The 224,085-nt window shown below is 29.7% G+C and overlaps 16 protein-coding genes, 3 long non-coding RNA genes and 1 other non-coding gene across 32 annotated transcripts; 11 read left to right on the top strand and 9 right to left on the bottom strand.

Moving 5' to 3' along the window:
- Positions 1–14,451: 14,451 nt before the first annotated feature.
- On the top strand, positions 14,452–24,213 carry l(3)72Ab (U5 small nuclear ribonucleoprotein l(3)72Ab). Of its 4 annotated transcripts, none has more exons than XM_015330522.2 (7): positions 14,452–14,549; positions 14,620–14,721; positions 15,142–15,305; positions 15,393–15,912; positions 16,182–16,428; positions 17,069–17,396; positions 17,536–24,213. In XM_015330522.2, exons 2-7 carry the CDS (start codon positions 14,677–14,679, stop codon positions 22,634–22,636), a joined length of 6,405 nt encoding a protein of 2,134 aa, XP_015186008.1. In that variant the 5' UTR covers positions 14,452–14,549; positions 14,620–14,676; the 3' UTR covers positions 22,637–24,213. The 4 variants fall into 4 exon arrangements, with proteins under 4 accessions (XP_015186008.1, XP_015186009.1, XP_015186007.1 ...); XM_015330523.2 differs by having other exon boundaries at positions 14,459–14,721; positions 17,536–22,684; positions 22,851–24,213; XM_015330521.2 differs by having other exon boundaries at positions 14,459–14,721.
- LOC107071491 (uncharacterized) lies at positions 22,825–35,629 on the bottom strand. Its single transcript, XM_015330525.2, has 4 exons — positions 35,125–35,629; positions 28,072–28,827; positions 27,502–27,975; positions 22,825–27,254 (listed from the first exon to the last, which is right to left on the bottom strand). Exons 2-4 carry the CDS (start codon positions 28,356–28,358, stop codon positions 26,954–26,956), a joined length of 1,062 nt encoding a protein of 353 aa, XP_015186011.1. The 5' UTR covers positions 28,359–28,827; positions 35,125–35,629; the 3' UTR covers positions 22,825–26,953.
- Positions 30,129–33,119, top strand: LOC149032890 (uncharacterized). Its single transcript, XR_016176234.1, has 2 exons — positions 30,129–30,601; positions 30,706–33,119. It is a non-coding gene; the product is annotated as an uncharacterized LOC149032890 (long non-coding RNA).
- Positions 35,630–40,525: 4,896 nt separating the features above from the next.
- On the top strand, positions 40,526–115,745 carry LOC107071490 (uncharacterized). Of its 3 annotated transcripts, none has more exons than XR_001476458.2 (14): positions 40,526–40,682; positions 43,891–44,179; positions 46,665–47,027; positions 48,486–48,813; positions 51,381–51,494; positions 59,798–59,908; positions 102,852–102,941; positions 105,639–105,761; positions 105,927–106,253; positions 106,372–106,599; positions 107,896–108,774; positions 109,156–109,416; positions 111,660–111,807; positions 113,562–115,745. XR_001476458.2 is itself a non-coding variant. In XM_015330524.2 (13 exons), the coding sequence occupies exons 1-13, from the start codon at positions 40,658–40,660 to the stop codon at positions 111,681–111,683; spliced, it is 3,162 nt and encodes a 1,053-aa protein (XP_015186010.2). In that variant the 5' UTR covers positions 40,526–40,657; the 3' UTR covers positions 111,684–111,808. The 3 variants fall into 3 exon arrangements, 1 of the variants encoding a protein (XP_015186010.2); XR_016176225.1 differs by lacking the exon at positions 40,526–40,682 and adding an exon at positions 42,673–42,820; XM_015330524.2 differs by lacking the exon at positions 113,562–115,745 and having other exon boundaries at positions 111,660–111,808.
- Positions 44,365–141,122, top strand: LOC107071515 (uncharacterized). 4 transcript variants are annotated; one of them, XM_089171516.1, is made up of 7 exons: positions 44,365–44,495; positions 137,932–138,115; positions 138,200–138,308; positions 138,980–139,093; positions 139,170–139,325; positions 139,405–139,458; positions 139,588–141,122. In XM_089171516.1, the coding sequence occupies exons 2-7, from the start codon at positions 137,954–137,956 to the stop codon at positions 140,082–140,084; spliced, it is 1,092 nt and encodes a 363-aa protein (XP_089027642.1). In that variant the 5' UTR covers positions 44,365–44,495; positions 137,932–137,953; the 3' UTR covers positions 140,085–141,122. The 4 variants fall into 4 exon arrangements, with proteins under 4 accessions (XP_089027642.1, XP_015186049.2, XP_015186048.2 ...); XM_015330563.2 differs by lacking the exon at positions 44,365–44,495 and adding an exon at positions 137,435–137,751; XM_015330562.2 differs by lacking the exon at positions 44,365–44,495 and adding an exon at positions 137,435–137,854.
- Positions 101,648–101,720, bottom strand: TRNAA-GGC (transfer RNA alanine (anticodon GGC)). The gene has a single exon. It is a non-coding gene; the product is annotated as a tRNA-Ala (tRNA).
- LOC107071484 (uncharacterized) lies at positions 119,139–125,748 on the top strand. The gene is made up of 12 exons (XM_089171458.1): positions 119,139–119,404; positions 119,650–119,883; positions 121,226–121,357; positions 121,686–121,907; positions 121,970–122,042; positions 122,110–122,381; positions 122,421–122,969; positions 123,970–124,127; positions 124,317–124,693; positions 124,816–125,024; positions 125,322–125,524; positions 125,592–125,748. Exons 1-12 carry the CDS (start codon positions 119,183–119,185, stop codon positions 125,746–125,748), a joined length of 2,808 nt encoding a protein of 935 aa, XP_089027584.1. The 5' UTR covers positions 119,139–119,182.
- LOC107071509 (uncharacterized) lies at positions 125,906–134,311 on the bottom strand. Of its 3 annotated transcripts, XM_089171515.1 has the most exons (3): positions 133,847–134,284; positions 130,710–132,831; positions 125,907–127,537 (listed from the first exon to the last, which is right to left on the bottom strand). In XM_089171515.1, the coding sequence occupies exons 2-3, from the start codon at positions 130,794–130,796 to the stop codon at positions 126,353–126,355; spliced, it is 1,272 nt and encodes a 423-aa protein (XP_089027641.1). In that variant the 5' UTR covers positions 130,797–132,831; positions 133,847–134,284; the 3' UTR covers positions 125,907–126,352. The 3 variants fall into 3 exon arrangements, with proteins under 3 accessions (XP_015186038.2, XP_089027641.1, XP_015186037.2); XM_015330552.2 differs by lacking the exon at positions 130,710–132,831 and having other exon boundaries at positions 125,906–127,537; positions 133,847–134,311; XM_015330551.2 differs by having other exon boundaries at positions 130,710–134,294.
- Positions 134,558–137,072, bottom strand: LOC107071483 (uncharacterized). Its single transcript, XM_089171518.1, has 7 exons — positions 136,896–137,072; positions 136,635–136,818; positions 136,488–136,550; positions 135,663–135,777; positions 135,431–135,586; positions 135,298–135,351; positions 134,558–135,168 (listed from the first exon to the last, which is right to left on the bottom strand). The coding sequence occupies exons 2-7, from the start codon at positions 136,794–136,796 to the stop codon at positions 134,672–134,674; spliced, it is 1,047 nt and encodes a 348-aa protein (XP_089027644.1). The 5' UTR covers positions 136,797–136,818; positions 136,896–137,072; the 3' UTR covers positions 134,558–134,671.
- LOC149032886 (uncharacterized) lies at positions 136,940–189,772 on the top strand. Its single transcript, XR_016176226.1, has 2 exons — positions 136,940–137,075; positions 188,777–189,772. It is a non-coding gene; the product is annotated as an uncharacterized LOC149032886 (long non-coding RNA).
- On the top strand, positions 140,983–143,119 carry LSm1 (U6 snRNA-associated Sm-like protein LSm1). The gene is made up of 3 exons (XM_015330565.2): positions 140,983–141,122; positions 141,629–141,813; positions 142,346–143,119. The coding sequence occupies exons 1-3, from the start codon at positions 141,077–141,079 to the stop codon at positions 142,517–142,519; spliced, it is 405 nt and encodes a 134-aa protein (XP_015186051.1). The 5' UTR covers positions 140,983–141,076; the 3' UTR covers positions 142,520–143,119.
- LOC107071512 (uncharacterized) lies at positions 143,845–150,484 on the bottom strand. Its single transcript, XM_015330559.2, has 7 exons — positions 150,016–150,484; positions 149,649–149,809; positions 149,328–149,537; positions 148,399–148,775; positions 147,392–147,751; positions 145,126–145,917; positions 143,845–145,044 (listed from the first exon to the last, which is right to left on the bottom strand). Exons 1-7 carry the CDS (start codon positions 150,138–150,140, stop codon positions 144,277–144,279), a joined length of 2,793 nt encoding a protein of 930 aa, XP_015186045.1. The 5' UTR covers positions 150,141–150,484; the 3' UTR covers positions 143,845–144,276.
- Positions 151,112–165,207, top strand: lqfR (clathrin interactor lqfR). The gene is made up of 8 exons (XM_089171511.1): positions 151,112–151,575; positions 156,931–157,010; positions 157,498–157,619; positions 158,808–159,190; positions 159,266–159,479; positions 159,552–160,068; positions 160,178–160,324; positions 161,205–165,207. Exons 1-8 carry the CDS (start codon positions 151,538–151,540, stop codon positions 164,060–164,062), a joined length of 4,359 nt encoding a protein of 1,452 aa, XP_089027637.1. The 5' UTR covers positions 151,112–151,537; the 3' UTR covers positions 164,063–165,207.
- LOC149032888 (nucleolar protein 56-like) lies at positions 170,464–172,460 on the bottom strand. The gene is made up of 3 exons (XM_089171514.1): positions 172,326–172,460; positions 171,541–172,112; positions 170,464–171,452 (listed from the first exon to the last, which is right to left on the bottom strand). The coding sequence occupies exons 1-3, from the start codon at positions 172,326–172,328 to the stop codon at positions 170,528–170,530; spliced, it is 1,500 nt and encodes a 499-aa protein (XP_089027640.1). The 5' UTR covers positions 172,329–172,460; the 3' UTR covers positions 170,464–170,527.
- LOC107071493 (uncharacterized) lies at positions 173,892–181,597 on the top strand. 2 transcript variants are annotated; one of them, XM_015330529.2, is made up of 2 exons: positions 173,892–179,798; positions 179,882–181,597. In XM_015330529.2, exon 1 carries the CDS (start codon positions 173,897–173,899, stop codon positions 178,991–178,993), a length of 5,097 nt encoding a protein of 1,698 aa, XP_015186015.2. In that variant the 5' UTR covers positions 173,892–173,896; the 3' UTR covers positions 178,994–179,798; positions 179,882–181,597. The 2 variants fall into 2 exon arrangements, with proteins under 2 accessions (XP_015186015.2, XP_015186017.2); XM_015330531.2 differs by lacking the exon at positions 179,882–181,597 and having other exon boundaries at positions 173,892–177,496; positions 177,588–177,814.
- On the bottom strand, positions 181,243–188,770 carry LOC149032887 (uncharacterized). Of its 2 annotated transcripts, XR_016176224.1 has the most exons (3): positions 188,150–188,770; positions 181,800–187,844; positions 181,243–181,755 (listed from the first exon to the last, which is right to left on the bottom strand). XR_016176224.1 is itself a non-coding variant. In XM_015330534.2 (2 exons), the coding sequence occupies exons 1-2, from the start codon at positions 188,387–188,389 to the stop codon at positions 183,267–183,269; spliced, it is 4,818 nt and encodes a 1,605-aa protein (XP_015186020.2). In that variant the 5' UTR covers positions 188,390–188,770; the 3' UTR covers positions 181,243–183,266. The 2 variants fall into 2 exon arrangements, 1 of the variants encoding a protein (XP_015186020.2); XM_015330534.2 differs by having other exon boundaries at positions 181,243–187,844.
- LOC107071494 (Nop56 ribonucleoprotein) lies at positions 189,300–191,843 on the bottom strand. Its single transcript, XM_015330532.2, has 3 exons — positions 191,720–191,843; positions 190,932–191,503; positions 189,300–190,843 (listed from the first exon to the last, which is right to left on the bottom strand). Exons 1-3 carry the CDS (start codon positions 191,720–191,722, stop codon positions 189,784–189,786), a joined length of 1,635 nt encoding a protein of 544 aa, XP_015186018.2. The 5' UTR covers positions 191,723–191,843; the 3' UTR covers positions 189,300–189,783.
- A 249-nt stretch (positions 191,844–192,092) lies between these two features.
- LOC107071496 (uncharacterized) lies at positions 192,093–194,131 on the top strand. The gene is made up of 5 exons (XM_015330536.2): positions 192,093–192,259; positions 192,367–192,438; positions 193,304–193,375; positions 193,489–193,737; positions 193,998–194,131. Exons 1-5 carry the CDS (start codon positions 192,093–192,095, stop codon positions 194,068–194,070), a joined length of 633 nt encoding a protein of 210 aa, XP_015186022.2. The 3' UTR covers positions 194,071–194,131.
- Positions 194,132–195,260: 1,129 nt separating this feature from the next.
- LOC107071492 (facilitated trehalose transporter Tret1) lies at positions 195,261–215,149 on the bottom strand. The gene is given in 6 exon segments (XM_089171513.1): positions 195,261–195,368; positions 195,371–195,608; positions 197,803–198,371; positions 198,461–198,874; positions 199,044–199,273; positions 214,083–215,149. Coding segments are annotated over 6 exon segments (1,578 nt in total). The 5' UTR covers positions 214,130–215,149; the 3' UTR covers positions 195,261–195,288.
- A 1,650-nt stretch (positions 215,150–216,799) lies between these two features.
- LOC149032885 (uncharacterized) lies at positions 216,800–221,498 on the top strand. The gene is made up of 2 exons (XR_016176198.1): positions 216,800–219,498; positions 219,644–221,498. It is a non-coding gene; the product is annotated as an uncharacterized LOC149032885 (long non-coding RNA).
- The last annotated feature ends 2,587 nt before the right edge of the window (positions 221,499–224,085 follow it).

The raw sequence follows: 224,085 nt of genomic DNA, 5'->3' as shown, positions 1-224,085 counted from the left end.
GCTAATGCAACATTGTGTTCAAATTTCGAAACAATCGATAAAGTATAAAGAAAATCTACATTTTTATATAAATAGATTGGTTTTAGAATAAATATTTCTTTTACAGTTTAAACAGGTATGTGAATTATGAAAATAATAACGTGGGTGGGGAGATAAATAGAGGTGGTTTGAACAAAAGCTCGCGCTTATGTTATACGAAACGGAAAACGAAACACCTGCAGCTTATTATCGAACAAACATCGATCGAGTATCGATTTAACATCAATTGATCTCTCTCTTTCTATCTTATTTTTTTCTTACAATTAGTTTTCCTTTTTTTTATGATTCTTTCGAATGTTGCACTCAAGAAATGCTCGATAAATTTTTGACCGTTGAAAAGGAACCCTGACGCAACCTGCACCTAGCATGAGGTGCACGACGTCTGCTGTCTTCCTTCCTTCCTTTCTTGTTTCCTGGACAACAAGTGCGTAGAAGGCACAAGTGATTCTTTCGATTTAATGACACCATTGCCTGTCTTCTTACACACACACACACACACACACACACACATTCAGACAGACACAAGAAGGCGGATACGCATTCGTGCATGGGGTATTTTTCCGTCGACAAATATCCAACAATTTTGATGTCTATCCATGGCTATCGCTTTCGACATTACTTTTTGATTGTAAGAATTTGGAAAGGGGTAGTTTTTGTTAACTACCCCTTACCCCAAAATCGTTGACCTTTGTTATGTATGGTTACAATATTATAATAAATAAAACCTACAATTATTTTACTTCTGATGCTCAGCATTCGTTTCATTTCTATTGGGTTGGCAACTAAATGATTGCAGATTTTAAATAAGAATTAAAATTCAAAATATGAGTTTATTCAATTAGGTACTGTCCATTTTTGCTAATGACCTCTTGTCATCGGTCAGACAGTGTCATCATGCAACGTTCATCAAATTTCTTATCTTTGCTATCAAAAAACTAAATTAGGTGTAATTTGACATCGTTAACGTTATTAAAAATTTGACCGTTTAAGGAGTGTTGCATGGAACGAAATAAATGGTAGTCTGAAGACACAAAGTCAGGGCTATATGATGGATATGACAACACATCCCAACCCATATCCAATAATTTTTGACGAATGACAAAAGATGTGTGGGGCTTTGCATTATCATGGTGGAAAACAACACCCTTACGATTTGCCAATTCTGGCCGCTTTGCTTGAATTGCATCGCTCATTTTGGCGAGTTGTTCAACGTACAGGCTCGAATTGATCGTCTGGTTTTTTGGTAAAAGTTCAGAGTACAGAATTCCTTTATAATCCCACCAGACTGACAGTATAATCTTTTTTTTGGTGAATCTCTGCTTTTGATGTCGTCTGGGCTGGTTCATCTTGCATCACCCACGATCTCATCCGATTAACCTTAACTATCCATTTTACTGAACAAAATTTATCAGTATTAAACAGTCTAACCCCACCAATTCTCTGGGGATCCCCAGAGATTCCCCACCATTTCCTCGGGGGATCCCTAGGGTTTCCCTATCAATTCCCCAGGACATTTCTTTTTGTTTTCTATATGTATATATGATTTTGGTTCGCATTTGCGAATATTTATGATCTACGAAAATTTCAATGCAATTGTTTTTGAGAATTAGCTTTGATCAAATGTGCCAGTAGTTAATCAAAATAAAAAGTAACACAAAATATGCGCTAACTTTTATTAATCATAACTGAATTGACTGAACTCAGGCGTATATGCACCTGTACGTCCCTTTCTCTTTACCGGCAGCACACACTCGCTCAACATTGCGGCAGCTGTAACGTATAGGGGATTAACGTATCCCATTCGAGTATTGGAGGTATCCTACAGATGGAAGGCATCATCATCTTTGCTATCTCTCATTTTCTTTCTATTTGTGTCTTTCGTTTCTCCAAGATTCAAATTATTATACATAATTTACAATATCAATTATAATTTTTTTTTATATTCATTTGTATTTCCTATGCATATGAAAAAAAAATAAATAAAATAAATATCCTTTAATCAGTTAACTGTGTTTGACGAATTTACTCGTCATGAAGATGAATTTCATCGTCAAGACTGATGTCTTGAAAAAAGTGATAGGATTTTGTAGCATGCGTATAAAATAGGGACCAGTTGATATTTCAATTGTAATTTTTGTGAAAAACGAAGCATATTTTTGAATTTCAAAATGTTTTTTTTTTTTTCAAATTTCAAGACGCACAGAGCGGTGCGCACTTTCAAAACGGAACGTTACAGTTAATTGTTTATAGTATAATATGTATAAATCACGAGTTAATAACTTTGTGAGAATAAATAATAGGATATTAAAATGAATGATACAAATGATACAAAAATACTTGAAAACAATTTGTATTATTAATTCTTTTTATAATTAATTATAATAATATTTTTATTATTAATTATTAATTTGTATTCGTATCATTAATTAATAATTTTTATTTTATCATTATCATAATTTAAAATTTGTATTTTGTATTTAGTTGTATACAACTTAATATCATTTGTATTATTTACTTGTATGTAATTTAATTTGTATTTATGTGTAAACATAATTTTATTTAGGTATTACAATTTGATTCTAATAAAATTATTTGTTATATTTATAAAAATATGGAATAAGAAAAATATATCGAATAAATATCGATTATATTCGACATATCTGTACTCAAGAAATTTATAAATCAATTCAAATTTCTTAGCATTACGTAATTTCAAGGAATTTAGATGATTAGACGACACGTTAGACGATCACGTCGAATAGACTAATATTTTTACTAATAATTATTAATTTTTATTTGTATCATTAATTAATAATTTTTATTGTATCATTATCATAATTTAATTTGTATTATGAATTTAGTTGTATACAACTTATTATCATTTGTATTAATTACTTGTATGTAATTTAATTTGTATTTATGTGTAAACATAATTTTATTTGTGTATTACAATTTGATTGTAATAAAATTATTTGTTATATTTATAAAAATATGGAATAAGAAAAATATATCGAATTAAATATCGATTATATTCGACATATCTGTACACAAGAAATTTATAAATCAATTCAAATTTCTTAACATTACGTAATTTCAAGGAATTTAGACGATTAGACGACACGTTAGACGATCACGTCGAATAGACTAATATTTTTACTAATTATTATTAATTTTTATTTGTATCATTAATTAATAATTTTTATTGTATCATTATCCTAATTTAATTTGTATTATGAATTTAGTTGTATACAACTTATTATCATTTGTATTAATTACTTGTATGCAATTTAATTTGAATTTATGTGTAAACATAATTTTATTTGTGTATTACAATTTGATTCTAATAACATTATTTGTTATATTTATAAAAATATGGAATAAGAAAAATATATCGAATTAAATATCGATTATATTCGACATATTTGTACACAAGAAATTTATAAATCAATTCAAATTTCTTAACATTACGTAATTTCAAGGAATTTAGACGATTAGACGACACGTTAGACGATCACGTCAAATAGACTAATATTTTTACTAATTATTATTAATTTTTATTTGTATCATTAATTAATAATTTTTATTATATCATTATCATAATTTAATTTGTATCATGAATTTAGTTGTATACAACTTAATATCATTTGTATTATTTACTTGTATGTAATTTAATTTGTATTTATGTGTAAACATAATTTTATTTGTGTATTACAATTTGATTGTAATAAAATTATTTGTTATATTTATAAAAATATGGAATAAGAAAAATATATCGAATTAAATATCGATTATATTCGACATATCTGTACTCAAGAAATTTATAAATCAATTCAAATTTCTTAGCATTACGTAATTTCAAGGAATTTAGATGATTAGACGACACGTTAGACGATCACGTCGAATAGACTAATATTTTTACTAATTATTATTAATTTTTATTTGTATCATTAATTAATAATTTTTATTATATCATTATCATAATTTAATTTGTATCATGAATTTAGTTGTATACAACTTAATATCATTTGTATTAATTACTTGTATGTAATTTAATTTGTATTTATGTGTAAACATAATTTTATTTGTGTATTACAATTTGATTCTAATAAAATTATTTGTTATATTTATAAAAATATGGAATAAGAAAAATATATCGAATAAATATCGATTATATTCGACATATCTGTACTCAAGAAATTTATAAATCAATTCAAATTTCTTAGCATTACGTAATTTCAAGGAATTTAGATGATTAGATGACACGTTAGACGATCACGTCAAATAGACTAATATTTTTACTAATTATTATTAATTTTTATTTGTATCATTAATTAATAATTTTTATTATATCATTATCATAATTTAATTTGTATTATGAATTTAGTTGTATACAACTTAATATCATTTGTATTATTTACTTGTATGTAATTTAATTTGTATTTATGTGTAAGCATAATTTTATTTGTGTATTACAATTTGATTCTAATAACATCATTTGTTATATTTATAAAAATATGGAATAAGAAAAATATATCGAATTAAATATCGATTATATTCGACATATCTGTACACAAGAAATTTATAAATCAATTCAAATTTCTTACCATTACGTAATTTCAAGGAATCTATTAAACACGTTAGACGATCACTTGGAAAGTACATTTTGCCATCTGCCTTTTCTATACTATATTGGGCATATGTCGTTGGATAATATCGAAAATGATCTGAACAGGTAGAAAAAAAAGAGAGGGAGAGAGAGAGAGAGAGAGAGAAAGATCAAAGTGGATTCTAAACTTGGAAGAGTTCGCTACCCGTCTGTCGGTGCTCACCTGTTGATTTCTTCCAAATCAAAATAATATCACGGTTTCCATATTTCCGCGTTGCATTATATTTAATTACTTCCTACATTAAAAAAAAAAAAAAAAACAAATCGACTGTAAAAAATGTAAAAAAGCTTAGTTTCTTATCATCATAATTCAATGAAAAATATATTAGTAATAAATAATTTATAAAATTAAAAGGGCTAGGTTAACAAACCAAACGGAAATAACTGTCTCTCTATCTTTCTCTTTGTAACCCTTCCGTTTCCGGCAGGATTCGATGAATCTCAGTGAATATGACGGACGATTAAGTTTGTCAGTGATGTAGACAAACCCCCCATGAACGATAATGGGCATGACGAGAAGGATTGTGATGACCAGAAAGAAAGGTAGGCGGCAGTGGGGAAGGGTTTAAGGGAAATGCGATCGTAGTCTGATTTATGAACGAAATCTCGAGTAAACGACCTGTTTCCGTGCTTCACGGTGCGTGAAATAACTTTGGGTGAGTTCAGTGTTTGCGGGGAGGAAGGTCTATCGAATACACGCATCATACGTTATGTGTTTATCTGGTTTATGCATATTCTTGTGTGTGTATGTGTATGTGTGTACGTCTAGACCACTATTCAATTCAGATATATAGTTGTATGTATTTGTACAACTTAAAGAAATAAGACGAACGAGTTGGACAACTTCCTACGAACATTTAACACTAGATTTACGGGCATTACCCTGTATACCTTTTTTTCTTACTGAAATTCCGTCTTTTTGACGGGTATGTTAAAATGCAATTTTTTTGTTTGTTTGAAATTATTTATTAAAAAGTTTTAGATTGATATGTCATTGACTGTTGTCTTCAATACATTTTTTTACATGTAAACTCAATCTTATAATCTTTCACTTTGATCTACTTGTTTTATAAAATAACTAGGGGTGCCCCGCCATGCGTTGCTGTAGCTCACAATCAGTCCGATATACACGTCTTTAAGTCAACGAATTACCTTATACCGCCATCTGTTTTAGGATCTTATCGAACTAACAGAGATAATCATGGCTCTTTGTTAATAAACAAATAATTCGCGATTAATAAAATAATATTGCGATTATAAATTGAGATATAAACTATCCTATCTTTCAAGTTGGATGATACTGCACACAGTGTGCAAAATTTTATTAAAATCGGTTCAGTAGTTTAGGAGTCCATTGCTGACAAACAACGTGACACGTAATTTATATATATTAAGATAAGAGATGCTTCATCTCCAAAAATAATTTCTTTTACCGGCAAAGCTCAGCAGTGAACTGTGAGTATTTGTGATATGAGAAGGTTTGATCGAACTGTAAACAACAAATTCAAACTTGTTTGCTCATGTATTTACTGTAAAATAGTCGTCATTTGTTTAGTGTTGTTTTTTCTTATTCATTGTTATTTCATTTTGATTATTTCCAGATGTTGTATATCTGTATAACTTAATCCATCAAATAGACGGATTTTTGTAAAAAGAGGTATACCACATCTGTAAATAATAAAATAAAGGTGTTCCAGAGAAAATGACTAGAAATATATATTCGTTGCATTATATAATTAAAAAGCAATATGTAATATTTAAAGAATAATGTTTACATGTTCAGAATTTTGAAGCATTAAATCGAAAATCCGTCATTTTGACAGGGCTCCGTAAATCTACTGTTAATGAAATATTGTTTATTTTATATGTTTTTTTCAACTTAGTGTATCAAATAATTTTTATTACTATTATTTTGTATTATTTATTGCTAATTTAAGAATTTATTATTTATAGGTTATCTAAGTCTTTAGGTACTGTAAGTGTTTAATAGGTGACGCTGTATTATAATTCAATTATTTCAATTTACATACGACATAACCGTACTTTTTATATTTTTTTGTGTGTATTATTATTTTATATATTTCATTCTAATTGTAATATATTATTTTGTGTGTTTTTATAATTTACTAAATAGTTAAGAATTCTATTATATATTAATATCTATATAATCTATAATTATATTAATTCAATTATATATTTTATTATTTTTTATTATTATATATATATATATATATATTTATTATTATTAATTATATATTCAATATAAATTATATTAAATCAATATTTTATAACAAAGTCACAGCAACGCATGACCGAAGCGTTTTTATAATTAAACGTTATTTTTATAATATAAAAACCAATATATAATATTTCAAGAATAATGTTTGCATGTTCAGAATTTTTAAACATTAAATCGAAAACCCGTCATTTTAACGGGTTCCATAAATCTAGTGTTAAATGTATGAACTATTGAAATATGTAAAAAAAAATTCGATTTTTTCCAAATTTTATCCTAGGATATATATTCAGAGACAGAAATCAGTACACATGAAAGTTTGATAATGAATATCTTTTAAACGCTTAATTTAATCGCCAAAACATAAGACACCATTTTTATAGAGCAGTTAATTTCCTACAAAAATTTGTATTGCGCATTTTGTAATAGTCATTTATTGTCGAGTTATAAAATTATTCATCAACAAAAATGAAATTTGTCTTATATTTGTCTTAAAATAATCAAACTTAAATCATCAATATCATTCAAATGATGAGGTTTACGGAAAAAATATAAGATACCTTTTTTGTAGAGCATTAAATTTCCTACAAAATTCATCTAGAACATTTTTCTCTACAATCAATTAATGATGAGATATGAATTTTATTCTATTGGACTGAAAAAAAAATAAAATAAAATAAAAAACTGCGATACGGAGGATCTTCCTATTAAAATGAAGAGCTCATATTTGGTGAGAATTGTTTTAATGTGTCTAGCAACCCATTTTTCCGTGGCACTTGTAAAAAAAAAAATAATTGATTTTTTTCACCTACCCTAATATATATATATATAGTTCCCCTTAAATATAGAACACTCTTATGAAGTATTATTATTAATCCGTCCATAGATTGAAACGACGCAGTCTCCTCGAGCGTATTTAATCGGTGATACAATAAATTATTTCTCGAGTAGAGGTTAAGAGTCACCATGTAAAATAATCTTTTATTAAAATCGAAAAGTTTGTCTCGCATCTTCCCCTTTCTCTTCCTTCCTTTCCAAAACAAGATTGACAATGGGAAGCAATACGAAGTTGAATCTTATAATTAAACTGATAAGAGAGAAAAAATGAAAATGAGAAAGAAAGAGAGAGAGAGAGAAAGAGAGAGAAAGGAGACAAAGATAATGGTTATCTGCTCACGTGATTTTCTTTAAGATAATCAACCTCATACTGTGATCTTTTATTTTCTTCTTTTTATGTTCTTACGATAATATTATAATTATATATTTTTTATCCTTAACATTAACATTTTTGTGCTAATTCATTTATAATTATATATTTATATTCTTCTTCTTCTTTTTCTTATTATTAGGACTTCATTCTGTTATCCCTAACTTCACAGATTAAAGAGACCGTGAAATTAGTTCTGGGAGCGATTATTTCTTTTTTTTTTTTACCGAGGGTAGGTTGCTAGCCTCACCCTCGAACCCTCCCTCTCCTTCTCCTTTATCTGGGCTTGGGACCATCTAGATATTATCTAGATATTTAGATACTAACTAAGCGGAGTTATATATGAGCCGTTCAGTGCACACATCGATTAGGGATCCTATAGGAGGGATGCGCCATGTACATTGCTGGGGAACCGGAACTCGATTTTGCGCGCGAATGATTCAAACATTGAAATAATTATGAAATAATGAATTGCATCAAATACAGAAAAAAAGTGAACTATATTTAATGATAATTAAACAATTTATATTAAAATAGAATAGGTCAGACGAAAAAATTATTATAAATTCAAGCGGTCCTCCAAAATTTTCAGCCAATGGCACATGAGCTGAATATGAATGGCGCATCCCTCCTACAGGATCCGTAACATCGATTAACTCTACTTTTTGAAAAATTTTAAATTTAAGTGTCAAAGCACTTAGTATAGTCATTACTTTTTATATTTATAATAACTTTCCTGAATAATAAAGAATATAACACCATTAAACGGCAACATTTTTTTGGCTATTAAATAATAAGTAATATACAATATATATTATTTCATCGCATTTCTCAATTTTTGGTTTTATGGAGTTAATCGATGTGTGCACTGAACGGCTCATATTTATATTGATAATATAATATTATTATTCGTATTATCAATTTCTCATAACATAAAAGAACTGGGTCTGCAAAAAGAAAACAAATATATAATTCAGAATGTGCATAATATTGGAACTTTGGTCTCTGAAATAAAATTTTTGAACGAGTCAGCGCCACGCGAATTCTTAGAGAAATTTCTGTCAGGCCACAAACGATACTTTATATTGAAATAATAGTTGAGTGTCAGTCACTTGTGACAGACGCGGCCTAAACGGAAAGTCCAGTGTCAGCCACCGATGACTGACGTGGCGCTCAACGTGTTAATGAACTAACGAAGAAGATTCTAACCTAATGCGAACAGGTTATGTTTCCATTTCTAATAAAACCGAGAAAGGATTACGTCTGCCGTTGTTTTTTCTTCTCACAGAAAATCAGAAGGGATTTAACACGTTAAATCTTATGTGTCGATACATTTCAGAATTCAGAATGTGTGTAACATTGGAACTTTGGTCATCCGGGATAAAATTTTTGAACAGGTCAACAACTTTAGGTATATATTTAGGGTCGATCATAAACCAGACAAACGAAATAAACGAAGAACTTAAAAAAACAATCAATTTAGGCAATGCCAATAAATTACTCAGCTCGTGGTTGCTGTCTAGGTGCTTCAAAATCAGGATATACAGGACAATCATCATACCGGTAATCCTTTATGGTAGCCAAACGTGGTGTCACTTACGTTACGGGCCCAAAATAAATTGAGACTTTTCGAAAATAAAGTTGTTTCGTAAAATGTTCGGTGCAAAATGCGATGAGGAAACGGACGAATGGGAAAACTCCATAAGTGTAGGTACACCGACTGTACAAAACCGGACATCATTAACGTCGTAAAATCACGCCGATTAAGATGGGCAGGTGTCACGTGGCGAGCATGGGGGTGGATCGAACGGGAAAAGACCACTTGGGTAGACCGAGACATAGATGGGAGGACAATATTATTTCGAGATCTTAAGGAAATGGGCTAAGAAGACCGCGAATGGGACGGGAACACTGGCTTTAATATTTGCGGCAATGAACTTTTGAGTTTCTAATGCTAATTAATAGAGCACAGCATGGCTCAGTCGGTAAAGCGCTCGACTCCCGCCCGGAATTCGCGGGTTCGAGTCCCCGCTCTCCGACATCGAACGAGGGAGGGGCGACATGCCCTGTGCCTCGTCGTCGTGGCTTTGGGCTCGCGGGCGTCAGAAATGATGCCATTGGGACCACCGCCAACATTCGATGTGCTGGGCTTTGGGTGGACGGACTGTGCTGCACTTCGCACGGAGGACGTGGCTGCCCACGGGACCACCACAATGATAGGTGCTCCCCGCAAGGGGCCCCGGGCACAATGGTTCAAGGACTGAGCGCCCGGGATAACAAACCACACGAAAAAAAAATGCTAATTAATAATAATAATTATTATTATTATCCATTTCTCATGTTACATTAATTATGTATGTACATAATTGATGATACTTATTATCGCACGTCTTTGACTTCGTCTTCGACTTCATATTGAACTATCTACACAATAAGCTTGTTATTTTCCTCATAACTTCCAGACAGTAATGATATTTTAAAAGCACTTATAAAATAAAATCCATTTCTCTGTTTCATTATCTCTCTTACTTTTTACCGAAAGATACGGCATAGTTTTGCACATGCCTCCAACTCATACGAGCCAACCAACGCGACGCCGATGATTATTCGTTCCTTTTGTTTTATTTTGAACAGATAAAGCAATGACTTTGTTACGTAAAGACAATTTTACTTTTCTGAGAATGTTAGTCACTGATTTGTGAAAGACTTTGTCGTATTCGATATCTTCGATCGTGAGAAACGTATTTGAAAAATGTCTATTTAATTTTCGATTTATAAGAAAATGATGTTAAAAAAAAACAAAATTGGAGTTTTTATAAATTAAACTTATAATAATGAAACGTGTAGAATAATATCAAAGAAAAAAAAAAGAAAAGAAAAGAAAAGAAAAATATATTCACCGAGACGATAAGATTATTCTCGTTTTAAAAGATAAAACACAAAAGACAAACTCTATACGTTTAATTTTACTGGCGTTCATAAGTGCAGTTGTGTGTAAATTTAATATATATATATATGTATATATGTATATAGAACATACATACGACGTCTTATTTATTCGTTTCAGATAATTACTGGAATCGAGTGAAACAAATTATTAAGAGAAAGTGATAAGACGAATAAAGAAATCGATTATACGATAGATTACTATAATAATGATTGAACGATAATAAACGTCAAATGACAAAATATCAAAAGAAAATTTCAAAATTACTTTCTAATTCAATTTTTATTAAGTAACAAAACTTGTCTTTTTTTAATTAATTGAAAAAAAAGATAAACGTTTTTTTTTTGTTTCTATACCGTATGCGAATAAAAGTGTTGTAATTAAATGATTCATAATTTTGCATTTAATCTAATTTAAACAAATTGATCAGGTGTTGATATCGTTGCTTATGAATACGTAATTGACGTCACGACTATCGGAATAACCGGAATGATCAGTAGGATTTATCGTAAGAAAAAAAAAACAAAACAAAAAAAAAAGACAAGGAGAAATAAGAAAAAAGAAAAATGAGAAAAAGGGAAGGAGAACTACTTTTCTAACAATAAGAGATATCAAGCAAAGTTCAAAGGTCATGTTGATTAGAACGTTCACTCGTTTTAATGATCATTTCTTCATTAATTATAGTCTCGAACAGTTTGTTCGTTTTGATCATTCGCACTTATTGCACTTATTATCTCTACTTCCTTCAGTATGAAACATGAAGAAGATTTTTATTGATCGGTGTTGATTATTCAAATTAATGAATGCTAATAAGTAAAAGACTTAATACTATTATTATACTTAAAGGGCACTATTGTATATTTCGATAGTCTCTACCAGTGGTTTCCAAACTGTTTTCTACTACTGTCCCATTTCCAGAAAAAATATTACTTAGCGCCATCTGGAAATATTTTTTTTAAATTTTAATAGTAAAATTAAGGAGTATGCGGAAACCGAGCCAATGTCCAGTACGTTGTTCAAAGAATAATTAAATGTTATGAGCGAAATACATACATAAATTAATTTGTCTAAATATTCTCTTCTTTCTTTGATTCAATCAGCACCCCCTTAAAGTTATTCATCCCCCTCTAAATGCACCTGCGGCAATCACCGCCCCAATGAATCGCTGCAGCACCCATCAGAGGTCGGTGGCCCCCACTTTGGGAATCACAGATCTATACCTTTAAAAATAACATACTCAAATTTCAAATGCATATTTCAAATAGTTTTTGAGTTACAGTCATCTAATATTTCTTCATTTATAACGATCAAATCAGCAATTTAAACTTTAAAACGTGTTTTTCTCGAAACTATTAGGTGGACCGGAAAGTAATGTCGCTTTTTAACCTCAAAATTCGAACGAATAAATTTGTCAAACAACTTTTTATTATTAATCAATAATTCAATTATTTATATTAAATTAATTAATCACGTTATCAACAATCTTTTTCTATCTGATATGCAAATTTTTAATATCGTAACGATAAAAATCATCAATCGGTTATTTGATTGAAATATTAATATGAAAATTTGACGTGCGTAGTAACGACATTACTTTTAGGTCCTTCTAATACATTTTCCAAATTTGCTGCAGTTAAAACTCGAAGACAAATCATCCGATCGATTTGATTCTTGTTGAAGCTTCTTTTATATATATTTCTGCATACCATGAAACCTCCAGTTTTCCGATCGAATAAAAAATGTAATTTTGGCAGGGCCCAAAAATCATCAAATTTTCGTGCGAAATTTGAAACGTTTTTTATAAAACTCCACCATTTTGTTAAATTTCAATTGTTCTTTAGGACCGAGGTTCATGGTGCGGAAAATTCCTTCTAGTTTAATAAACTTTGTGGTTTTTTGGATTTCATGAACTGTGAAGGTCGCCATAACTACAGCAATGGGGGGACTTGGAAGATTGCGAATAAGTCGCTTAATTTTCAATTTTGTAATCTAAAAATTTGTTCATATATTCATTAAATATTCATGAATATCTCCTCAAAAAATTAAAACATTTCATGCAGTAGTTCTTTTTGAAAAAAATTCTGAAAAATCACCTTTTTTTTAAAGCGGTAACAGTAACGGTGCCGCTTTATATTAGGAATTAACGTTTAGTGGAAGGTTTAAAATAATTAAAAAAAATATATATAATTTACAATAAAGAAACATGCAATTATTAATTAAACATATATAGTGTATTTTCTTTCGTTTGAATTTGCCGCGCTTTCCTAGGAAAATGCATAGAGAGTTCGATAGAAATCGATTAATCAATTGATCAATCAGTGATAGATAGCTAGAGAGATAGATAAATAAAGAGAAATAAATAAAATTATAATAAGAAAATTTAAATAATTAATTTGTAAGATTATTTGGATTAGTGTAAATAGAAAGAAACTGATAATAATCTTTAATTGTCATTTCTCTATTTACAGGTAAATTATATATAATAAAATTCACGGTTGTAAATGGCTAATAAAACCTAACCTCTATTTATAGGAAAACATATTTGATTATTATCATTCCATAAAATCCTTCATATAATTGTCTTATATATATATATATATATAATATTTATAATATAATATACATTTTATGTAATTTAGTATTATGTAATTTAGTAATTTATTATATTATTAAATTAAAAATGATTTAATTTTTTCAAGGTAAGTACAATAGAAATAATTATAGTAGAAATATTTATTTGTTGATAATTATTGAAGACATTTATGAAATGGTATTAAAACGGTATGATATTACCAATGTAAGGAAAGTACTCTTAGCTTACTTGAGTTTAGCGCGTAAATGGTGTCGGTAAGTCAGACTTCCTACTGTACCAACGACAATCGGATAAATTGACACAGCACGTGTCAATGATGATGTAAACCACAAAGTGCACACGTAAAATTAATTAGGAATCTAAGACTAGATTGTAAAAGTGATCAAGAAACAACAGTGTGAATAACAACATTGAATGTTATTTCTTAGTTAATTACAGGTAGGATTAATAATTAGGTTAAGTTATTATACTTTTGGTATAAAATAATAAAATCTTTGTTAATTACAGAGAAACAATTCGTGTGTTAGTCATACTAAAGAAAAACTCTATCCTTCTTAAAATCATCCTATATTAATATAAAATTAATTAACATTTCAAGATTTTCAAACTTTTTCAAATTAAAATGGATAATGCTACGATAAAAACGAACCAATCACTTTTCACGATAGGAAAACCAACATTAAGATCGATGGGTATCGATTAGTATCGATACGTAACGGTAAGCATCGATAGGTTGCGTCGAAGTATGCTCCATCTAGTGATAGAAATGAAAACTTTTCTTACAGAGTTCAAGCATCGTACTATAGTTCATGTGATATACAACAAACTTATAATATATAGAATTATACGAAAGAAAATATTGTGAGTGAGATAATAAATTATATTGTGTTAGAAAATAACCATTTGGTAATGCAGTTTATATTTTTGATAGATCAGTGAATTAATTTCTAAAGATTTCTCTATTGTGTAGAATTTATTATATTACAATATGGCGGACGCCGCCGCACGACAATTGCAATACGAATATAAAGCGGTGAGTCATTTAACCTTTTTTTCCTCAAATATAAAAACATTAAATATGAAATAAACTATTGCACAGTACACCCAATTCTATTTTTACACGAATGATTTTGATTTAACATAATTGATCCAAAATTTTAAGAAGAACATTTTTGGTTAACCTACAGTCACTTCACAATTTCAGATGTAATAAATTTGTATACACATATTCTTTAGAAACGTATCTGTCGTGTAAAACTGTATAGAATTTGGTGTATTATTTATTACGACTGTAGCTTTTCATGAGGTTTATTAATATATTCATTTTATAATAATTTTGTATATGCCATAGTTTGCATATAAGCATATATACAATGTTTTTATATTTGTTCAATTATGTGAATGATTATAAGAATTAATAATTTAATAAAAAAACTCTTATGTGTACTTTTAGAATTCCAATTTAGTTTTACAAGCTGACGTTCGGCTAATAGAAAGACGTAGCAGAGATGAAGCTACCGGTGAAGTTATGTCCCTTGTTGGGAAGCTGGATGGTACACGGATGGGTGACAGAGCACAACGAACAAGACCGGGAAAAGCTGAAGAAAGGAAAGCAAAGTATGAAAATATTTTATGTTTCATTTAAATTATTAATTATAGTTATATCCATATAATAATATATATATATAATTTGATATTTTGCAGACGTCAGAAGCGAGATGAAGCACAGTATGATTTTGCACGCATGAGAGGTGCCACTTTACTTTCAGAAGGAGTAGATGAAATGGTTGGTATCGTTTATCGACCTAAAACTCAAGAAACACGTCAAACTTATGAAGTATTGCTCAGTTTTATTCAAGAAGCTTTGGGCGATCAACCACGCGATATTTTATGTGGTGCTGCGGATGAGGTTTTGGCAGTATTGAAAAATGACAGATTGAAAGAAAGAGAAAAGAAGAAGGAAACAGAATTGTTACTTGGTTCATTGGCTGAAGAAAGATTTGCATTATTGGTTAATCTTGGTAAAAAGATAACAGATTTTGGTAATGATGAAAAAAGTACCACAAATGAAGAAAACATTGATGAAACATATGGGATTAATGTACAATTCGAAGAGAGCAGTGAAGAAGACGATGAAGATGTTTATGGAGAGGTTAGGGAGAATGATGATGAAGGTGATGAAGGAGAAGAAGCTAATGACGATAGAGCCATTCATGCTGAGAATGTAAGAAGAAAAATATTATTATTATTATTATTATTATTATTATTATTAAGAGCACGAGTATGACTCGTGATATTCATATCTAACCTAAAATCTTCATCACGAGTCGGATTTGTGAAAATAGTACAAAGGGTTAATTTACTTCCTCTTCATTTGATTATATCCACTAAATGATATTATAATTAAATATTTAAATATATATATATATATATATATATATATATATTATATTTAATTAGAAATTTCAATTAATATATATTTCTTTTTTTTAGTTAGGTGGAGCAGAAGAGATGAAAAAGGAAAAACCATTACATCCTCTTGATATAGATGCATATTGGTTACAAAGAAGATTAAGTAGAATATATGATGATGCTATGGTTTCTCAAGCAAGAGCAGCAGAAGTATTAACAGTTTTGAAGGATGCTAGCGACGATCGTGATTGTGAAAATCAACTAGTTTTACTTTTGGGTTATGACTGTTTTGACTTTATAAAACAGTTAAAGAAATATAGACACACAAGTATGCTAATATATATTCATCTATATAAGGTCGAGTCATAAATAACTTCTTTTATTTATGAGACAAAGAATGGCATTTTTGCCACTGATAAAAGCAGAACACTTTTCATGCAGTTTTTTTTTGCACTCTTTGCATCTGTTGGACGCATCTATTGAATTTTGCTCCAAAATTACCTTTAAAAGGTTCGTCAAAGTCAGAAAGACGACCTTGCACTCAGTTCGTCTTTTAAGCTCGTATCTTCACAACATAATTTTACAAACCAATTTCGGACTGCCATATCATTTATCAGTCCTGCACCGTATACGCTGCATATTTTTTCAGTTGCCACCTTAATGCCATTGCCATGTTTAAATTCCTAAAGCATTACATGTCCAATATGCACTTTTTACTATCCATTTAAGAGGTTAAGAAAAACGGTTAAATGTAACATTGATTACATCAAAAAGTTGACAGAAGATTAACTGAATCCTCATCTATATAGTGATATCGAAAATCCGTTTGTTTCGGTGACTTATAGTAGGTAAATACGAAAAATAGATTCTACATAGCCGCATAGGAAGTTATTTATGACTCGACATAATATATTTAATTTTGTTAATAAGACTTTTTTCTAATTGTTTTTGTTTTTTTTTCAATTTAGTTGCCTACTGCACGATGTTAGCAGCTTCACAATCTGAATCAGAAAGGCAAAAAATACGTAATAAGATGAATGACGAGCCAGTACTTGCAAAAATCTTAAAACAATTAGATACAGGAAAAGGTGATGACGATGCGGATGAAACAATGGAAGCCAGAGCACAGCGTAAAAGAAGAGAAGAAAATGAAGACACTGGAGGTCCTGGAGGTCAAGTTCAAGGAACCAGAAATTTAATAGACTTGGAAGATTTAATATTTGCACAAGGAAGTCATTTTATGGCAAACAAGCGTTGTCAACTGCCTGATGGAAGTTTTAGGAAACAAAGAAAAGGGTATGGCTAAAGTGATAGATAGATTATCAATCAATCAATTCCTATTTACATGAAATAATTAATAATTAATTAAAGTTCAATGACTCTCTCTTTCTCTTTATATATTATAATTTATATCTTTGTCTTTATATATTTTCAGATATGAAGAAGTTCATGTACCTGCTTTAAAACCCAAACCATTTGGCGATAATGAAAAACTTTTGCCGATCGAAGATTTACCAAAATACGTTCAACCTGCTTTTGAGGGTTTTAAGACATTGAACAGAATTCAAAGTCGTTTATATCAAAGTGCATTGGAAAGTGACGAAAATTTATTATTATGTGCACCTACTGGTGCTGGTAAGACAAACGTTGCTCTACTTTGTATGATGCGTGAAATTGGCAAACACATTAATGCAGACGGCACGATAAATGCGGACGAATTTAAAATAATTTATGTTGCACCAATGCGTTCTCTCGTACAAGAAATGGTTGGTAATTTTGGAAAAAGATTGTCAACTTACAATTTAACTGTTTCGGAATTGACCGGAGATCATCAACTGACTAGAGAACAAATAGCTGCGACCCAAGTAATTGTTTGTACACCAGAAAAGTGGGACATCATAACACGTAAAGGTGGTGAAAAGACATTCACTTCATTAGTAAGATTAATTATAATTGATGAAATTCATTTGTTGCACGACGAAAGAGGTCCAGTTTTAGAAGCCTTGGTTGCAAGAACGATCAGGAATATTGAAACCACTCAAGAAGATGTTAGACTTGTAGGTTTATCAGCTACATTACCCAACTATCAAGATGTTGCCACATTTTTACGTATTAAAATGGAAACTGGTCTTTTCTATTTTGACAACAGTTTTAGGCCTGTTGCACTAGAACAACAATATATTGGTGTGACAGAAAAAAAAGCATTGAAACGATTTCAAGTTATGAATGAAATAGTTTATGAAAAAACAATGGAACATGCTGGTAGGAATCAAGTATTAATTTTCGTGCATTCTCGTAAAGAGACTGGGAAAACTGCACGTGCAATCAGGGACATGTGTTTAGAAAAAGATACCCTAGGTCAATTTCTTCGAGAAGGTTCTGCATCTATGGAAGTATTGAGAAGTGAAGCGGAACAAGTAAAGAATCAAGAGCTTAAAGATTTATTACCTTATGGATTTGCTATCCATCATGCTGGTATGACAAGGGTAGATCGTACTTTAGTTGAAGATCTTTTTGCTGATAGGCACATACAAGTCCTTGTTTCGACTGCTACTTTAGCTTGGGGTGTTAACTTACCAGCTCATACAGTTATAATCAAAGGTACACAAGTATATAATCCAGAAAAAGGCAGGTGGGTTGAATTAGGTGCCTTAGATGTTTTGCAAATGTTAGGTCGAGCTGGTCGTCCACAATATGACACTAAAGGTGAAGGAATTTTAATTACTAACCATAGCGAACTTCAATATTATTTATCTCTTCTGAACCAGCAATTACCAATAGAGTCGCAATTGATTAGCAAGCTACCAGATATGTTAAATGCAGAAATAGTTTTAGGTACCATTCAAAACATTAGAGATGCCGTCACTTGGCTTGGTTATACATATTTATATGTCAGAATGCCACGTTGTCCTAATCTTTATGGAATAGGTCATGACAAATTAAGAGAAGATCCTTTGTTAGAATTACATAGAGCAGACTTGATTCATTCTGCTGCAGTTGCATTAGACAGAAGTGGTTTAATAAAGTACGATCGTAAATCTGGAAATTTCCAAGCAACCGAGTTAGGTAGAATAGCTTCACATTATTATTGCACTCATGAAACAATGTCGACGTACAATCAACTTCTCAAACGAACATTAAGTGAGATCGAATTGTTCCGAGTATTCTCCTTGTCCAGCGAATTCAAAAATATTAATGTCAGAGAGGAAGAGAAATTAGAATTACAAAAGTTGATGGAACGAGTACCTATACCAGTTAAAGAGAGTATAGAAGAACCTAGTGCTAAAGTGAATGTATTGTTACAAGCATACATCTCACAATTAAAATTGGAAGGATTTGCTCTGATGTCCGATATGATGTTAGTTACGCAATCGGCAACACGATTAATGAGAGCTATATTTGAAATTGTCTTGTTCCGCGGATGGGCTCAATTAGCAGATAAATGTTTATCCTTGTGTAAAATGATAGACCGTAGAATGTGGCAATCCATGTCGCTTTTAAGACAATTCCGAAAGATGCCGGAGGAAATAGTGAAAAAAATAGAGAAGAAAAACATGCCATGGGAAAGATTGTACGATCTTGGACCTAACGAAATCGGTGAAATGATACGATCACCTAAATTAGGAAAAACTATTTATAAATATGTCCATCAGTTTCCAAAATTGGAATTATCGACGCATATCCAACCGATCACGCGTTCCACGTTGCGTGTCGAATTAACAATTACGCCTGATTTTCAATGGGACGAGAAAGTGCACGGTGCTTCTGAAGCATTTTGGATTCTAGTGGAAGACGTAGATTCCGAGGTCATACTTCATCACGAGTATTTCCTTTTAAAAGCGAAATACGCGACAGACGAGCATTTGATCAAATTCTTTGTACCAGTTTTTGAACCATTACCACCGCAATATTTCTTACGTGTTGTATCGGACAGATGGATTGGAGTTGAGACTCAGTTACCCGTCAGTTTTAGACATCTTATATTACCAGAAAAGAATCTACCACCAACAGAATTATTAGATCTTCAACCTTTACCAATAACCGCTTTGAGGAACGCTAAATTTGAAAATTTATATGCTAATAAATTTCCTCAATTTAATCCAATCCAAACACAAGTATTCAACGCGGTATACAATTCTGATGATAACGTCTTTGTTGGGGCACCAACTGGATCTGGAAAGACTACTATTGCTGAGTTTGCAGTACTTCGTTTGTTGACGCAAAATCCAGAAGGTAGATGCGTCTACATGGTCAGCAAGGAAGCATTGGCTGAGCTAGTTTATGCCGATTGGCTGGTAAAGTTTGGTCAACAATTGGGTAGGAAAGTAGTTTTATTAACTGGAGAAACTGGAACAGATCTTAAATTACTTGCTAAAGGACAAATAGTCATAACGACTGCTGACAAATGGGATGTGCTATCTCGAAGATGGAAGCAACGTAAGAATGTACAGAATATCCAATTATTCATTGTGGATGAATTGCAATTAATTGGTGGTGAAGAAGGTCCCGTATTAGAAGTGGCTTGCTCCAGAGCGAGATATATTTCTTCTCAGTTGGATAAACCAACTAGGATAGTAGCTTTGTCAGCGTCATTGGCCGATGCTAAGGATGCAGCACAATGGTTGGGTGCACCAGCTGCTGCAACTTTTAACTTTCATCCTTCTGTTAGACCAGTACCATTGGAATTACACGTTCAAGGCATTAACATTACTCATAATGCATCCAGACTGGCTGCTATGGCTAAACCAGTGTATAATGCGATACTTAGGCATGCTTCTCACAAACCTGTTATTGTCTTTGTGCCGACTCGTCGACAAGCCAGATTAACAGCTATCGATTTATTAACATTTACAGCAGCAGAAGGTGCACCATCAAGATTTTTCCATGCTGAAGAAGCTGACATCAAACCTTTCTTAGATAGAATGACAGATAAAACATTGAAAGAGACTTTATCTCAAGGTATAGCTTATTTGCATGAAGGACTTTCTGCAGATGATCGGCGTTTAGTTGAACAATTGTTTGACAGTGATGCCATTCAAGTAGCAGTGGCAACCAGAGACTTGTGTTGGAGTTTATCCATCAGTTCACATCTGGTAGTAGTAATGGACACTCAATGTTACAATGGTAAAACTCATGCGTACGAGGATTACCCAATAACAGATGTTTTACAAATGGTAGCACGAGCTAATCGACCATTAGAAGACGACGATGCCAAGTGCGTACTTCTTTGTCAAAGTTCTAAAAAGGATTTCTTTAAAAAGTTCTTAAACGAGCCACTACCAGTAGAGAGTCATTTGGATCACAGATTACACGATCATTTTAACGCTGAAATTGTTACAAAAACGATAGAAAACAAGCAGGATGCAGTTGATTATCTTACATGGACATTCCTGTACAGAAGACTCACTCAAAATCCAAATTATTATGGATTGCAAGGAATCACGCATAGACACTTGTCAGATCATCTATCCGAATTGGTTGAAACAACATTGAATGATCTTGAACAAGCCAAATGTGTAGCAGTCGAGGATGAAATGGACACCTTACCATTGAATCTTGGAATGATCGCTGCTTATTATTACATCAATTATGCCACCATTGAATTGTTCAGTTTATCTTTGAACAACAAAACGAAGATTCGTGGTCTATTGGAGATTATATCGGCAGCTGCGGAATACGAAACTGTTCCAGTAAGACAACGTGAAGAGAATTTATTGAGAAGTTTAGCTGCACGACTTCCTCATGCGCCTCAAGCAACTAGAATGGCTGATCCTCATGTAAAAGCTCAATTACTTTTACAAGCTCATCTCTCTAGAATACAATTAGGGCCGGAATTACAAAAAGACACAGAATTAGTTTTAAGCAAAGCAGTCAGATTGATACAAGCCTGTGTCGATGTTCTTAGTTCTTCAGGTTGGTTGACACCTGCCGTTGCTGCTATGGAATTGGCACAGATGGTAACGCAAGCTATGTGGTCAAAAGATTCATATCTCAAACAATTGCCACACTTTACCTCAGAAACGATCAAACGATGCACAGAAAAGAAGGTTGAGACTGTCTTTGACGTTATAGAACTTGAATTTGATGATAGAAATAGACTTTTACAATTGACAGATGCGCAAATGGCGGACGTTGCTAAATTTTGTAATCGTTATCCCAACATTGAAATGTCTTACGAGGTTCAGGACAAAGATAAATTGCACAGTGGTGGTACTGTAAATGTTATTGTACAGCTTGAAAGAGAAGATGAAGTAACTGGTCCAGTAGTAGCACCATTCTTCCCACAAAAACGTGAAGAAGGTTGGTGGGTTGTTATTGGGGATCCTAAAACGAATTCTTTACTATCCATCAAGAGATTAACTTTACAACAAAAGGCTAAAGTAAGGTTAGATTTTGTTGCCCCGACACCAGGACAGCATTCATATACTTTATATTTTATGAGCGATGCTTATCTTGGGTGTGATCAAGAGTACAAATTTACAATTAACGTTGGTGAATACGAATCAGATGCAAGTTCTGGTTCTGAATCAGAATAAACAAATATTATTGCTGAATTTCTTCATCGATTGCTATTGGAAGTCAAGGTATCATCACATTTACGTGTCTTATTATAACTCTAATTATTTATGTTGAGACTAATCCAATTCAATCGATAGGGCCAATTATATCAGCACTTGATTATAATATCTTTCTAATATAGGTTAAATAACATTTTTTCTATATGTATAATAGATTCTGCGATTTTATTAGGATTCCATCATACCATCCGGACAAAGGATGTACTGCGAGACTCACAAATGTAACATTTGGAAGAAACGTTAAATATATATAAGAAGAAAAGCGTACGTTATTCAATCACACATCCATCATTATTAACAACCCCAGAAATGTATATAGATATACGCACATATACATATTATATATATATATATATCTCTTCTCATTAGTATGATGTGTGTATGTCTCTCTCTCTCTCTTTCTCTTTCTCTCTCTCTCCCTCACTCTGTGTATACGTGAATGTTTATTGTGTGTGTATGGCACATAATACTGATAATTATTTGCATATAAGCGAAGTCTATTAATCGGTCAGTTTTTAACGGTCAGAGAAATTTGTATAAAAGTAAATTTCAAAGATTACAGTTTTATTGGAGAATTTATTTTTGTCCTTTCTTTTTCTTTTTCTTTTTTTTTTTTTTCTATTTATGTTTGACGGTTGTGTTGTTAAGGCTTTGATAGGAACACGTATTATGAAACTAAAGGCAGATCTTATACAGAGCTTTTTGTGTTTTACTGTAAAAATGTGATGATTTTTTATATAACAAATAGAAAAATATTCATGCTGTAACAAACCAAATGATAACATTTTTTTCTCTCTCTCTGAAAATGTATAAAATTTGTAAATTGGTAAAATAAAAAAATTATTCTTGAATATATCCAATTAAATTAATGAAAAATAAAAAGCTCCTTGTGTGAGATCTTTCCTTTAGTTTTAACGTTACGATTTTGTTGTAACTTAATTAATACTTATCCTGAACACCTGGCGAGACGCGATTAATCGAAATCTACGCTTCTAAGAAAGAGAGAATTAATAAAAGCTTATTAATTACATATTTCAATTTACAATGTAACAATGGAAAACAATAACAAAAAAATGGTATGAGTTTGATTATACTCGACGACTACTTTATGCATATCCTTCGATGCAACGACAATAATCAATGTTGCAGTATGTTTTCTGTTCTTTTTTTAATTTTATCTTAAAACACTATCGGTGGGAACATCGTGAATTTGATTCACGCTTGTAGCGGACGAAAATGAGCGAAATATGAAAGCAGTGCACTTTTTAGAAAACATGTCATATCTTCACATTTAATAGTAGGATTTTAATGAAATTTGAAAAAAAAGGTATCAAATAGTATTTCAAAGATGTAGAAAACTTAAAATCAATGCTATCAAAATCAATCAACTGTATTTATGCTACTTTGTAAGCACGAAACTTGCAGTGTCAAAATAGCACATTTCATCAAATTATTAGTTTGTTTTTTTTTTAAATTAATAAATTTACTACTAAACATTGGTCAGGGTTTACAAAAAAAAAAAAAACAACCAAAAACATCATTCCTGCTGAAAAATTAGTGACAATGAAAAAAAAAGAAACAAGCATTAATAAGTGTTTTACTGAAACTCAGCTTACGTTCTGCATAAAACGTATTAATACGCGACCCGCCGACCAGCACCAGTCTGTGGAATGAGTAGAAATATCCGACCCGCCGATAGTGTGTTTTAACAACGATAAACAAAAAAATATTTAAAAAGAAATCGAATAAGAAATATGGTAAATACATACCACACGTATGTACACACATATATTCATATAAACTGTCGACGTTAAGTATCGTTGAAAAAGAAACAAAGAAAACAAAAACTATGATAAATCGTGATGTCGCATTTTAGTCTCATTAACACTAGATTTACGGGCATTACCTGTATATACCTTTTTTTTTTTTTTTTTTTTTTTTATTGAAATCCGTCTTTTTGACGGATATGTTAAAATGCAATTTTTTTGTTTGTTTGAAATTATTTATTAAAAAGCTTATAGATTTTCATTGACTGTTGTCTTCAATACATTTTTTTACATGTAAACTCAATCTTATAATCTTTCACTTTGATCTACTTGTTTTTATAAAATAATATAAGAGATGCTTCATCTTCAAAAATCATTTCTTTTACAGGCAAAGTACTCAGCAGTGAACTGTAAGTATTTGTGATATGAGAAGATTTGATCTAACTGTAAACAACAAGTTCAAACTTGTTTGCTCATGTATTTACTGTAAAATAGTCGTCATTTGTTTAGTGTTGTTTTTTCTTATTCATTGTTATTTCATTTTGATTATTTCCAGATGTTGTATATCTGTATAACTTAATCCATCAAATGGACAGATTTTTGTAAAAAGATGTATACCACATCTGTAAATAATAAAATAAAGGTGTTCCAGAGAAAATGACTAGAAATGTATATTCGTTGTATTATATAATTCAAAACAAATATGTAATATTTAAAGAATAATGTTTACACGTTCAGAATTTATAAACATTCAATCGAAAACCCGTCATTTTTACGGTTTCCGTAAATCTAGTGTTAATATAATTACTATGTGGTTCTAGGTGCGTGCACTTAGGTTAGTGAAATTAGCGAATCCGTTATTTTTCTACATCGTTCATCCGATCAAGCAAATTGTTGTTCGGATTAAATGCTTATTCAACATTTGTCCTCTTATTGTTAGCTTTATTTTATTTCAGTTGTTTTTTATCTATTTTATTATGCGATATATTTTTTTGGACGAGAGGGGACGGATGTCTCTCAACCTTGCGCGCCTATCTCTGTGAAATACAGATTGTTATTTATGTATGTTTATAATATACAGGATGATTCACCAGCTCTTACCACTTAAATAGCATCAAAAGTATGATAGTAGAATCCAGAAAAGTGGATAAAGAAAAAGTTGCATGAAAAATTCGGGACTACAATATGATCTTAGTATTTTTTTTGCTAGGTTAAGTCATTTTCGAGATTTATTGGTCAACATTGTTTATTTAAATATCATGTTATATTTTAATACTCATTTTCTGATAGTGGCTGTCAAGACAAATCCAATGATGTGCAACATTAATCTTTTTAAATCTGTCGGGCGCTGTATCAGCGCCTCTCGACTTGCCACTTAAATCTGCTTGGCGCTAATTCGGCACCGCTCGAGTGCAAAGGGTTAATACTTATTTTTGAATAGCAACTGGCAAGACGAATCAAATGATGTGTAACATTAAATACAACCTGACAATGACCAATAGAAACTATTCGGAAAATCTCTGTTCCTTCCATTGTCGGAAAAAAAGGCTGACGCAACCATGACGCGACCACGACGTGACTATGACGTAGAGAACTGTATTGTGGTCGGCCTGTTCGCCAGTTTTGACCATCGTTGACCTTTAAGTGGCAACTCGAGCGGTGCTAATACGGCGTCCGGCCGATTTAAGTGGCAACTCGAGCGGCGCTGATACGGCGCCCTGCTGATTTGAAGCCTTTTGTTTACTCTATCTGCTTATTACAATTTGTGATAAAATATTTCTTTTAAGATATACTTAAAGATAATACTTAAAGGGATTGTAAGGTTTGTTCTGATCATAATACATCTGGAGGTAGACCGGAAGTAACGTATTATTGTAATACGTGTCCTGATAAACCTAAGATGCATCTTGAATATTGTTTTACGAAATATCAAACAAAAACTAATTACAGAGTATAATATTTCTCAAATTTTCTTGTTGTTGATATAAAAATAAATAAATTGGTGAAATTTGATTATCTGTATATGTTTGTTTGTTTATAAATGATTTTAAAGTACATGTCAAATGTTTCCATAATTTGGCCAAAATCTTTGTCGAGTTGTTGGTCAGTGCAAGTGAAAAAAGCCTCGAGTGCAAAGGGTTAAAATATAACATTGTATTTAAAAAAACAAGGTTGACCTATAAATCTTGAAAATGACCTAACCTAGCAAAAAAATACTAATTTCATATTGTAGTCCTGAATTTTTCATGCAACTTCTATCCTTTATCTATTTTTACTACTATCACACTTTCAGAGCTATTTAGGTGGGTTAAGAACTAATGAATCACCCTGTATATCGTGTATTTTAAATTCAGATTAAGAAAAAAGATCAAAATACCCCAAAAAAAAAGAAAGAATTTGAAGAGAACAATAATACGAATAGAAATAATACGTCGATGCCGATTAGTCCGTGGTCGGTAAGCGCCATGGGTGCTTGATAAGCCGATTATCATCGATCGATCGATTAGGATTATTCGACACTATCGACAATAGCTGTATCATCGATGTTGTGAAGCCAATTGAAGATCATCATGTTCCTCTCGTATTTGGATAATTGATTACCACGTTCCCTTTCTACATCTCTGACAGTCAACGCATGATTCTGTTCCTTTCGACCGATTATTGATGTACCAGGTAGTGCTGAATTACTACCAGGTACGAGCAATGTCGTACCTGGTGTACTTTGTGCTGCACTTGCCGCTGCCTCCAATTGATCCAAGTTGAATTCACTTTGGGATAGTCGTTCGAGAGCTCGGTAGGTTGTCAACAATCTGTTGGGAACAGTAAACACAAGTACACACATTTATACAAATTACAAAAATAGTAAACTTTAACACGTTGAATGACATATCAATTTTACAAGGATTGTCCGTGTCACCATGATGTGGAATATATTTCTATTGATCTAGGATCAGCGGTCACCGGTGGCCCCCCATTGCTTCACTACCAAGTTGAGTGCCGGCCGGTGACCCCCGTGGCATTCAACGTGTTAATAAATTCATAAAAATATTCATTTACCTTCGGCGTATATAATTTTGTCGAACCTTCTTATTGACGGACCTTATAAGATCAGCACCTGTAAAAGGTATTGGTGGAGGTGGTGGAGCCGGTGGTGGTTGTGGTGCGGATGAATGAGAACTCGACGATTGTTGTGCTTGTTGTTCTTGTGCTGCAGTACCACCGTGAGGACTTGGAAGTTGAGATGTACTTGCGACAGGTTCACCAACAGCTACCCACGTACTGCATGATCTCGAAGCATGATCGAGCCTCGCGTGTTCCAAAAGTAAATTGTTTCTTTGAGTATCGAGTGCTAAAGCTGAGACTGCTGAACGTAGTCCAGCCGCTGGTACAAAAGCGTCTGGACTTGGTAATTGGGAGACGTCACTTGTACTGAAACTTTTACGAAGACCCAGTGCCGAGGAAAGAACACCGCAACTGCGTATCAGATCATTCTCTTCCTCGAACCAGAGGATTTCTGGAATATCCGCTGGTCTGGACAGGTTACATACAAACATATTATCAAAAACAAGCCCATTAGCCCATTGTTTTTATTTTGGGGCGTACTAGGGTCAATTGATGTTCACCCACCTGTTATCCTGAATCTGACGATCGGGTTTCGGCGAGGGTCCCCGTCCAGCTAACTGCACATCGCTGTACGATTTGAAGGTAACCAACCTGTTAGCACCTTTTAATTCGCTTGCTATCGAAGATACACTGAAAAGGGAGATATCTGTGGTAACACTTTCGTGGCTTGGCGAACGTAACATTCGCGATGTCACTTGAAGTGTAGGACAATGTACGGTGATCAGGCTGTTGCAACCTTGCGTGTAAATGTTTGGTACAGGTGATGCTGGTTTCGTCTCACTTTCCGACATTTTTCTGTTTTTTCTTTTTCTTTCTTTGCTTCCTTTTTTATTCCTTTTTCACTTTCTTGTTTATTTTTTTTTTCTTCTCCTTGAATGTTTTCTTTTTTAACCGTTTGAATTTCTTTCGTAAATTATGCAGGTTGTTGTCAAGTTGGACGCGTTTGCAACGATGATCATCGTTTCTGGACCAAGTCGAGCCGAATAAACTGTCCTTTCAAGATTCACTCGACTACGTCGTCTATTTTAATAACATGACACTCTCTGGTGTTCGTAATAAAGAAGAAGCTTACTAACGTCCATCAAAGAAGCGAAGAAAAAACGAGCTCTTTCCCACTCGAAGCAACAACACTTTACTAAACACCTCTCCCAACGTTTATCCGTGACCTTGGGCTTACTCACTACTCCTCCGCTCGAGTCTCGATCGTTCCACTTATCTTAGTCGTGTTAATTTATCGCTCGTGTGTATTCCTCGATGAATCTAATCGAATCCACAAAACGAAAATTTTCTATTTTAATCTTTTCTATTAAAAAAAATACGTTCGTTTATTCTGTTTTTTTTTTTTTAACAAATTACCCGACAATGGCCTTTTTTTAGGATGGATTTTCAAATTGTTTTTATTTTTTAATTACTGTAACTTTAAAATGAAATATATTTGTTAAAATTATGGGATTGTACCTTGTGTTTCATGAAAATATTAACAATTTTAATTATTTTACTTTAAATGAATAAAATAATTTTTATTTGAATCAATGATTATTTTATTTGAATATTTTAATTATTGTATTATTTTAATATTTTTTATTTAATTAATTTAATATTTAAAATATATTATTTTATTTAAAATCAATAATATATAAAATTTTAAATCAATGATATAAAATAATTTTTAAAATTTAAATTAAAAAAAAAAACAATGGTCGGAAAAATAAATTAATTTAATTTAAATATTAATTTAATAATTATTATAAATAAAAATTAATATTTAATATTTTATTATGTTTATTTAATATATTATTTTATTTAAAATCAATAATATAAATTTTAAATCAATGATATAAAATAATTTTTAAAATTTAAATTAAAAAAAAAACAATGGTCGGAAAAATAAATTAATTTAATTTAAATATTAATTTAATAATTATTAAAAAATAAAAATTAATATTTAATATTAAATATTAATATTAATTAATAATTAAATATTAAAATTAATATTTAATATTCTTAAAAAGAAACAATTGTTGCAAAAATAGTTCTATTGGCTATTGGTAATATCATTATACAGTTAATTTAATTTTTTTATTTGCATTTTCGTATTGTGGCGGGTAATGGGTTAACTTTTTTTTTTTTTAATGAAACTATTTAAGCGAGTAGAATTTAAATTAGGGAATACAGGAAAACACGATAGAGTTAATTCAAGAATGTATATATATATATATATATATATATATATATCATATAATTATTAATGTATTAAAATAAATAATACTTAATTAAATAATTTATTAAAATAAATAATATTTTAATATTTTTTCTTTAATTAATTTATTTTAATAAAAATACTAAAATAAAATAATCATTGATTTAATAAATAATTAATATAATAATAATAATAAATATAATTAAATAATATAATTTTAATATAATTAAATAATATAATTAAATTAATAATAAAATAAATAATATCATAAATAATAAATAATATTTAATAAATAATCATTGATTTTTATAATGTTTATACAAATATATATATATATATATATATATATGTGATTATGATATGTAAAATGAAATAAAGGAAGACTATAGTTATTTCTTCAGTTGGTAATCATGAAATAGGACAAAAAACAAAATATACTTTCTCTGTTATCAAAGACACTATTTGTCTTATCAAGGAATAAAAAAAACATTATCTAATCTCGTTGATTCCTTGATCTAATCATAACGATTGTTTGTTAAAAGAAAAACCAAATAAGGATTGCAAAGAAAAACCGATAGAAGAAGAATCATTATCGATCTGCAAACAGACTGAAGAGGTAGTATCGAAATCGTGAAAAGCGTGCAAAAGAAAATGTGTTATTTATTTGTGTAAAAAGAAAAAGACAAGAAAAAGAAGAAAGAAAATAAACGAATTGATTATTATCATTTGACAATTTCATAGATCTTGGCTAGCTAAAAGGATAATGAAGACAATGTTGGATAGAAAAATATTTCAATATCAAGGGCACCACTGGTGTGACCACTTGAAAAAAAGGTGATTTTTCAGAATTTTTTTCAAAGAAAACTACTGCATGAAATGTTTTAATTTTTTGAGGAGATATTCATGAATATTTAATGAATATATGACCAAATTTTTAGATTACAAAATTGAAAATTAAGCGACTTATTCGCAATCTTCCAAGTCCCCCCATTGCTGTAGTTATGGCGACCTTTACAGTTCATGAAATCCAAAAAACCACAAAGTTTATTAAACTAGAAGGAATTTTCCGCACCATGAACCTCGGTCCGAAAGAACAATTGAAATTTAACAAAATGGCGGAGTTTTATAAAAGAAGGTTTCAAATTTCGCGCGAAAATTTGATGACTTTTGGGCCCTGCCGAAATTACATTTTTTATTCGATCGAAAAACTGGAGGTTTCATGGTATGCAGAAATGTATATAAAAGAAACTGCAACAAGAATCAAATCGATCGAATGATTTGTCTTCGAGTTTTAACTGCAGCAAATTTGGAAAATGTATTAGGAGGACCGAAAAGTAATGTCGTAACTACGTACGTCAAATTTTGATATTAATATTTCAATCAAAAAACCGATTGATGATTTTTATCGTTACGATATTAAAAATTTGCATATCAGATAGAAAAAGGTTGTTGATAACGTGATTAATTAATTTAATATAAATAATTGAATTATTGATTAATAATAAAAAGTTGTTTGACAAATTTATTCGTTCGAATTTTGAGGTTAAAAAGTAACATTACTTTCTGGTCCACCTAATAGTTTCGAATAAAACGCGTTTAAAGTTTAAGTTGCTGATTTGATCGTTATAAATGAAAAAATATTAGATGACTGTAACTCAAAAACTATTTGAAATATGCACTTGAAATTTGAGTATGTTATTTTTAAAGGTATAAACCAGTGATTCCCAAAGTGGGGGTCACCGCCCCCTGGTGAGTGCTGCAAAAATATCATTACATATATATTTCCTATTAATTGCTATTAAAAATTAACTTCCAGGGAGCGCTAAGTAATAATTTTTTTTTGAAATGGGGCAGTAGGACAAGAAAGTTTTGGAATCACTGGTACAGAGTATCGAAATATGTGAAAAAAAATTCGATTTTTTTCAAAATTTCACACTAATGGTGTCCCTTAATCGTTGACCACCATGCTAGTTTTCAAGAAAATCTCGGTCAAACCCACACGAGCTGCTATACTGTGTCAGTAGTTACTTATTGTAGTAAGACATTACATTTAGAAAGAAATTCTTATCCCATAAAGAGGATAATCTTTTTTGGATGATTATTGAGACTGTATTTGTTTCTTATCTTCTTATAACAAAAGATAAATACGTTTAGAACGAAATGTTTGACTACATGCATTTAGTTGACAATCTTATTTCAAGAACGAAGTTATCTAAGAAAACGTGTGTGATTCGAAAATGAGAATATTTTTTCTTAATCAAATATTTTCCAGCTTCTTCTGGGCATTGCAGTTGTAAATGCTTTCAATCATTTACAAGATTGCAACAAAAGAAAAAAAACATAAATATCAGAAATTGTAGAGAAATATTAGCTCTGAAATGATTAGAACTCTGACAGATAATATAAATCAATTTTCAGATCATTGTAGTCATAATATTGGCATCTAAAAAAAAAAAAAATGCTTTTGGACAAAAAATTAGAAGAGCTTGCAAATGATGTTATTCGAATATAAGACTTCATAGGATCGATCAAAAGCACGAATAAATATAAAAATGACAACAACGTTTTGCTCGGATTGCTCAGAACAACCTCAACTTTGTTTAGACTGTTTCAAAGAATTTCATTGTAAATCATTTTTAATAACAATTCATATTTTTTTTTGTAGAAAACTTTTATAACAATTCAGTAGTCTCATATTTTGTGAAATATCATTCGAAATATTAACTAATATACCTTGTAAGAGCACTAAAAACAAGCGTCAGCCAAATACGTCCGATTGGGCCTGTTCAGAATATTTGCCGTCGGCCATGTATGGCTGACATGGCAGTCAACGTATTAAGGTTAAGTAATCTTCAGATAAAAGCAAAAAAAAAAAAAGATAGAATAGAAGGAAACAGAACTGAAAAGTGTATTTCGATGAAAATATGTTTCATATTTCTTTCATTACTGTAAAGGAAAAGATCTTGCTCAGGGGTTTTCTATTTTTAATAGAATCAATATATTCATTTCTAATCTTCTTTTCTTAGAGTCATTAAATTTTCACGCTACATTTCAAGGTTCACGAACTTTTCCTCAAATCGATACTATTCGATTTGGATCGATGAACCAAGAGTCTAGTTTTCATGGTCGTTGATGCATGAATGATTCAACCGATGATACGGAAGAATACATTTGTATATAAAGAATATAACGAATTAGGTATGGGACTTATTTTGTTCTACAAAAAATAAACGTCGTCATTAATCTATTACTTGTCGCAATACGAAAATGCATAAAAAAAAAAAATTTAATCAATTGTATAATTATATTCATTATTTGTACTAACCGAATAGAATTATTCTTGCAACCATAATTTTGTCTTTTTTTTTTTTATTTAAATATAAACATTATTTTATATATTATCTATTTAAAATGAAATATTATATTAAATAAATATATTAAAATATTAAATTAATTTTTTATTTAATAATTATTATATTAATATTTAAATTTAATTAATTTATTTTTGCTACCATTGTTTTTCTTCTTCTTTTTATTTAAATCTAAAAAATTATTTTATGTCATTGATTTACAATTTATATTATTGATTTAACAAAAATAAAATAATATATTAAATAAATATAATAAAATATTAAATATTAATTTTTATTTATAATAATTATTAAATTAATATTTTAAATAAATTAATTTATTTTTGCAAGTATTGCTTTTTTTTAATTTAAATTTTAAAAATTATTTTATATCATTGATTTAAAAAATAAAATCATATATTAAATAAATATAATAAAATATTAAATATTAATTTTTATTTATAATAATTATTAAATTAATATTTTAATTAAATTAATTTATTTTTGCAAGTATTGTTTTTTTTTTATTTAAATTTTAAACATTATTTTATATCATTGATTTAAAATTTATATTATTGATTTAAAATAAAATAGTATATTAAATAAATATATTAAAATATTAAATTAATTAAATAAATACAAAATAATAAAATAATATAATAATAAAAATAAATAAAAATATTCAAATAATATAATCATTAATTTAAAATAAAAATTATATTATTAAATAATAAATATATTAAAGTATTAAATTAATTAAATAAAAACAAAATATTAAAATAATATAATAATAATAATAATATATTCAAACAATATAAGCATTAATTTAAAATAAAAATTATATTATTAAATAAATATATTAAAGTATTAAATTAATTAAATAAAAACAAAATATTAAAATAATATAATAATAATAATATATTCAAACAATATAAGCATTAATTTAAAATAAAAATTATATTATTCATTTAAAATAAAATATTAAGAATTAAAAATATTTTCATGAAGCATGAAGTACAATTTCACAATTTAAACAAATATATATTTCATTCTGAAGTTACACTTATTAAAAAAAAAAAAAAAAAAAACAATTTAAAAATGCGTCCCATAAAAAGGACCATTGGCGGTTAATGGGTTAAGTGGTTATTGTACTATTTTATCCTACATATGATTTGGCAACTTCTTATGCATCATGCAGTCAAATCTTGGAGATAATTCTCGTACAAGCAATAAACTGGAACGCGTCTCATAGTCGATATTCGAGTATATTTATTTCGATAGTTCTAGAAATATAAAAAAAAAAAATAATCCCTGCAAAAATTCCTGCATAAATATACTGCAGTATCATTTCAAGTGATTATTATTTCAAATATATTTGTTATCATCGTACTCGAGATAAGAATCGAATTCATATCATATCAAATTACAATTATTATTTTATTCAATTATTTTCTAAATTCAAGTACAACTTTTTTTTTACACAGAATATATATATATATATTTATCATAATAAATTGCAAATATTATAAAATAACATAATTTCTATTCAATTTAAAGTTGTCATGTTAATTAGTATTTTCCTTTTCCTTTGTTTCTTTTTCAAATTGATTTCATTTGCTATTTCCAACCGTGCCCTTTTTTATTGTTCTTCGATACTCTTAAAAAAAAAAAAAAAAAAAGAAAGAAAAAGAAAATGATTATGTAAATCTCACGAGGATAATACAGTTAATAGTTTCACGATACAGTCATTGATCGATAACAATTTACTCGTTAATAATTGAACGTAAACAATTATGAAAGCATGCAAAGTGTATTTTGATTGGTCTAACAATAAACTATCGATCCTACTTTCACGTTTCAAGTCTCTGAATATAAATATCCGAATCGAAAAAGGATCAAAATTGTCAAGCTTTCCTTTTTCTTTTCATTTTTTTTTATTTTGCAAGCACTTCTAACAATAATCACACATACAATAATATCACCTATATACACACATTATATACAAACCTATAAACGAAGAAAGAGTATATGACACGATATATATATATCCACCATTCGTAATACAACACACTGTAAATAGACACTAACTCACGGATATTCACCTGACATATACATATACATATATATTTCACTGTATAACATACTTTGAAACGTTCAGAAAATTCGATTGAAGTTTTATTTGTTCAATTAAACAATTCATAATAATATTTAGATAAATTACTAAAAAAACCTAAATATATATATATATACAAATGATTGTTGCTAACTCGAATTATAATATTAGTTGTGTTGAACCTTAGCAGGACGCGCGAACCGGAGGAGATTGTCTCCCTGGGCTTTACACGGTCGACGCTCGGCTTCGAACCTTTCGAGGTGGGGGTTGGGGGTGGGGGGTTGTTGCTTAGTGCACAGGCGTCGATCGATATGAACGCGAACGGAAAAACCACCCTCTCACGATTCGCGCGACTCTCCTTCACCGGCTACTCGTGCCCTAGGTTACTCGACTCACACAACCCCTAGGCACTCCCGAGATACTATGTTGTAGTAGTACCTCTCTTATTTTCTTCCTTTACCATTTTTCCCCACCCCTCATGTCACCCCTCACTCTCTCTCTCTTTCTCTCTCTCTCTCTCTCTCTCTGTCTCTCTGTCTCTGTCCTTCTCTTCAAGCTAGACGAAGAGGGCTAGTTTGTGATACTATTGTTAGAAAATTATTTCAACTCTTTCTCTTCCACTTTTCATATTTTTTTCTTCTAATTTACGCGTAACTAATTTGAAAATACTTCTTTTGTTTTTTTATTTTTTTTTTATTTTTTATTTTTTATTCGATTTGTCACACAAGATAATTTTGCTATTCCTTATTCATATTAATTCTCATCGATATTTTTATTACATTCGATTATTTTCTTCGGTAATATGAGCCGTTTATCTTGAAAGTGGGCTAACTCTATTTATGTTCGAATTGAGATATTAAAGGGTTTGTTTGCGTTTCAATGCAATTAAAAATATACGTACAGGATACTAACGAGTTATACTGTTAAGGATGTTAAATTTACAGTTTCTATTAAAATAGTGCTAATTATTAAATGAACAGTATGCGTTTTCTTAACAAAAATGCAGTCAGACTACCACTTTCAAAATTAACAACCAGATTCATTAGAAAATTTGAAGGAGCTCAAGTCTATTCAACATAATTTAAGATGCTTCAAATTGAAAACAAAAATAATACTCAATTTATTTGACATATCTTTAAAACACTTCAGAAACATAATTTATGCGAATGAAAACATTTTTTAACTTACATCAATTACAAAACAATTTACTTCTCATTTACATTTTGCGTGAGTGAAAGGGATTTGAAGAAACCATGATATTCCAGTGGTATATGTCGTAGTAGGTTCATTATGTCCTTGAATTTTGCTGTTGTAATTTGTCTGATATTTTCATACAGTGGCGTCAATATAATATTGTCGAACTTTTTCGGTTCTACCCAGACGTGCTAATAAATTCAGGATTTTCAAATTTTCATTCTCATTCATCGATGTTTTATAAAAAATTTGATACGGTTTCATTTCTGACAAAACTAATTCAAATATATTTTTAATCAGTTTATCGATTCTCCGTTAGAATTGTGTACTATTTTTAAAAATTGCCTTTTTAAATAATTTTGTTCATACAAAAATCTTCTTGTTTCATTTGATTTACAATAAAGTTATTATCTTTCCGGCACTTTCTGATAATATTATAAAAATCTTTGGAGAACAAACGGTAAAGTTTGTAAAGAGAGTTTGTTTAATCGTTATATTTATAATAATTAATACTGACATGTAATGGTTGATTTTGTTAAAGCAAAATTAAATGACTTGAATGACAAGTCAGGCAAAAATGGACTTGCCACGAAACTTGTTAATAATACTATGAAAAATAAAGTTAGGTTATGTCGTATGTTAATTGAAATAATTGAATTGCAATACACCGCCATCTATTAAAAATTTACAGTACTTAGAGACCTAGATCTTCGTAAGTTATATGAATTGACGTTAAAACCGATGAGACTGTTGAATCATACAAACATTATTTTGTATACAGTGAGTGTAGAAAGTATTCGTACACCGATCACTTTAAAATACAACCTTGTGAAACTGTAGTTTATTAATTAATTTTTTATGAATAATGTATGTATACATATTCCTGAAAGTTTCTACAATAGATGTAATGAAACCAAAAAAAAATTATTTTTCAAAATAAATTATAAAATGTACTCCCCACTGGTGCTGCCCCTCCTAGCGGATCTTTTTTTAATCTTCCCAGGAAAAAGACTCATATAATATTGTCGAACTTTTTTAATCTACCCCGACGTGCTAATAAATTCAGGATTTTTAAATTTTCATTCTCATTCATCGATGTCTTATAGAAAATTAGCTACGGTTCATTTCTTCATCTTCTTCTTCTTGATAGAACTGTGTTCTGTTTGATATAATTAAGCCTTCTTTCCTCAGGGTGTTTGTTGTTCTTGTGATGTCGACATCAAGCTTTCATGACACCATTTTGGTGGTCTTCCCATTGGTCTCGTTATTCCGAATTTTTCATGATTTCGCCACTTTCAGGAATCTTCTGTCGTCTATTCTGTCTATATGGTCACGCCATGCTCTTCTTCTCTCTCTAATCCACTTTACAACATCTTGGGTCTTATATTCCTCTTTTATTTCTTTGTTTCTCTTTCTGTCTCTCAGTGAGTTCTCTGTTATAGCTCGTAGCGTTTTCATTTCCGTAGTTCTCAAGGTACACTTTGTTATCGTGGACTCTGCCCTTGTTTCTGCCGTTTAGGTTATTCGCATTGGTCTGACGCAAGTTTTGTATAACCGTATATTGCTTTTGATGCTCATATATTTGTTTCTCCATACGATATCTCTAAAGTATCTAGAAATTATAGAGGCTTCTGTTGTTTGGTCTCTTGCCTCCACTTCCTGGTTTCTATCACTTGTGATAGTCATTCATAGATATTCAAAATACATCACTTGGTTGATTATTATTATTATTATTATTAACTGGCATTAGGAACTCGAAAGCTCATTGCCGCAAATACCAAATCCCGCCATTGTTCCCGTCCCTGAGCCGCGACTCCTCCATTCGCGGTTTTTGTAGCCCATTTCCTTAAGATCCCGAAACAATATTGTCCTCCCATCTACGTCTCGGTCTACCTAGTGGTCTTTTCCCGTTTGGTATACCGACCAATATTTTGTGCGCCGTTCGATCCTCTCCCATGTGCGCCACGTGACCAGCCCATCTTAATCGGATCACTTGGTTGATACTTTTGTTGCATATTTGCTAACTTGCATCATCTGGGGCTCTTTGGAGATGATGAGTGATTCAGTTTTCTGTACCAAAATGATCATATTAACACTTAACCGACCGCTCGGGTAAATCTACCCTTTTCCAAACTAGTCGGTTGCCCTCTAGAGGTAGATCTACCCTTTTCATCTGAGGAACGCTTCTTTCTCTATAGAGCTTATTTATATAGGGTACAACATATAATAAAATGCATCAATTTTTGAAATCTTTTATTGCTCATTATTACGGCTCTTTATTTTCGGGATTTCTGAAGGAGTCTTTGCCAGCCATAAAATTATTTTCTAAAACACTACTTCAGAAAAATGCGCGGTGGAGAGCGCAGTTTGGCTTTCTCGAGCGAGGTGGAAACTGTAGAGGTCTCTGTGAGGCGTTCGGTCGGCTAAGTGTTAAGCTTTTCTGCCATCTTTTCGAATTTATATGGTATTCTTTGCAGATCATCATCATCTTCTGATGAAGACATAACAGATTAGGAGTACAAATGAGTTTCCGCTGAATTTATTTTGACAGAACGGTACATTACATTTATTCGAAGTATTATCCATCACAAGCGATTACTTTTTCCTATCTCTCAGGCAACATTCTGAAGAACACTTTCATCTTTTGAGGTTATCCACGAATCAACACAATTTATAGAATCTTCATACGATATAAAGCTCTGCTCAGACAGACCATGTACCATCGATCACAATAAATGATAGTCGGACAGCGTAATGTCTGATGAATACAGCAGGTAGGGTAACACATCCCAATCAGGTGTTTTTAAATAGTTTTTGACCGGTACCACAGCATGGGGACGAGCATTATCATGGAGGAGAATAATTTTGTCGTGTCTGGAGTAGTAATTAGTGCGTTTTTCCTTCAGAGCTCGGCTCAATCTCATTAATTGTGTTCGGTAGAGGACTCCAGTAATGGTTTCGCTCGGATTGGGCAACTCGTAATACACAACACCCCTGTTTTCGTACGTTTTCGGTCCTTCCACTGCGATCTTTGTCTTTTACGCCAAAGTCACTTGTTTAAACATGTTTAAACTTTTGAAACCTCTCACTTAAAGCAGTCTTATCATATGCTTCTACAAGCAATCAATGCACCTCAGCTTCAGATTTTTTTTCAATTGAAGAAGTAAATTAAAAGTTGCGGCAAATGATGCTTATTTGGAATAAATTTAGACATGTTTGGAGAAACAAAATGATATGATGCTGATACGAAGTCAATAATACTTCAAACTAATGTTTTTACTATACTTTAGGTTATCTTTCATTTATCATTCTAACCTAACCCTTGAGTAGCAGCACCATCTTTTTTAAAATGGCAGATAATTATTTGTACACCTAATATAGGTGAAATACGGACAGTAATTTCGTTTTTTCCTGGCACAATAAAGGCATTAGTTGATGCAAACCGGCAAACAACATTTGTGAGATCAGTGAGAGGTTAAATTTATCAAATTCAACTATTTATACCCACTGGAAAGGCGTAGGTTTAACCTCGAAGCGAAAATTGTATTCATTTTCACAAAAGAAAAACGAAACCGAACTTACTTTATGCCGTCAATTTGAACCTTTCATTTGTCAATTGTAACCTAAACCTTGAGTAGAGCATTATATTTTTTTAAACGGTGGACACTTATTTGTACACCTAATATTATTTTTATGGTCTTTCTTTCCTAACCTAACTCCCTCTTCAGTTTTTCACCTCCCTAAATATTTCGTTCATGATCAGATTGAAAAGGATCAGACTGAGACTGTCTCCCTGTTTGATTTCTCTCGTTATTGGGATGTTTTTCTTCGTCATATTGCCTGATCTTGCTTCTGTATAAGTATATTAAACGTTTTTACGTATAAAAACGTTGAATATATGTATACTCGCTTATGTATGCATGCGTGAGTGTTTGAAAATAACGTGGGTGTCGAGGTTTTGCTAACAACAAGAGAGAGGTAGATAGAAAATGATCGCTGTAGATCCGTGGTTGGAAAAGAAGATGAGATGAAGCTAAATAGAGACGAGAACGAACGGTCGTCGTCGTTCTCGGTTACATATAACTCTCTCTCTCTCTCTCTCTCTTTTACTGTGCTTACTTGCCAGTGTAGTTTAAGCTTTTAGTTAGTGACGGTGTCTCTCACGCGGAGGACCCTATTACATCCAGGAAAATCAACACTTTTTTCAACGTAACATCTTTAAACTTGCCGATCATGCAAAATCGTCCATACGAAATTGGTGAATATTTTTTTAAATAAAAATTAACACTTTTTTTAATACATAACAATAATTATTATTTTACTATTTAAATTAGACGAATTAATAGTTCAATTGTTAGAAGTAGAATCTAGTTTTACAGTTGATGACGCAACGAGTTAATCCAGTCTCTACCTTATTTACGATTCATGCATGCATCTATGAATAACTAAATATTTATAATAATAATAAATGAATAATTTTTTCATTGAACAAAAATTCAACCTTTTTTTTCAATTTGTTATAACATCTATGATTTTGTAACATGTCTCATGTCATCTTCGTAGTATTTATTGATATCATTGTTCAATAACACACAAGTCACTTTCTCTGTGAGCTAAAACGAGTTTAAAACCGCGCCTATGAGAACTCTATCGAAAGTGTAGGTATTTATATATATATATATATATATATATATATATATATACATATGTATATGAGAAACAATACATTGTAACCCTACCCTCCACTGTCTTTTCTTTCTATTTTGGAGTTTCTGTCTCCTTGTGCAAAAGCTTTTTAGCTTCAAATAAAATACAAGTATAACAATTTTTCCTTGAATAGAAAAAAAAAAGAAAAAAAAATATGGAGACTCGGAACGGAAGGGGCACGACCAATGCGGGCCAAAGCACTGTGCTATTCATAGCACCACAGCTACATAATCTCTCTCTCTCTTTCTCTCATACATATATACGTAGAGTTCAGTATCAGTTTGAAACCACGATGAACGGAACGTGCAATAAAGAGCCTAGGTTGTTGGTTGGTATGTTTCACGCACCGGCACAGGCACCGGCACCAGTACCGGCACCGGGAATCGATGTTCTCGCTGGATCGATGATGCTACACGATAACAAAGTGCTATTATTTCAAAAGTTTGCTGTATAGTAGTTTGTGTTAGAAAAAGACGGAAGTTTCAATTATTTACCAATACTACGTTGATTTATTTTCAACGATTACTATTGTTTCAAAATTAATAACGTTTTGTGTGTTATTTCATTTACTTTCTTTAATCTGTTAACCGGATAATTGTCTTTTTAATTATGCAGTTTTCTTTATTATTTATTATTTTTTATGTTTAAAATAAATAATAGGACTATGAAATAAATATATATTTATTTAGTTTATTTATATATAATATACAAAAGTTTCTACCTTTAGTGATAACATTTGATTTACCGCCATTTTTAGTGTACGTATTTTTACCACGCTAGTCAAAATAACTGGTGTATACAAAAAACATGCTTATTGAAGCTTCCAGTCTTTATTTACTCTTAAAAAATAACAAAAATAAGTTTGACAATATTAATATTAATAGATAAATGGATTTATAGACATTTTCAAATAACAAAACGCTTAAATTTTGTACGTTTGACGTATTTATACGTCCCGCTAGGTTAACAGGTTAAAAGACATCACTAGTTTTTCTTTCTTTTTTGCCATACTTCCACAATATATATCAGTGGAACTCAGATTTTTTTGTGCTAACGCCACCTTTCTAGGAAAAATATTGGTACTTACGAATTAATAAAACCGCAGCTAAATTCCGATAATACGATAATCTAAACCTTAAATTGTTGCGACAAATCATAAAATAAAAAACTTTATTTAAAATCAAAACAGTCTTAGAATTCAAAAAATTTTATTTGTAAGAAGTAGTCAATCAGATTTCAGTGGAATGTAAGCCGCAATAGAATTTAACATAGATTTAATACAGTCTCTTTTTACTTTCACCTAATGCTGTCGCCATAACCCTGACGCAACCCTGACGCAACCCTGACGATGCCTGATACAACCTTGACGATCCCTGACGAAACACTGACGAAACCCTGACGAAACCCTGACGAAACCCTGACGCAACCCTGACGAAACCCTGACGCAACCCTGACGATTCCTGACGATCCCTGACGATCAGTGACGCAACCCTGACGCAACTCTAACGATCCCTGACGATCACTGACGCAACCCTGACGAAACCCTGACGCAACCCTGACGATCCCTGACGCAACCCTGACGAAATTCTGACGAAATCCTGACGCAACCCTGACGGTTGCTGTGTGCAAACAACAAGATTGCTCTTTATTGGCGCATTAGCGGAATTTTTGCTGCGATGGCGTTAATACGCAAGTACCAAAATATTACTTAGCGCCCCCTGGAAATTATTTTTTCTGGGGCCTTGAGAGATTGCAAATGACTCGCTTAATTTTCAATATTTTCATCCAAAAATTTGGTCATATATTCATTACATATCCACGAATATCTTCTTAAAAAATGGAAACATTCCATGCATTAGTTTTCTTTAAAAAAATTTCCGAAAAATCATCTTCTTTTCAAGAGGTCACTAGTGGTGTTCCTTAACTGTTTCAAAGAAAACGAGAAAAGAAGTTTTCACCTGCATTCTTATATACCAGTTCACAGAATATGTAATTCAGTAGCAGTGCGAACATGTTTAAACGATATTCCATAAAACTACATTCGATATTGGCTAACTCGAATTACTAAGTGTCATCGATGAAATGATTGTTCGCGAGATGAAACTTAACCTATATAATATAATATAACACGCATGATATGCTAATGCGCAAATTGGCTCGTAAAACGTGAATTTTCTACCAGAGTAAAATTGAAACGTTAACCCATTACGCAGCTACTTGTTTCAACCTTTACAATTTTGTATCATTAAAATGTAACTTTTGTTTGTATCGTATATTTGACTACAGTACGCATAATCGTGATGTTCCTGTATTCCTATGTGAACGATGTTGAATAACTTCCACTTCCTTATACTTTTCTTTTCTACGATATTTCTAACAAATGTTATTAGAAAATAATATACTACGTGTAAGCACATATATTTATTAGATGGATCAAAAAGTAATTTCGTTTTCTAACCTCAAATTTAAACGAATAAATTTCTAACAAGTTCTTATTTTTAATCAATAAAGTAATCAATTTTTGTTATCAATAACTTATTTTTATCTACTATACAAATTGTTAATATGGGATCAATAAAAATCAATCTGTTTTGATTAAAATTTAAAAATTGATATGCTTAGAAACGACATTACTTTCCAGTTACCCTAATATATATATATTGGGTGACCCAGCATATATTTTTCATTGCGAAAAATCACCTTTTTTCCAAACGGTTACACTAGTGTTTACTTTTTAAAGTAAAAACTTAATTTTTCAGAGACGATGACGAGCCTATCTGCGAGAGACACCGTCAAATCGATCAATTCGACTAACTCAACGACGAACGGGGAATTTTCCGCGATGATAATTCCCAACGATCCACGTCTTCAGTGTAATAGAAAACGAAGACGATTGGATATTTCGGCAACTGCCACGGTAATTCCCCAAAAGACGCTACGACGCAACGAACAGGATGATGACAATGGCTACGATAATACTAACAATATTCTTCCCGTCAATTATTATGAAAATTTACGAACGGTTAAGCGTGAGAACAAGAAGTTTAGGTAAGTATTACGTCTCTTGTGACATTTATTATATTTTTTCTAATCAAAGAAAAGGTATATGACAATTATTTATGATAACATATTGTATTAACCCATTACCAATGGATTGATAACGGGTAGGGACCCTATAGGAGGGACACGCCATGTACATTGCTATGCTGAAAATGTGAGGGGACAGCTTCCGTTGCATCGCGCAGCCATGTTTATCTTTAGTATGTATTAACGGCTGTGGTTAGTTTAAGTTTGGAATACTTATAGTTTTTATTGTGTTATTTATATTTAATTGGTTTTTTTTTTTTAGTAGTTTTCTATAAGTGTAAGTTTAATTTACTCATTTAATAATTACAAGTATAAATGTAATAACCTAACCTATAACTTATCGTTTGAATCATTCGCGCTTAATCACATGACTACACGAGTTCCTGTCCCCCAGCAATGTACATGGCGCGTCCCTCCTATAGGATCCCTAATAACGGGTTAATGCCATATTGGTAACGCATATCGTATTAATGTCAATGATCCTTTTTTGAAATATTATAATAATTCAAATTAATATTAAATATAGTTAATTAAGTATAAAAATTACGTACTACTTTGAAATAAACCATAATGGACTAGTTAAATCTCGTCTTACAAGGAGACCTTACACTGGAGCACCAATTTTAATGAGATTCGGTATATTAGCAGTATACCTTTAAGGAATTATCGTGGTCAAATATTTTTAAAGTGAAAACTTCTTCAGAATGGGACTGATCTGAAAAGTAAAGAAACGGAGCTATGTAACGAAGCTATGAAACGGCTGCTATACTAAATAATGAGAGAAAAAGAGACAAACATATAGGATTTAGCCTGCGAGAGAATGAGACGGAATATAGCTATACAGTTTTTCCTATTCTCGGTCTCCTCTTTATGCTATGCTTCGTAGTTATCGCTCCTGGTTGTATATGTGTGTGTTTGTGTGCGACTGCATACTACAAAGCGTGGACACGTATTCTTTCGATACTCGAAATGTTTGTAGGTAGGAGCGATAGAAAGGTAGAAGAATAAACAGAGATAAGCACGTAGGTATGCAACAAATACAAAATATTCTAGAGTATTTTTCTCATAAATATCCAAAGACATGTTCTTTAATTATAATATTTAGGCATTTAGGGAATTTATATAAATTTTTCAATAAAATAGAAAAAATTTTAAATAGAAGAAACTCGTTTACGAGGCTTGTTTACGAGACACTCTACGAGGCCTAATTAAAAATACCCTACGGACTTATCGGAAATACCCTACGGATTTATCGGAAATACCCTACGAACTTAACGGAAATACCCTACGGACTTATCAACGAACAAAAAGTTAGAAATATAATTCTTTTCAGTTACATTTTATTGAAATAAAAATTAAATGAGGAACTAAATGAACAGTAACTTATTTAATTTCGCTAAAAGAAACAATTAATACAAATCCCTATAAAAGAAGATAAGTTCAGTCTTTAGACTAGAATTTTCTATAAGCATATAAGCTAAACAATGACTATATATTTGAGTTGCTCCCAAAAAAAAGTACAATAAAAAAGGAAGCACGCATAACCTATTTAAGACTTTAAAACTAAACTTAATATAATACATAGGGAAAAATAAGGGAATAAGTAGAAGAAGGATAGGAGTAATATGGAGAATCGGAAGGACTATTTACAGGAAAAGAAAAGAAAAGTAGATTGCCAAATTACAATAAATTAAAGAATGAAAGTGTATCCTATACAAAACAAACTAAAGTGTTAATTCACAATTGATAAGCATTCTTTTGTAATGTTTGTTTATTCACCCTAACGCGTCAATAGATAAATGTCTACATTTAAAAAAAATATAACACGGATATAAAAAAAGGCAAACTTCAAAAGCTTTTTTCTCAAAATTGGTCAGGCCAATGGACAAAAATATTTGACCACGATATACTACTGATATACAAAACTTCAATAAAATCCGTTGGTGTTCCATTGTAAAGTCTCCTTGTTAAGTTTTAATGAGGTTTTAGAAAGTCATGTTGTACATCTCTGCCTAAACAAATGCATGACGTACTAATACGTCAAATGACGGAGATAGAAACACAGGAGAACGAACGCATTGTTGAAAAGTGTCACCAAAATATAGAACCAATAACGTTTTATTCCAGGTTGCGCTGTAGTTGCTAAGATTACATGTATGTATTGTTTTGTTTTACAATTACGCAATCACGGAGGCAATGCTCTACGGTTTTCAGTGACGTCACTAGAATCACACTGATCACCACACCGCCCTAGTGGCAGAAATAAGTATTGGTATTGTGTAACATTTTTAGGGGACACAATTTATGACAAATTGCCTATAGCGTTCGTTCTCCTGTGTTTCTACCTTCGTCTGTCAAATGTAGCCGTAGGGTTAATAAACAAACAAATCAAACTGAATATTTAATAGATAAAATAAAACACATAATTTTGTTCGTATTATTACAGTAAAAGATTGCCAGACAAGGTAGACGAAAGAGAATGCCAAGAAAAAAGACAGATTGAAAACGATACTACTTGTGTTAATGTTAACATAAAGAGAAAGAAACAGGAACAGGATACATCAATAAGAAGACTCGTCAATTCGAATAATAACGTTAAAGACGAGTATTCTAGATTGAGAAAAACTATCCAATGGCTCGAAGAAGGTGCTCGTAGATTACGAGAGGATCTTGCTAATGCAAGAACCGAATTGCACGAGGAAAGAAGGGCAGCAAAGTTAGTCAAAAGAGAAATCGAAACGGCCATTAGGGAAGCAAAGGCCACAGAAGCTACCAAGTATCAACTTATCATCTCGGAATTAAAGACCAGGTAAGTTTTATAAGAGTTGAACTTGATCGATCTATTCAAATGTCATCGTGGTATTTATCGTGGTTTCTTATGGTAATAAGGTTAATACTTCGTCGCTTTTAATGTCACTTTTACAACAGTTTATATAATCTATTATTGGATTTAATTAAACACGCGTTAATTATCAAAGTTTATATCAGTTTTTTTTTTATAATAAATATAAAAGATATTATAAATCGATAAAATTAATGAATAAATTCTAACTATGACACATATATATATATAAATATGTGGGACGAGCGTTTCTATGCTAAACTTATTAGACATTCCTTAAAAGAATTGTTCGGTTAATCCTGGATAGCTCAATTGGTTAAAAAAGCAGTTACATAATAGAAAACGAAAGATCCGTGGTTCGAATCCTCCCGGTCCCAAGGAACGTTCGGTCAAGTTTTTTTCACGAATTCCACATAAATATATAAATATATTAACTTTTATATATTAATATTTAATTATAATATATTATTATATTATTTATTACATATAATATCATTTATAATTAATGAATTAACTATAATATATAATATTATATTAATATTAAGTTTTTAATTATGGACGTATAACATATATAATATTAAAATATAATATATAATATAATTAAAATATATTAATATATTAAAAAATATAATTATTATACAATATAATTATATATAAAAATTATAATAATATATATAAATTATTATTATATATATTTATATAATAATATAAATAAAAGTTAATCCTAATTATTATACAATCTTTGATAATAATCTCTTAGGATATTATAATATTATATACATAATTAATAATATATTAATATATTATTATTATAATATAATAATAATATTATAATATATAATATATATAACATATATAATATTAAAATATAATATATAATATAATTAAAATATATTAATATATTAAAAAATATAATTATTATACAATCTTTGATAATCTCTTAGGATATTATAATATTATATACATAATTAATAATATATTAATATATTATTATTATAATATAATAATAATATTTATAATATTATTGATGTTATAACTCCCAACCTACTAGAAATAAAAAAAATTAAAATTTATCTTAATAATATTGTTTAAAAAATACGAATGTGTGTGAGCTTACGGAATAGAAGAGACGTTAAAATTTACGAAGTAGCGCGGGAGAGATAAAAAAGAAGGATGACGATGTTAATGGTTTGGTGGTGGGGTGTGGAAAGCAGGAAAAGTATAATACAAAGAAAAAGAAAAAGAAACAAAAAAAAGAAAAAAGAAAAATCATGCGAGTGAGCGACGCGACACGAGCATCAAACTTCCATCCTTATTTCGGTTGTGTACTTTTTTTTCATTCCATGAGTTTCTCTCGCTCACAAACAAACACATACACATACACACATACTCATACATATACATTCTATCTCAATCTCTGTTCAGACTGTCTCGTGGCAGCTCGGCAGAATCGAATTGCACGTCGCCGTTGCCGTCGTCGTCGTCGTCGTTGCCGTCGTCGTCGTCGTCGTCGAAGGTGGACCTCGTAAAAGAAGATAATCGAAAACGTGAGATATCGGCAATGAAGAAGAGGCTCGTCGAATCTGAAAATACGATTAGAAAGCTCAAGTTGGATAGTTTGAATTTGCAACAGGGAAAAGTTGCTGCCCACCCCTGCAAACTCGATGGATCGACTTGTGCCGAGGTCCGACGCCTTCAAAATGAAATTCACGCGTTACGCGCGAATAACGATAAACTCGAGACGAAATTACGCGTAAGTCAATTTTTATTATTATTATTATTATTATGATAATTAATTATCATATTATCCTTTACAATAATATTTTTATTCATGAATTAATCGATTAACCCCTTAAGTTGCACACTCGAGATAATTCGAGCGGCATTGTATTTTATGCTGCTAGAAAAATTTTTATTAATTTTGTATTTTTTTATATTTTTTTGCTAAGACAATATTCTAAATTATGTTTTTTTTACATAAGAAACAATTCATTTTTTTTGCCTGTTTTTATAAAAAAAAAAACTGTGCGTTAAAAGGTTAAGGGGCACTTACAAGTGTGACCGCACTAAGAAATCATTTTGTTAGAATTGAAAGTAATAATCAATTGAATTTTGGAATTTAATTTACTGTTCTTGGTTCATTTTATAATAAAATTATTTAAATATTGATAAACAATATCGAAATATTGTTATATTTTTAATGACTAACTTAAATTACAATAAAGGGCACCACTAGTGTGACTGCTTGCAAAAAAAGGGTGGTTTTTCGGAATTTTTTTAAAATGAAACTACTGCATGGAATGTTTTAATTTTTTAAGGAAATATTCTTAGATATGTAATGAATATATGATAAAATTTTTGGATCAAAATATTGAAAATTAAGCGAGTTATTCGCAATCTTCCAAGGCCTCCCCAAAAAATAAGTTTTTACACTGTGATTTCAACATTTCACGGTGCTTTTTAAACAGATAGGAAATAATTTTGCATTGTTTAATAAAAAATATTTAAAAATGTTTCAAAAAGTTTTGTCGGGGCACTTTTAACCCTTAGAGTTCTATGGACGCTTATATGCGTTTGGTAAAAATTACTAATGACAAGAGTGATCTATCGTCGCATATACATGTTTGTTAATATTAATGTAAAATAGTATAATGTTTATATTAATTAATTAAATTATATTCAGATAAAGACTTTAATTATTAAAAATAATTTATTATTAGAATCTAGTTAATAATAAATTATTCCGTTCTTATAAAACATTTTAATGAAAAGTATTCACCACTCAAAGGGTTAAACATCGTTTACTAAAACTATATTTCATTTAAATCGAATATACAATAACATCGTTATTTATTGAAATAACTAAAATATAATATAATTTTTGAATATTGAATATTTTAAATATTTTAATATAATAATAAAAATATTTATTTAATTGTAATAATAATTCAATACTTTTTCTACAATGATAAATAAAATTTAAATAAATATTTTGATATAATTAAACGTTAACTGTACTTGTAATCACACTAGTGGTCTCGTTTAAACAGATAAGAAATAATTTTGCATCATTTAACAAAAAATGTTTAAAAATATTTAAAAATGTTGGTGGGAGACACCCTTAAACATCGTTTACTAAAACTATATTTCATTTAAATCGAAAATACAATAACATAAAATATTTATTTAAAAAACAATTCATTACTTTTTCTACAATGATAAACAAAATTCTAATAAATATTTCAATATAATACAAAATAAAATTAGAATAAATATTTTAATATAATAATACGTTGATTGTACTTGTAATCACACTAGTGGTGCCTTTTAAACAGATAAGAAACAATTTTGCATTATTTACCAAAAAATGTTTAAAAATATTTAACACTAGATTTACGAATTGAGCCAATTTGACTCATTGAACATTTGATTATTTTATATATTTATAAAATTTAAATACTATTTTTTGAAAACTTATTGGTTTTTAGTTACGTAATGAAATATACGTAAATATTAGTTCAATTCCTTTACTCAATCCTTTATTCAAACAATGTTATTACGTCATTAAAAAATAATGAACAAAACATCCGTAAATCTAGTGTTAAAAATCTCAGTGGGAGACACCTTTAAACATTGTTTACCAAAACCATATTTCATTTGAATCGAATATACAATAAGATAAAATATTTATTTTAAAAACAATTCATTATTTTTTCTATAATAATAAATAAAATTAGAGTTTAAACATTTTGATATAATACAAAATAAAATTAGAATAAATATTTGGATATAATAATACATTAATTGTATTAGTAATCACACTAGTAGTGCTTTTTAAACACATAGAAAATAATTTTGCAGTGTTTAACAAAAAATGTTTATAGGGTTACCTTTAAACATCATTTACTAAAACTATAATTCATTTAAATCGAAAATACAATAACACAAAATATTTATTTAAATAACAATTCATAAATTTTTCTACAATGATAAATAAAATTCTGCTAAATATTTCAATATAATACAAAATAAAATTGTAATAAATATTTTGATATAATAATACATTGACCGTAGTTGTAATTTACGTACCATGAGATGACCTCAAGTACGGTCAAGTTATTTCTGTAGTATTCAGACGTGTGTACGCACGCGTATTAACAGAACGAGTGTGACTCTGTCTGCCTAGTCACGGTTTTACACGAATTAACAACACACACACAAACACACACACACACAGGCGTTATATTTAAAAACATTTTCAAATTCTATTAACTTGTTTATCTTCTCGTAATTTTTGATGATTGAAACATTTTCATTTAGATCGCAACAGATGCTGAAAAAGCTCGAGCGGCCGAATTACGGATTCAACATGAGAATCATGAGGCCGAACTCGCTGCATTACGAAAATCTTTGAGAAGCGAAACGATTAAAATGGTGAGTTTACAAATAAATAAATTTTATTATATTTTAGAGAAATATAAAATCAATATTTTAATATTTAATTGTTATATTATATTAATTCAAAATTTTAAATATATAAATTAATAATATTTTTAATATAAAATATTAAATATATAAATAAACAATATTTTAAATATAAAATAATAAATATAAAATATTAAATATACAAATAAATAATATTTTAAATATAAAATATTAAATATAAAATATTAAATATATAAATTGATAAAAAAAATATTTTAAATATAAAATATTAAATATACAAATAAATTATATTATAAATATAAAATATTAAATATATAAATTAATAATATTTTAATTATAAAATATTAAATATATAAATAAATAATATTTTAAATATAAAATATTAAATATATAAATAAATAATATTTTAAATATAAAATATTAAATATATAAATAAATAATATTTTAAATATAAAATATTAAATATAAAATATTAAATATATAAATTAATAATATTTTAATTATAAAATATTAAATATATAAATTAATAATATTTTAATTATAAAATATTAAATAAAAAACATTAAATATATAAATAAATAATATTTTTTAAATATAAAATAATTAATATATAAATAAATAATATTTTTTAAATATAAAATATTAAATATATAAATTAATAAAAAAAATATTTTAAATATAAAATATTAAATATATAAATTAATTATATTTTAAATGTAAAATATTAAATATATAAATTAATAATATTTTAAATGTAAAATATTAAATATATAAATTAATAATATTTTAAATATAAAATAACAAATATATTATATTAATTAAAAAAATATTTAATATTTTAATATAATACAAATTTTCATTGTAAATTGTCTTTCATTCATAATGATAATCGAACTCTTTTGATTTGTCCTACTACGATTTTCGATACACACACAAAAAAAGGGAATGAAAGGGAAGAGAAGATGAAAAAAAAAAAAAAAGAAATAAATAAAAGATGAGCTTGAAAAGATAAAAATCTAATTCTCTCACGAGAATTAAGAAACAGAAATTGCAAGGAACGCAAAAATTCGTTCAATCGGAAGGTGCTTATTAAAAAATTGTGCCCTCCAGGTCTAGTTTGGGATCGATGGTAAAATTATTGACCATTCTTTCATCCTATAACCCACATTATCTTGATGGACAATATTTTGTTGTTAGTAGGACGAGCAATTTTGTTTTGTTGGGGTCTCTCTTTTGCCATTATACGAAATCTTCGAATATTTCCCACGCTATTTATAGTTAAGGGTATAGTATTATTTCTGTGAATGGCCACTACTCGTTGAGAGAGAGAGCCAACCCATCAAAGACGTTTTTCATAATTCTTCTCGTAATAAGAACGAGACCCTTGATGTACTACTGCATCGATGGTCTTTGGTCTTCGTGATCAATTTATTTTAACCAACGGTGCTTCTTTTTTTCTTCATTTTAATAACTCGTTCAAGAACAAAATTAGTATCTAACGTTAATTTATGTAGAATGATATTTTATGAGTAATTAATTGTACATATTATTTTATTTTATTTGTATATATTAGCTGTGCGTAACCATAAGTTGCTGTGACTTAGTTTGATTATTAAATTATTATTTAATCATAAGTTTTTATAATGTTACACATTCCTCCTATCAGAACTCGATTTCTGTCTTTTCGGTCCTTTGTGGGAACCTTAATCTTTTCTTAGACAAGAAAACGTAAAAACGGAATTTTTCTTGTAGCAGATAGCCTAACTTGCCGCCTCCCTCCTTTAGAAGACGATACAAAATAATTTCATTCAATTTTAACACAATGTAATACAAAATTAAATATTAAATGACGATACAAAATAATTTCATTCAATTTCAATACAATGTAATACAAGATTAAATATTAGAAGACGATACAAAATAATAAAATTCAATTTCAATACAATGTAATACAAAATTAAATATTAGATGACGATACAAAATAATAAAACTCAATTTCAATACAATGTAATACAAAATGAAATATTAGAAGACGATACAAAATAATTTCAATACAATGTAATACAAAATGAAATATTAGAAGACGATACAAAATAATTTCATTTAATTTCAATACAATGTAATATAAAATGAAATATTAAAATACGATACAAAATAATTTCATTCAATTTCAATACAATGTAATACAAAATGAAATATTACAATACGATACAAAATAATAAAAGTAAATTTCAACACAATGTAATACAAAATGAAATATTAAAATACGATACAAAATAGTTTCATTCAATTTCAACACACAATGTAATACAAAACTAAATATTAGAAGACGATACAAAATAATTTGTATTGAGCCTCTTTTACGAGGCTCGTTTGCGAGGCTCTTTTACGAGGCTCTTTTACAAGTTTTTATTATTAATCAATAATTAAATTAATTGACTAAATTAATTAATTACGTTATCAACAACCTTTTTCTATCTGCTAAGCAAATTTTTAATATCGTAACGATAAAAATCATCAATCGGTTTTTTGATTTAAAATATTAGAAATAATTTGACATGCGTAGTAACGACATTACTTTTCGGTCCTCCTAATAAATCATAATGTAAACACATCACGTGATTGCTTTCCAGTTATAATTGACTTCGTCAGTATGTTTGTGAGCGTAATCGGCATCAGTTAAGCTCAAAATTTTTTAAGATCGAAAATTATTGTTGGAAAATTGGACGAAAACGTGTGGAAACAACGATAGAAGAAAGAAAAATAATTATTAATTTACATAATCAATGTAAAAGTTTATTAGAAATATCGCGAATTCTAAACAGACCTCGATCTACTGTACAAAGTATCATTGATAGGTGTGGATTAAGAAAGAAACTGAAAAATAACTCAAAAAATGGACGTCCACGGAAAATGAATCAGTGCACTGGACGAATTATCACAAGAATGATAAAACAGAATCCAAAGATAAGTGCTATCAAAATAGTCGAACATCTTAAAAATAATTGAACTATTGATAAATCCGCTAGTACTGTAGGTAATTTTGTTGCGAAATGAAGGGTATCATGGTCGTGCCAAAACCAGCTGCACTCATACAGTCCCAAACAAGTACAGAACCTCCACAGTGTTTCACTGTGGGTCGCAAGTTTTCTTGTTTCGGCTGTTCATCTTTTTTCTTTCATACAGTGCAGTGTCTATCAGATCCAAAATTATGAAATTTACTTCCGTCTGTAAAACTAACTCGATTCCAGTACTCCATTGGTCTTTTAATGTTATTATTTGCGAATTGCAATCTTTTCATTTACGAAAATTGATCGGTGTATGAGTACTTTCTACACCCACTGTATATAGATATTCTCTCTCTCTCTATATATATATGGTGTGTAAAAATGTGTCGCACGTTACGAAATTACAAATGCATAAAACAAGACCCCCATTCATTCATTTTCCTTGATAAATTTCTATCTCGTTTAAAACGCAAAACTTTCTGAGTCTAAAGAGAAAACAATATATGGGAAAAATAAATTAACCGAGGGAAATGCAACGAGCTATGTTCTTTAATAAAATTATTCCCCATCTATATTACTTGCCTTTCTACATCGTCGAGCAACTTTAATCAGTTTACTATAACGTTTCAATGCTGTACTCCACCTTGATTCAATTTAATTTTCCGTTTTAATTCGATTGAAACTATACCTAACTAGAGATATATCTACTTTATTATCATTCAACAAACATATAAGATAATATTGTAATCTTAAGAATAATTTCAAGAATAACAAGTTTCTTTTTTCGAACTTTCAAATATTTGTTTTTTGAATAAAATCAAAGTAAAAATAGAAACTATAATAATAATAATAATATTATTATTATTATTATTATTATTATTATTATATTCTCATAAAATATAAAGAAAAGATAATTACATACAGTTAAAAATAATTTTACTTGTAAATTTAATATCGAAGAATCATCGAATTTATTTTAAAGATATTACGTAAGTGCAGTTTAATTTTACATACATAAATATTTGAACTCTTATGATCCCGTCGTAGTAAAACCTTTTGTTAATTTTTCTATTTCTATTTGTGACGTTTACAAATGAGTCTATGGTTCACGGAACGCATTGTACTTGTACAAATCGCATTGACATTCGTCGGAAGCGAATTATACCTACCGCATTGCTGACGTAAATACTCGATCTGGATCCGAATGCCGGGCATTCGGCCAAGTACCAAATGATAGAAGCGGAAGGGATTAGTACCAATTAAAGGGACACCAAAGAACAAAAAAAAAGGTCAAGAAAGTTATAATTATTCTTCTATGTAAATCAAAATTTTGTCCTTTTCAAATATATAAATATATTATATATATATATATATATATATATATATATATATATATATATATATAAATATAATATAAATAATATCTTAAAAATTAAATTAAATTAATAATATATAATAATAATAAAAATAATAATAATAATTTTAATATTTTATTATTTATAATAAATTTATAATATATTCATATTTAATATTATTATTTTATAAGAAAATTAAATTTAGCATTTATTTATTTACTTAATTTAAGCATATAATTTATGAGATCAATTGGCTAGAAAAACGTAATTCCGCAAAAAAAAAAAGAGTCTTCCACCACACCACTCGCTTTTATTTTCGGGCGAATGCTCTGTCCATCTGAGCTACCTAAGAACAACTTTTGGACCAAATTATTCAACTATTTTATCGCAGTCTGCATTGCTATATTGATACTGTTACTAACAAACTTCCTGGAAATATCTCTGAAATTCACACAACTTGCATTGATTCTTTTTTACAAGTGTGTCAGAATTTTTCAAAGATGATGGTTACAAAGAGGAAGTAGGAAGAACTTCTTATCAATAAAGCATAGGCAGACTGAAGATAAAACTATTGCATAATTCGGGCTTCGGTTGTCTAGACTGGGACTCGAACCCAGGACCTTCCGCTTGCCGAACGAGCGCTCTACCATCTGAGCTATGAAGACATATTTACATTTAACTCATAATATTGTATATAATACGTTGTATCCGATTATCCAATAAATTCGTACGGTTTGAACTGTATTTTCGTACTTTTAATTAGAAGAATAGAACATACTTATGAACCAATCTAATAGAATATGCATTACTTATTTTATTACGTATAATTAAATGGTAATCCATATTTTTTTTAAGTAACCTGCATCACCGATTAATATTGATATTAATGTGAATCTAATAGATAATTTGTTTCCTTAATTTTAATTGCCGTTTGAAGCGCTATTGTATAGTTAAATTATCTATCCATAAAAAGAATATTAAATTATTATATCGTATAAATCGTAGTAGGTCCAATGTGTTCTTCAATTTTGCTGTTGTAATTTGTCTAATATTTTTATATAGTGATTTTAATGCAATATTTTCGAACTTTCTTGGTCTACCACGATGTGGTAATAAATCCAGAATTTTCAAATTTTCATTCTCATTCATTGATGTCTTATAGAAAATTTGATACGGTTCATTCCTTACAAAACAAAATTTTTCAACAAAATTAACAAATATTCTATTGTTAGATTTTCTCCAATTTTTTGGTATTTCATTTTTCATTTAGTAGTGGAGAGAAAAATAATCTTTCACATTTCCTATTTAAATCATACAATAATTAGTAAACAGTATTAAAGTACGATGAGTATGACTAGAAATAAATAATTGTAATACAGTCTATTGAATAGAACTATTTAAAAAAAAGTCTTACAAATGTAATTGTGTTTGGGTTGCTTGTTGTCTTTCTGAAACTTCAAACTATTACAAATACTCATATTAACGATTCTTCCAATTCAATTTCTTTTAAATACGTTATAAAGATTTTTATTTACAGTGCTATTACTGAATATCAAATTTCCAATTCTATTTAATAAAACGCTACCAGAATTCGTTTTTGGTACTTTCAAATTTTGCAATACCTTATATTTATTTAACATAATTTTTTTTATTAGAGAAATTTAATAAATATGTAAAATAAATAATATATGTCTAAAAAGATTGATAAATGACTTATTGTTGAAAACAACATTTCAAGGGATTGCTTTATAAATAATCGAATTATGAAGAAATGTGGTTAGTTTGAATATTTTTCAGAGAGTCATTAGATATATTAAATATTTATTCTTTAAAATGCATGCTACATAAAATTCTTCTAACCAATTAGTATGCGTTGTTTTCATTGAAAACTGTGTACCCAAAATATTTTGTCGAATCAACACGATGATGTGTATAATCGTCAAACGAAAAATATTCATTTAACTGTAATAATATTGAATTAAGTTTTAATCGAATGACTATTTTATTTTTTCACAAAAATAATTCTTTTTATTTATTAGCATATATTTATTTATTTAATTCAAGCATACAATTTATGAAATCATTTGGTTAGAAAAACGTAATCTCGCCCAAAAAAAGAGTCTTCCAACACCACTCGCTTTATTTTCGGGCGAATGCTCTGTCCATCTGAGCTACCTAAGAACAACTTTTGGACCAAATTATTCAAATATTTTATCGAGGAATTGGCATTATTATATTGATATTGTTACTAACAAACTTCCTGGAAATCTCTGAAATACACACAACTCGCATTGGTCTTTTTTTGCAAGTGTATCTGAATTTTTTCAAAGATGATGGTATCGAAGAGGAAGAAGGAAAGAACTTCTTACCAATATAATAATAGATTCCTTGATAAAACTATTGCATAATTCGGGCTTTGGTTGTCTAGACTGGGACTCGAACCCAGGACCTTCCGCTTGCCGAACGAGCGCTCTACCATCTGAGCTATGAAGACATATTTACATTTAATTCATAATATTGTATATAATACGTTGTATCCGATTATCCAATAAATTCGTACGGTTTGAACTGTATTTTCGTACTTTTAATTAGAAAGAATAGAACATACTTATGAACCAATTTAATAGAATATGCATTACTTATTTTATTACGTATAATTAAATAGTAATTCATATTTTTTTTGGAAAGTAACCTGCTTCACCGATTGATATTGATATTAATATGAATGTAAATTTATAGATAATTTATTTCCTTCATTTTATTAATTATATATTATAATATATATATTGAATATTATTTTATTAATATTTAATTAAATATATATAATTTTATTAAATATATGATTTTATTAAAAATATATATTTTTTAAATATATTTATAAAAATATATATTAATATATATATATAAAATAAATAAATATAATTATATATGTAGATCTACTGGAAAATTCTGTCTATTTGAAAAATTAAATAAAATAATAAATTATTCATAATTTGAACAAATAATTAATTTAATTTCTTTTGAACTCTTCCCAACATGGTGGCAATTTTTTATATTCCATTTGAAGGAATGGGGCCTTACCCCTAATATGAAAAATTGAACTAATGTTTGTTTCAACGGACAGAATTTTCCGGTGGACCTAATATATATATATATATATATATATATATATATATATATATAATAAAATAAATTCAATGATTTCACAATTTATGATGAAAAAAAAACAAATTACAAGGATACATTGAAAAGAATGAATGGAATGAATAAAAATTCGTCGAATTTCCGATTGAATCGTAATCGTCATACAGGAGTTGGGTTGGAGGGTGGGGAGGGGGAACTCTCACCAAGTTTACTTTAGAGTATCTAAAGGATACTACTACTACTCTTTGCTACTTTGAGGGCACTTCACTTTAATGGAAGTCGTTTTACTCGTTATCGTAAGGAAGCCCATAAACGTGCAACGCACATCGGTTTTATTTCCTACCACATGAATGCATATTTCGGAGGAATAGGGCGTTCGATGATACAAGTTCGAAATTCGCGCGTTGCTAAGGTGAAGGTAAAAAGAAGGCCCCTCCAGAGGGACCAGAACTGTTCTCTTGGTGAGAGCTTCTCGAAAGCGGTACACGAAAGGGACCAATTCTCTCTCTCTCTCTCTCTCTCTCTTTCTCTCTCTCTTTCTCTCTCTTTGTGTGTTTTATTTTCTTATTTCTTACTTACAAGTGTGTAAGAGCAAACAGAAAGCAACAGAAGGAGATCGAATCGTGTTTCATTTTACTTTTTGCAACTTTCGCCATGCGAGGTGTATCGATCCTTTCTCGACCATACAAATACACGCACGCACGCACGCACTCACGCACTCACGCATTCACGCACTCAGATATTTTACTCTTATATTATCTTTTCTTTTTCTTTTTAATCGTAGATGGACGAAATGCGAGGAAAGAGTCGCGAGATCGAGAAGCTTTCGAAGTTACTTCAAACTGAGAACTCCCGGAAACAAAGAAAGATGCACCAAAAAGACGAATCATCATCGGTGAGTTGATTTATTATTTGTATTTTTATTTGTATTTGTATTTTATTGTGTTTCTATGTGATATTAGATAGTCCCAAAAGTTTTTCTTCTTTTTTTTGTTTTTTTTTATTAAATAATTATATTTAATTAATATAATTATATATAATACTAGGGGTGCCCCCTCCGGCCACGCGTTGCTGTGACTTTTTTGACGTGAAAACTTCTTTAGAATCAGATTGATACGTTCGTTTAATATAATTTTAAACTGTTCAATGAAGTCTAATTATTATTCACTTAAAATTATTTTAATAAAAGTTGAAAAAGTTAAAGCAAAAATTTAATTTATCGTAATGCCATTGGATGTACAATATTTTTGGTTGATCCTTCAGGAGTATACACAAACAAATTCGATGATTTTCCAACCCTGAAACACGCAATATATAAATTGGCCGTGAGAAAAGCACCGATTTTCTAAATCTTGACAACAGTGTCAATTGAGTAACTTCTTAAAACACTAATAAGATCATAATGTAATATTTCAATTAGCACACGATTTTTTGTAACACAATAATAACACGAAGAAAACGATAAGAGAAATATATCGAATATATCGAAAAGTATAATATCAACAAAAAATATCGACTAACTTCAACCTATAAACTTTTAAAATCGGTCCAGCCGTCTCTAGGAGGAGTTCATGACATATAAAGAATTGAATTTTTTACAAACGTGTAAATTTAATAAAAAATTATATAAAATATTCGCTTCAATTCCGCACTAAATTTGCAAAATGTATAATTTTTTATGCACACTTCAAAACTCTTCAAACATTAATTAGATCTTAATGTAATATTTTAATTAGCACACGATTTACAAACTGGAATCGAATAACTTCGATTATCGACTGGAATATTTTCTATAACTCGAATATCGACTAACTTTAACCTATAAACTTTTCGCATATAACAATTTATAAATATTAAAATTAATTAAATAAACAACTTAAATTGGACCGAATTGTAACGCAAAACCATTATCAAATCCACCTTAAGACACACACAAAATTTCATTAAAATCGGTCCAGTCGTTTAGGAGGAGATCAATTACATAAACGTGCACAGAAGAAATATATATATATATATATAGATATATATATATATATATAAAGATTAATATTATAATAATATATTTAATAAAATAATATTTAATATAGAAGAAGAAGAAGAAGAATATTTAATATACATATTATACATATATGAATTAATATTAATATAATTATAATTATTGTATATATAAATAAATTTATATATATATAATATATAATAATATAATAATATAATATAATATAATATAATATAATATAATATAATATAATATATAATATAATATATATATATTTTAGTAATTATATTTAAACACAATATTTTTTATGTTGAATAATATACAGTAAAGAAAAAGGTAATATAGAGTAGAAACAATATTATTTAATAAAATAACATGTAATACAAAATATTACACATACAATATTGTGCAACTTGTCATAAAAAAAAGGAAGAAATTTTCAGGACAACCTAAACAACCAACATAAGAAACCATATTCTAATTATTACAATTTGGAAAGTGCATTAATCCAATTCAAACCCTTCAATACCTGTCTCCGATTCAAAGATTAATAGAGTTGGGCCCTTTTTTAAAAATAAACGGTTCAAATTAATCGGAATGAGGAAAAAGTGATGAGAGTGCGCGCGTTTGTATGTATGTATGTATGCATGTGTATATGTGTGTATGTGTGTATGTTGGGTCACCGGCATTGTTACATCTCGACGTTTTTCTTAACGCTAGTAGTGCCTCAGGAAGTTGCTCGTTCTTAGAACGGAACCGTTAGACATTAGAGGTGTATACGCACGCGATAAAGAAGGAAACAGCTAAAGTTCCCCTCACACAGTTCCCCTGCACATCTTCCATCGAGAATTCATTCGCCGTGAGCTCGTCTCGACCCGACCCGACCCAACTTAAGGCCGCACATTTACCGTAAACAAAAGGAAACAACATTACCATACACATTTTGCGATTATTGTTTAACCAGTTAACTGAATTTCACGAACATACTCGTCATGAAAAGTAAGCAGGATTCTGGGTCATGACGAGTATATTCGTCAGGCGTATGAAGTAATTACCATTGGCTATTTAAATTGTAGTTTTTGAAGAAAATGAAGCATATTCTTAAATTTCACGATGTTTAGAATATTTTGATAAAATAAACAAATAAAAAATATGAAAAATTTTTAATAAATATTACAAAATAAAGGAAAAACGCAAAAATAATACAAATAAAGTAAAAAAATTTTAAATTTCTATTTTGGAATGGTGCTAGTTCGTGGCATTCGTATTAATACGGGTTATAATACTGTAAAATCAAAAATATAGGGTGTCATTTAAAAAAAGATAAAGGAAGCCTTAAAAAACATTAAACAAAAAATTATTATAAATTTATTTTTATTGCAATGTATAGTCAATCAAAAACAGATCAACTTTTGTTTGAAATATTGTTTTGTCAGATTATTGCAAATACGTGAAAACAGTTGTATGGGACACTTACTTATTCTGTGTTTAACGAATATGCTCGTGATTGGTCGATTTGTGCGACACACATCGGATTTCACTTTCACCAGTTAACTGGTGAATTAATCTACAAAAATGGTATTTACAACATTTTCAAAATAAAAACACATAATTTACTTTTATACAAATGTTTATATAATCAATTGTTCGTTGATAGATACATTTTCAAAATAATGTATTAGGACCTTGAATAAGATTTCGCTGTTTTTTTCAAACTTCAAAAATCAAAACTTTATTTAAAATATAAGGAATAAAAATGTTTTATTGAAAGTATTGCCAATCATTAGAGACCACTTTCTCCCATCTTTCTGACAGTATATGAATTCCGCGTTGGAAAAACGACATGTCTTTTGAGGTTATCCAAGAATCAACCCATTTTTTAGTTTCTTCGTAAGAATGAAAACGCTGGTCAGCTAAGCCATGTGCCATCGAACGGAATAGGTGAAAATCAGAAGAAGCTATGTCAGGTGAATACAGCGGGTGGGGTAGAACTTCCCATCGAAGCGTTTCCAGGTAGGTTTTCTCTGGTTTTGCAACATGAGGCCGGACGTTGTCATGTAACAAAATCACTTTGTCGTGTCTCTTCTCGTATAGCGGCCATTTTTCTTTTAGAGCTCGACTCAAACGCATCAATTGAAGTCGATAGCGATCCTCCATGATAGTCTCATTCGGTTTGAGCAGCTCATAATAAATTATACCCTGCTGATCCCACCCAATACAGAGAAGAAGCTTCGAACCATGGATATTTGGTTTTGCGGACGATGTTGATGCATGGCTAGGCTTACCCCATGATTTTCTACGCTTAGGATTATCATAGTGTATTCATTTTTCATCGTCAGTCATGATACGGTGCAAAAAACCTTTTCTTTTCTGCCATTGAAGCAGTAGTTCACACATAACAAAACGCCGTACGATGTCTCTTGGCTTCAATTCATATGGCACCCAATGTCCTTGCTTCTGGATCATTCGTACCATTTTTAAACGTTTTGAAACAGTTGACTCATCAACTTGTAATGTTTTCGGTAAGGAGATCGGTCTTCATCGAGTAATTCCTCCAATTCTCTGTCTTGACATTTTTTTGGTGCACCATAACGCTCTTTATCCTCAAGTTCAAAATCATTATTTTTGAAGCTTTGAAACCAGTCTCTGCATGTCGTACCCGACAAAGCATTGTCACCATAAGTCTCAACAAGAATTCTATGTGCTTCAGCTGCCGATTTCTTTTGAACGAAGTAGTACAATAAAATTCCCCGCAAATACACTTTAGTTGGCACAAAAGTAGACATTTTTAAAACTAATAAAAAATTACTTTGTTTACGTTAAAGTAAACTATCATACACTGAAATTTTAGGTTAGATACAGTATACTTCCTTGCAAGTACGTTACTATTAGAAATTTCAAGCACGGAGTACTGCTATTGCCATCTTTGATGAAACAGCGAGAACTTATTCAAGGTCCTAATAATATCACTCTTATCTCTGTATAACAGAAAAAAAGAAAACACAAAGATTAGATTATCTTTATAATATATAAAAAGAAATAATTGTTCTAGAACTTATTTCTTGCATTTGTATGTGTTATCCACGATAGAGTACATACTACTCTACAATCTTCTTATATTATATACATGTATATACGTATATATAAAACGTGGGTCGTACATAGTAGAATGTATATACTTTAGGGCATTAAATGCACGTATATTTGAATATAATAAAGCTTAAATGTCTGTTTGCAACGTGACTTTGCAACGTGTATAAAAAAAAAAAAGCCAACCAATGTATGCCTACGTTAGCCAATGTCCTTCTTCCTTTAAAGGTTGCAATAGTTGACACAGGAATATAATCTTTTTAAAAAAATGTACTTTATTTTTTGTTTTGTTTTCTATTGAAATTATTCTCTTTCGTGAAAATATTCTAAACACAATACAGATGCATTATGGGAAATACCCCATGTCTCCCATATACTTTATTATAGTTATTTCTCAGGGCCATCCGAGAATATGATATCTCAAAGTATAGAAATCGAGTGGGTGGTTTAACGAGTTATGTGGGTAGACGGACAGGAGATAGGTTTGTGAAGACTTTGTGGGTGTTTAGGTGAGTAGGCTATGACACAAAGGACAAACACAAATTATTATACAAGGTGTTCTCAAATAATATCATTCGATATTTATATGATATACATATAAGATACATTTATATATTAACATAAATAAAAATGCATACTAACCTTAACCTTAAAAATCTTATTAACTGAATTTTCGATATTTACAGAACATTTTCTACATATGTCAACAACCAATCACATTTTTACAGAAGCTTCGTATCTTTTTACAAACCTACGTTTACTAAAAGCTTAACAATATTGAATGGTATTTTTTTTGAACATCCTGTATAAGTATGCGTCTAGATATATATTTAGTAGTAAGTGTATGTGTATACATTATACATATAGTAGTAGATAAATTTTGTATGCAAACGTAACAAACGCGTACTCGGTACGTGCGAACATATTACATTCGAAATAGAAAGAACGGGCGGTGTTTCTCCACAGGTACGAAGAGAAAGAGAAAGAGAATGAGAAAAAGAGAGAGAGAGAGAGAAAAAGAGAAAGAGAGAGGTTCCAACGACTTGGACTTCGGTCTCCCCTTCAGTCTTGCCTGAACGTCAGGCGAGCGCGCATCTCGTCTTTTCAATTGTGATATTTCTTATTATTTTTTGTTGTATTTTTGTTTTTTGGTTTATTCAAAATCTACAATTAATAGACTTGGACAAATCTTTATTGTGCGTTAACGCACACTTATCAACACCACGATTTTTGTTCTTTCGTATTTTTCTATTATCGTCAAATTGTTTTCTTTTTATTCGGGGGGAAAAAAAAAGAAAGTTAAATAAAGTTAGTTTAAGAGAGATAGAAAGAAAGAAAGGATTTTGAAATTTGATGAAGAAAATTTAGTTGAAAGGGACTGTAAAAAAAAGTAAAAGAGAAAAGGAACAAGAAAAAAAAAACAAGATTGTAGGAGTAGGAGGACTCGGTCGGTGAAAAACGCCGATGTCAACCGGCACCCACCGTCAACGCGGTCCTTTTTCATCCTCGTTATATGTGTTCTCAAGGACAACGCGCGCCTCATGGGGTTCGCGTGGAACGAGGTAAGCTCGCTTGGATAATTCTGTTCATTTTTTCTTCTTTTTTTTTTTTTTTTTTTTTAATAATAAATTCAAATAAAAGATAATCAGTAATCAAGATAATGGGTGTGAGAGAGAGAGAGAGAGAGAGAAAGAGAGAGTATTAAAAAGAGAAAACGCGTCTCGGTCTCGTTTTTTATTTCGCGTGTCTTTCTTTTGACTTTGATACAACTGCAACTGCAATGGTGATTTGCCGAATTGCCGATTTTTCGATTTTGATACAACTGCAACTGCAAGTACAATTGCGATTTGCCAATCTTTCGACTTTGGTACAACTGCAACTGCTACTGCAACTGTAATTGCGACTAGCCGATCTTTTGACTTTGGTACAACTGCATTGCAACTGCAACTATAATTGCGATTTACCGATTTTTCAATTTTGGTACAACTGCATTGCAACTGCAACTGTAATTGCGATTTGCCGATTTTTCGAATTTTCGATTTTGGTACAACTGCAACTGCCATTACGATCTGCTGATTTGCCAATTTTTCGATTTTGATACAACTGTAACTGCAAGTACAATTGCGATTTACCAATCTTTCGACTTTGATACTACTGCAACTGCTACTGCAACTATAATTGCGACTTGCTGATATTTTGACTTTGGTACAATTGCAACTGCAACTGAAACTGCAACTGCAATTTTGAGTAGCAGATCTTTCGACTATGATATAACTGCAACTACAACAGCAGTTTGTGACTAGCCGATCTTTTGACTTTGGTACAACTGCATTGCAACTGCAACTGTAATTGCGATTTACCGATTTTTCAATTTTGGTACAACTGCATTGCAGCTGCAACTGTAATTGCGATTTGCCGATTTTTCGAATTTTCGATTTTGGTACAACTGCAACTGCAATTACGATTTGCTGATTTGCCAATTTTTCAATTTTGATACAACTGTAACTGTAAATACAATTGCGATTTGCCAATCTTTCGACTTTGATACAACTGCAACTGCTACTGCAACTGTAATTGCGACTTGCTGATATTTTGACTTTGGTACAATTGCAACTGCAACTGCAACTGCAATTTTGAGTAACAGATCTTTCGACTATGATATAACTGCAACTGCAACAGCAGTTTGCGACTAGCAAATCTTTTGACATTGATACAACTGCAGCTACAACTGAAACTGCAACTGCAATAGTAATCTGCGACTTGGACTTGTCGAGTTTTGTTGACCTAAAAAACTACAACGTCGTATGTAACGTCGGTATGTAACGAACAGCATTAGAATGGTGGGTGGGTGGGAGGGAGGGAGGCGTGTGCGGGTGGTGGCCGACTCGATTCTTGTTATCCTCGAGACACGCGTTACTTTTCTTCGATTCAAGTATGAGTAAATGCACATATATATGTTTATATATCTACTAAGTGCCTCCCCCACCTGGCCACACGTTGTTATGGCTTTCTTATACGTTGATTTTAACATAATACAATAATATAATAAATGTATATTAAAATAGGATACTCTGGCCATGTGTTGATGAGTCACATCAATAATAATTAAAATGTTAATTTAATGAGTTTCTAAACTATTTTGTAAATTATAAAAACACACAAAATATTCTCGTAATTAGAATGAATTATTGGATCTACCAGAAAGTTCTGTTCATTTTTAGAATAAAACAAAAGTAATAAATTTTCATACTTCTTTAACACGTTCCGTGCCAAACCCTTTTTACCTGAACAAAAGCAATCATTACATGTAATTATTAATTATTGTAAATATAACAATTAAACAAATTCTTATGTGCTTTATTTTATATTACGTTTATATTATTTTATTAGTAGAATTTTTTTATACAATTAAATTTGTTATAAACATGTATTTTGAGTACATCAAATAAATAAGTGTACCACCGGTGGTACACGTGGCACGGAACGTGTTAATTGATCATTATTTATCAATTATCATTATTTATAATTTCTTATCATAGTATGATGACAATTTGTATATTGCTTTTTTGAAAAATGTTTTATTCCTAAAGACTAAAAATTGAACCGGTGTTTATCAGAATGGACAGAACTTTCCGGTAGACCTACATAAAATAATAATACACGAAAAAATGATAAAAAGTAAGGTTAGTTATGCTCACATGTAATAATTCTGAATATAACGGAATAATTGAATTGTATACAGCACCATCTATATAATTCTAAACTATTCTAAACTATTCAATGCAGAATATTCAAATTAATATTCATTAATATATTTTTGGGAATTCAAATTAGGCATAAAAGGAAGATTAGTTATGTTCAAATGTAATTCTGAATATAACGGAATAATTGAATTGTAATACAGTGCCATCTATAATTCTAAATTAACTAATGAAGTCAAATTACTGTTTATTAATATATTTTTGGGAATTTAAATGAGACATAAAACAATAAAATTTTTAATATAAATAATATATAACTAACAATTCACTAAATGATACCACAATTAGAGTGGAATACATAAAATAATAATACAGGAAAAAAATATAAAAAGCAAGGTTATGTCATATGTAATTCTGAAAAAAAACGTCGTATGACGTTGATCAATCAAAATAATTGAATGTGTAATTATAATTCAACGCCATCTATTGAAAACTTGCAGAATCTAAAGACCTAGGTAACCTATAAATAATAAATCTTAAAATTAGTAATAAAAAATAAAAATAATCGCGATAAAAACTATCCTATGTGCTAAATTAAAAAAAAATAACACAAAATAAGACAAATTTCATAAAAATAGGTTGAATACTTTCGAAGTTTATCGCAGACAAACAATGTTAATTAAAAAAACATAATATAATGTAATAAAATTTATAATTATTGTTAATAAAATAAAATAATAATATACAATAATTTCTGGGAAATTTAAATTAGAAATAAATTAACGTAATATATTAAACTTTTTAAAAATTATTTTATATTAGAGTAACATAATTATCTAAATTCAATCCAAAAATGGATATTGTTTTGACCTTATAACCTATAAAATGATAGAGAAAAAAAAACTACTACTTTTGCGTACATAATTCTTTTTATAATTTTTTGATTAATTGTCAAAATGAAATAAGACTTACTTTTCAAAAATGAATCTCTAAAATTTGATTTGCTTTTAAGAAGACCATAACAAAAAGAAACTTGTATATGAAATAAATGAAAATTTATTAAATCGTTTAATAATACAGCACCATCTATTGAAAATTTACAGTACCTTAAGACTTAAATAACCTCTAAACAATAAAAAATTCTTAAATTAAAAACTGTCCTTTATATAAAATGTCAAATAAATAACACAAAATAAACGAAAATTCATTAAAATTGATTCAATATTTTCGAAATTCATTTGATACCAACAATCTAACACTGAATATTTATAAATAAAGATACAAATAATTTATTAAATGCAATTTCAAGGAAGTTCAATACAGTTTTATATAATATATCAAATACATACGATGGATATTAGTATATGAAACTATTAAATTTCATTGTCAGGAAAAAAAAAAAGAAAAGAAACTAACTTTACTCGACCATGAGTCAACGATCTCATTCCCAGAGAAATCGGCATAAGTGTCAGAGGGCTCTAGAGCATATATTCTTTGCGTTTTATGTCGCAGAGAATGAGACATAGATAAATAGATAGATAGATAGGTAGATAGATAGGTAGATATATAGTTGGATACCGTGGGAAAGATACACACAGACTCTCCTCGACTACGTTTGCTCGAGATTCGAGTTCAAAAAAAATCTGTGCGTGTGTACACGTTAAGAATGTAATAATAAATAGGCGTTGTCATTTCAAATTGACTTATTAAGTACTTCTCTTTGACAACAACCATAAAAACAACAACAACAACAGCAACAGCAATCAACAACTTAGCAACTAAAAAAAGTCATAAAAATAAGTTAGTTTTGTATTAAAAATATTTGGAGGTAAAATTATACAGTGATAATAGGATATGAAAGAAAATATAATGTAAGAAAATATTTCAAAGTCAGCACAGATCGAGTATTACTTATAATCATAAATGGGATGCTTGGTAGGTCCCATAAAACGCGCGTTCTCCTTCGTGTGGTCTTGCACACGTTCAAAGTAACACAAAAAGAGAGAGTCTAGGTGCGTTTCTATGTATTTTATACAGTAGACATATACAAATGAAACATGTACAAATGGACAGTATAAGTAGTGTGTGTTCGTAACACTACTATCTACTATATCCCCCCTGTAACTATCTTCATTGTCCTCCTTCGAGTTAAAACACACGACGAATACCAATGATTCCTGGCTTTGCGATGAAACAAGAAAATATTGGAATAGAAGAATAATCAAGAGAAAATCCAAACGATATAATTTATAATATAAAATATTAATTTTTCAAATCTTGTTATGTGAATGTATGTTGCCAAAACAAAAATATTGTTACTTCATTTTATAAAATATTCCTATCTATTTCTGTATTTAATTTTATGCACTCTAAGTCCTTATTTTTCATTTCATATAGTATCAAAAATTTAACGAAAAAATTTCAATAGAAAAATGATCATCACTTATGATTTTTATATATAAATAAATAGGGTCTTATAAATATATATATTATTATTATTAAATTATAAATAAATTAAAATAATAATAAATTAAATATATTATATAAATTAAAATAATAAAAAATTAAATATATTAAATTAAATATATTATATAAATGAAAATCACATAATAAATTAAATATATATTAAATTAAATATATATATTCTATATTATATAATACATATTATAAATTATATTTTAATATAATATATTAATTTTAATAAAATTTATAAATAAATAATTATTTAATATAATATTAGGTGGACCGGAAAGTAATGTCGCTTTCTAACCTTAAATTGAAACGAATAAATTTCTAACAAATTTATATTTTTAATCAATAACATAATCAACCTCGTTATTAACAACCTTTCTTCATCTGGTATGCAAATTTTTAATATCAAATGGATAAAAATCAATCGATTTTTGATAAAAATATACAAAATTTGACATTTGTAGAAACGACATTACTTTCCGGTCCACCTAATATATTAATATATTATATACTAATATATATTATAAATTAAATATATTATATATATATATATATATATATATATATATATATATATATATATATATGTATATATTAAATATAAATAAATAGGTTTAGTTAGGTTTAGAAACAATTTAAAGCTGTTGCAAATTCTTGTTGCGTTATTTGAGGATTTATAACCAAAAAAATCTGAAGTTCTTTCTAATCAAAATTAACTAAAAAAAAAAAAAAAAACGACACTACTTATTACTAGAAATAATTTATTTTAATTTTAGGATTTCTAAATATAAATATATTTATTATTAACATAAATTAAATTTGTTAATTGCAACATTGAATTATAACATTAAATATAACCATAAATATGTTAGTTACAATTTATTTATATTTTTTAGGATATTTATATATTTATAAATACAAATAAAGGACATACATGAATATTCAAAGAAAAATCCTAGTTTAATATATTATAAACTATATTAAATTTACATCATTTTATTTATTTATTTATTTATTTATTTATTTATTTATTTATTGTCTCCATAGTGGTGCCCTCTAGTGCAAAAGATTAAAGAAAAGATTCAATTGTTTATATCCTTGGTTATATTCTCTTTGATAATGCACCAAACGCGACAAAGGAAGAACAAAAATAGTAAGAGTAAGAAAGAGAGGTTAGGTTTTCTCAAGGGACATAAGAAGAATCAGCATCGCAGGAAGTTTTATCGCCGATATGGTAGAGGGGTAGGGGGTAGGGGAGGTGAGGAGGGGGGAGGGGGAGGGGAGTGGGAGGGGAGGGGGTTACACGGCGGTAGGTAGAAAGCACGTAGCCGGATAGCCTACCTATCGGATGATATCATACGTTTGTTCACGCATACCATTCCGTACACCTATTATTTCTCTTCACTCTTTGATTCTGATACCACCACTGATTATTATTATTATTATAGTTTTAATTTTTTTTTTTTTATAAAATACCAATGAAAAATTGTTTAACATAAATAAGAAAAAAAAGAAATAAATAAATATTGCGATCGATCCAATCGCGTGACAAATGAACGTGTTTTCTTATAGCTGTTTGTCAAGATTCCAATTGCGATAGGTTTAAAAACGAGAAATACGATGACGGACAATGGTATTGTGAAACTGGGACTAAAGATGAATGGGCAAAGCCTTGTTTCCTGTGAAATTTTTTTTTGTTTTTTTTCTTTAATCTTGAGTTTATACGATGATCGTGTGGTGGTACGCATGAGCACATTGCATTTGCATAGAAACGATTACTCTGTATTTTTTTGTTTGTTTTATTAGTTTACTATAATATTATGTGTATAGTAATGATAATAATAATGTTAGGAGGATCGAAATGTAATGTCGTTACTACGTATGTCAAATTTTGATATTAATACTTTAATGGCCGCACGTCTATGTAGTCAAACGTTGCCAGGGGTCGGTGATATTTTTGAAAAATTAATTTCAAAAGACTTTATTAGATTCATGAAAAAATTAACCTAAACAAAACAACAAGAAATTTAATTTTATATAATTTTAAATATATCAAAAGTTATAAATAAATAACCGTTGTTAGGACTATCACACACATGTTGTGTGAGCGGCCATTAAAGTATTAATATTTTAATCAAAATACCGATTGATGATTTTTATCGTTACGATATTTAAAAAAATTTGCGTACTAGATAGAAAAAAATTAATAATTAATTTAATTAAGTAATTTAATTATTGATTAATAATAAAAACTTGTTTGGAAAAATGTATTTGGTAATTTTTAGGTTAAAAAGCGACATTATTAGCAAATATAACATAATTAATAATTAAAACTTGTTTGGAAAAATGTATTCGGTAATTTTGAGGTTAAAAAGCGACATTATTAGCAAATATAACATAATTAATAATTAAAACTTGTTTGGAAAAATGTATTCGGTAATTTTGAGGTTAAATAGCGATATTATTTGCAAATATAACATAATTAATAAAAGAATTGTTTGAAAAATTGATTCGTTTAAAATGTGAGGTTAAAAAGCGACATTATTTGCAAATATAACATGATTAATAATTAAAACTTGTTTGGAAAAATGTATTCGGTAATTTTGAGGTTAAATAGCTATATTATTTGCAAATATAACATAATTAATAAAAGAATTGTTTGAAAAATTGATTCGTTTGAATTTTGAGGTTAAAAAGCGACATTATTTGAAAATATAACATAATTAATAAAGAATTGTTTGAAAAATTGATTCGTTTGAATTTTGAGGTTAAATAGCGACATTATTTGAAAATATAACATAATTAATAAAAGAATTGTTTGAAAAATTGATTCGTTTGAATTTTGAGGTTAAATAGCGACATTATTTGAAAATATAACCTAATTACCAATAAAAAGTTGTTTAAAAAATTTAATCGTTTAAAATGTGAGGTTAAAAAGCGACATTACTTTCCAATTCACCTAATATATATAAGAAAGTTTGAAAAAAAGAAACTATCCGAAAAAAAAAGATCATTATTTGAAAATATAACATAATTGTACAAACGATTATCTACACATTCATGTTTTAATAAAATGTGAGGTTATATTGGTACGTATTAACCGCATCTAATGATCATCAAATGTAATCTGTTCGTGTTGAAACCATAATTTGTACTTTTACTCATGATCTCGTTGTTACGATTGGATTTCTAAACAGAACAAAATATTCGAAATTTATAAATAATATGGTGTTTAAATACGTTTAAATACGATAGTTAGTTAAGATGATGAGAAACACGAACGTTTCGATAATCTATTTTCCCTTGTCTATGGAAACCGAATGATTTATGGTATATCTTCTATCATTCTCCCTCTCTTTCGGTGACCAAGTAACGGTCCAGTTATCGAAGTGAACCTACATACATTCGCGAGATCGAAAAGCTGAGAAAGGGGAACAACGTTCTCATGTTTTTCCACCATTACCAAGTCAGAAAATGAAGTTTCACTTTGTTTCTAAATTCCTCTTGTAAATTTTCATCGAAATTTGACTTGCCATGAATGTTTTCGAATTTTGATTCAGATCGATCTTCAATTTTTTTTTTGGTCAATTCGACAATCATTTTTTTTTTTTTTTTTTTTTTTTTTTTTTAACAATACGAAGAATAAATAGGTATCTTCAATCTCGAATTGAAACTCGAGAAAGGTCGTTGGTTATACATACTCTCGACAGACGGTTGCCACGTTGAGCTACTTTTCGAAAGAAAGTTTCCAATCCCTCAGGCCGTCAGATGTATGAAGGTACACACAACATATGAATGTACACGTATGTATTTATATATGTATGTATGTATGTATATATATTTACTATGCAATGTGATGATGATGATGATGATGATGATGCATAGGTTATGTTCCTTCTCGAGAAATTGTCTTCTTCATCGACCAACACAATTTCACTGAAGAATGAATAAGGAAAGAAAATATTAATTCACTAGTGTGAAATTTTCAAAATATCGAATGTTTTTGCATATTTCGATAGTCTATACCAGTGGTTCTCAAACTTGTTTGTCCTATCGTCTTGTTTCCAGAAAAAATATTATTTGGGAGATCGGAAAGTAATGTTGTATCTACAAATGTGCAATTTTTTACAGTTTTATTAAAAACTGATTAATTTTTATCAATTTAGTATTAAAAGTTTGGCATACTACATGGAAAAAGGTTGTTGATAATGAGAGTAAGTGATTACATTATTGATAAAAGATAAAAACTTGTTAAGACAAAATTTATACGTTTGAATTTAAGGTTAGAAAGCAAAATTACTTTCCAGTCCACCACATATTTAGCGCCAACTGTAAATTAATTTATTTTCAATTTTAATAGCAATTAATAAGAAATATACATGTATTAATGTTACTGTAGCACCCACTAGGGAGAGGCGGAACCCACTTTGAGAATCACTGGTCTAACCTTTAAAAATAACATACTCAAATTTCAAGTTCATATCTCAAACAGTTTCTAAATTACAGTCATCTAATATTTCTTCATGTACAACGATCAAATCACTAACTTAAACTTCAAACGCGTTTTTCTCGAAACTATTAGGTGGACCGGAAAGTAATGTCGCTTTCTAACCTCAAAATTCGAACGAATAAATTTTTCTAACAAGTTTTTATTATTAATCAATAATTCAATTATTTATATTAAATTAATTCATCACGTTATCAACAACCTTTTTCTATCTGATATGCAAATTTTTAATATCGTAACGATAAAAATCATCAATCGGTTTTTTGATTGAAATATTAATATGAAAATTTGACGTGCGTAGTAACGACATTACTTTTCGGTTCTCCTAATACATTTTCCAAATTTGCTGCAGTTAAAACTCGAAGACAAATCATCCGATCGATTTGATTCTTGTTGCAGTTTTTTATATATATATATTTCTGTATACCATGAAACCTTCAGTTTTTCGATCGAATAAAAAATGTAATTTTGGCAGGGCCCAAAAATCATCAAATTTTCGCCCGAAATTTGAAACGTTTTATTTAAAACTCCGTCATTTTGTTAAATTTCAATTGTTCGTTTCGACTGAGGTTCATGGTACGGGAAATTCCTTCTAGTTTAATAAACTTTGTGGTTTTTTGGATTTCATGAACTGTGAAGGTCGCCATAACTACAGCAATGGGGGGACTTGGAAGATTGCGAATAAGTCGCTTAATTTTCAATTTTTTGGTCTCAAAATTTGGTCATACATTTATTACATATTCACGAATATCTTCTTAAAAAATTAAAACATTCGATGAAATAATTTTCTTTAAAAAAAATTCTGAAAAATCACCTTTTTTTTTAAGCAGTTATACTGGTGTGGTGCCCCTTAAACACAATGATACAAAAATATTATTTTTAATTAGTCGATTAGGAATAAAAAGAAAGAAAGAGAGAGAAAAGGTAGATATTTGGAGATGGGTGCAATGAGTTTCACGAGAAAGACGTTAATTACGGATGGGAATGCACACTCGGGTCCAGTATTATTAATAACTCAACCACGAATACCGACTGGAATTACATACCACCAGAGGCGTGAGTCTGCGTAAGCATAGCCTCTCCCACGTTTGCCGAGTGTATCATCCCGTTCGAAGAGATGATGATGATGATGATGATGATGATGATGATGATGATGATGATGATGATTATGATCATAATAACAAAAAATAATAAACAAAAAGTGATGCAAAGAATTCAAGGTCTGCATCTTGTTCTTCCTATTTGTCTCTCTCACTTTCTCATTTCTCTATTTTTAAATTCAACCGCACTACCTTCATTTATTTATTTATTTATTTTATTGATGGAAGAAATTTATTGGTACATCAAAAGAAAAATGAAAGAATGTAAAGAAGTGGATACAGTAATATGACAAAAAAAGAAAATGTTAATAAATAATAATAAAATATAAATATAAGATATTTACAATGCATTTAACAAAGAATAAACAAAAGTATATAAAAATATAGATAATAAATAAAATATATATAAAATAAATATAAATATAAAATTAAATATAAAATAAATATAAATATAAATAAAATATAAAATAAATATAAAATAAATATAAAATAAATATAAATATAAATAAAATATAAAATAAATATAAAATAAATATAAAATAAATATAAAATTAAATATAAATAAAATATAAAATAAATATAAAATTAAATATAAATAAAATATAAAATAAATATAAAATTAAATATAAATAAAATATAAAATAAATATAAAATTAAATATAAAATAAATATAAAATAAATATAAAATTAAATATAAATAAAATATAAAATAAATATAAAATTAAATATAAATAAAATATAAAATAAATATAAAATTAAATATAAAATAAATATAAAATAAATATAAATAAAATATAAGATAAATATAAAATAAATATAAATAAAATATAAAATAAATATAAAATAAATATAAATAAAATATAAAATTAAATATACATATAAATAAAAATATTTACGATGCATTTACCAAAGAATAAACAAAATTATATAAAAATATAGGTAATAAATAAAATCTAAAATAAATATAAATAAAATATAAAATAAATATTAATAAAATGTAAAATTAAATATATATATATAAATAAAAATAATTACAATGCATTTAACAAAGTATTTCGAAAAAATATATAAAAAAAACACATTTTTACAAAAAACTAAAACAATGAATTAACGATAAATAAAATTCAGCAATAACTTACAATAAGTTAAACAATATTACACTTAGAATTTAGACATAATTTAATATAGGATATTGATCGATTGATAAGATCAATACGAAGATGAAAGTGATTATGCTACTCTAACAACTTTCTAAACAAATTTAAAAGATATTGACATTTATCGTTAATTTGTACTAGTCACATTTTATACATTGATCATTCTAGTTGCCTTTTTAAGTAACTAATTTAATTAGGTTAAATCAATTCAAAGTCTTAATGGGTTAAACGTAGCGCCGTGATTCTGCCAAGCGGAAACTACCATAACACGCGACTAACAAATACCAAAGAGACTTTTACAGCTGGTCTCGTAATGCTACAGCAAAAGTTCCTCTACTCATGAACGAGCACGTGCGCTGCTATAGCTCGTTTGTTCACGTTTTACGATCGATTCGCACATCCGTGACTTCAACGAGCACGTGCTTGTCTACTTTAGCATACCAATCACAGCAACAGATCCTGATCGATCGATTGATCGATCGATCGATCGCATTTTTTTTTTTTACCCAATTAGGTATTTAAATGAATGAATGACTTTATTTTGTTTTTAATTCGTTGAGTACGAAACAAAACATGAAAAGAATCTTAAAAAGCAAGGATGGTAGAAACAATCGATTAACGCATATATGCGCTCCCCCAACCCCCTTAGTTCACATGGATAGTTTAGTTTCAGTTTATCTTTTTTCTTTTTTGGACATTCGGGAATACATTTGAAACTTGACTGCATTGCGATTTTTCTTCCTACTCTTTCAATCTTCTTTCCTACAGCAATGTAAGGACGCAATTGAACCGTGAATGGCCAGAAACAAACTGGACAGGAAGTCGAGACCCCGATCACGTAGTAGTCCGTCGTTCCGTCGATCCTTAACAGGATCTTTGCCTTCGTACGACACGTCGAACGGCATACCGACGATAATTGGGCCCACGAGCACACGAGAACGAACTATGTAATATCCTTTTTTTTTATTAATTATTATGTTTTTTTTCTCTTTTTTATTTGTTCATATTATTATTGATTATATAAATGTTTGTATTAACGCTTATGACGTCCGATGGCTTCACATTGGTGCCATGCGAAAACTTTTGAGTAAGTGCTGGTGAGTTCACGTTGGTGCCATGCAAAAATTATCGGATAAGTGCCGGTGATTCCATGTTGGTGCCATTCGGAAATTAACGCGCAGGCGCAATATTATATATATATTTTATTATATAATATATATATTATATATTTTAAAATTAAAATAATAATAAATAAAATTTATTATTAATTATAATATTATTATTTTATTATATATTTATTATATTATTATATTACTATAATTTTATTATATTTTATAATTATTATATAAGAATTATATATATATATATATATATATATATATATATATATATATATATATATATATTATATTAATAATATTATTTTATTAATATATATTATTTTAAAATTAAAATAATAATAAATAAAATTTATTATTAATTATAATATTATTATTTTATTATATATTTATTATATTATTATATTACTATAATTTTATTATATTTTATAATTATTATATAAGAATTATATATATATATATAATATTAATAATATTATTTTATTAATATATATTATTTTAAAATTAAAATAATAATAAATAAAATTTATTATTAATTATAATATTATTATTTTATTATATATTTATTATATTATTATATTACTATAATTTTATTATATTTTATAATTATAATATTAGAATTATATATATATAATATTAATAATATTATAATATTATAATATACAATAATATTATTTTATTAATATATATTATTTTAAAATTAAAATAATAATAAATAAAATTTATTATTTATTATAATATTATTATAATATTATTATTTTATTTTATATATTTATTATATTATTATATTACTATTATTATATTTTATAGTTTTAATATATTATAATTATATAACTATATATATATATATATATATATATATATATATATATATATATATATATATTATATTTTAAATAATATAAATTAATATATAATAATAATAATAATAATAATAATAATAATAATAATAATAATAATAATAATAATATGATAATATAAATACTAGCACGACATGAAAAAATCTAAATTAGACGTGCGGACGGCATAGTTTTAACATAACTGTATATATATATGTATGTTAGATAAATTTTTGCGATTGGAGATTGAAAAAGTTAGGAACGCGGCTTGATTATTGTCGTCGAGATCAGGTGAAAGTGAATACGAGAGACGGGTGGTACGACGTGACAAGGTTTTGCCCCGCAGGGTCGCTTGCAAAGCATTGCACGTATCCTTTTAGGTCCGGTCTATGGTGTTTGCAGAGTAGTCGATGATATACACACCCATCGCACCTGCAACTTTCATTTGAATTACGATCACGCAAAATTTTAATACAACGCGTGCCATCAAAGATCTTCTTTTTTTTCCTCTCCCTCCTTTTCTCTGTCGTTTCTATTTTATTTTATTTTTTGTTTAGTTTTTTTTTCAAATGATTTGTCCTAGGGGCATATGGGAATATGGTTAGAAGAGAAATCATCAGATCTATTTGTATGATTTATCCAATCGATTAGAGATCGTTCAACTGTGTTAAACCGAGCATACAAATGAAATTTCGTATCGTAAAAAATCGTTGGACGTATTTTAGAAAATACGCCTCGAAGGCGTTGGACTGAGCGTCTATCAGCTACCTGTCAAGGTGTTTTGATTTGTAGGAGTGTAAACGTGAGTTCTTGGCTTCTCTCGAAGCAATTCCAACGAGTACACCTCTCTCAATGGCATATGTTAGTGCGTGCGTTAACGAGGCCAACGAGAACTCAGGCGACAAGCTAACTAAAGATCCAAAAGGAAAGAGAAAGACAGACAGAGAATGAAAGAGAGAGAGAGAGAGAGAGAGAGAGTGACTGAGACACAGAGAATTTGCGTTCCAACGATTCTCCTTTTATAGCTCATATCCATATCCATATCCATATCCATATAATACATGATTCGATAGCATGAAACATCCTGCACGATGAGCCTGTAATCGCATAATTGCTCCCTCAAGCTACAGACAAACAGAAAGAGTAAAAGAGAGAGGGACAAAGAAAGAAACTTGGGGGACAATGAACGAAGGAAGTATATACAGTAGGTGAAGAAAGTACAGGTAAACCTCCTATAACACGGTAGATAGGTTCCTAGAAAATGCCGTGTTTTGTGAGACCCAGAGCTATAAACCTAAAACTTTTGTTTTTAGGCCATGGAGATGAAAAGAAATACTTTCTGCAACACTGTATTTTTAACACGTTAAGCACCACGCGAATTCTTAGAGAAATTCCCGTCAGGTTACAGGTGTTACTTTGTATTGAAAAAATATTTGAAACTGTCAGTCATCTGTGATGGACGCGGCCTGAACGGAAAGTCTAGTGTCAGCCACCGATGGCTGACGTGGCACTTAACGTGTTAAGACGGCCAACCTCACTGCGGCTGTAAAAGTACAGTGTTTTACAAAGGTTTTTTTGAAAGGAAACCGTGTTATAAGATGTGTTGTAGAAGGGCTACCTGTATATACAGTAGGTGTAGAAAGTATTCATACACCGATCAATTTTCGTAAATGAAAAGATTGCAATTCGCAAAAGATAACATTAAAAGACCAATGGAGTACTGGAATCGAGTTAGTTTTACAGACGGAAGTAAATTTCATAATTTTGGATCTGATAGACACTGCACTGTATGAAAGAAAAAAGATGAACAGCCGAAACCAGAAAACTTGCAACCACAGTGAAACACGGTGGAGGTTCTGTACTTGTTTGGGACTGCATGAGTGCAGCTGGTTTTGGTATGACCATGATACCATTCATTTCGCAACAAAATTACCTACAGTACTAGCGGATTCATCAATAGTTCAATTATTTTTTAGATGTTCGACTATTTTGATAGCACTTATCTTTGGATTCTGTTTTATCATTCTTGTGATAATTCGTCCAGTGCACTGATTCATTTTCCGTGGACGTCCATTTTTTGAGTTATTTTTCAGTTTCTTTCTTAATCCACACCTATCAATGATACTTTGTACAGTAGATCGAGGTCTGTTTAGAATTCGCGATATTTCTAATAAACTTTTACATTGATTATGTAAATTAATAATCATTTTTCTTTCTTCTATCGTTGTTTCCACACGTTTTCGTCCAATTTTCCAACAATAATTTTCGATTTTAAAAAATTTTGAGCTCAACTGATGCCAATTACGTTCACAAACATACTGACGAAGTCAATTATAACTGGAAAGCAATCACGTGATGTGTTTACATTATGATTTATTAGGAGGACCGAAAAGTAATGTCGCTACTACGCATGTCAAATTATTTCTAATATTTTAAATCAAAAAACCGATTGATGATTTTTATCGTTACGATATTAACAATTTGCATATCAGATAGAAAAAGGTTGTTGATAATGTGATTAATTAATTTAATTAATTAATTGAATTATTGAATTATAATAAAAACTTGTTTGAAAAATTTATTTGTTTGAATTTTGAGGTTATAAAGCGACATTACTTTCCAATTCACCTAATATATACGAACTCTCTTATAAATATTTCGAAATAAGAACTGTACGAATACTTATTGCTCGAATGTTTCTGTCAATTTGTTCGTATTCCTTGTCAATTTTATAATTTATTCAAAAAAAAAAATTTTTTGTTTTATTAGATGTATTGTAGATACATTCAAGAATATGTATAAATACATTGTTTATAAAAAATTATTTAATAAATTACAATTTCACAGCATTTTGTTTCAAATTGATCGGTTTACGAATACTTTCTACACCCACTGTATACAAAATAATGTTTTTATGGTTCAACAGTCTCATCGGTTCTGACGTCAATTCATTTGACTTATGAAGATTAAACCTTTCGATGTCTTTTTCGGATCAGTCGTTTAATTGGAAAAGCATTATATTGATCGTTGGTGTCATAAAAGATAATATGTTTAGGTATTGTTCAATAGCATATAATATATTACATTAATCAGTTAACTGTAATGTTCTCGTTTTGAAAGTGAGCACCGTTGTGTGTCGTGAAAATCGACCGATTACAAGTCGACGGTTAAAATTTGCTCATTTTCAGGATAAAATGAAATAAAAATAAAAGAAACAAAAAGTAATAATTTACAAAAATAATAAAATATACAAATGTAAATAATAATTTACAAAAAAAAAATAAATTATACAAATGTAAATAATAATTTACAAAAATAATAATATACAGTTGTGAATAATAATTTGCAAAAATAATAATATACAGTTGTGAATAATAATTAACAAAAATAATGATATACAAATGTAAATAATAATTTACAAAAATAATAAAATATACAAATGTAAATAATAATTTACAAAAAAAAAATAAATTATACAAATGTAAATAATAATTTACAAAAATAATAATATACAGTTGATTAATAATTTACAAAAATAATAATATAAAATTGATTAATAATTTACAAAAATAATAATATACAGTTGTGAATAATAATTCACAAAAATAATAATATACAGTTGTGAATAATAATTTGCAAATATAATAATATACAGTTGTGAATAATAATTCGCAAAAATAATAATATACAAATGTAAATAATAATTTACAAAAATAATAATATACAGTTGTGAATAATAATTTACAAAAATAATAATATACAGTTGTGAATAATAATTTGCAAAAATAATAATATACAGTTGTGAATAATAATTCACAAAAATAATAATATACAAATGTAAATAATAATTTACAAAAATAGCAATATACAAATGTAAATAATTTACAAACTAATAATATATACAGTTGTGAATATTAATTCACAAAAATAATAATATAATACAGTTGCGAATAATAATTTACAAAAATAATAATATACAGGTTTGAATAATAATTTACAAAAATAATAATATACAGTTGTGAATAATAATTTACAAAAATAATAATATACAGTTGTGAATAATAATTTGCAAAAATAATAATATACAGTTGTGAATAATAATTTACAAAAATAATAATATACAGTTGATTAATAATTTACAAAAATAATAATATAAAATTGATTAATAATTTACAAAAATAATAATATACAGTTGTGAATAATAATTCACAAAAATAATAATATACAGTTGTGAATAATAATTTGCAAATATAATAATATACAGTTGTGAATAATAATTCGCAAAAATAATAATATACAAATGTAAATAATAATTTACAAAAATAATAATATACAAATGTAAATAATTTACAAAATAATAATATATACAGTTGTGAATAATAATTTGCAAAAATAATAATATACAGTTGTGAATAATAATTCACAAAAATAATAATATACAAATGTAAATAATAATTTACAAAAATAGCAATATACAAATGTAAATAATTTACAAACTAATAATATATACAGTTGTGAATATTAATTCACAAAAATAATAATATAATACAGTTGCGAATAATAATTTACAAAAATAATAATATACAGGTTTGAATAATAATTTACAAAAATAATAATATACAGTTGTGAATAATAATTTACAAAAATAATAATATACAGTTGTGAATAATAATTTGCAAAAATAATAATATACAGTTGTGAATAATAATTCACAAAAATAATAATATACAAATGTAAATAATAATTTACAAAAATAGCAATATACAAATGTAAATAATTTACAAACTAATAATATATACAGTTGTGAATATTAATTCACAAAAATAATAATATAATACAGTTGTGAATAATAATTTACAAAAATAATAATATACAGTTGTGAATAATAATTTACAAAAATAATAATATACAGTTGTGAATAATAATTTACAAAAATAATAATATACAGTTGATTAATAATTTACAAAAAAAAAAATAATATACAATTGTGAATAAATTACGATTTTAAATCACAAATAGTTGGTACTTTTTACGCATGACGTGTATACTCGTTGAACTCAGTTAACTGTATAAAAATATAATTATAATTTCAATAAATTCTATATCTATATATATATATTATTGTAATAATTGTTGTTAATAACGAGATGAGGACAGGTGGAGTTGGCGCAAAAAAAAAAGTGTCTATCTTGGTCCCAAAGAAGAAAAGGATTAAAGAAAGAGAAAGAGAAAGAGAGAAGCAGGAATAACGGTAAGACGATACGCACTCGTTTCACCTGTCCCAATATGCTTATACTCGATACAGTCAGTGGGCCGACTCCAAAGTGGCTCGCAGTTTACAAGAAAGTGGGGTGGGAAGGGTATAAGATAAACATAAAGATGAAAAGAGAAACGAAATTATCCTGGTTCTTCTTTTACCTTTCCCACTACGTTTCAATGTCTTAGTACACAACGACTTATGTAAAAATTGATACATCTTTTAATGCTTAGGTTAAAATCAATTTATCTACCTGTCTATCTTTCTCTATTTATCTATCTATCTATCTAACTATGTGTCTATGAAGTCTTCTAGTACCGTTCCCTGACACATGACAATAAAAAGCCTACAGCTATCTCGTACAGATGTTACTTTGTTGTATTTCAAATAAAAATAGAAAGAATGTTGACGCAGATTTTATATATCTGACGATTATATTCTAATTTTATATTAACATTTTTGTTATTTTTTATCATATATATTATATTTAGTGTATATCGTATAGTATGTAGTATTAGCATATTTTATTATATATATATATATATATATATATATATATATATATATATATATATATATATATATATATACTAATAAATAAATAGAATATACTAATATATTTATATAGTTTAGCAATAGTTAATAATTATTATTAATTATTATATCATTAATATAATTTAATATACTAATATACTTATACAGTTTAGTTCTTTTTTAGTTATATATATTTCTATTATAAATATAGTAATACTATATATATAATATATTATGTTATATAGTGTATAATGTAGTATATAGTAGTAGAATATTTTATTTATTTATTACTATATATATTTAATTATTAGGACGGGTTCATGGCTCGGTGCTAGAGTAACAGGCTCGTATATGTGCAGTATCGTGGGTTCGAATCCTCGCAGTCGCGAAAAAAAATAATATTTATATTTATTTATTATATTTATATTTATTGATTAGTATATATATATTACTATATATATATATACTATTACTATACTATTAAAAAAATTATAATAATATATACTAATATATTTATATAGTTTAGTTATAATTAATTAATATTATTAATTATTATATTACTATATTATTATAGTACGTAGTATAGTGTATAGTATAGTATAGTAATAGTATAATATATAGTATTAGCATATTTTATTTATTTATTACTATATATATACTAATAAATAAATAAAATATACTCATATATTTATATAGTTTAGTAATAATTAAGTAATATTATTAATTATTATAGTATATAGTATAGTGTATATATATAGTATAGTATAATATAGTAATAGTATAGTAATATTATAGTGTATAGTATAGTATAGTATAGTATATAGTGTATAGTATAGTGTAGTAATAGTATAGTATATAGTATTAGCATATTTTATTTATTTATTACTATATATATACTAATAAATAAATAAAGTATACTAATATATTTATATAGTTTAGTTTTAATTAATTAATATTATTAATTATTATATTATTATAGTATATAGTATAGTATAGTAATAGTATAGTAATAGTATAATCTATAGTATAGCATAATAGTATAGTAATAGTATAGTGTATAGTATAGTATATAGTATAGTATAGTATAATACAGTAATAGTATACTATATATATATACATTATACTACTTACTTAGTACTACTATTTAGGGTGGGTCAAAAAAATCAATTATTTTTTTTTTTACAAGTGCCACGAAAAAATGGGTTGCTAGAAACCTTAAATCAATTCTCACCAAATATGAGCTCTTAATTTTAATAGGAAGATCCTTCGCATCGCAGTTTTTTTATTTTTTTCTCATTCCAATAGAATAAAATTCATACCCCATTATTTATTGATTGTACAGAAAAATGTTCAAGACAAATTTTGTAGGAAATTTAATGCTCTACAAAAATGGTATCTTATATTTTTTCCGTAAACCTCACCATTTGGATGATATTGAAGATTTAAGTTTAATTATTTTAAGACAAATTTCATTTTTTGTTGATGAATTTTATAACTCGACAATAAATGACTTTTATAAAATGCGCAATATAAATTTTGGTAGGAAATTAACTGCTCTATAAAAATGGTGTCTTATGTTTTGGCGATTAAATTAAACGTTCAAAAGATATTCATCATGAAACTTTCATGTGTACTGATTTCTGTCTTTGAATATCTTATGCAATGATACTTTAGAAAGATAATAAAGAAAAAAAGAATTTTTTGTTGAAGATTCATACGAGTAACGCCCACGCGCACTTCGTATTACAAAATTATATTGTAATAATATAAATCGAAAGTGTGTTCACTATTCCTGAGGCATAGTTATATATTTACATATTTCTCATTCGTCATAAATCATCTGTGAATGAAATCATACCGATTGAAATAGCACATGGTACTCGGCTGATGAATGAAATTACTAGAAGCAATACGACGAAACGACATATGTTCAATTTTGCATATTTAGAATAAATAAATTATGATTTGGAATTTAAACCATTACCAGCCAGTGACCATTTTTTGGGGACGCATTTTTAAATTGTTTTTTTTTTTTTTTTTTTTTTTATTAATAACTGCAACTTTAGAATAAAATATATTTGTTAAAATTATGAGATGGTACCACGTGCTTTATGAAAATATTGAAAATTCTTACTAATTTATTTTAAATCAATGATTATTTTTTAAAAATATTTTTTATTCAATTAATTTAATACTTTAAATATATTTATTTAATATATTATTTTATTTGAATATTTTTATTACTATATTATAATATTATAATATTTTTTATTCATTTAATTTAATATTTTAAATATATTAAATATTATTCAATTAGTTTAATATTCTTTACATTTATTTATTTTAATGTATTTATTTAATATATTATTTTATTTTTAATCAATAAAATAAATTTTAAATTAATGATTATTTTATTTGAATATTATTATTATTATATTATTTTAATATTTTTTATTTAATTAATTTATTATTTTAAACATATTAAATATTATTTAATTAGTTTAATATTCTATTACATTTATTTATTTTAATGTATTTATTTAATGTATTAAGGTTTTTGAATATTTTTATTATTATATTATTTTTTTAAATATTTTTTATTGAATAAATTTAATATTATAAATATTTTAAATATTATTTACTCAATTTAATATATTTTAATATAAATATTTAATATATCATTAATTTATTTTAAATCAATAATATAAATTTTAAATGAATGATATAAAATAATTCTCACATTTAAATAAAAAAAAAACAATTAATGATAAAATAGTTTTATTTGGTTAGTATGAATATCATTATACAGTTAATGTAATTTTTTTTTTGCTTTTTCGTATTGTAGCAGGTAATGGGTTAACTTTGAAACAATATCCATAAAGATAAAAAATAATATAAAAAACTTTGTATCGTAAGGAAGTTGGACAGGTAAAAAGAATCAGAATATATTTTGTTTTGATCCTGTTGAACGTTTCGTCCTTTTATTAGGACTTCTTTAGCAACTATAAAATATAAAATTACATAACCTCAAAAATACATAGCAACTATCCACAGTAACTGTAAAATACAAAACTATATAACGTCAAAAATATATTGTAACTATTCTCAACAACTATAAAATACAAAATTACATAGCCTCAAAAATACATAGCCACTATTCTCAGAAACTGTAAAATACAAAACTATATAACCTCAAAAATACATAGCAACTATCCTCAGTAACTGTAAAATACAAAATTACATAACTTCAAAAATATATTGTAACTATTCTCAGCAACTGTAAAATACAAAATTACATAACTTCAAAAATATATTGTAACTATCTTCTGCAACTATAAAATACAAAATTACGTAACCCCCAAAATACATAGCCACTATTCTCAGAAACTGTAAAATACAAAACTATATAACCTCAAAAATACATAGCAACTATCTTCAGCAAATATAAAATACAAAATTACATAACTTCAAAAATATATTGTAACTATCTTCTGTAACTATAAAATACAAAATTACGTAACCCCCAAAATACATAGCCACTATTCTCAGAAACTGTAAAATACAAAACTATATAACCTCAAAAATACATAACAACTATCTTCAGCAACTATAAAATACAAAATTACGTAACCCACAAAATACATGGCAACTATCTTCAGCAAATATAAAATACAAAAATACATAATAACTATAAAATGTAAAATTACATAACCTCAAAGATACATAGCAACTATCTACAGTACCAATGAAATACAAAATTACGTAACCTCAAAAAAAAAAGAAACTAATCAGCAAATTATGTTAATAATATCATTAAACCATTGCTGAAACTCTTTCACAATTCAAAAGATGCGATTTTAGAAAAAAAAACATGGACGATAAGAAAAACGATAAACTCGAAAAAGAAAACAAAAAGTAGAAAGATCGCGTTCCGTGAAAGAAGCAACGGCGACAAACGAGAAACATGCTTCCGATCGTGAATAGAAGAAAGGATACGGGTGTCTTCTTTTCTAAAAAGAAGAAAAAAAGAGAGAGAGAGATTGATTTACCGTTTACTTATGCGCATAAACGTTGTTGAATAAGAAGAAGGTATCGTTTACGAAAAGATTTCGTAGAAACTCGTACGTCGAGAAGAGAAATCGTCGGAGTTTGTCGATCGATGTTCTTTCTTCATTGAAAGACCAACTTACGTCTCTCGGAACCATCTTGTTCTTTTATATTTAGTTAGAAGAAATGTCTGTGTATGTTTGTGTGTGTATATGGGCAAATATGTAAATATATATATATGGAAAAAAAAATAAATATCTCCTGTATACTTGTGTATATGTGTATATGTGTTTGCATTCGATATCCAACTTGTAAATGCTGAACACATCGTTGTATGTTACTCAACGACGAGATAAGAAGAAAGCACATTACAACTTCTGTTATCTTCTGCAAGTGTCTTTCGAATAGCAATATAATGTTACTTCGATGTAAGAAATCATCCATTAGTAACTTTTCAATTTCTTATTTAAACTTTCCACACACATTTACATTAGCAACGTTAGAAATATTATTTTCTTCTTTTTTGTTTGTTTGTTTGTTTGTTTGTTTGTTTGTTCGTTTGTTATTAATTTTATTCAATTATACAATACTTTCGTAGATATTAGTAACATAAGAATTTAATTTAATAATAAATCAAATATATAATATATAATATATTTTATATTATATATATATATATTTTAATAATAAATAAATAATATAAATTAATAAGTAAATTTAATTTAAATTTTCTGTTGTTTGTTATTAATTTTATTAAATTCTATTACATTTTCACAGATATTAATAATACAAGAATTTAATTTAATAATAATTAAATATTATATTTTATATTATATATTTTAATAATAAATAAATAATGTAATCTAATAAATAAATATAATATTCTTTTTATTTTGTTTGTTATTAATTTTATTAAATTATACTACATATTCACAGATATTAATAATATAAGAATTTAATTTAATAATAAATAAAATATATATATATATATATATATATATATATAATATTTTTTCTATTATATATTTTAATATATATATACAAATTATATATATATATATAATATTTTTTCTATTATATATTTTAATATATATATAAAAATTATATATATATATATATATATATATATATATATATATATAAATAAATAAATAATATAATTTAATATAATTTATATATTTTAATATATATATAAAAATTATATATATATATATAATAAATAAATAATATAATTTAATATAATTTATATATTTTAATATATAAATAAATAATAAATAAATTTTATTATTAACAATAGAATTTAATTTAATATAATTTTAATAGAAATATTATTTTCTTTTTTGTTGTTTATATTTGTTTTGTTATTAATTTTATTAAATTATACCATACTTTTATGGATTATTAATAATATAAGAATTTAATTTAATTTTTTTAAATTAATATTTATTTATTTATTTATTTATACCAAAAAAGAAAATTTACATAATAATAACAAATGTTACTACATAGTAAATCCTACAAGAGGTAAACATAGTTACCTGTACATAAGCTGGTACAAAACTTAAATTACTAATACTTAAGAACTAAGAAAATATAACAAAGATAGTAAGATAAGATAACAACTAGTATAACTAAGAAAATATAAATATATTGAAATAACATTAATAAACTTTAGAATAATTTTCAACAGTGATATAACGGTATATAGTTGAACAATATCACATATTACATTTTTTAATTTACGCTTGATAGTATAAGGATTATTCGACATTTCTTTGAGATCATTAAGTAACTTATTCAGTGGCGTTCAGGGCAACGAAAGGGCGCACGAGCTTGCCAGACTTGGAGCTTCACGGCACGATCTGGCAAGCCAATGCCACATCAGCGTGTCAGAGGGGCTCATGCGGTGGAGATCTAAGAAGTGGGCTACGGACCGCTTCAGGGATCTCTGGGTGCAAGGCCCTGGCATGAGGCACACGAAGGCTCTGTTTTCAGGGCCTTCGGAGGAGCTAGGTACCGAGCTGATCAACCTGGACCGAGCCCAATTGAGGCTGGTGGTAGGATTGGTCACCGGGCACTGGCACCTTAGAAAGCACCTTACGCGACTGGGCCTTGCACAAGACTCGGTCTGCGGCAGGTGTGGCGAAGGAGAGGATACCCCCCTTCATCTCATAACTCAATGCGTTGGGCTCGCGGACGTCAGAAATGATGTCCTTGGGACCAGCAACAACAACTTCGACCTAGTGGGCTCAGGGGCGGCCAGACTCCTGCGCTTTGCAAGGGAGTCGGGGCTGCCCGCGGGACCGCTATGGTCATAGGTTTTTCCCCGCAAGAGGCCCGGGCACAATGGTCCAGAGACTGAGCGCCCGAGTATACAAACCTCAAGATAAAAAAAAAAAAAAAGTAGCTTATTAAATGCTTTAATAGCAACAACGTGACTATTTTTACTACTCATTGTTTTTTTTTAACTTTGACACTTGGATATTTTTTTTGCCTTCTATTATGTATAACTTTAGAATAAGCGACTCTTAACTTATCATAGTGATATGCTAATGAAATCAAGGTGCAAAATGTGAGTTAAGTTTAAAGTAACTATACCTAAATAAAATGTATTTTTTGTAAATTATCTTTAACAGCCTTGTCTGCACTCGTTGAAGCAAATACAGTGGGTTTTTGTTAGCACCATCCCACCCAATTATACCATAATTAATTAAAGAATGAAAGAAAGCATAATAAATTGTCATTAGGTTTTTTGTTTCCGTAACTTGTTTAAGTTTAGCACAAATAAAAATTAGATATCTTGTTTTGTTAATTAGATACTCTATTTGTTTGTATCATCTCATATTAAAATCAAAATGTACTCCGAGGTATCTACAACTGTTAATTAGGTACTCTATTTGTTTGTATCATCTCATATTAAAATGAAAATGTACACTTCTAGGTATCTACAACTTTCGACTCTGTTTATCACTTGATTTTGAATTTTAATATCAATCGTCAGAGGTACGTTATCCATGATAACATCCAAATGTTATAAACAAAGTCTTTTGAATATTTAAAGACAATTTATTCAGAACTAGCCAAACATCTACTTTTTTTTTAATATTGTTATAATATTGTTTTAATAATTTTATTAAATTATACAATGCTTATTTCATAAATATTAATAATATCAGAATTTTGCACACACACACACACACAAATTATCATTAAATATCGCGTTACAATACCACGAATGATACGCTGTGAGCACGTTTTGAAACAGCTGGAAAAACGTTGTGTAGTGCAAGATGCACACCATAATAAAACAAGTTCGAATCGTGAGGGCACGTTCGTGTCGAAACCAAACATAACAAAGTTATGTATGTATGTGTGTGTGTGTGTGTGTGTGTGTGTGTGTGTGTGTGTGTGTGTGTGTGTGTGTGTGTGTGTGTGTGATGTATGATATGTAGTCCACAAATATGATACATCATTTCATATTTTTCTGTTAAATCTACATTTTAAATTGAAAAAAAAAGGAAAGAAAAAGTCACGTGATCAAAAAAAATGGTCAACCTATTAATACGTGATTTACATTAATAATTGTCTCTCAAATAGATTATATATAGCACATACATATGTATGTGTGTGTACAAAAAAAAAAGCAGGTAAACGGTGGCATTTAACGAGCGCAAAGAGAAACGAGTTTGGATTGTGTGGGCACGTGTGTATATGTTTGTATGTGTGTATGAGTGTCTCGAAACGAGACGGGCCAACAGCAGACATTTACATACCTGTGTATATAGCGCAAAGTGCATGATGCGCCAAGTGCATAGCAAGGTGTATTCGAACCCTCTCTCTTTCTCTCTTTGACAAAAGGGACAATCAAAAGTGGGAAGAAGACCCCTATCTTATATATATATATATATATATATATATATATATAATATTAGGTCATTAAATATGAGATGTCTGATTTCGAGATGAAAATAATCCGAGTAATCAGACATTTCATAGTTAATAACCTAATATAAGAATATATATATATATATATATATATATTACTACTTTATATATCTTAATATATATAAATTACGTGTCAGTTTGTTTGTTCGCAATGGACTCCTAAACTACTGAACCGATTTTAATCAAATTTTGCACACTGTGTGCAGTTTCATCCAACTTGAAAGATAAAATAGTTTATATTTCTTAGTTTATAACAGATGGCGGTATAAGGTAATTTGTTGACTTGAAGACGTGTGTATCGGACTGATTTGAGCTACACCAACGCGTGGCGGGGCACCCCTTAGTAATTATATATAAAAAAATTAGTTTTATATATAAAAATTTAACTTTATATATTATATATAACAATATGTATAATATATAAATATATAAAATATATAATAATATAAATAATAAAATATAATATATAGTAATATAAATAATATATAAAAAATAAAATAACTTCATATATAAATATTGTATAATTATAATTATTTTATTATATTAATTATATTTATTTTATTTATATTATATTAATTTTATATTATATAAAATACAATATATAATAATATAAATAATATAAAAAATAATATATAAAAAACAAAATAACTTCATATGTAAATATTATATAATTTAATTATAATTATGTAATTATATTTATTTTATTTAAATTATATAATATATTATAATAAATAAAATTATATAATTTTATATTATTTACATATAATATATATGTACATATATGTGCCATTTATTATGTATGTCGAAACTGTCATGTAAGAGGGAAACCCCCTCTTATAATTCAATTTCAAAGTATATAATTGTTAAATATTAGGATTGATAATTTTTCTTTCTAAATTGTTTTCCCTCTCTCTCTCTCTCTCTCTCTCTCTCTCTCTCTCTCTCTCTCTCTCTCTCTCTCTCTCCCATTCTCATTTCTTATCAATACGCAAAGAATATGCAGGTCGATAAGGATAACGAAGGCGAGAGGCGTTCGTTCATTCGGTCGAGTTGGCTGGCTGGCAGGCTGGCTAACTGGTTGGTTTGCTGGTTTGCTTGTTGGTTATGTTTGCTTCTCTCTCTTATTCTCTGTGTTAGGGGGCCAACCTAACGGTCCTACCAAGATGATACGATGCGGCACCTTATACGTTTGTGATACTTCTTTGCAGCATCTTCCTTGACACGTAAAGAAACTTTTACCTCGTTTTCAATACATATGAAGTATCTTTAATAATTGTTCATCTTCATTCTAATCAAATTTTCATATTATTCGTCTAATTATAATTCTAATCTTTTTAATTTATATACATGTGTGTAATTAATATTTTATGTATGTTTCATTTGCAATGTTATTAATGTTTTTTTCAATAATTGTTTCTTCTCGTGTTAAATAGAATATCTACAAATACTAGGTTGTTACAGTCATTGTTGTGGCTTTCTTATAAAAAATGTTGATTTAATATAATTATAAACTATTTAATAATCAATCAAATTAATATTCACTAATAATTTTAGGGATTTCAAATTAGGCATAAAACAACATAAAATTTGTAATATATATAATATATATATATATATATAATATATAAATAAGAACACACAAAATGATAGCACAATTAGAATGAAATAAATTTAAATAATAATCCACGAAAAATATATAAAAAGCAAGGTTATGTCATATTTAAATTTATTTGTATATCTCTTGAATGAACATACATATAACGATTTCAATATGATCTTGCTAGGTGTACGTTATGGAGGATAGAGGTAAGGAGAATCATCTGTGTATATGAAAAGTATCCGTCGAAATGCATTAAATTAGGGTGGCGCCACATTAGCATCAGGGTAAATGTTAAAGGAAACGCCAAATATTATTAGAGTAGGATTGAGAAATAAACAAGGAAAGAAAAACTTGTCACAACAACACAATTTTACCCATAACTGTTTTGTTATTCACATACTTTTTCATAAAATTCAATGATAAAAAATCAATAAACGTACTATTCACAGTTCACGAAATAAAATCACTCTAGCTACACGTTTTCTCATAATAATTCTTTAAGGTTATATTTACTACATTATTTTGTACTACGCAAGTAGTTGAAATTTTCAATAATTAACTACTTTAGTCGACAATAATATTACATTTTTTAACTCAGCATACTTCAATTCGTTTACAATTGCTACATTCATACCATACCCTTTGTCTACACCAGCGCCAATCTGGAAGGTTTTTGAACTGTTATTTATAGCATACAGCTGAACACATTTTCAAATTTTCTCCCATATGAGATGATTCTCCTTACATCTACCCTCCATACTACTTTAGTCGCCAATAATATTACATTTTTTAACTCGGCATACTTCAATTCGTTTACAATTGCTACATTCATACCATACCCTTTGTCTACACCAGCGCCATTCTGGAAGGTTTTTGAACTGTTATTTATAGCATACAGCTGAACACATTTTCAAATTTTCTCCCATATGAAATGATACTCCTTACCTCTACCCTCCATAGTGTACATAAGTACACTAGCATGGCCGCTATACACAAGTATGGCTGCCACTGTATAAAGATAGATTTTCCATAGATTTAACTGTACTCGATCATTTTGATATCTCTCATTTAATTTTCAATAACACTTTATCTCTCTAGATCTCTTTCTGTAATATAACAATCGCATGATTGAATAGTATTCATGTATACACATCATCTTTGTTAATGATTGACGAACAATAGAATTGATCATTAATTACTGTTAATTATCCATCTATCCAATTTATTTCTTATTCTTTGTAACATACGAGTAACAGTTAAATAATACTTATCTACATTTGATATATTATTATACTTATATATTACTAGGGGTGCCCCGTCACGCGTTACTGTGGCTCACAATCAGTCCAATACACACGTCTTTAAGTCAACGAATTATCTTATACCGCCATCTGTTAGAATCTTATCGAACTAACAGAGATAATCATGACTCTTTGTTAATAAGCAAATAATTCGCAATAAAATAATATTGCGATTATAAATTGAGATATAAACTATCCTATCTTTCAAATTGGATGAAACTGCACACAGTGAGTAAAATTTGATTAAAATCGGTTTAATAGTTTAGGAGTCCATTGCGGACAAACAACGTGACACGTAATTTATATATATATTAAGATTATACTTACTTAATTATCTACATTTGATATATATTCCTTTTTATATTATCACGTAAAGATTATTAGATATAAATAACGAAACGTCATATTATAAATATAAATTATCTTTATAGTAAGATTTATTATGTGGGTTATTGTCTAGGGTTCGTTTTATTATGGAGAAAGCAGTAAATAAAATAAAAAATAAAAAATGAAAGAAGAAAAAGAAACCTATTGATTACAAGGTCAAAGTTCAATACCTGAAAAGAATTCTTCTTTAAAATTGTACAATTATTATAATCGATGATACGTAAATTTCTCTTTTAAGCATCACGTAAACGGGTTTCATTCTTTTCAATAAATATAATCAAATATTTATCGTCATTTTTACATACACATATGTTTTTTATTAACCTAAGTTTACTTTTATTGTCACATAAAGATTAAAATTTCCGGTAAAAGTAAAAGCATTCGTTTCCTCTTTTATTTCTTTGCAAAACGATCACGGAAGAGTGTCACCGAAGATTTCTGCTTTTTCAATAATTTCTTCTTGACGAGTCGAAAGTTGATTTCCCAAGAGTTAACGCTAAATCATCGGAAAGATTGTTAAAAGAAGATTTTTTCTGTTTTTTTTTTTCTTTCTATATTTATTTATTTTAAAACTCGCATATAGTATCTATGATCGATCATCATCGAAGTTAGATATCCGACTAATGTAAACAAGTATTAGTAAAAGCAAGTACACATATACATACACCTACTTAAATGTAAAGGCAACATCTGGCAAGCGTACTCGATCACTTTCGCTAATCGAAACCGTGGAGAGGTGGGGAGGGGTCGGGAATCGATCGGTGCCGGTTTATCGATCGTTTATCTCTTATCCAATTTTTTATTAACATTTCAACTATTAGAAATTATTGTTTTTTTCAAAAATCTTTCTTTAAGAGGCATAACTAGTGTTACTGCTTAAAAAAAGGTTATTTTTCAGAATTTTTTTTTAGAAAAAATTCGTGCATTGAATGTTTTCATTTTTTAAGGAAATATTCGTCGATATGTTGTAAATATATGATCAAATTTTGGGACCAAAATATTAAAAATTAAGCGAGTTATTCGCAATCTTCTAAATCCCCCCACTGCTGCAGTTATAGCGGCAACTTCACAGTGCATAAAATCAAAAAAATCAAAAAGTTTATTAAACTAGAAGGAATTTCTCGTACCATGAACCTCGGTCGAAACGAAAAATTGAAATTTAACAAAATGGCGGAGTTTTAAAAGAAACGTTTCAAATTTCGCGCGAAAATTTGATGATTTTTGGGCCCTGCCAAAATTACATTTTTTATTCGATCGAAAAACTGAAGGTCAATTTCAGAATTTTTTCAAAATTTTACATTAGTGGTGCCCCCCTTAACCTGTTAACTGGGTAGGACGTATAAATACGTCAAACGTATTGTTTTAAAGCTAAAGGTACAACCTCTTTTGTACTTTAAATATAAATAAACAGAAAAGCATACATTTCATAGTCTTTTCATTTATTTCAAACATAAATAATAATACATAATAAATAATAAATAAATAATAAAAAGTGTTACGTAATTAAAAAGGGAACTCTCCGATTAACAGGTTAAGTTAAACTTCTTTTGGCGCGTTAAGGAAAAAAAATGGCGACACGAAAAAACGATTTAACAGGATGAAGTTGATCGATATTAATTCGATATATTCGATATATCATCTCTCCTATTCTAATAAATAAATAATAAAAAAAGCTGCATAACTAAAAAGGTAATTCCCTGGTTTACAGGTTAATATTAGGAGAACCGGAAAATAGTGTCGTTTCTACAAATATCCAATTTTTTATATTTTTATCAAAAATCAATTGATTTTTATCAATTTAGTATTCAAAATTTTGCATAATAAATAAAAAAAAGATTGTTGATAACGAGGAGTGATGATTATATTATTGATTAAAAGTAAAAACTTGTCAGAAAAAAAATTTGAGAATTTAAGGTTAGAAGAATTTAGGTTTTTTTTTCTAATAAAAGATTTTTTTTTTTTAAATTCTATAAATATTTTTCTAAACCAAATTAAGGTTAGGAAAAAAAAATAACCTAAATTCGTCTAACCATAAATTCTATAAATTTTTGTCTAAACAAAATTAAGGTTAGGAAAAAAAGACCTTAATTTTTCTAACCTTAAATACAACAATTTTCGTTCTGTCAAGTTTATAATAAATTTTGTTTAGAAAAAAATTTATAAAATTTAAGGTTAGAAAGCGGCATTACTTTCTGATCCAACTAATATATTAACATTATCTTTATTATCTTTTACGGATATAAATGTAAAACCTAATGAAAAATGGAATTATTATTATTATTATTGATTATTATATACATATATATTATATATATATATATATATATATATATATATATATATATATATGTTATGATGATTGATTGTGATTATATATATGACATGATTATGATTATATATATATATAATATTATTATTATTATTATTATTATTATTATTATTATTATTATTATTATTATTATTATTATTATTATTATTATTATTATTATTATTATTATATTATTATTATTATTATTACATTGAATTATTATTAATTAACATTATCTTTTACGGATATAAATGTAAAACCTAATGAAAAAATTGAATCAAAAAATAATGAAGATTCTTCGTTACGTGATTGTTTTTTTTTGTTTTTTTTTTTTGATCTCATCAAAAGATATAACAAGTTGAATCAAGATTGATAACCTGAGGGAAAGAAGTAATAATGAAAACGTAACGCAACTCGATGACCGGATCCGTTTTTCGTTTCGTAACTCTCTCATCCGCACTTTCCCCATACGGTCGAATGCGATCTATCGACTCTCCCCTTTCATCGTCATATTATTCTGACAATGACCGTGTGTGTTCTTATCTTTTTTCTCACTTTCTCTTTCTCACTGTGTTACTTCCTTCTTCTTCTTCTTCTTCTTCTTTTTTTTTATTCTTCTTTTATTTTTTTTTTTGTTTCTTCTTCTACAGAAATATCTTTCTTGTCAGGTTTCATGAGACATTTGGTTGTAGCACTTTGAAAACGACAACGAAAGGATGACGGAAATAATTCGTTGGCGAAAAAAAAAAAAAAGAAACATTTTCTTTCTCTTTTACAGTACACAGATTCTTTCTTTACTTTTTTTTTTCTTGTTTTTTTTTTTTTTGCTTGAAAGGCATGTTAAAACATGGCAATTGCTACTTACTAATACGCAAGCGAGAAAGTAGGAGACTGAAACACACTTTCTGTACATTTCTTCTCGAACGACAATCATTTACATAAATTACTTTTTTTTCTCTACCTACGTGTCTCGAAAAATAATATTAGGTCTACTGGAAAATATTTGTTAATTGTAATAATATTGAATTTAGTTTTAATCGAATTATTAGCATATTTTTATTTATTTAATTTAATCATACCATTTATGAGATCAATTGGTTGGAAAAAATGTAATCTCGAAAAAAAAATGAGTCTTCATCAAACCACTCGCTTTATTTTCGGGCGAATGCTCTGTCCATCTGAGCTACCCTAAGAACAACTTTTGGACCAAATTATTCAACTATTTTATCGCAGTCTGCATTGCTATATTGATACTGTTACTAACAAACTTCCTGGAAATATCTCTGAAATTCACACAACTTGCATTGATTGTTTTTTACAAGTGTGTCAAAATTTTTCAAAGATGATGGTTACAAAGAGGAAGTAGGAAGAACTTCTTATCAATAAAGCATAGGCAGACTGAAGATAAAACTATTGCATAATTCGGGCTTCGGTTGTCTAGACTGGGACTCGAACCCAGGACCTTCCGCTTGCCGAACGAGCGCTCTACCATCTGAGCTATGAAGACATATTTACATTTAATTCATAATATTGTATATAATACGTTGTATCCGATTATCCAATAAATTCGTACGGTTTGAACTGTATTTTCGTACTTTTAATTAGAAAGAATAGAACATACTTATGAACCAATCTAATAGAATATGCATTACTTATTTTATTACGTATAATTAAATGGTAATTCATATTTTTTTTTTAAGTAACCTGCATCACCGATTAATATTGATATTAATGTGAATCTAATAGATAATTTGTTTCCTTAATTTTAATTGCCGTTTGAAGCGCTATTTTATAGTTAAATTATCTATCCATAAAAAGAATATGAAATTATTATATCGTATAAATCGTAGTAGGTCCAATGTGTTCTTCAATTTTGCTGTTGTAATTTGTCTAATATTTTTATATAGTGATTTTAATGCAGTATTTTTGAACTTTCTTGGTCTACCACGATGTGGTAATAAATCCAGAATTTTCAAATTTTCATTCTCATTCATTGATGTCTTATAGAAAATTTGATACGGTTCATTCCTCACAAAACAAAATTTTTCAATAAAATTAACAAATATTCTATTGTTAGATTTTCTCCAATTTTTTGGTATTTCATTTTTCATTTAGTAGTGGAGAGAAAAATAATCTTTCACATTTCCTATTTAAATCATACAATAATTAGTAAACAGTATTAAAGTGCGATGAGTATGACTAGGAATAAATAATTGTAATACAGTCTATTGAATAGAACTATTTAAAAAAAAAGTCTTGCAAATGTAATTGTGTTTGGGTTGCTTGTTGTCTTTCTGAAACTTCAAACTATTACAAATACTCATATTAACGATTCTTCCAATTCAATTTCTTTTAAATACGTTATAAAGATTTTTATTTACAGTGCTATTACTGAATATCAAATTTCCAATTCTATTTAATAAAACGCTACCAGAATTCGTTTTTAGTACTTTCAAATTTTGCAATACCTTATATTTATTTAACATAATTTTTCTTATTAGAGAAATTTAATAAATATGTAAAATAAATAATATATGTCTAAAAAGATTGATAAATGACTTATTGTTAAAAACAACATTTCAAGGGATTGCTTTATAAATAATCGAATTATGAAGAAATGTGGTTAGTTTGAATATTTTTCAGAGTGTCATTAGATATATTAAATATTTATTCTTTAAAATGCATGCTACATAAAATTCTTCTAACCAATTAGTATGCGTTGTTTTCATTGAAAACTGTGTACCCAAAATATTTTGTCGAATCAACACGATGATGTGTATAATCGTCAAACGAAAAATATTCATTTAACTGTAATAATATTGAATTAAGTTTTAATCGAATGACTATTTAATTTTTTCACAAAAATTATTCTTTTTATTTATTAGCATATATTTATTTATTTAATTCAAGCATACAATTTATGAAATCATTCGGTTAGAAAAACGTAATCTCACAAAAAAAAAAGAGTCTTCCACACCACTCGCTTTATTTTCGGGCGAATGCTCTGTCCATCTTGAGCTACCTAAGAACAACTTTTGGACCAAATTATTCAACTATTTTATCAGAATGTAAAGTGGCATATCTATTAATAGTGTCACTAACAAACTTCCTGGAAATCTCTGAAATACGCACAACTCGCATTTAAGTTCTTTTGCAAGTGTGTCAGAATTTTTTCAAAGATGATGGTATATAGAAGAGGAAGTAGGAAGAACTTCTTATTAATACAGCATACCATGTACATTCGGATAAAACTATTGCATAATTCGGGCTTCGGTTGTCTAGACTGGGACTCGAACCCAGGACCTTCCGCTTGCCGAGCGAGTGCTCTACCATCTGAGCTATGAAGACATATTTACATTTAATTCATAATATTGTATATAATACGTTGTATCCGGTTATCCAATAAATTCGTACGGTTTGAACTGTATTTTCGTACTTTTAATTAGAAAAGAATGGAACATACTTATGAACCAATCTAATAGAATATGCATTACTTATATTATTACGTATAATTAAATGATAATCCATATTGTTTTTTGGAAAGTAACCTACTTCACCGATTGATATTGATATTAATGTGAATCTATACTTATAGATTATTTAATCTATTACTTATAGATTAGACTTATTTATTAGATTATATATTTTATTTTTTTATTATTATATATTTTTTAATATATATATATATAAATATTATATAATGAAATATAATTAAAAATATATATTATATATTATATATATTAAGATATATAATAAAATATATAAAATAAATAAATATGATTATAAATTAGATCTAACGAAAAATTCTGTCCATTTAAAAAATAAAATAAAATAATAAATTATTCCTAATTTGAACAATTAATTAATTTAATTACTTGTGAACTGTTACCAACATGAATGCAATTTGTATATTCCATTTTAAGAAATGGGGCCTTACCCCTAGTGACGAAACATTGAACTAATCCCTGAGGATTAATAAAAAAGATTCAATGTCTTTTTTAATATTAAAATACTTTTAATATTAAATACACATGTATTTAATATTTTGTACTACTAGGGATATTTGTTAGAACGGACAAAATTTGTCAGTAGACCAAATATTATAAAATAATATTAATACTCAAATTTATTAATTAGTTTAATAATGACTGAATTATAATAAAAACGATATAATTAAAGTGATTTATTATGAAAAATAAAAAACAATACTAAACCCTTATTTAATTTAAAACAACCAAATGTTAATAAATATATGAAAAATTTGTTTAGTTTTATCGTTAGTTTCTTTCCCATTGGTAGTATTATTAAATGAATTCAGTTTTTTATTCTCAACAACGACGTGCTCTAGTTATCGACTATCTTTTCTTATTTTGTTTTCCCATTAATTCGCTCTAGGAAGAGAGATTCGTTTATTTTGCTTCTACGTAAATACACGGTAGACAGAATTTAATAATAACTATTTTTCGGTTTTTATTGCAGATGCGGAAGTTACAGGACAGCGAGAAAAACGGACCGATTCGGTCGACATCTCGCGGAGAGAAGAAATTCCTTGTGGAGGATCATCATACCGTAAGTCGTGTGTTATTTGATTGCTCGATAATTACATTACACTACGACATAATCATAATTATAATTGCATGCTTTTATGTAACTAGACGATTTCTAACATTTATACGTGTTTCCTCTTTGATCTTTTTTTTTTCTTGTTCTTTTTCTTTATTTTTTTCTTTTTAACCAGTTGAATTGAGTTCGACAAGTATACTCGTCATGAAGAAATAAGCAAGATTTTGTCTCATGACGAGTAAATTCGACATACGTATAAAGTAATGACCATAAAGTAATGACCTATTTAAATATGAAAAACGAGAGGAATATTCTTACATTTCAAAATGTTTAGAATATTTTGAGATAAAATAAACAAATTAAAAATATGAAGAATTTGAATTGAACTCATACGTCATCGCATGTACTGACTGAAAAACAGTGTATTACTTCGCATAACGAATTTGTTTATATTTCTCAATCCAAGAATTTTGACGGTCACACTTTCAAAATAGATTTCAATAAACATTAGTGTTGGTATCGGATGGTGAAACCTTTTATAAGCCATTATATTTGAAAATTGATCAATTTATTAATTTAAGTTCGTCAAAACACATTAAAATATTACATCAAAAAGATAGGTTTATTTGATAAAATAGCCAATTTTTTATTATTAATATTTCTTTATTTATGTACAAAATATTAATTTTTAAAAATTCGATTTGCTTTTAAAAAGAATATAAGAAAAAGAAACTTGTAAGATTAACAAATTAAAATTTATAAAATTATAATGCAGCGTCATCTATCGTATATTTACATAACCAAAGGACTAAGATAAATAATAGAAATAATATATCCCTAAATTGACAATAAAAATATTATAAATCACTAAATAACCTGCTCTATCTTTTAAGTTAGAGAAAATCAAATAAAATAAATCAATTTTTATTTAGATCGGTTAAGTAGTTTCGATGTTTATCGCGGACAAACAATTATAACTAAAAAACATGATATAATGTAATATAGTTTATATCTTTTGTTAATAAAACAAAATAAAAATACACAAAAATTTTGGAGAATTTCAATTAGAAATAAATTAGTGTAATATTGCAAACTTTTTCTTTTATTATTTTACATTAGTGTAACATAATTAACTAGGTTGGTGCATATGAAATGTCGGATTTACACCTTGCCAATTTCAGAAAAATGTCGCAATATCGTTGTATGGTTAACTTCCATCCTAGTAGCAAGTTCCCTCGTGGATATAGTTGGATTCGCTTCCACCAATGCCTTCAGATTATCATTTTTCACGGTCGTTTTGGGTCTTCCTCGCGGTTCGTTTTGTAGGGAAAAATCACCAGACCGAAATTTTTCAAACCAACGCTGCACTTTTCGATCGTTATTAGTATTCTCTCACAACGCCTGGTTTATGTTGCGTGCAGTTTTTGCAGCATTATTACTAAGTTTATACTCATACAAGAAAATGACACGAATTTCGGTGGAATTCATATCGGTACAAAATTCAAAACAAATAACAAAAGGGATCACTTTTTAGAAAATCTCCTTTGTTAAAATGTGACTCTGGAGATGGACAGTACGACTATAAACGAGGTTATGCCAAAAACCAAAGCATAACGAAAACAGGAAGGGAAACGTTTGCACGTAAAAAGAATCCGACATTTCATATGCACCAACCTAATACATTCAATCCAAAAGTAGATATGTGCCCATAATTATGAAAATGGGTCTATAAGTCATGTATCTCTTGTTTCGAGATATTTAAAGATTTATATTTGAACACTATATGAATTCTATATAATATTGAAATAACAAACATTATCTGACGATTTATTTTTGACAATATTGTGAAAATTACATTGAATTTATTTAGTTTAAAATAATGTGGTACGTAATAATTGATAAACTCATTTTTTTTTTTTAATTTTTACTTAGACCACTTTCATAATTATGGCCACGTATTTCTTGATTTTATAACCTATTTTTATAATACATAATTTATATAGTTAATATAACAATTGTTAATAAAAACAAAATAATGATACACACTAATTTCTAAAAATTAAAAGTAATAAATAAATTAGCGTTGTATTTCAAACAATTTCTTTTATTATTTTACATATGTGTAACATAATTATTTGGGTTCTATTCAAAAATCGATATTTTTGATTTTATAACCTACAAAATGAGAAAAAACACTACTACTTCCGCACACATTACTTTTATTTGCAATTTTTACAATTTTTGACAACAAAAATAATAATGCATTTGTTTAACTAAAATTCGATCATTTTTAAAAGCAAATAAAAAAAGAAACATGTAACCTTAAAAAGTTAAGATTTATAAAATTATAATGCAGCGCCATCTACTGTATACTAAAAGAACCAAGAGACTAAGGTTATCGCAAATGCTTGAAAAATCGCGAAAAGATTTGTATGAGACACCCCAGTGAGACACTTATTCTATGTTTGACGAATATACTCGTGATTGATCGATTTCTGCGACACACAGTGGTGGGCACTTTGAAAACGGAGTACCACAGTAATCTAATTAATTTATAATAAATTTATTCATACGATTGTACATATCGGTGATAATTTGTAACATTTGCAACTAATGAATTATATTATAAATTGGAAAGAAATATTGGTCGTATGAATTTCTCATCTAACCAATTGTTAACGTTTTTGTATGAACAAATTACAGTTGGGTACGTACATTCGCGAAGTTGGTTGCGACAGAGCCATAGAAGAAATCGAGGTCGAGCGCCTCCGTGAGCTTGCACTCGAACAACAAGAAGTCATCGAGATACTTAGACAGACGGTCAAGGTAATGAAATTTCATAAATTTATGAATACTATCGTTAGTTAGCTAGCTCTCTCTTCCTCTCTCTCTCTCTCTCTCTCTCTCCCTCTCTCGTTTATATAATCATCATTGTGTGTCTATTCTCTTGTACGTAACAATAACGGTGTCTGTCCTTCGTGCATGGGAAAGGAAAAAGAACGAAAGCTCGAGCAGCTGTCGAACAAGAAAAGGAAAGAGGAATTCTATAGGCAATGGTTGGAGCTCGAGCCAGTGGCCGAGGTCGACGATGAAGAGGATCACGAGGAAGGTGACAGTGCCCTTTCTAGTGCACCATCATCCCTTTCTCCTCAGCCAGGTGGTTGTGGACAATGGCAGGGGTCAGGTGTCACCCGAGAAGCCTACGAAGCTGTTCTCATAGAAATCGAGGAACTCCAATCAAAATTATTAGATGAACGTCAAGAATTGTCTCGTGCTAAGACCGAAGTTCTCGATCTTGAAAAAGCTCTTTTGCAAGAGGTGAAGATTTTTTGTTTCTTTTTAATCAGTAAATTCCTTTTTTTATATATATATATATATCAATAAGAATGTTCGTTTGTTTTTTCTTTTTTTTTTTTTATTATTTTGTAATCAATAGACAAGATGTAGCAATCGTAATAAACAATTGGAAGAACTGAACGAGAAGTTGCGAGCAACAGAAGAACGTGAAGCTAATCTCCTTGTGGAATTGTCCGAGTTGAGAGAACAAAACGAACTTTTAGAATTCAGACTTCTCGAACTGGAAGAATCAACCACTCGTAAAGAGAATCCTGATCACGCGGCTGATAGCGGCATTGTCTCGCCGGAACTATTACATCCGAGCAAGGTAAAAATAAAACAGAAAGTCTCCCTTTTTGTTCCTGAGATAGAAACAAAAGAAAAATTTGTAAAGTTTTAGTAAAATTACAAAAAAAAAAAGAAAATTTAACTTCGTAGACATGCTGCTATTATAACCTTTTAAGCACTACGCGCCATTATAGTGGCTTTCGCGGATACCATCTTCCAATACGACGTGCAACTATAGTGGCTTTCGTGAATGCCATATTCCAATACAACGCGTAACTATAATGGCTTTCGTGAATGCCATATTCCAATACGACGCGTCACTATAATGGCTTTCACGAATGCCATATTCCTATACGACGCGTCACTATAATGGCTTTCACGGTTGCCATCTTTCTTCCAATATGACACGCAACTATAGTGGCTTTCGCGAATGCTATATTCCAGTACGACGCGTCACTATAGTGGCTTTCACGGATGCCATCTTTCTTCCAATATGACACGCAACTATAGTGGCTTTCGCGAATGCTATATTCCAGTACGACGCGTCACTATAGCGGCTTTCACGGATGCCATTTTACAGTACGACGCGTCACTATAGTGTCTTTCGCAGATGCCATTTTTTTTCAATACGACGAGCCACTATAGTGACTCTAGCGGATGCCATCTTCCAATACGATGTGCAACCATAGTGGCTTTCATGAATGCCATTTTACAGTACCACGCTCCGCTATAGTAACTTTCGCGAATATCATCTTTCTTCCAATACGATTTGCCACTATAGTGGCTTTCGCGAATGCCATTCCAATACGACGCGCCATTATAGTGACTTTCACGAATGCCATCTTTTTTCCCATATGATGCTCTTTTATAGTGACTCGCGAATATCATCTTTCTTCCAATACGACTTGCCACTATAATGGCTTTCGCAGATAACATCTTTTAACACGTTGAGCGCCGCGTCCGTCATAGGTGACTGACACGTTTAACTATTTTTCAAAACAAAATAACGCCCATGGCCTGACGGGAATTTCCCTAAGAATTCGCGTGGCTCTCAACGTGTTAAAATATATTATACCTAATTTTATTATTAATTAATAAAATAAATTGTCTAAGTTAAAGTATATGTGTATCATTTCTAAAAAATTATAATTAAATTATTAAATACTTGATTTCAATGTACTCGCGTACAGAACAGCCATTTTAACATTCAGCAGTGCCTAAGAGGTTAAAGTATTAATGTAACGATTAATATTTATAATCTTTTATAATATTTACACTTTGTACACGTACACACACATACACACACACAACACACAATATATACGATTGATTGCAGGATCAAGTAATAAGCAAGCAAAGAAATCGTGCAGTGGCTACAGTGATTCCATATACAAACAATAATAATTACACTACTACTACAACGACGACACGTACGATTTCTCCTGTACCACGAAAAGCACCATTGTCTCTTCAAGAAAGTGGTATATTCGAAGAGGAGGATGAAGAGGGCTTAGAAGTCGAACTAGCGAGTAAAGGAACCCAAACGGAGATACCTTCCGGTGAACTTCTTCAAGAGGTTCAACGTCTTCAAGAACTTCGTGCACGGATTCAAGAACGTGCAGCTAAAGTAACAAACACAGCTACGACGATATGTTCGATCGATACATCTAAAGCCTGTCCGGCACTTGACACGGACGTTGATTCGATCGTTCAATTGTCCTCCTATCAAGATCGTATAAGAGATTTGGAAGATAGATTAGAGGCTTACGAAGAGGCTGAAGAAAGGCAAACGGAGGAGAGACGAGTGACGAAGCAAAGGGAAGAAGAATTGCTTGATGAAAATTACAGGTTAACCGAGAGGGTTTATTGGCTTGAGAATAAATTACATAACGTTGAGGAACTCATTGAGAATAGAAGCAGAAGTAGAAGTAACGATAGAAGGATTATTCGTGATGACAATGAATACGACAAAATGGAAAATGATAAACAATGCGACTGTCAAGTTTTTCAAAATTACCAAGAAGTTCAACGAAAGACAAAAGGTGAAAACGTAACGTTCGAAATAATGGAGGACATATTGAATCGTTCGAAAGAAGTTCAAACGACTGTTATCGAATCAATTGAAGATTGTTGTTCATGTTGCCGAATGCGTGAGATTAACAAAAGAACGGAACAACCTCAGGAATGGATCGCACCGGAAACACGTCGTGTTATGGTATGACATAATAACTTTTCAGATCATTATACTTCCTTATAAAGTAAAAATGGGTCTGCAGTTGAACGGGACAATGCAACTGGTTGACATACGTGGACGATATTGCTATGTTAGGGGACAATAAAGTGTCATTAATTAATAACGCGAAAATATTAGGTGGACCGGAAAGTAATGTTGCTTTTCTAACCTTAAAATCAAAGGAATAAATTTTTAACAAATTTGTATTTTTAATCAATAACGTAATCAACAAAACCTTTCTCATTTAGTAATGCAAATCTTTAATACCAGATCAATAAAAATTGGTGGTACACGTGGCCATAATATACATTGTCGTATTTAATTGAAACTGTTTCATGCAAAACAATCCTTTCGAATTTTCAGGTGGAAGTTGTTCAAAATTGTACGGAGGAAATGGTCGAGGAAGTAGCGCGGGAGGCCAAAGAAGATGAAAATGACGTTGACGAGATTGACGAGGTTGATGCATCTGAGAAAAATGAGAACGATGAGCACGTAGAAAGAAGAAAAAGAAGAAGAAGAAGAAGAAGCATCACGGAAGTTGCCGCGGGGAATTTGGAGGAGAACAACGACGAGCCGATAAATTCGGTCGTTCATTTAAACGACGAATTGGAATCCAAAAAGAAGGTTAGAGAAAGGCAGAATAAAACTAAAAGGAGAGAGAGACAAGATGATTATTCGTCAACGAGAACGTCTAAGGGAAATGTTAGGTTAACCTCCGAGTGGGTTAAACGCCCTGACGAATATTACGAGCGAAGGCATCATCGATTGATTTTGTATCAGGAGATTTGTGTTTAGAAATAATCAAATTAGTTATTATAGTGTTGATTTTTCGATAATTAGCAACAAAATCGCGGAATAATACGCGAGTGGAAGGATTTTTTATTTTTCTTCTTCTTCTTATTCTTCTTCTTCTTCTTCTTCTTCTTTTCCTTACTCCTTTTTTGTTTCTTTATAAAAAATAATTAGAATGTAATCTCACCGAACTCTTCCTTTTCTCTGTGGTTTGATTGTTTTTCAAAGGAAAAAAAAAAAAAAACAGTCCACGCATAAACGGGACAAAAATATGTCATATATATTCACGATAGAACAAAATCGATCGATTTAAAGGGGGACAAAATATCTACCTTATGGTTATAAACGATAATGATCGACGATCGTCGAAAGAAGACAAAAAAATAAAAAATAAAAAAAAAAGAAGGGGAAAAAACCATGAGACAAAAGAGTCGAGGAAAAATGAATCTTCTGCCATAAAACGAAATTGTGTCGAGCTTCTAGACAAAAATGATATCCAGGATTTGAGGAATGATATTCGATATTCGACTCGAAGAGAAGCATGGGAAGACGAGAGACAAACACATACACACAGTTTAGAAGAGTTCTCCTTGAATCAAATTAAATGCAGCAACTGAGGACTCTCGAAACTGGCCAAAGGTCAGTTTTCGTCAATCCGTTTCTTTTCGTAATTTTTTCTTCTTCTTCGTAATTGTTGCGTTAGAGTACCGTAGTGTGCAAAATAACGCTGACATAAGAGACATTCCTTCTAGATTTTTCCTAGTTATTTATATATATATATATATATACACACTTATTATGCATACGCTATTACACTTTCTTCCACTTCGCTCGACTGGTTCTGTCGCTTCGTTTTACTTTCCCATCTCAATTTTAATCGTTGATTAATATAATAGGACGTATATTAAATATTATAAGCGCTCGTCGATTACTGGGGTATACATCTATAATATAGTCTAGCATATAACTGTCACTATTTATTTGTTTCTCAATACTTTTCTAATAGCAATAATAGCATATTGAACGACGATCTTCCTCGTAGGTCGTTCAGTGGTTTTATGGTGGTGGTAAAAAAATACGTCGCTTCTTTTCTCTTCTATCATCTTTCGTGTTATCTCTTTACAACAAGGCTAATCTCTCTAATTATGCTTCTTTTCTATTATTAGTATTATTATTATTATTACTATTATTACATTTCTTTTTACAGATCTTCGTGTTAATTGTATAATAAAACAAAACATTTAATTTGTAACAAAAGTCATATGATTTGTTGTAAACTTTGTTATTCGTATTCTATACGAAGAATTGTATTTGCATTCAAAGTATATCTAATAATTATACAGGATTATAATTTTGTTCCTTAGAGGGCACCACTAGTATGACCGTTTGAAAGAAGGTGATTTTCGGAATTTTTTTTTATAGAAAACTACTGCATGGAATGTTTGCATTTTTTAAGGAGATATTCGTGCATATTTAATGAACACATGACTAAATTTTTGGATCAAAATATTGAAAATTAAGCGAGTTATTCGCAATCTTCCAAGTCCCCTCACTGCTGCAGTTATGGCGACCTCCAAAGTGCATGAAATCAAAAAAACTTTTGCCTTTTAAACAGATAGGAATTAATTTTGCATTGTTTAACGAAAAAAAGCTCTTTGTCATAGATCAATTTGAGAGTTTGCAGGAATGCAACGATCCAAAAAGTACAAAAAATATTTTCTTTTTCTGCAAAAGGAACAAAGTTACAATCTAACCTAATTATTAGATAAATGCAATAAAAAGTAAAAAAATGTGATCCTATTAACTGTATACGTATTCTAGATTATAATAACTTTTGCTAAATATATATCTATATGTTATCGTGTAATAATATTCAACATGTTGCTCGTTTTATAATCAACTTTTGCAATCGATACGCGAGTCTCAACTTACACAAAGTTGAAAACATTCGTACGGCATATTTTCACTTGTCACGAAGAATATATTATCATCCAAAGTAAAAAAAAAAAAAAAAGTATTAAGGATAAGGTACTACTTACTACTACTACTACTTTACCATATATCTTTTGTGACAGGTGATCTACTTTCGCTGGAGGTGAAAATCCTTTCGTTTCTTGTCGGTGTAGAAGAGACTATTCGTATGCGCGTTTATACTCAACAGCATTACAAGTACCACGATATGATCGATAAACTTCACCGTTGATCTCTCAATGCATTAGCAAGGTAAACAATTTTTTTATTATACGATGTTAATAAAAAAAAAAAAAAAACAATTCGTTGAAATAGTAAATTCAATTATATAGGATGATTCACCAGTTCATGACTCACCTAAATAGCTTCGAAAGTATGATAGTAGCAGAAAAGTGATTCAGGAAATAGTTGCATGAAAAATTCAGAACTATTAGATCATTAAGTATGAAATGTCTGATTACCTAAAGCCTCAAGTTTGATACCAGATGTCTCCAATATTTTACTTCGATCGTCCTTTATTTTTTTTTGCATTAAGAAGGTACGCCATCTTGCTTACAAATGCACTCTTGCGAGTTATTTTCGAATATGAGTTTCGTCATGGAACTAATGCAGCGCAGGTAAGCCGAAATGTTAACGAAGTGTTTGGCAAAGATGTGGCTAACGAACGTACAGTATGTTGATGGTTCGAAAAATTCCGATCTGGAGATTTTGATCTTCAAAACGAACCACGCGGGTGGCCTAAGAGCAAGGTGGATGACAACCAACTGAAAGCTGTAGTGAAAGCATATCCATCTAAAACGACGCGTGGACTAGCAGCAAGGTTTGAAATTACCATCCCAACAATATTAAGTCATCTGAGAGCAATCGGAAAAGTAAAGAAGCTGGATAGGTGGGTTCCGCATGAGTTGAGCGAGCTTCAGCAACGGAACCGCTTCGAGGTTTGCTGTTCTTTGGTATCAACACTAAAAGGCGATCCATTTTTGCACCAGATAGTCACGTGCGATGAAAAGTGGATACTTTTTGATAATCGCAAGCGTCGGCACAATGGTTGGACAAAGATGAAGCGCCAAAACACACCCCAAAGCCGAGTATACACCAAAAAAAAACTAATGGTGTCTGTTTGGTGGTCCAGCGCAGGTGTTATACACTATAGTTTTATGAGACCTGGGCAATCTTAACGGCGGACCTCTACTGTGAACAGTTAGAAGAAATGATGAGGCAGCTGCAAATTAAGTAGCCGATATTGGTCAACAGGGACAGACCAATCCTCCTGCAGAACAACGCTCGACCACACGTTGCAAGATCGACGTTACTTAAACTACAGGAACTGGACCTGGAAACACTTTGTCACCCACCGTACTCACCAGATCTCACGCTAATCGATTACCATTTTTTCCGAGCTTTGGACAATATTTTGCAAGGAAAAATATTTCATTCCCAACATGCGGTTGAAAATGACTCTGCTGGTCTCCAGATTTTTTCGCTAGCGGTATTAATAAGCTATCGTTAAAATGGCAACGTTGTATTGATAGTTTAGGTGTATATTTTGATTAATTATATTATTTATTGCTCGAGATATAATAAACCGAACTTTCGGTCTCAAATCAGACATTTCATACTTAATGACCTAATACAATATGACATTAGTATTGTCCAGAAAGTTCGTACCGATTTTAATGAAAGATTAAAACGCAACTCATTTAAATTTTTCTTTTGGTATACATTTATTAAATTATATATAAGTGCCATTCTGTTCCGCAATCTTTCTCAAACCACCTATCCAAAATTCTCGTCCTTCAAGAACTTCTCAGATTTTTCAGTAAAAAAACGTTATGTCATCTACCGAAAATCGGCACGAACTTTCCGGACAACCAAGATTTGTTAGGTTAAGTCATTTTAGAGAATTATTGATCAACTTTGTTATTGTGGTAAGAACTGGTGAATCAGCCTGTACAATAAACGATCAATTGTAGAAAAATAATAATGAAAATGTTTTATTGTTGCAGGACAAAATAGCTGGCGTTGCTTGACACCGGCTAAGCATCGACCAGAATTTGTTTCTGAGGGAAAAGAACAATGGAGTCATCTCGTCATCTCGTTGTGTACCATCGAAAGTAAATAGAAAAAAAAAACAAAATATCATGCGCGCTTATATAAGTCTCTTTAACTAACAAAACCGACAAACAATCTACACATTGTTATAGTTAACCAACTACCAACAGGAAGAAAATCAAAGGACCCTTCTGTCAGTGCCAAAATGAATATAATCTGATTATTATAAACAAAATCAAATATTAGGTTGAATGAACTTTGATCTGCATTTGATCGAAAGATAAATATTTTTTGATATACAATAAGCAGAGGTCGCCAAAGTGATGGTCCACGGATCACTAGTGATTAAGTCATGTTATGTTTTAACACTAGATTTACAGGCATTGCCTGTATACCTTTTTTTTACTGAAATCCATCTTTTTGAAGGGTATGTTAACACTAATCTAAATTTGTTCGTATCGCGCCGGTGGAACTGACTTACATAATTTCGCTTATCGCCGGTGGTTTAATTTCATTTTAATTAATTAATTATTATTTAATTAATAAACGCCGAAGTGCGGCCATTAAAGTGTTAACTTTCGTTCTACAGTTTTGAATATCACAATAAAGCCATCGGCTCTTGCGCGATAATTTTTGCATGGCACCAACGTAGAGCTACCGACACTTACGCGATAATTTCCGCATGGCACCAACGTGGAGCCACCGACACTTACCCAATAGTTTTCGCATGGCACCAACGTGGAACCACCAGCACTTACGCGATAATTTCCGAATGGCAACAACGTGGAGCCACCGGCACACCCGATAATTTTTGCATGGCAACAACGTGGAGCCACCGACACTTACGCGATAGTTTTCGCATGACACCAAGGTGGAGCCACTGTTACTTACCCAATAGTTTTTCACATGGCACAAACGTGGAGCCATCGGACGTCATAGTGTTAATAGTTTCATTTTATTAACTAAATACGTTTTATGTGTTCTTAGATCACAATTTTGTTTATAAATATATTTAATTAACACTTAAAAAATCCTATTAGTGGTCAGCAAGATTTAAATGATGAATTTACTGGTCCGTGTGATCAAAAAGTTTGGCGACCACTGCAATAAATATCACTTAAAAAGAAAGAAAGAAGTAAAATCGATCCTTGCCATTCTTAATCCTCGCCTTTTAACATAAACAATTTCCGCGAATTATATTTACCGAAATAGTAATCCTCAATGTAAAACGATTTTATAAAATACGAATCGAAACGAATTTGAAAATCTTAACGATAATCTTCGTATACATTTACATAATATAAACCCCTAGTAACATAAAATAGTAAAAAAATATTGAATACATGTGTATTTAATATTTTGTGCTACTAGGGTCATTACAACATGCAATACGAAGAATAAAAATGTATATAAATATATATATATTAATTTTTGTATCCAATCGAATGCGACAAAAAATGGTACACGTAAAATAAGTATACGTAATAAATACGTACGTGTATTATTTAAACGAAGAAAAAGAAAGAAGGAGAGAAACCATTAATTTATGTTATTTTTTGTGTCTCTGTAAAAAACAAAGAAAACCAGAGAGAAACCAGAGAGAGAGAGAGAGAGAGAAAAACATAAATTAAAAAAAAAAAAAAAAAGAAAGTATGTGCGTGTATGCCAGCTTGAATTATAATATACGTATACGAATTATATATATATATATATATATATATATATATATATATATATACATTATACATATATATATATTATTTGAATACTTTGTAGAATTTACAAAACGTGTCTCTAGTCCACTTTTCATTCGAGCGTAGCGGCCACGTTCTTTTTAACATATCGTTAAACACAGTGGTTTTAGATTGTTCAGTTTTATCATATAGTTTTATAATTATTATGTATACCTCTCTATGCACATTACTATATTGCATTATTCACGTAACTTTATCACGAGTCTTCTATTTTGATTTTGATTTTCTTCTTCTTCTTCTTTATCTTTTATTCCCTTTTTTATTTTTATTTTATTTTTATTTTTGTTTAAGTGCTACGCGGTCGACATGGAACTGTTTGTTTCGTTTTAATCCTTTTTGATCATGTAACCGTATACGAAATAAAGTTGATATTGTTTGCGCGAATTTATCGTTATTTTTTACTTCTTTTTTTATTATTATTATTATTATAATTATTAATATTATTATTATAAGATAAGAGTGTATATTCTGTCGTTGACAGTATCGTTCAAGTTTCTAATTAATCGTTCACATTGAATATATGAGAATAATGCACAATTGTATAATAGTTTAGTGAAAACTTGTTCAAAAACTTCATTCATGTGGATATTTACCAACTCATTTTCTTTATTTCCTTTTGTATTTTTTTTTTTTAATAATAAGTTAAATATATTATAATTTATGCCATTTACGATTTACGAGATGATCTGTAATTAGAAAATATATCATATATCTTTGTATAAATGTTTTTAAATGATATACAGGTAACCTTCCTATAGGACACTACATGTATATGTAATATACATGTCAATGGATATATATCAAGGATATATGTACCCATAATTATGAAAGTGGTGTAACAATGAGACCTTACACTGGAGCATCAATGGATTTTCATGAGCTTTGGTAGATCAGTAGTATACCTTTAACCTTTTTGCATTGGTTGGGACATATGCTGTTCTAGTCAGGAAAATTTTTGATTTTACGGCTGAGACAATGTCCCAGTTACTGAAAAACATTGAGGACAGACAATAACGCCAAGTTTGGCTTCCAAACTGATTCTAAGACCGTCTCAATCGTTCCTGATCTAGTCAAGCAAGCGACATCTGTCAAGGTTGTTGCTCAGTTGATAATTCTCATTTCTTATGTCAAAAATAGTGTGCACTTCTTGCAACGTAGCACTCTGCAAGAATTGTTTCTAGCTCTATCACATTCTCAAGAAACCCAGACTTTAGATACTGTTGCTCCTGCACTACTTTCGATTTGTTTAATTTTTTACAGTTCTAATTACGACCAGGACATTGTCTTGGGGTTCAGATACTTTGGATTTACGGCGGGACATATGTTGTCCCATGAAGCTTGTAAAATGATTGTTATTAATGGTGCACTGTTATGGGGACGTTTATGCGTCTCCAAGACGCATTTTAGAATCAGAAAAATTATTTTATCTAAAAAATTGCTTGGAGGGGAAATAACTGATCCCTTGATCCCGGTAATGGGGTGCACTCGGACTGATTTTTCGTCGCATTGCAAGGGTTGAAGGTATATTACTGATATACGAAAGCTCATTAAAATCCCTTGATGCTTCTGTTTAAGTCAAAATATAAAAAAAAATGAAGGTGAAATAACTGATAACCTTATTTTAAGCTATTGGGTCTACAAGTAAGTTTCCAGCGTTTTTTAATAGATGGTGTCACGAGTAGATTCCAGGCAGAAATGTCACATCTCATGTGTCATTTTTGAAGCTTGTGTATCTGTTAACAACATTGCATCATCATATTTGTGCATTTCTATCGGCGTCGTATATTTTATGAAGCAAAAACATGACAAGTTATGTGCCAAATAAGCGTCATTTGTTTTCTATTTTTTAATATGAAGAATAGTGCAGCTGAGGCCTATCGTTTGCTTCTGGAAACTTACGGGACGGAATGTATTGGTGAATCGACATGTCGTGAATGGTTTAAACGGTTCAAAAATAGTAATTTTGACGTTGAAGACAAGGAGCACACGGGAAAGCCGAAAAATTTTGAAGACGAGGAATTGAAGGCTTTGCTGGATGAGGATCCGTGTCAAATTCAAGAAGAGCTTGCTGAATCATTGGGCGTCACACAACAAGCCATTTCCCTGCGCCTGAAAGCTTTGGGATTCATCTAAAAAGTTGGAAATTGGGTGCCGTACGAGTTGAAGTCGAGAGATGTCGAACGGCGATTTTGCATGTAAGAAATGTTGCTGCAGCGGTATAAAAAAAAGTCGTTTCTGCATCGTATTGTCACTGGTGACGAAAAGTGGATCTATTATGATAATCCTAAACGCAAAAAACCATATACAAACCTGGCGAGCCAGCCAAATCAAAATATTCACATGAATAAGGTCGTGCTCTGCATATGGTGGTATCAGAAGGGTGTCATATACTACGAACTGCTTCCGAGTGGTCAAACCATCAAAGGACCATTGTATCGAACCCAACTAATTCGTTTGAAGCGGGCATTGGCGAAAAAACGGCCAGAATATCAGACCAGGCACGAGTCCGTAATTTTTCACCACGACAACGCTCGGCCACATGTTGCTGCTTCGGTCAAAAACTATTTGGATAATAGTGGATGGGAAATTCTGTCTCACCCGCCTTATAGTCCAGATTTGACGCCATCCGACTACCACTTGTTTCGGTCGATGCAGAACGCTCTTACCGGAATGCGCTTCACTTCAGTAGAGGGAATCAAAAATTGGCTCAATACGTTCTTGAGCTCAAAAGACGAGAACTTTTTTTGATCCAGAATCCACGAATTGCCAGAAAGATGGGAAAAAATTGTATCTTCCGATGGACAATATTTCGAATGAAAAATATGTAACCATTTTTTCAGAATAAACCCTCAAATGTTATGAAAAAACGCTGGAAAAAGCTGAAAACTTACTTGTAGACCCAATAAATAAATTCAATGTAATTTTCACAATATTTTCAAAAAATGAATTGTTAGATAATGTTTGTTATTTCAAATGTAATTGTTTAAATATCTCAAAACAAGAGATATATGACTTAGACCACTTTCATAATTATAAATGCACAAATATGTACCTTCCAGAAGAAACTTTTGGAGATTGATCAGAGGATCTGTTATTACTGACAACAGCAGCACTCATCAATAACGACGGTAATGCACATTCCATAAAATGAACCCTCTCAACTAAAGCCGCATGACGTCTCTCCAAAGAGGCATTCCTCTTCTCATAACCTCTCATCATACGTCTCCAATAACTCACGTTGTTTGTTCTATTTTCATCTGATTTCGTTTCTGTTTCCAAAATTTTCACATCGTTCTCCATTTAAATAAAAAAAAAAAAAAAAAAAACACCGGACGTAAAATATAATTTAATTTAATAATTTTTTTTTTCTAATTGTAGTCAGGACCCCAACAAAAAAAAAACTTCATTGAATTCTTAAAACTTCATTATTATTATAATTTTTGTCTTTTTTATGTTTACAATTTTAGTAACGTTAATAGAAAATAAACTAACTTTGTCCAATTTAACTCATCAATAAAAAAAAGAGAGAGAGGGAGAAGAAAAAAAAAGAAACAACTTCATATCGTTCATAGTAAAATAAATTCATGGTAAATTAGACGGATAATTATGACAGGAAATTCCGAAAAATGGATTGACGTCTTTTGACGTCTTCATTGGTTAATAGTTATTAACAAAATTATAATTAACGTGAAAAAAAATCTTATTACATTCAAAAAAATTTGCCTTACCCCTTGCTAGTAATATCAATTTTACCGAACATAATATAAAACAAAAACAAAAAAAAGAAAAAGAAAAAGAAATAAATAAAGAAAAATTAAACGATGAATCAAGAAACTATTTTGAAGCTTTTGATTCCTCTCAACAACAAAAACGTTGACAAAGAATTCATCAAAAGGACTCTACTAGAATTAAATAATAATAATAATAATAATAATAACAAATACCATGATAATGATAATTATAATGATCGTTCTAAAAAACGTGAAGTTGAAATCAATCCTAAACATGGTATGAAAAATAAATTGTCTAACCAAGTTATTAATTGTTAACACGTTCCGTGCCAAGCCCCTTTTTACCAGACTTGTCATTCAGGCCATTTAATTTTGCTTTAACAAAATCAATCATTACATGTAATTATTAATTATTGCAAATAACTTATGTGCTTTGTACTATACTGCATTTAGTATAATGCATCAATATTTTAATAGAAATATTCTTTAAACAGAATTAAATTTGTTATAAACATATATTTTCAGCGTATTAAGTAAATATGTCTAATGGTAAGTGTACCACCGGTGGTACACGTGGCACGGAACGTGTTAAAAAATATTCAGCTTCGATCATCGAATCATTAGATCTTCTCTTTGTTTATCTCAATTTAATAGCCACTGATAACCATAAAACACCATATACTAATCCAACTCATCCACGTGTTTGTCCTGCATATTCTTTTTGCGTTGAACGTAACACTGTTGCTAAAATGGTAGCCACGGATCAAGATAATCCTATGTTAAGTAACGAAGTAAGTTTTATTAAATTTAAAATTGTAATTATTTATTTTATTAGGTCGTCCCGAAAGTTTCTTCTTTTTATTTTCTAGTAATTCTACGGGAACAATATTTTTTAGGTTAATTAATTAAAAGTATAGAAAAAGGTAAAATAGAGTTGAATCAATCAACTCTATTTAGTAAAATAACGTAAAATACAAAAAAAAGTATATTACACATACAATATTGTTTAACTTATCAAAAAAAAAAAGGAAGAAATTTTCGAGACAACCTAATACTTAAAATTTAATACAGGTACAGTGAGTGTAGAAAGTATTCGTACATTTATCAATTCGAAATAAAATGTAGTGAATTGTAGTTTATTAGTCAATTATTTAAAAACGATGAATTTATATATGAACCGTTTATTTTGAAAGTGACCCAACTCCATTTTCCAAAAATATCGAGTTAGTTACATTTTTACATGATCTTTTCATTCTGAAGCAATTTGTTACATGATGACGATAAAAAAGTTTACTTAGAAGGTGGTCTAACTCCAAGACCTGACTTGACTTACTTGATTGACTATACTTGACGGACTGACTTGACTGACTGACTTAGCTGACTTAACTTACTTGTTTTGACTGACTGACTTGACTGACTTGACTGACTGACTTAACTGATTTGACTTACTTGTCTTGACTGACTGACTTGACTGACTTGACTTACTTGTCTTGACTAACTTGACTGACTTTAGTGACTTGACTGGACTTACTTGTCTTGACTGACTTGACTGACTAACTTAACTGACTTGACTTGACTCACTGACTTGACTGACTTTAGTGACTTGACTTGACTTACTTGTCTTGACTGACTTGACTGACTTTAGTGACTTGACTTGACTTGACTCACTGACTTGACTGACTCGACTTACTTGTCTTGACTGACTGACTATACTTGATGGACTGACTTAACTGACTTGAATGACTTGACTGACTTTACTTGACTGACTTTACTTGACTGACTTTACCTGACTGACTGACTTGACTTGACTGACTGAGTTTAAGTCAATCAACTGACTCAGTTTAATAGGAACTATGAATTAAACATCCTTATATACACTTAAACAGTATGACTCGTTAGTATCATATACGTATATTTTTAATTACATTAAAACCCAAACTCTTCCATACCTCGATTCGAACATAATTGGAGTTAGGCCACTTTCAAAATAAACAGCTCATGTATAAATTCATCCTTTATAAAAAATGAATTAACAAACTACAATTTGATAACATTTCATTTTAAATTGATCAGTAGACGAATACTTTCTGCATTTACTGTAAATTATAAAAGAAGACAATTTTGTTATCATAGTTACCAACAACGTTACGTGACCTATTAAAACCGATTAAACAAACGGCCTTGAGAATGAAACAACTTAGCCAATTAAATAATGAGGTACCCCATAACGAAAACGTCTACTGTCAATTAACTCAAAATAACGATGTAAGAAATAGAAATTAATATTGTGGTATTAAAAAAAAGATCTTTAGATCCATGACATCCAGGCTTTCTAAGGTGCAAAAAAAAACGTTTTTGATTAAATCAAATTAAATTATCCAGATTAACAAATTCTAAGAATTTGATCGAAACCTTCAGCGCTCTTCCTCATTCCTAATTTTATTTGCAGAACGTTCATTGATCGACCTGGAAAGCCCGGACTTCATCGAGGTCTAGTTATTGTGAACTTTCAAAAAAAAAAAAAAAACATTTGGATATTCCAAAAGAAATTGAATCTGAGTAAGAGGATTTTAAAACGATACTTTTTTGGCAGTTTCATGAGCCTGAAAATGTACTACCAATTTGTCAATTGTGTGCTATGAAATTCAACGAATTACAGTTGAATTTGAATGACACTGTAATACCAAGAGAAGATAATGCGTTTGAGAAAGATAATAATGTAGATGGTCAAGTTTTTCTTCGAATATTATCAAAACCAAATACTGAAACTCAAGAAATTATTGTTGATCCTTTTCTGAGTGTTATTCAACAGATGGTAAGATCATATAATTTTAAAAATAAAATTCAAACTTCTATCCTATTCTTATAAATTTACAGATATCCAATATGTCAGAAGTTCCACAAGAAAAAATTCCACAAGAAGTACCATTATTCAAAAATACAAAACAAGGTTAAAGTTTGAATATAAGTGTTATTGTTTCTTACATAAAATCTTCTTTTATCTTCATACTTTGTTCTTTCCTATTTGAGTATAGTATGCCAGTTATGTTCTGGTTGTTTGAAGCGTAAACCAATAACAACCATCATTGATGAATCTAGTAAATTAAAAGAAGACAATGGCGTACAATTTAAAAAAAGTTTCAGACCAGAACCTGACTCCTCAATCTTTGACGATGATTCACTGAGCGTTCAATCTTACGAACTTGTTAAAACAATGGACGTTGCATGTGAATGTAAAGCAGAAACAATGAACGACGAATTATGTTTCTCTTCAATTAATAGTAATTTTCTTGAAACCATTGGTTAATTTCAAAAAGAATTTCTTTCCTTATTTATCATTATTTCATTTTATTTTTTTTTTTCATCAGATCGTCATGAAGAATCTAATTGCGATGATCATGATAAATCTCTAGATCCATTAGTATTAAATATTTTAAGAATGTTAACAAATGATCATACACCTAATCAATTAGAACATTTAGATCCAATTTATTTCAACAAACCTAAATCTCAAAAATTAAGGAACAATACGAGTGAAGTATCGTCAAATAGAGATAAATCCATTGATTGTACTCGCAAGTTGAATGATGATTCTAAACTCAAGTCTGCTAATAAAATTGAAGTAACAGACGAATTGTTAAACGTTGCAACGTCTACTTATTCGATTTCTATATTGGGACAAATTAATTCTGTGTTACAAACGAAATCAGTCAAAGGTCAGACAATATCTTCTTCAACTCAATACGATATCAGGCCTGAGTATATTCAGAAAATACCATCGAATACAATGGAAAGTCAAGTAAAGCCTATATTTGATTCACGAAAGGTACCGAAGATAGAAGAGGATCGTAATGATCACATGGAAATAATTGAAAAGGTTTTAAAATAATATATATATATATATAGGGTATTTCACATGAAATCGAATACTTTTGACCTTCGACCCCTTTTTCGATTGTGCTGCAACATTTTTTTTTTTCATTTTCAACTTCATTAAACAAATTTTTTAAGAATTTTTTTCAGATTTTTTTGGCCAACCCAAAGAAAGGAATGATTTTTTTTTCCAAAATGGAGATTTTTCGTTCCATTGTTTTGTCAAATAACCATAACTTTGTCAAAAATAGACTTACAGGGAAGTTTCTTTTTTTTTTTTTTAATTGTTTGTTTTTAAATGTAATTTTTGAAAAAAAAAAATATAAAAACAATATTTGAAGTTAAATTCTATACAAAATTTTGTTTCTTTTTTTGTTCAAATTTGTCAAATGTTAATATTTTTGTATTTGTTTTTTTTTTTATTTAAAAAATTTTTCCTTTTATTATTAAGGCATTTAATTTTGTCTTTATACTAAAATAAACCTAATTAAATAAATATAAATATTTTTAAATGTGTCTTAATGATCTTAGTTTAATTATATGCTAAGGAAAATTATAAATGCAAAAAGATTGCAGTGAATTACTGGTCAATTTTTCAAGTAAATATAATTAACAATTTATTCAGATTTTCATGGTAGCTTAAATAATTTACAAACAGTTAGAACAATGAAGTTTAAAAATAATACAAATGTTTCAACAAAATCGAAAAAGGGTCGAGGATCAAAAGTGGTCGATTTAACACTTTGAACACTTTAATGGCCGCACGTCAACGCAATCGAACGGCACTAGAGTTCAATAATCTTTCTGAAAAATTAATTGAAAAAAACAACAACAACAAATTTAATTTTATATAATTTTAAATATATACAAAGTTATAAATAAATAACGGTTGTTCCGGCTATCATCACACACATGTTGTGTGGGCGGCCATTAAAGTGCTAATATGTTGGTAAATAATGAGAATACTTTTTGATGCTTTAACATTAATTAAACACAATTCACAGCCTTGCCCGTGCAGATGTGGATATTTTTTAGAAGGTGATTCTAATTGTTCTTGCGGATGTGCAAAATATTCCAATTCGCCATGCATAGTTCCAAATAATTCAAATCAAATAAAATCTGTGACAGAGAGTACGAATAATTCTTCAAATAATTTCAAAACGTACGTTCTATGTAAATTAATTGTTCCGTATTTAAACCGTTCATTTTGAAAGTGTCCTAACTCATTTTATGTTCAAATCGAGATATTGAAGGGTTTGCGTTTGAAGTTAAATCATTTTTAAAATAAACAGCTCATTTTCTTCTTATCGTAATACAAATTTTTATCCATTTTTTTTTTTTTTTAACACAGATCAGATCAAAGGTCCATTAAATCAAAGAAAAGTACACGAGAAGAAATCAATAGTCAATTGTGTAATTGCAACGAACCCTCCACAAATATAGAAAGTATTCCGTTGGATCCAATAGTTAAACGAATGAACGACATTATTGAGATTCAAAATTCGATATTTAATTCAGAAGAAAAAAATCAAATAAACTTGAAACATTTAAACGATAACAAACAACTTGATTCGGAAGAAGAAGAAGCACGAAAATTGCAAGAAAAAATTGAACTTTATAGAATGGAGAATGAATATTTTCGAAAATTAATACAACAAGCTTGTAATGGTTGTCAAGAAAACGCAGAAATATTGTCCCGTTCTCCGCCAATCAGAGCAACGAATTCTGGTTAAAAATATGATGATTATTTTGGAAAATATTTCTCTAATGTTTCATTTTTCGTTTCAATTTGTAATCATTCTTTCTTTTTCTTTTTTTTTTTTTTTTATTGATTTATCGTATATTTTTAGGATTAGCAACTGCAATTGAAATCTTGCAAGCTAAATGTCGAAGTAAAGACAGTATAATAGCCATTTTAGCAGAAGGATTACGTGGGGTTATCAATTGTGCTCAAATAGCCAAAAATTTGGCTGCTCCGTGTCTCGAATATTCTTATTGGGATTTTGATCGGTCTGCACTTTATGCTTATTTACGTAATACCATGAGCAAACTTTCTTTGGTACATACATCATAATACAACACGTTTAATATAATAATTTTTTTTATTAATTTGTAAATTTAAATAACAATTTGAATATCATGAACAATGAACTTTGAAATATACAGAGTGATTCATCAGCTCTTGTCAACTAAATAACTCTGAAAGTATGACAGTAGCAAAAAAAGTGGGTTAAGAAAAAGTAGCATGAAAAATTCATGACGATTAATGTGAAATCAATGAAGAGATTGTGAATCACCCTGTATATTGAATTAAATGATTTCATGTTTATTACTAATGTTTAATTATTTCTTAAAGGAAGAAAATAAAAATTCGACCTTAGCATCAAATCTTAAAACAGAAGACAGTGATAAAACTCTTGTTGATTGGAATCACAACGATACTGTACCACCACCAATGGATTTCAAGATAGTACAAGAATTTAGCAGATGTCTTTTTCTTTCATGGAAGATACCCAATGATATTAGAAATGTCGATGGATATCGGATTTACGCTAATGGGTAATATTAATCTTTTCATTGTGACAAAAAGTGATCGAAACAATCGATACTTCTTCATTTTTCGCAGAAATCTAACGAATAACGTGAGATCTTCAAAAAGATCAAAAACCATTTTAGGACCTACGGACATGTCAAAAGCTATGGAACTAAAATTGCATAGTTTTAATAACAATGGTATATTATCCGATTCAGTAACTATAAATTATTCCCCAAAAGAACAATAATAACCATTGAAATAATCCCAAAATTTGACCTGAACATGTTTTTTACTAATAACTCATTTTTGTTTTTGTTAATAAATAAAACAAGGGATGAAAAATGATCGTTTTGATTTCTTTTCAACAATTTTATTTTTAAAATGTAAATTATATATTATAAATTAACACGTTAACTGTGTGTATGTGTGTGTGTGTCATGTGAACGACGGGAAATATTCTGAACTGGCCCAATCACTGGCCGTATTTAGCTGACGCTTGTTTTTAGTTCTCTTACAAGGTATATTAGTAAATATTTCGAATGATATTTCACAAAATATGAGACTACTGAATTGTTATTAAAAATGATTTACAATGAAATTCTTTGAAACAGTCTAAACAAAGTTGGAGTTGTTCAGTTTTGCATACGTTTTGCATAAAACGTATTAATACGTGACCCGCCGACCGGCGTCAGTCTATGGAAAAGGTATTAATAGATTAAATGCCACGTCAATTTTACTGGAATTGTCTGTGGCGCCACGATGTGGAATATATTTCTATTAATCTAGGCACGGCGATCACCGGTGGCCCTCATGGCATTCAACCTGTTAATACCCGACCCGCCGATAGTGTGTTAATTTCTGGTAAGACGAGGAATATAAAATAATTTTCGACGATCTACGAGATCCTCCAAGGTGTTAAGATCAGGTAAAACAGCTGGTATTTCAAAGTGGATATCCGACCAAGATGGTTGCGTCGTATACCGAAAAGATTCGGAACCCTTGTTGAGGTGGTCATCCGTGTAATAAGCTTCTGTAGACGTAGGAGTCTTTGGATAATAGGGATCGTATTCTAATTCACTGGGTACTAAAGGTTTCAAAGACATAGTAAGAGCATGAACTGGAATTTCTGTGGTGGTTATCGTCGTTCTCAATGTAGTCGTGGTAGTTGACTTAGCATTAGCCTGGATCGATCTAAGAGTCTCAAAATAAGGGTAATCCCTATTATTGTAAGTATTTGAGTTAGGTCTAGGATTATCATTTGTTGGAAGTTTCGTACTCGAAGTATAGACAGTAGTAGTTTGAAAAGAATTCTTTCTAGGTGGTTGAGTTTTCGTTGAAATCATTGGCACATTGACGAATGTTCGACCAAGTAAACCCTTCGTTTCTAAATCTGACCTCGTGAAACTCGAGAATCGATTAGAGAAAGAAGAGTCTTCTTTAGAATCACGTGAGAATGAACGAGGAGTCGAGGAAAATTGGAAGACATGGTTTTTCGAAGGTGAATCTGTCGTTTTGTGTTCTTCATTTCGATTACACCGAGATTTGTCTAAAATAGATCCAGTTTCTTGAGGATTCATTGATTTCCTATGAAGATCGTGATCTTGCCGATTTCTCAAGAAAACCCTGGCACTGAAAACAAATCCAGGTTGTGTCTTATCGGTCAACGATTGGTCAGGAGGTTGAATCACCTGGAAGGATCTAGAAAAGGAACGATGATCGTTGGAATTATCCAATGACGATGGTGGAACATTGAAACGTGAAGGTACGTTTAAGCCTAAGTTCTCTTTTTCACTTCTACTCCCACGAGGTGACTTTTTACCGTCATAGGAAGTAGCACAACAATCGACGAGTCTCGCGTGATCACAAATTAAGGCATCTTGTCGGAAGGCTGTTTCTTCCGGGCAACGATAGCTGAACTTGTTACCATGATCGTCACACGTATGATAAACTTTACAATCGGCTTCAATGTCTGCGTAGAATCCCATGACTCTACCGAAACAGGAAAAATTTGTTCTCAATGGTGGGGGTGTTGTATTCTGTAAAAAAAAAGCACATCATTATTTTTGTTGTTTGCATTCTAACTAAATATCACGGAACTTAGATAATTAGGAGAACGATCACAAGAAAAAAAAGAGAAACAGAGAGAGAGAGAGAGAGAGAGAGAAGTTACAAACGGTGTAGCATATTCATTAATACGTTGGGGATACACTAATTTTTAAACTAAACCCAGATAATAAATAACCAACGTCTTTTCTATTTCAAAAACCTTTAATTAATATTTTTGAATCATCCCTACACGCCTGTTATGGCGAGAATGATTTTAAAACGGAACTTAGATAATTAGGAGAACGATCACTGTCTATAAAAGTATCCCCAAAATATAAAACAAATAAAGTTTTATTCCAGAGTGCGCTGCAGTCGCTTAGATCAATTAGCGCTCAACAATATTAAATGAAATCATTTGTGCATACCTAAAATTATAAACAGATTTATGTAATTATTGTTTATTCAATTATTTATTTAAAATTTGACGAACAAGCAGACTAATGAAGGGAGAATAATTCTAAATAATGTTATATATTTTATATTGGTTATAAAACTGTTTGTCGTTGATTTAACTCCGATTTTAATTTTCTTTCAGCTGAATAGCCACTAAAACAATTTTTTATAGCAAACTTTTTCACCATTTTCAACAATACTATTTTTATTTCTTGAAAAACGTTAAAAATGTTGAACAAATTGAACATCAAAAATATTTATCCACGAGTATGTTAACAAATACGTAATGCTCAACAGTTTTCTGTGACGTCATTAGGATCTAAGTGATCATCATGCCGCCCTAGTGGCAGAAATGAGTATTAGTAATTTGTTACTTTTTTAGGGGACACAATTTATGACAAATTGTTGATAATAATCAAATAAATCATAAATATTTTTCTTTTGGATAAATGAAACTCGTACATGAGAATTCTGTGAATACATCTATGGTATTCTCTACGAATGACCTTGCCTTTCTACCACGATCCTATACTATCATCTTTTTGCTAGCATTTCAAATACCACAGTGGGTTCTCTGCTATACCATATTTATCGCGTAATCACGTTGAGATCAACGTAACTCATTGTAAGTGCAACGTCGATACCATTACTGCACGGTAGTATTACTGTCTAATTACACCATAACTGTTAAAATTACCTACTGTAATTTCCAAAGAAGGATCAACTTGATAAACTGAGATGATATTTAGTTACACTCGAGTATATTCTAGTTTGTATTTTTAAGAAATATTATTCCTTTTTTTGTTTTCTAAAAATTTCATTAAATATTATCTTAAATCTTACAGGAGTATTTTACATAAAATTGACCATTTTTGACCTTCAACCCTTTTTCGATTTTGTTGAAACCTTTTTTATCATTTTTATATTTGATTAAACAAACTTTTTGAGAATTTTTTTCAGATTTTTTTGGCCAATCCCAAAAAAAAGGGATGATTTTCTCAAAAATTCAAAATTTTCGTTCTATTGTTTTTTGAAATTGTTATAACTTTGTCAAAAATAGATTTATCGGGAGATTTTTTTTTAATTTTTTTGTTTTTAAATGTACTTTTTGCAAAAAAGTATACTAAAAATATTTAAAGTTGAATTCTATAAGAAATTTCGTTTTTTTTTTTTGGAAAATAACCTTAAATTTTTCAAATTTTGGTATTTTAAATTTATTTTTTGAACTTTCGTTCATTCCTAACCTAAATCATACTTTTCCCAGATGGGCTGAATTTTTTTTTCTATTTTTTGTTTAATTTTAAAATTTTTTGTTTTTAAATGTACTTTTTGTAAAAAAAATATAAAAAAATATTTGAAGTTGAATTCTATAAGAAATTTCGATTCGTTTTGGAAAATAACCTTAAATTTTTCAAATTTTAGTATTTTAAATTTATTTTTTGAACTTTCGTTCATTCCCAACCTCAATCATACCTTTCCCAGATGGGCCAAATTTTTTTTTTATATTTTTTGTTTAATTTTAAAATTTTTGGTTTTTAAATGTACTTTTTGTAAGAAAATATAAAAAAATATTTGTAGTTGAAATCTATATGAAATTTCGTTTTTTTTTTGGAAAATAACTTCAAATTTTTCAAAGTTTTGTATTTTTAATTTTTTCCCCTTTTTCTTTCCTTTTAAACTTTCATTTATTCCTAACCTAAATTAAACCTTCTCCAGATGTGCTGAATTTTTTTTTCTAATCCTCTTTATATAATAATTATTATTATATTATTTATATATATAAAATAATTATATAAAAAAAATTATATAAAAAATATATATATATATAATAATTAAAGATTATAATTTTCGAATTTAATTCCATAAATACTGTTTTAAATATGATTGCACATAAATTTTAAAAATTATCATAGCACAGTGTGTGCATTAATTTTTTAAATTATCATTCATTATTTTATTTATAACTGTTTTTTTTATTGTTATTTTGAAATGCAAAAAGGTTAATTCGAAATGAAAAATTGTTATTTTGACCTGAAAAACCTATATATGAATAAAAATCTTCAAATAATTCAGTACTCATGGGGTTAAATACATTGAAAAATATTTATATTTATTCAATTAGATTTATTTTAATATAAAAACAAAATTATAAATGCCAAAATAATAAAACGAAAAATTTTAAAATTAAAAAAGAAATAGAAAAATACCAAAATTTGGAAAATTTCAAAAAAGAAACGAAATTTCTTATAGAATCTAACTTCAAATATTGTTTTAATGTTTGTTTTTTTTTTAAGTACATTTAAAAACAAAAAATAGAAAGAAAAAAACGTTCTGATGTCTATTTTTGACAAAGTTATAGCTATTTGATCAAAAAATTGAACAAAAATTATGAATTTTTCAAAAATTCATAATTATATTTGAATTTGTCAAAAAAATCTGAATAAAATTCTCAAAAAATTCGTTTAATGAAGTTAAAAATGATAAAAAAAAGTTTCAACAAAATCCAAAAAAAAAGTCATGGGTCAAAAGTAGTTGATTTGACTTGAAATTCCCTAAATATATATGTATAATATATTACAATAATAATAATAAATTGACTCATGTTACAATCCCATATGATAATTCTCGATCAATTTAATAAAAACAATTAATTCTATTACAAACTTAATAATTTTCTAATTAAACCAACGGTAATCTTAAAATACTTACAAACACTTCTTCAGGACGTACAATGACGATGAATATGGTACTGTATAAAACAATTCCGAGAATCCACGATTCTATCCGACGTTCCATTCCGAAAAACACAATTGTGACAAGATTTTTGTCAAGTGTTATTTAATAATATGAATAAAATTGCCGGTTAAACGTATAGACTATCTACTATACGACAATACAACGAGTTCAAGTGAAAGTGACGAGGATGAACTTAGAATGTTCACTCAAATTTCTGTCGTTTACACCTACTATGTTATTCTATCTTTCTTTATTTCGTTTACGAGTTCACGTATAACATATAAGGTTGTTTTCCATTGTTCTCATTAAACCAGGAAGATCCTGATCCGTCTTCGAAGGAAGAGACAAGACTGGAACACGAGCGTTTTGCGTGAAAGGAACAACCGGTAAATGCCATTGCACATTACAGTCTCTCTCCTTCTACCTCTGTCTCTCTCTCTCTCTCTCTCTCTCTCTCTCTTTCTCACTCATTCTTTCTTTCTTTATTCATCTCGAAGAAGAACATTTCAGGTCGGTTCATTGTTTATTCAAGCAAGCGATAACTTCGCAAGTTGTTTGGCGAGAAAAGGTAGATATGATCAGGTAATTGAATCTGACTAGGTAATAAGATGAAATTTCTGTTTTACACAAGACAAAAATAATAGAGTCTCTTGTACTATTATTTATTATTACTTTTCAACCAGATCATGTATGAAATAATCAAAGAGGTGAAAACAACTGGAAAAGGAGGAGTAAAGTTAGGAAAGGAAAATATTAAAGTAATATGTTACGCCAATGATGCAGTCAACATATTGGAAGATGAAAATGATTGCAAAGGATGTTCTTTCTTTGTTCTCCACTTACCCATATGCACTTATAATAATCTTAGTTAGTACCCTGACCACCAGTGGGCAATAGTAGATACTTAACGAGATTATGGTACAATGCTATCAAAGAATACAGTATATGAAGTATATTTTGTTAATTTTAGGTAATTATATTAGGTTGGGGAAAAAGTTATCCATTATTTTTACGTTAACTTCAAGCCTTTATTTAACATATAAGTCTGTCTGATTTTGATCAAATATGCACCGTTTTGTTCGTTAATTTATTGCCGTTTTAAAGATAGCTTCACAATACCTGTCTCATAAAAGTCTTGGTTCCTATTTGCGATAAACTCTAGTGATCGATTTTTTACAATCTTCTTTTAATGTCAATTTCTTATCAATAAGAAAGTTTTACAGTGCAACAAAAAGATGGTAATCGCTTGGTGTAAGGTCTGGTCTATATGATGGATGCATCAAAACTTCCTAACCAACCTCCTGGAGCTTGTGGGGAGTCACTATAGACATGTGTGACCTGGCGTTGTTCTGATGGAACACAACACTTCTCCTGTTGGCCAATTCTGGCTGGTTCTGGTCAATCCCTAGCTTCAAACGGTCCAGTTGTTGACAGTAGAGATCCGAATTTAGTGTTTGGCCATATTTAAACAACTCATAATAAATGATTCCTTTTCAGTCCCACCAAATGCACAGTAGAACCTTCCTGGCCATTAGTCCTGGTTTGGACACCGTTTAAGTAGCTTCATCGCGCTTTGACCACGATCATTTTCGCACAATATTGTCGTATGTGACCCATTTCTCATCCCCAGTCACCATCCGTTTAAGAAATGGGTCGATTTCATTCCGTTTGGCCAAGGCTTCGCAGATGGAAATTCGATGCATCATGTTTTTTGATGTTAATTGGTGTGGCACCCAAACATCGAGCTTCTTTTTGAATCCAGTATTGCGCAAATGGTTGATCTTTAGCTCGAACATTTCATTAATAAACTCAGCCCGAATCATAAATGGCGGATATTTCACAAGTATCGTTTAACGTGATCCCAAGTCAAATTAATAGTGGAACCACTACTAGTTTTTTGGATCAGTATTGTGGGACGAGCGCCTCCATGCCAAACTTATCAGGCATTCGTGAGAAGGATTGGTCGGTGGGCCCTGGATAGCTCAATTGGTTAAAGAGCAGTCGCCCGGAAAGCGAAAGATCTGTGGTTCGAGTCCCCGGTCCAGTCAGTCTAGCGGTCCAATTTTTTTCACGAATCCCATAGTATTGCTTAGTTCTGTTTCCAATATTGAATTATTAACATGTTTTATTCTATCATCTTTGCTAAACCAACTAGACTTAGAGAATAGTCGAGTATAGCCGAATATAGTAGAGTATTGTCGAGTATAGTTGATTATAATAGAGTATAGTCGAGTATAATTGAGTATAGTCGAGTATAATAGAGTAAAGTCGATTATAATAGAGTATAGTCGAATATAGTCGAGTATAATAGAGTATAGTCGAGTATAATAGAGTATAATAGAGTATAATAGAGTATAGTCGATTATAATAGAGTATAGTCGAGTATAGCCAAATATAGTAGAGTATTGTCGAGTATAGCCGAGTATAATAGAGCATAGTCGAGTATAATTGAGTATAGTCGATTATAATAGAGTATAGTCGAGTATAGCCAAATATAGTAGAGTATTGTCGAGTATAGCCGAGTATAATAGAGCATAGTCGAGTATAATTGAGTATAGTCGAGTATAGCCGAATATAGTAGAGTATTGTCGAGTATAGTCGAGTATAATAGAGTAAAGTCGAGTATAATAGAGTATAGTCGAATATAGTCGCGTATAATAGAGTATAGTCGAGTATAATAGAGTATAGTCGAATATAGTCGAGTATAATAGAGTATAGTCGAGTATAATTGAATATAGTCGAGTATAGTCGAATATAATAGAGTATAGTCGAGTATAGACGAATATAGTCGAATATAATAGAGTATAGTCGAGTGTAATTGAATATAGTCGATTATAATAGAGTATAGTCGAGTATAGACGAGTATAATAGAGTATAGTCGAGTATAGACGTGTATAGACGAGAATAATAGAGTATATTTTTTTATTTCACATGTATCACCAGCCTTAACTCTGTATAAAAATCGTTGTTAGACGGGGTGGCAATTACATCCACCACAATTCTCATAGTCACAGTATTTAAATGTCGGACAACTGCTGCGCATTTTACGTCATCTGAGCATACAGTATAAACGGAAAATTCACGCTCTAGCATAATGAATCATAACTTACGCTCATCTCTCCAGAATTCGTTTGCCTGTATCTCGAATTATTTGTTCAAAGTATTACGATCTGCGTCATTCTTTGTTTTGACCATTTTTGTTCCTTGACTTTTCATTTTGTTGATTCCCGAGTTTTGGCATCAATTATTTATGTAGGGAACCAGGACGATGGAAAAAAGCTGTCTGAAGAATTTATATTCATTTTCGGATTTTACCAAGAAGAAAATATCAAATTTATAATAATTATCAGCAAGTACACTATTGAACATCTTTCGACCATTACATTATCTTTGAACTTAACTTGTGTGGTTCTCATATAGAAACAAAATGCGCTAGTGTATCACCTTGATACGCAGGCGCGTATTGCAAGAGTTAATAAGGGACCCTGTAGGAGGGACGCGCCAAAGAATTTTTGAGGGACAGGAACTTATGTAGTCACGTGATTGCACGCGAATGCATCAAACATTTTAAATAGTATAAAAGTTATATATAGTAATAGTGAATAGTGTAGGCAGTAGAGTGGTGAATTGGTTTGAAAAAATTATAAAATAATGAATTGCATCAAATACAGACAAAAAATGAACAATATCTAATGATAATTAAAAATTTATATTAAAATAGAATAGATTACACAGCAAAATTATTATACATTCAAAAAGAAAGATTTAATTAAGTTTGATTTGGTAAAAGGTATTAAAGTATTTTGAAATTTCAAAACAGCTTGTAGAAATTTATACAATTTTAATAAATACAATTATCTACTATATATATTATATTTACAATTATTTCAATCATTCGTACAATTTGTTTTTAATTTCCAGTATTAATAAATCAGCTAAGATTTAGGATTTTCGATACCTCTATTTAATGTTCTAGGAGATGGTAATGGATAGCCTTGTTTACGAAGCTCTTTGTAACCCGATAAACCACAAGCAAATTTTATTTTATATGATTGATCTAGCGTGGTATTTAGAAATTTTGGAGTTTTTTTACACAGACCGGTAATAAGTTTGACTTGATCTTCATTAAAAATAGAATAAATTCGATTTTGTAAGCTGTTACTCCTACATACTTTTTGTTGTAAATCTTTGATCTGCTTTTTAAATTGATTTCGGGATTTTTTATGTTGTGTTTTTATAATCTTAATTGTTCTCAGATTTCTACTTAACAAAGTTTTTAATTTTTTAATTGTATTAACGCAATCCTTGTGATCTCGACTTTCACTCGAATTAATTTCATCACAAATACTGTCAATTTCTTTAAACATGAGTCCATTACTTGTATCTTCAATACTTTCAGATGAAGCGTGTAACAATTCTTCATTAGTGTCACCTGCAAAATTAACGTAAAAAAATACCATATTAGACAATATTACACTTCTAAATACTAATTTATACTGTAATATTCACATATTACATTCCTAAAATAACTTTACTATTGTGGGTAAAATTAATGACTTACATGGTTGTGTTATTGTGGCATGCTCATCGAGTGTTACATTTGACAATGAGATATCTAAAAATATGAACGTTTATTTATACTTTTTCCTTTATTAAAAATTAAAAATGTTTTTAACTGCAATTTATTATCATACCTTTAACATCATTTGCTTGAGTTAATGGTGACGAATTGGATTCCACACAGCAAGCTGAATTCTTTTCAAGTACTGGTCTAGCAGTGGAAACATTTTCCGATATTTTTGTTGTTGATATGCTTTTTGCATCTTGTTTAGACATAATTTCTTGTTGAGCTACGTACAATTGAAATAATTTTTAAATAAATTGTTATTGTAATTGAAACGTATGAGAAATAAAACTACTATTTACCTGGAATACAAGTTGCAGTAGTAGAAGGAAGTACATTTGACAAATCAGATTTATTTTTTACGTTTCCCAGTACATTTCTTTTCAAAATACTTTTGATTAAAAGATAATGTAACACCTGAAACAATATACGTAGGATGGAACCTAAAAAGTAGCAACTATTTATTCACAACCGTTATGATAGAGTTACATGTTTGCACCTGTTACTGTCCTCCAAAGTAGTCGCCAACGTTGTATAGAACCCGTTGCCAGCGATTTGGAAGGCGTAGTATACCGTCAGCAAAGCCAGTTCTGTTGATGGTGCGAATCGAGCAGTCTACTACTGCCTGTCGAATCTCTGGAACAGTTCTGAAGCGAATGCTACGATGGGTCCCGCATGAATTGACGGAAATGCAGAAATGGATGCGTTACGTCGTTGCTCAGACGCACCTGGAGCGCTATGAGCGCGATGGAGAGGCTTCCTTACACCGTATCGTAACACTGGATGAGACATGGCAGTAGACCGCTCCATTTTCACCATCAACAGAACAGGCTCTGCTGACGGTATACTATGCCTTCCACATCGCTGGCAACGGGTTCTACACAACGCTGGTGACTACTTTTAAGGACAATAACAGGTGCAAACATCTAACTTTTTTGTATAGGTTGTGAATAAATAGTTGCCACTATTTAAGTTTCAACATACGTATAAAATGCTATTTATAAGAAGAAGTAAAATGTACAAAGTACAATATTATATATAGATATCAAAATAATATACAGAATAAAATTTAATATCTTACCTTTTTTATCTGTTAAAGTACTAGATTGGATAAAAATAGTAGGTACTGCAGTGTTTTTTAAACGTCTCTTTCCATTTACTATCTTCCAACAGTCTTCGGAAAAATGTTTCTACAAATGATTTATTTTTCATTTAATATTTATTAGTTTAGTATAATATCAATTAAAAATAAGTATAATCAGACAAAATCTTACATCACATAAAACTGAATATTTTTTCATATTTTCAGCTGCAACATTGCTATTTTGCAACCACAATTTTCGACGTTCTTCTTTTTTTGGAAAATGAAAAAATTGACGGTCTTGCATAGTTTTAGTTGAACTATTGCAGTAATTAAGAATACACTGTCGAACCATGATTATTTATTACAAACAATGTCTGTAAACAAACGATAAGTTATAGGTTAGGTTTGTACATTTATACTTGTAATCATTAAATGAGTAAATTAAACTTACACTTATAGAAAACTACTAAGTGTTTTCGATAATTTTACAATTTCTATTTTCATTTTGTTAGCAACAAAACAATTAAATATAAATATCACAATAAAAACTATAGGTATTCCAAACTTAAACTGATCACAGCCGTTATTTATACATAATGAAGAAAAACGTGGTTGCGCGCAGTGAAGCCCAGTGCTGTCAGATCGTGGGTAAATCTTACCCTCTCCCTGTGCCACTGGGATTGCACACAATGAAAGTTTTCCATGTCCGTGTGTTTGGGATGTCGAAAGAAGCCGAGTGTAACCGAAGTTGGCGGTTGGCCACGAAGTGGCACACTATGAAAGCGACTCGTGTCCATGTGTTCGGACGACACGAGTCGCTTTCATAGTGTGTCACTCCGGCGTGTCCGCCAACTTCGGTTACACTCGGCTTCTTTCGACATCCCAAACACACGGACATGGAAAACTTTCATTGTGTGCAATCCCAGTGGCACAGGGAGAGGGTAAGATTTACCCACGATCTGACAGCACTGCCTAGCACGCCTTACCCAACGAAATGTTACGTGTCGGTGTCTCGAGAAACCGAAAGAAGCCGAGGGAAGCCGAGGTTAGCTGCGTGACAGAAGAGAAATAATACCCCCGCCACGTGCCGCGGAGAAATACATGACATAATAACATTTGAATAATGTATAAAACAATACACATACATGACACGTAACATTTCGTTGTGTGCGAGCCGTGCTGGGCTCGAGAGAAGGGGTAGAAACGTTCTACTAGAGACCCTATAGGAGGGATGCGTCATGTAAATTGCAAGGCTGAAAATGTGGGGGGACAACTTCCGTTGCATCGCCTAGCCATGTTTATCTTTAGTATGTATTACCGACTGTGGTTAGTTTAGGCTTGGAATTCTTATAGTTTTTATTGTGATATTTATATTTAATTGTTTTATTTTTTTAGTAGTTTTCTATAAGTGTAAGTTTAATTTACTCATTTAATAATTACAAGTATAAATGTAATAACCTAACCTATAACTTATCGTTTGTTTACAGATATTGTTTATGATAAATAATCATGGTTCGACAGTGTATTCTTAATTACTGCAAAAGTTCAACAAGAACTACTCAAGATCGTAAATTTTGTCGTTTTCCAAAACAAGAAGAACGTCGAAAATTGTGGTTGCAAAATAGCAATGTTGCAGCTGAAAATGTGAAAAAATATTCAGTTTTATGTGATGTGAGATTTTGTCTGATAATACTAATTTTTAATTGATTTTAAGCTAAATTAATTAATACTAAATGAAAAATAAATCATTTGTAGAAACATTTTTCCGAAGACTGTTGGAAGATAGTAAATGGAAAGAGGTGTTTAAAAAATACTGCAGTACCTACAATTTTTATCCAATCTAGTACTTTAACAGATAAAAAAGGTAATATATTAAATTTTACTCTGAATATTATTTTGATATCTATATATAATATTGTACTTTGTACATTTTACTTCTTCTTATGAATATGTAGTAGCATCTTATACGTAGGTTGAAACTTTAATAGTAGCAACTATTTATTCACAACCGATACAAAAGAGTTACATGTTTGCACCCGTTATTGTCTTTCAAAATCGTCACCAGCGTTGTGTAGAACCCGTTGCCAGCGATGTGGAAGGCATAGTATACCGTCAGCAGAGCCTGTTCTGTTGATGGTGAAAATGGAGCGGTCTACTGCCATGTCTCATCCAGTGTAACGATACGACGTAAGAAAGCCTCTCCATCGTGCTCATAGCGCTCCAAGTGCATCTGAGCAACGACGTAACGCATCCATTTCTGCATTTCCGTCAATTCATGCGGAACCCATCGTAGCATTCGCTTCAGAACTGTTCCAGAGATTCGATAGGCAGTAGTAGACTGCTCGATTCGCACCATCAACAGAACTGGCTTTGCTGACGGTATACTACGCCTTCCAAATCGCTGGCAACGGGTTCTATACAACGCTGGTGACTACTTTGGAGGACAGTAACAGGCGCAAACATGTAACTCTTTTATAACGGTTGTGAATAAATAGTTGCCACTATTTAAGTTCCATCCTACGTATATTGTTTTAGGTGTTACATTATCTTTTAATCAAAGTATTTTGAAAAGAAATGTACTGGGAAACGTAAAGAATAATTCTGATTTGTCAAATGTACTTCCTTCTACTACTGCAACTAGTATTCCAGGTAAATAGTAGTCTTATTTCTAATACGTTTCAATTACAATAACAATTTATTTAAAAATTATTTCAATTGTTCGTAGCTCAACAAGAAATTATGTCTAAACAAGATGCAAAAAGCATATCAACGACAAAAATATCGGAAAATGTTTCCACTGCTTGTCCAGTAATTGAAAAGAATTCAGCTTGCTGTGAGGAATCCAATTCGTCACCATTAACTCCAGCAAATAATGTTAAAGGTATGGTAATAAATCGCAGTTAAAAACATTTCTAATTTTTAATAAAGGAAAAAATATAAATAAACGCTCATCTTTTTAGATATCTCATTGTCAAATGTAACACTCGATGAGCATGCCACAATAACACAACCATGTAAGTCATTAATTTTGCCCACAATAGTAAAGTTATTTTAGGAATGTAATATGTAAATATACCAGTATAAATTAGTATTTACAAGTGTAATATTGTCTAATATAGTATTTTTTTACGTTAATTTTGCAGGTGACACTAATGAAGAATTGTTACACGCTTCATCTGAAAGTATTGAAGATACAAGTAATGAACTCATGTTAAAAGGAATTGACAGTATTTGTGATGAAATTAATTCGAGTGAAAGCCGAGATCACAAGGATTGCGTTAATACAATTAAAAAATTAAAAACTTTGTTAAGTAGAAATCTGAAAACAATTAAGATTATAAAAACACAACATACAAAATCCCGAAATCAATATAAAAAGCAGATCAAAGATTTACAACAAAAAGTACGTAGGAGTAACAGTTTACAAAATCGAATTTATTCTATTTTTAATGAAGATCAAGTCAAACTTATGACCGGTATGCGTAAAAAAACTCCAAAATTTCTAAATACCACGCTAGATCAATCATATAAAATAAAATTTGCTTGTGGTTTATCGGGTTACAAAGAGCTTCGTAAACAAGGCTATCCATTACCATCTCCTAGAACATTAAATAGAGGTATCGAAAATCCTAAATCTTAGCTGATTTATTAATCTTGGTAATTAAAAACAAATTGTACGAATGATTAAAATAATTGTAAATATAATATATATAGTAGATAATTTTATTTATTAAAATTGTATAAATTCGTACAAGTTGTTTTGAAATTTCAAAATACTGTAATACTTTTTATCAAATCAAACTTAATTTAATCTTTTTTTTTGAATGTATAATAATTTTGTTGTGTAATCTATTCTATTTTAATATAAATTTTTAATTATCATTAAATATTGTTCATTTTTTGTCTGTATTTGATGCAATTCATTATTTCATAATTTTTTCAAACCAATTAACCTCTCTACCCCTACACTATTCACTATTACTATATACAACTTTTATACTATTTAAAATGTTTGACTTATTCGCGCGCAATCACGTGACTACATAAGTTCCTGTCCCTCAAAATTCTTTGGCGCGTCCCTCCTACAGGGTCCCTATAGTTAATTATCTACTATCGCCCACTGGTGGTCAGTGTACTAACTAAGATTATTATGATTTTACATCAAGTAGACTTTTAAGTTTTTATATAATTATTATCTTTTATTTTAATATAATATTAATATATATTTTTAAACAGATAGATTTGAAAAGTCGAATACTAAATTAAAGGAAGAATATAACTATTATCCTTTAATAAATTATTAAATTTTTTTAAAGGTAATATTTATTTTCGATTTAAATTCGATATGGCGTCGCGCGCATCGTACCGTACAGATTTTATGTATTAGACTACATATATTCGTTTGTTGATTAAAGAATATATAACATTATCAAACTCCTAAATGTGTTTTAAATGTGTTAAGTTATTTTTATCTGTTAAAAGAACCATGATTTTATCATAATTAAGTGTTTCTATATATTACATACATTTGTGGTCAGTTTACACTGTGTTAGGTTATATTTTAACTAAAATTTACATAGGATTATTTACTTTATTTTCATCAATCTAAAATTCTTAATCAACGGTTACAATATGAACGTTGTTCCTGGGACAGCTTCCTTATTAGGAGAACTTGACAGTATGTCTGATTTTTATTGTCACTATGATTGTTATACTGACATTTATTATTATTTTTTAAAATTGAATCAAATCTATTATTTACAAAGAAAATACATTCACATTGTGCTCGATTACTTGGTCGAGTTTTAATAATTAAATAATAATTGTTTATTGTGTATTTATTTTGTATTACCATATGACTTCTATGACATTTTAAATATTAAGTAGACCAGAAAGTAATGTAGCTTTCTAACCTTAAATTGAAACGAATTAATTTCTAACAAATTTATATTTTTAATCAATAACATAATTAACCTCGTTATCAACAACCTTTCTTTATCTAGTATGCAAATTTTTAATATCAATTTGATTAAAAATCAATCGATTTTTGATCAAAAATATACACAATGTGACATTTGTTGAAACGACATTACTTTCTGGTCCACCTAATATATAGATATATATATATATATATAGTTTATTTCTATTTTGTACTAATATACATATTGTTCTTTTTTGGTTTAGAAAAACTAATGGTTTTGCTGAGAGATGGTAGAACATTAATTGGATACCTAAGAAGTGTTGATCAATTTGCTAACATAGTACTTCATCAAACCATTGAAAGAATTCATGTTGGTAAAGAATATGGTGATATTCCAAGAGGCATATTTATTGTCAGAGGAGAGAACGTCGTACTATTAGGAGAAATAGTAAGTGTGATTATTAGGGTGGATCAAAAAAATCAATTCAAAGACAGAAATCAGTACACATGAAAGTTTGATGATGAATATCTTTTGAACGCTTAATTTAATCGCCAAAACATAAGACACCATTTTTATAGAGCAGTTAATTTCCTACCAAAAATTTGTATTGCGCATTTTATAATAGTCATTTATTGTCTAGTTATAAAATTCATCAACAAAAAATGAAATTTGTCTTAAAATAATCAAACTTAAATCTTCAATATCATTCAAATGGTGAGGTTTACGGAAAAAATATAAGAGACCTTTTTTGTAGAGCATTAAATTTCCTACAAAATTTGTCTAGAACATTTTTCTCTACAATCAATAAATAATGAGGTATGAATTTTATTCTATTTGACTGAGAAAAAAAGTAAAAAACTGCGATTTTTACTTGGATCAAATAATTGATTTTTTTGACTCAACCTAGTGATTATTTTATCAAAAAAAGAAGTACATATTTACAAGAGTAGATAAATGTTTTTTTTATATTTATTCACAGGATAGGGAAAAAGAAAGAAATTTACCATTGACAGAAGTAACGGTGGATGATATTCTAGATGCACAAAGAAGAGAACAAGAAATGAAACAAGATCAAAAACGTTTGATGAACAAGGCATTGAAGGAACGTGGTCTTTCATATATTCCAGATTTGGGTCATGATGATATGTTCTGACCCACGTCTACATCTCTGACAACTACTTTAGAATCATCTCCAACATCTTCACATAATTCTGACAACAACTATGATGTTTGTTGTACATCAGTGTCATTCTATTAACATTACCAAAAATATACATGTGACTTTGAATAACCAAAATTGATTCAAATAAGAATTTGGAAAAATAAGAAAAGAAAAGATTAACAGTATGATCTATTATATACAGGGTGTCCCATATAACTGTATACACGATTTTTCAACTATTTGCAATAATCTAACAAAAAAGTTTGATATGTTTTTGATTGAGTATACATTGCAATAATAATAAAAAAAAAAACGTTAAAAAAAATTCTTTTTGTTTTTTAAAGCTACCTTCGTTTTTTTTTTTAATGACACCCTATATTTTGGATTTTGCATTAATACGAATTCAATGAATTAGTACACCTAACGTACACCTTCTTTGTATTAACTTGAAATTCAGTTCTATAAGCATCAAATGAAAATATTTTGATGAAACGTACAAACTGTAAAAATGTTAATAGCAATAGTTAAAATAGTTTGTTGTAAATAGTCAATTACATTCGTAATTAAATTTTTAATAATATAACATTAGTCCTGAATTTCGAGTATTTTAAATAATAAACATAAGTTATTATCGTCCATTTGTATTCATGGTATTTTCAAGGTAACAAACAAAACATAATAAAAAAAAAGAAAACAAACAAACAAATTTACTTAAACTTTTGTTATTTTTATTGCAATTTATAATCAATCGAAAACAGATGAACTATTTTGTTGTCAGATTATCGCAAGTTACTTGAAAAAATTGTGAATACAGTTATATGGGACACCCTGTATATACATATATATTCATTAAATATCACACATTAATATCTTATAGAATAAATATAGTATTCTATGTCATTTTTAAGTATATAAGTGATTATATAATATTGTACTATTGTCATATTAACAGTATTTATATATTTTTGTTTTTTTTTGATAATAATTCTTTATAAAAATATTAACGAAATAGATGATAATATTGAAAATACTCTTGATATTAATAACGAATTAAAAATTGATATAAAAAAAAAAATAGATATACATATACATATATATATATATAAACTCTACTATAGTAGGTTCTTCAAAATGTTTTAGTAAAATGAAATTTAGAAAATGTTTGTTCATTGTGGTAAATACTTTTTACTTCTTAATTCTACAACAAATTTATATATTACATACCTTAGATATATTAGCATAATATAAAAAAAACAACCATATTATCAATCAATCAATTTTACCCTGATATCAAATTATTATTATATATATATATATTGTGTTTTGTGTGTGCCAAGAGAGCCTAGTATTTAAATATTTTTGAAAGAGACCAAAAAAAAAAAAAAACAATTAGAAGAAACATTTTGTGAAAATATCCATGCCATTATTACCAATTAACATTTAAAAAAAAATATTGATTATTATCATAGATTCGATGAAATGTCATGATTGAAATTAAATTCCAAGTAAGAAAATATTCCTGACAAATTTATACCAAGCTACTTATTATTTAAACAAAAAAAAAAAGAAAACCAAAAAAATATATATATATATAATATAGGATTGGCAGTAAAAACTTGACTAAAAATCACGTTTATATTTAATCAATGGTCATTACTGAAAATTCACATTAATCTGTACTTATATTTTTAAGTATACATCTTCTTCTTCTTCTTCTTCTTCTTCTTCTTCTTCTTTTAACAATTATTTTAAAACGATGTCTCCTGAAATGTATCTTTTACTTTAGTAGAATTTAATTTTGATTCGCTAATCTGTTTGTACTTAAAACTTTGACCACGTTCTGTCTTAGACATATTATCTTTATCCTTTGTAGATCTTTTCGAATCATTACGTTGTAAACTGGTACCACGTTTTCTTGGAGAAACAATATCTTCAATTTTCTCTGAAGAATCATTAGCGCTATTTGCACTACCAGAGGCTATACCAGACGTGTCAGATTCTGGATTATTTCCATCTAAACAACGAAGTAAACTACTAGATAGTCCGTCTTCATTTAAAATATTAATGTCAGATTCTGATTGTTCAAAATCATCGGTGCGTGATGTAAAACTAAGATCAACAGGACTAGCAGTTAATACGCTTCTTGATAATAAATATTCCCTAAATGTGCTTGTTATAGACATTGAACTTTGTCTTGTCATGGTACAACATTCGTCCACAATAGAATTATCCAAATTTTCCTTTTGACATATTTCCGTTGTTACATTTTCTTTATCATCCATGTCAACACCTTCCATGTAAATAATTTCACCATCTGCTGGACTATCTGGTTTACGTAATTTTTCTAAAATAGAAGAACAGTCCACATGAGCGAACAGATCAATGTTTGATCTATGCGAGTTGTTGTCACTGGAAACATTACGTTGTGAACTCTCATTTATACTGGCAAGATCACAAAGATTCGATCCTGATACCATCATAACGGGTTTACGAGAACGTGGAGTCATCATGGTTTCCTGTAATTTTAAATATCATATTTTTTATTATACAATCAGTATCATCATTACCTTGTATATACAAGTAAATAACATGCATACCTGCATAGCTTTGGTCATTTTAGTTGCACTTTGTGTTATTGGACTCATGCTTTTGTCATTATTAGTGATAGGTGTCAGTATGTAATCATTAGCAACTAAACTTTTTCGCAATAAATTTGATGGCGTCGAAGTATGAGCAGCATATACATTCCAAAATCTATTTTTAACCCTTGGAGATGGATGTGAACATGCATTTTCCATACATGAATCATATTTCAATGTCATTTCTAAAGATTTGGCATCAACATCTGCGATTTTATGTGTACAATCAATTTCTACATTTGTTCTTCTAGATATTGGAAATACTGGTTCAGAATTTTGTCTAATCAATTCAGCATTATCAACAGTATCTGATGTTACTTGAGAAGAATACATGTCTGGTGGTTCGCTAGATTGTTTAGACAATCTACTATTATCAGATAAATGAGTATTTTTGTCTGTATTATCTTCATCATTAGAAAATTCATCATTTATAAATGTACTTCCATCTGATGTTTTATTACTTTCCGAACTATTTACAAATGATTGTTCTAATTTTAATGGAGATGATTTGTCGTATGTTATTTCTTGATATTCTTCATTAGAACGTTTATTATCGTTAATATTTACAAAACCCATGAATTTTCTTTTACTTTTATATGTTTTTGAAGTAGGAGCGTTAATACTACCAGTACTGTTACTAATATGTTTAGTGCGTAGAAGATTATTAGTATCAGTACTTGAATTTTCAATATTTAATTCATCATCCGATGTAGTGTAACGAGTTTTTTGAAGAAACGGCTTTTCAAGACTCTGTGTAACACATGCAAAGCATATCAATTAATTCCTAATGTGCTTTCATCATAAATTATTGTAAAATATACAAATTAAAACAAAATTATATGAGACTTTTCACATCAAATCCGACGACCACTTTTGATGAACCCATCCCTGTTTCAATTCTTGCTGAAATTTTGTATTCTAAATGTTTTTGAAAAGAAATATTACAAAAAATTTTTTCATTTAAATTCTATAAGAAATTTCATTTAAATTTTGATATTAATATTTATATTTTTAATTTAATTTTATAATTAATATTATTTTAATTAATAAAATATAATAAAAAGTTGTTTTTTTTTTTTTTTCAAATTTTCCTATTTTTCCATTTCATTTTTAATTTAAAAAATTTTTCGTTTTATTATTTTGACATTTAATTTTGTTTTTATTTTAAAATTAACTTAAATAAATATAAATATTTTACAATGTATTTAACCCTTTGAGTACTGGATTATTTAAAAAATTTTATTCATATACAGGGTGAATTTTGTAACTGGAACGGGTAATAACTTTTTTTTGAGTAACAATAGAAAAAAATCATAGAGGAAAAAGTTAAATGGCACAACAAACGTCAACTTTCTATGACATTACTTTTTTTGAAAATGCATCGATGCACCTGCTAGATGCAGTTGCACTTTTTTTTCAAATGGAACTTTATATTTTTGTTTACACTGTTCGATTCCTTTTTTTATTCTGCGTTAAAAAGTATTAAGTGAAGGTCATCGAAATGTCAATAGTTTACGAGATATTTGATGTTTTATATCAGCAATGTACAGGGTGAATTTTGTAACTGGAACGGGTAATAACTTTTTTTTAAGTAACAATAGAAAAAAATCATAGAGGAAAAAGTTAAATGACACAACAAACGTCAACTTTCTATGACGTTACTTTTTTTGAAAATGCATCGGTGCACCTGCTAGATGCAGTTGCACTTTTTTTTCAAATGGAACTTTATATTTTTGTTTACACTGTTCGATTCCTTTTTTTATTCTGCGTTAAAAAGTATTAAGTGAAGATCATCGAAATGTCAATAGTTTACGAGATATTTAAAGTTTTATATCAGCAATGTACAGGGTGAATTTTGTAACTGGAACGGGTAATAACTTTTTTTTAAGTAACAATAGAAAAAAATCATAGAGGAAAAGTTAAATGGCACAACAAACGTCAACTTTCTATGACATTACTTTTTTTGAAAATGCATCGATGCACCTGCTAGATGCAGTTGCACTTTTTTTTCAAATGGAACTTTATATTTTTGTTTACACTGTTCGATTCCTTTTTTTATTCTGCATTAAAAAGTATTAAGTGAAGATCATCGAAATGTCAATAGTTTACGAGATATTTAATGTTGAAACATGGTCTAAGATCAAAAGTGGACGTAAAATGCGCTCCATATACAAATAAATAAATAATAATAAAAAAAAAGTATATAATAAACAATAAATTTTACCGTAGATAATATATTTTCCTCGCTACTAGATCTGGTGATGTTACATCCGATATTGATATCGATGAATTTTTTATTACCCAAAAGTTTCCTTTGAAAAATGTGCTTCTTTATTGAATCCCCAAGGCTCTTAGTACGAATATTTTTAACATGTCTAGGCGTACCTTGACCATTTTCCTTATTAAATTGCTTAACAAGTCTACGTTTTTTTGCAGACTCTGGCATTGCTTGTATATGAGCATAAAGCTGAGCAAGTGCTGCTTGAGTATCTTGAGTAGAATTAGCTTTTGCTGTTAATTTATGATCAACAAAACTAAATACAGTATGTGCCGTGCCTGTGGTGTCTGGTATAGACTCATCCCACTGTAATAAATAATACAAATGAAAATAATAATCAGTATTTTAATACGTGTAAAATTGTTTGTCTTACATGGTGCGTCTAAAAAGTTCGGTGGTGAATGGTCTCAGGAAATATAGGAAACAAGAGTTACAAAATAAAATACCTTTACTGGCCTTCAAAGTAATCGCCATTGGTTACAATACAATTCTGAATATCGGTTGTGTACAGCTGTTGGAAACTGTCAGCAAACGTTTCTTGTGGAATCGCTCAAAGCACTGAGGTCAAGCTCACGATCTCCAAAACCATTGTGAAGCGTAAGCCTTTTAGGGCTAATTTAAGGCGAGGAAACAGGAAGATATCTGCCAGCGCCAAATCTGGAGAATAAGGAAGGAGGGTGTGGTAGCACAGTGACCTTGCACCTAGCGAGAAAGTTGAGCATTTTGTTCCATTTTGCGCTCCATGTTGCAATGACACGAGTTCTCACACTGACCCTGTTAGCTGGGTTGCAACGTGTACCACCACTTCACTGCAGTGCTTTGCACGATAGGAAGCGTTTGTTGACATGTCCTTCAATGTGTACGTGCGGGCACCTCATTCTTGTTAGCGCAGTTTGTAAAATATGGGACTATTCACCGAACTTAATAGACGCATCATGTATAATAATACTTACATCTGATTTGTTAGGACTTAGTAATTTTCTTTCTTGTTCAATCCAATAAGCTCTAATATCGGTTGCTAATTTAGGAGGAATATCAAATAACTCCAGACTCTTTTTAATCATAAAAGCCACCAGACATGACAAATTTTGTGAATTTATATGTAAAGCTTCGGGTGATAATTTTCTTGGGCATAATAAATGAGGAGTAAAAAGAGTAGCTAGACTATCACAGTTCATTTTGTTATTATGTTCAAATGTTGCAGTCTTATTAAGAAGATTAAGGACACATTTTAATATGTGTCTATTTGGTGGTGGTAAAAGCAATAAAAGCAATTGCAAAGATCTCAGTAACCTGGATTCATTAGTTTTATCATTCAAATTGCACAATTCTGTAATTGAAATAAAGTATATTATACTTTAGTATGTTGGTAATATGTTTTTATCAAAAATTGTCATTAACCCTTTGGGTACACATTTATTTGAAAATTACTTTGAAGTATTATAATAATTTAAATTAATATTTTTAAATATAAATATATAAATTAATATTATATTATATAATTAATATAAATATTTATATTTAAATTATATCTATATTTATATTAATATAATATAATTATTATACATCAATATAATTATATTTAAATATAAATATTAATGTAAATTATTAATATAAATCTATTATATTATTAAATATTATAATAATTAATTAGTATAATATTAAAATTATTTATTACTTTGAGATAAACCAGAGAATGAACTAGTTAAATTTTGTTGTCAGTTTCAATGACGTATAAATGAACGTCATGTGCATTTTTGTCCAAACAAATGTATGACGTATTGATACGTCAAATAAGGTAGTCAAAGAGTTAATTTAAAATATACCATTGAAAACAATATCATCTAATATTATCTAATATACTTTGTATATTAAATTTTACCAGCAATTTGACAGTGAGCAGGAAAATGGAGATCTGTTAAAAGAGGTTCCGATAATTCTGCTAAAAATCCTTTTAAAACGGAAGCACAATCGTGTACACTAAATCGACCATCTTCAAGATTTAAAGGAACACCTTGATAAAGTGCATTTTTAAGATCTTGCTGTCTTGTCAATTTTCCGGTACGTCGAAATATTCCCTCTTGTATAATACCTTTAGTGTTATGTTAAAACAATTATAACACTTAGAGAAAAATATTTAAAAAAAAAAAAAAAATTGTTGTTTAATTGCAAAACCATTGTGTATTATCATTAAAATACTTACTTTGTTCTTTGGATAAATATTCTATTAATTGTTTCACTTGATTTATTCCATTCTCAGATAAACTAACACCTTCTAATTTTTGTAAATTAATAGTAGACTTTGGTTTTCTCGCAAATATACCCCACTTTTTTAATTTGGCCTTCTCAATATTACAGTCATTGCTAAAAAGATATTATTTTCATTAGAAAATAACACATTCACATTCATCTGAATATAATTTTAATTAGAAAAATAACACATTCATTCATCTTAATATAAAAATAATAATAATAATAATAATAATAATAATAACATATTTGAAAATAATATGTGAAAATGTGAAAAAATAATTTAGAAATTTTCTTTGATACAATTGTTCATAACTTACTCCTCGGTATTGAGATCTAATTCAAAAGATAAATGCATCTTGACGAGTGTATGAAATTGTTCAGGATTGACTTTTCGCATTCGAAAAGCCAATTTTCCATCAATACCTTCATTAAAGTCCGCCATTATTTAAAACTAATTAAACTTTAAAAACAATTTTAAAGAAATTCTGGCATGTTTGAATTTGTATGTGAAGTATGTACGTTCTCAGTTAAGGTTAATATTATTCAATCAAAACGGTTACATTCGTCTTTAAGCACAATACGTTTTATTTGATTGAATATCGACGTCATGTACGCGACCATGTTAAATGTGCAACGACAATGGAGGATAAACTTCGTACAATATTATTATTAAAGTGTAGTAAGCTAAATAACTTTCACGTGTATTTATTTTTCAGTTATTTGGAAAACCGCGTCGTTTTTCTAATATATAGTGAATTCATGGTAACCAACTTAGTCGTAACAAAAGATGAAATATTACCACGTTTTTTTAACGATTGCATAACCTCATTAATTTTGATTCGTGTACAACTTCATACTTATCACAGGTTCAAACGATGTGGCTGATGCACTTTACTATTTTATCTTAAAAGTGGACTTATACTTTCTACTATACTAAAGTTTGATAACAAAAAGGCATTATTCTTTAATACTAAATTAAGGTATAACTAGATTTATTACAAAACACTTTTTGGATTATCAGTGTCTCGCTGGGCAACGCGCGCTTTCCAACGTGTCTTTTCCTATTGGTGTAACGCCAACCAATGAGATGTTAATGATAAACTGTTGGTCGTTGCGCTATCTAACGTCACTTTTTGGAAGTCCTCTGTCGACTAGCATATGGTATAATTACCATCGCGTGATTAAAAAGATAACCTAGAAAAATATTTCATTTCAATAAGTCTCATTGAATCTTATCTTAGAATTTTAAATACCTTTTCTTTTAGGTTATAGTTAAGAAAAGTCAAAATATAATACTCATCGGACGATAATACAAAGTAAAAAATAAATCTACTTTAAGAAGATTAATTGTAAGATTATTAGAAAGTGTAAGAAATTGGTAAAAAATAATTTCGTAATTTGGCGCGAGTGCTATGAGCAGTGTGAAGGTAGCAGAAAAAAGATACAGACACGCGTTACACGCACCTGTATACGACGATTAAACATTTAACACGGTTTTGGATTATCTTAAAAAGACAAATTGTTTAATTCGATCTCGTAATATATTGAAGGTTTGAAGTTGATCGATTGTATCAAAGGAAAGACATTGCATGTCTGTCATCGTACGTTCGACAATTTTCAACGTCCACTATCGGTATAAAAAACATCTGTACACATCTACATCCCTGGAACGTGGAAGGGATAACATGGCCACCGCCTGGTGACGTTCCTTCATTTGCTGCGATATCAAATGCCCCGAAAAACATCTGGTGCACCTTATCGCTGCCATTAACAATTATTTCTTCTTCGAGACAATCTAACACGATATTCTTCTCTGTGAATAGTGCAACGAATGTGATAATGAACATGTGGAAAGTGAGGGAGTTTATGGATAAGGCGTAAGTTGTAACTAATTTTCTTTTGCACGCGATATAACCTTGCTTTTTGCTTCCATTTTTTTTTTCTTCTTAACCTTTTGCTTCATCTTCTTTTCATTTTTTGCACTTTTTTTTCTCACGATCTTCTTCAATAATGTATTTCAAGATATTTCTTCGATATTAATTCATTAATATTTATTATAATTATGCCATGATTGTCATTATTCTTGATCACGTGATCCCAAAGAAAATACCCGTCAAATATTTGGTAAATAATTGAAAAAAAAAAAAAAAGAAAAAAAGGATAATTAAAACGTTTAATATAAATTTCATTGAAAAAGTTTGAATTGATTTTAATTCAACCTTTCTTTTAATAAGATTATAAAACGACAGAAATATTATAATAATGATCGGTAGTTTAACTAACATATGTGTTTATCTTTGACAATGACAGATTGTATATATTGTTGATTTAAACACGAATAACAAAATGTAACCCTGAAATGAAAAAAAAAAAATTCAACATATCTTTCCATAATATATATATATATATATATATATATATATATATATATTTTTCTTGAATAATATTGATACAATGATTTATTATAATTGCGATATCTATCTGTCATACCTTAATGGCAAAGCTTTCTCTTATTTATCTTTAGTTCAAGGCCATATGTATAATTAATTTCCTCCATAAGTAGTCTTGGATTATTAGATTCAACATATAATAGATGATAACTTTTTGTACATAAAGCGTTTATTGTGTATATTAATTATTCTGTTTATTTTTTCTTATCATCTTTAACTGAGTCAAGTAGTAACTGATACGCGTTGAGTAAATAGTTATAAACGTATTAACAATTCCTGATAAAGATAACAGGTACATACTAACCATAAGTTTTTCAAAATACGACAAAAATATAGTAAAGTAAATGAAGATATTTTTTTTACAATTAATTTGAAGATTTACGATTAGTTATTTAACACTAAATATACAAGACCAGTCATTTTGACTGGTCGAGTCATTTTAATTCAAAATTTGTACTTCATGTAACATTTAAGCATTTTGTTATTTAAAAATGTCTATAAATTCATTTATCTATTCAAATTATTATTGTTAAATATTTTTTTGTTATTTTTTAAAAGTAAATATAAACTGGAAGCTTCAAGAAGCATTTTTTTGTATACACCAGTCATTTTGACTAGTGTGGTAGAAATAGGTATACTAAAAATGGTGGTATATCTAGTGTTAATAATTTAATGTTATAACTAACAAATTTAATTTATGTTAATAATTAACATAATTATATTTATAAATCTTAAAATATAAACAAATTATAACTAGCATATTTAATGTTATAATTTATTGTTATAATTAACACTAGATATACCAGACCAATCATTTTGACTAGTTGGGCCATTTTAATTCAAAATATTTACTTTATGTAACATTTGATTTTTGTAAATATTTAAACATTTTGTTATTTAAAAATGTCTATAAATTCATTTATCTATTCAAATTATTATTGTTAAATATTTTTTTGTTATTTTTTAAAAGTAAATAAAAACTGGAAGCTTCAAAAAGCATTTTTTGTATACACCAGTCATTTTGACTAGTGTGGTAGAAATAGGTATACTGAAAATGGTGGTATATCTAATGTTAAAAACAAAAAATAGAAAAAAAATTCGGCTCATCTGGAAAAGATATGATTTAGGTTAGGAATGAACGAAAGTTCAAAAAATAAATTTAAAATACCAAAATTTGAAAAATTGAAGGTTATTTAAAAAAAAAAAAAAAAAAATAAACAAAATTTCTTATAGAATTTAACTACAAATATTTTGTTTATATTTTTTTTTTTTTTTACAAAAAGTAGATTTAAAAATAAAAAACGTATATCTAGTGTTAAAGAGTTTCTCAATTATAAAATTACTGTATAATGCGTATATACGTAGAGATATATACAGGTAGTAGTAGTTGTTAAACCATAACATAAAATGCATATTTTCATTCATTCATTCATTCATAAGAATTTACACTCTTTCCGAATGACCGTCAAAATGTATCCCATAGAAACCTATATATATATATATACAGTACATGTATACATTAGGAAAGAGCTTAATAGTCGTCGCGACGTAATGGTATTCTCATAACATATCTTCTTTACGTAACTCTCGAATGTATATATATATATATATATATATATGTATAATATGTACACATATATATTTACTTGTCACAGCCTTTCTCAAATTGTATGCACGTGCTACTGTACACATACCAAATTAGGTAGTGGTTCTCAATGCTTTATTCTAGTATCTTAGATTTTGTCCATACGTTACCGTTGTTCTTACCCAATCGATGCTATCTGATTATTTTTTTTACGTAGGCAGACCAATCATCAATTGACGTGGGTATTACATATTCAATTTTATATTTTCTTTTTACGTGCTCATTGGTAGAAGAATCAATGTCTGTTAGATTCGATTATCCCACGGGTCATTTATTTTTTTAACTTGTTAGACAATTGACCTGCAAATTATTCAAAAGTTGTATGATTAATGTTACTTTGTTTTTTTTTTTTTTTAATCATCTTAACTGACAATGGAGTCAAGTAAGTGATACGTCATGTAATGCATAATTCGTGATAAAACGTTTCGTAAGGCTTCCTTCTGTCCATCGTGTTTAAGTTAATAATGTTTTCGTCATTTACTAAAGGAAATACTTTGGTATTTTTTATGATGGAGCACCACTAGTGACCATTTTGAAAAAAGGGGTCTTTTTGGAATTTTCTTTTTTTTTTTTTTTTAAAGAAAACTACTGCATGGAATGTTTCAATTTTTTAAGGAGATATTCGTGGATATGTAATGATTATATGACCAAATTTTGGAATCAAAAAATTTCAAATTAGCCGACTTATTCGCAATCTTCCAAATTCCCCCCATTGCTGCAGTTATGGCGACCTTCACAGTGCATGAAATCATAAAAACCAAAAAGTTTATTAAACTAGAAGGAATTTCCCGTACCATGAATCTTGGTTGAAACGAAAAATTGAAATTTAACAAAATGGCGGAGTTTTAAAGGAAACGTTTCAAATTTCGCGCGAAAATTTGATAATTTTTGGGCCCTACCAAAATTATATTTTTTATTCGATCGAAAAACTGGAGATTTCGTGGTATGCAGAAATGTATATAAAAGAAGCTGCAAACAAGAATCAAATCGATCGGACGATTTGTCTTCGAGTTCTACTGCAGCAAATTTAAAAAATGCATTAGGAGGACCGAAAATTAATGTCGTTACTACGCACGTCAAATTTTGATATTAATATTTTAATCAAAAAACCGATTGATGATTTTTATCATTACGATATTAAAAAATTTGCATACCAGATAGAAAAAGGTTGTTGATAACGTGATTAATTAATTTAATATAAATAATTGAATTATTGATTAATAATAAAAAATTTTGTTTGACAAATTTATTCGTTCGAATTTTGAGGTTAAAAAGCGACATTACTTTCCGGTCCAGCTAATAGTTTCGAGAAAAACGCGTTTAAAGTTTTAAGTTGCTGATTTGATCGTTATAAATCAAAAAATATAAGATGACTATGTAACTCAAAAACTATTTGAAATATGCACTTGAAATTTGAGTATGTTAATTTTAAAGGTAAAAATTATTGAAATATGTAAAAAAAAAATTCGATTTTTTCAAAATTTCACACTAATGGCGCCCCTTAAACAGATAGGAAACAATTGTACCTGTGATACACCTGTATGTGTAGCATATACAGGTAGTATTGCATTGTTTAACAAAAAAAAGCTCTTTGTCATCGATCAATTCGAGATTTTACAGTAATGCAACGATTCAAAAATTGCAAAAAATATTTTCTTTTTCTGCAAGAAGAACAAAGTTACAATCTAACCTAATTATTAGATAAATCCAATAAAAAGTACAAAATGTGATCCTGTTAACTGTATACATATTCTAGATTGTAATAATATTCGACATGTTGCTTGTTTTATACATCCCTTAAGGAGATGTATTACGAGTTTAAGGTAAATATTACAAAGAAGTATGAAATCGTTAACAACTTTTCTCTGTCTGTCTCTCTCTCTCTCTCTCTCTCTCTCTCTCTCCGTTCTCTCTCTTTCTCTTTTTCTTTCTATATATTGCTATAACTTAACTCATAGTAGCGTTCGTTCAACCGTATAATTTGTGTTAGACTTTCGTTTCGTAATTTACTTTAATAATTTTCCTTTCCCAAGCTATTTGATATTTATCAATAAATGTTTCACGGAAGGAGCTCGAAACAACTTTCGAGAAAGGAAACATACAAAGTGTATAAGAACAAACCGGTGTATGTTGTACGTGCACCATATCGTCATAAAGATTGCATGTAAAAAAAAAAAAAAAATATTTTCAATTGCAAAATAACTTTTAATGCAATAACGCAAATACGAAGAGATGACCACCGTGATCGTAAAAAGAAAGTAATTGCAAACGACCGGAACTCGTAACGATCATTTCAATCGGAAGTAAAATGCAATTATGCAATTATTCTTTTACATATATATATATATACATAATAAATGCATAGTGGTAATCATGTATAAATAAACATATTGTATTTATTTATATATTACAAAATACATGTAATATATATTATATATATATTCATATACATTTCGCGGGAAAAAATAGACTCATAGGTCAATATAAAAACTAAATTGTTCATATATATATATGTAATATATATTATATATATTTAGAATATATTTATATTACATTTAATATTAAATGTAATATAATTATTGCAATATTATTTAATTTGCAATATATAATTATTATATTATTATATATGTATTATTATATATATGCAATATTATTTAATTTGCAATATATATTATAAAATTACATTATTAAATAAATGCAATAAATATATTGCATATATTATATTACATATTATATATACGTAATTACATTTACATACATATATATATATATATATATGAGCAATTTAGTTGTTATATTGACCTATGAGTCCATTTATTCCCGCGAAAAGTTTTTAGCTAACTTTAGGTGATATATGTTACTACAGTTAACTTAATTTTAGTTAGTTCCATTAATTAGAAAATTCGTTTTGAGAATACGTAAATACTCGCATATTTATGTTGCACAATCAGGCAACAGGTGCTTATGTGACCTCGATCTTAACTCTTTTAAGTACCTGCAACTCTAGGTCTGTCATGCTGCTGTAAACAATACTGTTTACAATTAAACTTGTAAAACCTATTAATCTGTATCTCATAGGGGCCAGAAAAAAATTAAAATATAAATCAAATTTGTTTTTTCTTTTTTTTTTTTTTCAGGACTAATGTGGTAATGAATTATACTGAAACAGAAGCCAAAGTACGGGAAGCAACGAACGATGATGCGTGGGGACCTACTGGTATAGAATAATATTCATTATTATTATTATTATTAGATGGACCGGAAAGTAATGTCGCTTTTTAATCACAAAATTCAAACGAATGAATTTTTCGTAACGATAAAAATCATTAATCGGTATTTTGATTTAAAATATTAGAAATAATTTGACATGCGTAGTAACGATATTACTTTTCAGTCCCCCTAATATTATCAACATTTTGTGTACATATTTTTAATTTATTATATATACACAGTTATATTATGAATGATGAGATACTTTAGTATTTTTAAAATAAAGTAAAAAAGGTTATAAAGTTATATACATTTATTATTATTATTATTATTATTATTATTATTATTATTATTATTATTATATATTATATCTTGATAATTTATGAACGATAGTTCATAAAAATGTTCGAACAAGTAAGATATATTGCACTTGCTTCGAGTAGTACTCTTACTTTAAGGACACACTGAAAATTAAGTTCATCTTATTACTTCAGGTGCAATGATGCAAGAACTGGCTCAGGCAACATTCACATACGAACAATTCCCAGATGTAATGTCCATGTTGTGGAAAAGGATGTTGCAAGAAAATAAACGAAATTGGCGTCGTACATACAAGGTACATGCTTGCATATCTATACACGCGTGTGTGTGTATGCACACACATGCATGTTTATTTTTTTGTGTATTAATATTATTGGGTCTGCAAGTAAGTTTCCAGCGTTTTTTTCATAACATTTGAGGGTTTATTCTGAAAAAATGGTTACATATTTTTCATTCGAAATATTGTCCATCGGAAGATACCATTTTTTTCCCATCTTTCTGGCAATTTGTGAATTCCGGACTAAAAAAAAGTCTCGTCTTTTGAGCTCAAGAACGTATTGAGCCAATTTTTGATTCCCTCTACTGAAGTGAAGCGCATTCCGGTAAGAGCATTCTGCATCGACCGAAACAAGTGGTAGTCGCATGGCGCCAAATCTGGACTATAAGGCGGGTGAGACAGAATTTCTCATCCACTATTATCCAAATAGTTTTTGACCGAAGTAGCAACATGTGGCCGAGCGTTGTCGTGGTGAAAAATTACGGACTTGTGCCTGGTCTGATATTCTGGCCGTTTTTTCGCCAATGCCCGCTTCAAACGAATTAGTTGGGTTCGATAAAATGGTCCTTTGATGGTTTGACCACTCGGAAGCAGTTCGTAGTATATGACACCCTTCTGATACCACCATATGCAGAGCATGACCTTATTCATGTGAATATTTCGATTTGGCTGGCTCGCCAGGCTTTGCATATGGTTTTTTGCGTTTAGGATTTTAGGCGTTAATAATAGATCTACTTTTCGTCACCAGTGACAATACGATGCAGAAACGACTTTTTTTTTATACCGCTGCAGCAACATTTCTTACATGCAAAATCGCCGTTCGACATCTCTCGGCTTCAACTTGTACGGCACCCAATTTCCAACTTTTTAGATGAATCCCAAAGCTTTCAGGCGCAGGGAAATGGCTTGTTGTGTGACGCCCAATGATTCAGCAAGCTCTTCTTGAATTTTGACACGGATCCTCATCCAGCAAAGCCTCCAATTCCTCGTCTTCAAAATTTTTCGGCTTTCCCGAGTGCTCCTTGTCTTCAACGTCAAAATCAAGTTTCTAAAATGACACATGACATGTAACATTTCTGCCCGGAATCTACTCGTGACACCATCTATCAAAAACACTGGAAACTTACTTGTAGACCCAATAATATAATATTTGATGTAATTCAATCGGATTCCAGAATTAAGATTTATAATTTAATTCATTTTCAGTCCTTGCTTCTTTTAAATTACTTGGTACGTAATGGATCCGAACGAGTTGTAACATCCTCTAGAGAACATATTTACGATTTACGATCATTAGAAAACTACACTTGCATAGACGAGCTTGGAAAAGATCAAGGAGTAAACATCAGGCATAAAGTACGAGAACTAATCGATTTTATCCAAGATGATGACAAATTAAAGGAAGAACGTAAGAAGGCAAAGAAAAATAAAGATAAATATGTCGGATTGTCGAGTGAAGCAATGGGTATGAGATTTGGTGGTGGAGATAGGTGGACGGATAGTCCCAAATGGAACAAATCTAACACGGATACTTACAATGATTGGGATAGAGATAATCGTAGTAAAGGTTTTGAAGATGCAAACAATAGGTAATGTCTCAAGTTTACTAGTGTTTATGAAAATGATTTTCAATAAACTTTATATTTATGTATATAAATTAACAGTGACGATGGAGAAAGAGAAGACTCGGACAATGATACACATCCTAGTCCCAAAAGAGGTAACAGGGAATACAGGGATACCATGGACAGTATAGATCGAATTGGGAAAACCATTTCTGGATCTACATCCTCTGTGAATGCATCACCTGTACGAACAACACGCAATATTAAAAAAGTAGACTTAGGTGCAGCAGCAAATTATGGAAAAGATCAAACTGTTCGTATCTCTTGATATTTTATTTACAAATTATGATGATTAAATGAATTAATGAATATTATATTCTTTTAGAATACGTTTTCTTCTATGGGTAATCACCCGAAGAATAAAAATGATATTTTAAATGACATATTTGATTCTCAAAAGGATAATAATACCAAATCTACCATCGATGATGATGATTTCAATCCAAGAGGAAATAATCATTCGCAAACAGCTAATCTTGATTTTGGTGATTTTGCTAGTGCATTTGGTAGTCCTACTGTTAAAATGAAAGAAAATGATGAATTTGCTGATTTCACATCGGCTTTTAATTCTGGCGCTACTACCTCTCCTAATAATTCATCTATTCAATCTAATGTATCGCAAAATAATCAATTATCTTTTATGGGATCCACGATACCAAACGCAAGCAATACAATGACAAATAATTTAAATAACACTATGATTTCTAATGCTCAATCAACTGGTTTAAAAATTATAAATCCAAGTAATGTTCAAACGCAGAAGAATAATGTTGGTAATAATTTGTTTGATTCTTTGCAATCACCAACAACCAATAATGAAGCAATATTAAACAATAATACAGGTAGATCATAATATTATAACACAAACAATTGTTAATAATTAATAGTTAATAGTTAATTGTTCAAAGTTAAAATATAAATTGTTTCTCAAGACATTTGATCTTTTTTCAGTATGTTCAAATACTGATTTGTTATCGGATCTTGGGAACTTCAATTCTTTATCAATCGGATCAGGAGATAGAAGAGAAAATAATGCTAACAACTCTAACTTGTTTAATACCTCTACTACACCTGTTGTTTCGGGCGATTTTGGAACAGGTAAAAAGTTTGAAAATATCTTACAAATATTTTCTTATTCTTTATATAACAATAGTTATAATATATTAGATTAGTAATATATAAGAATAATAATCTGTATTATTCTTACAACAGAAAGCATGCATTTTCATTAAACAAATTCATCTTAACACAATTTTTAACCCTTCAGAACGTACGTCTCCAATACCACAGTCATTACTATCGTGATGAGAGAACATCTCACGCCTATTGCGCATGCGCGAAGAGCGAAATTTAAATCCTACAAAAATAATTTTTGGTTATATATCAAATATTATTTTTTTTTTTAAATAATATATATTAAATATTGATACTTATAACATAACAATAATTATTAATTAATTATTACATTTTTTATCATTTTAAAATACTGGTACAGAATCTCACTACAAAAATCTCACACCTATTGCGCATGCGCGAAGAGCGTAATTTAAATCTTACAAAAATAATTTTTGGTTATATATCACAAATATTATTTTTTTAAATATTTATTAAATATTGATACTTATAACATAACAATAATTATTAATTAATTACTACATTTTCTTATCATTTCAAAATACTGGTTCACTTGTAAACATAACTTTTAAAATACTAAGTATTCGTATATCTATATATATTCAAAATGGCGGCAAAAAACTACGGAGGTAGCCGAAATAGAACGAAACCATCCGAATAGTGGTTTTTCATGCCTGACTTTACTTACACGATGAGATAAACTCTCACAGTTGATAAATAATTTAAAAAAAGAAAAAGTTTGAAAAAAATTGTGAGAGAATCTCTCTAAACGATAGTTCTGAAGGGTTAATTAACTAAATTTTTGACAGTAATATAATGCTACCAAGAAAGACTTTCCTTACAGCATGCAGAAAAGAAGATAACATCGCATCAACAGAGAAGCAATCAGAAAATGCTGCTAATCGACTTTTGGAATTGCTATGTTCTATGGGCAAAATCAAATCCCAAAGTAGTCTGGAAAAATTAAAAATACACATTTCAAATTATAACATATTTTTACCTGGTCCACTAACATGTCAAAAATATATTGGTCTAGATATGGATCCATTTGTTGATTCTATGTTACATGGAAAAATTGTAGAAGAAATTATTGAAAAATTTGATCATAATTGGCCATTACAAGGAAATAATTTAGATCCATTAATTAAACAATTAATTATTATCGATGGTATATCATTAGAAATATTTTATGAAACACTCGTGGTATTAACACAAGCTTTAAAGGAATCTACTGACAATAGAAAAATATATATCATTTCTATTATTTTGGAAGAAGTGATCAAAAGTGATGCTTTATTTTCTGCGTTAGTAAATGCGTGTAAATATCAAGAAGAATCGGCAATAAAACAAGAAGAATTAGAACAGATATGGAAAAGTACAATACAGATATTAGTATCATTACCAAATCGTGTTGCTAATAAATTACAAAAGAAAACGTTGAATATTTTTCATCCAGTGATGTATACAAAAGTTATTTGTTTTCATATAACACGTGGATTTTCCTTCATTCGTGATTGCATGCAAAATTGCGATATTCAAACAAATTTAAATATGTTTTCAATGTTAATCAGTAAAATGGCAATTACAATAAACTCTGCAAACTTAAATTGCTTAATTGATATTTTATCAACGTGGTGTTATGAAAATGATAATAGTAGAAAGTTAATACAAAGTATTTTCAAAGAATTAGATAGAACAGCTATTGAACCATTAGCTGTATTATTTTTCAAATATTGTAATATTAAAAATGGTTTATATTTGGTTTTTGGAAATTTAATAGAAGTATCAAATTGGACGTATACATTAACAACCAAGATACCATTTATGTCTTATTATGAAGACGAGAGTGATAATTTTATTATTAATTATATAATGTATTTATCACAATGTTCAAAAGATAATCGTATTATGATAGACTTGTTAATGAAACTCTTAGATGTGTGGGGTGATAAAAGTGCATTAAATCATACATCTATAGAACAGCATAAATATATTACTAAATTAATTATTCTTGCCATAACAGTAATCAAAAATAATATGAAAACTGACGATAAAGAAACATGTCGTAAATTAATATTTTTTGGAATATCAACACATTTGGAAAATACACATATTATTCTGAAAGCAATAGGTATGCGTACTGGAGAAATTGTTGTGAATGCTTTGTCAGAAAAAGAATCAGCTGATAGTCCAAAATTAGACTTTAACTACGACAATATGAACGCAGATGTTCAAGAATTAATCAAATCATTTAATATGCTAATAGAAAAAATTGAAAAATTAGATTTCAAGCAACCATGTCAAAATGAAGACAATTTATATACTGATGATGATATCATTTTCAATTCATTGGGTGATCAAAAAGTTTTTCATTTGGGTGTAGAATGTAATATATTATCGTTGAACAAAATAGAACAACTTAAAGTACTTTCTGAAGAAACTGATGATAATAAAACTGAAGAAGAACAACAAATGTCATCAAATAATTTGAATAAAAATATCGAAGATAAATTGCTTATTAATGATGAGAATATTGAAGAACAATCAGAACTGGATAGTGATGATGATTTAACTCCATATGATATATCCAATGATACTAAATTATCTGAAAGATTGAGACCCGCATATTTGCGAGATTTACGTGACAATTTAATAGACGAACGTAAATCAACAAATGCAGAAATTTTTTCTGAAACAATGGAAGTATGCGAGGAATTAATTTTATCACAATTACCTAATGATGATGTATCATTTGGTATAGAATTATTAGAAATTCTTGTAACCCTTAATGATTCTTATTATGTAGAAGATTTTGAGATATTAATCTTTAAATCCTGTGTAGCCATTGTTACGGTATATCCCAAAGAATGCGCAGTATTTTTGTGTCAACAATTTTATACCGACACTAATAAATATTCAACAAGTCAACGTTTACTTTTCTTAGACATATTAGCAGAATCAGCTAAACGATTGTCTAAAATTGATATATCTGATGACAAATCGTCTAATAACAAAGAAGATATTACACAGAATAAACAAATAGTAACTAAAAGAGTATCATTATTTATTGATACTGATCAAAAATATGATATGTCATGTAATGATGATTTTGATGATTGGGATGATAATACGCATGAGAATACTATCAATTGGAGAAAGATAATTGACAAAAGAATTGAATCAAATACAAGAAGATTTGCTCATAATGCAAAACCTATGAAAATGTCAGCTAACAAGTTTGGAAATGTCGCATCATCTTTCTTTTTTCCTTTATTGTATGGCTATGGCAAACAAGGAAATTGTTTATATATTGGAGTAGAATCATCATACTCTGATCTAAGAAATTGTTTATTAATTAAATTTCTTAAAACAATATCTGTTATAATGGTAGCAGCACAAAATTGTTTAATTGCATCAAGAATGGGAAAGGAAATATTAGAATTAACATGGACATTAAGATATCACGAAGAAGCTAAAGTAAGACACGCTGTAATAGAGAATGTTGCAGCAGTTGTTGTTGCAGTACCAAAAGAAAGTATAATAAATGAGTTATTTGAACTTTTAACAGAAGTAAGACTTTGGCTTTTAAATGTAACACAAAATGTGATTAATGGAGAACATGATAATGATTGTAGGACATTGGGTAGAAATGTGTTATTATTGATTGATTCTATCATTGGCTCAACATTCACCAATAATTAAATCCTAATAATTATATTCTTAATATATATAAATTACGTGTCACGTTGTTTATTCGCAATGAACTCCTAAACTACTGAACCGATTTTAATAAAATGTTGCCCACTTTGTACAGTTTCATCCAACTTGAAAGATAGGATAGTTTATATTATATAAGCATTTAATGATTCATCTCATTCATTTGATATAGATCTGTATTCAAAAGAATATCCAAAAATATCAAACAAACATTGTATCAAAAGTTTCTAAATATATTTCTTCTATGACTTAATATCGTTATGATGATTTTGATGATAAGGATGATAATACGCATGAGAATACCATCAATTGGAGAAAGATAATTGACAAAAGAATTGAATCAAATACAAGAAGATTTGCTCATAATGCAAAACCTATGAAAATGTCAGCTAACAAGTTTGGAAATGTCGCATCATCTTTCTTTTTTCCTCTATTGTATGGCTATGGCAAACAAGGAAATTGTTTATATATTGGAGTAGAATCATCATACTCTGATCTAAGAAATTGTTTATTAATCAAATTTCTTAAAACAATATCTGTTATAATGGTAGCAGCACAAAATTGTTTAATTGCATCAAGAATGGGAAAGGAAATATTAGAATTAACATGGACATTAAGATATCACGAAGAAGCTAAAGTAAGACACGCTGTAATAGAGAATGTTGCAGCAGTTGTTGTTGCAGTACCAAAAGAAAGTATAATAAATGAGTTATTTGAACTTTTAACAGAAGTAAGACTTTGGCTTTTAAATGTAACACAAAATGTGATTAATGGAGAACATGATAATGATTGTAGGACATTGGGTAGAAATGTGTTATTATTGATTGATTCTATCATTGGCTCAACATTCACCAATAATTAAATCCTAATAATCATCTTCTTAATATATATAAATTAGGTGTCACGTTGTTTGTTCGCAATGAACTCCTAAACTACTGAACCGATTTTAATAAAATGTTGCCCACTTTGTACAGTTTCATCCAACTTGAAAGATAGGATAGTTTATATTATATAAGCATTTAATGATTCATCTCATTCATTTGATATAGATCTGTATTCAAAAGAATATCCAAAAATATCAAACAAACATTGTATCATAAGTTTCTAAATATATTTCTTCAATGACTTAATATTGTGTATACATTACATTTTCCACGTTTGAAAATTAATTTATAAATAATATATTGATATATGAAATATTCATTTATTGCACAAAAGGGAATTAACAACATGGTGTGTGTATTACATGTTGCATTTAGGAACAATTGGACTGTCATCTGTTGCAAATTTTCTCACTCCCTCATCTGTTAATGTCAAGAATACAGCAGCAAATAATATGTCTTCCTTGCAAATTGGCTCAACGTGGGCTGGCTCAGGTTTGAATATAGATCTTGATAACATAATGGGTAGTAAATCAAAACAATCTGGACCAGCACCAACTATGAATCAACTTGCTAGTACTAGCCCACAGCATCAAATTAAACCTTTAGGTTTGTATATAATATTAATAGTCTATTCTAATTTTTTTTCTTTTTTATTTCAATCATTTTATTTATGTAAACTTATTTTTTCAACAGCACCAACATTAGGATATACGTCACCTATAATTCAATCTTCAACGCAACAACAACAACAACAACAACAACAACAACAACAACAAGCAAATTCAGTATTCTTCTCTGCGTTTCAATGAGACGCATAAAAATAATTTTAATTAGACAACAATACAATTTTTTAAATATGCATATATACATAAAAATCTGTAAGTATAATACAGCCAGGACTTGAAAGAGACGATCTATTTATTTAATACAGTTGGGGAAAAAAAAACAACTTTCTTCTATTTTCTTGGCAAAATATACAGTCTTTGATATATGCAGAATTTACTTGAATTTCTTTTTCCATAATATTCAGATTATATTGTTGTCAAAATAAAAAAAAAAAATAAAAAAATGGTAAAATGGTGAATATATAATTGTGTATCGTGGAATCATGTGTTCATGAACAATCCAAATAAAAATGAACATCATAAATCATCTCTGTAAAGTTGAGTGCTAACTAAATACAAAACTCTATTTGTTTACTGAAAGATTTGTCAGTATGTAAAATAAGTATTGCAATAATAATATATGAATAACATTCTCGTTATATATAAGAAAAAAAAAAAAATTAAAAAAAAATACAAGGTACGATGATGATTTACAGCAGGATATAAGATTTTTTTAATTATAACAAAATTAAGAGTTGTGATTTTGTTTACGTATATATATATATACTTGAAGACAGCTTCATATATTATAATAAAATATATATATATATATATATTTAGCATAATGAAAAATGTTTACTCTCTCATTATAATGAGATAAAAATAACATGGATCGTCGTATGGGAGCAGCAAATCAGTAAAATGGGATTTGTGTTAAATTTTGATATGTAATATAAATCGGAATTTTGAAAAGAAAATTCAGCCTTATATATGTACAGTATAAAAAAAAAAAACGATTTATGGAAAGTGTAATATTTCTCTAAGAAGAAGAAGAAGAAGAACAATGTCATTATAGCAATCAAAAGAAAAGGTATGAATGGCTCTTCAAAAAAAAAAAAAAAAAAAGAAACAAAAAATGACATAATAGTAAAAATAGTAATTGCATTTACTATGGTTAAAGAACTGTATTAAAAAAAAAAAAAAAAACAAACAAAAAAACAAATTATTCGATTTTATAATTATTCTTTATGATTAACTAATATTTATGTAAACGAGAATTATAGACAACAAATTTCTGTAGTATGACGTATAGTACGTAAACAGTGCGTGCTTCCTTAATAATAACATTTTCAGTAATAAGGATATTATATAAATTATTCCTTCAATTTTATAATTTTTCAAATGCTAAACACACGTGTGCTTGTGAGAAAGAAAGAAAGAGAGAAAGAAAGAAAGAAAGAGAGAACGAGAGACAAGATTATAGAAAGTTAGATGACTTTATTTTACCAGTTACATTATTAACCAAAAAAAAAAAAAAACAAAAAGGCACAAAAGAAATACCTTCAATATTGTCATATTTTAGGTTTGTTCAATCATTCATTGCAGATATTAAAAAGAATATGCACACATAATTACAATTTATTGTGTATCAATATATATTTACTCAAATAATTGCGATCAGAGTTTTAAAAAATGTGTTTGTAAAATAATAATAATAATAATAATAATAATAATAATAATAATAATAATATAAATTTCTTTAAGTATTCATTACTGAAAATAATGCATATCTTTTAAAAATAATTCTGTATCATTTATATTTAATATATATACATATATATATATATATATATGATACATGTGCATACAATTTATGTATGAACTAGTTAAGCAATGAAGATAATTATTAGTAATTAAATTGTTAAGTTTATAAGTGAAAAGAAAAAATGTTTAATTATATTATATTTTAATTATAAATAATTCAACTTATTTTTGTTGCAAAATTTAAAGAATTTTTTTTTTTTTATATATAATTTGTTTGAAGAAAAAAAAATCTATGTTAATAATAATAATAATAATAATCATAATAATAAGAAGAAGAAGAAGAATAAAAATTTGTTAATGTAATATCGTATTTCTAACAACATTTCTATAAATTGCTTACTTTGATTTTGCATGTTTATACATGACTTGTATAAAAAAAAAAAAAAAACACATATTGAGTAAATATTAATATAATCAATGTTTTTTTTTTTTTATAGTATTTCGGTTCTCATAAATCTATGTATGAAATGGGACACAGCTGAACTTATCAGAGAATTATAAATTTTACAATATTTTCATTATTACATCCATGAACCATTTATACTCAATGAATTTAAATATTTGTTTTTTTATAAATACAGTATAGTAAGCATACTGATGACTGTTGAACACTATAATAATGTGAATGTATGTTTATTCAATTTATATATATATATATATATCTGGTTCTCTTGTTTGTTGAATTTTTTTAAATAAACAAATATAAATAATTTGAAATATTATATATACACATATATATTGTACTATATATATATATATATATATAAGTTTGTTTTATGAATTTTAATTCAAATTATTCAATGTGTAAAATAAATTGTTGAATTTAGTTCAATTATTATTCGATAATTGTGATGTATGAGGAGAACAAAAACAAAAAAAAAAAAAAAAACAAAAAAAGCAAAAATTATTGAAATATTCAAGTTGATTTAATTAATGTAATATTATAAATCTCTCTCGAAGAGATATTTTCAACAGATTTTTACACAATCCGAGACTGAATGCTGTAAAGGGAAATACATCGAAATGGACCTTTACATTTTTCCATTATCTGAGCATTTTATATAAAAGTATAAAATATGAATAATGTAAAGGGGGAATGAATATATTTTTAAAGAGCTTGCTTGTGATAGCAAGGTATTTATTGTACAAATATATTAAATGATGATTATAAATATTATAAATATGAAAAGAAAAAAAAAACTTCATGCAAATATTATAACAAGCATTAATTAAATGTATCGTAGAATTTCAGAGGCCTTTTTAGAGTCAAACTAGATTATAAAACATAAAACCAGATTATTAATAAATAATTATCATTTTTTGTTTGTTTTGTTTTGTTTGTTTTTATTTTAGAATGGTAATGTACAGCTGTCGTCTATTCCAAATAGATAACAAATCTAAAAATGTAAAACTCAATTTAAATGTTAACTTAGGTAGGATATTAAATGTCATAGTTTTTACTTTGTTCAAATATATATACCAAATCATTATGCTTTCATTTATAAGCGATAGCTTGTTAATATGCATTACAAATATGTACTTATTACAGATTAGTAATTCTATGCATTTATAATCTTACAGCAATGAAATTTATTATCTTTTCAATTTTTCTGTTCTTTTTCTTTTTTATGTACAAGTGAGTCACAGAAATATTCGTACCACTTCACTGTCAATTTAAAACAATATTTTTTTATTCATAATAATAATAATAATATTTCCAAATTCTTATACACAGACAAATATTTTACGATTATTGTACCTTTAAATTAATCAAAATTTTATCTTAAAAGAAATATTTTATTATAAGAAAAGTATATACAATGGTTTTTTAATTTTGAAGTTTTGTATTAGGAGAGCAAATATTAATTTAATTAAAATTTTTACATATAAAACGAGTACGAATATTACTCTTGTGACTCACTCTCTCTCTCTCTCTCTATATATATATACATATATTTATAAATTATATAGTGTGGATGTTATAATTTGAAAAATATAATTTTTAAATTTCATTTATATTCCATCATAATAAATATTTAGAAAATTATATTAGTACATATCAACATTCAAGTGAACATTTTGACAATTAACCATTAGGATAAATATATCTATAAATTGAAATTTAACAATATGGCATAATGATGTTATTTGTATCATTCCTTTTAATGTTAATTCAAAATAGCAATGTGCAGTTTGTAACATACAAATGTGTTTGATAACAAATTAATAATTTAGGCATTTTTGACTGAATTTTTATTTATATTAGTATAGATCCTATAATTGTAACTATTGATTCAGGTATTTATATATACATTACAATTTTATCGTTATTATTAAATACTCATTGGTGCTGGTGTTAATACAAAAATTGACGTTTTATTTTATGCCATAATACCACAATCAATCTTCCTTACATTTATGAAATACTACTTTAATAAGAATGACTGTAAAACTACTTCCTACGTTTTCTTGGAAATGGGTTGAGTAATGAAAAAAATAAACATTTATACCAGATAATTGGATTACAAAAATGTATATTTTACAATTTGTTGTCATAACTACATTTATGGAAAACCGTATTTTATAATGTTATATTATGTCATTAGTTATAAAAACTACTATGTAAAATCAGTTAAATCATGGCGAAAAAAATAATATATAATATTCATAGAGGTATTTACAATGCATATTGCTAAGGATAAGAAAAGATCGACTGGAATATATAGATAATAATAACTAATAGTATATCATTTTACAATGAAATAAAATAGGAAAAATGAAAGAAACTAAAGGAATCTAATAAGATAATTTATAAGTAGTTTCATACTAATTTAAAAGAGAATAATTGAATGAAATTTATTTCTAATTGTAAGGGAGAACTGTATAAAAAGCTATGTGGAAATTTTACAAAATTCTGTAAAATGAATATGCAACTTCTTTGAATGTGTATGTATAAGATAACAAGTATAGCAATAATATAAGTAAGAAAATTGAATATTATTTACGTCGCCGTTTCACCTATACTTTTGGATCTTTTATTTTTCTTCTTCTTCTTCTTTACAGGTTCTTCACCCTCTTCAACAAGTTCCTTTTTCTCTCCATTTTCATGAATAGTAGAATCATCATTAATAGTAGTATCACCATTTTCTAATTCCTTTACTTTTCTTTTTGGACTTTTTTGTCTTCTTCTTCTTTACAGGTTCTTCACCCTTTTCAACAAGTTCCTTTTTCTCTCCATTTTCATGAATAGTAGTATCACCATTTTCTAATTCTTCCACTTTTCCTTTTTGATTTTTTGATTTCTTCTTCTTTGATGATTTTATTTCTGTCTCAGTTACTACATGTTGAACTTCTTCTAATGCTTCCTGCATCACGTCTATATTCTTCTTAGGTATTTCACCTGTTTCATAGAATTTCAAGCGATCTTCTACTTGCTGACGTAATTTTTCACCAAAGATATTTGTTGGTGTTTCAGTAAAACAATCTATTCTTGATGCGATAGAGCATTTATTAGCCAAGTATCTCGAAATTCTACCTTTGTTTTTAGTGCCAGCACGACCAATAAATGTAGAATGGAACAATAATCCATATTTTGGTGTATTACCTCTTGTCTTTAATGCTCTAAATAATGCTTTTTCAGCACCTAATATCTGAACTGTAGATGCAGGATATTTGGCTAGATTGGTTAACGATCCAGCATGTGCTATTAACCTAGCTCCTACTTGATTTCCTATAAGAGTAGCCAGATTTGGTGCAATACCTTCCATTTTAGATTTTAAATATTCAGATAAATTCTTTCTATAATCCGCCAATCCTGTTACACGTTTAGCAAACATCTCAATATTAAGAAGGTCCACAGGATGGATATCCATACCCATACTAGACTTAGAAGCATCTATAATTGCTTGAGCCTTTGCCCTGTCCATAACAATTTGTTCCAATTCATCCAACCTCTCTTCAGTTAATTCACTTCTATTTTTAATTACTTGTGCTACTTTAGCAAACATATAATTTTCAGGAACAATTTTATCTAATTCCGGAAAATGATAACTGTACCACTCACTGAAACAGAGTAAACATATTATAACATAGATTTTTAAACAATATAAAATTTATCATATATTCTATCATACAAAGAATTTAATCTTACCGAATACGCATACTAAATGTATTAATGTCTTTGTCCAATTGATCCAATAAAGCTATACTTTGTATGATCATATTATCTACACGATTGACATTAAACTTTACTTTAGCTCTTGAATAACTATGACCAAGTCCGAGTTGAGCTACTGCAGAACTTTTGGAAGTAAAACCTTTAATTAGATTATGAAAATGGAATCGTATTCCTCGAATGATTTCAGGTATAGCACCTGTGTGATCACATTTTATGCCCAATGCTTCTGTTATACTGGCACCTAATTTTGGATCCGACACACCAAGAATAATTTTATTTTTCTTATCAGATTTGGGCACAATTGAATCTAAAAACAATTGTAAATCTTCGGGTACGATGCCTTCAGAGATACTGTTTACATTTTCTAGTGCTGCTAAAGCAGTTTTAAAAGGTAAAAATCCAACAAGTTTCACGACAGATCTAAATCGTGATACATCTGTTACTGATGCTTCAACTTGAGGTAATAACATTCCTACTTCTTCAAATTCTTTTATACTGAACACGGCATAACCTGCAGCATGCTCATATAAAACGTAAGTTTGTGCCTGAAAAAATACACATTTAAGTTAAAAATAATAAATAATGATTTAAATTTTCTTCTTATTATTATTATTATTATTTTATTAGTAATTAACAAAAGGATTGTTTATTTCCTTAAAATTGATTTTTAAAAAATAACCTATATATCACTTAATATATTATATTTTTATATGTAAATTTATATTATTATTATTAGTAAATAAGAATAATTAATTTACCATGTTTCAATTTTTTCAATATTTGATTCACTTTGCACAGAAATATGTAATTTATGATTAGGTAATTATTAATTCACTTGCTAAACACGTGCACAAGCGGCAAATTAACTCGTGGAAATGTTGCTAGCATAAAACATCTTGTAGATGGCAGGTCAATCGTCTGAAGGTTATCTATCGACGTTAATATCGAATTAATAACCTTATTGATTATACGATCAAGAGATCGATTTTAAATTTATTTTGATCTGATTTTAATGCGAACAAGGTGAAACGTCTAATCTTTTGTTTGACGTTGGAAAAATATATATTTTGTTTCTTGATTTTCTTTTAATTTTGAAAAATCTATATTTAACATTAAACAAGATTTCATAAAAAAGAGTGTACGGTCGGAAACGACCTGAGACTGTCAAGCGCTATTCGAAATACGCGCCGTGGTAGTATGACGTCACGCTACTTCCTGAAAGGAACGAACGAACGGGGGGTGGGGGACGCGCGCATTACCCCCACTAAAATCTTTGTTGCAAGCGTCTTGCTTGTAAGAATACCAGTAACAATCGGCTTATTCTTCCACTGGACGCATGCTAGTGTATACCTGAAGCGTAAGAACGAGAGGAATTTGAAAATACATTAATTTGGTGAGATCACCCTATCTAATACGAAGAATAATTCAACCACGTGCATCGCCATTGTTGATCAACACTATGATTAACCGATGATTGCTATCACAACTAGGGTTTATATGCCGTGAGGCTATTCCCTGACGAGCCAATAAAACAACACATTGTGTTTTGGCTCAACCACGTGTTTAATTTATTTTTATTATCATCCTTCTTATCCTTATTCCTAGCCGACTAATTACTCGTGGACTCCATGTTACAGAAATCTGTGTAATATTTTGGTGCCTCCTGTGAGGTGTGAATTCTCGATTCCTGGTTTATGAAGCTTCAAACAGATTATCTCCACGTCGTGCCAACGGATTAGAAAACAACAAAGTCGAGAATCACCATTTTACGAACATCTACACCGTCTAGTTTAGCCGTTATCACAAAGGATTTAAAACCGAGATAAGTATATTTAATTATCCGTGCGTGCGTTTGTGCGTACACACCTTTAATTATTAATACGTATCTCAAGCGAAATTGCGTCTTCGAACCCAGTAAAAGTTCGCAATTTCCAATATAATTATTCATTCATTCATCATTTTATAAAAGGTCGTCTCGTACCAAGTTTTGAACAGACATATATAACGTAATTATTAAAATCAACAGGAGTAACGTATATATTCGTAAATTAGTTGTTTTGTAACCTCTTTGAAATCGCTTTGTCCTCCGACAAAGAACTATCATATTTTCGGCGGTTCCGCCGCTTCCCCGCATTCCTTTGTATCCCCACCATTGGTCTGCAGCTAGTGAGAAGCGTACATCCCCTCCACAATCTATAGTTTCAGGGCTGTACCGCGTGATCGAGAACCCAACGCACGGCAATTAATTCATACACAAAAGGGATTTTTGCATTTGTTATAAATTAATTGAGTAGCTTTCGAAGAGTAGGATAGTTAATACCGGTCCAAAATGGCATCGCGAAAACAGCTCAGACAAGAACGGCAAGCTTTAGAATCGCGGTTATCTCACGTCGAAAATTTAATCAAAGCAGGAAATTTAAGTAAAAAGGAGTTAGGAAAGCGTTACGAAAGACTCACCAACTTAGTAGATAGCTACGAACAATTGTATCGAAAGTGTGTTGATGACGACATTAAAGAAGGAGGATTCGACGAATTAGAGCAGCTTGTAGAGAGATACCTCGCAATCGGAGACAAAATTGATTCGGATGATACGACCGCGGTTACGAGCGACTCTAACAGGAATAACGATACTATGAATACTTGCGATCAGCAGATTCAATTTCGCCGTATCGAGATCCCAAGATTCGACGGAGATATGGGAAAATGGCTCTCATTCAAGTCTAACTTCTTGACGCTCGTAGATGCGCGCCGTGACTTGTCGGACTTGGAAAAGCACGTATACCTCCGCGACGCCCTTAGCGGCCAGGCATTCCAAACGATCCAACATTATCAACTAACCGGGGAGTATTATAAGGCAGCGTGGGGAGCTTTACTGACAGCGTTCGACATACCACGTATTCTATTAGCCCGAGCATTCGACGCGTTGATCGATATACCTCGACCGAAAACCAGGTCGGCAAAAGACATAACAGCATTTTTGAATGAACTGCGTTCTCATATCTCCACTATTAATTCATTTAATAATCTAGATGCATTGCTAGTACGTCTCGCTGAACGCGCTTTACCCCTTGACATGCTACAAGAATGGGACAAACAGACCGGTTCTAACGAATATCCGACAATTGAACAGTTTTTTGATTTTTTAACCAGATCTACGCGTTCTAGTATTCCGTTGCAGACTCCGCCACCGTCCGCGACCCTCGAGTCCTGCGCAAAACGTAGATATCCCGAGACGACGACTACACAGCCGCAAAAACGACAGAATACACATTCAACGAGTACATCTTCTACCCGTAATTATTGTTGTTTTTGTAAACGAGATGACCATGCTTTATACCGCTGTCCCCAGTTCAATAACATGACGAAATTAGACAGACTGGAGGCGGTCAAACGTCACGGAGTATGTAAAAATTGCTTACGGAAGCACCGGGATCCATGCAAGAGCTCGTTTTGTCGAGTCTGTCACCACGCCCATCATACGTCACTGCACATAGACTATGACAAATATGAGATCATGAAACTGGAGAGTCAGTCCCCCGCGAAGAGCGGGATCGCGTCGACATCCCAAACCAAACCTATCTCCTTACGACTAACACCGATCTTTCATGTCAACTTGCGCTGTGAACCGAATGAACTCCTTATGAGTGCTATTTGCGGTGTTAAAAGGGGAGACAAGACCTTTAAAAACTGTCGGGCGTTATTAGATACGTGCGCCACAGCACACTTCATTACAGAGAACATCGCGAGAGATTTACTCTTACCGATTAAGCCATGTTCGATCCCCATTAATGCTATAAATGATACCAGAACTCTATCGGCAGGCATTATCGAAATAAGAATTCAATCGATACACTGTAAATTTTATAGACGGAATCTCTCGTTACTCGTCGTCTCTAAGATAGCCGATCAGGTACCTAGCGAAATTTTCCCGCGAAGAATCGCTCAAATTCCGAGCGATCGAAAACTGGCGGATCCCCAGTTCCATTTGCCACGACCGGTCGAAATCTTGATAGGTTCTGAAACAACGTTAGCCCTCATGTCGATAGGACCAGTTTTTTGGTCACAAGCACGCGGTGATTTTATGCTTCAGAAGACGGAATTAGGTTGGGTGATCGTCGGAATCAAATCGAAAGAACCTAATTTAAACAACACGTTCTTTGCGACGACCGAATTAAAGGAACAGTTAGAAAAGTTTTGGTCAATAGAAGACACGAATATAACACGATCAAAGTCAGTAAATGAAATAGAATGCGAAAATCATTATGTCCAAAATACGAAACGCGACGAATCGGGACGGTACATTGTGCGTCTACCTTTCCGCGAAGAGGGGCACGATTACAGCAATATGCGCGCTACAGCTTTACGCCGTTTACAAACTCATTGGAAGAGGTTAGAGGCGACTCCCGAAATCCGGAAGGAATACGAACGGATTATGCAGGAATATATCGATTTAGGACATATGTCGATGGTCGCAAACGATCTTCCGGGAGGTTGCTATATTCCCCATTTCTCGGTCTTTAAATCAACCAGCATGAAAACAGAGGTACGGATCGTATTCGCAGCTTCTACGAAAGATGAGAAGAAACTTTCTCTCAACAGTACCCTGTTAGTCGGACCTACAATTCAAGACACTCAAGTAGAACATTTGTTACGATTCCGTACGTATCGGTACGTCCTGACCGCGAATATTGAGAAAATGTATCGACAGATATGGATTCATCCGGACGATCGCAAATATCAACGGATATTTTGGTTCCATAACAAACAGATTTGCACGTTCGAACTTAACACGGTGACATTCGGATTAGTCTCAGCACCTTTTCTTGCTATGCGAACCATAAAACAACTCGCGAAAGATGAAGGCGCTAATTATCCGCTCGGAGCCGAAATACTAAACCGCGATCTATACGTCGATGATCTCATCACGGGGGCCGACAATGTCGAAACCCTCGGAAAAATACGCGATCAAATCATCGAAATATTGAAACGAGGCGGGTTTAATATGCGACAATGGTCGTCCAACTTTCGACCGGTGCTCAAAAACTTAGATACAAAGAACGTCGACGTTGACCTCTGCTCTGAGGATACTCCTATTTTAAAGACAATCGGTATTTCATGGAACGCCTATCATGATCGTCTAATCTATTCAGTCACGCCCATAGACATTAAGGAAAAAACTACTAAACGACGAATTATATCTGAAGTCGCAAAGATTTTCGATCCGCTCGGACATTTAAGCCCCGTTATTTTAACAGCCAAAATCTTAATACAAGATTGCTGGAAAACCCACATCGACTGGGACGAATTGGTACCTAGTGCATTACATTCCTCATGGGTAACGTTCGCGGAACAGTTGACACTAATCGATAATTTAACGATCGAGAGACGCATCACACTCGATAACCCTATCGAAGTACAAATACACGGTTTCTGCGGCGGAAGTCAATCTGGTTACGGTGGCTGCTTATACATCAGATCGCGAGATGAATCCGATGCCATAAGCGTACGGTTACTTTGCGCTAAAAACTGCGTGGCTCCTCTTAAAGACACCACCATACCACGTTTAGAACTATGCGGAGCATTAACACTTGCGCGATTGTACCGAGAAGTCCGAATAGCTACCGGATTGCGATCCGACAAAGTAACTTTCTGGTCCGATTCCATGATTGTACTGGGTTGGCTGAAAAGAGACCCTGGTACGTTGAAAATATACACGGCGAATCGCGTACGCGAAATACAAGAGATTTGTGAAGGAATCACATGGCGACACGTGCAATCCGGAAACAATCCAGCGGACGTATTATCTCGGGGACAACTTCCTCGAGATTTCGTGATGAACGATTCATGGTTCTATGGACCTTCTTGGCTCAAACAACCGGAGGCCAAGTGGCCCATTCCGACCGACAAAGAAATTCTCAAACTGCCGGACGTAAGAAAATTATCGGTATTAACGACACGAATTGAATCGGAAAACATATTTCAGCGATTCTCCAATTACACGCAATTATTAAAATTTGTAGCTCGATGCCGGAGATGGCTTAAGACCAACACGTATAAGGGAGAATTGTCGACCGCGGAAATGGCGGAAACTGAACGACGTGTCCTAAGAATCGTGCAAAGCGAACAATTTCACGCCGAAATGGACAGGTTAACAGACGCGGAGGGAGTCAAGAGCACAAAACTCGCCACATTAAATCCGATCTTCGACGAAAAAGACTTAATTCGAGTGGAAGGTCCACTTCGAAACTCGAATTTAAACTTCCAAGAGAAATACCCGATATTATTACCATCGTACCACCATGTGACCGACCTCCTTATTCAAAAATTCCACGAACAAAACTTTCACGCCGGCATACAGACTACCCTCTATGCTCTTCGGCAGCGATTCTGGCTCCTCGACGGTAAGAATCAGGTGCGAAAGATCGTACGTAATTGCGAACGTTGCATTCAATTCCGTGCATCCGGCATCCAAAATAAAATGGATGACCTACCGAGCTCGCAAGAGCAAGAAGTCACCGCATTCTCCCACGTCATAGTGGATTTCTTCGGTCCAATTTACGCGAAAGAAAAGAAGCACCGTAATAAAGGTTGCGTTAAAATATACGGGTGCATCTTTGTCTGCATGACCATAAAAGCCATACACATCGAATTGATCAGCGATCTGACTACGGACGCGTTCTTGGCCGCCTTTCAGCGGTTTGTGAGTCGAAGAGCAGTTCCGACCCACGTTTATTCCGATAACGGGATCAATTTCATCGGGGCCAATAACCAATTAAGGGAGTTATACGCCTTGATCGAGTCGGACGAATACAAGACAAAGGTCCACGATTTTGCGGTAGATCATAAAATCTCATGGCATTTTAATCCTCCCCTATCACTTCATTTCAGAGGTATGTGGGAGGCAGCTGTTAAATCTTTCAAACATCATTTTAGGCGAGTCGTGGGAAAACTTGTCTTCACGTACAAAGAGTTGACCAAATTCGTGATCGAAATCGAGGCTATTTTAAATTCGCGTCCGCTATTTCCTATCCCGTCAGACTCGAACGACGTAACAGCACTAAGTCCTGCACATTTTCTAGTTGACAAGCCAATTACGACACTGTCAGAGGAAAATTATACTAAGATTCCAGCAAATCAATTATCTTCATGGAAGCACATCATGAAAGTACGAAAACACTTCTGGCGACGATGGTACATCGAGTATCTACGAGAATTGCAAAAACGTCAAAAGTGGATACACTCCCAGAAAAAAATTAAAAAGGACACCGTCGTCATTCTCATTAACAAGAATCAACCTTGTATGAGGTGGCCGCTGGGACGGATCTTGAATCACCCAGGAGAAGATGATGTAATACGAGTAGTATCCGTGAAAACTACTTACGGAATTGTAAAGCGAAATGCGACCACTATTTGCCCGTTGTTATAGATACTCGTTAAATGTATTGTATTGTATCTTTTAGAATCGAACCATTGACATTTCTAAACTTTATTATCTTTTATTATTCATTATTTTATTGTCTAAACTTTATAATCACTTTTCTTTTACGTACAAGACGGATAGATCACCTGACCAGCGATGTATTGAATATGTTAAGGGGGGGTATTCTGGTCTAGAAATTGGAAAAAATCAATTTTCTTTTTTCATCTATTCTTGAAATATTAATAAATATCTTGTTGCATTATAGATAGTGAAAATATTATTCGTTTTTTTGTTATTGCACTTGAAAAAGTACCTAAAATTCATGCCTCTAGACCAGAATATCACCCCTTTAACCCTTTCGCTACGGCAGTCCCGTCCGCCGAGGTATCGACCCTGAACGGAGACTCGCCGAACGTTATGGCGTGGATGCCGTATATATGCGGCGCGAAAGGGTTAAGCGACCCGCGTTTCAAGCATTGTAAACTTTATTCTAACTAATCACGTCACACCGACACTGGTGGCTAAGGTAATTGATCGTTACACTCTCAACGGGGGGAGTATGAACGGTCGGAATCGACCTGAGACTGTCAAACGCTAGTCGAAATACGCGCCGTGGCAGTAAGACGTCACGCTACTTCCTGAAAGAAACGAACGAACGATGGGGCGGGGACGCCCCCCCACACTAAAATCTTTGTTACAAGCGTCCTGTTGGGAAGAATACCAAAAACAATTGGGATATTCTTCCGCTGGACGCCTGCGAGTGTACACCTGAAGCGAGAGAACAAGAGGAGTTTAAGAACACATCAATTTGGTGAGTATGTACATACTCATGTTGGTGAGACCGTATATAATCACCCCATTATACCTATCTAACACGAACAATAATTCAACCAGGTGCGTCGCCTGCACGGCCGACGAGATCATCGAGACCTTCCTGGACATCTGTTCTGTGTGGCGAGGTCGCTCTATCTCTCAGCCCGACGCTACCTCGCTCAGGCCTGAGCCTCAGCGGGACCACGTGGCTCGCGGCAATTCGCTCGACGCTCTCCCACCTCGTCGTTATCACGAAACCTCATCATGGCTCAGCTAGCTGGCCGCCAGCCTTGGTGGTCGATCGAGATCTCGACCACGTGCACGTAAACCTTCCATCGGCAGGGCCGCAGGGGGCGCCGCGCCAGCAGCACAGCGCTGGTGCCACTATCATCGGGTGTACCAGGAAAATTCCGTGCGCTGTTGTGCACTATGAGACTTCCTGGCCGATTGGGTCGTTAAACTAATAGCACCGCCGCACATTGTGGCGGTACACGGTGGTGGTGCCTCCACACTCTCATCGGACTTCTGCCTCTATGTCATCGAGAGCTCGCTCAAACACTGTGTTCCTGTCGCCAACCGCTCCTCTTCGCCTGGCCACCGACGTATCCAGTTCGGCATTTCCATCCAGTTTGCATTTCAATGCTATTCAAAATATACTAACGAATTATACTGTTTAAGTGTTTTTAAAGGTGTTCAATTTATTTTCTATTAAAAATAGTGGCAATAATTAAATGAAATAATATGCGTTTTCTAACAACAAATGGAGAAGAAAGGCCACTTTCAAAATAAACTTTTCATCATTTTGTTGATCAGCAAATTTTCTTCTTACAAAATCTTCATGATTTTAAATATTATTTGTAACAAATTGCTTCAGAATGAATAGATCATGTAAAAATGTAACTATTACGGTAGCTAACTCGATTTTTTGGGGGAAAATGGAGTTAGGTCACTTTCAAAAGTAACAGCCCATGTTCTTTTTGATATTTGAAATTTTTTATTTTTAAAAGACATTTTGCGAGTTGTATCGACTTCTCGTGTTGTCTGAAAAATTGTATCACATTCAGACAAAAACGAGATATATCAATGCCTAATTTGTAGACGAAAAACTTAGTATTTAGTTATTTTCTTTATATTTTATTTATTTTCTGGAAAGAAAAACACTATTGAGAGACTAAAAGAAAAGATTTAGGAGGGCCATAAACAAACCTAAGAATTACCGAGATATATTGGTGCGATGTAAACCTTTTGTGCAGTGTTGGGCCCTTTGAGAAGTTCTGGATTCCTATCTAAGCACGTACGATACCATAAAAAGAAGTGATATTCTGATATTCTAGACAAAGTTCCTTTATGCATAGTTTTCATTACCAAAAACCATAGGCTGTACCTATCGGTGGACTTTGGGGTGAATCCTTATGCTATTGGTCAATAAGATTCATAATCTCCTCTCTCTAAAGGAGTGTAGCTCATTTCTGATATAAATATGTGAAAAGGAGTAAGAAAGCCTATCCTTAGTTAGTCTATCAGTTTTTAGTCTGTCTGTCTGCATATCAGTCTGTCTGTATCAGTGCTTAGTCTTTCAGTCTTCAGTTTTTGGGTCAGTCTATCTGTATCCGTCTGTGAATTATCTGCATATTCAGTTATTCTGTAAATCAGTCAGTTTATCAATCAGTCAGTCGGTCGGTCTTATATTTGTAATTCTTTTTATATTCTGTATTTTTATAACCACGCCACTTTCTGTAAACTTTTGTAAATACTGCTCTCCAATTAATTAAATAAACTATTATCATTATATATATATATATATATATATATTTCATCATCATTATTATTTCTCTGTTCTTGAATCAATGTTCTGTGTTATAGTGTGCGTCCATTACTGATGTCGAAATACAACAAATTGTAACATTATTCTTGGCTACTGCACCTTCAAGGATGAAAGACAATTAACCCTTTCGCTACGGGCGGTGACTATAGTCACCAAACGCCTGACGTTCGCTACGTACGGGCGGTGACTATAGTCACTAAACGCCTGACGTTCGCTACGTACGGGCATGTGACTATAGTCACCCAACGTCTGATGCTCACTACATACAGGCGGTCAGTATAGTTACTCGTGCAAACGCACGAGTAATTCTTATATGTTATTTCCATGGTAACCCATCGTAATTGTTAAGCATTTGTTTTACACTCTGAGATTTTTAACTGGCAATATGAACATCAGTATAAAAGAATCGTTTCGGCAGGCGACTTCAGTTCTTCCGCAAGTGCACACTTGTGGCGCAGCGGCCCGTCCCGCGGGAGTGGCGCGCCGTAGAACTCGTCCGTAGCGAAAGGGTTAAAGATAGATACATTTTACTGCTTCCCCGAAGGGTTACACTCTTTTTACAATTATATCCTTAACCTATCTTAACACTACTCTCTCCCTCACTTCTCCCTTCCTCCTCCACTCGTCCCACACCCCCGCTTCTACCACCCTCACTCCCAACCTTGTCCCTCCTACCCCTCTCTTATGCTCTTAACCCTCTTCATCCATTCTTCTCCTATTCCACTCTCATCCAATATCTCTTTTATTTTCTCTTCTATTCCTCTCCCGTCCTCCTCCTCACCTATCGTTCTGATGCAACATTCCAACAAATGCTCCCACGTCTCTCTCTCTCATCCGCACACCCTGCATTGTCTCCTCTCCTCCTCCTCCCAGTATCTCCATTTACTCATCTCATTCCGTAATCTGAATCTCGCCACTCTTCTCTTCCTCTCTTCACTCCACTTACCTTCCAAATATTTTGGTAACCCTTCCGCTACCACTAGCTTGTACCATTTATTATATTTGGAGCTTTTTATTTTCTCCGACCTTTCATCTTTCGTGAAAAAGATATTAATCTAATATCTTTGTACTACTAGGGTATTTTATTCTGATGTTGCAGTTATTAAAACAAAAAATTTGAAATTGCATCCCAAAAAAGGCCATTGATAGGTAATGGGTTAAACGAAGCAAAAATAAATTATAATAAATAAATTTTAAGGTTTTTTTTATTAAACTAAGAAATTTTTTTCAAATACTGTAAAAATACAAACAATAATCTTTTACCAATATTTACAATTATAAAAATAAAATTATATACATACAACTATTTACAATGCACATTGGTAAGAATAATCAGGATATAGACTTGAATATATAGATAATACTAATAGTATATCATGTTAACTTGAAATAAAATAAACAATATTAACAAGAAATAAGATTTCTAAAAAGATAATTTATAAATCGTTTTATATTAATTCAAAATAGGATAACTAAATAAAGTATATTTCTAATTGTAAGGGAAAAATGTATAAAAAGTTATGTGGAAATTTTACGAAATTCTGTAAAATGAGTATGCAACTTTTTTGAATGGGTATGCACAAGATAACAAGTATTGCAATAAAATAAGTACGAAAATGTAATATTATTTACGTTGCCGTTTCACCTATACTTTTTGATCTTCTTCTTCTTCTGTACAGATTCTTCACTCTCTTCAACAAGTTCCTTTTTCTCTTCATTTTCATGAATAGTAGTATCATCATTTTCTAATTCCTCTACTTTTCTTTTTGGACTATTTGTCTTCTTCTTCTTTACAAGTTCCTCACTCCCTTCAACAAGTTCATTTTTCTCTTCATTTTCATGAATAGTAGTATCCACACTTTCTAATTCCGCTACTTGTCTCTTTGGACTATTTGTCTTCTTCTTCTTCTTCTTTACAGGTTCCTCACTCTCTTCAACAAGTTTCTTTTCCTCTCCATTTTCATGAATAGTATTATCATCATTAATAGTAGTATCACCATTTTCTAATTCCTCTACTTTTCTTTTTGGACTATTTGTCTTCTCCTTTACAGGTTTTTCACTCTCTTCAACAAGTTCCTTTTCCTCTTCATTTTCATGAATAGTAATATCACCATTTTCTAATTCCTCTACTTGTCTTTTTGGACTATTTGTCTTCTTGTCCTTTACAGGTTCTTCACTCTCTTCAACAAATTCCTTTGTCTCTCCATTTTCCTGAATAGTAGTATCGTCATTAATAGAAATATCACCATTTTCTAAGTCCTCTACTTTTCTTTTTAGACTATTTGTCTTCTTCTTCTTTACAAGTTCCTCACTCTCATCAACAATTTCCTTTGTCTTTCCATTTTCCTGAATAGTAGTATCATCATTAATAGTAGTATCACCATTTCCTAATTCCTCTACTTTTCTTTTTGGACTATTAATCTTCTTCTTCTTTACAAGTTCCTCAGTCCCTTCAACAAGTTCCTTTTTCTCTTCATTTTCATGAATAGTAGTATCCACACTTTCTAATTCCGCTACTTGTCTTTTTGGACTATTTGTCTTCTTGTCCTTTACAGGTTCTTCACTCTCTTCAACAAGTTCCTTTGTCTCTCCATTTTCCTGAATAGTAGTATCGTCATTAATAGAAATATCACCATTTTCTAAGTCCTCTACTTTTCTTTTTAGACTATTTGTCTTCTTGTCCTTTACAGGTTCTTCACTCTCTTCAACAAGTTCCTTTGTCTCTCCATTTTCCTGAATAGTAGTATCGTCATTAATAGAAATATCACCATTTTCTAAGTCCTCTACTTTTCTTTTTAGACTATTTGTCTTCTTCTTCTTTACAAGTTCCTCACTCTCTTCAACAATTTCCTTTGTCTTTCCATTTTCCTGAATAGTAGTATCGTCATTAATAGTAGTATCACCATTTCCTAATTCCTCTACTTTTCTTTTTGGACTATTTATCTTCTTCTTCTTTACAAGTTCCTCACTCCCTTCAAAAAGTTCCTTTTTCTCTTCACTTTCATGAATAGTAATATCCACACTTTCTAATTTCGCTACTTGTCTCTTTGGACTATTTGTCTTCTTCTTCTTCTTTACAGGTTCCTCACTCTCTTCAACAAGTTTCTTTTCCTCTCCATTTTCATGAATAGTATTATCATCATTAATAGTAGTATCACCATTTTCTAATTCCTCTACTTTTCTTTTTGGACTATTTGTCTTCTTCTCCTTTACAGGTTCTTCACTCTCTTCAACAAGTTCCTTTTCCTCTTCATTTTCATGAATAGTAGTATCCACACTTTCTAATTCCGCTACTTGTCTTTTTGGACTATTTGTCTTCTTCTTCTTCTTTACAGGTTCCTCACTCTCTTCAACAAGTTTCTTTTCCTCTCCATTTTCATGAATAGTATTATCATCATTAATAGTAATATCACCATTTTCTAATTCCTCTACTTTTCTTTTTGGACTATTTGTCTTCTTCTCCTTTACAGATTCTTCACTGTCTTCAACAAATTCCTTTTCCTCTTCATTTTCATGAATAGTAATATTACCATTTTCTAATTCCTCTACTTGTCTTTTTGGACTATTTGTCTTCTTGTCCTTTACAGGTTCTTCACTCTCTTCAACAAGTTCCTTTTTCTCTTCATTTTCCTGAATAGTAGTATTATCATTAATAGTAGTATCACCATTTTCTAAGTCCTCTACTTTTCTTTTTAGACTATTTGTCTTCTTGTCCTTTACAGGTTCTTCACTCTCTTCAACAAGTTCCTTTGTCTCTCCATTTTCCTGAATAGTAGTATCGTCATTAATAGAAATATCACCATTTTCTAATTCCTCTACTTTTTCTTTTGGACTATTTGTCTTCTTTTTCTTTACAGGTCCCTCACTCTCTGCAACAAGTTCCTTTGTCTCTCCATTTTCATTAATAGTAGTATCACCATTTCCTAATTCCTCTACTTTTCTTTTTGGACTTTTTGTCTTCTTCTTTACAGGTCCCTCACTTTCTTCAACAAGTTCTTTTTCCTGTCTATTTTCATGAATACCATTAGTAGTAGTATCACTATTTTTTAATTTCTTTACTTTTCTTTTTAGATTTTTTGTCTTCTTCTTTTTTACAGGTCCCTCACTCTCTTCAACAAGTTCTTTTTCCTCTCCATTTTTATGAATAGTAGTATCATCATTTTCTAATTCCTCTACATTTCTTTTTGGTTTTTTTGTCTTCTTCTTTACAGGTTCTTTATTCTCTTCAACAAGTTCCTTTGTCTCTCCATTTTCCTGAATAGTAGTATCGTCATTAATAGTAGTATAATCATTTTCTAATTCCTCTACTATTCTTTTTGGACTATTTATCTTCTTCTTCTTTACAAGTTCCTCACTCTCTTCAACAAGTTCCTTTTTCTCTTCACTTTCATGAATAGTAATATCCACACTTTCTAATTTCGCTACTTGTCTCTTTGGACTATTTGTCTTCTTCTTCTTCTTTACAGGTTCCTCACTCTCTTCAACAAGTTTCTTTTCCTCTCCATTTTCATGAATAGTATTATCATCATTAATAGTAGTATCACCATTTTCTAATTCCTCCACTTTTCTTTTTGGAATATTTGTCTCCTTCTCCTTTACAAGTTCTTCACTCTCTTCAACAAGTTCCTTTTCCTCTCCATTTTCATGAATAGTAGAATCATCATTAATAGTAGTATCACCATTTTCTAATTCCTTTACTTTTCTTTTTGAACTTTTTGTCTTCTTCTTCTTTACAGGTTCTTCACCCTCTTCAACAAGTTCTTTTTCCTCTCCATTTTTATGAATAGTAGTATCATCATTTTCTAATTCCTCTACATTTCTTTTTGGTTTTTTTGTCTTCTTCTTTACAGGTTCTTTATTCTCTTCAACAAGTTCCTTTGTCTCTCCATTTTCCTGAATAGTAATATCATCATTAATAGTAGTATCACCATTTCCTAATTCCTCTACTTTTCTTTTTGGACTTTTTGTCTTCTTCTTTACAGGTCCCTCACTCTCTTCAACAAGTTCCTTTTTCTCTCCATTCTCATGAATAGTAGTATCACCATTTTCTAATTCCTCTACTTTTCTTGTTGAACTTCTTGTCTTCTTCTTTACAGGTTCTTTACTCTCTTCAACAAGTTCCTTTGTCTCTTCATTTTCATGAATACCATTAATAGTATTATCACCATTTTCTAATTCTTCCACTTTTCTTTTTTGATTTTTTGATTTCTTCTTCTTTGATGATTTTACTTCATTCTCAGTTGCTACATGTTGAACTTCTTCTAATATGGGATGTTCTGACGATTTGACTTTACCTTTGGATATAATATAAATCAGGTATCTACACACAGTATTTATTTCCATTAAGTCGTCACCTAAATTTTGACGACGAGTATCTGGTCCTTGAACTAAGTAGCACACGAAATTAAAAAGTTGTTCTGGAATAGCACACTCTCCGAAAATGGCATCCTGTGGTGTTAGATAATCTGGCAACTTTGTACTTTCCAGAGATGTTATACAGTTTCGCAATTCGTAAGCAACATCTCTGCATCGATTCTTTTCAGTTGATTCTAACTTAGCTATTTCAGCAGCTAATCTTGAGGTGTCCATGTCATACTGATACACAATTTTCTTATTTGGTGTCCCCATAGATGACTCTACAGTTATTCGATCGCCAAAAGCTTTCATTATTTTATTTTCTAAATTTTCAGCACGATAGTCCTGTAAATGTTCAGCGCGTACTTCACCTTCAGCAAATTCCAAAAGCAATGATTTATACTGTGATAACAAATCAGTCAGGTACATAACGCGATTTTTCTCAATAATTTCCGTTTTTATCATTTCCGAAATAGAATCGAATGCTAACTGATGAAATTGTCGGTTTTTGTGCCAATATCTTGGCTCCTGAGGTTCCTTACATTGCCGTTTCAGTGAATTTCGATACAATGTCATACAAATTGAATGATAAGCAACAGATTGAGAATTCTCTAGTTTCGTTAGTAGTTTTGAGTGATTTAATTTTGTTGCCATTGATTTTATTGTTTCAACGGTTGCTTCCGATTGCGGGAATGATACATAAATTCGTCTCTTACCAACTTTTTTCTCAACATGGTCACAAAAAAGGCAGGCTGCCTTTTTGTTTTTAATTGTCGTTGATGAAATAGCTTCTTGCTGTGATGTTGTAGCAGCAGATGACAAACTTTGAAATGACTGAGAATCATTTGAAGGGAGTTTCGGAATCTGTAAATTATAAGAAATACGGTGTTACTGTTAAATATATCATTTTCATTCAACATCGCTGTTTGCATTGTATTTGATATAATTAAATGAAAATATACGTGATAAATTCTACCTGTCTGAGAAATGTAATATCTCTTAGGAGTAAGTAGTTACTTACCACGTTATTTCATAAAAATAAGAAAAATTTCAAAATATACACATAATTTTTAACAAACAAACAAAAAAACCTCAAAGTTAGCACTGTATTATTTATATCGTAACTATAACCTATATTATTCTTAAGTTCAATTAAAAATTTTACTTACGGTTTGTGTTTTGCAAAAATCTTCGAATTCTTCTTTATCTTTTTGCTTTAGAACTGTAATTTTTTGTAGACACACTCTATGATATCCAAAACTTTTGGTAGATTTAGTTGTTAACGAAATGTCGTGATATTTATATTTTTTCTTACGACGAAACAATAACATTAGCGAACACTTTTTAAATGATGCATTATTAAAGTCAAGTACATTGCACTTTTTGTCACACAGAAAACACGTCTTCATCTTTTACAAAATAACAACAATATATATATATATAACGTTGTGTATTACGAACTTCAAAACAACGTGGTTAGAATAATAATGTCGCAGCTGTTCAATTGAAAACATTAGCGTTCGACGCAAGCGCAGTGGCTTTAAAGTGTCGTACAGCTGACAATCGCTATCCTCGTCTGACAAGTGATGTTGCGCGATAACTTCCTCTCACTCTACCTTTAATATTTACCATCTTTAATAGCCAGCAACCCTTATTTACGGCCAGATTTAATTAAGCAACTGTACATCATAATAAACAAAAAAAAATTAGATTTTAATTTGATATCTAAATAATAAATGTACGTTATGAACGTATAAATATATCAACATCATATCTGTTTACACCAGTGAAGCCAGATCGTAGAACATTTCTACCCCTTCTCTCGAGCCCAGCACGCCTCGCACACAACGAAATGTTACGTTTCGGTGTGTTGAGAAACCGAAAGAAGCCGAGAAAAGCCGAGGTTAGCTGCCCCACATAGGAGAAATAATACCCCCACCACGCGCCGCGGAGAAAACATAGACACAATACACATTGTTTTACACATTGTTCGTACTTTGTACATACAAATGTGTTTGATAACAAATTAATAATTTAGGCATTTTTGACTGAATTTTTATTTATATTAGTATAGATCCTATAATTGTAACTATTAATTCAGGTATTTATATATACATTACAATTTTATCGTTATTATTAAATACTCATTGGTGCTGGTGTTAATACAAAAATGACGTTTTATTTTATGCCATAATACCACAATCAATCTTCCTTACATTTATGAAATACTACTTTAATAAGAATGACTGTAAAACTACTTCCTACGTTTTCTTGGAAATGGGTTGAGTAATGAAAAAAATAAACATTTATACCAGATAATTGGATTACAAAAATGTATATTTTACAATTTGTTGTCATAACTACATTTATGGAAAACCGTATTTTATAATGTTATATTATGACATTAGTAATAAAAACTACTATGTAAAATCAGTTAAATCATGGCGAAAAAAATAATATATAATATTCATAGAGGTATTTACAATGCATATTGCTAAGGATAAGAAAAGATCGACTGGAATATATAGATAATAATAACTAATAGTATATCATTTTACAATGAAATAAAATAGGAAAAATGAAAGAAACTAAAGGAATCTAATAAGATAATTTATAAGTAGTTTCATACTAATTTAAAAGAGAATAATTGAATGAAATTTATTTCTAATTGTAAGGGAGAACTGTATAAAAAGCTATGTGGAAATTTTACAAAATTCTGTAAAATGAATATGCAACTTCTTTGAATGTGTATGCATAAGATAACAAGTATAGCAATAATATAAGTAAGAAAATTGAATATTATTTACGTCGCCGTTTCACCTATACTTTTGGATCTTTTATTTTTCTTCTTCTTCTTCTTTACAGGTTCTTCACCCTCTTCAACAAGTTCCTTTTTCTCTCCATTTTCATGAATAGTAGAATCATCATTAATAGTAGTATCACCATTTTCTAATTCCTTTACTTTTCTTTTTGGACTTTTTGTCTTCTTCTTCTTTACAGGTTCTTCACCCTCTTCAACAAGTTCCTTTTTCTCTCCATTTTCATGAATAGTAGTATCACCATTTTCTAATTCTTCCACTTTTTCTTTTTGATTTTTTGATTTCTTCTTCTTTGATGATTTTATTTCTGTCTCAGTTACTACATGTTGAACTTCTTCTAATGCTTCCTGCATCACGTCTATATTTTTCTTAGGTATTTCACCTGTTTCATAGAATTTCAAGCGATCTTCTACTTGCTGACGTAATTTTTCACCAAAGATATTTGTTGGTGTTTCAGTAAAACAATCTATTCTTGATGCGATAGAGCATTTGTTAGCCAAGTATCTCGAAATTCTTCCTTTGTTTTTAGTGCCAGCACGACCAATAAATGTAGAATGGAACAATAATCCATATTTTGGTGTATTACCTCTTGTCTTTAATGCTCTAAATAATGCTTTTTCAGCACCTAATATCTGAACTGTAGATGCAGGATATTTGGCTAGATTGGTTAACGATCCAGCATGTGCTATTAACCTAGCTCCTACTTGATTTCCTATAAGAGTAGCCAGATTTGGTGCAATACCTTCCATTTTAGATTTTAAATATTCAGATAAATTCTTTCTATAATCCGCCAATCCTGTTACACGTTTAGCAAACATCTCAATATTAAGAAGGTCCACAGGATGGATATCCATACCCATACTAGACTTAGAAGCATCTATAATTGCTTGAGCCTTTGCCCTGTCCATAACAATTTGTTCCAATTCATCCAACCTCTCTTCAGTTAATTCACTTCTATTTTTAATTACTTGTGCTACTTTAGCAAACATATAATTTTCAGGAACAATTTTATCTAATTCCGGAAAATGATAACTGTACCATTCACTGAAACAGAGTAAACATATTATAACATAGATTTTTAAACAATATAAAATTTATCATATATTCTATCATACAAAGAATTTAATCTTACCGAATACGCATACTAAATGTATTAATGTCTTTGTCCAATTGATCCAATAAAGCTATACTTTGTATGATCATATTATCTACACGATTGACATTAAACTTTACTTTAGCTCTTGAATAACTATGACCAAGTCCGAGTTGAGCTACTGCAGAACTTTTGGAAGTAAAACCTTTAATTAGATTATGAAAATGGAATCGTATTCCTCGAATGATTTCAGGTATAGCACCTGTGTGATCACATTTTATGCCCAATGCTTCTGTTATACTGGCACCTAATTTTGGATCCGACACACCAAGAATAATTTTATTTTTCTTATCAGATTTGGGCACAATTGAATCTAAAAACAATTGTAAATCTTCGGGTACGATGCCTTCAGAGATACTGTTTACATTTTCTAGTGCTGCTAAAGCAGTTTTAAAAGGTAAAAATCCAACAAGTTTCACGACAGATCTAAATCGTGATACATCTGTTACTGATGCTTCAACTTGAGGTAATAACATTCCTACTTCTTCAAATTCTTTTATACTGAACACTGCATAACCTGCAGCATGCTCATATAAAACGTAAGTTTGTGCCTGAAAAAATACACATTTAAGTTAAAAATAATAAATAATGATTTAAATTTTCTTATTATTATTATTATTATTATTATTTTATTAGTAATTAACAAAAGGATTGTTTATTTCCTTAAAATTGATTTTTAAAAAATAACCTATATATCACTTAATATATTATATTTTTATATGTAAATTTATATTATTATTATTAGTAAATAAGAATAATTAATTTACCATGTTTCGATTTTTTTAATATTTCATTCACTTTACACAGAAATATTTAATTTACAATTAGCTATTCATTATTCTAATAACTAAACACGTGTACACGCGGCAAATTAACTCGTGGAAATGTTGCTAGCATAAAACATCTTGTAGATGGCAGGTCAATCGCCAGGAAGTTTTCTATCGACGTTAATATCGATTGATAATCCTATCGATTGTACGATCGAATGATCGATTTAAAATTTATTTTGATGTGATTTAAATGTTAACAAGGTGAAACGTTTAATCTTTTGTTTAATGTTTGATACACATATTTTCTGTTTTTGATTGTTTTTTAATTTTCGTGAAATCTATTTTTAATATAACACAGGATTTTTTTCATATGGGAACCCAATTAAACGAATCTTACATTATGACACGTAATAAATTTAAAATTCGTAAGATAATTACTGTCACGGAAAATTTATTTAACGAATCAAAAATAAATCCTGTCAAATCTGATCCGGATGCATCGTTGGATGTAGGAAAAAACGAGGAATCAAATCTCGGGTAAAGTTTTGTTTTAATATTAAGTTTAAAAAAATATGTTATTTCTTTGTAATTAATTTTCCTAATATGTCATATTAATGTTTTAAAAATATCTTTAATTTTTATAGTGTAAAAAAATATCATTCAACTGTTCTTCGTCGGCGCAGGAAGTTAAGAAAAATCAAGGAATCAAATCTAGGGTAAATTTTTGTTTTTGTTTTAACGTGATATTTACAAAGAATATTATTTTATTCCCTTATAATTAATTTCACATATGTGCCCCTTAATTATGAAAGTGGTTAAGTCAAAATTTAAAAATATATTAGTTTATCAGTTATTTCACATCACATTATTTTTAATTAAATAAATTCAATGTAATTTTGCCATAGAGATATTATAAAGTAGGAGAACCATAGGCTCCTATGTAAGTGGAAATGTCTTTGCATAAACTCATTGAAAGGTTAATGTTGTCTCTCTCTAACTCATGCGGTACCGGTGCATGCGCATTAGACTTGTCTGCCACCTCTACTAGCAGATTAATGCGCATGCGCCGCTCAGCGCAAGTTAGAGAGAGACAACATCAACCTCTCATGTTCTATCTCTTTTTTTTTTTCGCCGACAGATTTTATGCTGGCTCGCCTTCTCTATGTGTAGTATCTCTATGAATTTTGCACGATATTATCAAAAATGAATCGTTAGATAATATTTGTTATTTCAATATTATATATAATTCATATAGTGTACAAATATAATTCTTTAAATATCGAATGATTTGTCTTCGAATTATAATTGCAACAAATTCTGGAAAATGTAGTTTCGAGAAAAACGCGTTTAATGTTTTGGTTGCTGATTTGATTAGTTATAAATGAAGAAATATTAAATGGCGCTAATTCAAAAACTATTTGTGATATGCACTTGAAATTTGAGTATGTTATTTTTGAAAGTAAAGATTATCGAAATATGCAAAAAAAAACTTCGATTTTTTTTTTAATTTTACACTAGTGGTGCTCCTTAAAAATTAATATTTTAAAAATATCTTTTAAAGATTAATTTGAATTTTTCTAGTGTAAGAAAATGTCAATCCACTGTTGTTCGTCGGCGCAGAAGAGTGGGAAGAACAAAGGAATCAAATCTTTGGTAAATTTTGGATTTAATGTTAATTATACAAATAATATTATATTATTTATTATTAATTAATATCACACATATATATTAAGTTAATGTACTAAAAATATCTTTAATTTTTACAGTGTAAGAAAATGTCATTCTACTGTCGTTGTTCCTCGGCGTAAAACATTGAAAAAAAGTAACAACAATGAGGCATTAAAAATACCAAAAATACCTGCAAAAATTCTTCGAATAATAAATATTTTACGACACGAAGAATTTTTGGATATGGTTTCACGTTATCTTCAATCATCGATTGTAAAACAATTGAAAAAAATGAAATATTCGGAAACCATATCGCCAATAAATTCGACAATTTCTAAAGCGAATATGTAAGAAAATGTTTTACGAGAAGATAATACACACACACATATATATATATATTATAACATTTTATACATACATAATAAATACGTGTTAATTTATTCATCGTGTATATTGAAAAAAATATAAATCTGTATAACACGTTACTTATTTTCAAAATCTGTCATATCTATCAATAAGCGTAGGCGTAATATATTTTTCAATATATCGAATTAAAATTCTATATATTCGGATTGTTCGAAAAGTAATTTCGTTTTTTTCCCGACAGAGGATTTAATTGTATTTTTTCGAACGAAACTTCACACTTAAGCTGTATAATCATTATATGTTTTGAGAGCTGATATAACAAGGCTTGTGTGTGAAAAAGTTCAATTAATTCTACGCAGTAGTTTTTGATTGGTGCCCTTTTAAATATGGAGAGCAATAAGCAACATTTTCGTCATATTTGACTTTTTTTTACTATAGAAAAGGTAAAAATGCTGTTCAAGCTAGAAAGAAATTAACCGATGTGTGTTGACAGTACGCCAGTGCCAAAACTGGTTTTGCAAAATTTTGATCCGGCAATTTTGATGTTGAAGATGCACCATGTTCTGGAAGGCCGGTTGAAACTGATAAAGACACGATAAAGGCATTAGTTGATGCAAATTGGCGAATAACAACACGTGAGATCGGTGAGAGGTTAAATTTATCGAATTCAACTGTTTATGACCACTGGAAAGGCCTGGGTTTAACCTCGAAGCTCGATATATGGGTTCCCCATGTTCTCACAGAGAGAAATTTGTGTCGTCGCGTTGACGTCTGTGATTAGCTTCTCTAACGTCACGAAAATGATCCATTTTTGAAGCGGATCATTACTGGGGACGAAAAATGGGTTGTATATGACAATGTCAAACGCAAGAGATCATGGAGCAAAAAAGATGAACTGGCTCAAAACATTTCGAAAGCCAATATCCATCAAAAAAAGGTGATACTGTCTGTTTGGTGGGATTTTAAAGGAATCGTTTTTTTCGAGCTTTTATCAGGTAACACAATAATTAATTCGGAAGTCTACTGTCATCAGCTGGACAAACTAAATGATGTATGTACTTCAACAAAAAAGGCCAGAATTAATCAACAGAAAAGGTGTAGTGTTCCATCAAGATAATGCGAGACCTCATACAAGTTTGGTCATTCGCCAAAAGCTTTTACAGCTTGAATGGGATACACTGCCACAATCACCATATTCTCCAGATCTGGCACCTTCGAATTATTATTAGTTTCGGTCATTGCAAAATTTTTTGAACGGTAAAACCTTCACTTCAAATGAAGAGGTCAAAAATCACCTGGATCCGTTTTTTTGCCAGCATTCAGCCACCAAAAATTTTATGAGCGTGGAATCATGCTACTACCAGAAAGATGGCAAAAGGTGTTGGACCAGAATGGCCAATATATAATTGAATAAAATATTTATTCATTATACGAAAATTGTCTTTCATTTCCCCCTCCCCAAAAAAAAACGAAATTACTTTCCGAACAATCTAATATATATATAAATAAATTTTCATATTTTAAATGTTAATTTAAAGTTTACTTTCGTCGTCGTAAATGATAGTAGGATTTGTCGCTGCCCATTTTTCTTTGAACGGTAGTTCTTCTTTTTTGGTCGATCTTTTAAATTTTGAATTCCAGCGTAATGTTCTTCAATTTCTCTTAACGTTCTACCTTCAGTTTCTGGTAGTATATAATAGAGTATAATTCCACCAATACAATTTATCAAAGCATAAAACAATAACGTCCCCGATAAAGTCATACCAGACTTCATATACAGAAAAGTTTTGTTTGCGATTGACATAAAAATGTATCCCATTGATCCAACTGCACCAGTTGCGCTACTTCGTACCTGTAAAAATTAATGTTAATACAATTAAAGTATACACATTACAATATCTTAAAAATATAAATATTGTTAGATTCCATTATAAAAATTGTATGATTATCGTAAATTAATCTCAAATGTACAAATAATTTTCCTACTATATTATTTTTCTGACCAGGACAAAAATATATACAGTAAAACCTGTTTTTGTACGCCCCTTTTATATGCGATTCTATTTTTGTACGGATTTGTTATTATGCAGTATATGAATCTCAGCTACGTTGGAATCAGTTTAATGTTTCCTATCAGTGTTTATATACATGTGTGAACAAATCGTGACTACTTAAACTCCTTGACGATAATGGAGCCTTATACAACTACAAATATATTTTTGTCTCTTTAACACGTTGAGTGCCACGTGAATTTCAACAGAAATCTTCGTCAGGCCAAGCGTAGCAAAACGAAATGTTCATCGTCAGGCAACGGTGCTTGACATGGCCTAAATGTGAAGTTCAGTGTCAGCCATTGATGACTGACGTGACACTCAACCTGTTAAATCGTTGATACATTAATTCATGATAATAATAAACTTTAATAACAACGTTATCTAATGTGGTAAATCATGTTGACACATTGATAAAGTTTGACTTAATGATCATTGTACAAACTTAGACCAAGGTCTAACACATGGGCTGAAAAGTCCCGGGCTTAACAAAGAAAACACAGCTTTTTTTCGTTCAAAATTGGCTTCATTCATCAATATAATCTCCATCAAAAGCAACACAATCATTCCAACGCCACTCTAACATTTCAATATCACTTTTGTAGAATGATTTAACTTTTGGCTCAAAATAGGTCTCAGTTTCAGCGATAACCTCTTCATTTGAGCGAAATTTCTCACTAGCGGGTATTTTTTTGAGATCTACGAACAGCCAGTAGTCACTGGGAGCCAAATCTGGAGAAAACGGTGGATGCTGGAGCAATTCGCATTGTTTTGATTGACTTGTGACACGGTGCGTTGTCTTGATGAAACAAAATTTGTTTCTTTGCCATATGCGATCGTTTTTTTTGCAATTTCGGCCTTCAAACGCTCCAATAACGCTATATAATATTTACTATTAATGGTATTTCCCTTCTCAAGATAATAGATGAATAAAAATACCACGCACATCCCAAAATACCAAGACCATAACCTTTCCAGTTGATTATTGTGCTTTCGGGCACTTTGGACGAGGTTCACCAGTTGCTGTCTACTCAGATGACGATCGTTTTGATTCCAGAGTGAAATGGTGAATCCATGTTTCATCCATTGTCACATATCGACGCAAAAATTCCGGTTTATTACGTTTAAACATGGCCAAACATTGCTCAGAATCATCAACACGTTGTTGTTTTTGGTCAACAGTGAGCAAACGTGGCACCCACTTTGAACAGAGCTTTCTCATGGACAAATGCTCATGCAATATAAAGCCAACACGTTCTTTTGATATCTTTACGATGTCAACTAACTCACACCAACTTCATTTTCTGATCATTCAAAATGATTTTGTGGATTTTTTTGATGTTTTCTGGTGTTACTGCCTTTTTTGGACGTCCACTGCGTTTTGCATCATCGGTGTTTCTACGACCACGTTTGAAGTCAAAAAACCAACGTTTTATTGTTGTTTCTGATGGAACGGAGTCCCCATAACACTTGAACGGTATTTTTTCCCATCAAGAAGCAGTGTAAAATTAAAACACGAAATTATTTTTGATCCATTGTTTTGAAAATAACAAAAGTAGCATCACTCTAAGCACAATAACTCACAAACTAATGAATAGAATGTCATGAAATTTTAACAGCTGTCTTTTGAAGGTTAGTACTAACTGAAAATAAGGTGAATGTAATAAAACTAGCACCTACTATGTGTGAGGCCCGGGACTTTCCAGCCCATGTGTTATATGATTCCAGTTATTTCTATATCTTTCAAAATATTTGATATTATAACATGTTTATTTTTATAAATATCATAATATTTTATCTGTCCCAAGTTTCAGATAAAGGGACAGAACCCTCATTCGAGGGTGAGGCTAGCAACCTACCCTCAGTAAACAAAACATGCTTCCAAAACTAACAAAATAGTCTTTTTTAGGCTGTTTAGTTAGAGATAAAAGGACAAGAAGAGATAATATTTTATCCTATAAAAACAAAAGGATAAAAAGATTAAAATGTACCAACCTTAACAGGAAATACTTCACCAGCTAGAATCCAAGGTAATAACCTGATACCAGTATGTGAAAGAAATGCAGCACCTATTATCAAAGTCATTGGTATCCAAGAATAATGTTCAACAAAGATTATCTTATTATCATTTAGGTATCCATAGATAGCAGCAAGAAGCAAACATAATCCTATTCCAATTAATGAGAAGAAAGTTAAAAGACGTTTGCCAGTAAAATGAATCGTTGATACACAGATCACAGTGCCAATTAATTCAGCAATCCCAAGAAATACAGCAGCTGTATATTTGTCAATAGGTGCACTCATTTCTTCAAAAATGACAACGGCAAATGTCTGAAGAATCGAAGTACCACCAAATGCACCAATGAAAAAGGCTATTGTTACCAATATGAAAGGTACATAGCATGTTCTTTTTTTGTAATATTTCCAAAATTGTTCTTTTTCTTCTGAAGTTGCATCAACAGGTTTCCTGACAATGTCATTGAACTCTGTTTTCACGTGGATTGGATTGACCCATCCTCGGAGCCAGCACAACGCACTTTCAGCTTCTTCGGTACGACCCTTTGCTAAATTCATTCATTTGATTTACAAAATATTGAATTAATTTTGATCTTATCTTTTGTTTAGATTAAATAACAAGATTTATTATTGTTACCGGCTAGCCAATGAGGACTTTCAGGAACACAGAAAAGTGCGGTGAAACATATGAGTGGATAAGCCAAGTTGACCATTGCTACAGTTCTCCAATTGGCTAAACTACCACCAAGCATTTGTGAGAAAACTCCTAAAATGACTGACATGCTCGATGTAGCTGATAACATTCCTCGTAGACGTGGCTGAGTGACTTCAGCGACGTATGTCATTACTGGGGCTTCAATTAATCCACCAGTGAGTCCTGTCAATGCTAAAGCTATGAATAGCATTGTGGTATTGTAAGAATAATGAAAGATTAACCAGGCCATTATGAATGGAATATTTGCGAGCATCATCGTACGTTTTCTACCAAAATATTGGGATATTGGACCACTTACAAAACAACCCAATGGCACCAGAAATAAATTCAGACTACCTGTAATTAAAAGGACATTAGAAAAAATGGGGAAAATATTTTTATCAAAAATTGCAACAACCATAATTAAAATGCAAATTACGATGTTACTATTGCATTTCATCATGAATTTAATTAACATTAAAAATAACAAAATACAATAATAATGTTGTATGTAGAATAAACTTACTGATCCATGTAATTTCTTCAATGGTCGTTGGAATGTCCGAATTTTTGCTTTGTAATTCTGGTATCAAAATTGTAGAAAAACCCAATGTAGAACCAAACGTGATCAAAACCAAATTTTTGGCACCGACAGCACAACATTGCGGTAATGCCTCACGATATTTTGAAATTGCCGCTGTATTAGCTGTATTATCATGATTGTTTGATTCTATCTGCTTCATTTTTTCGCCATTGCTGTAAATTCGTTCAAAATGATATCACGTGAAATTGATGTAATTACAAGAAATACAATTATTACGTGAATAATTACGTACATTGTTTGATAAACTATGAAATATTAGAATGTTTGAAAGTAAGCAATTTTCTCTTTAACTGTATATATATATATGTATAATCGTTTACTGTTAAATAAATGACAGTTATCATCGGTCATCACACTTATAATACAACCAATTCAACTTACTTCTACTGATACTTATAAAAAGAACAACAGCAATGAAATAAATATCCTTTCGAAATCTTACTATTTTTTTTAATGATTATCTTTGCTATTGTTTGCATGTAAAAATAAAAAAAGAAACGAAAACAAACAAAAAAGTATCAAGGAAAGAAAATACACGTAGTAGTAGATCTAAATTGACGTTCTTGAAAATAAGAAAATCATGATCGGCACCTGTTTGAGTTAGCTTTGAAAGTATTACACCACACGTTTGATTGTGTAAAATGTTCAAACAGTATTAGTGTTCATTCGGATTATATAAACGTGACAGAGAGAGAGAAGATACACGTGTGTAAAACCTTTCACATTAAACTATGTCAATGACGAATTGAGACAGAAATGTATTTACATTTTATACTAAAGGAAAATAAAATAAAAATGTCACGAGTTAGGATAAACGAAACGATAGAAAAATTTCAATTCTTCTTTTTTGTTTGTTTGTTTATTTGTTTGTTAAATAAATTGTTTCGTTGGATACAATTGGTCCAGGTCATTAAACTTTTTCAATTGAATCCATTTCATCTAGTGGTCCACTCTTTAAACATGGGTGGAGTTCATTTACGTAATATGTCGTTTCCGTTATAAAAAAAACAAAAATAAAATAAAAATGTTTGATCACAGAAAATAGGAGATAATACAATTTAACAATGATATTTGATTGCAAAATATATTTTTTTTTGAAAATAAACATTGTTTTAATAACGAGAATTTTATGATCATTGCGCGGCAATTTTTGTTTTTGTTTTATCTGAGAAAGAAAAATGCGAATTTTGTATTTTTTTTATTTTTTTTTTTTTTATTTGAAAATAATTAAATTTTCTTTTTACATTAGTGCTTTTAAATACAGTGATAATAAATGACGATGTTGTTAAAAAAAAAAAAAAAGAACAAGCAACTCATCGATATTTGTTCTCACCAATTTTCTTTAATTATCGTATTGGTTAATATTATTATTCTTTCTTTCTTTTTTTTTTTTATTCTTGTGGGTAATCCCAGTAAGGAAAGAAAAAAGCAACATTGTAAATATAATAATCAATATTTAATTGAATAATTCGTATAAAAAATTGATCAATTGTATGATTGATTGGATTCATTCTCAATAAATCGATTAATCATTGGTAATAAATGAAAATTGATTAATTAATTAAATAAGGAAACAATCAAAAAGAAAAACAATTCATTCATTGAAATAATTGTTGTTATTTAAATTATTCATTTAAATTGATATTATTTCTCATATGTATGTATAATAAATATTTTTTTTTGCAAATAATATTTTTACGAAATCGTATTTATAATTTATTAACATGAAATTGAATAATAATAGACGATAACGGTTATAATTAAATTTCTAACCTGTTAACCGGGGAATTCCTTTTTTAATTACGCAACTTTTTTTTTATTATTAACTTAAATTATTTATTTTTTTATTAATATTTATTATTTTCTATTATTTTATTTTCTATTTTATTATATTATATATTATATATTTTTTAATTATTAGGTAATTATGTTTAAATATAAAATTCATTTGATTTTTCGAAAGTTTTCTGATTTCCAATGATCTGTAATAAATTTCATTGAATATTTGTATTTTAAATTGTGTCGCGGTTTTATTTGAATTGAGATAAAGATTATCATTTCAAAATATTAAATATTTAAAGACATATTTTATATTAAATAATCGATTTTTTTACTTTAAGTGACAATTTAAAAATTTTAAGTATTTTTATTTTTTTTTATAATTGTCAAATTCATGACGTTCAATTTATTATCTTCAGTATTGGGATCTATAGCACTTGAATACGCTATCTGGTGGCTAAATTCAAAATTAGATTAGATAGGTCGAATTGCTACGCCACGCCCCTGCCAGAAATCCCAATAATAGCTAGCGGATAGTATAATAATTATTAATACAATGATAATCAAAAAATATGTTATTGTTTGTCCAATTTTTTGGTAGGAAATTAACTGTTCTATAAAAATGGTGTCTTATGTTTTGGCGATTAAATTAACCGTTCAAAAGATATTCATCATTGAAGCGTTCAAAAGACATTCATCTTGACAGTATGTCTGATTTTTATTGTCACTATGATTGTTATACTGACATTTATTATTATTTTTTAAAACTGAATCAAATCTATTATTTACAAACAAAATACATTCACATTGTGCTCGATTACTTGGTCGAGTTTTAATAATTAAATAATAATTGTTTATTGTGTATTTATTTTGTATTACCATATGACTTCTATGACATTTTAAATATTAAGTAGACCAGAAAGTAATGTCGCTTTCTAACCTTAAATTGAAACGAATTAATTTCTAACAAATTTATATTTTTAATCAATAACATAATTAACCTCGTTATCAACAACCTTTCTTTATCTAGTATGCAAATTTTTAATATCAATTTGATTAAAAATCAATCGATTTTTGATCAAAAATATACACAATGTGACATTTGTTGAAACGACATTACTTTCTGGTCCACCTAATATATAGATATATATATATATATTTTATTTCTATTTTGTACTAATATACATATTGTTCTTTTTTGGTTTAGAAAAACTAATGGTTTTGCTGAGAGATGGTAGAACATTAATTGGATACCTAAGAAGTGTTGATCAATTTGCTAACATAGTACTTCATCAAACCATTGAAAGAATTCATGTTGGTAAAGAATATGGTGATATTCCAAGAGGCATATTTATTGTCAGAGGAGAGAACGTCGTACTATTAGGAGAAATAGTAAGTGTGATTATTAGGGTGGATCAAAAAAATCAATTCAGAGACAGAAATCAGTACACATGAAAGTTTGATGATGAATATCTTTTGAACGCTTAATTTAATCGCCAAAACATAAGACACCATTTTTATAGAGCAGTTAATTTCCTACCAAAAATTTATATTGCTCATTTTATAATAGTCATTTATTGTCGAGTTATAAAATTCATCAACAAAAAATGAAATTTGTCTGAAAATAATCAAACTTAAATGTTCAATATCATTCAAATGGTGAGGTTTACGGAAAAAATATAAGAGACCTTTTTTGTAGAGCATTAAATTTCCTACAAAATTTGTCTAGAACATTTTTCTCAACAATCAATAAATAATGAGGTATGAATTTTATTCTATTGGACTGAGAAAAAAGTAAAAAACTGCGATGCGGAGGATCTTCCTATTAAAATGAAGAGCTCATATTTGGTGAGAATTTTTTTTAAGATGTCTACCAACCCATTTTTCTCCGTGGCACTTGTAAAACAAAAAAAAAAAATAATTCGATTTTTTTTCACCCATCCTAATGTGCATACTTTACAAACGCAATTTGATACTATTGTTATATTTTATGTCAACTCACCAATACTGTATTTTTGTATTATCTTCATTTTTTTTTTGGTTAATACAAAATTATAATAAATGTTTAATTATTATTATATTTAAAATTAATAATTTGACTTTTATAAACAAAATGAAACAATATTATATTTCAAAGAGTAAAACAAATGAAACATTTAAATTGATTTAAATGAATCCAATGTATTTATAAAATCAAATGTAAATTGAATGTAAATGAAATGTAAATGAAATGTTGACTAGACAACATTTAGAAAAAAAAAAAAAGAAGAATATTTATACAATACACGTCAAGGTTTTTCTTACTGCATTGCTGCTGATATCGTTATGGTCAGTAACCTGACCCTGAATAAGTATTTAATTACACTTCCTCGTTTATATTTACGTGTTTTATTATATATTTATTCAATTTTTTACATTTTGTGATACTCTTTCAAAAAAAAAAAAAAAGAAAAAAAAAAGAAGAAAAATAAAAGACAAAAGAAAAACGTAAGAAAAAAATATGAATCATACGAAATAGATTTTATTTGTATGCATTACTAAAAAAAAAGTTTTCATTGATTTTTATAATTAATAATTTGAAAATTGATATTTTGTAATTAATATTTATTATATTACGTTTATAATTAATATTTTATGATATTTATTATTAATAATAAATATAGATTTATAAATTAATATTTGTTACATTATGTTTATTATTTATTATGTTACATTATTATTTTATTATATTTATTAATATTAATAAATGTTAATTTATTAATTAATATTTGTTATAGTATGTTTATAATTATTATTTTGTTGTTTTTATTATTATTATTAATATTTATTAATTAATATTTGTTACATTATGTTTACATTTATAATTTTTATTTTATTATATTTATTACTATTTTAATAAAATATTAGTTTATTAATTAATATTTGTTATATTATGTTTATAATTAATATTTGTCATATTATATTTATAATTGTTATTTTATTATATATTTATTATTATAAATATTAATTAATTAGGTTATATTTGTGTTATATTATATTTATATAATTTTAATATTTTATATTATATTCATTATTATTAATATTTATTAATTAATATTTTAGTATAATAAATTAATATAGCTAATATTTTATTATATTTATTATTATTATTATAAATATTTAGTAGAGTTCTGATTTGAACGTCGTAACGTAAACATCGTTAGTATCGTTTGTTATACATATTTTTCATTCGGCTTCGTATCATACGGATATACTTTTAAATACTTATTTTAATAATATAATTTTGTATAACACATTAACACGTAGAAGGACAGTTTTCTTTTTTCCTCGATTATTATAAATATCATTTTTATTCGTTTATACTAAGGTATTTGCGGTTTTTGGCGCTTTGTAGTAGTGTTGTGTGCGTTCGTATGCTCGCCATAAAATCGGACTTTGCATGAAGAAGCAATCGAAAAGAAATAGGTCGAAGAGCTCAGTAAAGGGTGAGAACGCCTATAGGCCGGCGCTGCGCGAGGAAGATCTAAAAAAGTGGCATAAAGAGTTAATTGTCTGTCAGAGTATAACCGTCAAAAAGTCAACCGTCAAAAAGTTAACTGTCAAAGTAGGTTCGTGACGTGTCGTATGGCGCAACCGGCGTTGAGCGACCGGGATGTGCTGACAACTACCGATAATATACTGAAGCACCCCGACGCGGTAAATACGAAATCGAGAGGCCGTCCGAGCAATACCGAACAACTGGAGAAAGAAGGTGAGAAGAACAAAAGAAAGCTCACAGAGTACTTTGCGACTTCAAATTCCGCTACTCCGAAGAGCGTGAACCGCATACGTAAGCGTACGCGTAGTGAGGAAACGTCACCGACAGACTTTGAAAACCTATCTCTCTCACCTGTAAAGCGATACAACACAAAACATCTGGACTCTTTTTGCCACGCAGCGGGCAAAGAGCAAGGAAAACCCCTCTTAGACAGTCACAACATGGACAGCGAAAACAGCTCACTGCCAAAAGCTCTAGCCCCGGAACTTAAAGCTTACCTGGACGCTATGTCAGGGAACATCATCACGACTATCTCTATGCAGCTACAAGAATTCCAAAAATCAATAGAGAGCTTGAAAGCCGATATAGAAAAGCGGGATGAAAGGTTCAATGTCTTCCAACAGGAAACCAAAGATTTCCAAGACGATACGAGAGCAAGACTCGACAAACTAGAGAAAAGCCCCCGGGAAGACCAATACATCATAGACATGGAGGGTAGAATCAAGGCATTAGAAGAAACATCAAATTCCAATCCACCAATCCCCCTTTACGCGGAAGTGTGCAAAAGAGTTAAGGAGGTAGCTACCTGGGCAAACGAGATGGAAAGAAACCGTAGAAGAGATAATATCGTAATTAAAGGCCTTCGTGCAAGAACCCAAACTCTGTTAACCGAAGTCAACACATTTTTACAAGTCACATTCGGTGTTGAAGACCAGGTGCTCTCAGCGAGAATGGTGTCTAAACCTGGGACTCGCTCCATCGTTGTTGTCCAACTGAAGTCATCCGATATTAAACGTACGATTCTAAAACTGAAGAAAGAAAAGCTAAACGGAAAAGATATATACATCGAGCCAGATCGCACACCAGAAGATCGGAAGATCTTCCTGAGCTTAAGAGCTAGAGCCAAAGAAGCCGAAAAGGCAGGAAAGAGAGCCACGATACGTAATAAAACCATCGAGATCGACGGACAGCTATTCCATTGGCAGGCTGACTCTAATAATATCCAGCCAGTGGCAAAAAACCAACCCAAAGGTCAGCAGAGAAAAAACGACAAAGGATGGCCCCCTCTCCGACCCCAGTATTCCATGCAATCTTCTGGAACATCTACGGGATACGAAACCTAGGCACAGTGAGCTTCCCAACAAAACCTGACTTTCTAGGCATTTGTGAGACATGGGTCTCGCAGAAGATAGTAGCGGCACCGGCGCCTTGGGACAATTACAACTGCGAATACTCAGAAGCAGTCAAAGAAAAAAGTACTGGCCGTGCGAGTGGTGGTTTTATGGTTTTAAGTCATAAGGATTACGATATGTTGTTAATAGGAAAATCAGAAATGTATGTCTTTGTGTGTGTCCGTAAAAGGGATGTAAATTATGTGTTGGGAACCATCTACTGGAAACTGAATTATGATATAAACATTGCGCTAGAATCGTTACAACTAATTTTAGACGAAATTATGACGGACTATAAAAATGTTCCAATCGTAATTGCAGGCGATTTCAACGCAAGACTTGGCTCGATCGGTGACCTTGAGGCGGAGGTTGTAGAAAATACTGTGCTTAGTAATCAGAGAAATTCTAAAGATCTCAAAGTAAATCCACGGGGTACAGAACTAAATAATTTTATGGAAAGTAATGGTTTTATTCTGTTAAATGGCCGAACGATAGGAGACCTAAAGGGCGAGTATACTTTTGAGAACCATAACGGTCAAAGTACAATTGATTTATGTTGGATCAATACGCAGTTCATGGATATTGTAGAAAATTTTGAGGTATTGCAAACTGTTACGGGATCGGATCATTTCCCAATTGGAGTGAGTCTGCAACTGCCACTCAATGTTGGAGAATATGCAAATAATGAACAGGAAAAAAGTACAAAATACATTAAGCAACCAAAATTCATATGGGAACCGAGCAAGCTTGCTGAATACCAAGACCTATTAAATAATTTAAGTGTACCAGTGGAAGCCTTTACAAACACTGACAATTTATCAGTGGATGAGCAAAGTAATATCCTATCGACAGCAATTCAAAAGGCGGCTCTGAAAACCGGAATGTGGAAAGAAGTAAAAAGTTCCAATGTGCGGAGGTTTCATGCCCCTTGGTACAATAAAGAAATTCTGGTCCATAAAAGAAAAGCTCAAAAACTGCTTCGGAAGATTAAAAATTCGGATATGAACAACAACTTACTGCAAGCCGAGTATCTCAAAGCAAAAAAAGAATACAAACTCTCAATCGCCAATAGAAAAGCTGACTATTACAAAGAACTGAAGAATAGATTTGCCGGGGTAAGGAATTCAAAAGAATTCTGGCAGGCTGTACGTAGATGTAAAATTAGCACCTTTACTCCAAACCTGATAGATTTGAAAGAGTGGGAGATGTTCTATAGACAAATATTCCCGCCCAGACCTAGCCTACAGGTGATATATGCCGATGTTGCTGACACGTTGTTAGACTCAGAAATATCGTTTCCAGAAATTATCGAGGCTTTGAAAAAATGTAAACCAGGTAAATCTCCAGGTGAAGACAACATAACAGCGCAATTTTACCGCAATTTACCGCGGTCTTGGTTAAGCTATATGCAATCACTGTTCAATAATATAATCAATAAGGAACAAATACCGAAAAAATGGGCGTGTTCAATTCTCACGCTGATTCACAAAAAGGGATGCAAAAAAGACCCAGGAAATTATAGAGGTATTGCACTTTGTAATGTCATATCGAAGATATTCACCCAGGTTTTAGCCAAGAGACTGCGTAGTTGGGCTGAAAGCAGAAGTGTGCTGCCGGAATCACAGTGCGGCTTTCGGAATAAACGCAGCTGTATAGACAATATTTATGTCCTACAGTCGGCGGTACATTTCCAATTAAGACTCAATAAAGGTGCTCTATATGCCCTTTTTGTGGATTTCCGCCGCGCGTTTGACTCAATTAAACATCCGCTTCTTTGGTCAAAGTTACACAAATTGGGGGTCAGCTCGAAATTTATCCGGGTGCTAAGATCGCTTTATGACCACGCTTCTTTCCGCGTAAAGATAAACATGGAACTATCCAGGCCAATCGATGTTACTGAGGGCGTTCTTCAAGGGGAAATACTAAGTCCACTATTATTCGTTCTATTCATCTCCGATATGGAGAAAGCCCTTAGAGGAGCTGACTTGGGCGGTATAAGCATTGACGGACTGAACGATATTATACTACTGCTATTCGCGGACGATGCTGTAGCTCTGGCTAGAACCCCAGTAACCTTGAGGAAAATTATAACGGCCCTAGAAAAATATTGTTCCGCAAATGGTCTAGAAGTAAATACGACGAAGACGGAAGTCGTAAATTTCCACAGAGGAAGCCGAGCATCAAAAGAAACCTTCGCGTTTAATAAAACCCCCCTCAAGGTCGTAAAGGTATACAAGTACTTAGGCATTCAGTTTTCCTCTTCCGGATTAGGTAGAACAGCGAGAGAATCAGCGGTCCGAAATGCAAATATGGCGATAGGCACAACGATGCAAATACTGGGCAAATCCAAGGCGGACTCGTGGGAAGGGCGTATAAAACTGTACAATAGCCTGATTGCTTCGACACTTTTGTATTCGGCTCATATTTGGGGGCTCAGACAATTGAACGAAATGGAAATAGTACAGACGAACTACTTTAAAAGGGTCCTGGCACTGCCGAGAAGTGCACCTAATGGACTGTTACGCTTAGAATTAGGCCTCGTAAAAGTGGCGCTACAAGTTTTCAAATATGCATGGAAATGGGTAATTAAATTATTACAAATGGATCAACGTAGACTCCCACGACTCTGCTTGTTACGCCAGATACACCTATTTAGGAACGATAATACGTTAAACGTAAAATACAATTGGGTAGCCCAACTCAACAAAATGCTAGAGCCAATAGGTCTAAGCTACATGTGGGAAAACTTGAACCCAGAATATTGGCTAGAAAAGGAAAGCTACGCTTGCGAAAAGTTTGCACAGTTACTGAGGGCACAGGATCTCAATAAATGCCTCAGCACAGAATCTTTAACATGTAGAGTGCTGAGAGTAACCCAAGGCACGGCTGCTAAGTACCTATATAACCGAAATATGTTCCACGCTGCAAAGATCTTAGCGCAACTAAGACTTTCCACTATTTATGTACTAAGATTTTCGTACAAGGGCGAATCATATTTAATCGACCAAAGAGTGTTGTGCTCTATTTGTAACTTAAAAGTCAATGAAACAGCCAGCCATTTTTTATTCGAGTGCCCTGCCTACCACAGCATGCGTGAACATTACCTGAAGAGCATCATAAAGAACTCTGCGAACTCTTTAATGACAATTTGTAATCTAACAGAAACTAGAGACTTGAAGGCTTTTTATGCATATATTGTGAATGCGTTAATGTTAAGGGCTTTTATCCTGTACGAATAATATACCCTCTTACATTCTGACCGTCAATTACGCGTGCGAAACTTTCTTAGTTTAAACATTGTTAATCATAGATCATGAATGAATATACAAAGAACTCACTCTGCTACGAGTATGTAACTTATAAGCAGAATAAACGAATTGAATTGAAATTGAATAAATATTTAGTAATTAATATTTATTATATTACATTTATGATCATTAATAAATATTAATTTATTAGGTTTAATTTGTGTTAGATTATATTTATAATTTTAATATTTTATATTATATTTATTATTATTAATATTTATTATATATAATCAATATTTATTAATATTATAATTATAAGTATTATTCTATAATATTTATTAAAAAAATAAAGTATTAACATTTAATAATTTATATTTATTATATTATATTTATAACTATAATAATATTTTATTTTATTTAGTATGATTAATCAATATTGTAATTTATTATATTAATATTTGTTATATTATATTTATTACTAATATTTATTAATTAATATTTATAATCTATCCTATTTATTATTAATATTACATTATATTTGTAATTTTTTAATATGTTATTATATTTATCATTATTAATATTCATTAATATAATATTTGTTATATTATATTTATTATTATTAATATTTATTAATTAATATTTATTTTATTATAATTACAATTTTAATATTTTATTATATTTATTATTATTAATATTTAATATATTATATTTTATTTATATATTAGAATTTCAATATTTATCTTCACAATACATATATATATATATATATATATATATAGATATTTATATAATAATAATAATCTTATCTTAATATTTTTCATTCATTTTTTTTTGTCTATAACAATAAGTCTTCCTATAATAAAAAGCTTATAAGAAGAATTACAACAAATGATAAATGAACAGTTGTTACTCATATTTGTAATTAATTACATTTCGATTGTTCCAATTGAAAAATCAAACTAATGCGTTTATACAGCAGACATTTATTAATAAATCTCATTTATCGTTCTGTTAAATAAACAGTTGTTTGTACGTTTGTTGCGACAAGGAAATGAAATATTTGTAAAGCAATAAAACAGACCTTCAGATCAAATGAAAAAAAAAAAAACAAAAAAAAAATAAGGTCAAAATAAAATGAATGAAATATAATACGTCGTAGAAAAGTGACGAAAATTGTATATAAAGAAATCTTTCAATTGGATATAAAATGCGCAGATTTTTTTTAGATAAAATGTGATTCATATAAATTTTATTACTTTCGACACATTAGACACTTTCAAAAAGTGTCATTATATCTAATTAACATTTTTTTACTTTTATCAAACTTTATCAGTAAACATTAATCTATGTTAATGTGAACTAACAATAACTTTAATCCAATCGTAATTAAAAATGATAAGAATGTTTTACGACTTAAGGACTACTTACTTAAATACTCAAAAGCTGATTATTGAATTATTATTATTAAAAGTTATCTTAACACGTTCGTCGTCATGTCACCGTATAGAGGAGACAGACATGCTTCCTCGTGGGCCCCGTCACCGTATACGGTGACGCTCTTTTTGTCAAAGTTATAGGATTTTTAACACGTTCGTCGCCATGTTACCGTATAGAGGAGACGGACATGCTTCCCCGTGGGCCCCGTCACCGTATACGGTGACGCTTTACTTGTCAAAGTTATAGGATTTTTAGTTGGATTTTTAACACGTTCGTCGCCATGTCACTGCATAGAAGAGACGGGTATGCTTTCCCATAGGCTCCGTCACCGTATACGGTGACGCTATTTTTGTCAGAGTTATAGGATTTTTAACACGTTCGTCGCTATGTTATCGTATAGAGCAGACGGGTATGCTTTCCCATAGGCCCCGTCACCGTATACGGTGACGCTATTCTTGTCAAAGTTATAGGATTTTTAGTTGGATTTTTAACACGTTCGTTGCCATGTCACCGTATAGAGGAGACGGGTATGCTTTCCTATAGGCCCCGTCACCGTATACGGTGACGCTTTACTTGTTGAAGTTATAGGATTATTAGTTGGATTTTTAACACGTTCGTCGCCATGTCACCGTATAGAGGAGACGGGTATGCTTTCCTATAAGCCCCGTCACCGTATACGGTGACGCTTTACTTGTCGAAGTTATAGGATTTTTATTTGGATTTTAAAAATATTTTATTATTTTCGGTAAATAAAAGATAGTTTTATATTTTATTATATTCGTAATATATATAAATTTCGTGTCACGATGTTTGTCCGCAATGGACTCCTAAACTACTTAACCGATTTTAATAAAATTTTGCACACTGTGTGCAGTTTCATTCAACTTGAAAGATAGGATAGTTTATATCTCAATTTATAATAGCAATATTATTTTATTAATCGCCAATTATTTGTTTATTAACAAAGAGTCATGATTATCTCTGTTAGTTCGATAAGATTCTAACAGATGGCGGTATAATAAGGTAATAATTTATATGGCAAAACAACATTTACCGGGTCAGCTAGTTTTGGATAAATAAATGATAGTTTTATATTGTATTATTTTCGATAAATAAACGAATTTTGGACCTGGCGAGAAACTCAACCGAAAACGAGCTGGACGACGAACATGTTAAATGAAATGTATAATATTTGTCATTTATCTGTTATGATATGATATTATTTATTATATTTATTTATTATATTTTATAATAATTATTCTTTAACTAGTTAAAGATACTACCACCAAAAAACAACCTTCGTACACTTTGTATTTTTCGTACTGTATAATCTGTTTTTTAAATTTGATACTGGAATCTTACAAATGATAAATCTTTTGAGAATTAAGAGGGGTGGGGGTGGGGGGTTGGTTAAGGGTAATTTGTACAAAAAAAGGTACGTTTCTGTGAATTTTTTGTGACGACACAGTTAAAATCTCTTTTGCGAAACAAATCGGCTAAAAAAATCGCGTGTTTTCCTTCAAAGTGTTCCAAAAAAAATTGAAAAAATTGAAATTTCGAAAAACCCTCCTAGCGTTACCTGGAGAAAAACTATTATCTAACGAATGAACTTTGATTTTTTGGGTTTTCATATGATTCAGCACCAAGTTATGAGAGTGACACCGCAATTCTACTTTTTTCCTGAGACACGTTCGAATAATTCCTGCCATTGTCGTATTTTTGAATATTATTTTTCGTAAAAATTTGATACAATATTCTTCAAATGTCATACTTTAATGTACCATTGGTTTGAATGAAGAGATTTTAATTGTGTCGTCAAAAAAAATTTCACAAAAACATGCCTTTTTTTTTGTACGAATATTAACCTTACCCCCCCCCCCACCCCCCTTAAATTAACAAAGAAAAGAAAAGATTTCTTTGGTTTTTTTTATTTTTCTTTTTAATTGATACAATCAATTGATTAATTGTAACGATTGATTGTAAGATTTAATATTCATGATTTAATTGCACGTTGTAATCTACGTAAAGGTTGAGATAAGATTATCAAAGAAACCCAAAAAAAAAGATGATGATGATGATGATCATCATCATCATCATCTATATTTGATTAATTATAGACATAAGATATAAATGATATTTATTTATGGAATATTATCATATCAGATACCAAATGAAATATTTTACGTAGTATCGATGATATTCATTTTAACGACAAATTAAACATAACATTGTTTGAGTCATTTAAAGCCGTCGATACATGTAAAATAAAAATAAAAATCGAATTTGTTTCTGTTTTTCTTTTTTTTTTTTTCATAAATAGTTAGTTTATCATCTTAAAAATATGCCTGTAAATTTTGAGAATGAAATTTGCATTATTTATCGATGAAAAAATTCATTTAAGTCATGTGAAGCCTCAACTCGGCGCTTAAACGCGAACGCTAAACTTTCAACGCGTTTTTCTCGAAACGACCTTTTTTTTTCAAACTGTGCTGAAAGATAATTCAAAAAGGTTTCAAACGATTTTTATGAAATTTAGCACACATTTTCTTTATAGTATTAGCTTCTAGTTGAACTTTAAAAATGTCACAAAAATTTGCAAAAATTCCCATTTTTCAACCAAAAACCGTTAAAAAAAAAAGGGTCAAAAATCAGACTTTTTTTTGTCTGAGTCGTGCCAATTGACGATTTTTTGACTTTTTAGTTTTTTTTTTTTGATGTTTTATGTTCATGCTTTGTGAACATGTTTTATGAACACGCTCGGAGCCTTTTTTTTTTTAAATTTTAGATTGCTGTAACTGAAGCTAAAAATCACCATGATTGATGCGTTTCGCCGCGAGGGCCTCAGGAGATTAGTTACTACGGCGGCCATTTTGAAAAAAAAATTTCAAAAAATCAGATTCTTATATTTTAATGTGTAATGAATAAACCTGCTGAGTTTCAAAACGATTCTATTTATTTTCCTTTCTTATTTTAAATAAGCCTCTGAAAAACGGTCAAAATATCGGCGTTTACATGGATCGTTGACCTTAACACTTTCACAACCGCACGTTTGCGCAGTGAAACGTCGCCAGTGGCCGGCAATATTTTTTTTTCTTTTTTTAAATATATTTTTATATATTTGTTTGTACCTGCAAATAACGACTGGCCTACCAATGACACCACATGAGTGTCACCGGCGTACGACGACTGACCTACCAATGACACCACAGGAGTGTCACCGGCGTACGACGACTGGCCTACCAATGACACCACATGAGTGTCACCGGCGTACGACGACTGGCCTACCAATGACACCACATGAGTGTCACCGGCGTACGACGACTGACCTACCAATGACACCACATGAGTGTCACCGGCGTACGACGACTGGCCTACCAATGACACCACTTGTGTGTCACCGGCGTACGACGACTGGCCTACCAATGACACCACTTGTGTGTCACCGGCGTACGACGACTGGCCTGCCTATGACACCACATTGGTGTCAGCGGTTGTGAAAGTGTTAATGTTAATAGATTAAAATTATAATTAAAAAAAAATAGAGGTACATGTATCATCTTGTACAAACCTGATTGTATTTTCCACGTTGTTTTCCATTTTGTCGTTTAATGTCATTTTCTTGAAACTTTTAGTCAACAACACAACAACAACCGTTTTGAAGGATTTTTTTATCAAAGAAATAAATTTAAATTAAAAAAATTATAAATCTTATTAGAAAAATTTTCTCTCTTTCAATGAACAATGAGATATTTCAATTTATACCAAAAATAAATCATCATCATCATCGATAATATCAATTAATGATGAATGATTTATTTTTATTTCTTTTATGTAGAAAATATTTTTAGATTGTAAATATGTTTGTTTGTTTGTTTTTTTTTCTGTAATTTTTTTACTACATCTTTGCACTCATTTGATAATATTTATTAACAAAATTTGTTCAAGATTTGAACAAATTCATCAATGTTTGGTATCTTTCCTATTTTTTTTTTTTTTATTTTTTTTTGTAATAAAATTTTGTTCACAATTTAAAAATCAACTTAAAACCGAAGTTTTTATTCCTGGAACACGTATGTGTGTACGTAATATAATTACGTTTGAGTTGGCCTTCAAATATGAGTTTATACTCTTTCTTGTTGCAACTTTTAAAACACGTCAACTTCATACATTTTCTATTTCTATTTTTTCCTCTTCTTCTTCTTCTTCTTTTTCTTCTTCCTTTTGCTTCTTCCTTTTGCTTCTTCCTTTTGCTTCTTCAATATGTTGAATTATTTTATATTCAAAATAAACTTAGATCAATTTCTTGTCACAATATTGGAAATGACGTATGACAATAAATGAAAAAAAAAAGAAAAATTAAATAACAATAAAATAATACAAAGAAAAAGAGAAAGTGAATGTGAAAAGGAGAGAAAGGAAGAAGGTAAGGAGAATGATAGAAGAAAAAGAATAACCAAACAAACAAACAAACAAACAAACAAAAAGAAACTTCAAACTTTCGTTAACTCGTCTTGGAGACGACTGAATTCTATCCAACATTCGCAACCAACAAGAAGACAGTTTTACTTTCATTTGAACCCCCTCTTCCTCTTCATTAACAGGAAATCGTTCTTTGTGTGTTAACAAATAATACGTATCCTTTTATCCCTTCCACTCATGATAAAATACTATAACATTAATTTTCATCTTTATCCAATCTAAAAACTAATTTTTTAATTCCATTACAAATGTATACAATCAAAAATCATGAAATGCAAAAAAATAAAGTATCAATCAAATAAATATCAATTTTGTTTGATAACATTCATTTTTTTTTTTTTGTTATCATTTACAGAATGATATCATTTTAATTTGTAATATCAATTTTTGTATTATATTGGAAAAATATAATTTCTATTTTTAATGTAATTTAATATAATAATATATTAATGTTATTGTATAATTGAATATAATAAAGAATAAGGATACTGTTATATTAATATTATATAATATTATAATAATACTATATTATTTATATCATTTTTTTAATATATTAAAAATATAATTTATGCTTTTAATATAATTTAAATAATTTATATTTTTAAAAAAATTTTTTATTTTAAAATAATTTCTATTTTTAATGTAATTTAATGTAATAATATATTAATGTTATTGTATAATTGAATATAATATAGAATAAGGATACTGTTATATTAATATTATATAATATTATAATAATACTATATTATTTATACCATTTTTTTAATATATTAAAAATATAATTTATATGCTTTTAATATAATTTACTATAATAGTATAATTATATTATTCTTTTAATATTATATAATATTATAATAATACTATTAATTTATATATTTATATTATATAATACACAGTATAATCATATCACTATTATATATAGATCATTTTTTATATTATATTAAAAATATAATTTATATTTCTAATATAATTAAATATAATAGTATAATAATACCATTAATTTACATATATTTATATTATATTAAAAATATAATTTATACTTCTCTACTATAATTAAATATAAGAGTATAATAATACTATTAATTTATATATTTATATATTATATAATATAATATTATAATAACACTATTTATATTATATTAAAAATATAATTTATATTTCTATAATATCATTTAATATAATAGCAGGATAATAATACTATTAATTTATATATTATAGAATATAGTATTATAATAATACTATGAACTTATATATTTATATATTATATAATATAGTATTTTAGTAACACTATTATACATATATATATAAATTTTTATATTATATTAAAAATATTATTTTTATCTCTATAATATAATTTAATATAATAGCAGGATAATAATACTATTAATTTATATATTTATATTATATAATATATAGTATTATAATACTATTATATATACCATTTTTTATATTATATTAGAAATATAAATTATATATATTTAAATTTATATATAAAAAATATTATAATAATAATATATAATATAATTATATATAATAATAATAATTTATGTATATATAAATTTAATACAATAATATATGTATATATAAATATAATAATAATAATACTATTATACTATTATATTAATATTATTATTATAATTATAAATTCAATTTATTATTATTATTATATATATTATGATTTTTTAATCATTTTTAATAATTTTTAATAATTAAAAAATCTATTATTATATATAGAAATATAATTTATATTTCTAATATAATTTTCCATAAATTATTTGTCCTTTATTTATAAAAAAGAAAAAAAAAGATAAAAATCCGCGTATATCAAAAAATCTTTCCAGAATGGAATTTTTTAATGTAAAGCATGAAAAAAAATAAATTATTACCATGACGTAGGAAATTTCTTACAAAGCAAACATTTGAAAATTAATCTTCTTGATTTATTCATTTATTAAATTTATATTTTATTATCTTAATATAAAATAACGTAAAAAAAATAAAAGATTTATTTTGATTTATTTCAAATTCTTCTTTTCATATTTATATTTTACTTATTTCATCCTATCAATGATTTCCATGTAATATTACACGTTAATGTTCAACTTTTATTCTTATTATTCAAATTTCTTTTCATTTCTTCTATTTTTTTTTTTTTATCATTGTATGTACGCAGTTAAAAAAAACTAACCGTAAAAAAAAAAAAAGAAAAAGAAAACCATATATCAAAATTTTACTCATTTAGTTTTATTTTTTTTTTTTTACGATAAACACCAAATGATAAAATTTTATTGCTTTATTGCCGTTTCTTTAGTTTATTGGGCCCCATTCGATAACAATTGTGATAACATTTTTTTTGTTTTTTATTTCCAAACTATGAATGATCGAACTGAACAAATCATTTTATCTATCAGGAAAAATTTGCTATTTGCAACAACAAAAAAAAATAAAAAAAAATAAAAAAAAATATCTTTTATTCAATTTTGTTTACTTACGATTCTTATATACAGGTAGAAAGATATTATCTCGAGATATTAATAATAATAAGTAGTAATGGACGTCATTTCTTCTTTCAAAGAGTATCAAAGGATTAACTCAAAAGACAGACAGACAGACAATGTCTGAGTACAGGCTTATAACGTGTGTTCTTTTAGTTGATAATATTTCTTTTCTTTTTTTTTCCTTTTCAATTTATTATTTGTTAACTATGAAAGCTTTGTGAAAAGAAAACAAAAAAAAAAAATTAAAAAAAAAAAAAATAAATAAATACTTGAACTGAATCATTCGATAAAATAAAAGAAAAGAAAAGATGCGATGTGTAAAAAAAAAAAAAAAAGAAAAAAATCACGAAAAAGTTCAAGTCATCAATTATACGTTTTGTAATCATTTATTGAATAAAAATTAGCAACGTCGTCGAATTTGATCAGTCACATTATCGGCTAATTATTGTGTGCTACGTTTAACTTCAAGTTTATTTATCGCGTCGAAGATAATATATTAACTAATGTAAATTTAAACGAGATAATTTAACGATAAAACATATGTTTCTCTTTACATAAAGATTTTGCAATTGAATAGACAAATTTAACACAAGTACAAACGGTTAACCTGTTGTTTAATCTAAAGCTGCTTAAAGATATTTCATTTAATATTATCGCATATTTCTCCTATAATTCGGCACGTGTTGATTAATAATTATCAATCAGTAGAACAGTATATGTTTCTTTTTTTCTTTTTTTGGTTTCATTTTCATTCACAACTCTGGCCAGAAAGGATAAGAGATCCATGTTTTCATTTGTGGTCATTCACAATTTTTTATTTGGTTTCAATTTCACTCACAACCCTGACCAGAAAGGATAAGAGGCTACTTATGTTTTCATTTGTGGCCATACACAATTTTTTTTTTGGTTCCATTTTCACTCACAATCCTGGCTAGAAAGGATAAACCATCCATGTTTTCATTTGTGGTCATCCACAATTTTTTATTTGGTTTCAATTTCACTCACAATACTGGCCAGAAAGGATAAGCCACCCATGTTTTCATTTGTTGCCATACATGTTTTCATTTGTGGCCATCCACAATTTTATTTTGGTTTCAATTTCACTCACAAGCCTGGCTAGAAAGGATAAATCACTCATGTTTTCATTTGTGACCATCCACAATTTTTTATTTGGTTTCAATTTCACTCACAATACTGGCCAGAAAGGATAAGCCACCCATGTTTTCATTTGTACCATCCACAATTTTCTTTTGGTTTCAATTTCACTCACAACCCTAGCCAGAAAGGATAAGCCATCCATGTTTTCATTTGTGGCCATCCACAATTTTATTTTGGTTTCAATTTCACTCACAAGCCTGGCTAGAAAGGATACATCACCCATGTTTTCATTTGTACCATCCACAATTTTTTATTTGGTTTCAATTTCACTCACAATACTGGCCAGAAAGGATAAGCCACCCATGTTTTCATTTGTTGCCATACATGTTTTCATTTGTGGCCATCCACAATTTTCTTTTGGTTTCATTATCACGCACAACCCTGGCCACAAAAGATAAAAGGACACCCATGTTTTCATTTGTGGCCATCCACAATTTTTTTTTGGTTTTATTTTCATTCACAACCCTGGCCAGAAAGGATAAGCCATCCATGTTTTCATTTGTGGCCATCCATGTTTTCATTTGTGGCCATCCACAATTTTATTTTGGTTTTAATTTCACTCACAAGCCTGGCTAGAAAGGATACATCACTCATGTTTTCATTTGTACCATCCACAATTTTCTTTTGGTTTCAATTTCACTCACAACCCTAGCCAGAAAGGATAAGCCATCCATGTTTTCATTTGTGGCCATCCACAATTTTATTTTGGTTTCAATTTCACTCACAAGCCTGGCTAGAAAGGATACATCACTCATGTTTTCATTTGTACCATCCACAATTTTTTATTTGGTTTCAATTTCACTCACAATACTGGCCAGAAAGGATAAGCCACCCATGTTTTCATTTGTGGTCATCCACAATTTTCTTTTGGTTTCATTATCACGCACAACCCTGGCCAGAAAAGATAAGAAGCCACCCATGTTGTCATTTGTGGCCATCCACAATTTTTTTTCGTTTTAATTTCACTCACAACCCTGGCCACAAAAGATAATAGGCCACCCATGTTTTCATTTGTGGCCATCCACAATTTTATTTTGGTTTCAATTTCACTCACAACCCTGGCCAGAAAGGATAAGAGGCCCCACCCATGTTTTCATTTGTGACCATCCACAATTTTATTTTGGTTTCAATTTCATTCACAACCCTGGCTAGAAAGGATAAGAGGTCCCACCCATGTTTTCATTTGTGGCAATCTACATTTTTTTATTTGGTTTCAATTTCCCTCACAATACTGGCCAGAAAGGATGAACCACCCATGTTTTCATTTGTGGCCATCCACAATTTTTTATTTGGTTTCATTATCACGCACAACCCTGGCCACAAAAGATAAGAAGCTACCCATGTTTTCATTTGTGGCCATCCACAATTTTTTATTTGGTTTCAATTTCACTCACAACCCTGGCCAGAAAGGATAGGAGGTCCCACCCATGTTTTCATTTGTGGCAATCTACAATTTTTTTTCCATTACAAAATTAAAATTTCTTTTTTATTTTATTTTGTTGTTTATTAAGAACAGTTAATTATGCGTTAGATAATTATGCGTTTAATTAATTTAATAATAAATACAAAAATCACGCGTGTTCGTTAGCCAGCCAACGGTTAATATTATTATTATTATTATTTTTTTATTTCTTTTTTTCAATTACTTTTTTTCTTTACTTCTCTAATTTGTCATTTTTCTATCACATGTCAAGCTGCATTTGCTCTTATTATTAAACGACGTACGTACAACTTTGGTTAAGAAAAATATATAACTCTAACTTAAGGGAGTATTCTGGTCTAGAAATTGGAAAAAATCGATTTTTCTTTTTTCATATTTTCAAAGCTTCATCTTTTAGGAATATGTCTTTAAAAAGATTTTTCAAAATTCAAATTATTTTTGGAGATATAGCTGGTTTAGTGACACGGTGTCCTATATCCTGCCCTTGTTATGTGAAACTTTAAACGAGTTTTTCTCGAAACTGGTTTTTTTTTCTCATGGTTGCCATGATTTCTCAAGTTCTACTTAACCGATTTACTTGAAATTTTGTGAGAGTCTTCTTTATACATTTCTCTATCGTACTAACTAAACTCTTACAACAATTTTCAATTTTTACTATTTTTATAAAATTCGAAAAAGTAATAAAAGTGGTAAACAAAATGTATCCTTTTTTTCAGACAACCGTAATTTAACGAAAAACAATTTTTTTTTTCAACATTTTCTTAGTTAATACGATAACGGCATTATTCTAAATTAATAATCCATTTTAATTTTATATTTCAGATTACTAGAAGAGATACAATCGTGACAACCGTCGCGTGCCATTTTTTGGGACCCCTCCACTTCATCAGCCTATACCTTTTTCAATTTTGAATTGTTTCACTACTTTTTTTTGTGTTAATCTATTCTTAAAATATTAATAAATATCTTATTATATAATAGTAAAAATATTATTCGTCTTTTTGTTATTGTACTTGAAAAAGTACTTAAAATTCATGCCTCTAGATCAGAATACCCCATTAAATGAACGATGACCTTCTTCTTCACTTTGTGAGATGCGCTATTCGCTTCTCTTCAAATAGGATATCAGAAAATAAAAGATTTCTCTCTTAAGCATAATATAAACTGTCACAATATATAGTACATACATTCAGTCTAAAGGCAATTATCATTGTTTCATGCTTGTCCTAATGTTTTTCCTCCATTTTTCTTTTTTTTTTTTTAATCATCATTCACAAGAAATGCACATATTATATAGAATTTTTTTTATCAATGTAACATATATCGATCATTCGTTTCTTTCCTCTTACATAATCAACATTTGTTAAGAAGACATATATATATATATATATATATATATATATATATATATATATATATATATATATATTGTATGTAAAATATCAAAATCCTAAAAGATGAAATTCGATACGATGATATTCGTACAATCGATTTTTTTTTGCTCATTCCTCTCTTTATTCTGTAAATTTAACACTTTGACTGCCATGTTGATCATTTATGACCGGCCAAGGTTTCTCCAAAGACACCACAATGGTGTCATTGGTGACCAAAACGTATGAACCTTTTTACAATTGTAAACAATTAAATAAAAATTGAAAATTACTGTATTTAATTATGACTAATATACATGAAGGATACTTTGAAATAAAAAGTGTTCCGTTAAACAATTACAATTTTTTTTACAATTATTATTATTATTATTATTATTATTTTGCCATAATATTTTTGGAATAATAATAAAAATGGCGTCCTAGACATAATATTTGATTTTACGGCAGTCAAAGGATTAAGATTAAGTAATTAATCTCTTCAGTACTAATCACATTAATTTCAATTAACAGCAACCGAATGAATACAGTAAATTCATAGTTGACTTTATACAGTCAATAGTATAAATATAAAATTAACAAAAAAAAAAAAAAAGAAAAAGGAACCGAGTTTTTACATACTTTTTTGTTTTTATTATTATATATTTCAATATAAAATGCATATCGTTATAGAAATTTTAATACAAAAAACAAAAAAAAAAACAAAAAACAAACAAACTTTGGTCTTTCGTTTAATTCAAACGTCATATTATTTACTTTTTTTTTTTTTTTTTTTTTTTTTTACATCATCAATAAAAATACGTAAACGTACCAAAGAGATTAATTAACGCAGTTTTTGAAATTTTTTCAACAACAGGTTAGAATTTGATAATTCATATTTTGCAAGATTTACTGTATAAAATATGATTTTCGTGTAAATCTAATTTGGCAATTAGAAAAATATATATATATATAGGTCGTTAAAGTTTTTTTTTCTCTAGTACGATCTAAATCGTACGTAATATTGTTTTTACAGCATACAACATATGATTTACAGCAAATTTCAAAAAAAAAAAAAAAAAAAAAAAAAAAAATCTTAAAATTTAATTTAGACCTTCCTTTGACTACGTAGTACGTATTGTAACTCTGTGAGTGTATGTATTAATATTATAATTACATTACTAAATTACAAGTAATTATTAAAACATAATGATGAAAATTTTGTCTTTTTTTTCTTTTTTCTAACCCTAGTAACAAAATGAAAAATATTGAATATACAGGTGTATTTAATATTAAAAAGAGATTAATTGTCTTTTAGTAGCACAAAATATTGAAAAATATTGAATACATGTATATTTAATATTAACAAGACATTTAATTTCTTTTTAATATTAAATAAACATGTCTATTCAATATTTTTCTATATTTTGTCCTACTAGGGCCTTTTTTTATTTTTGGATACAACAACACCTACGTACTGCGTAACAAAAGATTGAGATCAACTCTTTTTTCGCATTCTCTCTCTCTCTCTCTCTCTCTCTCTCTCTCTTGCTTTATATATATCAAGTGGTCCAATAATTATAAAATAAAAAATAATATAAATATGTAAGATGGTAAATAACCATCACTAATACTTATTGGACCAATCGATATATATATACACATATATACTATATACTATATATATATAAATATATGATATACATCTAATTCTATTGTAGTGTGAGATATATACGAATGAATATTACAATGATGAATGCTAAGGCACTTGTATTATTAATAAAAAAAAAATGAAACATCGTGTATACAGAAATTTGATAGCGCATTAATGAAAATGAGAAGATAAAATATTGTTAACATCGCATTGTCTTTTTAATCAATTGCATTGTCAAAAATTGTAATACATAGATAGTCCTCGAGATTAATATGCATGAATGAATGTAAGTTGAATATTTGATGAGATTAACATTTTGAAATAAAAAGGTATGTATAAATCTTTTATATATGCATTATGTGCTGTATTATTATTAAATAAACATTCATAAAAGAATAATATTGTGCAATTAGAGATCCAAATCATTGCTGAAGGACTGTCTATACATTTGTCTAATTATTTAATCTTACATGATATTTATCAGCATGATTTTTTTTCAATTGTAAATGTATTTATACATATATTGTTGTTCAACAATTATGTAAATTTCAACAAGTAATATATATATATAAAATTTATCAATTATTTTTTAATAACTTTTTGCTAATTTGATGAAAGTTTAATGAGAAATGATAATATTTAGTTTACTTCCATATTCTTCCATATTCTTCCATATTATGTTATATATATATATATATATATTTTATACAGAAAAATTTTAAATGTTTCTTTTGAATTTAATAATTGACTCAAAGAGTCAACAATTTTTGATAGATACAACAATATTTTATATTACAAATATTAATAATAACGATTGTTTAAAAATGTTATTTCTTAATATTAGATATACAGTATGAATTACATATACAGTATGTTAATATAGTTATATATATATATTATACAGTATGTTAATATAATTATATATATTATGCAGTATGTTAATATAGTTATATATATATTTACTGTATATATGT

Source organism: Polistes dominula, unplaced genomic scaffold (assembly GCF_049000335.1).
Source record: "Polistes dominula isolate Pdom_NZ unplaced genomic scaffold, Pdom_raw_medaka contig_26, whole genome shotgun sequence".
Taxonomy (NCBI): domain Eukaryota; kingdom Metazoa; phylum Arthropoda; class Insecta; order Hymenoptera; family Vespidae; genus Polistes; species Polistes dominula.
Note: the sequence above shows the minus strand (reverse complement) of the source record. Positions and strands in the feature narration are given on the sequence as shown.

Excerpts from the sequence above, each read along its gene's own strand:
- LOC107071512 (XM_015330559.2), bottom strand. The coding sequence starts at position 150,140 with ATGGCGGACTTTAATGAAGGTATTGATGGAAAATTGGCTTTTCGAATG. Across the intron at positions 148,776-149,327 it reads TGCTCACTGTCAAATTGCTG|AATTGTGCAATTTGAATGAT; the intron begins GTAAAATTTAAT and ends TTTCAATTACAG. Across the intron at positions 145,918-147,391 it reads AGGAAAATATATTATCTACG|AGTCTTGAAAAGCCGTTTCT; the intron begins GTAAAATTTATT and ends TGTGTTACACAG.
- LOC107071494 (XM_015330532.2), bottom strand. Across the intron at positions 190,844-190,931 it reads ACATTTAGTATGCGTATTCG|TGAATGGTACAGTTATCATT; the intron begins GTAAGATTAAAT and ends ACTCTGTTTCAG.
- LOC107071515 (XM_089171516.1), top strand. The coding sequence starts at position 137,954 with ATGGTTCGACAGTGTATTCTTAATTACTGCAAAAGTTCAACAAGAACT. Across the intron at positions 139,094-139,169 it reads TACTGCAACTAGTATTCCAG|CTCAACAAGAAATTATGTCT; the intron begins GTAAATAGTAGT and ends AATTGTTCGTAG. Across the intron at positions 139,326-139,404 it reads TCCAGCAAATAATGTTAAAG|ATATCTCATTGTCAAATGTA; the intron begins GTATGGTAATAA and ends TCATCTTTTTAG.
- LOC149032887 (XM_015330534.2), bottom strand. The coding sequence starts at position 188,389 with ATGAAGACGTGTTTTCTGTGTGACAAAAAGTGCAATGTACTTGACTTT. Across the intron at positions 187,845-188,149 it reads ATTTTTGCAAAACACAAACC|ATTCCGAAACTCCCTTCAAA; the intron begins GTAAGTAAAATT and ends TATAATTTACAG.
- LOC107071509 (XM_015330551.2), bottom strand. The coding sequence starts at position 130,796 with ATGGAACGTCGGATAGAATCGTGGATTCTCGGAATTGTTTTATACAGT. Across the intron at positions 127,538-130,709 it reads TACGTCCTGAAGAAGTGTTT|AATACAACACCCCCACCATT; the intron begins GTAAGTATTTTA and ends TTTTTTTTACAG.
- lqfR (XM_089171511.1), top strand. The coding sequence starts at position 151,538 with ATGAACATGTGGAAAGTGAGGGAGTTTATGGATAAGGC. Across the intron at positions 151,576-156,930 it reads AGGGAGTTTATGGATAAGGC|GACTAATGTGGTAATGAATT; the intron begins GTAAGTTGTAAC and ends TTTTTTTTTCAG. Across the intron at positions 157,011-157,497 it reads TGATGCGTGGGGACCTACTG|GTGCAATGATGCAAGAACTG; the intron begins GTATAGAATAAT and ends TTATTACTTCAG.
- LSm1 (XM_015330565.2), top strand. The coding sequence starts at position 141,077 with ATGAACGTTGTTCCTGGGACAGCTTCCTTATTAGGAGAACTTGACA. Across the intron at positions 141,123-141,628 it reads CTTATTAGGAGAACTTGACA|AAAAACTAATGGTTTTGCTG; the intron begins GTATGTCTGATT and ends TTTTTGGTTTAG. Across the intron at positions 141,814-142,345 it reads TCGTACTATTAGGAGAAATA|GATAGGGAAAAAGAAAGAAA; the intron begins GTAAGTGTGATT and ends ATTTATTCACAG.
- LOC107071491 (XM_015330525.2), bottom strand. The coding sequence starts at position 28,358 with ATGTCGGAAAGTGAGACGAAACCAGCATCACCTGTACCAAACATTTAC. Across the intron at positions 27,976-28,071 it reads CGTCAGATTCAGGATAACAG|ACCAGCGGATATTCCAGAAA; the intron begins GTGGGTGAACAT and ends TAACCTGTCCAG. Across the intron at positions 27,255-27,501 it reads CAAAATTATATACGCCGAAG|ATTGTTGACAACCTACCGAG; the intron begins GTAAATGAATAT and ends TGTTCCCAACAG.
- LOC107071490 (XM_015330524.2), top strand. The coding sequence starts at position 40,658 with ATGCAAAATCGTCCATACGAAATTG. Across the intron at positions 106,254-106,371 it reads AAAAAGCTCTTTTGCAAGAG|ACAAGATGTAGCAATCGTAA; the intron begins GTGAAGATTTTT and ends TGTAATCAATAG. Across the intron at positions 106,600-107,895 it reads AACTATTACATCCGAGCAAG|GATCAAGTAATAAGCAAGCA; the intron begins GTAAAAATAAAA and ends GATTGATTGCAG.
- LOC107071496 (XM_015330536.2), top strand. The coding sequence starts at position 192,093 with ATGGGAACCCAATTAAACGAATCTTACATTATGACACGTAATAAATTT. Across the intron at positions 193,376-193,488 it reads ACAAAGGAATCAAATCTTTG|TGTAAGAAAATGTCATTCTA; the intron begins GTAAATTTTGGA and ends TAATTTTTACAG. Across the intron at positions 193,738-193,997 it reads ACAATTTCTAAAGCGAATAT|AGGATTTAATTGTATTTTTT; the intron begins GTAAGAAAATGT and ends TTTTCCCGACAG.
- LOC107071484 (XM_089171458.1), top strand. The coding sequence starts at position 119,183 with ATGAATCAAGAAACTATTTTGAAGCTTTTGATTCCTCTCAACAACAAA. Across the intron at positions 122,970-123,969 it reads ACATGGAAATAATTGAAAAG|CCTTGCCCGTGCAGATGTGG; the intron begins GTTTTAAAATAA and ends CACAATTCACAG. Across the intron at positions 124,694-124,815 it reads AATCAGAGCAACGAATTCTG|GATTAGCAACTGCAATTGAA; the intron begins GTTAAAAATATG and ends GTATATTTTTAG.
- LOC107071483 (XM_089171518.1), bottom strand. The coding sequence starts at position 136,796 with ATGGTTCGACAGTGTATTCTTAATTACTGCAATAGTTCAACTAAAACT. Across the intron at positions 135,587-135,662 it reads TACTGCAACTTGTATTCCAG|CTCAACAAGAAATTATGTCT; the intron begins GTAAATAGTAGT and ends AATTGTACGTAG. Across the intron at positions 135,169-135,297 it reads TGCCACAATAACACAACCAT|GTGACACTAATGAAGAATTG; the intron begins GTAAGTCATTAA and ends TTAATTTTGCAG.
- LOC149032888 (XM_089171514.1), bottom strand. Across the intron at positions 171,453-171,540 it reads ACATTTAGTATGCGTATTCG|TGAGTGGTACAGTTATCATT; the intron begins GTAAGATTAAAT and ends ACTCTGTTTCAG.
- LOC107071493 (XM_015330529.2), top strand. The coding sequence starts at position 173,897 with ATGGCATCGCGAAAACAGCTCAGACAAGAACGGCAAGCTTTAGAATCG.